The 266,918-nt window shown below is 41.9% G+C and overlaps 16 protein-coding genes, 2 non-coding genes and 1 pseudogene across 27 annotated transcripts in view; 12 read left to right on the forward strand and 7 right to left on the reverse strand.

The window, feature by feature from the left end:
* LOC109998009 (serine/threonine-protein kinase SBK1) overlaps window positions 1-9,288 on the forward strand; it is a 10,739-nt gene extending 1,451 nt beyond the window's left edge. The window contains exons 2-4 of the mRNA XM_020652710.3: window positions 4,151-4,423; window positions 5,902-6,104; window positions 6,916-9,288. Of these exons, the coding sequence (XP_020508366.2) occupies window positions 4,252-4,423; window positions 5,902-6,104; window positions 6,916-7,734 (1,194 nt within the window). The 5' untranslated portion in view covers window positions 4,151-4,251 and the 3' untranslated portion in view covers window positions 7,735-9,288. The remainder of the gene's footprint in view (window positions 1-4,150; window positions 4,424-5,901; window positions 6,105-6,915) is intronic.
* A 5,541-nt stretch (window positions 9,289-14,829) lies between these two features.
* Window positions 14,830-47,784, forward strand: ppfia3 (PTPRF interacting protein alpha 3). Its single transcript, XM_020652704.2, has 31 exons — window positions 14,830-14,975; window positions 16,086-16,794; window positions 22,655-22,756; window positions 22,939-23,178; window positions 23,281-23,340; window positions 23,943-24,071; window positions 24,220-24,312; window positions 25,840-25,892; window positions 26,001-26,094; window positions 26,301-26,435; window positions 28,008-28,091; window positions 28,431-28,562; window positions 29,937-29,999; window positions 30,102-30,181; window positions 30,637-30,805; window positions 31,066-31,259; window positions 31,460-31,697; window positions 32,778-32,911; window positions 33,002-33,156; window positions 33,248-33,347; window positions 33,430-33,511; window positions 33,634-33,834; window positions 35,704-35,769; window positions 36,253-36,279; window positions 36,441-36,616; window positions 38,223-38,320; window positions 40,919-41,094; window positions 43,168-43,236; window positions 43,354-43,516; window positions 45,098-45,159; window positions 45,469-47,784. Exons 2-30 carry the CDS (start codon window positions 16,447-16,449, stop codon window positions 45,148-45,150), a joined length of 3,714 nt encoding a protein of 1,237 aa, XP_020508360.1. The 5' UTR covers window positions 14,830-14,975; window positions 16,086-16,446; the 3' UTR covers window positions 45,151-45,159; window positions 45,469-47,784.
* Window positions 47,785-49,286: 1,502 nt separating this feature from the next.
* Window positions 49,287-58,028, reverse strand: LOC109998014 (uncharacterized). Its single transcript, XM_020652717.3, has 2 exons — window positions 57,455-58,028; window positions 49,287-51,452 (listed from the first exon to the last, which is right to left on the reverse strand). Exon 2 carries the CDS (start codon window positions 51,431-51,433, stop codon window positions 50,030-50,032), a length of 1,404 nt encoding a protein of 467 aa, XP_020508373.2. The 5' UTR covers window positions 51,434-51,452; window positions 57,455-58,028; the 3' UTR covers window positions 49,287-50,029.
* Window positions 58,029-58,830: 802 nt separating this feature from the next.
* Window positions 58,831-134,891, reverse strand: rpl27 (ribosomal protein L27). 3 transcript variants are annotated; one of them, XM_065964497.1, is made up of 6 exons: window positions 134,816-134,891; window positions 134,177-134,259; window positions 133,020-133,189; window positions 131,333-131,443; window positions 130,892-130,974; window positions 58,831-58,840 (listed from the first exon to the last, which is right to left on the reverse strand). In XM_065964497.1, the coding sequence occupies exons 2-5, from the start codon at window positions 134,255-134,257 to the stop codon at window positions 130,926-130,928; spliced, it is 411 nt and encodes a 136-aa protein (XP_065820569.1). In that variant the 5' UTR covers window positions 134,258-134,259; window positions 134,816-134,891; the 3' UTR covers window positions 58,831-58,840; window positions 130,892-130,925. The 3 variants fall into 3 exon arrangements, with proteins under 3 accessions (XP_065820569.1, XP_065820570.1, XP_020508347.1); XM_065964498.1 differs by lacking the exon at window positions 58,831-58,840 and adding an exon at window positions 107,233-107,243; XM_020652691.3 differs by lacking the exon at window positions 58,831-58,840 and having other exon boundaries at window positions 130,887-130,974.
* slc1a9 (solute carrier family 1 member 9) lies at window positions 66,749-97,118 on the forward strand. Of its 3 annotated transcripts, none has more exons than XM_065964496.1 (11): window positions 66,749-66,888; window positions 81,253-81,411; window positions 81,623-81,775; window positions 82,204-82,457; window positions 85,436-85,541; window positions 85,688-85,814; window positions 88,034-88,267; window positions 89,057-89,251; window positions 91,544-91,678; window positions 91,845-92,292; window positions 92,677-97,118. In XM_065964496.1, exons 2-11 carry the CDS (start codon window positions 81,258-81,260, stop codon window positions 92,857-92,859), a joined length of 1,989 nt encoding a protein of 662 aa, XP_065820568.1. In that variant the 5' UTR covers window positions 66,749-66,888; window positions 81,253-81,257; the 3' UTR covers window positions 92,860-97,118. The 3 variants fall into 3 exon arrangements, with proteins under 3 accessions (XP_065820568.1, XP_065820567.1, XP_029136779.1); XM_065964495.1 differs by lacking the exon at window positions 66,749-66,888 and adding an exon at window positions 71,470-71,656; XM_029280946.2 differs by lacking the exon at window positions 66,749-66,888 and adding an exon at window positions 79,552-79,673.
* Window positions 96,927-105,686, reverse strand: kcna7 (potassium voltage-gated channel, shaker-related subfamily, member 7). The gene is made up of 3 exons (XM_020652685.3): window positions 105,285-105,686; window positions 103,581-104,347; window positions 96,927-100,369 (listed from the first exon to the last, which is right to left on the reverse strand). Exons 2-3 carry the CDS (start codon window positions 104,283-104,285, stop codon window positions 99,431-99,433), a joined length of 1,644 nt encoding a protein of 547 aa, XP_020508341.1. The 5' UTR covers window positions 104,286-104,347; window positions 105,285-105,686; the 3' UTR covers window positions 96,927-99,430.
* hsd17b14 (hydroxysteroid (17-beta) dehydrogenase 14) lies at window positions 106,529-110,953 on the forward strand. Its single transcript, XM_020652707.3, has 9 exons — window positions 106,529-106,919; window positions 107,012-107,050; window positions 107,470-107,567; window positions 107,879-107,945; window positions 108,044-108,135; window positions 108,447-108,551; window positions 108,645-108,712; window positions 109,130-109,226; window positions 110,293-110,953. Exons 1-9 carry the CDS (start codon window positions 106,838-106,840, stop codon window positions 110,437-110,439), a joined length of 795 nt encoding a protein of 264 aa, XP_020508363.2. The 5' UTR covers window positions 106,529-106,837; the 3' UTR covers window positions 110,440-110,953.
* Window positions 111,002-123,616, forward strand: bcat2 (branched chain amino-acid transaminase 2, mitochondrial). The gene is made up of 11 exons (XM_020652706.2): window positions 111,002-111,160; window positions 112,602-112,673; window positions 113,088-113,288; window positions 114,277-114,387; window positions 117,132-117,251; window positions 117,444-117,607; window positions 119,568-119,710; window positions 119,822-119,907; window positions 120,063-120,203; window positions 120,857-120,931; window positions 122,096-123,616. Exons 1-11 carry the CDS (start codon window positions 111,143-111,145, stop codon window positions 122,135-122,137), a joined length of 1,173 nt encoding a protein of 390 aa, XP_020508362.1. The 5' UTR covers window positions 111,002-111,142; the 3' UTR covers window positions 122,138-123,616.
* Window positions 123,882-129,368, reverse strand: ifi35 (interferon-induced protein 35). Its single transcript, XM_020652689.3, has 10 exons — window positions 129,288-129,368; window positions 128,960-129,032; window positions 128,496-128,576; window positions 127,972-128,130; window positions 127,462-127,578; window positions 127,237-127,378; window positions 126,995-127,104; window positions 126,736-126,919; window positions 125,191-125,303; window positions 123,882-124,949 (listed from the first exon to the last, which is right to left on the reverse strand). Exons 2-10 carry the CDS (start codon window positions 128,972-128,974, stop codon window positions 124,743-124,745), a joined length of 1,128 nt encoding a protein of 375 aa, XP_020508345.2. The 5' UTR covers window positions 128,975-129,032; window positions 129,288-129,368; the 3' UTR covers window positions 123,882-124,742.
* A 1,229-nt stretch (window positions 134,892-136,120) lies between the features above and the next one.
* Window positions 136,121-143,478, reverse strand: rundc1 (RUN domain containing 1). 2 transcript variants are annotated; one of them, XM_020652714.3, is made up of 5 exons: window positions 142,832-143,478; window positions 140,921-141,079; window positions 139,741-139,939; window positions 139,553-139,648; window positions 136,121-139,289 (listed from the first exon to the last, which is right to left on the reverse strand). In XM_020652714.3, exons 1-5 carry the CDS (start codon window positions 143,216-143,218, stop codon window positions 138,427-138,429), a joined length of 1,704 nt encoding a protein of 567 aa, XP_020508370.2. In that variant the 5' UTR covers window positions 143,219-143,478; the 3' UTR covers window positions 136,121-138,426. The 2 variants fall into 2 exon arrangements, with proteins under 2 accessions (XP_020508370.2, XP_065820944.1); XM_065964872.1 differs by lacking the exon at window positions 142,832-143,478 and adding an exon at window positions 141,282-142,339.
* A 1,277-nt stretch (window positions 143,479-144,755) lies between these two features.
* Window positions 144,756-154,280, reverse strand: grna (granulin a). The gene is made up of 14 exons (XM_020652708.3): window positions 154,123-154,280; window positions 153,452-153,592; window positions 152,265-152,402; window positions 152,027-152,155; window positions 151,329-151,410; window positions 149,916-150,022; window positions 149,575-149,728; window positions 149,327-149,461; window positions 148,735-148,832; window positions 148,405-148,641; window positions 147,366-147,725; window positions 146,484-146,720; window positions 146,097-146,354; window positions 144,756-145,472 (listed from the first exon to the last, which is right to left on the reverse strand). Exons 2-14 carry the CDS (start codon window positions 153,590-153,592, stop codon window positions 145,329-145,331), a joined length of 2,220 nt encoding a protein of 739 aa, XP_020508364.3. The 5' UTR covers window positions 154,123-154,280; the 3' UTR covers window positions 144,756-145,328.
* A 291-nt stretch (window positions 154,281-154,571) lies between these two features.
* On the forward strand, window positions 154,572-162,430 carry slc25a39 (solute carrier family 25 member 39). Of its 2 annotated transcripts, XM_020652718.3 has the most exons (12): window positions 154,576-154,791; window positions 156,118-156,223; window positions 156,647-156,706; window positions 157,262-157,312; window positions 158,250-158,359; window positions 158,470-158,537; window positions 158,693-158,817; window positions 158,905-159,078; window positions 159,267-159,376; window positions 160,160-160,241; window positions 160,554-160,634; window positions 161,172-162,430. In XM_020652718.3, the coding sequence occupies exons 2-12, from the start codon at window positions 156,127-156,129 to the stop codon at window positions 161,288-161,290; spliced, it is 1,077 nt and encodes a 358-aa protein (XP_020508374.2). In that variant the 5' UTR covers window positions 154,576-154,791; window positions 156,118-156,126; the 3' UTR covers window positions 161,291-162,430. The 2 variants fall into 2 exon arrangements, with proteins under 2 accessions (XP_065820333.1, XP_020508374.2); XM_065964261.1 differs by lacking the exon at window positions 157,262-157,312 and having other exon boundaries at window positions 154,572-154,791.
* A 525-nt stretch (window positions 162,431-162,955) lies between these two features.
* rpl3 (ribosomal protein L3) lies at window positions 162,956-167,228 on the forward strand. Its single transcript, XM_020652715.3, has 9 exons — window positions 162,956-163,076; window positions 164,343-164,535; window positions 164,754-164,922; window positions 165,275-165,410; window positions 165,618-165,804; window positions 165,890-166,152; window positions 166,238-166,333; window positions 166,582-166,701; window positions 167,092-167,228. The coding sequence occupies exons 1-9, from the start codon at window positions 163,074-163,076 to the stop codon at window positions 167,134-167,136; spliced, it is 1,212 nt and encodes a 403-aa protein (XP_020508371.1). The 5' UTR covers window positions 162,956-163,073; the 3' UTR covers window positions 167,137-167,228.
* Window positions 165,454-165,545, forward strand: LOC114921225 (small nucleolar RNA U83B). Its single transcript, XR_003809516.1, has one exon. It is a non-coding gene; the product is annotated as a small nucleolar RNA U83B (small nucleolar RNA).
* Window positions 166,882-167,012, forward strand: LOC114921224 (small nucleolar RNA SNORA54). Its single transcript, XR_003809515.1, has one exon. It is a non-coding gene; the product is annotated as a small nucleolar RNA SNORA54 (small nucleolar RNA).
* Window positions 167,229-176,725: 9,497 nt separating the features above from the next.
* cacng2a (calcium channel, voltage-dependent, gamma subunit 2a) lies at window positions 176,726-238,625 on the reverse strand. Its single transcript, XM_065964660.1, has 4 exons — window positions 236,297-238,625; window positions 197,085-197,168; window positions 179,506-179,646; window positions 176,726-178,765 (listed from the first exon to the last, which is right to left on the reverse strand). The coding sequence occupies exons 1-4, from the start codon at window positions 236,520-236,522 to the stop codon at window positions 178,230-178,232; spliced, it is 987 nt and encodes a 328-aa protein (XP_065820732.1). The 5' UTR covers window positions 236,523-238,625; the 3' UTR covers window positions 176,726-178,229.
* A 6,156-nt stretch (window positions 238,626-244,781) lies between these two features.
* On the forward strand, window positions 244,782-251,576 carry LOC109980197 (uncharacterized). 4 transcript variants are annotated; one of them, XM_065965093.1, is made up of 6 exons: window positions 244,782-244,816; window positions 245,006-245,072; window positions 247,038-247,119; window positions 247,785-248,384; window positions 248,473-248,592; window positions 249,387-251,576. In XM_065965093.1, the coding sequence occupies exons 3-6, from the start codon at window positions 247,106-247,108 to the stop codon at window positions 250,450-250,452; spliced, it is 1,800 nt and encodes a 599-aa protein (XP_065821165.1). In that variant the 5' UTR covers window positions 244,782-244,816; window positions 245,006-245,072; window positions 247,038-247,105; the 3' UTR covers window positions 250,453-251,576. The 4 variants fall into 4 exon arrangements, with proteins under 4 accessions (XP_065821165.1, XP_065821163.1, XP_065821162.1 ...); XM_065965091.1 differs by having other exon boundaries at window positions 244,799-244,816; window positions 245,003-245,072; XM_065965090.1 differs by lacking the exon at window positions 244,782-244,816 and having other exon boundaries at window positions 244,895-245,072.
* A 3,118-nt stretch (window positions 251,577-254,694) lies between these two features.
* On the forward strand, window positions 254,695-260,869 carry LOC136182981 (uncharacterized; annotated as a pseudogene).
* Window positions 260,654-264,459, forward strand: LOC109978091 (uncharacterized). Its single transcript, XM_065964771.1, has 5 exons — window positions 260,654-260,669; window positions 260,815-260,875; window positions 261,544-262,053; window positions 262,142-262,261; window positions 263,056-264,459. Exons 1-5 carry the CDS (start codon window positions 260,654-260,656, stop codon window positions 263,990-263,992), a joined length of 1,644 nt encoding a protein of 547 aa, XP_065820843.1. The 3' UTR covers window positions 263,993-264,459.
* Window positions 264,460-266,918: the final 2,459 nt, after the last annotated feature.

The raw sequence follows: 266,918 nt of genomic DNA on the forward strand, positions 1-266,918 counted from the left end.
TGTTGATTTGTGTTTATTTCCATTATCTGACATTTTAGAGAACACACTTAGAACACACGTTTCAGCTCAATGGTAGTATTTTTCTTGGACACTGAGAGGTCAGTCTGGTTTTGTTGCACGTGTTCACAGCTCACATGTTCAACATTGAAATAAAATCAGAAGAAAGAACGAGAGGAAAGCAGACAGGCAGCCTTGAGTTCACAGCAGAAGAAGAGACGTGTTCGCATTAACGGAGTGCACTCAGTGAGCATCCAACACACGGACTCAGAGTGTCACAGAGCTTCACTGCACCACAGACACACAAATACACACAACACACATTTGTGGGGCAGACATAGTCTCTGTGGTTGTGTTTTTCTCTGCGGGCAGATTCAGAGAGTTTTAAACACGTTAGACTTATTGCTCATGCAGGATAAGACATGGGAGTGAGCCTGAAACAACCTCAATACATTTATGTGGATTTAACTTTGTGACTATAGATTGTAGGCTGTGTATCAAAATGGACGGAGCAACAGCTGCCTGAAAGTGAAGCCAGGATATTTAAAGCTCCCCCTGCTGACCTGCTGCATGATAGGTCATTAACCTTGCCTCCTCCATGTCAACAGATGGAACATGAAGTGAACTAGTTAAAAGAGTCTGTCCTGATAGTTATCATGTCGATTTGTGTCCCAAGTGTTCATTCTTCTGTCTAGTTTCCTTTTATTGAGCTATTTAATGGAAAATGGAGCAAACGTAACGTCATGATCGACATTTCTCTGTTGACGAATTTGGCTCTTTGCAGCGTATTTAAACGGATTTGCAGTTTAGAGGAGGAAAGGCGAGAGAAAACGTATCGTAATATAACAATACAGTGTAACAATCTGTGCATGTCTAGGCTCCAAATGACGTCACCAGCGAAATATGTCCTGGTGGCATTTTGGCTTCACATTTGTACAACGGAAGAAGACGGAGACATACTGTTCACATTAATTTGATATACATGTAAAACCTTAAATCATTTCTGTTAATCATGGATATTTATAGACCTTTAAAGAAACCGGTTTAAGCTTCTAACTTTATTATTTTGATTTTAATTAGATTTTTTTAAATCCTGAAATTTCAGAGGCTGAAATTCAATCATGTTTGATTCCCCCCCCTGAGAAATGGATTAATTTGATTTAATATTTGTGATAATTTTCATTTGCTTGACTAACTTTTTGAGCTGTAGATAATCCTTCCCTCTCTGGTTGTTTATGAGGCATTCACAGAATTCAGGCTCCACAGGACCAGCAGGTGAACAGGGCAGGTAATAAAACAACCTACTAACGGTTCATTTCCAAAATAATTTATAGCTTCTGCCCTGTTTTAAAATGCAGAATGTACCTCCAACTGTATAGGCAGTCAGATAAGTCTCCACATAGCATCATCTGTTCATTAAGTATTTTTTCAGTTAGCTGATGTATTGATTTCACATTACGGTGATTAATTAGGTGCTGATGTTTTACAGGTCGATGTTGGCCTCAGCGCTAATGAGGTGCAGTTTTTCCTACAGAGAAATCATTACGCTGCATGTTAGTCTTAGGTTTGTCAGGTTTATGTGACATGTAGGAATGTAATGGTTCAGGGCTCAGGTGATCGCGGCTTAAATCTTCATCCTAAGTGTATGATACATTTTTATTCCATGAGCAGGAAATTGTCTGTGGATCAGGATCATAACTGTGCAGAGAAACAGCAGTCGGATAAAGATAGAAGTGTTGAAACCTGTCCTACACTACCTGTATGTTGGTGCAGAGACTGTAGAACAGGAGATGGGATCTCTTTGGGGTTTGTGTTTCCAGTTAAACTCTGTCAGCATCACTCTGTTCGAGCTGTAATTGATTTCCTGGCTTTCTAAGGAAGACCCGTGAGATTTGCTTTGCAGTAGTTGAAGACTGTGAAATAAAAGTTTGCTCAAGCTTCACTGTGCAGAGAAAAGAAGAAGATGTTCTGACCTGAAGATATAGTCTGTTTCTGTGTGTTTAGAATAAAACCAGATTAGCCCAACAAACTTTTCATGATTGGTGATGATTTCTTTACTCATAGATACTGAAAGGCGGGTGAAAGTTTTTCATAACTCATCTGTTTTGACTTTATGAAGAGTTTTTCATAATTTGCATATTTAGTTGTATGGTTGACTTGACTGACAGGTGGTTTAGGACCCACCTCAACTCCACCTCTTTGCCTATTTTTAAATTGATCAAAAGTAGTGTTGAGATAGCATTTCCAATATGGTGACTGTTGAGGTTAGGCTTCAAAATGCCTCTTTAGGAACCAATGAGTGATGGCACTGAGACAGCGTCCATGTTTTATACAGTCCATAATTAATTTTTTGAAAAAAATAGCTTACATATAGTCTCCTGATAAGTACAGCTGTAGTGTTATGTGACTGAGTTGAGACTGCAAGAACAAGCAGTGTTTAGAATCAACACCTTTTATAGAGATGTGAGTCATCAGCATAGCTGTGAAGTCAATAGATGATCCTTAGGTCTAAAATATAAGGACTGAAAAGAAGTGGAAAAAAACAGAAGAAGGCCTAAAAGCAAAAAGGCCATCCAGAAACTATAAATATTCCAAACAAGAGGGAATTGTAAAAAATATTTGGCCCTGCATGTCTTTGTTGGAGCTTTAAAAATGGATGAAACCTGCAGGGGTCGTAACCTGTTGGCTGTTTCTGCAGTAAACAGAACCAGTGATATGTCATTGACTTTCAAATGAAGTTGTCGGTGTGTCCTTATTAAATCCAATATTAAGAAGTGTCTGAGGTCTGATTGCATTAAAGTTATGAGGATATAATGGAAAACAATAAGAGACAGTTTTACAGTCGCTGCTTTTCTTACCACATAAACAGACTGAATTATCTGTGTTTGCTTTTATTGTTTTCACACGCTGAACCTCGAGTTATGTGAAACACACACACACACAGAGCAGCAGCAGCACAGATGGACATCCTGTCTCGTTCAACACTTTCTCAGCCCCGTTAATGAGGGATGTTGGAATTCTGCCGCACCATCAGAGCTGTGAAGTTTCCCCATCATTCAGAGATCTCCAAGGCCAAGACAAGGAGACGTGTGAGTGTAGATCAGCTGATGAGGACGAGAAGGAGGACAAGGGGGAAGCGGGAGCAAGGTGAGACAGATCTGCTGAAGATGTTCAGTCAGCAGGAAACACCTCAGATGAGATTTAGACATTTGTTAATTTGGGGATCATTAAAAAGCTTAAAACACAGGATATGTTCTGTAAATGTCTCAATTCTCCCGGACCTAATTTGACTTTGATTAATTGCCTTCACCTGCTTTGTCCTTGCAGTTTTCTGGTTTTAAATTAGGAACATCTCTGGACACATGTTGTCATCTTTCATTTTCACATATTCACAGCTCCTGTTGACGGACTTTGTTTCATTTTGCTTCGATTGTTATGTGAAACAAAAGTGCAGGATTATCTTATTGACTGATTTTCACGACATTTTGCAGCAATACATCATGGTCTGAAAGATCACCCTATAGTGTGTTTGTAGCATCGCTTACCTGTGAAAACCACTTATCTGTAAAAGTTACAGAAGCTAAAACACATCTAGGAGTTTACAGTAAAGGTTTCTGTGGGACACATGGGTGGATGAGAGTCTCATATGGTGGTTTCACACATGCACAAAACTCTTGAAAATGTTTTTTTCCTTGCCAAACCCCTAGTCACATTTTCTGTGTGATGTCGGGGTGAGCCGATGTGTGAACTAAAGCAGGGAATATTTAGAGAAATTCACAAAGAGCGAGCGGGTGAGGATGATGACATTAATATTACACGACCACACGAGTGCAATCTTTGTGCCAGAATGAAGCGGCTTCATTCTCTCTTTTCTGCTCACCAGTGCTTTACAACTTGTTGGTTAATACTGTGAAAATGTCCAATTACACATGGCATTGTTATAAAGGCAAAAACTGTTATAGTGTTGGACTCTTCGTCTGCCATCTTGGATTTCTGCTACCTCTTTATTATGTCTTGTCTACTGAGACTCCGCCCTCTTTACTGTACGACAGGAAAACTTCATACTGTGAGGGGAATAAGCAACTGAGGAGGATTAGGAGGGAAAAGAGTTATGCTGAATTAACCTTTTCTTGTTTCTCCTTCTTTTCCACAGGAATCTCCACCTCAGACCAGCCCCCCACCCCTCTCAGCTCTTTCCCGGGCCCTCCAACAACCTCATCCTGTCTGCCTTGTCTCCAGTCTCTCCCCTCGACAATGACATCCTCGCCGCATGGCTCTCGTGCCTCCATGGACATCCTGGAGGAGCTGCAGCTCATCGCTGCTCAGAACCTGGAGAAGTTGGACATCAACAAATACTACGAGGTGGTGTGTGAGCTGGGCAAGGGCACCTACGGGAAAGTGGACCTGGTCATACACAAGATCCGAGGTAACTACTGCAAGTTTAAGATGATACTGAAGGTTTATTTTTAGAGGGCTCGGGGGATTTCTTCATCTGTGGACGTTTTGTATTTAAAGCAGAACAACCTTAGACATCTTCAAACCCTGCAATGAGGTTTAACACATTTAAACACTCTAATCCTGATAAACTTTTAACATCTGCAGAGCTAAAGCCTTTGGCTGTCACACTAAAGTGCCGCCCTGAACAGATCCACATATTAATCATCAGTCATAGTCAAGGCACCTCCTACTGAAAAGATGCAGTAATAACTTTAAAACACATTAAATAATCTGCTCCATGTTTTTTTAATGACTTCAAATAAGTCTCAGATCTTTGCCAAATATATCTGTGAAGTGTCTCGTTCTAAATCCACTCTGATCCTGTATTTGATCATGCCTTTAAACCCCTCTATTTCAGCCCTGCTCAGAACAGGCTGTTTCTGTGTCTGTACCTTTAAATATGTAAATGAGCTGTGTCTGACCACGCCCCTCTGGAAGGGGATGTGGCTCGGCCTTTCTTGCACCATGCCCAATTATTTAGGGCAGAACAAACACCTAGCTGTGGGAGTGTCACCCACCTGGGGGAGGGGTTACTGGCCTTTGTGACATCACAAAGGGAAAATCTCCAAACGAACAGTTTGAGCACACAAGTGGAGCAGGCAGAGGACGGAGAGGATGGACTTAATTGGGGAGATTTCCAGATTGGGAACACATATTAGGGTTATTGAAACATGGAAAAGTGTTTTTTGCTTAATATGATACCTTTAAAGTTCTCCTGTGATAATTTTCTGCACATTTAAGTTTCATAACAACAGAAAAAACAAATATGTTGCTGAGACAGTCCTGTCATCGTACGGGAAGCTTCTCTTGTATCATCACGTTAAGAACAAGCACTCACTCCCCTCTTGACCTTTTGCTAAAGTGTTAGAACAAACGGAGCACTTTTCAGAGCTGACCTGGTGCTATTGGAGAAGAGTCTCCTCTTTGCTGACTGTAAGTGCACACAGAGGCGGACATGGCAGAAATCCAGGTTACTGTGTAGTCTCTAATATTTCAGATTAACCCTTTAATGTGTCACAGGGCTCCGCCAGCTCCCACACCAGACGGCTTTACTTCTTGTTATGAGAACTTTTTGTATTTGATATCAACTGAAATCATCTTTTGTTTTTGTAAACTTGTTTTAGCCCTCTGTTTGGACTAAGCATGACAGTAACTCCATTTAAAGCAACATTCTGGTTGCTGTGGCAACAGAGGCAGTCTGGAAACCCGAGCACCATTTAAGTCTGTGACATTGGAGATTTTAGTTTTCCATTACATTTTTTTAATGATTTTTAATTAAGTCTTCTGAACATAATTATGCGTCTGGGAAATAAATCCTAAAACGCTTTAATGTGCTGAAGGAGGAATAGGAGGAGAGAAATGAAAAATGAGTAATGTAATCTCTCCTTTTTTTTTTCTTTCTTTTAGGCACTAAAATGGCAATGAAGTTTCTGAGGAAGAAGACAACGAAACTGAAGAGCTTCCTGAGGGAGTACAGCGTGTCGCTCTACCTGTCGCCCTGCCCCTTCATCATCAACATGTTCGGCATCGCCTTCGAAACGGATGAATACTACATCTTTGCTCAGGAGTACGCCCTCGCTGGAGATCTGTTCGACATCATCCCGCCTCAGGTGACCCGTCCAGGTTTTTGTGGGGACATTATTTAAAAGTCCTTCACAACCCCTGTAGTCTCATTAGACCACATGTTGGACTCACAATGAGTGGTCTACAAATCCATTCATTTATGTCATAGAGGGGCAATGGTGATGCAGTGGTTAGTGCGCTCGCCCCATGTACGGAGGTTGTAGTCTTCCAAGGGGGCGACCCAGGTTCAACTCCCGCCTGTGGCTCCTTTCCCGCATGACATTCCCCACTCTCTCTCTCCCTGATTTCCAACTCTAGCCACTGTCCTATCTCTTCATTAAAGGCACAAAATGGCCAAAAATAAATCTTTATAAAGGCTTTATATGCAATTTTTTGATCCAGCAGATGTCGCCCTTGAGCACCAGCATGAAACCAAAACAACTCGTGGTGCATTGTTGCGTTAGCATGCTAATGCTAGCGATCTTTACTATGCTGGTATCGTCACACTGCATGTAAATTTACCTGAAATGAGCGTGATCTAGAAACACAGTTAATTAAAAAAAGTTAAACTTTTTCTTTTTTTTTAAATTTCTTTTTTGGGCTTTTTGTGCCTTTAATGGAGAGAGAGGACAGTGGATAGAGTTGAAAATCAGGGAGACAGAGCGGGGAATGACATGCGGGAAAGGAGCCACAGGTGGGATTTGAACCTGAGCCACCCGCTTAGAAGACTACAGCCTCCATACATGGGGCGCACACTAACCACTGCGCCACCAGCGCCACCAACTTTTCTTTAACATGAATGGTTAAGCTAAGTCCTGTCATGGTTTGATTCCCGTTCTTCTCCTTCTCTGTGTTCAGGTCGGACTCCAGGAGACGGTGGCAAAGCGGTGCGTCCACCAGGTGGCGATCGCCCTCGACTACCTGCACTGTAAGAAGCTGGTCCACCGAGACATCAAACCCGAGAACGTCCTCATATTCGACAAAGAGTGCAGGAAGGTCAAGCTGTCCGACTTCGGCATGACGCGGCGCGCCGGCTCTCCGGTGAAGCGCGTCAGCGGTACGATCCCTTACACGGCGCCTGAGCTGTGCGACACCTCGCAGCAGGACGGTTTCTACGTGGACTTCAGCACGGACGTGTGGGCGTTCGGCGTGCTGCTGTTCTGCATGCTGACGGGGAACTTCCCCTGGGAGAAGGCGATGCTCGGCGACGCCTTCTACGAGGAGTTTGTGCGCTGGCAGCGGCGGCGGACCGCCACCGTGCCGTCGCAGTGGCGTCGCTTCACGGATGACGCTCTGCGGATGTTTCGCCGGCTCCTCTCAGTCGAGCAGGAGCGCCGCTGCTCCGTGAAAGATGTCTTCAGCTCCTTTAACCACAACTGGATGCTGGACACTGAGAACAGGAACAGTGGCGGCGGCGGCGGTTTGGCAAACAACGTTCTTCCTCTGGACATCAGCTCGTCGTCTTCTGAGGAGGAGGGGTTAGTAGACCGTCTGATGCAGCAGAGTCTGTCCCCTTCATGTGTGGCATCAAAGACCAGCATCATGATGGACACCCACTATTCCTCCATGTCTGCCAACAGCTCGCAATCCTCCCCCGGCAGCTACGAGCGAGTCAACCGAGAAAACAACGAGCGAGGGCGCATCCTGGTGACCACGCCCATAGAGATCTGTGTGTAGAGGTGCTGATCGTACCTCAGAAAACATTAGCATGTACGCAATCCTCGGTGGGGTTACAGGAAGTCTGGTCAACACTGGAGGCTGAAAAAGAAAACTGTCTCCATGAAAAAAAGAGGAGACACATGACAGAGCGAAGTGGCGTTCAGCGTCCGCCGTGCGAGGTTGAAGCTTCACTTTGGATCGACTCATATCTGATGACGACGAGTTCTGAGGAGACGAGCGGAGAGACGAGCCAAGAATCCTGTCTGTGGTTTAAAAACGACTGTTCTCAAGACCGTGTGCTTAAGTGCTTCAGTGATTCAGTTGTACTTTAGAAGAAACTCGAAGTCTGTTTTAAAAAATTAAAACGTGAAAAAAAGCAAAAAAAATCCTCGTAATCAGAAGCAATATGTTGAAATGTTTTATTATTGAGTTGTGGCAAAAACGTCATCTGAGAAGAAGAAGAAACGTTTTCAGTCAAATTGATTTCTGTGACTGGTGGCTCTGTTGTGTGTTATCATGAAATGTCTTCTGTTTGTAGGTTTCTGTCTGTAAAATGTTTTCTTCCTGTATGTGTTTCTTTTGTTTGGTATTTTTTAAATTGGAATTAAATTATTTATTTATTCATTTAGATTTTATATTTATGATTTGTTTTTTGGTCACCTGACGTCAGAAATCTGTTTTTTTTATTTCTCTCAGTGAAGTTAAATTCTGTGGAAATGTAAATGTCTGTAGAATCAGGTGATTTTTGGCTTTACTGACCGACATTTTAATTATTATTTTTATTTTATTTTATTTTAAAAAAATTTATTTCGAACATGTTTTAAAAATAAAATAAAAATATACATTACAAACAAAGCAAACAGCAATCAAAGCGTACTTTCTGCTTTGATTGCTGTTTTACACATTCATCATCCACTTCTTGTGAATTTAATATAATAACAGACATATGTAGCCTCCCTTTTTCTCTCCTAAATGTGTTTTTTCCCTGTGATACCTGAAGCAGCTTTAAAGTAGCAGATGACATGTACCTTACAGTCAGCACTGAGGGTTATCTTTAAATTCTTTTCACCAGTCCTCTCGTTAAAGTGCAGTCAGACACATTTGACTTCAAAACTTCATGATGTGATATTCAAAAGTATCACGAATAATCCTTGTTCTTTATTTGCATGGTTAATAACAGAAAGTAAAAACTGCACCTTTAATTGAGCAGATGACATAATAATCAAACAAGGGATTTCTTTGGACCCTTTTTCCCTCAACAAATTATATTAAACATTAAATAAGTGAATTTCATTTAAAAAAAAATAGACATTCTGGTTCAGATATCCCCCTTCCCCCCATTCTGAATTTAGTTATTTTTATGTAATGTTAACTGGAAATTGAAACTCTGAACTTGTAAGACGTGATGGACAAATGTAGAAAATGCAACAACAACAAAATAAAGTATTTATAGATTTTGGGATTACATGTTTCAGATGTCACTCTGTTTTTATGTTTCGCTGAAGTGTTGCATGAAGTGAAATTTCTGTGTTGAAAAGAAATAAAAACCCTTGAAATTAAAAAAAGCCTTTACATCTGTTGTATCTTTTTTTTTACCGTAAACGGAGAAGCTATAGCTAGCATCTGATTGCTAATGTTAGTAACATTAGCTTACAGGAAGAATGTGCGACATTTTACATATAAATTCAGCAGAAATCAAGTTTATCCTCTGAAAATGTGTCTCTTGAGTCATGACTGTCGACAGTAAGGGAGAGGCTCGAGTCCAGCTAGCTGTGTTGTTGTCGGAGGTGTGTTTACATGATATAACAGCTGTTTTAGATCACGGTTGTTCAGTGTAAACTTACATGCAATGTGAAAATATGAAAAAACAACCTTAAAGCTAGCTTCCATGTTTGTTGCTTTTTTTCCGACCAGAACATTTGAATGCGTGGATGTCGTCATTACTGGGAAGTGAAGTATGACGTTTCCAAGGAGCACACGAAGGCAGCATTATGATGGAGCCTGCTAATTGGAGCAAACCATGTGCTCTGATGTCATGGGGGGGATTTGGGTTAAAATGTTTTTTTTCTTTGTATTTGGTTAACCTGGCGTCCATTTTTTTTACCTCTTGTGTTTGATTTGGTTTGGCTAACTACTATATAAGCTCCCTGTAGTCTCTTTCTGTAAGGTCAGAGTGGAACAGGGGTCAGAGTTGGTGTGGGAGCTGGAGGAAAGCAACATTTGAACTGAAAATGCAAATAAAAATAAGAATATTTTAAAAAATTGGGTGTCTAGAGATGGAATCCAAACAATTTGGAGGGAGGAGGAGACTGTCATCAGAATGGTTGCTGACACCCAAATAGATCTTCAAGGATCCTCACGTGGTGGGGGAGTTTGTAGAAGAGAGAAACTTCGGGAAGAGCTCAGGACATGAAGAGGAGGTATGGTTGTCATTGAATGTCTTTCTAAGCCACAGAGGGATAAAGATCTGAAAATAGAGATTAAGACCAAGAAGGCTTTAAGGAAGGGGAGGAGGAACAAACGCCAAAGGTTTGTGACATTTGAAGGACAACAGCAGGACAGAATGTATCTCAATGATGTATGTTACCAAGTGAGGCCTTTTGAGAGATCTGAGTTTTCCTTTGTGTTTAGTCAACTTGGCGTCCATTTTGTTGACCCCTTGTGTTTGATACGTTTGGCTAAACCACTACATGAGTCACCTTTTGTGTTTTTATTTTACACCATATTGTTCCTCTTTTATAGGCCTAGTTACTACAATTCGGTTTGTACGTTTGTTTTTGTTTATTTGGTTAAGAATAAAACCTTTTTTTTTCTTTAAAATGACTCTTGTGTCCCGTGCCTTGCTGCTTGAAGACCAGATGACCAGAAAATTAGCATTTGGGAGTCCGTATATGTGAAACTGTTTCTTAGCAGTAGAGTCTCTGCAACTTCAGCTAATGTTGGCAAAAAACTGAATCAAAACAAGATACAAGAGGATAATCGTAGGCCTACATCTATATTGTCTTTGGTTGCAACCAAGCTAGCAGTTACCAGTGTTTCTGCTAAGGTAACGTTAACGGCAAAGAAATTCAAAGTTAGGCTGTATTTTAATTCATCTATATTTAACTATGTCGATTAAATATGATTTCTTTTTTGTGGATATGTATTTATCCACTTTGGCCTTGGTAGCCAGAACCTGAATTCATGCAGATTTTACAGCACTAAGGCTACTTGTTTCGGCTACATCACGCTAACTCATCTGAATGTGAAAACATTCGTAAGTAGGCTAAATTATTAACTGTTTAAGTTCAAACAGGGAGGTTGGAGAAAGTAGATCAAATAAAATGTTGTAAATCAGTTCTGCTTCACATTCTGAGTTTGGGCTTACTTCTACTTTAATTAAAACATAACAAAGACAAACCCTAATGTTAGCAGATCGTTAAAGCTTTTTCCACTTTATGCTATCATTCATGTTAAAGTAAAAAACATAATTTGATTAATTTAACGGGATCTCCAATGTTAAGATAGAGTATCTCATGGTGAATATGTGTCACATTAAGTGTCTAGAAGTTTTTATTTCAGATACATAATCATCTTTTAAGTGAGTACATCTTATCTATAAGTGATCAGGACATCCCTGATCTTTAATATGCAGACATGAGTAAATCATCTCAATGAAACAAAAACACAATCTTTTATTATGTTATAGTCACTTCTACTTTATACCCTAGATGTTGGCTTTATAGTTTGTGTTGTGTTTCAGGTACAGCTGGAAGTCTTTCCTCTAGTTTTATTTCATGTCTAATGTTCAGTTAAGGATGTGTTGTTGTTTCTGTCCGTTCACTGAAGATGAAATAAGGAATTTAGAAAAGTAACTGGACTCTTACGAGCAGATTGAAAGCGAAGAGATGAACTCTGATTTTTTTTCTGCTTCAAAATTTTTGTACAAAATGGTGAAAAGAACAAAAAAAAAAAAACGACTGAGGCCGGCGTGCAGCTCTGCTGTATGTCGGTCACATGATTCTGCCCCAATAAACCCAAACTGCCCTCTGAAGCTGAGAAACCACTGAGCCGAGTGTCTGCTGAGCTGTAATGAGCCACGTCTGCAGGCTGAATCATAGAAATATAAACACACACTCCCAGTAGGTCGTCTGAACCTCACACTGCAAAATCACAAAACTGAGGTTTAAAGTCGTTCCCGTTTCAATCCAACAAACTCTGTCTGCTCAAGATTTGATACTGAACATATAATCTAAATAATGTCATTTTCTGAAATATTTCCTACAGTTTATGGATCAGCAGAGTAGCTTGTCTGTGTGCGCGTGTGTGTGTGTGTGAGTGTGTGTGCAGTACTATTGGAGGATGCTCTGCTGGTGATTTGTTGGTGGCAGTAGTTCAGTCTGTAGGGACTTGGGTTGGGAAATGGAGGGTCTCCCGCTCAAGTCCCGGTGCGGACCAAATTATGGAAGGTGGTCTGGTAGCTGGAGAGGTACCAGGGCACTTCCTGAGAGCTGCCACAGAACCCCCCTCAGGTCCTGTGTGTGTGTGTGTGTGTGTGTGTGTGTATGTGTGTAGAGTCTAGATCAGAGTTTCCATCAGTTAAAACAAATTAAATTAAAACATGTTGACTAAGTCCCTTTAAGTGGAGGATATTTTTAGAAACAGAATTCAAACAGGAACAGAAAAGCATTAAAACACACGTGCAAAAACACAAGGCTAGTAAAGAATCAAATCTATTGAAGTCACTTCATATTAAAAACTAAAACTAACCTGAGGTCTGTTTTTCTTTTCAAGGGAAAAACAGAGTCTGTGATGCTCTCTGGAGTTTGAATATAATCAACCTGCGGCACGTTCACTTTAAAAGAACAGTTTGTGTTCATCTGTTTCAAACTGCTGACACATCATGATGAGTTTTATCTGCACGTGCTCAAAGTGTCTCTCAGACTGTTTCATCTGTCTGCACGGTTTAATATGTATTATAAAAACTCACAGATGTTAAAGAAAAAGTCTGAAAGTTGCAGAAACTTCCCCAAAAGGTTTCCATTGTTTACAAAAAGTTTCCAATGTTTATTTGCATATTTAAGTTGGAGAAAAGATCTGCTTGATTTTATATAAAAGCTTTCTGGAGTCTTTCCATCAGGATCAATGGGAATCATTCTTTCTTCCTTATCTGAATCTTTATTTATCATTTTAATTAGGGAAACTTTTTTTCTTTTTGATTATTTTTTAATTCTGGGAACTGTCTTTAATTGTTTTGTTCTTTCTTTCAATCTTTACTGTTTTCTGAAATCTCCCTTTCAGATTCACTTTGAATTTCACTGCTCCCTGTTTTGTACATCATCGTCTCTGGAGGGGACATTACGTCACCCCCCTCCTCCCCATCCTGTCACATATTACCTGGGGACCTAAGGCCTGCCTCCCCTGAGATCTGATTGGCTCACAGACCAAACCTTTCAAGACTGGTTCAGTTTTTTTACAGACACCTTTTCTCATTCTTCTTACATGACTACAAGTTTTTCAATCTGTTGAATAACAGAAGAAATGTGTCTCCATTTAATTATCCCCTTATAATCCACTCTCTCTTCTCTGGGTACTAAAAAAAAGTTCATCTTTATTTAAACTGCAAACACTTCTTGTTATTGTTTATTTCTTTCTCAAAGACAGTGACCTCTTGACATTGTCTCTAATCCTTTAGTTTCAAAACAAAACTATGAATGACATTCAAGACCTTTGGCCTGAAACTTAGCAGTGTATTGTATTTGCATTATTGAGCCACGAGGGGGAGCCGTTGCTACATTATTAAGCACGGGCAGGTGTCTCTGGGCCACATAGTAACCCATGACTGAGGAATAACTAACAAATAACTTACTAGATTTTCTTTGTGAAGATAAAAAAAAAAAAAAAAAGTGCTAAATCAAAGTGTTTCGAGGTGAATGTCAGGATGTGAGGGCGAATCAGAGAAGTGGCCTGTACCTTTAAATTCCAGGAGGAGCTGTGAGAGAAGCTAAATGAAGAAATCTCATGAAGTTCAACAAAACCACACCGGAAGCACTATCTCTTGACTTCAAAATAAAGTTTGATCTTGTCAGTCATGACTGTTTTTTTTTTTTTTTTCAAGCTGTGTTTGCTAATTATTATAAAAGCAAAAAGAAAAGGCCAGTATGTCATTACACCTTTTCTATGTTGCCGACAGTGGTTTCCTGTATCCTTTTTCAGGCTGTGAATCTTCAAGGCAGAGACACGTTTACTTAAATCTTGGTTTAAAATGGTTTAGCACTTCAACTTAACATGTTTTTAGCTCCTCAAAATGTCTACTTTGAATGTGTTTAGGTGCCTAAAAGGCTGTATTAGTATTTAATAATTTAGAGGAACAAAAATTTGAGCAAAAAAATAAAATAAAATAAAAAATCCATCCACAGAAATAATAAATTTCTTCTTAAGAAGTAAACCAGCTTAAAGCCCCTCAACCCTTTATATTGCTGCTATAGATAACACAACTACTGGCACTAAAAAACAGGGAATTCTGATGGTAAAAAAATAGCTATTTTAAAAATATAATAGAGTAAAATAATATCTGGGTTTAATTGATGTCTACTGCGAATTATCACTTAACACCAATGACCTATTTCTCTAGAAATTTGCTCTGAATATTTCTTTTTTTTAGTGTAGGATATTTGTAGTTGAACTTTTGTCTTTCCCTGACTCCACTTATCATCACGTCATTTTAACCCTAACCCTTTTCTTGCTTAAACAATCCAATTTCCCCCTCTCCAGGTGGATCAAGGCTTAACTAATCGAAGGTAATGCAGTAAACAGTCTGATAATAAAATTGAAAAGAAAAATGAATCATTGAAATATGGATTTGAATTATTAAAATACCAGAAAAGATCAGACGAAATGAAATTCCATTAGGCTAAATATTTTCTAGCCTATATAAACACTCTTCAAAAATTGCTTTATCTTACATAGATGTATAAATCAGCTTCATAATCTTGAATCTTGATCACACGGAGTATCATGTTCTTATTCTGAAAGTCTAGACCGGATGCAGCTCATATGGTAACGTGTGACTTGACGGAGCGGCTGAGGCCAGCTTCGCTCCCTCAGCAGAGAGAGAGAGAGAGAGAGAGAGAGAGAGAGAGAGGGAGGGAGGGGATGGGGCAGGCTGGCAACCGGGCTGTAACGGGGATAAGCTGCAGCCTCCGTCTCTCAGATGCTCTGATGGAGTGAACCGGGCAACGACGCGCGTTTCTGTCCGTTCTCTGTCGATCATGGAGAGGGTAAGATCCACGAACCGTCCGGTGGCGACCGAAATCCACGCCGATGCACGGGTGCACGGATGCGTTAGACCATCCAGCTGTTTTTATGGGGGGGGGGGGGGTGTTGGATGGGGAGGGGGAGGGATAGGGGAGGAGGGCAGTGGGGTGTTGATAGGAAATAAACGCCTTGAAGACGGAGTGCAACCGAAGCGACGCTGCGTTTTCAGACATTTATCTGTCCCATACTATTCTAATTAACATCACTGTGGAATAGCTTGTGTGTGTGTGTGTGTGTGTGTTTTAATCTGTTAATTAGGGCCTACATCATTTACAGGATGATTGGCACCTCCCACCACGATGTTAAAGCGATGTGATTCTATCCTGCACAGCCCGAGATTGTACCAAAAAAATTGCAAATTGCACCCCTTCATTTTATAAAGACATCCATTCATTTCCCGTCTTAACACCCTGATGATAACAACAAGAAGCCTCCTGATGCAAAAGGAATATTTGTACGGATGGTAGCCGCAGATAGGCTAAAAGAAGCCTGTTTCCTCCTGGATACAGCCCGTAATTACAATTCATGATGACACCCTTTTTTTTTTTTTTTTTTTTCCTCCCCTCACATTTCGCCTCTGTATGAAACAGCATCGCATCTTTCTTCCACATCAGGCGCCCCCCCCCCCCCCCCCTTTAATTGTTCCGTGTTTGCGTGACGGCCGGTTTGTAGGCTGCTGAGGTGAAGCTGCCATTCACGTTTCATTTCCGTACATCATCATGCGCCTTCACCCCCCCCCCCCCCCCCATTATAAGTATGGACGTTGGGAAACATTAAAAAAAACGGAGACATGCACTGATGGATGAATTACTCCAGAGTATCGCGATGCCAGTCAGAAGAAGAGAGAGAGCTGCGATAAAAGCAATGGTTGTTCTTTCTTTGAGGTTGGAGAAATGTGCATGTGCTGTCTGTGTATTGGTGTGTGTGTTGTGTGTGTGTGTGTGTGTGTGTGTGTGTGGATCATGTCAGGGATCACTTCCTCCAAGGCATCACACGGTTCTGTCTCCTGGCTTCTCCCAAATCCACATTATTCAGCCTCCTTTCCGTTTCTTCTTCCTGTCTTCTCTCTTCAGGTTCGTCTCGGGCCGGGGGTCTGAGGTGGTCCACCAAAACCTGCACTTCTCCCCTCTCACCCCTGCACCCCCACCCCCACCTCACCCCACCCCGCCCCTACCCTCCACCAAACTTATCTAACATCCTTCCCCCCCCCCCACACACCTTTTTCTCACTCACACATCCACGGAACCGGCCCATTTCTCCCCCCGACCCACAGCACCTGCTTCCTGCCTGTCAGCCTCGACCAATCAGCTTGAGAGGACCAAGTAACCCCCTAACCAGCACTCGGTGACCCTTCCTTGGCGTTGACCAGACACTAGCGGTTAGGCGTCCTCGACAGCTTCTTAGGTAACGCCCTCTCACACCCCAGGCCTCAAGATGATGTGCGAGGTGATGCCCACCATCTCGGAGGACGGGCGCGGCGGAGGAGGCGGCTCGTCTTCCCCCGCCGGCGGCAGCGGAGGGATGGGCGGAGGGATCGCAGGCATCGGGGGCTACAGCGGACGGGAGGCCCGCGGCGGCGGCGTAAGCGGAGGCGGCAGCGACGAGGGGGGCAGCACGGGCAACCTGGAGTCGCTGATGGTGAACATGCTGACGGAGAGGGAGAGGCTGCTGGAGAGCCTGAGGGAGACCCAGGACTGCCTCGGGACGGCACACCTACGCCTGAGGGAGCTGGGTCACGAGAAGGAGTCGCTTCAGAGGCAGCTGTCCATCGCCCTGCCACAGGTACGAAGACACTCAGAGCACGTTGAGACGGTGCTTTTTGTCATATTGTAAAGACTAACCCAAACATGTTGCACCGTTTGCAAGCAGCTGGCAACAGTAGCAAGTAGAACACCTCCTTTAATAGACACCTTGAGCAGAGTCTACTGGAGGTGGAGGTCCATCCACCAGTATAGCCAGTAGGCTACATGTGTGTGTGTGTGTGTGTGTGTGTGTGTATTAAAGTGCTAAGAAGTAGTAGCATTAGAGTTTTATTACGATCAGCATTAAGAATTCATCCCTGCAACAAAAACATAGATGTTCCCTTTGTACATAAATATGCTGTTCTGCAAATCTCGACTAAGTTTGAGTTGTCGCATCCTGAGAAAGAAGCTAAAATAGATAGTCAGACTAATTCAGTTTAAATTCAAACAACTTCATTAATCCATCTTGGGCCAATTAGTCTGGAGCATCTTGTAAATAAATGAGCACAGGGATGTACAGATAAAAACGTTTACACAAGAGAAAACATAAAAGAGAGATCTAAAAAAAGAACACTGATATTTAACAGCCCAATAAACAACTGAATAGAAAATAACAGGATCAGTGTTAAAGGAGATGAAAAGGATCAACAGACAGAGACGGAGTTATAACAGTAGACATAACTCTAGAAGAATGACTAATAGTTTTGAAAATATCAAGTAAACGCCATCAGGCAGTCGGCAACAACCTGCACGATGACACTCGGGTGGGGGGGAGATATAAAGTTAGTATCTATAGGAGATGAATGCATGAAGAAGAAGAGAGGGAGAAGCACCGTCGAGATATGCCTCAAGCGGTCTAAGCTTACAGCAGCATAACTGGAGGTTATAACAAGGAAAGACTGAACTAGTACTAACTAAACACTTTAACATATCGGCATTATCTTTATAAAAAAGGGAGAACATAATCCTCCCTGAAGCAGCGTAGTGAATAATTCCACAGGAGTGGGTCCTGATCTTTGATTGCTCTACCTCCCGTACTACTTTTGCAGACTTTTAATACTCTAGATTTTGCAGAGCATTAATTGAGATGGGTGATAAGGAAACTATTTTCTCTTAAAGATAGAAAGTCTGACCTTTGAGAGCTTTGCAGGTGAGATTTTTAATCCCATTCTTTACACTACAGGCTACAAGCTAATATGCTAATATTTTTACACAAGTCTCTTTCAAGACTCCAGCAATCCAGCATCCTGAATCGACATCTGTGCACGGCTTTTAGGCCTGAATTGAAATATTTGAGTTTTGCACTTTCAAAGTGAGACTAGGAGCTGTTGATGAAATCATGTTTTGCAGCATCATCAAGTTTTCCTGTGCATTAGCTCAAAGTGACAATACATTATCTAAGGTACCTTCTTCACTCTTACAGTGGTGGTTGGTCAGATTTGCTTCATGGTTATGACTCTACGTACTCGTTGACTAACCTTAAGCTAACTTACACAGGGGTGTGGTTATTTTTTTTCATGTGGAAGTTGATGTATAATTGTCTGTCTGAGTGTTGGGGGAGGCTGAGGCTCAGTTTGTAGATTCTGTCGTCTGTTAACCGAAAGGTCGGAGGTTTGATCCCCAGCTCCTGCAGCCACATGTCTGATGTGTCAAGTGCAAGAAACGTAACCCTTAGTTGCTCCTGCTGCTTCGTTGGTGGTGTGTGAATGCGGATAAATGGGATTAGTTAATACTGATGGACACTTTACATACTTTAGCATCCTCTACCATCAGGGTGTGAATGTGTAGGTGTGATCTGCTGTGTAAAAGTCAGAAGAGCTCAAGTCCATTTACCCTTTTGTAGTCCAGTCTAATGAAGTTCAGTTTGTTATCTCAAGTTTGATTGCCTCAAAATGACATATCTGTCAGATGTAAACAGAAAAACACCACATGATATCACAGAAGAGAATACATTAAATCATGACAATAATTTATATCTGCAGCAGTGTTTGTATAAAAAAAAAATCAAAACCAGAACATGATTTTTTGCATAGGGATTCTGCATGCATGTAGAACAGTCGTGGAAGTATTATCAGCAGACTGTGCTCCTGCACTCTGATGGAAAATGGTTTCCTTTCACACTCGTGAATTATTGATGTGTTAACCTGTAAGAAGGATTGTAATGTTGAGTGAGAGTCTTTATTGTAGATCTGATGTGCAGTTTAAAGCACCATAACAGATGATGCTCACGATAAATACTGCACATCCTGACGCTAACATTATGCAAGCATGTATGTTGAAGTCATCATAATCACGGCGGATATACGAGGACGTTGCATGTTGAATTTGAGTTATAATTCTGCAAAATGATGAGTAGCTCTGAGGGATGAAGTACTACTTGGAAACAAAAAATGGCTACTTTAATTTGCGCAGAGAGTGGGGTTACTAGAGAGTAAGATTTAAAGTATAGTTTGAATGAATTTCATGTTATCATTTGCAAATCTTCAATCTAGTTGATTCTTTGAGGGACTAAAGGGGAATAAAATGTAGTAAAGAGATTTCTAAATTAGCCGAACATGTCATGACTCTGAGAATACTCCTCGTCCTCTTTCAGTCTCCTATTCATACACGGTTGCAGATCACAACATCTCTGCACAGACCTTCTACTGTAGCTTCAGTCAGACTCTCAACATAATGAAGGTTAATGATGATCATTCAGAAACCCTGGCTGCTGAGTTGAGCAGTACATTCAGCACAAACGTCTGTAAACGTAGCTCTACTTTGTGTCCCTTTTTTTTTTTTACATTTCAGCTAAAGAGATCCAGTTACTGAGTATCCAAACAATATAGAAACTTTGATATTTAAACAAACCTCAACGGTCTACTACCTTCCAGAGTGCGACCGATTCATCGGCCAGCCGATAATATCGGCCGATATTAGCAAAGGTGAAAGTATTATCACTACATTACTGTAATCGAGTACATGTTGTGTCATGAAAGAGATGCACAAGGTGTCCATATTTGTTTTGATTCCAAGTGTATGCTTCTTTGCCCGATTTGAGTGTAAGTATGGATTGAGTTGATTTACAGGCTGTGTGTGTGCGTGTGTGTGTGTGTGTGTGTGTGTGTATTAAAGAAGTAGTAGCATTAGAGTTTTATTACGATCAGCATTAAGAATTCATCCCTGCAACAAAAACATAGATGTTCCCTTTGTACATAAATATGCTGTTCTGCAAATCTCGACTAAGTTTGAGTTGTCGCATCCTGAGAAAGAAGCTAAAAATGTTTTTTTTTATTTTGCTGCTGATTGGCTGTTTCCTCATCCAAGATGTTAGGAAAACTTTTTAATGTGTTAACCGTTGTAAAAGACCATCAGGGCTTTTTAAAGATATTTTCACATTTCGGGGGGGGTAAAGCGGATGCTAAGCTTTGGAGTCGTACACGAGAGGAACAATCATAAACCCTGGAGCTGATGGTAGAAATGTTGTATTTGCCCCTGCAGCACAGAAGCCAATTATTATATTATCCCACATCCCTGAGCTGGAGAGAGCTAATCATTTTGTAATTCCACTCAACATACAAGGGCTCCATCTCTATTTTCAGGCCGGAGTCATTGTCGGATGCCTCAGGCGGGCGATGATGCCTCCCTTATTGTTAGTACCTATTTTCCTTCCGTCACTACGCCTGGAAAAATCAAAATGGAATAACAGATGTAGCGGTGCTGGACTGGACATTAAAAGGCCGTATTACCTCACTGTGAAGGGGGATCAATATGGTGCACACGTGTAGAAACACACGCACACACAGATAGAGGAACACATGGAGGGCTGCGATACAATCTACAGTAGATGAGTTCAGCGAGTTCGTCTGTGTGTGGAGACGTTGCCAAGAGAGAAAAATAGGAGACGGGGATGGAGGGAGCGAGCGACAGCATGGCACAGAGAAAGAGAGAGAGAGAAGGAGAAAACCTGGTGATATGAAACACACAGAGACTAACAAATCAAGCCTATTTGCATAGAGCTGCATACTAATGAGGTGGCTTCAGGAGTGTAGTTTTAGATGTCGTGGATCATGACAGGGTTTGATAGAAATGGATGAAAGTAGGGGAGAGCAGAAAAACGAAAAAGTGCGAGCATGATTTGCATCATGGAGCCAAAATGATGGCGACCGAAAGAGAGGGATGTAGAAAGCGACTGGTAGCGGTGGTCCGTCTTTTACATGAATTAATCCCAGAATTAGGATATCCTTTGGGCGCAGAACACACCATCTGCACGGAGCAATTTCCTCTCTGATCCTTCCTCTTCCCTCTTTTCAAACTCTTCCCTTTGCTTCCTCCCCTATCTCTGCCCAGCAAGCACATCAGCTGAGCGGCTCGTTACATGATGTACTCTACTTTTTTTTTTACATGCATTTTGGCCAGGAGTGAGTGTGACGTACAGACGCCTGTTAGCGGCCGTGTGGGTAAAATGAAAAATGTTAGCGCAGAGGAAGGACAACAGCAACCCGATGCATGCAGCAGTGACCTTTAACGGCCTGTTTGCATGTTTTTTTAAAAGTGTCCTGATTACAGAAAACAAAGGGATCAACTCAGCTAAAAGTTTGAATCAGTCAGTCTTCAAAGAATTCTGTCGTCAAGGGCAACAGTTTCTTCATCGTTAACTATCTCGTAGCTGACTTCACACGAGACAAAATTGAAATTAAAAACACAAAATCACAACGGCTCAGTTGGAAAATGAAGACTTTGCATGTCGCCTAACCAGGGGCGGAGCCAGAGGTGGCCACCGTTGAAATCTAATTTTGCAAACCAAGTGGCCATCCAAAGTTTTAATTGGCTGTTTTCCTGGTCAGAGGCGGGATTTATGTCCAAATCAACTCTTCCGGCCGTGTTGCAAACATCTTTTTAAATCTTAAAAAGAAATAAGCTAAGAAGATTTAAATGCTGCCTCTCATGTTGCTTTTTTTTTTGAAGTTTGAAAAATATTCACAGGAAATAACATCTTTCAGATTCATGCTCATCATTCACTTCACACTTCGGGCCACCCTCAGATTAGTCAATGCCCCAGTTAAGCCGCCACCAGTCTAACAAAGTCTGGCTCCACCACTGCTCCACCACTGGTTACTTTCATGCTTGTTTAACCCCCCGGGCGTTTGTTTTAATGACAGACAAACGCACAGCCAGTCACGGTTATTACGCAATCAAACCAATTTCAGGTGCAACATGTGCAATAAACCTGGTTGTTAAACTTTTTTAACACACAACTCTGGTTTATGAGTCCCAGTGGCTGTTGGAGATATGAAAAAGTTGAATTGCATGTTTGGTTTTTTTATTTCCAGCCAAATTGAAGCTGCTTGTTTGCATTTCATTTCTGTAAAGGTTTGAGTTCCCTAATAAAGTCAAGATTGTTAGAATTGTGGTAAATTGTGCTGGGTGGGCTTACGGGAAATACTGGTGATTAATGTTACAGTCAGCAGTATTTGTGTTTGATTTGACTTCGGATTGTTTCCAGCTAGCCAAAGTGACCTCCCTTTGAGATATTTCCAGTTCAGTTTGGTTGCATATTTCCACTGATCACGTTTTTTTTTTATAGGTAAAAAAAAAAGCTTGCAGTGCAGATTTAATGCAATGCAGCCATTTGCCAAAATAACACATTCAAACATTCACCCACCCTGCTGTTTATTCGTAATCCTTCCATCTGTAAAATCAGCCAGGTTAGCTTAGTTATTCTCTGAGGGAATTCTGGGAAATGAAGGAAGTCACCAATGCTAGGTGAAGCAGACATAATGTGCTTTTTTTTTTAAAACCTCTAGAGCTTCTCTTTAAAACAGATTGTGGATGCAGTGAACCTCACAGTCTCATGAGTGTGATCATGACCTCATGCAGCAGCGTTCAGTCAATAACAGCGCCCTCTTGTGACCCTGCAGGAATTTGCAGTGCTGACCAAAGAGCTGAACCTCTGCCGGGAACAGCTGCTGGAGAGAGAGGAGGAGATCGCAGAGCTGAAGGCCGAGAGGAACAACACACGAGTCAGTGCACTCCTGAGTCGATGCTACGTTTGTTTAACATCATGGTGTCTTGTGTTTATTTGTTTGATTAAAGCTCTGCTCAGGTTTTTCTTGCACGTGAAACCAGCTGAGACGGTTTCAAACAGATTAGGGTTACACTGTGGAGAGCTTTCATTGTATGGGATCCACATGTGTTTTTCCAGCTGCTGCTCGAACATCTGGAGTGCCTGGTGTCCCGCCACGAGCGCAGCCTGAGGATGACCGTGGTGAAAAGGCAGGCGCAGTCTCCAGCAGGGGTCTCCAGCGAGGTGGAGGTTCTAAAGGCCCTCAAGTCCTTGTTCGAGCACCACAAAGCTCTGGACGAGAAGGTGAGGGAGAGGCTACGGGTGGCTTTGGAGCGAGTGGCGACCCTGGAAGAAGAGCTGCAGACCTCATCTCAAGAGGTGAGTCCACATCTCTCTCCGCTGGTTTTGTTTGAATTTTTCATGTTTCAGGGAATTCAGGGACTCCTGACTGGGTTTCTTTCCCCCCCCTGTGTGTATTAGGTCGTGTCTTTGAGGGATCAAATCAAGCGACGGCAGCAGGGATTAGACAACGGCAAAGAGGTAACAGGAAGGCGTTTTCTTTTACAAATCTTTTAGAAAGACGGCTGACTCATTCTAACTTAAAACACCACGTTCAGCTTATGCTTCACACGAACTAATCACATTTCTCCAGTCGAGAGATTTAGTTTAACGCATCACCGTAGAAAATCCTACACTGTCAGTTAGCTGTGACATTACCCTGATTCATGTTGGCTTTCCATTAGTGCTGACGTAGAGAATAACAGCACTGGAACTATCTGTACCTCTAGCGCTTTATATGAGCGTAACAACAAACAGTTAGTGTCTACAATGATCAATCATACAGGCAGAAGTCAACAGACTCTTGATTTACCGATTGCAAGATAAATCACAATATATCATCAAATCACAGCCGTGCTCATATTTAGTACAACTGAACTCCAACTTGTGTGATATTGATTTTTATTAGTAGATATGATTAGCGGAGGTTAAGTAAAAGTTATTCAGTGTCCCAGTTAAAAACGTCTGGATGCAAATTTTAGATCAGAAAGTTAAAATTTCTAAGTTTAAATGTCCAAGAATAGACTTTTTCACGCTCTGTGTTTTTTTTTTAAGAATGAGAATCATTATTTTCCTCCATTCAGCGGCTCCCAAATGGACCGTCCTCCATCTTGGACGACGGCGAAGTCGACAGGCAGCGAGAGAGCGAGATCGAGCGTCAGAGGTCAGAGCTCGGGCAGCTGAAAGAAAGACTGGCTCTCATGTGCCGACAGGTACTCGATTCAGAGATGCTCTTATGGTCTAATGCCTTCACCGAAACAAAACAAAACAAAAAGATCTCAAGCCCGGAGATGCTAACGGAAAACAGAAAGCCATGTGCGCTCACTCAGCCTTACATCCCGCGCTGTCACTTTCTGTCAGGTCGGGGAGATCGAGGAGCAGCTGACGTCCGCCAGGAGGGAGCTGGCCCGATCGGAAGAGGCCAACCAGAAACTCCAGAGGGATGTGAAGGAGGTGAGAGTAAAACCGAACACTGTGAGAGTCTGTCGCAGCGCCGTATGTTTTGCTCATGCTCACTGAAATATGCTATGGTTACAAAGCCATTTGATGCACAAGAAGCTCTTCCCTGTAGCCACGGTGACGGTGATGTGGGCGGAGCTGCAGGGGCTCAATCAGTCAGTGTGCGGCCATTTGATTGAAAGATGTGTGACAGTTAACTTTCTTTTACCGCAGCTCTCTGAGCACGGTCACTTCACTGTGGCGTGCAAACACCATGCCACAACAAGATACATTTTAAATAGTTAATGTCTTACTGGTGTTATGTATGTTGAGATGGATGCATGTATGTTGAGATGACGAGGATGGTGGAAGAGGATGTGGACTGTGACAGTAGGCTGGTCGGGGGAGGGTGGACTGAAGGACCGACAGAGGGGAGACTCAGGATGGGGGTTCCATCTCTAATCCTACCTCAGCTGATTTATAATAATAATTATAATTTATACTTTATTGATCCAGAGAGGGGAAATTTGTTTTTTTTACACTCTGTCAACACACACATGAAATACACACACACATGCACAAACAGGATCCTGTGGACATGCACTAACAGAGAGGTCTCAGAGTGAGGGGGCTGCCCACAGTGGGCGCTCCTGAGCTGGTTAGGGGCCTTGCTCAAGGGCACCTCTGCAGTGGACTGGCACCTCTCCAGCTACCAGACCAATTTCCAGACCTGGTCCATGCCGGGACTTGCACGGTGACCCCTCGATTGCCAACCCAAGTCCCTACAGACTGAGCTTACTGCCGCCCAATTTATGCCCAGACTGCACCTAGAATTAGTCAGACACATAGGATAGGCATGCGCCAAGTTGAACATGAAGGGATGATGAGGAGAGGAGAGGAGAGGAGAGGGAAGCGAGGGCGGGTCGTGAGGTGACCAGGTAAAAGAAGGCTTGTCAGGTGAGTGAAGTTGTGTTTTAAGGCGTGGTCCTGCTCCCGAACCTAAGCCAATACATTAAATTCATTTCAATAAAAACCTTGGACTGAATGTTATGTGTTTTGAAACTCAAGCAGACAGCAGATAGCAGGGTAACTGGCCAATCAGAATCAACTAATTAACTAACAAAGCCTTGTAATAAACAAATACCTTCAGAAACACTATAAAACAAGTAAAAAACAGAAAGACAAAACAATGCAGTCTGCCATACAATGACACACTGTAAACGAGTAGGCATGGATCACACATGACTTTATGACTAAGCCCTAAATCGTTACTCTTCCTCCTTTCTCCCCCTCTGTCTCTCTTGAACTTGTGCAACATCTTAAGTGGCTGCTTCTGAAATCTGTCAACAACAACTATTAGGCAGTCATTATCATTCCTTAGCTAGAGGCCGTCCAAGTCAAGTGAATTTCCTTTGATCGACACCTGTGTGTGTGTGTGTGTGTGTGTGACTCCTGCCTCCTACAGTTTGTCTACTCTTTCTTTCGCTACCTTCCAGGTCTTGCATTGAAATCTTTCATTTTTCTCTCCTTTCATTTTCCCAGGCTCTCTGTCAAAGGGAAGACATGGAGGAGAGGATCACCACGTTAGAACGCAGGTTTGTGACTTTCCTCCCGTGTCTGTGAACTCTATTTGCCCCCTGCTGGAAAATGTTGCCTCGCTCACTGCTGCGTCTTTCTGCGGCCCCGTTTGTCCCTGTTTGCAGGTACCTGAGCGCCCAGAGGGAGGCGACGTCTCTCCACGACATAAAAGACAAGCTAGAGAACGAGCTGGCCAGCAAAGACTCCCTCTACAGACAGGTGGGAAACCTCTCTTTCATCTCCGTGTGTGTGTGTCCCGTGTTTCTTACCGTTGATTGGCAGCTTGGCGGCAACGTAATGTTGACACACTGAGCGTGCCATCGGGGCTTTTTTCTTTTCCCCCTTTGGTAGCTTCAATCACGTCTGCTGCTGCTGCTGCTGCTGCTGCCCCTCCAGCTCCCAGTTTCATCCTGTTTTCTTTGCAGGGCGAGGAGAAGAACCGGCAGCTTCAGGAGCGTCTGGATGATGCCAAGCAGAAGCTGCAGCAGACTCTGCAGAGGGCCGAGACGCTGCCTGAGATCGAAGCCCAGCTTGCACAGAGAGTGGCAGCACTCAACAAGGTGTGTGTGTGTTTGTGTGCAACGATATCAGTAGGTGCATTTTCTTATCACCAGACAGGTGACAGGATAGATTGAATGCCAAATAAACACTGAAACTCTGCAGGGATTCAATGTACAGTTATTAAATGCACGTCTGATCTATAGACACAAATATATGATCGTCATTCATTGAGAAGTGAGGAAACATGTTGAAGTGCTGGCTTCTCTGTCAACAGCGTGGCAGTCAGTATGTCCTCCTTCTAAGTTTCATTTGCAGTCCTGAATGGTCTGGATTTTTTCAGAGGAGCTCGACGGTTTTAAGGCGACCCCCACACGGACGTTTTGCCCCTCAGTTTGCCAGATAAACTGCAAACCAAAAGATGCTGCAGCGATGGAAGCGGGCAAGAGAAGTGGTTCAGATAGAAGTGATTCTACTCGACTTTAAAAGCCTCTGCATGTTTCTAAAAAGCTCCACGAGCAGAAAACGTGCTGAAGGTAGGATCAATATTGGAGATGCTTTTTGAAAAATGGAGAGAGGTTAGAACGCAGAAAGGTTTCAGAGCTGGCTAAACACTGAAGCTTCAGTGTCAGCGAGATGACAACCTGCGTTAGTATTGACTTCAGTACCCGTTTTAAACACTAGGTGTCAAAGTTACATATTGCTCCTTTAAATTAATACCAAAAAATGTATATTTTAACACAAATATCAAAGATAGCGAGGTCTTCAAATGACGCCATCAGGCTTTTGGTTATCAAGACCTCATGAACCTACTCGAGGCCCATTGGTGCAGCTTTAGACACAGAGAACAAAGACCTCAGATAAATCTGAAAAACTGTGTTTTCTCAACCCAATAAAACCTCAAAGAGTTCAAATTAATTCCAGTACGAGCGTGAGTGTGTGCACAAATCTGTGCGTGTTAGAATATGCTTCTGTGCACAGACACAATTGCATGCAGTGTGTGTACGTGAGTGGGCATGTGTGGGCATGTCGAACACAGTGTGGTATAAAACCTATACGATGTGTCTGTGCGTGCACGCTTCTCATACATGAGGGAAACGGAACATGAGATGTCAAACGACAGATTAATACCGAACAGTTCAGGCGAATGGTGCCAGAAATCCATAAGCAAACAATCGGAGATGAAAGTCGGGGCCAGGGCACGGCGTCAAGCGCAGCTGTTTGATCCTTGGGCGCTCAACACGTCAAGAACTGTACGCCGCACAGATTCTTCATGACTGACTGCTTTAATTGCTCGTAGGTTTCACTTCTAGCATTCCTGTAAACACAGTTTTCAGTCATGCCAAGAAGACGCACATTTAGGCTTTTTCCCCCCTCTCGCAGTAGCCAAACCGCTTCACCGGCTACACTTACATCCTACATGTTCGGGCAACATGTCCTCCCCGCGCGGATAAGATGAATGCCTGATGAGACACAGACAAACAATCTTTCATGTTACGCTCTGATCTGTACAGGCAGGTAACTAATTAGACCGAGACTCGGTCAACAAGCTGTTTCCCTTTGTGTCGATTGTTTTTTGTTGTCGCAACACGGTGCACGCTCTCACCCCGCTTCCTTCCTCTCCAATCACTCAGGCTGAGGAGCGTCATGGTAACTTTGAGGAGCGACTGCGACAGATGGAGGCGCAACTGGAGGAGAAGAACCAGGAGCTACAGAGGGTGAGTCATGCTTGCTTTTTCCATCTTTCTCTCGCTCTTTTTTTTTTTTTTCATCCTCCCCCTTCTTTCACGCCACTGCTTTTGTCAGGCTTTACGCCGCACAAAGGCGCGCTAATTTTCTAAACCCTCTATTTGACCGGGCACACTCAGATAAAAATCTTTGTCTCTCGCTCTCAGTCAGGCAGAATGCTTGTTATAAACGCTCCTTGCAGCCCTCCCTTTTTTTTAAGTTTCTCCTCTTTGGCTCTCACCCTGTCTCTCTCTCTCTCTCTCTCTCTCTCTCTCTCTCTCTTTCTCTCTCTCTCTCTCTCTCTCTCTCTCTCTCTCTTCCCCCCTCAGGCGAGGCAGAGGGAGAGGATGAACGATGAACACAACAAGCGCCTCTCTGACACGGTGGACAAGCTTCTGTCAGAGTCCAATGAGAGGCTGCAGCTCCATCTGAAGGAGAGAATGGCCGCCCTGGAGGAAAAGGTGACCAACTCGGACTGAAGCAAAACTCAAAACATCTCTTTGGTTTCATCTAAACCTTAAAAAAAAGTGTCAGAAATCGTCCCATTCCCTCAATCACAACTCCACAAATCCAATCCCCTTTATGTATCAGCTGTACCCAAAATAAATGTCCAATGACCAGAATTACAAACCAGCCTTCTTAATAACATCAGACACCTTACACTTCATCCTATCTTATATTAGCCAATGAAATCCTACCTTCTCATCAAACATGAGAATATTAATGTTACATTGTTTTTATGGTACATTATTATGTGACAACAGCAAATAATAACCATGAAGTTACAGCAGAAACTTAAATTTGGCTCGCTAAAAGCTAGCAATCAGTGTTTTTCCATCCAACATTTGAAGAGTTTTTAGTTTTAATTTTTAATTAACCAGGAAAAAGTCTCATTGAGATTAAAAATCTCTTTTACAAGAGCGTCCTGGCCAAGACAGGCAGCAGCACAATTACAGAGTTTCAGACATAAAACACTTAACAGCAATGAACATAAACACAGGAATCACAAAAAGAACCAGTTCATCAGAATCTGTCAGAAGTCATCAGCAACAAAGCGATACGAGTTAGTTAAAACATCTACAGTCAGATATATCTGCCTCCAGATCATTAAGACGACCTTTAAAAACATTCAAGGAAACCAGCTCCCGAAGATTTAAAGTATCTTGCAACCGATTCCAAGAAGAGGGAGCAGCACACTTGAACTCCCTTTTTCCTACTTCGGTACGGGCTTTAGGGATGGTTAGAAGGAGAGTGTTTTATGTGTTTAAAATGTAGATAGTAAAAAACAGGTGTTTCTAGATTTAGCCAAAGTTAGGTGGGGGTAGCATTTCCAATATGCCAACCACCATCGTTCAACTTCAAAACTCCACTTCAGAAACCAGTGGGTGACATCGCTGAGTTCGTCCACATAGATATATAATACAGTCAATTGGATTCCCTTTGAAAAAGATGCCGAACCATACGAGCCAAAACATATGACATCGTTTCAGGTTAATATTAAATGTTTACAAAAAATGATTCGCTTTTCTTCTTTTTTTTTTTTTTTAACTAGAACTGGAGATGTTTTATTTGCCAGCGCTGAGGCCTTTTATCAGAAAAAATGATCACAATCATCTCTCATGATGTCGGATGAGTTGAAGCCACAAAAGAGCAGAGATTGATGAAGTTACCTCTCACTAGTTTAATGTTGTAGAGTAAAATATGGTGACAAAAATGTGTAAAGATGAGATCTGCAGCTTGACTCCAGTTCTTCTATCTGTCCTAACAAATCTCAGTCAAAATATACTGTGCTCGTCATAACACAACAATTAAGTTTTGTATTCTCCCGTCTCCAGAACGCCCTGTCTGAAGAACTGTCCAACATGAAGAAACTCCAGGATGATCTCTTAGCAAACAAGGTGGCTGCCCCTGTCTTGGCTTCACTGTTAAGTTTAAAAATATTTGACATACAATCATCACTTTTTCACCGACTTTGTCTGTTTGGTTTTTTTTAACCCTAGGACCAACTGATAGCAGAGCTGGAAAGGCTTCAGCTGGAGTTAGATCAGCTGAGAGCGAGGCCCGGGGGCTCCTATTCCAGGTTGGCTGCCTTTAAGACATCAAAAAAAAAAATCAGCGTGGCCTCGCCTGACTGTAAAAATGTGATGTTTTGTGTCTTATCTTGTCAGACACCATCAATTATAACACTAGTGGACTTGATGAACATGCACTACTGTCATTCTCACTCTCCTTTAAAGCCCTCAGGGAACATGAATTTAAAGAAGTTTTGGATTCCATATGCATTTGAAGCCCTTCTTCTCTTCATGTTTCACGTGCTTCTTATAGTTTGAACTCAGATATTTTCTCTTTGGATTGAATGTTTGTGTCATGACCTTATGTGCTCTTGTACATACTGCCTTTTGTGTTGTTGAGTGAGTTTTTCCGTGGTTAAAACGTCTCATTGTAGTTTCCGTCACAGCCTGATTCATCCCTCGGGATAATTGCAGCGGTACTTTATCTTGTGTGCCATCTTATCTCCCACCTCCATCTCTCCAGTCGCTCTCTGCCAGGTAGCGCTCTGGAGTTGAGGTATTCCCACGGGGGCGGGTCCCTGCCGTCAGGCTCCACTACTCACCTGGACGCCTTCGGTAATGCCTCCACGGGGGGCGTGGTCAGGCGGAGTCACCGGGCCCGTTGGAGCTCGGCCCGAGAGGACGCTACCAAGGTGAGGACAGACATCCCTACCACTTGAAAGTGAAACTCACAGACTATGATCAACAAACTGCAATTTAACTTTAATTACTTTACAATAAATAAAGTCAGTTTGGTTTATAAGAAGACCAACATTTGCTTAGTTCTAAACACACATACTTATGGGAAGGTAACTAGTTTTGCTGCTACATGTAGCATAGCTGAAAACGTGTATTTTTAGAATTGAATGATTCAACGAATGGATAACAACTCGTTCTGTCTCTCGGTGCGCAGTACCCAGACTGGGACAGCGGGGCTCTGCTTGGGACCGGGTTCGAGCCAGGCCTCGATGTGGGCTGCTCCGACGACGAGGACGACGGAGAGCATCGACACGGCTCTGGGCTGCACTCTCCCAGCGGGCAGACGGACGTGCAGACACTGGCCATCATGCTGCAGGAACAGCTGGAGGCCATTAATAAGGAGATCAAGTAAGGAGGCCCTGTGCAGTTATAAGAGGGAGGGAGAAGGTTCAACACGCCTCTCTGGATTTGTTTTTTCAATTCCTTGTTTCTTTTAAACACCAGGCATTCCTACCGAAAGTAATGCTTGATTTTACAATGATGTGTAATTCAGTAAAAGTGTGAAAGTATGGCACATCAGTTTTAACTTGAATATTTTAAAAAACCAGACTGATCCAGGAGGAGAAGGAGAACACGGAGTTGAGAGCGGAAGAGATCGAGAGCCGGGTCAGCGTGGCTTTGGACAGTCCGCCCCTCCCTCCGTCCACCCTGGGGAGAGACAGCACAGGCCGGGGGTTCATCCCCTCGTCCATCACTTCCTCCACCCTGGCCTCCCCCTCACCCCCGAGCTCCGGACACTCCACCCCTCGCCTGCCTCACTCCCCGGCCCGGGAGAACGACAGACAGGTACCGCCGGAGCGAAAAAAGGAAGCAAACTTTTTATTCCCATCTGTGTTGAACTGATCTGTGTTTTTTATTTTTTATTTTTTTTTATCTCGCCTCCTCCGTATCCACCTCCCTGTTTATGCAAACAGCTCCTCCAGACAGTGAGTCATGTAAATAAAGCATAAGTAAATCATGCAGACGGGGTCAGGAGGAGTTAAGTTATTCATCAGCACCGTGTTAGATTTGGGCAGGACTGATTAAATACCTCGTAGATGGTGTGATGCTTGGTGCCAGACACACTGGTTCCAGGTGCCTCTGAAATGGGCGGATGGATTTCAAAAGATGGTGCAATAAACACGAAAAACACGCAGTCAGCGGCCGATTGTGAAAGCGGTAATGTTGATGTGGGAGGTCGGAATAGAATGGCAAGAATTGTTCAAATTATGGAACAAGTTTTCAGCGTATACAAAGACCAAAAAAAAAACAGTGTTGTTACAGTAACAGAGCTCCAAAAACTAAAAACAGAAGAAAAAACAACGGCTGCCGCTGTGGCACAAAACACAGAAATGTGATGGCAAGTGTTATTATTCTTTTCATATGAGATGAGATGAGATGAGATTCTTTTCATATGAAGCCAGCAGTGGTTTAGCTCAAGGCAGGGACACTCCTTTCAGACGTTGGACTGACTTTTAAATGTGATTTGAATGTGAGGACAGATCTGCATCACGTCACACGTCACATGTTGTTGACATTTTGTCTGGTCGTGTGATGCGTTAAGATTATTATCTGAAACTTGACAGCTAATTGCCGGATAAATTAGCAACGAGAATAAAGAGAATCAGTAAAAATAACGAGGTTTCATTAATGTTTTCTTTCTGACTTATAACGTCTCAGTTTATCCGCAAGAGACATTTTAACTTGGTGTAATTAAATGTTTTGAATCTTTGTTGCACTGGTAGAAAATAAGCAGATTAGGTCTCAGTGACTGAGCTACTTTGGAGGGAACAAAAGCCCCTGAGCCTTCTGGATGAACCATCCAACTGCACATTTAGAGAAATATTACTTCTTCTTCATTCCCCTTTTTTCTATTTGAATTTTCAGAATAGCAAAGATGATGATCGGTCCCTCGCTCTCCTCGACTCTACACCTCCGCCCACTCCTCGCGCTCTGCGCTTGGACAGGATGGCCCTCACCCACCCCGGAGCGATGCTTGACGACCCCCGAGAGTTTCGCAGGTAGGGCGGATAGAGCAGACATTCAGATACATTGTAATCTTCTTTTTTCCGGCTCTTTTCCCCACCGGTGATTTATTTCGCCCCTCCCAGTCTCTCGGCAGATGGGAGCAGCTCCAACAGCAGCCAAGATTCTCTCCACAAGGCCAGCAAGAAGAAAAGCATCAAGTCTTCCATCGGTCGGCTGTTTGGGAAGAAGGAGAAAGGAAGGATGGGCCAACCCGGGCGGGATGGATCGGCCTCTCTTGGTAAAGAGATAAAAGATAAAGTAGGGCTCACACACAATGCTTGATTTAGGAATATAAATGATCTGTAACTCTCCTTTGATCTCACTCCCAGCCTCCACACCCTCTGAAGACATGGCCTCTGGTGACCCAATGGGGATAAACAAGACTGGGACTCTGGGTCCAGCAGATAAAGACCGCCGCAGCAAGAAGAAGTATGTGACTTGTTTCTCCTTTTTCTCGATTTGGTTATCAGGATTTTGATCCCTGACTTGAGCTCCTCTTCGTCCTTTTTAGGCATGAGCTCCTTGAGGAAGCATGTCGCCAAGGACTTCCCTTTGCATCTTGGGACGGCCCAACTGTTGTGTCCTGGTTGGAGGTACTTTGCGATCACAGCAACCTAAACGACTTGGGAACACAATTTAAATAACAACTTTTGGTTCCATTTTACTCCCCCTTTATAATTCCCATTTATCATATCTCTTTCCTGCCTCCTTCCAGCTGTGGGTGGGAATGCCGGCCTGGTACGTCGCAGCCTGCCGCGCTAACGTGAAGAGCGGAGCCATCATGGCAAACCTGTCGGACACAGAGATCCAGAGGGAGATCGGCATCAGTAACCCACTCCATCGCCTCAAACTGCGACTGGCCATCCAGGAGATGGTGTCCCTCACGAGCCCCTCCGCCCCGGCCAGCACTCGCTCTGTGAGGAAACTTTTGATTTACCATGAAGGAAAAAGAAATCCAATAACCACAGAGATGTGATTAAAAAAATCACAGTCTAGCATTCATATAAGATATAAAGTGAGGAAGCCTTGATTGAAGTATAATGGGTGTTGTCGTTAATATGAAAGAAAAAAAGATATTCTGTGTAATTGAGGGTTTATGACGATAGTTTTTTAAAAGTTAGATTAATGAAATAGAAGCTTTCCAGGATAAAGTTCTAATTTACTAATTTTTAACACAGGGAAAATGATGAAAACAAAATCTTAAACACATATAGAGCCACAAAAAAAGATGTGACAGAAGTGTTGGCTAGCTTTCTAACACAACGTTTCGTAGAAGCAACCTTTTGTTAGGAGTGAATGGTGAAATTTAAAGTCAGTTGGAATCATTAAAGATTTCTAAGATTTCTTGAAAAGGTTTCCAAGTTCATGGGTCACTGGTGCACTTAAGCCTCTTGTGGTCAAAGTTAGAATTACAACAACACATTATTCCTTAGCCCATTTCACAAATAAAAGAAACTTAAAGAAATAATAATGAATAAATCAAAACGTTTCCTCATTATCCATTTTTCCATCTCCTTTCAACTTTCACAAATGAAAAAGGAAACAAAAAGCATCCTTGATCAGACTAAGAAAATGGATCCCCAGGATGTCCTTCTTTTTTTTTTTTTGATTCTTTAGGCTTCCGTAGAAAATTACATGAAAAATTATCTGAAATACAATGAAAAAAAACAACTGATTTTGTTAAGATGAATTTGTAAAATAAATGTTTGTCAAATGTATAAAGCTGCAGGAGCTCCTGAGGGAAAAATGAAAGGCAGAAACATGTATATCTTTTTAAAGATTACGTTTGGAAAAACTGAAGAGAAATAAGAAATGTGGGGAAGAGAGTGGAGTTTACATGCTTCAAAGGGCTGAACCTGCGACCACTATCTCGAGGACTGTAGCCTCCATTTATAGTGTGCCTTTTATTTCTGACTGAGTTCAAAAGTCACCCAAGGAACATATTACATACTTTATTACATTAAATGTATCCTGCATGTGATAAATGTCATAAGCAATTCATATTTTCCAAAGAAGAACGAAAGGAATCTGAATTTGTCATGGCAAAGTTTGACCGATGTCACCTAGAAATGAAACACAAAAAGCTACACTCTCCCAAAGTGTAGCCTTCCCACACAGCCACAAAGACAAACCAGATGTTGAAAAGTGTAGTAAAACTGCCGCACGCACACACATTGTTGCGCCAATGTCCCGGGTTCCAAGGAAGAAGAAGTTAAGTTAAACCAAAGAAACCAGGGTCTGCTCATGGTTTGGCTTCATGTTTTCTGCAGGAATCACAATAATGGGAAGAAGTGATCAGTCACACATACTCCTCAACACGTTGAACGCTCTCATTCTGTCACTTTACACAAACCAGCTGCACCTCTTGTTCATCTAATCACCAGGGCAACGAGAAAGCAGTCTGCTGTTGTGGTTGGTTAATATTTTCTGATGTGGCTTTTTTTTTTTGGCAGAGCAGTGTTGAGTCAGTGCTTTAGGCGAGGAAGAGAAAGCGCTGCAAAAGAAGGGAAATTAAGGTTCTAATAGCTGAAATCAAAGCAGTCAATTCCTATTTTTAACAAACCAGTTTGTACATTGAAGCAATTCACTAGTTTCATGCTTTATTTGCCTTTAATTATCTTAAAAAGTTGATATTTCTTCTAACTCAGAAATGACATTTTCTTGTTTTCTTAACAGACAATTGAATTCATTGAATTGTTTTGCTTTTTCTCTTTTTTGTTTTTTAATCCCTACTTGTGTGCAGTGCCTTTTGATTGAATGGTTTCCTTCTCTTTAATTTCTTCAGTCAACCAGTAACGTGTGGATGACCCACGCAGAGATGGAGTCCCTAAACGCAGCCACCAAGCCTCCGGTCAGTGTCGCCTTCTGTCCAGTCTGTGTCACAAAAACCCTTTTTTAAGTTCTTCATAATTATTTTACTCAATTTTGAATTATTTTAAAATTCTTGTCTAGTCTTAATCATGTTGACAGGTCTCCCCCTTCCTCTCTTTGTTCCTTTTTTTTTTATTTCTTTCTCTTTATGTCTCTGTTTTTCTTTCTTTGTGGGCCCAGGCCTTAGTGTTGTGCATCTTCTTCTCCCCCTCTGGTAGCTGTTTCTGTGTGAACTGCTTCCAACTAAATACCCGTTCACTAACACACTATTCCTCCCTATTGTCCTCTTTTCCTGCTGCTGCTGCTGCTCCCTCCTCCTCTGCTTCTCCTCCATCATCTCTCCATCCGTCCACCCTGCTCTCAACCCCATGCTCCACTTTCTCCCTCTCCACCTCCACATCTCTCTCTCTACCTGTCTCCGTTTCTCTCTGTCTGCCTCCTCTCTCTCATGTTTGCGCTGCAGGAGCTGAAGGAGTTCAGCTGGGATCAGGTAAGGATCAACTGCACCTTCTCAAAAAGTCAGAATTAACACATCATGAATGTCAGCGATTTTGATCTCCAGTGAGGCTAGCCCGCAGTGACTCATGTGCGCCATCATATATTAAGCCGAGCGTGAGCCAGTGTTGATCGTTCGCGGTTGTCCCCCTCCAGATACTGGCCTACGGCGATATGAATCATGAGTGGGTGGGAAACGACTGGCTGCCCAGCCTCGGCCTGCCGCAGTATCGCAGCTATTTCATGGAGTCCCTGGTGGATGCTCGCATGCTGGACCACTTGACGAAGAAGGAGCTGAGAGGACAGCTAAAGATGGTGGACAGCTTCCACAGGTAGAGCTCGACACTTCTGCAACTATAAGCTCTATTTACAGATTCTACATAGAAAGGTGGAATCTGCACAGAGGAGTCTGGATTTTCAGCCTGGGAATTGTTCTGGTTTCTGTTTGAAGTACATTTGTAGTCCAATTACGTATCAGAAAACTCCGTGTGGACAACAGAAAACAGGCGAAATGTTGCCTGCGCTAATGACATGCAAGTTTCCATCGTTAGCATCATTTCTTTTCGGACAAAGAAAGGACTGCACATTTGTTTCAGACTTAAACGCCACATGAAAATGAACACTCGCCTGGAAGTTGTTTAAACAAACCGCCGGCTTCACCATAATAACTGAGAAATTCACATCCTCTCCCACAGCCACACATGGTCTTTCTCAGACGATGATAGAAGAAGTTTGTCAATGGGTTCCAAGATTGCATCAACCATAACTCACATGTTCTTCTGGATCTCCCTCTAAGTACTAATACTCTCCTTCATAGCCATGTGCTCATTGCAGCACAAGCGTCATTTAAATTTGGTCAGTATAAGAAATATCGGTTGAACCAAGATTTAAAGTAACTGCACTTTTTGGAACTTCTGTTCAAACAAGATTTGAATCTAGTTTCCACTTCCAACACCCTTCAACATCTTGTTGTTCCTGCTAAATGACTCACTGAAGTCACTGTCTGACAACGCAACGATAACAATCACTTCAGGATGTTGAAATTCTTTGAAGGGGTATGGTCCTTTTTCTTTGTTGCACCTGTTAGTCATTAAGGCTGAAACATCACACAAAGGGTTTATAAACACTGGAAGTACCCTTAAAGCATCTTCTGCAGATCTTACTCATGTCCCATGAATAAGAGTGTATCATCTGCATAATGTCAAATCAATTACTTCAGCCTCAGTTAAACTAGATCAATATGAAGAGTTACATCCTTTTAGTCAGGATCATCCCATGGTTTAGGGGTTATTATTATGCAATCCACTATCAGAAGTGAGAGCGGCGGCTGAATTTCCAAGTTTTTTTGCGTTTATTTAGAGATATAGGACAGTGGGCAGAGTCAGAAATTGGGGTGTGAGAAAGTGGTGGAGGTCAGATCCGAACCGGGGCTGCCCGCTTGGAGGCCCCCGTACATGGGCCTTGCGCACTAATCACTAGGCTACCGGCGCCCCCCGTTTCTAACTCTTAACACGATATATTAAGCGTTTCAACATAAGAAAATGTAAATCATTTTCTTATACCAATTTTTGATTTTTAAACCCACAAAAAACTAAAACAACCCATCAAACTCAGTTAAACGCCAAAACCTTTCCTTTCATCAGTTTCCCATTTAAAATCAAGAAAAACTCTTGCTTTGATTGAACGAAGAACTCACTTTCATTCTCCTCTGTTGAGGCTCTGTTTCTGCCACTAATGGGAAGGGTGTTAAAAGATATTTAGGGAGTGCTGCCGCTGATGTGACACTGGCTGCTCAGGTGTGTGTCTTTAGGCTTAACTTTGCTTAAGGGGTCAAAAGGAGTCAGGTTGTGTTAATACTTTCTGAGTGAAGGTGAGAGTGGGAACACGCCCCTCAGTTAACCTGCTTCAACCTCCCTCTGCCTCTTTGACCTCTCCCAGGGTCAGCTTGCATTACGGCATCATGTGCCTGAAGCGTCTCAACTACGATCGAAAGGAGCTGGAGAGGAGGCGAGAGGAGAGCGTCCACCAGAACAAAGGTAAGCCGAAGTCATTATCCCATTACTCGTGCCCCCATCAAGCTGACCTCATCCACTCAACTAATTCCTCCTTTCATGCTGTGCTATTGTCTTGTTCAAAGCATACCTACCAAACCTTTAAAAAACCTGATTATAACCATTACTGGTCTTTTATCAACCCAGTATTTTACCTACTTTTGCACATGGTTTGGGTATTTTATCCATCCAGGAAAACTCCCAAACCATCAAAGACATCTTGCTAAATAGTGAATCCCTTAAATCAGGGGTTCTGAATGTCAGGTTGAGGAGGATCAGGGGGGTTTCCAAGGGATCCAAGACAATTCATTTCATAATAATAAGTAGCACAGTGACTGAATGCATGGACATTTTGGCCATTGGTCACTCTGAAAATGGGAAAATGCAATCAGAAGGGGGACCCTGGGACAAAATCTAACCAACATGTGAGGTCCTTCATCAGAAAAATCCCATGCCTAACATCATGGATATTACATTGTAATCTGTGTTGCAAAATAAAAATACAATCAATGATAGAAAAAGAAAATATGTAACACCTCACTAATCCAGGGATGTCTTCCTTGAGGGCAGCTGTTCAGAAAATCCAATCTCAAATGGAGTCATCACACATTTATTTATGACGTTTTGAGGGGGGGGTTCCCATCCCAAATCTCCACTGGTAATATTCTGGTGTTAGCGCCTGATCTCCCGGAAATGGTGGATTACCTCGAAATGATGTTGTATTCTAAAAAAGAAAAGCACGCATGACTTCTAGTATCTAGTGCATCATCCCAGATCTTGACACGTGAGTGATGTTTTGTTCAGGAATGATCCCTTCGAGCTATCTGCTGAATGCTAATGCTCTGCTTTAAAGACATTTTCTTATCGAAATAAAAGCCTTGTATTTATGCTGGTCAGTCCATGAAAGACCTGTTTCAAGATTAAGAATCACTGCTCTTCAGGTTACTTTTGTTTGATCCTTGTTTACTGCTAGTCTCCACGACTGGGGCTCTTCAGTAGTAGCATACAGTACATGGGATATTTTGAAAGATGAATTAGACTGTGTCGTTTTTACTCATTTGCACAGTTTAGCAGGCGCAAAAGCCACGCAATCCTTTTGTGAATCAGGCCCTCAGAGTTTTAATCTGATTGTCTGACAACATTACAGAATGTATCTTTTTTGGAGCTCTCATTTAGACCCCATAGTGTAAAAATAAAAATAGACCAAGGTGTACAAACGTTTAAATAAATTTCCAACGAATACGAGTATATCATCTGCATAAAGTAGTAAACTGACCGTCAAATGATTGACTTCAACCTAATTAATTCGGGGGAACTTCCAAACTCCATTCAATCCGCAGAGTCCCTTTGCACCTTTAAGAAAAAGCTAAAGAATACCTGCAACTTTAATGATATTAATGATGACGATAATGATGATGATGACAATGGTTTTGTTTAATAATGGCGAATTTAGGATGGTTATGATGCTGATTAAAACTCAAGAACAGCTGTCGATGTTGTGCTTTGCCTCTGTGCATTGCCTTTCATCATCTGTGTGTCTGATCGGACTCATCCCTGTTTGTTTGCATATACTGAAGTGTTTCCTCCTCTCTAGATCGTTGCTTGTGTTGTTCTTACTCTCTGATGAACTGTACGTCACTTTCGATAAAAGCGTCTTCTAAATTAATTGTGAAATTGTAGAAAAAAAAACATCTTCACAAGCATCATCCAAATCCCTTCATGCTTCTCAACATAAAGTGATTATTGTTATTTCATTCTACATCAAAAGTGGAAGCTGTGGCTACATGTTCTTTAAAAGTTTAAATTTAAATGTGGAAAGGAAAAAAGCTTCACAAACTCAGTAAACCATTGAAATCATTTGATTCCTTACCTCAGATTTGGCATTTAGACCAAAGAAAACTCCTGCTTAGAATGAGAAAAAAACCACAACAACTTGATAACGGTAAACAAAACACACATTTTCTTTGATTCCGCTGTCTAACGCAGTGCCGGCTGGGATATGTTTGGACCACCTCTTAGTTAATGTCCCCCCCCCCCCCCCCAAGAGATTATAAACCACAGCTTTCTAGAGCAATTTGGCTGGATAATGATTACATAAATGTCAACACTCTCGGTCATTAAACAAACCCAAATCTGCTGCTCTCCCACTGCTCTGCTTAAGAATACACATGTTGTGCATTTACAGTCAATTCATCTTGGCTGATTTCCTCCCAGAAGAATTCCCGGAGTTCGGAAGTGTGTGGGTTTTTTTTTGTTTGTCTGATGAATGGCTTGACCATCGCAGTCCATATTAGTGAACCCATTAGCTAAGAGGAGACCTTTTCACCATTTCTCTTGATCACTCGTTGATACGTCATTGGCAATAATGGCCCTTTGGAAGAAGATTAATAAGCCAGAGCAGCACCGCATCTTTCATCCAGCTTGAGCTTCAGGAAGCGAGCAGAATATTAAGAAACCTGATCTGGCTTATAAAAACAGAGCACAGACAGCTTGCTGTTTGCAGATGGATGCCTGCTCTTCCCCCCACCTCCTCCTCCTTCCTCCTTCCTCCTTCCTCCTCACCCTCTTCCTTCTTTCTCCCAGATGTGATGGTCTGGTCCAACGAGCGTGTGATGTGCTGGGTGCAGACTCTCGGCCTGAAGGAGTACGCCGACAACCTGCGTGAGAGCGGCGTCCACGGGGCTCTGTTAGCTCTGGACGACACCTTCGACTTCACTGACCTGGCCCTGCTGCTGCAGATCCCCAATCAGAGCATACAGGTACAGGACAGGTGGTCACTGAGGAGGATGCATCTAGTCTATACCTCTTTATAAAGGGACATTAGAGTAAATATCTTCATATGTAAGATCCCCTTCAAATAGATTATTTTAATCAGCTTCTCTTCTTTAATCAGTCTGTTTTTTCCCCCAATAAAATCTTTAAGTCTTATATTTTAAAGACCGTATAAAAAGTTTTGGAATGCTTCAGTTCATCCTGCAGCTGTGAAACAGGATGTTGTGACTGCATTGTAATCCATCTTCAGCTAGAAGCACTTTTCACTTTTAATGCTGCTGACGGGCTCAGACGATCATTTTAAAGTGCCTTTCACGCAATCCCATATCCAAAATAGTTTGGACTTTGATGATTATCAAAACGCTGAAACCCCATAATACAAAAAAGCACAAAGACAACAATTTAAAAGTTGAATTTTAAAAATAAGAGGCCTATTTCAAATTTGATGCCAGCAACCCGATTCAAAAAAAAGTTGGGACAGTGTTAGGAAAGACTGGAAAAGACTGCGCTGGGATTTTATTAATTATGTTTCTCAACGTGGTGTGGTAGGACTCCAAATTGGTCTTGGTCTCAAGACTTTTTGAAGGTCTTCGAATCGAAAGCATTTTTACTCGGTCTTGTCTTGGTTACTAGGTTATAAATCAAGACCGCTCAAGAACATCACTGCAAAGCTATTCATTTCAGTTATTACTAGGAAAGGAAGGAAAGTGTCTCTTTCTAAAAAAAAACAAATAACTTCAATTCATTTGTAGTTTGATTCTTATTCCCATGGTTAAGGCCGCAACCTTCTTGGTGTTACAGTATTTGTAAGTGACACGCCCACTGCACACAAGTTGATTATTTTTCTGTGATATTTATGATCTTGGTCTTGTCTCGTTCTCGCCCTGCCTTGGTCTTGGTCTTGGCTCGGTCTCGATCCCTAAATGTCTTGGTCTTGTCCTGGTCTCGGGTCTTGGTCTCATTCAGTGTGGTCTTCATAACAACACTTTCTCAACTTAAAACTGCAAATGATCTGTGGATTTCATCTTCAACTTTTAGCAGGGAGAGCCGTGCTTATTTCATCAAGACAATACCAAACTCTGTTCTTCACGTGTAAAAACAGCATGACACCGTCGTAAAAGAGTTGATTAACCGGTCTGCCTGCTGTGCCAGCTTGTTAGCCATTGAAAGTATTTGGCGTGCCATGAAATAAAAAAAACACAACAAAGGCTCAAAAGCTGAAATCTGACATCAAGTAAGAATGGTTAAACATTCCACAGAATACTGGTCGTTTCGGTTTGACTTTTTTTTTTTTATAGATGAAACATGTTGCCTGCATCAACTTCCACATGGTCATTTAATTATCCAAAAACAATCAACATTTGATATGCTTGCTTTGGGCTATTCTTAATAGGAAATGGGGATTCAGTGTTTGTAAATCATCAGTCTGTCTTTATTCAACGTTTTTGCAAAGCGTCCTAACTTTAACCAGAACCGAGTGTTGCATCGCTGGTTTCAAAGTCACCTGACTCCATAGACAGGAACCTGGAACTTAGAGGTTAAACACATGTTATTCGACTGTTTTCCTCACAATTTAGTTCTAAAAGCATCTATATTAGCATTTCATTTTCCTATATTTATGATGGAGCCTTTCCTATAATAAGACAGACTAGCCTTGTCATGCAAGAGCCCTAATGATCACGACAATATGTGGTTTAAACCATTTCTCTGTTCTTAAACCAGAACATAATTTAAATATCTTTTGATCCTCTGAGCCGCACATAAGACCGAGTATGATATAGGAATCTAAATAATGAAAGTAGCACACCAGGGTGCCCTGTTGGTTTGGAAGTTTAGACTTCAACCATGAACAATCCCGTGTGGCCTTTTGCATCTCTGTGTGTCTAATTTCCTGTGCGCTCTTTGCTGTCTTTAATAAAGGGCTTAAAATACCTCATCTGGTTTAAAGCAGTTCAAACATGAGCTAATGAATGCCAGCGCAGCACACCCGTCCTGAAAAAAATGTGTCATCTGCAGAGTCCAAATGAATCTCAAAGCTCTGCATCACCTCTCTCCTGCAGGCCAGACAGCTCCTGGAGCAAGAGTACAACTCCCTCATCTCCATGGGAACGGAGAGACGACCTGATGAGGTCAGCATGCTAATCGGCTTGAAGAGGTTTAAAAATAAAAGTTTGACTGAGAGATGGATTATGTGAGCGGCCATGTTTTTGTTCACACACTCTCTTGTCCGTCCGTCTGTCTGTCAGGATGGAACGAAGACGTTCACACGCTCGCCCTCCTGGAGGAAGATGTTTAGGGAGAAGGACCTCCGGGGCGTGACCTCCGACTCCGCCGAGACCCTGCCTGCTAACTTCCGTGCCTCAGCCATCGCCACGCCCTCCGTTACCCTGAGAAAGGTTCAGAGCGATGGTGAGTACCACCTGTGATCTCTGACACTTTCGCTCTCATGTTCGGCTCCTCGGAGGCGCGTCCTGAATTAGACGGATGTGTGAAGGATGACCTGTTACTCAATACGCTGTTACTCACGTGAAGGGCGCCACAGGAATCAGGTCTAAAGGTCGGTTGTAGCGTGGAAGAAGGGCGAGCTGTGATCAGGTGCAGCTATCCTGTAGAACTGATCGGAAATGGCTAAAGTTTGGGTTTCTGTGATTCGTCATCCGAGTAGTTTACAATCTTAAGATTCATCGTTTAGTCTGTCAACTGTCCAAAACTATTACCAAGAGCCCAAAAGGGACTTTTTAAAAGTTTCTTATGTGGTTTAAACAACAGTCCAAAACCCCCAAACCCCTCATTTACTGTAATAAACTAAAGGAAAACCTCAAAATCCCACATTTAAGACGCTTCACACAGAAAATGTCCTGACATTTCTGCTTGGAAAAAATGAACAAAAAAAAGAATTTTTTAAAGAGTTTGCAAATGTTTTATTTTATTTAATACAACTTATAAACTTTGCAGCTTTATGTGTCAACAAGTTGATACAGGGAAGCTTTAGCATTATGGTAGCTTTCCATTAGAGCAGTGAGGTAGGTTACTGTCACTTTAAGGGAGAAAGCTCTTCGGTGCCGTGAGAGGGTTAGAAGAGATTCAGGCAGTTGAGGATGAATTAAGGAGCGAGCCACATGGTTTCCTTACTGAGTTTACTGATTAGGAGAACTTCACTTTGAACCCTCCTGTAAGAAGATTTAACAAAAGTGTGGATTCAAATAACTTGTTTCATCAGTTTTACTTCAGAGTCCTGTGGAAGTTTGTTCCTCTTCTAGTGAACATACACGAGTGAATCCAAGGCCATTTGATCTTCAACCCACCAGACAAAATAAAACTGGAAGTAGAAGATCACACATGACTACAAGACTGAGTCCTCTTAGAGCGCTGTTTCAGTTTGAGTTTAAAATGACTCCGGTCTGGTTCCAGTTTGAGCTCTGAAGGTAAAGTATTCCACGAAAAGGTTGTTTTTCCAAGTAAGATTTACAAAATAGATCCTTACAGTCTCCATTAGATGCTCCACGGGTTACAGAGTCTGACTAAGTGGAACCACGAGGTCACCGAGCACCTGAGGAGCCTGATGATTCAAACGTTTACTGTATGGATGAGTTTAAGAGAGGCACGTTTAATAAAATCATCAAAACGTAACATATTGAACTTGTTTTCAAACTGAGCCTATCTATAATTAGTTAAGCTCCATAAATAAAGTGCTATTGCTATTTGTACTTACACTTGAAGTTATGTAAGCTCCGAGACCAAAAGTCTTTACCTTGGAGCGGTTGGTTGTTTTCATGCTACTGTGCCATTACTCTGCGGTGGAATTTTCTGTTTCCTTTCAACAAAAAAAAGCCGGCAATAACAAGGAACAGACGCTTCAAAGCACGGAGGGAGACTATTATCCTTCACCCCCCGTCTTAATACGAATGCCTGTGGAAGGTCAGCGCTGTTTCAGACGTTACAGTTCCGATAATGACGCTTTCTGTGTGTGTCGCCCCCGCTCTCTGACAGCCAACTCTGGAGCCCGGGGTGAATCTGCCTCAGTGAGGACGTACTCCTGTTGAAGGGCTGAGGTGAGAACGACTTTAATAAAACTGTCTGGAAATGTTTTAATCCATCAGTGACGGAAGAAACTCAGAGTCTCTCCTCACACGGGGCCCCACATTGACACATGGCTTTGCAGCTCTTTGTTTTTTTATGTCGTGGATTTGAGCCTGGGGATTTAAATCGTTCCCACTGAGGTCATTAAGTGGTGGGCTTTTTGGTTGGTTGGCGGGGTGGGGGGGGGGGGGGGGGGGGGGGGAGAGAGAGAGATTTGGGCAAGAGTTGAATCAAGGCCGCGGACGCAGCGATGCGAGGAATAACGCTGTTTCTCTCCTCAGGGCGCTGACCGGATTGGGACTGGAGGACCCTCTCGCTCGTCCACGGAGAAAGAAGCAATGAATATAACCATTAAACTACAAGATAAACCTATCGGCCTGACCATCCTGCAATAACAGAAGATAAGAAATAAGATGGGGAAAGGACATGAAGAATGTATGAATGTATTTTCTGAGGAAAGACTAGGGAGGTTGAAAAGGATCAGCTGTTCTCTCTCTCTCTCTCTCTCTCTCTCTCTCTCTCTCTTTGGTGTGACTGTTTCGTGGGGTTAATGGAGGACGCCGCCGATGTTGGTTAGGTTTAAGCCAGTCGCGCCAGTTTCCTCCCTCTTCATTCCTGTCTGCACACAGTCAGCACAGTTAGTAATATCAGGGCTCATTTTCCTACCTTCAGAGGAAACCACTCGCTGCCATTTACTCTCCCGTAAAACAACTCAACGTGTCGCCTTAAGACTTCTGCCTGACAACAGGTGTTTGTAATGAGAGAGAAGTTAACCTCAGCGTAAATGTTAGGGTGTTAAAAAAAAACAAAAAAACAAGAGGAATGGCTGGTAAAGTGGGAGTAATGGCTGCATGGAGGTAAACCGGTTTTAACCCTAAACAACACAGGCGACATCCTTTCTACTCACGAGTCGGCTGGTGTCCAGTGTCGGCCATTGTGGCTCTATTCTTCTTCTATGGGCCTGTCTGGGGCGTCTGAGTGCCCCCCAATTGGTCGAACACGTCCGGATTCAGACCAACATTTAGCTCCGGCCACATCAGAGGGGGACCCTCCTCGTGCTTTGTCTATTGGCACCTTGAAAGCCGATAGGCAGAGTAATCTCTTTTGAAGGGACGCCATTATAGAGATCAAAGGCAGCGAGGTGGAGGGGACAGGGTGGAGCGAGGCCACAGGGGCATTGTGTTTAGTACATTTTATGATGTCGAAGGCAGGAACTCCATACAGTTAGTGCCCGTACCACTTTCTGAAAAGACGCACTTGAAACGGAGTTTGTAGGTCCTCACTTTTGGATTTAGGAGATTAAAGTGTGTGGGGGGAAACAAGTTGGGTGATGTCTTCTATTTTGTTGGAAGACCATTTCAAAAAAACTTACAGGGGTGTCTTCAATCAATTATTTTTCAAATGAGTTTGGACATCCCATATGTCTGTTGTCTTCCCTGCATCGACAATGCTCTTTAGCTTAGCTAGTTGCCCTGAAGATCTACAGGATACTTCACTTTCAAATAACAGTTGTTGAGCCATCAGCTGTTTGGTAAACCAGCAACTGTATTACATGGATTATAAATTATTGGACTTCAATTCATTTTTTCTTCCTAATGAGCTGCAGAGCTAGCTAAACACACACACAGAGAATTAGATTTTTTCACAATCTTGCAGCACAAAATTTAATTTGAAAATTCCATAAAATTACGAATTGAAAACTAGTTTTAAAGTGAATTCCATCAGAAAGTGGTACCGGGAGCGGTGTATATCTCAAGGAATGCTGGACATGTTGGTCCGACTGTTCACTCGCCCTGCAGGATGCTGTCGTTGGGTTTATGACTTGTAATCATCAGCTCAGGGTCTGGGGGTAATCCTTATGATGGGGGAGGTGACAGGGAGACAAAACAGCGACTCACAGGGAGAGAGAAAAGAAAAAAAAAAAACAACTAAAGAGGATGGACAGATGCCGGTCATTATACTGCACACACAAGCCATAACAGAAACCAAGAGCTCTCTGGAGGGGGGGGGGGGTTAGGATGGGAAGGGGGGGATCAGAGCGAGGCAGGAAAAGAGGGCGAGCCCGAGGAAGCCCAGGAAACAAAACCTTTAGCCTCTGTGCTTACGTTGCATGTCAAACAAACAACAATGACCTAAAAAACATTTTTTTGGTGGTGAAGATGATATAAGGTGTCTTTAAAAAAATATATATCTGTATGATAAACCTACAGGGGGTCGGGAGCCTGGGGATCAATTTGTAAAATGTGTGTATTTTTTTCAGTTGTATTTTTGATTTTTTTACGATATCTATTTATTTTTCTTTAGGTATGTATTGGATAAGCGTATGTACATGTTCTGTTCATTCTTGACTTCTTTTGAACTCGTTTTCAAAAGTAAAAATATGAGACATTGAAAATGGTCATTCAAATATGCTACTGTATGTGTACATTTTGAGAACAAATTGTGCAATGATTTATCAGATTTCCATGATTAAAGTGATAGTTATACAAATTGAAAATATCATCTGGAAAAATAAACAATATTGATGATGATTAAAATGGTGATGTAAAAGAAAAAAAAAATAAAGCAACCCAGGTGGATTTGCTGATCATCGCAAACTTTCTCTATTTCCTATTTCCGATTTTATTTTTATTTTCCTGCAGGCTTAGAGTTCAGAAAATTTGTAGTAACAATTTTAAGATAATATCCAATATGTCAAATATTTGAATTCAAGCTTCTTCTTTTTTTTTACCTTTTTTTAGGTTTATTTTGGGGCTTTTAGAGCCTTTTAGAGTCGGAGAGAGAGAGGTAATGACATTCAGGAGGAAAGCCACAGGTCGGATTTGTACCCGCTCCGCCCTTTTGGGGGACTATGGTCTCCGTACACAGGGTTGGAGCGCTAACCACTAGGCTACCAGCACCCTTGTTTTTTTTATACTTTTGAGTTACAGCATACTGTATATCACAATCAACTTAGTGCATCATTTACCAGGTGTAGCTAGCCACTAAGCTACCTTGCATGTTCAATTTTGCCAACGACATGAGCAGGACTTTGACTTGTTGAGTATTTCTTAAATGATGACAATGCTGCTTTCAAGTAACAAAACTATGATGACTGCGTTTTATGAAGCTGTAGCTGTGAACGTGTGAACACCACAGCAACAGAGACTCTAAATCAGTTGGACTAGTTTAATCTTGAAAATGAGCAGGAAAATATCGGCTAAGGATGTCAACAGTTTTTGATACTTAACAATTCCACTTTCTCAACTGGTTCAATCTTCTGTTGTTTAAATGATGGATAGTATCAGAAAGAACCAAAGCTCAAAAACATGACATATCTTCAATCATATTTTTAAAAAGCTGCCGTTATAGAAAGAGCGAGCGCTTTCTAAATTACAGAAACAAGTTGTTAAAGCTGCCAGTGTGACGGAGCTTGCTTAAATTTTTGGTATAAATATGAAACATTGGAAATGATCCTTTCAGCACCGAAACGTTGCCAGTTGTGCAATTTACTTTAGATAATGTGATTGGCGTCTTTGCAGTTTTTTTGGTTGTTGAATACAAGAAATTGGAGCACTGATAGCCTAGCGGTTATGGCACATGCCCCGTGTACAGAGGCTGTATAGTCCTCATTGCAGCAGCTGTGGGTGCGAATCCGACCTTGGCCCTTTGCTGCATGTCATCCCCTACTCTCTCATCTCAACATTTCCTGTCTCTCTTCAGTTGTCCAATCCAACAAAGGCAAAAAGGCCTTAAAATAACATTAAAAAAAGAAGAAAGAAATTGCCCAATAATGTTTCGTTTTTAAAGATATATTTTGGGGCATTTTGTGCCTTTATATATGAGAGATAGAAGAGAGAGAGTAGGGAATGACATGCGGGAAAGGAGCCACAGGTCGGTGATTCTGCAGCCTCCATACATGGGACGTGCGCTCTAACCACTGCGCCACCAGCGCCCTGTTTTGACTAGTAGTTGTGCTGATCTGATCCTATATTGTGTGACCCTAAAACGACTTCCCTGCAGTGGAGCACTTGAAATCATGACTTTTGTAAACACATCCCTGCATGCTTTTTGCAACTCAATTCTGCATGTTTACATCAGTGAAGCTGTGCGAAAAGAATTTGCTGAGTACAAAGATCCTTTATTACCAAATTTTGGCAGGCAAACCGAACAAACCAGCAGATGTTAAAATTAGTTTGGGGGTGTCGTATAATTTACAAACCACATGGTTTAACATTCATGAACCACATTGAACAAAGTTTCACGGATTGGAGATGTATTCCTGTCAAATCATCGGCCTGAGTGTGAAAATCCCGCTTCAGTGTGCCCATGCTGTATATCTTTATCTAATACAGTTCCCTCTCATGAGACTCTAGAAAGCACTGTCGCAGTATTCATGGTGATATGGGAGCAGTAAGGTGGAGCCTCAGTAGGTGGCGCTCCTTCCTCTCACAACCCAGAGAAGAGCCGAGAGAGGCTGGAATTTTCATCAGACACTGGAGAGACCTACCACTCCATGAAGACTTCTTCTATAAATACACACAGATAAACATAGCTTCGTACATAAAGGTATACTGGTGTCATATTGTACACATATATATAAAGGAATATATTAATATCAAAGACATACACATGCTTATGTACTAATCAAAAATAACTTAGATTATGAAAGATAAAACATACAAAAACAGTACTTTCAAAGAAAAATCTATATATGACATTTTTCCCTAAGATCTAGTGTTGAGGTCGTCTTGTTTTTTGTTTTTTTTTATAAGTCTTTGGAGTTTTGGCGGAGGGGAAGGCTGAGACGTCACAGCTGCTCTGCTCTGTGTCACTTTCCACTTCCCACCATCTCTCTCCGTCTCAGCCCCTCCCCTTCCTCGTCAAGACCTCTCTCGCCAGCGCCTGATTGGTTCTGGAGAGCAGCACACAGACGCAGGATGAGTCGATTCGAATCCACCTCCACCCGGTTCGGTTGTTCTCGTCTCTGGTGAGCGCCCGGACGTACGACTGCTTGACTTTGCACTCGCTCACCCACTGTTTTTTATCCACGCCCAAGCAGCCGGCTCCGGCTACGCCCGTCCCCATCGGTTTCGCCGACGCGCCCCTAGCCCTTCCGGCGGCCCTCGGCTGCTCGGCTTGGCGGCAGCGAGTCTCGTAGAAGTACTGTTTGAGCGGGCCGGTCTGGGTCTGGATTTCCTGCAAGATGGTGACCCTATTGCCGTTTGAGTCCATGGCGGTCGACTTGTTAGTGACCCAAACACTTTCCGACTCGCACACTGACTTCTCCCCTCGCCGTCTGTCGATCAAGAGGTGAGAGCGTTTATCCCTTTTGACGGCACGGGCAGCGGTCACTCGGGAAGATTCTGCCCAACTAAGAGTCGTGGTCCTGTCAAGTGCCCGGTCCCCGTGACCCTCAATATGTCCGTCCAAGTCCTCTTGATCCTCCTTGTCCCCGTCCTCCTCCATCAGACCGCTCTCCAACATGAGCAGGAGAGGAGGGTGTTGTGGAGGCGACGGGGAAGGCGAGAAAAGAACTCGAGGATGTGCATCCAGAAACATCTCGTCTGCTTCCAAGTCCAGCCCGGTTCCAAGTCCCAGCCCCGCCTCCAGGTTTAGATTCTCCTCGGAAGGACCGCTTCCTCCCACAGCTGTCCCAACGACGGACGCTTTCTGTTCTGGTTCCGTCTGAATCTTTAGACTAGCAGCAGGATTGACAGCATTTTGAGATCCAGCAGTAGAAACCTGCAACCTGTCCGTGGAGTCCTGAAGGTTTTCCTTCTTGGTAAAGTCTGTAAAACTTGAGTAATCCTGCCTGCTGCCGTCAGCATTGTAGTCCTTTGGTAGAGAATTATCCTCAGAAACATCCTTGATACTGAGTGTTCCTCCTTCTGCTGGAACATCCAAACTAACTCTGCGTTTGTCATTAGCGCCTGAGTTGCTATCAAACTGGTAAGTTCCTTGATTTCCGACTTCTAAGTTTGAAGTGTCTACGGAGGATTTCATGTAATCCTTAAAGTTCTGGAGGTTTTGTCGGTTGGTTTGTTGGCTGACCGGGTCAACCATGTTGTAGTCCGTTTGTGAGGCATTTCCACGGAAGTTGTAGTCCAAGGGGTTAGCTGCGAGGCCAGCGGCCTGGTCATGACGGCGCTCTCTGCGGGCGTCAAAGCCGGGCTCGGCGGTCGCAGCAGCAATCCTGGACACAGGGTTGTGAGGGAAGGGCAGGGCCGAGGCAATCACCATGGCAACCAGGGGAAGCCAGTGCATCACTCCCAAGACGTATCAGCTGGCGGAGGTAACAGACCATGGAGACAGAGAGGAAGACATGTTATTCTAAACAATGCATACTGTGGCTCCTTCTGTTAACCTAAGTAGCTCAATTAAAATGTAAAAGGAGTCGTTTTACTGGTGGCCCGCAGCTTTATGACCCTGCTGCTTTAACCACTGAGGTATGGCTTTAAAATCTTGGCACAACTAGTGGAAAAATAGGACCAAGTACAGCAGGGTCGCCCTCTTGCTTCTTCATGTGAGAAGATGGAGTTCAGCTATGATTGCTGTAGATTCTCCCCGCCATCAAACAGAGACACTGACAACCTATTATGTCCACAAGTTAGAAACTTCACAGCCAAAGGAAGTGGATTAAAAAGACATCTGCGACCCGACAAAACAAGCCTTCCCTTTCAGCTTTTAAGGGCATGCTTTTTTTTCTCTCTCTCCTTTTTTTCCTCGTCTGTTGTTGGATTGTAGTACTTTCTCTACAATCCAAAGAAAAGGAGATCTCTATAAATCTGTGGTAACAAACATAGCTTACCTCAGGCCTACACGCAAAAAACACACCAATTAGATGAAGCAGTGCATACTTGCTGAGGTAAACCTCAGGTATTCTACCTGAACAGACCTGGGCTGTGGGTGCATTTGTTTTCTTTGCCTGCCTTTACAATACATCTGCAAAAAGTTTATTTAGAACTTTCATTCCATTAAGCCTTTTGAATTGAACTGAAGCGATGATGTGCGGTTGTCACTACTGTAAACATCCTGCTTTTCATAACCTGCACTACTTAAACTTTGCACAGCTTAAAATCACAAAATGATTCATAGTTGATTTTGTGCAGCAGGACATGTGAAACAAATACTGCAGGATCTTTTTGGTAATCCTTTTGTTTTGGAAATGTAGCGCTGGGTGATATTAAAAAAGTGTTGAAAGTAAGAGTCCAGTCGATCTTTTGGATTCACCTTTGGAATACCATGACCTTGCTGACTGAGATCCTTCACAGACAGAAATGCAGAACTTAAAGGCTTTTCTCCTCTTGCATTTAAATCAATGTACATCTTTGGGTTTTACAGTGCTGGTCAGAGATAAGAAGATATTGAAAGAAATTAACTTCAGCTGGACATTTACACGGTTTGGTGATAATTTAAAGTAGAACTCGACCGATAAAGATTAAAGCAATACACTTAAATAAATAACACAATTAAAATGTTGGTTACAAAATAAACTTTGTGAAAGCTACGGAGCCCCTGAAGTCCCAAAAAGTAAAAAGAAAATCAAGATTTTTTTTTGTTGCTTTTTGGGACAAAAACATTTTCCAACATGAAGGAAAACATTTTCTCTTGCCAGATTTATCTTGTTTTTGTGAGTCAGACCTTTAAGATGGATTACTTTCTAGTTAGTGTAATGCAATGTGAAGTGCGGTTATATGTTATAATAAGTGATTATAAAAGCTGTTAACCAACAAATCAGTTCAAAAGTCAAATAAACACGCCTTCCTGTAAGCCCAATGTAAACACTTTCTGTCATGCAGATGACTTTATAGTCTGATAGATCACAAATCCTGAGTCACCTCCACGTGATTCATTCAGATTTAAAGGAGCTTCACCTGTGACTAAGTGGAAAGATATTCCAGTCACTTAACCGTGTGGCGTGCACAGAGAGATGTCGTAACGCCAGTACACGGAAGCCGACACGTCAGAGGTGAATATTAGTTTGTTGAAAGCAGGGAGGAGGTCATTTGGAAAGAGTTAAAATAGGTGGAATGATCAGAATGTCAGTGATGCAGCTTTACTGGCGAGGCTCCTTCAAGGCAGCGAGGAGAGAGAGAGGGGGGAAACAAACTTGCAGGGCAACAAGAAGTGTGAAGGAGTGGATGTCATGACTGTTTGTTTGCTTGTGGCGTGTTTGTCTGAATGGATGCATCATCGGTGACCATCTCTGAGTGAGTGAGTGACAAAACCCTTTCAGTGACAGGACGCGCAGGAAGCAGGGGCCACACCCTGGACACAATGAGGCCGCCGGGGGGGAGCAGCAAGGATTGGTCGACACATAACTCTTGCAGTTGCCCCGGGCACTCGCAGTCCCGGCCTGTCATGCAGCCGATAAAACACATCAAAGTGTGGTGAGCTTCCTGTTTTCTCTTTGCTACTGATCGACGCGCCGGGTCTCGCCAAATAAAACCCAGGTGCTTTGTGCGAGGAAAAGACACTTAAGCGGTTGGCCACACCTCTCGAAACACGGAGAGCAGCAATTACAGGTGAAAACAAAGTGCGCGCCGCTCAGGTGAACCATGCCTAGTGACTCTAATAAGAGGAGTTGAGGATCGTTTCGAAATCAGCAGACTGTGGAGAGGGAGGCGGCGCAGGGTGTACATCTGGAGGATTTGTATAATGCGAGTGTCTTCTGTTGCACGAGCAGCCAGGCGCTTCTTAAGGGCTTTCTTGTTGGAGCGCTCGGATGCCACACAGAAGGCAGCCAGGCAGTCCCTCTAAGTAGTTTCTTTGTAAAACAGCAGCAGCAGCACTTCATCACCATGCTCCATTTGCTACAATGACACGCATCATTTGCACTCCCTGCAAGGCTAGACAAGGACCATGGCGTTCTTCCGCCCTCTGGACCAGACCCAAGCACTCTAAATCCCCGCCGCCCCCCCCCCCCCCCCCTTCCTCCTAGACAAGCACACACACACACTCAAAAAAAGAAAATCCCAGTCTCTTGAAATCAAAACCTCAAACTCCCCAATCAACACTGCACACTTATGGTAATCCTAATCTGCGTAGCCTGAAATTCTTCCAGATGATCACAGGAAGAACACCCTGAAACCGCATGGCCGGGGCCTAAACAAACAGGCAGCAGGCGACCACGTCACCGAGCAATTATCCCGTGAGTAAACACACCGAACTCTGACTTTATCTCGAGTGGCCTGCAGGAAAAAACACAGTGGCATCCTGTGTGATTCAGCATTGATTATACTCATTGAACAGATGTGATTTGAACCAATCTGCTTGATTTGTAATCTGCTGTTTCTTCTTGCTCCATCTCCCCCCCCTCAGGTTCTGCAGTGAACGCTTCGTTTGTTTGTGGAAAAAAAACAAAAAAAAAACACTCAAGAAAACCTTTTAACTGCGCAATACAAAGAACCTCGGAGAAGATTTTTAACTGACAGCTTGAAACAGATTTGCTTCACTTTGCTTTCAACTAAAAATATGCAAAGTTTCCTTCAAACTCGCCGACTTTTTATCATTTAATTTGATCAAAATAGAAGCTAATCTGATTCTTCAAAGGAGGGTATAAATGGGCAAGCAGGGCCAAGCCTTCCCTGTTTTATTCACATTAATTACAACAGATAGTTTTAAGTTTTGGTGGAACATAGAGTGGCAACAGAAACCTATAGAAGTAATAAGAGAAACACACAGTGATCTCTGAACAGGCCCAAACCCTGTAGCATCCTCTTCCATTCGCTTCCACAGTATAAAAAAGGCCACAGGTGTCGTGAAGCGCCTACTTTATTTGATGACCATTTTTGCTTCAATCATTCAGCCCACAGGCCACTGACACAACTGTACTGTCAGACTCTAGACATGCTAAGATGCTAACTTAGCTTCTCTTAACTTCTGACAGCAGCGGAGGATTTTTCAACATTTCTAAGTAAATTTGATAATTTCTTACATTTAAATTACCCCAATCGCAGTGCTAATTATTTTAGCCTGTTAAGAGCAATTTCCATTGTGTATTAGCGTCAAGCTAACAAACAAAGAAGTAGGCCTACATCTAGTTCAATCTCGGAAATTTGACCTTAAAAAAATGACACTTTATTATTCACAAAAGTTGCAGATCATTTTCTGTTTCACAACTTATTAATTAAATGACCTAAACCTGACTGATAATTCTTTAGGACAATCATATCGAGGCCGAAGTCTAACAAAGATCTGTGTTAGGTTGTGTGTTTTCCCAACATGCATGGATATGAACAAATGATTGTGATCATGTAGTTTGTCTACCAGTGAGCACTGTTCCTCCGTAGTTTTAAATACTGTCAGTGTAGCAGAGCAGCAGATCTGAGCATATACTGTATAATCCTCAGGAATAGAACATGTTCAAAATGAATATTAATGTTATATATTCCTCAGGAAACTTATTTGAGAAAGCAGCCTGTCTGAGTAGCTTTGCTTTGTCATATCAGTACATTTTCAGTGCGCAATCCATGAAGGAAAAGGTTTTTTTTTTTTTTTATTTCAGTCAAAAAATAATATCTGTTTACGATGATTTGTCTCCTCTTAAAACAGAAACAGTATAAGTCTCAAATTGGTCACACTCTAAAATACCTTAAGTCACTGCAAAGATGATTAAAGTCACTGCTTAATTATTGAGCTACTTTACAAAAGCATAATTTACATAAATAAACTTTGTCGACACGTAGCAACTCAGGAAGCTATTGACAGAAAATGTGATCAAAAGAAAAAGAAAAAAAAAAGGAAAATTGTTTCTTCACTGAAACTGGCAACTGGAAAATTGGTTTGACTGCTGTACTTAGTGCTGCCAGTGTGAACCGCGGGGGGTTTATTCCAGATGAGACAGCATAAGTGAAAGAGGAATCCAGGGGAATTATGGTACAGATGGGGGGGGGGGGGCTCATGCTGCAAATCCCTCACCAGGAAACAGATGCCATAATGTAAATCCACACCTGGCAGTGGCTACTGTGCTATTATCCAGTTAACAAAGTAACCCCCCCCCCCCCCCCTACAACCACCAAACCCCTAATGTGTGGCTAATGTCAGACACGTCCATCTGACACAGGGATAATGCATCCTGTGTTAGTGTTAGGACCAGACCCCGTCCCGTGCTAATCCTGCCTCTTTGAAGTCCTGTAACCCAAAGAGCGACAGGAGTGAAGGACGTCCGGAGGCCTGAGGTGTCCGTGAAGACCGTTTGCCCCTCGCCTCACATCTTTCAGCAGATTTCATGACTGACACGGTCTGACTAATGTGTCAGAAATGCGTCTGAGAGTGTAAGAATAGTGACAGCAGGAGTGGCTGTGACAGCGTGTGATGTGGAAACACAGGCAGGTAAATGTTTGTCTTCCCACTCTCACTCTTCCTCTCTGTAGGAGTCGAGTAAAAAGCCTTGGCCCCGCATGTGCTCAATTACAAAGCCTGGCTGTCCCACTGTGCAAACAGGCCATTAATTCCAGGTCTGTGATTGTTTCATGCCACGCTCAGCCTGCAGGATCCTGCCCTCCTCCTCTCTAACCTTGGCTCCAAATGAACAGCTCTATCAGTGACATCTCCCTGGATCGGTCTCTCTTTCACACACAAACATAAACAAACTTCTGGTAAGAGGCTGCACAAGCACTGGTTGTAGGAAAACATGAGAAAATACCTTAAAGGCTTACCTGGCAACATGTTGCAAGATATACAAGCTTCAACATCTGTGTAGCTTCTCAGTCATCCAGATTTAACACTGCATGATTTTTATATTCTCAAACCACCCACGGAGTCTTTTCAGCCCCTGATCTCTTGGTAACCTCGGATTAAGACATGAACTGCAGCAGGTCTGTTTTCCATTGCAACCTGTGTGATCTACCTGCGGGTTTGTACGGCGAGACGGTAGCTCTCACCTCAGCTGACTGCCTGCCAGCCAAAACAAGATGTGAAATAAGCACTACAACTGCACGACTGCCAAAGAAAATAAAATTAAAAATGAAGGGGGATTGGCATGTTGCGAATGCATTGAGGAGCAAGGAGTTGCAGGAAACAAGCAAAACAGAATAAAAGCCTATAATTAAAAAAAAAAAAAAAACATTTAAAATCTGCATGTAAAAAAATAAATACAAACTTATATAAGATCATAAAGTGACCCAATTAAAAACTTAGTGCCATTATGTAACTAGTGGTCTATCCAACAGCCAATTATACAATTAAATGAGTGATTATGTCCCTTTATTAATCGTGTAACTTTATAAAAAATGCTTTAACACTTTCCATTTGAAGGGCTGCGTGTGTGTTTTAAAGGCATACCGTTTAGGTGAGATCCGGACCCCTCGTCCTTCCAGCTGACACCACATTGATTATAGAGTCCTGTCGCCAGACGCTCAACTGGTTGCAAAAAATAATCTCAAAGAACACCTTCGTACGGTAACCACACGGCTAAACACAAACATTTCTTTCTTCTTTTAATAGTCCGTGACATCGCATGTGAACCCCCCAAAAAAAATCCGACGAGTAAAAAAACAAAAAACAAAAAGAAGAGAATTAAAGTAACAAACCGCAGGAGTCCGGGGAGCGCTCCCACTTCAGAGGGGGGGAGAGAGAGAGAAAAGTAAGTGAGAAATAACCCCAGAAAGGAATCAAAAAAATGTAAACTTGTCTCAAACTTTCAGTATTCCACGAGTTGTTACTCCTCCGTGGCGGGCCAAAGAGGGGGAGAAAAAAAAAAGAAGAAGAAAAAAAAAAAAAAAAAGGTGCCTGAGTTCAAATATGTGAACGGAGAAGTGGAGAGGTGAAGAAGTTTGGCCAAATGTTTTAAGATCTGAACTCCGCCTGAAACGCGTTGAAGTCGGACAAACCGTGAAGCCGGCGCGAGCTAGAATTACAACTTCTACACGGGGAGGGGGTGGAGAAGGAGGGGGGGGAGGAGGGGGGGGCCTTCAAAGTAAAACCCGCTGCGAGAATTCCACAAGGGGATGGAACGCGACGCACAGCAACACCGCTTTTATTTTGAAGGCCGGACACGGTTACTCCAAGGCGCTTGTTTCTTCTCCTCAACTGTTAGCTTAACGCAGCTACCTCCCTCTGGTTTCTCTTGGGAAGCGCAAAAAAAGTTCCCCCCCCCCCCCCAGGAGCCAGGAGGTTCGTATATTATAAAGAGAGGCAAACAAGTTTAAACTAATAACACATGTTAAGACAGATGAATGCAAAGTCCACCACAGATGCACTTGCATTTTACAGGAGTCAGTGGACAAAATTAGGCAAAAAGTCACATTTCCTTTGCTGTCTAGATTTGATGCGTTCACAAAGACACACAACCGTGGTGGATTTAAGAGTTCGCATGTGCGTGACAGAGATATGTTTTACATGTACCTCCCCCCCTGGGTTTCGTCCCCGCCCCGTTGTTCCCAAGAAAACAGTTCATTAAATTACCCAGCGGTGTCTTGGCGCAGGTCCATGTGATGATGTGAGCTGGAGGTTGTTGGTAACAGTGCGTATTATTGCAAACAAGCAGTTCGTGAAACTGGATGTTTCAGACGTCAGGGTCTGCAAATGCAAAAGGGTGCAACCTTATCCCATTTGGCACAATCAGACCTGAAGATGTAACCTGTGTTTTAATGCCAAATGCGAGTCTGCTTTCAGATTGCTTCCGTCGTCTTGTGCCAGAGGGAGGGGTTAGGATATGTGTTTTTTTAATTTTTTTTGGCAGCTAGGAGCCTTGCTCAACAGCAAAGGCAGGGTGATTTGAGAGTTGATTTTTTTGTATTAGGAAAAGCACAGTGTGATTTTACATTGCACATGACCTTCATTACTTGACAGACTTCCTTCGATCCTCATGGAGTTATCTGACCATTGTTTGTCCCCCCCTTCCCGCCGGGATTTGGGTAAAGACTTGGTTGCGGAAAGTCTTGAGTGTCTTTGTCCATAATGAGTTTCCCACAAAATTTTCTTTTCCTTATAAATCGTTCATTTCACTGCAACATGTGCACCGCAGAACCGGGGGAGCTTACTGTTTCTGAATCAAGCAAAAAGGGAAAAAAAACAAGATGTAGAGGGTTTTCACAATTCACAAATCAAATCAGTTAAAGTCCGATCTTACAGGTTTTTACACACTCAGTCCATTTAGACCATATTATATGAAGCTTTTCTTGTTGTGCACTGAGGGAAAATGTTATCTTTTCCATGACGTAGATCCCTTGTATAATTTCCATCCGTTCCTCGATGGTGGGTGGGTCTCATGACCTGTAATTTTACCCATTTTTCATATTTTGTAGCTGCCCAAATTATCTAAGCTTAAATGACATCTTAAGAATGTATGTTTCAAACATGTTTTGAAACACTGTCAGCTCCTCACATTTACTGTGAAATGCATTCCTTGTTCAACATACTTTTTAAACAGGGATGGACTTGCTGATTTTTGGGGCCCTGGGGCATTTTGAAGCCATGGCCCCCATGAATCCGACCCCTGGCCCCCTGCAACCCAACAAGGAGTTTTTTCTTCTAAAATGTAATTCTAGTGCACGTTTTGTCGACTAAATAGTTAAACACAATCGCCTCGATAGTCAGCACATGAATCACTATTTTCAGCATATTTTGGCCCACAATGCTGCTTAAATGTTGTGCACAAACTGCAACACAGCCATCCACCGCTACCCCGTACACTGTCTGTACCTCCTGTTTATGGGCGTGCTCTCCCTGCTCTACGACCTGGTAAACAAGCACAGTGAATTAGAAGCATTTCTTGGCCGCTGTGGTTTGGCAGCATTTTGATCAAGGAAATGGAGTAAGAGTTGAATGTAGGCTGTGTCAGGTAAAACTGGCATATCAACCAGAACAATGCGTAACCACATTTAGCACTGACAGTTTGTATGTTAAGCTGCATGGAGAACCGAAAGCTGGCGGTGCTTGTACTGCTAATGTTAGCCACACTCGTCAAACCAAAGTAAATTGTTTACCACTGACCATTTTAAATCAGTTGTGCTAAAAAAATTCATAGTGGTCTTTTACCTTTTAACTTGTTGGTTAAACTGAATTTAAATTTCCGTCTTACCGTCGTATGAGTCGACAAGGTAACCATTTCTACTGCTGAAACTATTTCCAAGGACTAGAAACCTTTAGGTAAATTCTACTGGGGGGTTCTGGATATAAATCAAGTTTGAGGGAGATTACTTTACACCATTAAAATGTTCTGCTCAGGGGGGTGTACATACCAAAATGATGGTCACTTTGGAGGTTGGGCTTGCAGGACTAATTGGTCACATATCAGTAATTGCCTAACTTTATTGCAGCATCCAAATCACCATTGTTGTACGTCAGCATACGTTTTGTTCCTACTGTTGTCCATCATTAAAACTGCAACACAGTTACACCCAAAACGAGCTGAGTGAACCTTTCAGTTTACCGAACAGTAGCACATTTCCAGGTGCCATGTAAAAAAAAAACCACACACCTGACGAGCTCTCTTGCTCTTTAACAAATCACTTTCAATCATTCAATTTAGATGTCAGCGCTGGTATTTTCATTATTTACCATAAAAGAAAGTGATAGTTATTTGCTTGCAAACTAAGAAAATATTTATTGATGCCGCAGGCTAAGAAAGAAGTGATTAGTTCTTGGTGTCGCTCCAAATCCCCAAAACTTGGGAAGATCTCTTGACATTGCAACACACAATATTTATCATACTTTGTTGCTATGAATTACTGTAATGTAAAAACATCTGGCGCATACATCCCATGATCGTTTACAACTGTATTTGTTTTCTTTTAAATTTTTCAACACTTACTTTACGAGCAAAAAGAGAAGATTGTGTGGCCTCCGTGAATGGTTGGGTTCTCTTAATGTGATATTGTGAATTCCATATACCTTGTCTTAACTTGCTGTAGATATTTCCTACATGAAAACATCTTGAGCTTTTCACGGTTAAATGCCGCAGTGTTATTTGGTTGAATTAAAAGTCAATAAACCCGGTTGTCTGTCGGTATGTCTTTTCGGGGTGAGTGCGGGCGGTTTCGGGACCCCTGTATAGTTGAAAGGATGCAAACAGGACCTGTTGACTGGCTGCTCTGTCCACTCACAGGTCTTTAGGGGGAAAGCCGACGACAGGCCCCGGAGGAGACACAATGGAGGACCACGGGGGACGCGCAGGCCGACAGACAGTTCAACGGGTCCTCTGAGCAGATAAGTCGTCCTCACATCAGCCCGTCCACTGAAACGCTCCACCTTGAATGGCCTTGTTGAAAAGGAGAGCCATAAATTGGCGGATGAACAGAGCAGAGGGAAGACTCTGCCCGGCCTCCCCCCCTCTCACATGCTATCTCTTTCTTTCCTTTACCAAGTCGTGGTTTCCATCTCACCAAACCCCTTTCCCCCTGAATGTTTAAAAAAAGATGAAAGGATAAGGAGAAGAATGGAGACAAAAGAGGGGAGGGTTATGTTACAACCCTGCCCCTGAGAGACTGCTCATGAAAGAGTTTGGGGATGGGAGAGATAGGAGAATGGAGAGGAGACACAGAAAGAGAAGGGGGGGATCATGAAAAGGGGTTTTTCAAACTCAAAGCCGCTAAAACGGGTCACTTCTGTATAGAGAGGCAGACTAAAGTGCAGTCTTCAATCAGGGACGGAGACATTTAACACTGTCAATACCCGCAGACGGGAGGGAGCGTTGATGTACTTGCACCCATTGACTGATAGCACCGTAAACATTCAGGTTCTCTTCCAACTTCTTTTAGTCACTCTAAAACCCGCCTCGTCTGCAACACGGTCACATTTGACAGAACTATCCAGCAGACCATCTTTACACTCACTCTGTGTTGTGTCTCCCTCGCCATGTTCCTCCCTCTTAGCGTTTAGTGTCAGTCACTCGAAATCCTTTCAAACCCTCCCACCATTCTCTCCATCGCCATCTCTGTCTGAACTTGCCCTGCGTGCACTTAGATATTTCCGCCTCAGGGTGCATCAGTGAGAGTTAAAGAGTGAGAGACGCAGGAAAAGACAGCGAGAGAAAGTTGTGAGCAATGTGTGAACACAGAGGAGTGACGGTCAAACAAAGATCTGTTGATTGAAAGGGAAGGGGCGCGCAAAATGGGGTTTTCTTCGGCTCTTGCCCTCTTGCTCTCACCTTTTTTTGACACAAACTTGTTTACACGTTCACCCATGCAAAAGAACCCGCAGCCATTTACAATGGAGGAGACACAAAGGTTTATTTAAGACAGTCACCAGACAGAACAAGTTTTCCTTCATGCTCTCGCGCTAACATGGAACATGAGAAAGATTTCCTAAATCCACGAGTCGCTGAAAGCCTTCGAGGTTAGGGCTCAGTTTGTAACGCAAAACTCTCCAGGGGTTTTCTGGTTGCCTTTTGGGGATTTTGTTACCCAACATATTTTTTCTTTATGAAAGCCTCCATAAAGACAAAAAAAAAAAAGATCCTTTTTTAAAATTCAGCCCTGCATTGTACACTTGCAAAGCCTCGGGCAACATCACACAACTGTGCCTCATAGCTATGATATCAGTGTCCTGGGAATTATTCTCTCCTTATTTTTGGTCCAACTTTTTTTTTAAATTTTGACATCTTCAACCAATTCTCAAAAAAGGGACAATTTGAAGTTTCCAGATGTCTCTTCCTTCAACCCCTCCGAAGAATACTTTCCCACACGCAGCGCCATCAGGCATCAACTCATTACCTTCATGTTGGACATCCTCCTTCATTTGAAACTCATATCTGAGCATAATTGGAAGGTAGCTATTATGCCAATTATTGCAAATAGCTGAGCTGAGCTGTCAGGGTGAGGCCAACAGTCTGTCCGGCCGCCACCAAGTCAGACGTCAAGACCTCAATTACAGAGCCTGGGACCTCCCGGAGGAACCCAAAGTCAGTCCTTTATCATCTCCTCTCCTGCCCTTCACACACTTTGACTCTCTTAGTTTAAATTTGTTTTTACATGAAATTCATTTTCATTGTTTCCTCCGTCTTTCCTCTCACCAAACTGATGGGGTTAGACTTTCTCCCTTAGATTCTCTCTGTTTGGAGCTGATCCCTCATCACCACCATCACCACACACATACACACTGAGCTACAGCTGCATGTGTTTTCAATTTGAGGCGTAATGCTCCCCGCTCTCCGCAATCTGACCCAATTAGCTGAAACCTCCTGGAAATGGCCAAGTCGCCAGGCATGGTGGTAGGAAGGTAAAGAGTCAAAGGTGAGCTCGTTCACAGGGGGATTGGACTCTGATGAAACATCAGCTCCTGTCTGTCTGTTTGGCTGACAGTTTCCCTTTTGGTGTTTTCACACGTGTACGTAACTTCTGTAAATTTCCCCAAATTTTCAGGGGGGGGGGGGGGCTGCATGTTCGAACGCAAATGGGACCATTTTTATCCCCGACTTAACCTGGTGTTCTTCCAGCCACACCTTGTAAAGTTTCCACATGATGTCAGTAGTAGCAGAAATATTCTACATTATTCCCCATGAGCGTGCGGGTGGTGTTTGATGGCGTTTACATCCCCATACATAACCCGGTGGGAAACTGGAGCGATCTTCCTGCATGTAGTGAAGCTGCTTCAGACTTTCCCCTGCTCACCAGCATGTATTCACCACTCTTTCTTTTAAACTGTGAATAAGTCGAAGTACACGTAGCATCAATATAGGCACAAACTGTCATCTGACTCTTGTTGACTCATCCACCATTTCCAGTGTGTCCTTTTTATGTTTCCCGCTTTGGGGTCCATATGTGAACAGGCTAGTCAGGAAGATGTAGTGGGAGGCAAGTCTGAATCATTTTTAGAAAGTTTGAGCAGTGCATGGGTGAAAAAGCCTTTTGGCATCCCCTGCTGCGTCACTTTAGCCCTATTAGCCCCCCGACTTCTCGACGGACACGTTCGGCACAGGTGTAGGTTTGTGCAGATAAAGCAGCCCAAGCCTGAAATTACATTTCACAGCTTACGACAAGGTCAATGAGGGTGACAGGGTTTGGGAGCCTAACCACACATGTAAACATACAAACAAAGCACATGTTTGCCAAGGAAAAGAACACACACACACACACACTTAACATACACAGAAACGTACCCTCTGACAAACAAACAACACATGCGCCTACAAGTCTTTCCTGCGTGAAACTGAAATTAGTGTTAGGAATGTTCACCTTTGGGAAAACTGATTGGGAGGGAGAGGGAATGTGAGAGCATCCGAGCACAGTCCTCATTAGGGGGAATCGAGGCCTTAGTTCTGTAATTCTGTGTAATGCTTAATGAGAAACAGGTTGGAATGGGGCGCAAAACGCAGGCGGGCGCTTGTGTTGCATTATTTGGCGGTCTGCCCCCCCCCCCCCCCCCCGATCCCAGTCTGTCTGTTTAGATTGTGTGTAACATGTGATGTCTGTCCTTGTCAGTTTATGAAACGGCCTCAGACCCCGACACACAGCCGTCGCCGTATGCACACACTCTGCATGTCCTGTTTACATCGTCTGGCCCTCTCCTCTTACAGCAGCCTGCTCCCTCTCCCTCTCTCTCTCTCTCTCTCCCCGGATCACCTCTCAATCACTCCTCCTCGCCTCCTTATCTGTCCCTCCTCAGTGTCTCCTTACACGACTCGGTCCACCTACAGCGGCTACACTTTCATTCTCTTGCCACTTGCAGTCTGGCCTTCCCCTGGATTAGACATGCAGCCTAAATAGTGAATGATCTATTTACAGTTACGTCTTCCTTCCCCGCCAACATGATCCACGCCTCTTTCTCTTTTCTACATTTTTTTTTTGTTGTTGCACCCCGCTGTCCTCCCTCACCCCGAAACATCCCCCCTCTCCCACCTCTTCCATTAGCCCTGTTTTGTCCCTTTTCTTTGCCAGAGGAAAAATGTTACACATTGTAAACTTAACTCACCGTACAACACCCCGCAGGATTAGATTTCAGAAGCAGACTTTGTGTTTGAACTGCTCTGGCAATTAGTAGAGGATAGACTTACAGCGCACCCACTGCACAATGGAGGCACAGGCCCTGTTGTACAAGCCCCTGTTCCCATCCTGCCCCTCTCCATCTGTCACTCCAGAGGGACTGTGTGTGTCTGTGACAGTGTGTGGCTCTGTGCATGGCCGTGTGAGACGCTCGCATGAATATATGAACTAAAGTCAGTAGCGGTGTAAAGAACATGTCATACACTGGCACTTGTAGTATAATATTTTATGATTCTAATTATCGTTTAAAAAAGAACGACATGAAATAATTAAATTTGAACAGCGATCCATTCAAATATTTACTCATTTGCCCAAATTGCAAAAAAGTATGAATTTTGGATATAACAGTGTCAGTGATAAATACAAATTCAGAATAAAGATAGATGCATTGATGGAGGTCCGAGTCATATCATTGCATAAGAGAGTTAATTTAGTTTACTCATGTTTTGCTTATTTTGGCATGTTCTTTACTATATAAACTGTACAAATTAGAAAAAGAAAATTGAAGTTAAATCACTTGGCTTACAATTTTGGTGTTTTGCAGTATCAATCAATCAATTGATCTTTATTTGTACACCGTGCTGACCGTCAATCACTTCAACCGGGGGAGTCATGTAGGTAACCATGGGGACACAAAGGAGGGAGCCCTCTTCAGGATGAACTGACAAGTGTACGGACAGATCTGTGATCAGGATGATAAAACATGCATGGAGAATACGGATGCTGGAGGATGTAGACACCAAAGGGACCTGAAGTTCTCCCCACAATAGAGTCCTGGGAGAGGACAGAAAACTCACAAGATACAAAATTCACCATCGGTGCGGATACATCGAGGCGGCTGGAAAGAGAAAGAGAGAAGATTATAAGGATAGGAATCTCTTGGTGGATGGAAATCAAAATATCTGAAAATGGGCTGCAGTTTGTACTCACATGGACAAGAATATGGTTTAATTGAGAATAAGTTTGAACCAGCCACAATGCCTGAAGTGATCAAATATGGAATTGAGAGGTGAGAAAATGTAGTTTGCAGTTTGGCATCCTCAGGAGAGTCAGCCTGTCTGATGTCTGCAAAGTCACGTCGTTGCACAACGTCAGATTTGATAGTTGAGAAGCTGCGCTCATAAATCAATCCCGACCTCCTCATAAAGCTCAATAATAGGCCCACATTCTTCCTCCGAGCATCTCTGGTATGACAAACCTGAAACTGCTCCGCTTCTTTTACAGTATATTTCTAATTCTGTGGCTTGATGAAGTGTCACGGTTCATGGAAACAGCCAGATCACCGCATGTATGCTCAGTATGTAGCAGCTCCACCCTACGGGCCTCCCTGCACTTTGAGGCCTCGCTGACTGACACCGATACCTGTCAAAGGATCCCCGCTGAACTCATTTCCTCGCCCAGTGAAGTGTCATAGCGCCCTCCTGTGGAAGGGAGGGTATTTGAAAGTCCCTGTCCTCCTCTGTTAAGAGGATGCATTTTGCAAACTATTCCTTTAAAAAAATAGTTTCACTTTTTAATTCTGCTCCCAGTTTACTTTCAATAAGGCAGTAAAATATGCATGTGATGGAGAGGAAGTGAGTGAATGAGGGAGGGAAAGAAAGGGAGGGAGGGATGTTGTGACGGGGGGGGGGGGGGGGGGCTCAGAGCACCAAGCTGTTGTATTAATCTGCAAATTTTCTCAGATGACGCAAAGACCGTGACTTCGCCTCCCTCGTCATCTCCACATCCCTCCTCTCGGCCGTCTCTCTCCCGATGCCTCGCTCTTGTCGGATGGGAGACAGCGACGCGCAGCAGGTAAGCGTGGTTTCCTCCTTGTTGTCGTCTCTCCCCTCCGTGAGCTCCCATTCATACACTGCAGACAAACTTTCATGTGAGACGTCTCCATACTGCTTTTATTTTTGTTTAAAAATCATTTATTAATATTTGTATGATGTGTCATTTCTGGGAGATTGAGTTTTAAGATTTTTGTCTTTGGAGTGAGTAAATTAATTTTGTTCTGCAAAGTTACCTGCCAAGGTGATTTCCACTTTTTTTTTCAAATCTGCTTGTTTCAACATGTGGGACCTGTTATATCCTGCGACTTATCAGCGTTGTTTTTGGGGCTCTGGAGCGGTAGAGAAATTGTGATGGCGGATCAAAAAGGGAAGAAAGAAGAAGAGAAAGAGAAAGTTTATAAATAACACAGCTTTACAAGGGTGAAGAGAGCAGATGTGATAGACAGTCTGTGCTTAAGGAGTTCAAACAACAGATTAATACACTCAGATTATCGTCCAAGAGGAGGGGGGGGGGGCATGTGTTTAACATGTGTGGACCCACACACAGATGCAGACAGGATCCAGCACACACACACACACACACACACACACACACACGTTCAACTGTTTTCTCTCACTCACACTCCATGTCTGAAATAAAGACAAACGCATTCCCTGAAGGTTTCTGGATGCATTTCCCTCTCTGTATTTCTTGCCAGACATCCATTTATTGCCAAAATGTTTGAGTCAATTTGCTCCTTAATTATTCAAACAAATTATTTTTTGTTTATTGATTCAGTCATTTATCCAGAAAAAGTGACTAAGTCTGATGGATCCTGATTTTAAAGGAAACATTTGTGTTAACTGGAGATTTATATACAAATGGTTAAACAGATGTGTATTCCCTTTAAGACACTATTCAGTCCTTTAAAACAGTAGTTCCAGACTTTCTTTCCTTGTCCCCCACCTACTTATATCAAAGAAAAGGTGAGACCCCCCCAAGACCCACAAAAAAGTGGGTACATTGCTGTGAATATGTAAAAGTTTTCATGGATAAAACAGCAACAGAAAATGCCTGAACATACTTCTTCTTACCAAAAGACCGTAGTTTAAACTTTCCAGTCGGTGTGGTGTCATGATTTGAGTTAGAGTGTGCATATCACATTTTGACAAACTCAGAGCAGCCCCCTTAGAGGGTCCTGGACCAAAGATTTAAAACTGAAACCAGTCATTCATCTTTTTCTGTCAAGTAAATTTCATCGACTGAAAATTACAAATACTAAATTATACATTCCACAAACATGACTATACATTTGCTCAATGTAAAATGTTATGTATAATCAATTCTAAAATAAGCATTACATCTAATCCTCAAAGCTAGCTCCTTCACAATGTGTTTGGAATGATCGTTGAACAATTCTCATGGTACGTTGTAAAAATCTTGACCTTCAGCAACACTTTTCAAATGCTGCGTTGCTTTTTCATCTTCTTGCTGCCATCTGATCATAGAGTGAAAGTGACGGATACAATGGTGTCACCCATTTAAGTCTCAAAGCCTCAAGTTCTGCTCAGTAGGCAGTCACCATGTTAGTTCCATAATTGGAGGAGAAGTTGGTGTCGAAGCAGTGAGGGGTTAGCAAACATCATCTTGTTAAACCAGTACAGTTGACACCCATGGCTATTTCATTAGCTGGTCAATGAGCTTGTTGTGTTTCCCAGAGAGTGAGATTCTATTCATATTGGTCACTGACTATAGTTGTTTATTTAACCGACTGAATATGTTAACAGAGTCCTGAGAATGTAGCTAACTTGCTGCTTGATGCCCCAAATATCTGGTCGAAACAAATCTCTGTGCCAGGCTGTAAATGTGTTTATTTCTGGTCTGAAAATGGGAACGATTTGGGGACGTATGGTTCTTAGTTGGATTTTAGAGCGAGCCGTAAGTGTAGACTCCAAGAACTGCATTGTTTTTGCACTTCTACATTGGCTTCCATTTTCAACACTTGAGGTTGCCGATCGTCTGAATATTTTAGTTTTTCTTTGAATTTGCAATTGATAGGTTGTTTCAACAGTTTAATTGTTCAATGTAATTTCTCTTTGGACTATAGCAAAACCTTCCTAGGCTAGGTTGCTATAGTCACAAAATTGAATTTACTCAACTCCACCTCTACCTAATAGATTTTTGGTTTAGCAAGACATCATTACACTTACCAAATGTACATACTGAGAAGAACTGGCATCAAGTTTGGTGCTTAAAACACTTTTGCCCCGCCCATTATTAGATTGAATTTTGTGATTTGTCCAATGAAAAAGACCTATTGGAAATCAGTCGGAAAAGTAGGGAGCCGTATCCTCTGAGATAACCATGAAATCACAAATTCCACTGGTTCCCAGGCCAGCCAGTTTGTTTTTCTTTCTTCTGCCTCAGATAATATTTATCTTTAAATAAACATGTAACTGCTGTAGAGCCATTACAGTCTGAGTGCTGTGATCTGTTCCCTGCTCTCAGTCAAAGTAGAGCCACATATACCTTGCAGGGCTGTACATTTTCCTGGTAAGACAATTATTGACTCATGCATGTTCACTTCCAACCACTGTGAGACAGAGTGCTGTCACATGTGATTGATGCTGACCTTTAGCGAGAGAGTTAATACACACATGTTCATACTACTGCTGTAAAGATCTGCTAAAGCCATGAACCAGACACGAGTTTAATGGCAGTTGTGCATATGTTGAAGGAATTAGGAAACCCAGCTGTATGTGTCTGTATGTGTGACTGAGAGAAAACATGAAGAGAGACAGAATCTCCCTCTGAGCCAAAACTAGATATGTACTTGATATTAACACCTGTGTATGAGCAATATGAAGTCACAATTTACCATCTTTGGCTAGTATCAGTATAGCTCCAAAGCCAAGGAATCCCTATCAGGTCCCGTGTTCTTAAAGCAGGAATACACATGTTTACAGCCTGTGTCAAAAGTTTATTTATCTATTGGAATAAACTCATTCCAAGTAGAAGTAACTCATACATTTTTTATTATATTAAGGATACAAGTATTACATAGCTTTGCATTGTTGAAGGCTGAGTTGACTGACAGGCATATGTTTAATGCAGTGTAGCTGTTTTCCAGGAGTCTAAAGACCTGCTTTCCTTACACCTCTTTGTCTGTAACAAGCTTGACAAGCTAAAGTTCGGTAGAGTCAGAATTTCAATGGCGAATTTCATATGGCGACCTCCATCGTTTCCAATCAACAGAAACCATCGAAGACTTCATATTAGGAGAGTGGACAGCAAAGACCTCTGATAACTACAATACTCTGTGATCTGTTATTTCATCTCGTATACCTGATATGTAATTCAGATTTGCTATTACTGTTATTCATAAGTTGGATCCCAATCCATTCCAAACATTTATGGGTTCATCCTTTGGCCCTGCTACACTCTTCAACCAAAACTCATGAGAATTAAGCCAGTAGTTTTTCATAATCCTGCTGACAAGCAGAAACAAACAGCATCACAAACCTAAACCCTTTGGCAGAGTTAATAAAGGCTCAGGAACATTTGCAAATGATGTAAGCTGTGTCGACAACAAAGAAGTTAAGTCTTTGAAAAAATAAAAAGTATCTGTAAATGGAGCCTCAGTCAATTAGAAACGTAAATAGTTCTGGTGAAGAAATCTATGCATCAATTCTTATTTGGATTCATGCCTATCCATACTTGTGAAATATGACATACAAGGCATCGTGTAGGACAGCACTGTAGTGCAGCAATGACCATCCTCATATGCCTCTGTAGTATGAGAGGAGGACGGAGCGGGGGGAGAGGGGATTATATCTCGATCCCTTTGCAAAGCTCACACCAAACAATCAACCATTGGATATAATCCTCTGAGACACACAGACATCCGCACACAGTTACAGACTGACACACACAAACTGCAACACGGATACCCTTTAAATAACATATTTCAAAAGACACAGTTCCTCAGGTTTAATATTAACCTTTAAATATAATCATTTTTTTTAACCTCACGATGAATTAGTAGTTAATTTTAAATAGATTTTGTCGTATTGTTGTTATCAAATTAAAGTGGGTTAACTGTTCAATATTACAAAAACCTGAATTTTTGCGTCAACTAACAATCATTTTCATCCATTAATGCCAAGGTAATAAATTGGTTATTAAATAAAACACCAAAAATTGTATAAATTATCCAACACTATGTCGTTTCCCAAGGTGACAACTGAATTTACTTTTTAGTGAAAGAAAAATCCTGATTCACACAATAAGTTATTCTTAGTAGTACAATGTAAAAGATAACAACAGATCACTAATGTATGTTAATTGATGTTGACTTGATCTCTTATGGCTATGAACTGTAAATAAATATACTGTAACTACATTCTCATTTAATAGCAAAGCTCTTGAGATTATGTACAATAATGGTAAAGATCAGAGGCAGGCGGACAGATTGCAAAGGGTGGGGGAAGTTATTACTGTATGTATAGCCAATGTACATCTGTTTGATCTCTTCAACCAGCCTCAGCCATTGGCTGGAAACCTGGTTGGATCATTTATGTGGAAGACTGTAAGTCAAGTGAGGGTCTGCACTGAGGAGCCTGGGACAGCTAGACACAATCTCATACCGATGTAGTTCGTCGTGTCCTACTCCGATGGTCTGTGCACCTTTTATCAGCAGCAGCTTGGGCTCATTCACAGCAATCAAAGCCTGCTCTTCTGGGAGATTAACTCATTCTGTTATCGTGGTCGATCGTCCTGGAAACCATGACGATTAAGAAGATGTGTTGTAAGTACAAGGCTGCATGTGGAGACTGATTATGATTGTTATCACGCACTGTGAAGGTCCTCATGACACATTTGATGGACTTGGAGAATATTTAGATTGGGACCCTGATGTTTATCTAGTCCCCATTACTTGAAACCCCCAAACAGTTTGAGGCTGTAATTCTCACCGCTGTATTTGGCCTCTAGGACGCACACACATTTTTGCCACCAATCCGTACCATCATGAGTTACGTCCTTGTTTCTTTGCTCATAGCTTGACTCACTTTGAAGTCCACCTTCACTTTTGTGATTCAGCTCTCATCACTAACATGTGTTCTGTCTCAAAGACGGTGCTTCCCCTTCAAAGAGGAATACCTCCTGGTCCGCAGCCTACCTGGCAGAGTTCTAATACCTGTGTCATGTTGCTTCGAAATCCAGGATTTACTGTAAGCTGCCCGACCAAACAGTTTGAACCAGCTGACTTGACTTGCTGTGTTTTATTAGGGATGCTAATGTAACCCAAGGGTCCGTTTTAGGGTACTGAGCACAGATATGAATAAAGTATAAACTTCAATATAAACTTCAATCAAACCTCTATACTGCCAATGAGAGGAATTTCAGCTTGGACCAGCACATCAGAAGTTAGGTTCGCTCAGGAGAAAATGGATACCGACCAGACAAAGGTGAAACAAGACACAGACGCGGGATCATTTGAAAGGTAAGTACAATTTAGAACATTTATTCTCTTTTTTTTTCACTTTAGTTGGTTTACGAGTTAGAATATTCCTTTTTTCCTCTCACAACACAGACAAACATTAGACAATATTCAACAATATGATCACAATAAAACCTTTGTTTTGATCTTTTTGGGGGGTCCTGGTCCTATTACTTAGTTTAAAGCTGTTTACTTTATGGTACTTTTGGTTTTATTATTATGTTTAGACCTTCTTAATACTAGTTTGTTTTGATTAATGTTTTAAATATTATGGGGGTCAGTTGATTTACTGTTTTAGATCTTTTATTTTGAAACCAGGACTTTTATTTTGAAACCTAAATTCGTTCTCCAATGGCATAAAGGAAACTTTACTGTAACCCCAAATATTTCTAGATCCCCAAATCACAAGATGGACAACAATAATTCCGCATGGTTCAAATATGCACTACAAGTCAAATCATATGTTGACGCCGCAAGGTCAACCGACCCAAACGGCTACAATGCTGATACAGGGTCATATAACCTTATGGATAAGTTGTTCCGCAGCAAACTTCGGAAAGATTCTCTCCCTGCGAAAGGGGTCAAAAGGAACCAAGTAACCAGTACTGTCTGGCACGAGGTCAAAGCCAAACTCAAGAAGGTCTTCGTTGATGCCAAATGCGATGGACAATGCCACGTCGATCCCGAATACATGATAGAACAAGCTGACATCGACAAAACAGTGAACTCCAGCAACTATTCGGAGCCATTCTTAACATGGGAGGGAATAAGGAGAGAACTGAGGCGGACTCAGCAACGATCCAATCAAGGACTCTGGTACCGTGAATAGTACGTTAGAGTTATCGGAGATCTTAGACCTCATCAAGAAACTAATGTCACCGAAATTTACTGAATAATTGTTACACCAGTATTTTGTGTTCTGAAGCTGGGTAACAAAATACTGACATTATCAAAGGAACAGGTGCTCATGATCACTGTCATAGATGTCATAGAGTCGCGGCTGCCATTAGACACCATCCCACGGATAGTCAAACACAAAATGACTCCCTCATCAGATGACCTTTTCAAGGTTATTGATCATCTTGATCTTCACCCTTTCGCATACTGGACCACCTTGTATCACATGACTCTCACTGAGTTTGTGATGAGTCTCCTATGCAGAATAGATGATCTGGTGTCAGAACGCACAGTTATGAAGTACATGCTAGACTCAACGCTGATAATAGCCGTATTGAACTGAACTTGGCACAGGATCCTTACTCTCCAAATATCCCAGTGGCCAAGAGCCTCTCAAATCGCCTGAAGAGAATGACTCAGGTAGCTATTCTCCAAAATGCTCAGAACAGAATAATTGCCGAGCTTTTCCACGACAATTTTGAAGAGGAGGATGAAGCTGTTGCTATGTATCTTCTGAATCAACAAAGGTCATTCCGAAGACTGGCAAGGGTGATACTGGACCTTCTTTCCCGACAGAGGAAAGGCGTGCTCTCGCCGGGCTAGTCGAGACAACCAAGACAATTGTCAAGAGAGCAATCCAGGTTGGAAGCCTTGACACATGCGATCTTTCTGGTCTACTTGCTTTTGAGGATATACAGCTGAATCAGTTTGTCGCAATACTTAACTCAAAGAGAGATCAGAGATCAATGAATATTCGCACAAAGACCTTCTCGGAGATTGTAGTGTGAACATCGCTGAAGAGGCCAGGACTACGTCATGGAAGCATCTTCTCAGAGGGAGGAAACTGGAAGGTCTGGAAACCCCCGATCCCTTGGAGTTCCATGTAGTCCACATTGTAACTGTGAAAAGGTTCTCCCATACCTTTCACCTGCCCCCACCTTCCCTACACTGACTGCAGCTTAGCAGAGTGATGTGGGTGAGTGAAGGTTCTCCCATACCTTTCACCTGCCCCCACCTTCCCAACACTGGCCTGCAGAGTGATTAGGCTGAGTGAAATCACCTGAGCTTAATTGGACAGAATGAGGCCAGTTGGGTTTTTCCTTGTATAAAGCCAGACTCAGCCAGAGTCTGGGGGGGGGAAATGTTTGTTGGTGGCAGCTTGCTGTGAGGCTGTGGTTTCTTTCAGTTTATGTAATCTAGTTGTTTTATTAGATTACCCGGGACTTTTGTTTTGTTATTTTGTGCTATTTTTGGTTAATAAATCAACCACCTTATTTTGCATTGATTTCTGCCTCCTGACATCTTTTTAGCTCACCACCAGTGCCGAACAGCCACACTTAAATCCCAATTTTGATGTGGACTTACAATCAGTAATGTTACAGTAACTGAGAGATCCCCAGGATGTCCAGACGAGCAGAACCGCTACACGTGGGCTTGGATATCCGAGGGAACTAATGTGAGAACAGAATTCGGGGTTGGCCGATTCGTTCGGGTGCCTTATGTAGGGTCCGACACAGATGAAAGAACCGCACTAACCCTGCACAAGGTCCCAGGCCTAAGCCGTCCTGCAAGAAGAGCTGTCAGGATAGTCATGCTCTTCACATGGATATTTGGCTCATCACACTACAGCTGGTTGGTAGCGAAGGAGCTAGTTTGTTCTCGTGCAGCATTTACTCTTGAGGAACTCAAAGCACTAACCTCTATTTCGAGTTCAGTCAACAACGCTCACCGGCTCCACGAGAAAACAACTCAGGTGTTCTTCTCGACAGCAAGGAATGTCTGTATCAGTCGACATGTGATGACCTCGAACGATCGCATGAGTGGGTGGGAGATTTCCTTGGCAGATGACACAAATATCATCTACCAAGATATCATGTTGCATGCTAACGGTACACTCGAGGACATATACAAGGACTACAAAGGTCCTATACCTGAAGGCTTACAAGTGCACGTGCACATGGTGGAAACTTGCTGCCTTCGAGTCATGAAGACTGTGAAGTGTGATCCGATGGGTCAACTGCCCCCAATCAAGTCACCAAGCAGCCAGTCTCGCTTAATGTACTATCTCTCTCCAGTCACAAACCTGCAAGCAGAGGTAATCAGAAAGGTCATCAAAGCAAGTGACAGCCTTGACTTCCCGAACTGGAGCAGCGAAAAACTGCTCACTGTAGGGTCCCAGATCCTAGGAGCTGTGCTTGCTGACAAGATCACTTTCCAACTCAAAGGAGTGGGGCTGGGAGAAGACACGGCAGGGTTGGGGACAATCTCAAGCGGGTTACTTAATGACCTCAAACTCGCTGACAAGCTAGAAGTCCTGAAGGGGCTGGTGGGAAGGCTTCTGAGGAGCTGCCTTCCCTACTTTTTGGTTCACCCGACATCCGGAGGGAAAATGCTGGGTCACCAAATATGCTCTTTGCTCTCGTCAATGGACAACGCAGCGATTAGGGGCTTAGGCTCACTGCTTGCGCACCCAGATGTTTTGGGGGATCTGATCATTGTGATGGATCACGGTGTCTTCTTTGCTGCCAGGAGCATTTTTGCACAGTGAGGATCGTCTTTGGCCAAATCCGTGATCAGGTGGGCTGTTCTTTACTTCTGTGGATCATTCCCTAGACTCCTCTCGGAAACAGCTCACTACTTCATCATTGATCTCGGTGATCTATCACAAAAGACGGATGAGCTGATAAAATCTGAGAAGCGATACAGCTGCCTTGCTGAGGGATCTCAGAAAGTTGTGTTCAACACACTCCTGAGCACTGACGACATACCAGACGATCGTGGCCTGAGTTATCGACCCACTGATAGCTTGGAGAAGAGGAGATCGGAATCCTGACATGCGACCTTGAGGATGCTCACATAGCAGATACAGTCAAGTTTGTCTGGAGGAATATCCTGGTGCTGCTCAAAACACAGTGTGAGACCAACTGCACAATAATAATCAAGGTGTTCGCAAATGCGTCTACGCCTTGGAGGGACCTTTTTTGTCATGCTGGCTGAACACTTTACAACACTGCACGCTTACACTGATGTGACACTGAAGCGGCTGCAGTGTGTCCAGACATATGAATATTGAACCTCAAATCATTAAATTAAAAAAACAAAAAAAAAAAACAAACAAACAACAAAGATTTACTCGGGTCCTTATAGTTGTTTAAACCACTATATCAAAGTCTATAGTCCTACCACCAACGTAGTTGGGAAAATAAACAAGCTTACTGCACATAGTTCTGTTTACATCTGGTCACTACTGCACAGAGTTATGGTTACATCTGTTTACATCTGTTAGTCCGATCACTGTCCACTTATATCTACTCTTTTATATTTTGTATTTTTAAGTTAAGTTTAAGCTTTAAGTTGTATTTAAATTGACACTTTATATTTAGGTTAAAATGTTTTGTTTACTTGCACTGTTGTTAATTTACTGCTCTGTGTGCCTTTGAATTGCCCCCCGGGGACAAATAAAGTTTTTTTTAATTGAATTGAATTGAATATAAACTGTTCCTTCTTTCAGGGTTCGAAAATGGATGGATGGCTCGCCAGACTGCGAACGACCACAGCACTCCAGGGAGGATGAGCAGGTCGCAGACAAACAGGGATCATGGAATCTTTCTTCTCCAGATCACAAAAAAACCCCGGCCTTGACAAAAACAGTGAAAAGCCTAATTAATGCTTGAACTTTAAATTAGACATTAAATATCAACAGCGTTTGTCATCTATGACAAAGGACTCAGATGAAATACAATGTAAAACACACTGTATGCCACATTCTTTTCAATAAACAAATTTAACACCAAATAATTTGTCATCTTATTCAGATTAACCTATATTTAATAGTTAGCTTGATCATTAGATTACAGCGCTTGTACTCTCATTCATAACCATATATAAACAATTCATTTTTTCTGTGATTAGCGCCACTTGAACATACTACAACATCAGGCTACAAACAATAACAAGTCCACCGCCAAAACCACAGCCCGCACGCAGACTGCAGCTCCAACAATGAGCCTCTCACTGCCTACCACCTCCAGTCACAGCACATCAAACGCGTAACAAGGAACACAAATCACTTCAACAACTTTTTCTCATGTAAGGTAACTCCACGCAGCCACCGCCACTCCGTCTCGTTCCAAAAAGAACTACTCTCGGAGATTCTGCTCAGACACGGAGAAATGTGAGCGGGTCTTATTTTAGAATGGCTAATTTAGTCAACATGACATTAAGATTGACAGGTGGGTTGACCGATCACATATGTTTATTAGCATTTAATACACAAAACAGTATTTAACAAAACACTTTTCTTATATTAAAGCTGTCGTTTTACAGATAATTTTAGTTTGATTGTCTAATTAATAATAACTGTTTTGTTACAAGTTACATCAATTTCTTACACTATTTTCAATATTTAAATAATAAAAGTGAGAAGATAATGGCACTAGTAACCCTGGGTTACACTAAGCTGTAATATGATGCAACAAGCATGCGTATGGCAGTCAGTTCTCTTTTGGCTGGCGCTTAGATAGTCTGATCGGCATCTGTTTCTGAAAAGTACTTGGTAAGTACTTTTCAGGCAAGACATGAATAACGAAGGAGTGAAATTCAACCTTACACGGTTGTAAAAAGTATCCATTTTCCACAGTTTGACGGAGCCACCAAGACAGTCCAGTAAGAGCCAGTTCCTAGAGGCCAGCTATGTTTTGTCTCAAGGCAGCTCTTACATTTCCTGGAGCAGGAAAGTAATCTGTCTGTTGCAGAAGGAAGTCAGATTTTCCGAGCAGCTTCAGGTCCTTGAGTGTGTCCTAGCAGCTTACACTCCTCAGCGCCGCCATCCTCCCAGGACACATGCTGTTGCTTCATTATGTCAGGGACTCCATCTGACCTGCTCAGGGAAAAAAAGGTTTAATTTTCCAGCTTTTACTGCTAGCAATGATGAAAAACATCTCTATTTTTATCTCCGATACATGTAACCAGGTCTTAGGTTTTCTTATACATGTGAAGTTGTAAGTTCATGACCTTTTCTTTTTTTGAATACACAAGTGCAATGCCTATTCTCAGCAGATCTGTCCAGACAATGTTCCCATTGGAAATAGTCCAGCTGCTTGGATCTCTGCTTGCAGAGTTGTTAAGAACCTCTGTTTTATATATTCCTGAGATATACAAAGGACAGTCTTACAAACAGAGACAAAGATGCCTCCCTTAAAGTTAGGCCAAATGGAACAACATTTGTTATAATCACTCAGACATTAGAGTTGCACAAATCTGTTTGCGATAGTTAAGGATAAATTACAGTTGTAATATAGGACCTCCTGCTAGCTTTTTAGTAGAGCCAACCATAGCTGAACAGAATAGCAAAAACACGAAAGGTACATTCTCTGATTGGATAATACTTTATTGATCCCTAGAGGGGAAATTCTGGCATCGCAGCAACACAAAGACAAGTACCAAGTAAGTTGTTCAAAATAAAAATGGAAACAGAAAAGATGAGATAAATACAAATGAAATAAGAGGTATATACAACTGGAATAAAAATAAATAAAGTCAACGATGCAAGACAATTAAGACATGATTTTCTTTTCTTTGTTTGGTGAGAATTAATCAAAATTTTGGAAAACAGTTTTTTTTTGATTGGGATGCGAATGGTTGACTCTTTGGGTGGGGCATGACCATTTGGAACATGTCCTGCCCCCCTTTGGAACAAGCAGATTGCTTGGCTGCTCAACCTTGAGTGCTCAGCAATGTGACTGGCAAGCATGAGGTTAGTGTGATGAATGGTTGTCCAGGGAACTGGAAAGAAGTGATAGAAAAATGGACTGACTGAAGTTCCTTAATTGTTGGATGTCATTGTAGAATAACCTGAATTGCCCAAATTATTCCAAAGCCCAGAAACTGGCTTTCAACCAAGCTTCTGACCCACCCTACAAGGTTTCAGAACCTCATTGATCTAAAGAGAAAATGTCTTATGCTTTTTATAATAAAAACGGCGAAACCTGGAGTTAACATTATTATTATAACGTTGCCTATTAGATCACTTTTAATAGATTGAGGATGTTATATCCCCCCTCCCCCTCCCCAGCTAGATTATAGACTGCTTTACAACTGAAGCATATGTGGTCGACTGACATTACCAAACAATGTTCATGCTAAGAATGACATAAGGATTGGAAAGAGGATTTGTGCAGACTACTAGCCGTTGAACAACCTCCCCCTCCTCTCCTGGGTGTTTCGTTCACTGAGGATTAATTCTTTGCAATTGAAACTTATCAGGACATTCTCCGCCTACAAAATATACAATTTCAGACCACACTGGCAATCCGCCTTCATGTCTGGACTGGCGACTGTTGCGGCGACCCGAGAGAGGCAGAGATATGGCAAGATAAAGTAGAAGATTAGAGAGTGGCGGTTTAAATTGTGAGAACAGACCAACGAGGTAACCTTTCTTTGTGTGTTCCCTCTTGAAAAGTGTGATTTAGTTTATGTGTTTAACTGTGTCCCCAGTGCTGCTCAGCTGATGGATGGTAATCATTTCTGATTGCAATTGTCTCACTGAGTCAGACTGAGTGTAAATGTGACATTGATACTTCTTGCAGAGATTTGGCATGGCTGCGCTTCTCTCCAGATGTGTTTATATAGGATTAATGTTTAGACATGATGGTGATGGGGTCTCTTCAGTTTTCTCTGCCGAGTAGATATGCGGTATGTGATACTGGACAGCGGACACATTCTTACTCGTTGACGCTTCCTCTTTGTTGAAGGTGAAGACTTTGTCTGGAACAAAATCTCATTGCTTCCAAATGATGTATGTTTATTGGAGAGTTTTTTTTGCCAAATTCAAGAATTGATGTCTTTTGCAAGCTTGTTAAATTCTTAAATGCTCTCAGACTGATGTGTACTTAATGTTGTCTCCCTTATTCTGCATTTAGTTGTATCCTTTCATATTATAAAGCTTCTAAATAGCATTTGGACACACATAATACAAGAATTTCATCCAATGCTAGCAATGTCTGTTATTGTGTGTTGTCAAATGACATGCAAACAACACAATATGATGAATCTTAATGATATTAGTACTACAATGAATTCATATCTAATGCCACATTGATGCTCAGATTTTGTATTTTCCCAAATGTTTGATAGATTTTCATCAACATGAGTACAGATACCTAATGCCAATAACGAGAATACAAGATATTGTATTGATCCTCTGGCTGGTTGTTGAGTTTAACCAGAGAGAAAATGTTTAAAATATTCATTGGAATATCTCAATATCTATGAGGTGCATTGACACCAAGTTGTCACACACAGTTATTTATCATTACTTGCTGATCTCCAGCCTGCTAGTATTCTCAGTGTGTTTGTCTGCTGATGTTAGCATTTAGCTTAAAGCACCACTGTCTTTAAGAACAGCTTCAGAAGGCTGCTTACCTTGCTGTAGACTCTCAGTCCCATTCTGTCCTGTACTTGTCCAGCATGGATTTAACCAATATCTATCTTCCACTCAATCTATATATATTACTCTATCAGCAACTACATTGAGTGCTGATGTATTTGGATTCTTGTGGTTTCTGTTTAGTTTTTTTCCATCTTGTGAATGATTATAGATTACATCTCTCAAGATGTTTCTTCATGTCCTTTTTAGCGATCTCCTGCTGTGTTTGGGTTGCCTGCAGTTATGCTTCTTAACGTCACTAACTCAAACCAAATAGAAAAAAGGACATTCCTGGAGCGTGACTGAGTGGTGGGTAGCCCTGCTAGTCCCCAACCCCACTTTAGGAACAGAAGCAGCCACTCAATATGGCAACAATGTGAATTCTAACCAGCCACATGAGAAGAATGCTTTGTTCAGATGGTCCTTTAACAATCCAGTGAGGCAAATCAGTGAATATCTAATTAAGTTTTGTTTACATTTTATTTGTAATAATATTGAATACTGTGCAGGCCTGCAAGTGCAGAACGATGCAGAAGAATATATCTCCCAGCAGTAAACCAATCTGTAACTGTCTCTACAGACAGGATGACAAACCAGTCGACAGCTAACCAGTCCAACACAAACAAGGTGAAGGAGAAAGAGGAAAGCCAGCGAGATGACAACACAGACGTCGCATATAAAGATGCAGGCCACTGTAGTCGGAACACCCACAACCTGCTGCTGGGCCTCACTGTTCTGGGTATGTAGGGGCTGGGAAACCCACGATGTATATCCTGTTTTCTGTGGTAAACGGCTACAGCCCGTTTTTACGTTTACGGTGTAAGAGCTAGGTTGCTGTTGTTGTTTAATAGTATTAATATAAAGACAAGAGAAACATTTTAACAACCAAGGCTAGCATCAGTTTTTAGTATAAAGTACACTGTATGTTAAACACAAGCTCCCGTCCTCAGGTGTTGTTATGGGTGCGGTGTTTGGGATGCTGCTGCGGTACATGAAGGTGACGGACAGCAGTGCCCTCACCATGGTTTCCTTCCCAGGAGACATCCTCATGAGGATGCTGAAGATGCTCATTCTGCCTCTAATCATCTCCAGCCTCATCACAGGTGTGCCACTACACACACATACGCAGTATGTACCAAATAAATGTGCAATAACCCAAGGACAATATGAACAGGTTTTGTTATTTAGGCTGACAGCCAACATATTTTCTTTACACCTGAAGTATGTTGGTCGTTAGTGTTATTGCTTCCTTTTTTTTTAGCTGTGTGGTAGAAGATGAGATACCTATTTAAAAATAATTCATGCCTATATTTCAGGGTGGGTTAGGGTTAGGCTTTTGTGAAGAATGGGTTTGCATTTTGCTGAAACACATCAAAGAACATAACACATTTAAACACAATTTAACTTTAACTAACTATGCATGATATCCAGCTCACGATCTCACTTTTAAATCAGCATTCAGCCCATTAGCTTTCTGAAGTGAGTAGTAATTTAGTTAATCTTAACACCGATGGTCTTCTGCCCCCCTTAGGGCTGGCTGGTCTGGATGCCCGCTCCAGTGGCAGGATGGGTAGCAGAGCCATGGTGTACTACATGTCCACTACCATTATTGCTGCCATCCTCGGGGTCATCCTGGTGATTGGAATCCACCCCGGGAACCCCAAACTGAGGTCAGGTGCGTCAAACTCAGCCCCGAAGAACCAGGAGGTCAGCAGTCTGGACGCCTTCTTGGACCTGCTCAGAAACCTTTTCCCTGAGAACCTGGTGCAGGCCTGCTTCCAACAGGTAACCTAAGCATCTAATACATACCTGTGTTTGTTTTTCCTCTTAATTTTTATCCACACTTAGAGGTTGAAGGCACCAAAATACAGATATAACTGAAAAAGGATTAATAACTCTTTATTTGGCTAATACCAGTGTATTAGTAGAAACAAGTAATTAGTTTGTTTTCACACATCCAGCATGTGTATTTAACCAAATGCTAACTGATCTTCATTCAGGAAATAGCTGATTATTAGAATCATCTCGATATCTGTATATTGGCTGTGTGGAGACATCAATTATATCATGTCGTTTGTCATCAACTAAAGATCACATTTTTATGGTCAAGAATGAACTTAAATACACATGAAGAGAAATTCCCTTTGTCTCCTTAAAAGTGTATAAATCAGGACATCTATATTTCTATGACTCCCAACCAAATTTGGGTGAAGGTATGAACCCTTCGATGAGAAATAATTCCTTTGTGTTGATTGCTCTCTTGTAAAAAAAAACTGGGAACTGCTGATGTAAAGCTCTGTAACGGCTACTGAATGGACCTTGAGGTGGAGTTTTTCACCAATGGTCAAAAGCCGTTATTGATCTTTACCAAATAATGATAAAGATCCCTGTCTGTGAACAAGGAAAGGTCAGAGTCCATCATCTGTTCAAGGTATTAACTGAGCGGTTTGACAAAATGAAAGCAGGACAGAGAGTTGTTAACGACTGATGTGATCTCAGGAGTGTTCAGTCGTCCTCCAAAGCCGAACACAATGTTTCCTACATGTGTGAGTAGTGAGTGAAAAAGGCCCAAAAGGCCAAGGCTGCTTTCTGTTGAAGAGAGCATCCTTTGAAGTGTAATTGCCAAGATTTAGTTGGTGGAAATAAAAGCTGAGCTCATAAAAAATGAAAAATAAATGTTCCTGAGGAAACAGGGAAACAATGAGTCGATTGAGAAGTTGTACATTAAATATTTGCAGGTTACAACTTCTAGTATGCTAGCAATTTTTACCGTTCTGTTTTTATATTTCATTGCATTTAAGTTTTCTGTTTCTTTACTGATGGTTGGATAAAAGAAGCAACATAAGCTAGGCCCTCACTTCACAGAATTTGTAGTTTTTTTGGACATTTTTTAACAGGTAAAGGTCCAACGGCCCGTCCACAGGACAGTCGTTGTCTCTGGATGTGTTTTCCTTATCATCTCCAATATGTACACAACTGCTATCAATATTACTAATGCCATAAATTGCTAGGAAGATACGATTTGTGCGATTCTGACCATCTATACAATTTAAAGATCCAACCACCACAGCAGCAACAATCTACACATCTGTCAGACCAACGACGAAAACACTACGCTAAAATGATTGTATCACCATTTGAGGATTTACTGTACTCAACCAGTCATAGCACTCCAACAAAAACAGTCCTGCTGAATCAGAAAGGGTCCCCACGATCCAAATCCAGTGAAAGATTTAATCCAGAACACATTATATCCATAACGATCCTTGGATTGCTTCATATTTTCATGTTGATTTGTCATGTTTTTTTCACAGTTTTACTTTCATTACTAAAGTTATTGTATGAATTTCTTCACTTGGATTACGTCAAACGATGGCTGCACTCTGACCTTTCGATTGACATCTCGTTTGGCCAATTACAAGCTTCCACTCACTGTTTCCCGCCTACAATAGCCAATGAGGTGGTGTCTTATGTTTCTTGCTGACAAACATCACTGAAGCTTGACCTCTTCAGTGGAGGTCATAAATATAAGATGTATGTTATGATCCACAGGTAGATACTAATGTTGGTATAGATGAGAATAGGAAGTAGACGACTACTGTTTATGCAACCTGGTCACTTTTAAGCGACTAATCCCAGACTCAATCATGATGTTTTTCCCTCTTCTCTCCGCTCTGTGAGTCTGAATGATGAGAAGCAGTTGTCTGTGTTGAGCTGGGTGAGGGTCGGCCCCTTCTGTTACTGCTAATCCCTTTACATCTGTAGTGCTACATCCCTGTTGTCCACAGTGAGGCTTCAGCTTAAAGACTGCTGCTCTCTCTCCAACCTGCCGCTTTCTCTGCATTTTCCTTTTTTCTCTATAACTCTCTTTAAATCACTTTCCTGTCTGTTTTACTGTCTCCTTTGTTTGTACTCATCAGGGATTCATTGTAGTCATAAAAGACATAATTGCTTTTGCAGGAAGGACTCGTTCTTACCCTTTCAACTCGCCTGTCTCTCTTTTCTTTCACTTTGTTTGGAACCTCCAGTTCTCTGTTTTACCCTTTTTTAAACAAAAAAAATGACTTTACGTTGGTGCTGCCAAGCTATTGTTGTTTACACACAGAGAATGAGTAACAATTATGGTTTTGCTTTGTGACTTAGAATCATGTAAGTCAGGCTCCAAAATAAACAACCGCAGAGAGACAAACGCTCAGAGTGCTATCGACCACATTGCTGGTAAATGTTTGTAACAAAATTGTCATGAAGAAAAAAAAACATTTTTAGTTATCTCCATGTTTTGTTGTAGCTGCAGCTTTTTTTACTCCCGCATCTCCACTGTTGATATGCTAAACAGGTCCTCAGCTACCCAGCTGCATCTGTGGATAGCTAGCATTAGCCAGTAAGCTATTATCTTCAAGTGTTAGTCTGAATAAAAGACAACCCCCTTTTTGAAGGTTAACTTTTAGAGAAAGACTTTTTGACGAGCAAATCTTGTTTTTTTTTTTTTTTTTTAAAGATTTATTCTTGGGCTTTTTCGTGCCTTTAATGCAGAGACAGGACAGTGGATAGAGTTGGAAACCAGGGAGAGAGAGCGGGGAATGACATGTGGAGAGGGGCCATGGGTGGAAGTGAACCCGGGCCTACTGCTTGAGATGAGAGTCTCAACACATGAGACGTGCGCCCTAACCATTGCGCCACCAGCGCGCCCCAAGCAACTCTTGTTTTTATACAGATAATAAATAAATATGCACGTCCCATCCCCTTATTTTTCCTCCCTTCAGGTTCAGACGGTGCTGAAAAAGGAGTCAGTGGCAGCACCAAACCAAACTGAGCCCATCATAGTGAACAGAAAGACACTGGAATACAAATGGGGCATGAACGTCCTCGGTAAGTTGATGACACTTTTGGTTTCTCTTTTGTTTAAGGCCCTCTGAATCATCTCATATTTGTTCCTTTGCTTTGAGAACCTTGGTACCTTTCTCCGCTGCATGATGGAGCTTCCAGTCTCATTCTGCTTTGTGTCTTCCCTCAAGGTTTAATCGGCTTCTTCATCACCTTCGGCATCTGCATGGGCCGGATGGGCGAGCGGGGGAGGGTCATGTGCGACTTCTTCAACATCCTCAACGAGATCATCATGACGATGGTTTCCATGATCATGTGGTCAGTGTTTGTTTTTCCCCCTGTGAGCTTGTGTGTGTGTGTGTGTGTGTGTGTGTGTGTGTGTGTGTGTGTGTGTGTGTGTGTGTTTGCAAGCATGCACAACATGTGTCTGTTTCTGCTCATGTTGGCTAACGGCTGCATTGCTTTGACATTCTGGAGACACAACACACAGAGGTCAGTGACAGTGATGGATAAGGCGGGACTGTGTACGTGAGACAAATAGTGGGAACAAGCTTGACGTCGGAGGCTGTGAGCGAGGGAAAGGAAAGGAAGAGAGGGGAGAAAGTGTGTCAATGAAGGACATAGACAGATGGCAAGACAGGGAGAGAAAGAGAGAGGGTTTCCCTGGCACATGCTGGAGTCTGTGGTATGCTTGGGAGTAGCAGGAGCCGGGGCCCGGAACAATGTTGTGGTGGTCCCAGGGGACATGACATGGAAGATCTCCAAAATGTAATAGATTCACTGATGGCAGAGGAACCACTTGGCATCAGAGCAGAAAGCAGATGCAGGTGGGAGGGACAGCGGGACTTGTGCGGGAGAGATGCATGTGAGAGCGTGTTTTCATCGAGGAGTGCAGGCCTTGAGGTTTCGCAGGATCCCAGCTAGTCGCCCAGAGAAATAGAGAAAAGTCGTGCTGGAAGGAGGGACGGCGAGGGAAAAGAATGGTAGGCGGTTGAAAATGTAAAAAAAAAGACAGCAGGATGCTTGTCTTGAGGCTCTCCTAGGCCATACATGTGCAGCTGGACGCCAGAGGAGATGTATCCCTGCTCGGATCACTCACTCAGTATAAACAGACTCGGGTCTCAGAGCCAGCCAAACACAGAGTCCAGTGTATACAAAAACACGCATCCATCAAACCATGTCCACGGCGTGTTCCACCAAACAACTGTCTACGAATGCCAAGCTCGGGGTTCAGCACGCAGCTGACCTATTAAAGCAGGGCCGCTGTTATGATGAAACCCGTTTCGACCGACCCCGGGAACGGCTTAAAGGGGAACACTTCTCTAATTCATGTGTCCCACAGCAGCCTGTATTCATGAACGGGAACAACTGCACTCCGAAGCTGGAAACCAGAGATCCAAGAATGTCTCAAGTAATGAAATCTGCCCCTTTAAAGTGAATTCTGATTGATAAGGTGATTGTCCGTAATGAAACACGTGCGTCACTGAAATAATGAAAGGTTGTTTTCTTGGACTACACTGGTTTTGATCAAATAAGTGCATCAACAGGCAAAGAAATATCCCTTCCAGTGCTTTAGCCATCGATAAATATGACATTTTTCATGCTTTAAGGCAGGGATGGTCATTTTCTCCAGAGCCACTTTTTAAGATTTTGGTTGAAATTGTCTTTAGGTCCTGACAGACATTAATAACTCATGTTCTCTGAAAAAGGAACAAAGAAAATCTGTCATCTGTATCAGTTGTAAGCCTGTAAAAACTTCGACCAATGTCTGCCACGAGGTACCAATCTGATGAACCAATCACGCCTCTCTGTCCCCTTGCTCGTTCTCTACCCCTTGCATGAGGGAGCACAGAGCACAGAGGGGAGGGGGGGGGTGCAGACGCAGCACTGAGGGAATGCTACTTTCAAAAATCATGCTAGTTTTCAAAAATGATCAACCCTGCCTTTAATAGTGAAGTGAAAAACTTGTGAATTGATAATTTTTCACCTCTAGAATCAGAGTCAGCATCCTCAGATCTTTTGGTACTGTCGAACAAAAGTCCAGTGTACAACCATGTTGATTTTAAATTATAGAAAACAAGAGATAACAATATATCTGCAACTACCAATGGCACTGGTTGTTGCCACTTGACTATAACTCACACTAGGAGACAACACAAAATGAATTATGAGTTGCAGTGCTTGAATACATTTTCCTTGTTAAATTCAAACACACTATATTCAAATATAATAAAGAGTAAGATCTGCTCTTTTTGTGTAGCCTGTCTTAACAATATTTGTTTTAAATTGGCGCTATACAAATAATGAGTTGATTGAAAATGAGAGATGGTTAGAGACAAACCAGACATTTCAAAGTGTTTTGCGTTAAATAAATTGCAAAATGGTTGAAATAAAGTTGAAACTTTATCCTGATGCTGTGAATTGAAGAAAGAAAAAAAGAAAAACTTATATAAAGTGTAAAGAAGTATACTAATGAAGTAATCGGCCTTATGAAGAATATATTCAGCTCTGATTGGTTACTCTGACTGTGTGCTCAGGTACTCTCCTGCCGGCATCGCCTCTCTGATTGCCGGAAAGATCGCCGCCATCGGAGACCTGGAGATGGTCGCCCGACAGCTGGGCATGTACATGGTGACTGTCATGGTTGGCCTGGCGATCCACGGCGGCTTGATCCTACCTGCTATATTCTTCGCCATCACCAGAAAGAGCCCCCTCACCTTCTACTCGGGAATCTTCCAGGCTTGGATCACAGCTCTGGGCACTGCTAGCAGGTAGGAGAGCCTGCAGGACGTGTGCATGAGAGTGTGTGTGTGTGTGTGTGTGTGTGTGTGTGTGTGGAAGCTCTGTTTTGGCAAGTGTTAACACATGTGTGTCACATGTTTCTTTTACAACATCTTCCCCTCGAGCAGCTGCCGTAGTTACCATGATTGATTGACATTGACTGCTGCTCGCTTTTAGCTATTTGGGTCGAATCTGAGAGGGCCGAAGGGGGACATTTTTGTATTTATGCTAATACAGAATGATCAGGGCAGCAGAGCCAAATGTGTGTAAGCACCAGCTATCATAGACAAGTCCATGTCAGACAGATCCTGTGTTGTAAATGTGTAAGCCTTCGGATTAGCCGTCGCCAGCCAAACTGGCCCCGCTCTATCCTGCCTGGCTTGGCCTGCCTGGGACCCTGCATTGCTAGTAAAACCAACTGTCAGTTTGGCACATTACTGAGGCTTTAGTGAACGTGGGTAATCCTATCAACCTTTTCTCTAATTATATTATGACCCCAGCTTAGCAGGAGCCGGGAATCAAATTCCTTTAATTCACATGTTGGAGGATTGCAACAGTGGCCCACACCAGCTGTTAGCATGAAGCTGTCAGCCAACTCAAATTTCTTCCCTTCACCTCCCTCCTCACCTCTGCACTTTTTCTTTTTAACACCTGTCTTCTTATTTTATGGCCTCCAGCAAACACTTTCCTCCTGCTATCCGCGCATCTGCAAAAAACAAAAACAAAAAAAAAACAATTTAAACTCGCCATCTTGTGTGGCCTTTTTCCTCTTTTCTCAGCGCAGGGACGTTACCCGTCACCTTCCGCTGCCTGGAGGAGAATCTGAAGGTGGATAAACGCGTGACTCGCTTCGTGCTGCCCATAGGTGCCACCATTAATATGGACGGCACGGCCCTGTATGAGGCCGTGGCAGCCATCTTTATTGCCCAGATGAATGACATCGACCTGGACACCGGACAGATCATCACTGTCAGGTAAGGTGTAGGAGTGTCACAATCCAGGGGCGGATCCAGGGGCGGATCCAGGGGGCGGGCCACGGCCACCCCTGAAATCGTACAATAATCCTTGATTGAGCGATTGGCTATTTGCCTCGTTACACTTACGGTATGCTAAAATCACATATTTGGGGTGAGGGTGGTAGTGTCTGATTACTTGATGGGACCACATGGATGAAGTGAAGGATGATGATTCTGAAGGTGGAGGGATGTGCTAAACAGCAGCATGAAGGAACTTAAAGGCAGAAGATAATCATATTCAAAAAGAAAGCAGAGGGGACGTGGGGGTAAAGTGGTTAGAGCACACGCCCCATGTATGGAGGCTGTAGTCCTCCAAGCAGTGTTTATTGTGTTTTTTTTGCACAAGTTAGGCAAGCTCAAAAGTTGTGCAATCTTTCTGTGAATGAGGCCCTTGGTGTATTCTAGTAATTGAACATAAAATGTATTTCTTCAATGTTCGTTGTTACAAATAAAGCTGACAACAAAACAAATCCCAAAATGTTTTCTAAGATGAAGACAGAGAGATGAATGAACAGCATCTGCATGATTGCAGTAAAGACATAATGAGGTATCAGTGTCCATTCTCACAGATTATTTTGGGTCTTCTACATTAATTAGTCAGCAGTAGACGATAAAGAGACGACAGCAGAGAGGAAGGCGTGAAGTGAAACAACGTTTGCTGCTCACAATCGAAGTGGCAGGGTTGCTGATACGTGGCATGCGCTGAAACCGCTCAGCTACCAAGATGCTCTTGTGTCCCATTTCTGCGGTTTCAGCGGAACATTCATGTGTGATTGGATCCAGCCTCCTTGGATCAGACTCTGCATGTTGTGGCCGCTGGTTAAAGATGATGCTAGCTCTCTGAAGTTGTTTACTGTGTGTCTTTCATCAGCGGCTGCGTCCCACTCAAATCCTAAAATCCAATTTTCTGAAAGTTCTGTATGCCTATTGCGTCATCTTGAGGGGAAATTGTTCTTAAACGCGATCCATATGTGTTGTGTAAATCTGTCCGGCTTAATCCCTCGATCTCTGTGGGGTGATAACTAGTGTACTTAAAAAAATGGAGACGTCACACAAAGCTCTTTGTAAAACAGCATCCCGTGTGGTTGAGAACAAGGTTCAGGCTATCCTGCAGGACCATCTGAGACCAGCACGCACTGCATGTCACAACTTTCTGGAGTATTTAAGATTTACGTTTCCATACAGATCAGAAGTCATTAAGGGTTTTTGTTTTGTCGTGGTTCAAATACGACCAAAAAAAAGAGTCATGCTGACACATCTGGCTTTAAAACCTAACAACATAATGTCATGAATACGTTGTGATCTGAAACACTCTAAATACACTTGGCATAGTTAAGATGTCTTTTTTAAAACATCCAAACCACATGAAATGGATTTTGTTGTGATCAGCTAACGCAAAGTCAACGAGTCTGGAAAAAAATTAAGTTCACCTCCTCCCTTAATTCCTCATGTTTGCATAACAAGCCCCACAGCAGACCATCAGGGTCTTCTGGGTACTGCTGTGTGACTTCTGATTGGCTGGGCGCTCACTGCATGTCGCAGGAAAAAAAAAAAAATGTCACTTTACAATCAAATGTGTTTCAGATTTGAAGAAAATTATAGATTTCATCAGAATACGAGAATAAAAGCATTAGATGTTTGTTGACATAGCAAATAGTGCCAGATGGGTTAATTTGAATACACAATAAACAATCAGGTCCACATTGTTGAGGCTGGACCCGAAAGAATCCTCACAAAAGCCGTCAGAACCAATTTGAGAGCGCTGTTGTGACACCCAGACTCTTCCATGAGTTAATTTGATCTGTTTGTTTCCAACCATTGTCAACCCAGACATCTGTATTTTCACTGTCTGTGACAGTGTGCAGTCTGGTGGCGCCATTAGAGGGAACAACAAATAAAGAAAGCAGATTCATGTAAAGTTCAGTCGTTCACACTGAAACCTGTTGTTAACCGTTTCATTGGACATCATGCGGATACTTTGTCCCTTCTAGGGTTTCTGGGGCACACAAAGTTCATTTGACAAATTGGCTGATTAGGGCGGTTTAATCAGCAGTGAAGGCAGGAACGTGAGAAGCACAAAACACAGGGTTCCCTTAGAGATCCTTAAAAAAAAATCTTAAATTAAATTTTTGAGATTTAAGCTCTTAAAATGGAACTTTGACTGAGACGAGTCTGAATACTTTATCAAGTCCACATTCTCTAGTTAGTGTTTTATGTTATATATAACAGTTCATTCTTCTTCCTCCACAGTATGACTGCCACCCTGGCCAGTGTCGGAGCTGCCAGTATTCCCAGTGCTGGACTGGTCACCATGCTGCTCATCCTGACGGCTGTGGGTCTGCCCACTCAGGACATCAGTCTGCTCATCGCTGTCGACTGGCTGCTGTGAGTCAGGTGTCTGATAGGCTGAGGGTGTGTGGGGATGAGAAATCACTGCTCTGAAGCTATTAACGTTTAAACAGATATATATGTAGCAGGGGATACAAAGGTGACGATTATTTCAGCTCATGGTGGTTTCCTTTGCTGATGCTGATACTGTTTATGCACCCAGTGACAGAATGCGTACCTCCATCAATGTGGTGGGCGACTCGTTCGGTGCAGGCATCGTGGACCACTTGTCAAGGGCTGAGCTTGCTGAACTCGACGCAGCCGAAATGCAACTTCTCCACCCGGAGGAGGAGGAGCTCGATTTCATCCCCCCGCCCCCGATCCTCACCGAGATCGACCTGATCGACCCTCTCAAACCACCCGAGCTGCCCCCTCGCTCCCCCCGCCCGCCTAAACAAAACCACCACAGTCACGTTCTCTCCCAGTCCCAATCCATCACGTACTCACCCGCCCGTTCCGTCCGATCTCCTTCACCTCGCTCCATCCGCTCTCCCTCTCCGCGCTCCGTTTGCTCCCACTCCCATTCCCCCCGACCTTTCCGCACTCATTCACCGAGGCTCCTCCACAGGACAGAGCCGGGCTACTGCGCCCTGCCAAGCCACGATAACCAGGTAACCACTAACTGCTGCTTCTTTCTGCTTTTAATAATTAGTTTATGGTTAGCCAGGATGTTGTGAAGCTCTGAAAGTGCAGATTTTTTATACTGGTCAGTCCCAACAGGAATTTGTATACGCCTAAGATGCTTGATTCTGCTGCCAATTTATGGAAAAGTTGCAATGCAAGTTGGTTTTTTTTTAGCATGGAGCACCAGAGTCAATTATCTGCACATGGATGAGTCAGTTTCTATTTGTCTTAACTCTCTCATATAAAATGATCAACGCATCAATCCCTCCAAATCCTTCTTTCAATATTTAGCACTTGTCCATTTGTAAATGTCACTTAGTGTTAAACACATGGTTCGACGTTCTCTCATGTGTTTGTCTTTGCCTCCTCAGATTTCCACCATTCCTCGCTCCCACAGAGAGCGAGAGCGGGAACGAGAGCGGCTGAGGCGAGAGAGCGAAACGGAGGAGGAGGAGGAGAGAGAAAGAGTTTTGGATGAAGTGAGCGACGGCGAGGAGAGTGATGACACTGCTTATGATCGGAGGCAAGCCCTCCCACAGGGCGATCTGCCGTGATTGGATTTGTATCACCAAAGAGCTTCCACATCGATTAGTTTCTGTTTCACACGCAGCTCCACTCTTCTGCAGGATTCCAGTGGAGGTCCACAATGGATCTCTGGCTGTTACATTTCTACTTTTTCGATGTCTTTCGGTTCACTGCTCTTGAATAAAAGAACTGTTGGATAAGTAAAGCTTACTTAATAAGCACAGACATTCAAATGTTGCAATGGCAACACCCTGTATAATTCCTTAGCCCTTAATTCCAGGCTTGTGGCTCTTTAGTTTTTCTCACAATAAGAGAAAACGGAGAGTTGTATCCCTACTTTATGCATGTTAAAACCCATCTCTTCCTTAATTTCTAATTTCTACCCAAACTTGAATTGCTCTTGTATGTCTGAACTTGCTTATTTCTGCCTGATAGGACAGAATTTGTGAGTCTGCAGTTATAAAAATGTTGTGGATATTGATGTTCCTTTTGACCAGCCTTTTGATGCACAGCCATGAGCGCAGGGTTTCTGCCAGGAAGTTCGAATGCCAAGTTTCAAGTATCTCTTCAGTGAAATAGGTTACTAGGTCCCTTAAATTTCTTAGTTTATTTGACAACATACACCAATCAGCCATCACATTATGACCACTGACAGGTGAAGTGAGAAATACTGAGTATCTCTTTACAACGACACCTGTCAGGGGTTGGGTTACGTTAGGCAGCATGTGAACATTTTGTCCTTGAAGTTGATGTGTTAGAAGCAGGATGAATGGGCAAAGGTAAGGGTGTGTTGTTATGGCTTAACGACAGGGTCAGAGCATCTCCAACTCTGCAGCTCTGGTGGGGTGTTCCCAGTCTGCAGTGGTCATCACCAACCAAAAGTGGGTCAAGGAAAGAAACTGGTGAACCAGGGTCATGGGTGGCCAAGGCTCATTGATGCAGGAGCAAATGCTGGGTCTGATAGAAAGGTTTCAGAGCACAAAGCACATCGTAGTTTGTTGTCTATGGGGCTGTGTAGCTTCAGACCACTCAGCCCATGCTGACCCCTGTCCACTGCCGAAAAGCACTTTCAATGGGCAATTGAACTGGACCTTGGAGCAATGAAAGAAGGTTGCCTGGAGGACCAGGAAAACGAGTCAAGGTGTTGACTAGGCTTCCTAATTCCCCAGAACTCTATCCAATAGAGCATCTGTGGGACGTGCTTAACAACCTAGTCTGATCAATGGAGTCTCCATCTCTCAACTTACAGGACTTCAAGGATTTGCTGCTAAAGTCATAGTGCCAGATACCCCAGCACACCTTAAGAGGTCTAGTGGAGTCCATGTCTCATCAGGTCATTGCTAAATCAGCCCTGACTTGATGAGAGGGGCGTCTATACAATATTACGCAGGTGGTCATAATGTAATGGCTGATAAATGTAATGATAGGTGGAATAATTGCATTGAAAACTCACAGATCCTGTTCAGTTTTGCATTAGCTCGGTACCTCCATGGCTTCAGGGTCATCCACTGTAAAAAGTAATGGCCACTGGACAACACCCATTAGTTTCTGTCTTGTCTGTGTAAAATCAGCCTGGGGTTGGTACTTCACTGCTGCCATGTTGGTTTCTTCTGAAACCAGAAGTGACATACATTTTATTTTACCGAGTTTTCTATAAAACGAGTACATTCAGTTGTTTGCTTACTTAACGATATTATCCAGTTATCTTGCAATTATCAAGGCTGGTTTTCCCATTACAGCAAGTTCATTTCTGCGGTTTTCTTGAAATCTTATTTTCCAGAGAAACCAGTATATAACATTTTAAGAAAACAGCCAAAATGTTCTCGTTTCAAGGAATAAAGGTAGTTTAATAAAATGTATGGATGTATGTCCACTTATGGCTTCTGTACATCTCTACATTTTCTTGCATTCACCTCATTTTTCCCTGACTTATGTTGCTCTTGATGTTAATATTGTTGATATTATTTATGGTTTGTATTTACTTGTTGTGGTCTGATGTCTGAAATGATGCGAATAGGCATTATGCTGTTTAAATTTTTGTCGTATGTTTTAAAATTTACTAGTAATTTCAATTTTACTCTCGTGTCAGTTTGAATTCTTGCTTTGTTGCAAAAAAAATAACTTCATCTCCCTCCCCACTGAACTGCCTTTCATTTTGAATGTGATTTAATCAACTGGCTCCCCGCATCCTTAAGTCTTGACTCAGAATCGCAGATCCAGGTCGTGTGTATATTGTATGTAATAAAATCTTAGAGATTTATTTCAAATAGCTACACTTCATCTGTGTTTACTCTGCTTTGTAAGTAACGTGTGCAATCTGTGGGGGGATTTGCAGTCGAAAGGGGACACGCGTCAGTGTTTGGTGACTAAAGACGCAGACAAAGATATTACTGGATGGAAGATTTACAACAAACACACAGACAAACCGCACTCGATAGGCACACTTACACATTGATGAGACAACGACACACAGAGATTCCAACGCACTTAATCCGCTCAAAGAAGAGTTAGAGAAGGGCGAGGCAGGAGAGAGTGAGGGATGGGAGAGGAATAGGAGGGCGGCAGATGGCCAGAAAGACGTCAATCCTTTTCATTCTTCCCAGACAGCATAAGGGCACTGTGGGTAATTGCGAGCAGGACTGACGTTAGTTTATTCTTCCTTGCACGTCAGCGGGGAGATCTGACTTTTTTAGGTGGAGGGAAAAAGGTGAAGCAGAGCAGCATCCAGCGGAAATCTTTAAATCTGTTTTGAGGTTTGTCTAAAGATATGCAAAAAATTCAAATCTGTGGTTCCGTTGGGGCTGATGGTGCTGTGAAACACTAATCTGTGCTGTAGCATGACAGAGAGCTGTGCCTCCAGTACATGACATGAGGATATCACACCATCTGAGGCGACAGGGGGGTCAGGAATTTAATCACTGCAGCCATCATCTTCATCATCGAGAGAGCGCGTGTGTCTTTGTGTGTGTGTTTGCTTCGGGGTTAAGCATCATCTGCTCAAAAAAACCCTGGTCTGTTTTTAAATTATACACTTCAGTCTTTAGTTATTTTCAATTAAGTTCTAGACAAAACTATATATCATTAATTTATACATCACAGCTTCAGGGAGAGGATGTTTCACCAAAAAAATCAGATAAGGACACAATGTGGTATGGTTTAAAGAAACTTAAAGATCCAGTGGAATTATTTAGATGTTTAATAAATTATTTTTATCCTGCATATTTTGAGTTGATTGATAATTATTTTACAGGAAGGTTCTTCATATCCAACAAACTTAACTGAAATGTTTTCTCTTTTTCTAAACATACATGCATGGCTTTGTACCAAATGTAAACTTAAACAGTAATCTTAAACACAACAGACAAAAAACTATGAGATTAATGTAAATGAAAGGAGGAAAAAAATGGTTTTCTCCAACGAATTCAGTTGTAAGAAATAATCAAATAGAGATTTTGTAGAATATTGGAATTTGGTCGTGTTTTAGAAAAATTTTCTTGTGTAAAAAATAATTTTCCAATCATAGTTTTTTAATGGGTTAAACATGTATTCAATTATTCAAAGATAAATCCCAGTTGTTCTTTTCTTTGTCTGATTTTAGCCACCAAATATTAACATTTGTGCTGGAAAATTGATCCCTAAATCATTTAAGGATGATAATAGTTGCATGTGATTCTTCATTTAATAACTCATACCAAATATGGAAAAACATTACACCTTTACACCTCTCTGGTTCTATTGAAATCTGTAACCAATTTATCCAGTTGATATCATTTTTCTTTCCTGCCCCAGAAACTAAACTATCTTGTTTTATGACATGGAATGAAAATAACCTAGGTCATCTGGATTGTATCATATGAATGAACATGATCGTTTCAAGCGAAAGAATGCTGCATTCACTTACTCTCATGTTACTGTAAATCAGATCCAAAGGCAGCAGGAGTTACACAGATGTCCTGGGCCATGTGGTCAATGGGAGCTGTTTTAAAAACGTAGTCTGACATCTAGAGGCAAGATCACTCATCACATGCAATGGACCTACAGCTTACCACACAACTCATATCTCTGTTCGGCTGGCAGAAACTGTAGTATCCAGGTGGATAAGTTCAGATTTATTTGTAGAGCCCCAAATCACAGTTTGCCTCTAGGGGCTTCTTCATAAAAGCACAGTACATTTTTTTTTTTAAGTAATCCAGTAAATGCAACAAAAGGGATAATAGTAAAACAAGCAAATACACAAGAAAATGCAGCAATAGAGAGCTTTCTTTTTTTCTTTTTTTCTTTCTTTCTTTCTTTCTTTCTTTCTTAAACAAACAAAAAGAGAAAGTACAAAATTAAGAGGAAGCACACATTCAAAGTCAAAGCTTTTTAAGACTTTAAAGTTTAAGAAAGTCTGAAGTCTACGTGACCTTCTAATAAAACTACAAACACTACACATCATAATGCTTTAAAAAGAAAGTTGTTTAGATTTGAGAAAACCTCACATTCTTCCCAGGTCACTGAACGGGAAGTCATCTGGAAGGAATCTGGAAATCCTTGAAATGAGTGATTAAAGTAAGACATACAGTATACATACATAAGACAGCCCCATCTGTTCCATGAGTAGGCAGGACTGACTACAGCCAAACAGTCACAACATTAACACAATTGTCTTACAATCAACAATGGTTTTACATGTAAACAAAAAAAAAAGGATATTTTTTTGTTCCTAAGAAATAAAGCAGTTTCATAATAGCGAACGTTAGCTTGAATTCAACACATCTACAATGGATTCCAGTGGTGATAAGAATATTACATGTGTCAAACAAAACATTAATAAAACTCTTGCTCTACTGCCAAACACTTTCTTAGTAGCCTTTAAAAACTCAAATAGTTTTCACAAGATATGGCTGAGTGCATATGAGCAGTATTCTATCATAATAGCTGGTCAGTTGAATAAAGCACTTGAACATTTAAGATGCTTCCTCACAACTGATGGAAAAATACTGCAAATGTAACAGCTCACTGTTTGGCAAATCTGTCTACTAAACATGTTAAAGGTTTGCTACCGTTTACCACTCTCTTCTATAGTCTCTCTCCTCTGTCTGTAACATAATGTGCATTCAGATGGACAGTCATTCATCCATTTTTGCTGCTTGTCTTGGGTCTATATGTAGTGGCAGCAGGCTAAGAAAGTCAACCTAGAGGTCCCTATCCCTAGCAAGGTTTCTAAGGCCTTCCCAGTACAGAAGGGATATATAATCCCACAAGCAAGCGTTGGGTCAACTACCAAGAGTGGAGCTAAAGAAGGGTGAGGCTTAGCAAATGCTAGATTGTCAGCGATTGTTAACCCAAGCTTGGATTTCAATCATTTCTAATTCAAATAAAGCGAGATTGATGGGGCAGCAGATAGCCTAAAGGTTATGTTGCGCACCCTATAAAAACAGCGAATAATTCTCTTCACTGAGGCTGTGGGTTTAATCCGACTTGGGCCTTGTCGCATGTTATCACCCACTCTCTTCTTCCAGCAATTACGGTCTCTCCTCAGCCGTCCTATCCAATAAAGGCAAAAAAATGGCCTAAAAATTACTTTGAAAAAAAGAAGTATGATATTGATACGGATGCTAATTTTGTCTAGAGAAAAAAAAAGGTTTTATTCTTTAATATTATACCAACACTTAACCACCTACCCCCTAAGAGAGTCTTTCACTTCAATCGAATAGTCAAGAAGTTATTTACAACGACCCCTTTCAAACTTGGCAAACATAGGGAGCAACACTACTAAAAGCATTCCTTGCTTGATCAAGTATTTGGGCGCCTTGGACTACTAGAGTACAGTGTTGAATCGGTCAAATGACACTACAGTCTGGCCTCACAACCACAACCCCAGAAATGTCAGCTGGCCCTGAGGTACACCATCTCTGGCCTGATATCATCTTTCACCATACGTCTTTCCAGGCTGTATCTGTGATACTATGTGACTGTGTAACATACATGCTAGCTTTACATCTACAACATGAACTCTGTCTGCACCCCTGTCAGCCGATGAGCGATCTCTTTGTAATCGTCTTAAGCTCAAGATTGCAGCAACACATTTCTGCCATAACTCTGACAAGAAGTAAGACATCAACACCTGCAGCACTTGTTGTACATTTAGCTACTCTACATGTGCACATCCATAGTAAATGATACCACCATTCCCCTTACACGATCAGATAATTTGCAGTGACTGATACTTCAGTATGCAGCACCTCAGTCATTCTCTTCAAGGATTCAAGACACGTCTTTAATCAGGCAATAAGTCGTGGAAAAACCACCTGCAAAGTTGTGCATAGACTGGTTAAATTTTGTTTATTGATACATACAAATATATTCTGTATACTGTATATCTGTGGGTCAAATATAATGATGAAAAAGTTGAAAAAAGTAATGACCTTGACAAGAAAGGCACAAACTAGGGATAATGTTTTTACACACATAGGTGTTCTACCAATAAAGTAGTATCTTATCTTATCTTGTGTCACTCCAGTTAATTGTAACTTTCATTCGTTCTACTCTTCTTTTCCTGATGTGAGGCGGGGTTTGAGTGTAATTCTGAGAACACTCAGTCGGTCCTGCCTTTGATCACACCTGAGTGACCAGAGGCTCTTTGAGGTAGAAGTTTAGCCCTCTCTGATCCCCAACAGCCTGACCGACACACAGCCCTGTCAGAAGAGTCCCGTTGAGTGGTGCGCAGACACCCCTGCAGTTCTGCCCATACATGAGGGCATAATCTCCCATGTATTCAGGATTCTCGTCCTCTACTTCCTCATTGTGCTCCTCTCCATCTTCTTCCCCGTCCTTTTCCCACAGTTCTGTGGAGACATGTTTGTACTGCGACGTCTCCTCGCACTCCGTCTCTCTGTGGTAGAAGTAGCTGAAATTAGATACTATGACAGGTACTGGCAATGAGATGGTGAGCACACCAGCGATGGCACACATGGAGCCCACCAGCTTTCCCCCAACTGTCTCCGGGTACATGTCACCATAGCCGACAGTCGTCATGGATACCACTGCCCACCAGAAAGCCTCTGGGATGCTGGTGAATGCTGTGTCAGGACTGTCCACCTCCGCAAAGTAGGCTGCACTTGAAAAGAGTATAACTCCAATGAAGAGGAAGAAGATGAGCAGGGCAAGCTCTCTGAGGCTAGCTTTCAGCGTCTGCCCAAGGATCTGTAGGCCCTTTGAGTGACGTGAAAGCTTGAAGATCCTGAAGACCCTTACCAGCCTGATGACCCGAATGAGGGCAAGGGACACAGATGGTTGTGCGCCTTTGTCCTTGGCCAGCTCTGTGCCTATTGTGACAAAATAAGGAATGATTGCGAAGAAGTCAATGGTATTCATGACGTCTTTGAAGAAATGCACCTTGCTCGGAGCGCAGGCAAAGCGCACAAAGAGTTCAAAGGAGAACCAGCAGATGCAGATTGTCTCCACAATGAAGAAGGGGTCCTGAAAGAAAGTGAAGCCAGGTGGGACCGAGATGGTTTCATTCGGATGGGTCGGGTGAGGCATGGTGGTGAATTGCTGGAAAAGAAAGGAATGAGAGGAAAGTGCTTAGTTGCATGCAAAGATTTAAGATAGCTAATGCATATAAGCCGCTTTCTGAACAGATAGCATTTGTTTTCTATCATCTGTTGGACATGGGCTGGAAAGGAAAATGAGACTAAAGGGTAAAGGTGAGGCTATAATAAATATCTCCATGGAGACTATATTTACAGGAGAGTGACCAAGGTAAACAAGGTGGAAGTAAACAGGAGAGAGATAGGATAAGTAAGAAGAAGCGATTATTACACGAGTTGGTCCTTAGTACATTTGGAGAATGACATTAGTCATCAGGATCTGTGAGATCTGTGATACTGTGTTAACTTCTCTCTCTTCTCTATTTTCACTTTGCTGGCTTAATGTTTCCTCGCGGACTTTATGTAAATCGGTACCTCTATATTTAAACACAAACAAAAAAACATGAAGTTCATGTGACTGAGGGTTGCGTTACACCCCAGACACCAGCACAGCCAAGGCATCTGATACAGGCTTCAGCTTACCCAGCCGCTTGTTTCTTCTGGAGAGGAATTGCAGGTTTGAAATGACTGGGCATTACTGTTTTTAACAAGTTAGATAGAATTACTCTAAGCTTCGGCTACGTTTGTAGCACGTATTGCTGACAACACCATGTATTTATACGTTTTTATGATTCTCACTGTCCATCAACCTCATGGAAAAGCAAGCCAAATTCCTGGTATAAGTGGAACATATCTTGTTGTGCCATTAGATGTCAGAATAGGAAGGGAAAAGACATGACTTTCATTTTTTTAGACAACCATTGGGTAATACGCCCTCTGAAGCAAAGCGTAGACTTTAATGGTTGCTTCAGCAAAACCCTATCCTGGGATGAATCGCCGATTGGACCATTTATTAGATGTAATCAATAGATCTGGATAATATTCACATACGCAATTCATAGAAAGCATACCACATTAGCCCTACATTTACAGCATGACAATACTCAAGATAGTATAGAAGTAAAAGCAGTACTCATAGTGATTGACATTATTCTAAGTATAAGCCAGCTAGGCAGGCTGAGTGTGAATTTTGGGCAAGTCTGTTAAGGAATGCCTCCAGGATGTTATAGCTGAAAACTGTGGGACTGGTATGGGATGACAATAAGATTCTGAGATCAAGTGTCTGCATTTTTGGAAAGACAGACAAGACATTGAGTCAACAATGGTGTTTGCTACCCTGAGGATGAACTGGTGTTGAGCAGAGATTGAGTCTGCAACATAAACTGGATGGTGGCTGAGGCATGATCCCTACAACTGCATTGTTGTCAGAGTGGATGATTATGGCTTTCCCTGTCCATTAAAACCTCCAACGAATGATAGTGGATGATGAGGTAGAGCTCAGCAAGGATCCACACACTGTATTTAAAGCTCCCAGCTACTTTAATGGTCAAGGACTTGATCTGTGAGATTGAAAGGTTGCTTTTGAAATTAAATTTGCTGGGAGTTTTAAATACAGTGTGCGGATCCTTTTAAATACTTAACTTTAGTATGATCCTTTGTAAGTTTTTCGTTGCATACCTCACTCCACATTTTGTCATTGGAACTGTGCAGGTCAGTAAGAAGCAAACCATTGTCCTATGTAGTAACCACTAAGGAACCCCACAGGTCCAAAGAGTAAAAGAAAAGGTCATTCCAAGAAGTGTTGCCTGAGAGACATTTCAATTTTGCATGGGTCATGCAGGGCATGAAGGATGACTGTTGGGGAGAGTAAAGACAGCTGTTACTTCATTCAAATTGGGAGGGCAAGATTTTGCTTGGATGTTGAGGTTGTTTTGCTATCCTACTTCAGGCCAGCTTTCGTCAACTCAGCATCCCTATTGGTGATGCCCAAATGTCCACCATTTTGGTCTACAGTATCTGAACTGAGTTGTGTATTTCCACAGCCTCCCTTAGTTGAAAGCATGGCTGTAGAATCTAATGAAAAGATTAGTATCCATAAACAGCTGAAAGGACATATAACTTGTAATTTAGAACCAACAACATGGGTACCAACAAAAATAACCAATCATTTTTTGTTGGTGAGGTATTGACCACCATCTGGAGAATGAGTGACTGCGTGGGAAAGGCTTAGCTTATAGGTTTTGTTACTGTAGCTTTTAAAGCTTCAAAATACTCCGATCATATGATCCTAACTACCTATGTATGGTTGTAACGGAGTAGCATTGGTGGTGATGGGGAACATAAATCCAGAAAGTATTGCTGCGTATCACTTCTGCAGATTCTTTCCTGTCTCCAGGTTGCGGGAGTGTGTACAAGGCTAATTTCATTTTGTGGCGGTCATCAGAAAAGTTGATCTGCAAGCCTCTTTTTTTTAATGCTGTTGTCCGCGTCTAGCCTATGACACCATTTATTAATATAGACATTCGTTTATGTGTTGATGTGCCCTTAGGGTTGTTCTTCCTCTATATATAGCCCTTTAGATCTCCAAAGGGTAATGTGAGACAAGCTCATCTCCTTTCCTTCCCTTCACACTTGCTTCTTTGCGTCTTACTACTTCCACTCTCTCTATCTCTTCTTAGAACTTCTGCAATATCAATCCCACCTGAGTGCACTTGTTAGCTCTGGCTCTGGCTTTGGCAGTCACCCCTGAGTGGCTGACAAGGCATATCATCTCTATAAGATATCTCTCCTCAAAGATAGTCCTATCTGACCTTATTAGTCTTTCCTTACTTTTTTTTCCAACAGAAGTTTAAGTGCCCTCTTCTCCTCCATTCCTTCCCCTAAAACTGAGTGGATCAGATTTAACGACGAAGTCCAAAATAATCTTTGTAAAAATGTCCTTGAAGCCTTCCATACTCTATCCTTAGCTATCCCTTAACTTAATTTTTAGCATTTATGTTTTTTTTTTCTCTAATCATCTTTGGTTTGGCTCAACTATGCCCACCTCAGTGTTAAGAGGACATAATGATGTCTAGACTTGTGTTGAAAGACCTGGTTTATGTTTGACAAGCTGACACCCGTCAGCACCTGTTCACCTCATAACCTCGTGGAAGTGGTAATACCTCTTCTCTCTGCACCTTGTCAATTCCCTGACTGTTCTTCAATCACCGCCTTTGTCCTTTATGTGAATACCCAATGACATAACCTCCATTTGTTGCCTTCTGATTCATTTCTGTGTCTCCTGATATTCATTAAGTAGCTCTCAGATGTATCAGCACCATGCAAACTATCCTCACCTCCCTCACTTCCTTCTCATTCCTGAACTCAGGCAGAGTCTCCAGGCAGAAGATGAGAATTGAGATCACAATGACCAAGACGCTTATGATGGCAATGATCCGAGCTCCTCCAGAAGACTCTGGGTACTCAAACAGCATCCAGAGGCGACGCTGCAAATCATTGGTGGGTAAGGGCCTCTCCTCCTCCTTAGCGAAGCCTTCATCCTCTTTGTAATGGTCGATGATCTCCTCTCCGAGCTCGTAGAAGCGCAGCTCGGAGAGGAACATGTCAAGGGGGACATTGGCAGGCCTCCTCAGCCTCCCGCCAGACTGGTAGAAGTACAGGATGGCGTCGAAGCAGACTCGGCTTCTGTCCAGGAAGAGCTCGTTCCGCAGGGGGTCGAAGTAGCGAATGCGACGCTTTGGGTCGCCCAGCAGAGAGTCTGGAAACTGAGCGAGGGTGCGGAGCTGTGTCTCGTAGCGCATCCCTGATACATTGATAGCCAGGCGTTCAGTCAGAGCCCAGCCGTTCCTCCACGGGAGGCGGCGGTCCTCCTCCTTTGCCTCCCTGCCCGGCTCCTTCTCACTGCCCTCCTTCTCCAGCTTGTTGTTTTTGTCTTTTGTACGCTTGTCTTCATCACCGACTTCCTCAGCTTTCTGTTTGTCTCCTGTTTGCGCTCCACCTCCTCTTCCTCCTGTGTCTCCTCCCTTGTCTTGATTATCCATCTTTCTCAATCTTGTCTTCTCAGTGTTTTTTGACTTACTTGATCTCTTTGTGACGCTTCACTCTGGAGAGAACAAAATGAAGGTTAACTTGGCACAAAACTGAAATTTCACAGATAGTAACTTGTATTTTGTCAAAAATGTGATACTGTTTAAAACAACTGGATTCTTCCTTTGGGTTAAAGAGGTTGAATCTAATGCTGGGTGGGTGAATATCTGACCTACCAGGTTGAAAAATAAAGGAGTCTATTACAAAATCACCTGATTATAAGTTGATTTTAATACTTCCAGAAACATTTTCCCTTAGTTATAACATTGCAATTTGTTGCTTTGTGAGCCATCTTGGTTTACCAGTTATTTCTTACGTCCTGACAGAGCCTCCCCCCACCATTAACCACTTGTCCAACAGGGAAAACTTTGCACTGTGAGACACGTATAGGTCAATAAAAAAACTCAGGAAGTTTCTGACTCTTCTGAAATTTTCTAGAAATTTTCAAGAGTGCATGTGTGAAAACAGCTAAAGACAGTCAGACGACTTGGCCGTCATTTTTTTCAAAAAGTTCACTACGTTTTGCCACGTGAAAGAAATATAGAGAGATGGGCAAGAATACCAAACTGGAATCTTAAAAATAAGTCGCCAACAAACTTATGGGTGACATCACTGTAGCCATTTCCTCTTCTTATTTACAGTGTATGTAAATGTATGATGTACATACTGACCAGTATCATCACTATTTATTTTTTTTGATTTTTCACGATTTTTCTTCATTTCAGAAAAGTAGATGTTGCTTTTACGATATAATTACTTAGGTAGACAATTTTACAGCACTTACAATATAGACCTTACAACAAATTGTGTAAGTTAAGGGTTAGGAGTTATGGTCAGCATGGAAAAAAGATAAGACTGCTTTCCACAATATTATAAATGTTTTTTGTATATATCACATAAAGCAAAAGGATCTCGACATGCATTCAGCTTCATACTCATCACCAGTTAATCACCTTGTCCAGGGCACTCAGAAGACACCAAACTCAGACCAGGTCTCCTTCTCTCAGTCGTACCTCCCCGAGCTGCTGCTGAACTAATCACACCTCCACCGAGGGGCCATGACGACTCTCCTACTGTACATCCACCTCAGGCAGTCTGTTGGTCTGACCCTTACTTCTGTCTGAGACAGTTTGTGTATCAAATCCCTCATCATAGCGTCCAGACGACCCCTCCTCCTCCTCTTTCTACTCTATGTTACCCCCAACCTTTAAGTTCTTGGAGGGGGGGGGCAGCGTGGCTCCTTCAGTGGCTGCTTCGGTGTTAATCTGCAGCGTGGTTGAAGGTAAAACAGTTAAACTTGTTGTAGGTCACTCACTGTCTTCACTTGCTCCCCTGCACTCTCTCTCTCTCTCTCACGCTCAGTAACTCCTCTGGGAATGCTGTTGGGCTGAAATTTAATCTTTGACCCTCTCCTCCTGCAAGAGCACCGCTGCCACTTCTACTCCCTTTTCCTTCCCCCCAACAACCATTCCACACCCAGAGATGTCAACCTCTTAACCCCTCACTCTTTCCTAAACATACTGTAAATGTTTGCACATGAACTTGCACTCTCACACAGCAGAGGATCAAATTTTTTTTTTTTTTAAGTTTGGTAGTGATTACCACAATTTACAGTCTGGGATTGGACCGCCAACAGGTAGTTAAAGTTTTTTCTCTGCCACCGTCTCCATGTGACCTCCACCTGCTTTCATTACTTTGCTGTTGTTGTGTATTTTTATATTAGATTCAAACATTTGACTGTCTTGTGCCAAGTTTTTTAAAATTAGAAAGAATTTGAAATGGGGACATGGCAAAAGAAACGTGACCTCGTTTTGAAATAAATATAAATCAGAATGTCTGAGTTTAATTTAGACACATCATAAAGTCTAAAGTCATGCCTCTTCGTTTGGCATCATGCAGTGAAACTACAATTCCCAGAACTGGATTTCGTGACAGAAGCAGTTTGCGAATTTTGCCTTCAAATTCACCCTTTGCTAACTTTTCAGAATCAAACATGTTGCTGACTGTTCAATATCGATCAACAGACATTAAATCATCAAGAAATGTGACCCTTAAAGACTTCTTATTGGGGGGGTGTTAAAGTTTAAAAAATCAAGAGTGGTAAAGCTGTGACTTTGATGAGGGTAGACTGGCATAACCATTGTCTCGTTTGGAAAACACATTTCTCAAAACATAATTATGAGAAACGTCTTCTATTATTTTGAACAACTGAGTAGTTTGAAATCCCTCATGTATTGACTATTTTGTGTGAACTTTGTCATTTCCAACACTTTCTTTGGCACCTGAAGGCAGCATTGCAAACGCCATGATTCTGAGGAACTTTGAACTTATCACACAAACTGCGTATTGGAATCAAAAGGGAGATTAATGTGAGAATGTGGAAACACCGGAAGAGCCAAAGACAAGCAGGAAACAGTAGACACGAGAAAGACAGAATATAAACCATTACTTGTGTTCAACACTGAAACAGGAAGCGTTTTTACCTTTTATCATCGTCTTGTCCAAAATGTCCCTCCGCTACCAGGACAAAGTTGTGATTGTCACTGGAGGATCTAAGGGGATTGGCAGGGGGATTGTCAAAGTGTTTGGTATGATATTTAACGTTATTTGCGATTTATTTTCTGTGTATATTTTTGTAAAAGATGCATTAAGCAAACTGTACTTTTTTTTTTTCTTTTAGTGGAAAATGGAGCCAAAGTTGTGTTTTGTGCAAGAGGAGGTTAGTAATATTGTTTTTTTTTAATCTGCTTGAAGTCATTTAAACCTGTTTTACGTGATAACACGTTTCACTACAAAACTGTATAGCCCATTGGGAAAGATGTGTTCAATTTATAAATAAGTTAAAAATGTTTGCATGCACCGTTTGCTTCTGTGATAACCGGAATTCAGGAGAATATTTTCTTTTTTTTTAATTTTATGTATTTATTTTTTAATTACAAGGACCAACAAATTAACACAATAGACAACAAACCACAACAACAACATACAGACACATTACAAACAACAACAATTGTATTTGATGTTCCTATACACATTACACTGAACCATTCCTCTTTTAGAAATATTGCCAATGGGGACTTTTCATTTCACTTTAAATGTATTTATTTATTTATTTTGAATTGCTTGATGTTTGTGCAGCTCCAGCAGGTGAAGCTCTTGAGGCTGAGCTAAACAAATCAGGGCGAGGCTCTTGCAAATTTATGTCATGTGACATCTCCAAAGAGGAAGACATCAAGGTAACGACAGTGTTTAGTGTTGCAGGTAGTAAACCTGTAGTAGAAAGTCATAATCATAAGACGTGTTGTGGTTTAAAGTGTTTCCTGTTCATCACCTGACTCAGATCCAAAGATCTTTTTTTTTCTTTTTTTTTTTCTGGCAGTTAAATCAAATATTTCCCATCTCAATTTTCAAACGTTGATCTTTGAGTCTCCTTCATTTCAAACCTAAATCCAAACTCTGTGTGACTAAAAACCAGCTCTGTGTTTGCTTTTGCTTGTTTGCTCTGCTGGCTGAAGTGCAGCTGCTGAACTGGTTTCTCCTCCCGCAGAGACTGGTGGTCGACACGGTGGAGATTTATGGATGCATTGACTGCCTGGTGAACAACGCAGGGTGGCGTGAGTCCACACAGGAGACGTGCTGACATTTAAGAGGTTGATACTTAAATATGAGAGTATAGACGATTTGTTTTTGTTTTCTCTCTCCCCTCTTTTAGACCCTCCTCATAAACCCACTGACGTCACCACAGCAGAGGAGTTCAGAGATCTGCTCAACCTGAACCTCATCAGTTACTTCCTGACTGCCAAAGTAAGGCTCACAACATCTGTGTAAAACTTTATTTATAAATAGAAAATAATCAATCATAACTTTAATGGAATTATCAGCAACTGAAGGCTAATTGTGAAATTAAACCTCACCTGATTACATTTAATTTATCAACACTATGAAGTTTATAATAAGGGGATTTTATACCATTAGTAGAGAAGAAACAAAGGGGTGCAACATACTTAGCCTGTTGTTATTATATCAGGACTTATTGAAAAGTTGTACCTGATGAAATGCCCTGTATATAATATCTTTGAACTGAAGGAGGTCTCACTCTTTCTCTCTCTCTTCAGTATGCGTTGCCGTTCCTGCGACAGCGTCAGGGAAACATCATCAACGTGTCGAGTCTGGTGGGAACCATCGGTCAGAAAGATGCTGTGCCGTATGTCGCCACCAAGGTGAGCTCGTCGTCCGGGCAACTTAGCTGTTCCTGCCCTGAGCTACAGCGGAGGACAGAGAGGAGACCTGTAATGTGTTCTTTTTTCCACTAGGGGGCGATCATTTCCATGACAAAGGCGATGGCTGTGGATGAGAGTCGCTTCAATGTGCGAGTCAACTGGTGAGGCAAAAACTGGGTTTCAGTGCTCCGGCTGGTTTCTCCAGCTTCAGATGATCACTCCTCTTTCCCTCACACGTCTTGTAGGAAGTCTTCAATGAGCACTTATTCTTTCATTAGGGCTCAAGTACCTTGTGTTTATTTAAAAAAACAACAACACTTGTTTAACATCAAACCGTTAAGAAGAGAGAAAACGAAGATGACACCCAACATACTTTTGTCACATTTGTTAAAATGATAGTACAGATTATAATTATAAACATAGCTGGCTTTAGTCTCTTGGAGTCGACGTTGTAAACCAGGAGATCCTGACTTTATAACATTCTTTTTTCTCCTTTTAAATGAACATCAATTAAATGAAGTATCTGCGCAGGATCAGGACATAATGAACAGCAACATCTGTCCGTTCTTGTGCTGCAGCATTTCACCAGGTAACATTCTGACGCCTCTGTGGGAAGATCTAGCAGCTCAGACACCAGATGCTGCAGCAGCCATTAAAGACGGGGCGAACTCTCAGGTGAGTTCTCCCAGCGGAACCGTGGGGTTCAAAAAATGAGGAATGTTTTGAAACAGGAACTTAAAGGCCCTGGGTTAAAAAGAACATTTAATTGATTACTCTTGTGTCTCGGCAGCTGACCTTTCAGCAGCTAAAACGGAAAGCACACGAGTAAAGGAATGGAGGCGCACCGTGAAATCCTCCTGACAGAAACGTTGCTGACTGCTATGCACACCGCTGTCGGTCGATTGGGTTGTGAATGCTCTCCCTAACCCGTTAAATATAAATCAGGCTCTGCTACAAGGCCGCCTTTTATTGTCATGCAAATTACAACTGTCTTTTCATCCCAGTGAGAGGAGTTGTGCAAAAGCCAAATGGGTGATGCAACAAACTGAGACGTTGCACTCGAAGGAGTCAGCACGCCTCTTCTTCAAGCAGGATATGATGATTTTATTTTTAAAAAAACCTTTGCAAATATTGATACTATGCTCTGTAATGTCATATCTGGGTTTTTTGGTTTTTTTTAAGATTTATTTTTGGGCTTTAAAGAAAGAACTGTCATGTCCTTAGAAAAGCTTTTGCATGATGTCAACAAGGTTTTACAAAAATGTTGTGGTTTGAATAAGTTAAGTGATCTGCAGTTGTGCACCACATGTACAGAGGCTGTCGTCCTAATCGCAGCGGCCGTGGGTTCGAATCCGACCTCAGCCCTTTGCTGCTTGTCGTTCACCACTCTCTCCTTCCATCATTTCCTCTCTTCACTTGTCTTAATCTAATAAAGACAAAAACCTCCCAGAAAAAAAAACCAACTTTCTTGACTTGAGAAAACTTTCAGTAACTTCTTCATTCCTTGGAGTGAAGAACATCAGACGAGCCCTTCAAACAGTTAGGGAAATTATTTCTTTACTCAGCAAATAGCTGAGAGCCAAACAGCCTTTTTATAGCGCACTCAAAATCAAACTGGGATCAGCTGCAGAAGTCATAAACTCAAGGAAGTAGCAGGCTGTAATCACAACAAAAAACGTGCTCTTGGATGCTGAGCATGAATGAGAAATGACCCTCTTTTTTTTTTTTTTCTCACACTCAGCTTCTGGGTCGTATGGGGACAGAGGAGGAGAGCGGACTGGCTGCTCTGTATCTCGCTGCAGACGCTACTTTCTGCACCGGGATAGACCTGCTGCTCAGCGGCGGAGCTGAACTCAACTACGGCTTCAAGAGTCAGCTCCCTTCCTGATGTCCAGCCTGGTCTCCACTGCCCGCAGAGCAGACGGCTTATCAGCTTCAGTTGATTTAATTCAGATTATGCATCCAGATGTGCTAAATTACTAAATGGGTGTAATATAATACTGATTTTCATCCAACAAATTACATTTCTATTTTAATAATTCAGTCTTGCTGGGATAAGACAGTTTAAGGAACAACTGTGAAACAAGACCTGAACCCCTCCCCACCGTTCGCCCAATCGGCATCAACCTCTCTGACCTCAAATAACCCTCCCCTGGTTGAGCTTGTTGGTGTCCACCAATCAGATGTCACGCCTTTCGTCACGCCTCCACAATGACTTCCTGATTGCACTGTTCAATAAAACCATTCACTGTAACCAAAAAAATAATACATTATTAAACAGATGTCGTTGCTCTTCTTACACCGAACAGTCTTTTGGTTTGCTTTCAGATCAACTCAAGGTGAAGATCTGAAATTATTAACCAAAATAAAAAGAAGTAAATAAAAAAACTATTCACAAACTGCTGTCCTATAAACTTGCCTGTGCATGTGTTTGTGTTTGAGGAGGTTATATTTTGTGTGGAAGGTTTCTCTCTCTGCACCTCAGCTGAGCAGCGTCTCCTGTTTCAAAGCGGAACTGAAGTTGACTTTGAGCCAGGGTTCGTTTTTCCACACGGACGATTTATCTCCACTATCGTCATTACGTAGCGGAGATGGCAGCACTCCGAACGGTGAGTTGATTACTTAATGTCTGCGTGCTGTTTATTATCTGTTTGCATTGACTGTCGGGGGGTAAATGATTCACCCGAATGAGCGACAAGTCTGCCGATAAGGACCGAGAGAGATAACGAGTGTTTACGATGTGTGTGTCCCGCCAGCACCGCGGGCTGGCAAAACAATACAGCGATGAGAAGGTCATCACACAAAACCCCGTTCTGAAACTTACAAACTAACACATTTTTTTGATTTACAGCGTGAAATTAAACATTGTAATAAAAACTCCTAACACTCTTTTTATCGAAATGGTCTTATAAAAAATTCGGCGCACATAATTTCCACAAATTGGGCCTTGTTTTGTGTAATTCGATCATTTAAAGTACCCAATGTCTAAATTACGTTTAAACTACAGGAAGTTGTTGCAGCATAAAACTCAAAATTCAGCACACATAACCCTTTCATTAAAATATTATTATTGTTATTTATTTGTTATTTATTTACTTTTGTGTCGTATAAGATATAACTATAGTCCTCATTGAGTTATCCGGGTTTTTTTTTTTTTTAATGGAGTTTGGTGCGATGCTCCAAGGCAGCAAAAGTCTGTTTCGGTGTTTTAAAATGCGAGATACTAACATGACTTTCAGCTTATTATGCTCATACTTCGCTTTTGTAATTAGCTGAGATTGTTACGTTTCTGCTGACTCGTTGTTAAATGGTAAAAGCAGGCACTCAGGCCAAACAGCAGGTGTGCTAATTAAACTCTAATGTAATTGAACTGCAAACAATAACTCCAAATGTTAATGCATCAGATTCAAACGTCAGCAAAAAAAGAAAACAACCTAAACTTACTGAGGTTTACTTGCACGGTCGCAACAAAAGACAAAACTTGCATCATCCTTTCATTAAAGTGCAGACATGGGCTCCTGCAGCAGACACGTCTGTGCAACTTTTTTTGTAGACTACAGTGATTGATTTGTGGTCAGACTCTTTCACCTTGGTGGGAATATAACTCATTAAATGTTTAATACCTCCATGCATCGCACATTTGAAGATTAAATGAAAGGACAACCCGAAAAATCAATCACCAAGTTAAATCACAAACTGCATTCTCTCATACCGAAAGGAACAGGTTGAAACACATCTTATTAAGATATCATTTATGTCACCTGTATTCTCTTGTCATAACAGACTCTCCTTACAGCCTAAACAGCCAAACCAGTATGTCTGTGCCTGAGTCTAATAACAGCCCAGCTCTGAAGAACACCGGCTGTTTTGTCACCTACAGGCATGTGTTGCTCAGCTTCATACTGTATACTGCAGGCTGAGTGATTGGAGCTGAGTCACACACGCCCACTAACACACAATGTCCGACATGTTGTCCTTGCGCTCCCCTAATGCCGGACACACGGATACTTATACACTATTTCAATGAGACTTGTCATGTTTCATTTGCAGGCACTCCATGGACGACTTGTTCAGGCCCTCCCCTTCTCCTTCGGCTCGCTGCGGTTTGCCAGCTCCTTTAAGGTAATGAGAAAACACTTCTTGTCTTGAGAAGGTGAGCCCTGCGTCCTCTCCATCCAGCTCCGGCCTGCTTGAACATTAGTTGAACGTTATGAGGAGAAGAACGTGATATTGTCTCTTAATCTTGTGCAAGTTGCCAAAAACTTAAAGTTCCTTTTCCCTCCTCTGCTTTTCCCTCACTGTGTTTCTGTTGTGATTTAATTCAGTTCAATTTATTAATTGTCTAAATAGCCAAACGAGTCTCAGCCGACTTCCACTCCACTAATTGTCATTTTAAAGCATGCTCTGCCAATAACCACGATTTAAAAACAATCACAGTGTCGCCGCCTGCTCTGCTCTTGTTCCTTCCACTCCTCTCTCTCTCTCTCTCTCTCTCTCCTGCTTCGTCTCTGGCTCGCTCGTCCGTCCCCGCCTCAGGCCACAGATCTCGTCATCGAACGCAACCAAGTATTGAATCCCAAGCCGGACCCCTCCACCCTGGTTTTCGGGAAACAGTTCTCCGACCACATGCTGACCATCACCTGGTCGGAGAAGGAGGGCTGGGAGGCTCCTCAGATAAAACCTTTCCAGAACCTGTCGCTGCACCCGGCCAGCTCGGCCCTGCACTACTCCATAGAGGTGAGAAGAGAGTCCACAAAGCAGATGTGTGTTCTTCCACCCTTGTCTTATATGTGTATTTATATTGAGGTGTAAGGGGTCTCAGACGGAGCAGTCAGACCACAAAAAGTGGATTCCAAACAGATTCTTGGTTTTATCTTTTCTTATTCAATGGGTGTGGAGAATTCTTGTGTGGTTATAATTACCTAACCACACTTGGCTTGTAACTGATTTCAACATACAACTATGTAGAGACTTTACTGTCTTTACAGGCTCACTGCACTTCTTTTTAAAAAACCGTCAGTTAAGACTAACATTTGACTTTTTAATAAAGTAAACACAGCCTCCAGGTTTTTAAAGTGATAACTACACAAAGGTTCCTTCAGGCAAGAAAAGGCGAGTTTATTATCTACAGCAAGAAGACAGTTTAAACATGACGACAAATAAAAGGGGAAAAGAAACATTAAAAAATACTTTTAAATATCAATCAAATATTTACGATCACAGAGAAGATTAAATATGAAATCTGTGAACACACAGGATCCAATAGAAAGAAAGATTAAAAAGAAGACATTAAAAAAACAAATGTAAACTATATAACACAATAGCAGTAACAACGTTTAATATCAGTCAGATTAAGAGTAATGAAGATCATTAAGTTAGGCATACATTGCTGACTCAGACATTGCAGACGGGTCGTAACAGGAGTAAATGTCCCGCCTTGAACTGTGGATTTAAAAGGGGTTTGAGAGTGAAGTCGCCAGCATGGCAACTTGTATCAGGATAGAGATGCAGCAATGGCTGTCCACCCTTTTGTCCAAAGATGGTCACTTCTGGCCCCGAAGAAGATGGCGATGGTCTAAAATGCTAGACCAATGGTTTCTGTCTAGTTTGTACTGGTTTCCAAACAGTTGTCAACAAACCAGTGGGTCGCTTTTGTTTTTTTACAGAGTTTGTAGAGACCAAAACCTGTTTAGAAATCAAGTGTTTCTGTTGGCGTTCTCTGCAGCTGTTCGAAGGCATGAAGGCGTTCCGTGGAGTCGACAACCAGATCCGTCTGTTCAGACCCATGCTGAACATGGAGAGGATGCATCGGAGCGCCGAAAGAAGCTGCCTGCCCGTGAGTTTTTCATGTTCTAATCACACTGTTTTCCTTTTGTTCTTCCACAACTCACATTTTGAAAAAAAACGATCAAGTAGTCACTGCCATGATGAGGCTTTCTTTAAAGAGTTTTAAAGCCTGGATCATGATGTTGACCTCATGGTTCATATGGGATAGATAGATAGATAGATAGATAGATAGATAGATTATATAGAAAAGCTGTGAGAAAATCTGCTTTTAAACACAAGATGATGAAGAAGAAGAAAACATTGCTGCTCTTTTCGTCCTCGTGATATTTCCATAACGGGTTGGACTTTGTCTCTGGACAGTTGAAACATAGCCAATACAAACTCCCCTGAAGAATCACTGAAAACTTGAACAGTAGGTGAATAAATCCCAGAAAAGCTGTCTCCAATTTCCCCCCCCATACATGGTTATGATGGATCATGAGACTTCCTGTACTTCTGCTTCTCAGCCTGGACTTCTTCTTCTCCACCATTTGAAACGTGTAGCCTCTACGGCTAACTTCTGACAAACACCAGGTTTCAATCAACCAACCAATCTTTATTTGTATAGCGCCAGTTCATTATAAATGTTAACTCAAGGCACTTAAAATCAAGTAAAAATACCTTACTCATTCTTGTATTACAAAGAGCAAACATGAATCCATCATGAGAAACATTTAGCAAAGTTACAGTGGCAAGAACAAACACCAGACTCATGATTCTGCCGAAACCATGCCGGGTTTGAAAAATGGGATAGAGGGAGATGCGGGTAAAATTCCTTTCCAACGAGTGGATGGAAAACTTCATCTCTCAGTGTTAGGAGGTTAAAAGAAACAAATAACACAGAAACTGTAATGAATAAATGGTAATTAAAGTCAGCTGTGTTGCACTTGGTCATGGTTATTGCACTTGTCCTATAAGCAGTGATATCTCACACACATTACAGGTCGTTGTGTAATCGTACCATTAAGCCCTCCGTCTGTATTCGCTGGTCTATATTCCAATCTTCCAGCGTGCCCTCACCAGCACAGCCCCCCTATTGTTCTGTCCCCAACTTTTCTTTGAATTCCTCTGATTCTTTAAGTAAGCGGGCTCAGGCAGGTTACATTACGACCCTGAAGCTATAAGCCCCTCTGCCGTGTTATGTAACTGCTGGGCAACGTGCCCAGTTCTGGCTCTCTACCCAGACACAACGCCCTTTCCCCACTCTCCAGTTAATGCTTCATCAGGAGCTCAGGGCGCAATGGAAACTATGAGTACTGCAGGTCACATTCTTTGCTCTGGGCTACGCTCCAAATGTTTAAATGAATGAAGGTTTGTTTGTGAAGTTTCAGGTTACTTTACCTGTACCTGTAGGGAAATATTTTTGCAGGCCAAAGTTCAGAAGTGAATAAAGCGTGCAGATTCCGATCCTAAAATTGCACAAACCTGATGATCTGTAAAGGTAAGAGGGTCTAGAACAGGGGTGTCCAAAGTGCGGCCCTTGACGGTTTTTTGCGGCCTGTGACTTCAAATGAAGAACCAGAAGATTTTGGAGGCCTTGATTAAGATTGGCACATTATCTTATTTTTATTTTTCATGTTAACAAGGGCTGAACAATATTCCTAAAATAGAAAATGTTCAGTAACATGTATGTTGTTGTTTTTTTGTTTTTTTAAATCTACAGCTTTTACTATTTTCCACATTTTATTCCGCAAAGTTTTTTCAGACAAGCGGACTGTTGTTTAACCATTTAATGACCTGAGCTAAATGCAGAAAGCTTTTCTAAAAACATGAACCACGTTACAGACTGGATCCTGAGAAAAAAACAAATAAAGTAGAACAAAGAAATCTAAATATTTGGTTTCCTTTTATTAAAGGGTTTATTTAGCGAGCCTTTTGATTCTGATCTACAAAGCCTGACTATTTTTTCAACTATATTTTAAAAAACAAAACCTGTGGCGATTCTAACACGACAATTTTGGCCCCCAAGAAAAAAAGTTTGGACACCACTGATCTAGAAGATAAAAAAATAAATGATTCCCATGTTTAAAAAAAAAAAAGTAGCACATTAAATGAAAAAAATAACTCCACTGTGATCCGTTTTGTTTGGGACAAAACAAGTGAAATGTTTCTATTGGAAGAGAAATGACAAATTTGATGATTTCGAAAGACAAAAAGTTTTTGACTGCTCGTGTGTCATTCGGTCCAGAACGACCATGTAGCTAAAGTTAGCTAAAGTTAGCGAATAGCCGTTTGGCTCACAGTAGTTTTCCACCAAAGGTAAACACAAACATAAACATGATATGTTTTTTTTTTTTGTTTTTTTGTCTGTGGTATGACAAAAATGTAAAAGGGACAAGTGAGAGACAAAATCAGCAGAATTTTTGTTTTGTATCTTTGAAGTTGCTAATGTAAGCTATTAGCTTGTTAGCTAAGAGTAGTTTTCTGTAACAGATAAACATGAGATAATGACTTTACCTCTTGTTAATGTTTGTGTTTGTCAGTCTGCGACATGAAAGCTGCACCATGGCAATAATAAAGAGACATAATATAGCCAGCAAACGTATTATTCACTAACATCTGTGACACAGCAGGATCTATTTAAAGTTAGCTAACTTGTGCTAACATTAGCTAACAGTCCTCAATGTCCCAGGAACAAGGTTTTAGTTTTTAATTTGTACTTAACACTCTCAGTAAAATTACATTTAAAAAGTAGTGATTGTAGTAAAGCAAAGAACTTTGTCAATAATTTGTTTTGTTTTTTTCTGCGTGTAGTTGTTTGATAAAATGGAGCTGTTGGAGTGCATCAAGAAGCTGGTGGAGGTCGACCAGGAGTGGGTTCCCTACTCCCAGAGCGCCAGCCTGTACATCAGACCCACCTTCATAGGAATCGAGGTAAACTTTAATCATTTAGAAACAACATGCTGCAAGAGCTCAGACTTTATCATAGTGTAGTTTAATGTCACAAACGTCCTCCACAGCTGAGGTGATTAAATGAGCTGGAGCTTATTGCGTCTGCTTCACAGTCCTGATTTATATTAACCGACTTCCTCGTCTCCTGTCTCCCCCTCTCTCTCCCTCCTCCAGCCGTCTCTTGGCGTTACTCGAGCAGGAAAAGCGATGATCTTTGTCATCGTTGGCCCCGTGGGGCCGTACTTTGCCACAGGCGCCTTCAAACCCGTGTCTCTGCTGGCCGACCCGTCATTCGTCAGGGCTTGGCAAGGAGGCGTCGGGGCCTACAAGATGGGAGGGTGAGTGTGGTTTATTTCACCTCTAAGTCAACCTCACCTTCACATTTCAACTCTAGTGGAAGTCTGAGAAACTCATAATGTTTGACACCTCAGCAAAAAAGACAAATTGGGGAAATAGGGTTCTTTAACATTCTTCCTATCAGTGTTGGTTGTTCATTAAATCAATTGAAGGAAGGATTTCCTCGATGGGCGTGGATCGTGCCACGTCATTCTTTGAGCTAACACTTCAGAGGATCTTTTCGTTGTTGTACCTGAACTCAACAAAAGCAGCTTGCCTGTTATTCTCTCCGAGGGTTCATAAAAAGAATTGATGTGTTAAAAAAAAAAAAAAAGGCCAAAGTTCATGTAACACTCATTACTGGGAGAAGTTTCTGATGCGCTCAGCACCACAGCTGTGTTGTTATTCATCAGTGGATCTGGACAGAGAACAACTATGTGGGTTTTCCACTTTGCTTTCGAAGCCTTGAAAGGCTGCCACCCAGGCTGGCTGCTGTCAGGGTGAGAGCGGTGCCAAAAAACGGAGACAGTGAAATGCAGTTTTTGGGACTCACTCACGCTAGGCCCCAGTTGTCAGCACGGGCTGAGGCATGATTGTCCCCCCCTCCTCTCCATTCCATCCTGAGCACTGTTACCTCTTTATAACACATGCATGGCTTTATGTAATTATGAAACGTGTCCACAGTGAGCAACACTTCATCTGGTTTACAGCAAGAGACAGGGTTTTTTTTTTTTCCTTCCTGTTTCATCCACATGAAGGTTATAAATCCCTTCTGTTTTTTTTTTTTTTTTTTTTTATGTCGGCGCTCCTGTAATCTGCGCTCATTCCACACAGCCTCTAATCACCGTCCTGCTTCCACAGCAGCCTGGAATCATAAAGTAAGAACGTCCTCGGCTACAATGCCGTTACATAACAGAGCTGAACACCCCGAAGTATAAGCCCGTATAAATCTGCTCTCGTACCGTCAGACTGCGAGGACACACTTGAAAGCCATCAGGACGGATTTAGCTCCAGCAGGCAGTCACGGGAGTGAAGGCTGGATGTAATGATATCATGTTGATTTAAAGAGGCTCTTTTATAATGTGATCTATAGTTAGGCGCGTAGCTGACCTGATTGACAGGTGGGCGCGATGTTAACGGTTTGTCATAAGGCTTGAAACCCGTCTCAGCATCAACTCTCAGCATGGCGGCTGCTTTTGGTGAGCCTCCAGAGCGCCCTGCAGTAACAGATGGGTGACATCACTCAGGCTTCATCCACTAATATTTAAAGTCTATGGTTTATACACACACATGAATATATCTGCCTTTTTTCAGTCTAATATAACTGCCTCTGACATGTGAGAATATGATACCTTATGTTATTGTTCAGACAGTTCTGCAGATGAAAACATGTCAGGCCTGTGTGTCTGTCTCTGCAAACTGAAGTTCAGAAGAGATTGAAACATTGTGACTCAGGGAGAAGTTTTTACAGCCAAGAATCTCTCACCGCTCGTGTCCTCACTGAGAGCAGCTTTGTTTCCAAACGGAGTCACAAGGAGTGAATGCTGCTGCCAATCATGAAAGTGCTCAGTGATTCTCAACATGTCTTTTTTTTTTTTGTTTAAAAACGTCATTTTGGGGCGCTGGTGGCACAGTGGTTAGTGCGTGCGCCCCATGTATGGAGGCTATAGTCATCCAAGTGGGCGGCCCAGGTTCAAATCCAGCCTGTGGCTCCTTTCCAGCATGTTATTCCTCACTCTCTCTCTCTCTCTCTCCCTGATTTCTGACTCTATCCACTGTCCTATCTCTCCATTAAAGGCAAAAAAGCCCAAAAATAAATCTTTTTTTTTTTTTTAAATGTCCTTTTGAGCCAATCAAAGCTCACCTTGGTTCGTCACAGCCTCCAAGGTTCACACAAATCTCAACTCCTTGATCCAACTGTTTTGTTTTTTCCTCACCTGTCTCTCCTCCTCTTCTCTGCAGTAACTACGGCCCCACGATAGCCGTGCAGAACGAGGCGGTGAAGCAAGGCTGCCAGCAGGTGCTGTGGCTGTACGGCGAGCAGGAGGAGATCACGGAGGTCGGCACCATGAACCTCTTCATCTATTGGACCAATGATAACGGAGGTCAGACTTGAGCTTTCACAGGGGTCTCTGAACAGCTTCAGTCGCAGCGTTTTCTTACATGCCATACATTCCAATGCTGTTATTTGAACTTTCTGATTTGTGTGTCTGCAGAGAAAGAGTTGATGACTCCCCCTCTGGACGGTATCATTCTCCCAGGAGTCACCAGACAGTCTCTGCTGGACCTGGCCAGAGACTGGGTAAGACGACCACACACACTGTAACACTGAAATCCTAGACGAATGACGGGATGCTTCCAATGATTTGGATGAAATATATGATGATGATGATGTTACATGAAACCTTTGCAGTAGATAATTTACCTGGTTGTCGCTTCTTGTCTGTCCTGGGTCAGGGTGAGTTCAAGGTGACGGAGCGCTCGATGGGGATGAAGGAGCTGCTGGGGGCTCTGGACGCCGGGAGGATTATCGAGGTGTTTGGAGCGGGGACGGCGTGCGTCGTCTGTCCTGTCGGCAGCCTCCTCTACAGAGGAGAGGTACAAGTTCAACTTTTGAGAAGATTTCTTGATAATTGCTTTGGGTAACTTAAAGGAGCAACATGTAAGATATCTACTGAATTAGAGACCTTACTATATCATCATACATAAAGGAAACAAAGCAGCCAGTGTGTCCTCCTTCTAATTATTGATTCTGGTCAGGAATGGTCTGTATTTGTTTGGACCAGAGAAGCTAGGCGGTTTTAAGGCACCCCCATGCGGTCGTTCTGGACGCCCCTCGGTTTGCCAGGCAGACGTCAAACCAACAGGTGTTGCAGAGATGAAAGCGGGAAGAGAACTGGTTCAGATATAACTGACTCTATCTGAGCAGAAATGTGGTAAATTAGGATAAATATTGGAGAGATGTTTAGAACGCAGAACATTTTCAAGACCGATGCAGAGCTGGCGAAACACTGAAGCTTCAGCGTCCGTGACATGGCAGCCCACGTGTGCATCGACTCTAGGGAGGAGGGGGCGGGGGGGAAGACAGCTCTTTCCAATGTTTTGAATTTGGACTGCAGTACCCGTTTAAAACACTAGGTGTCAGAGTTACATACTGCTCCTTTAAGTTAAAAAAAAAATGCAGCTGAAATCGAATCCGGTCATTAAACACAACATTCCTGAGGTAAACATGTCTTCTGTTTTTCTCTCAGACGTTCCAGATTCCGACCATGCAGAACGGTCCTGACCTGGCGAAAAAGTTCCACAAAGAGCTGACTGATATTCAGGTGAGTGCCCTGAGGTTCACAAGAGGTGGTTCTAAGTTCAAATAACAGGAAGTTTAAACCTGCAGTGTGGCAGAAACAAGGAGCTGTCAGTGTCTGAGATGTAGACCTTTAAATAAGAGAGAGAACACATATAATGAGTGTGAATAAAGATCTGATGAGGATGAGTTTCTCTCTGCTGTTTTGGATCCTAATCACTCTGAAGTTTAGCTTTCAGTGGTTAAATAATGCGCTCAGTTACTGTTATCAACTGATAGGTTGTTATTGGAAGTAAGGTCAAAATGAAGAGAATCAATGACCACCACAGTCTGTTGTAGCCACATGTTTTTAACTTTGTTTAACAGAAAAGTAGAAACATGTTCAATTAATAATTAAGAGAAGAAAAGCAAATTATCATCATGAGGAAAATGCAGCTTGAGCTTCCATTTTTCATAATTAAGACCTGAGTACACTTGCTTTTAACTACGTGAACGCATGCCATCAGCCTAGTGTATCCTGCGATAGTTTGGAACGCTGGTTGTGCACGTCCTCAGAAATTAATGCTACGCGTCCGCAAGATGCAGTATGCATATCACCACTAGAGGGCAGCGTTGTATGCTGTTGAGACACCAGAGAGCCTAGAACAAAGTTTAGAAGAAAAGTTAATAGATCAAGTCCGCGCCGCACTACGATGTGTCATTGCCGTTGCATAGCAGCAGAAATGCAGGCCAAATTAGCTGGCGACAGATGATCTCTACTTTGTCTGCTTTATGTGCTGCGCCCTCTAGTGGAATCCTCCAGAAGCACGAGTTGTACAAAGGCAAGTAAGTGAACATTTACGTTCACGACGCAGCCGGTTGTCTATGCGTACGCCCGGTTCAAAAGCAAGTAGAGTTGAGTCTTAATGCTTAAAAAAATGATTGAGTGAATTTTCTGACTCTCTATAAAGTCAAATAACTGATTAAAGAACTTCCAATTCAGATGAAATATATTCAAAGACTTAAGTTTTCTGCAGCTCCAGCTCCTCATTTAACATCCTATGAAGTTTTGTATGAAACTTCTCATAGTGCAGCTTCACTTTAACATTTACAAAAGCAACATTTATATATATTTATAACATTTCCTTTTTTTTTTTCTCCTCCCTCCCTCTTTCTCTTTCTCTTACTCTTCTGCATTTGCTTCACCCAGTACGGACGCAAAGCCAGTGAGTGGGCACCACTGGTCGCCTAAACGGCCACATTGCACATGGCAGTTTTTATCAACAGTTAATCCCATGAATTCCAGTTAGGATGACCAGCAGCCCCCCTCTCCATCCTCTCCTCTCTCAACACACTAATGCACTCCTGCTTACTCACCAGCCGAGGAAACGACGCCCCTCTCTCTCTCTCTCTCTCTCGGTCTGCTCGGGCACTTAGTCCACATGATGCTTTCCATGTGGACTCTCATAGGAAGACGGTTTGTGGTTGAACGTTAACAGCTTGCTCTGGGTAAAGCAGTATTAACAGTAATATGCAACGTTTTAACTTGAACACTTACGGGCGTAATGCAAAGCAGGAAAAACAAACTGTCACAGGAAGGACGAAGATAGATTTAAAAGTGTTCCAGGTGACTTACTTCAGTGCTGTTCTCTTATCAGCGTTATTAACCGGAGTGTCACCTGGATTATTCCACTTTGGTTAGTGCTCGGAACTAAAAAAGCACAATCATCTCTTGGCTAATAATAAAGAAACGCACAAACTGACGTATTTCAGAAGTAGAGCAACCGCATATTTGGTGAGTAGGACTTAATGTAGCTGCATTCTGTACGGTACTGTTTCTCTTTCACTAATATATCTCTCATGTTTTCACAGCAGGAAAAATATGTTAACAATAAACTGTGATGTTCGGAACAACCTGTGGTGTTTCCTCCCAAACCCTTTTAGCTGTTACGTGCGAGTAGGACCTTTAAATGAATCATAGGATCTTTTTTTTAAATGTTACTGTCATGTTCAAACTGCCCCGAGAGTACGGCCGTAGTCACACGGGGCCACGTCACTCCGCCATGAGAGTTTGCACTGAACTCGGTTACTGATTCAGTTCATCTTTTTTTTTTTTAAAAAGGAACCGTGAGCAGTTTTATCGGGTTTCGAGAGTAAAGACTTGGGACTGCACACAAAAACAAAAAATTGAGATTTAAGAAAAAACGCGAGGTGTACGTGAACCTCGGCACGCACAAATGGTAGCCTCCACGCTGTAGAGGAATAGGACCGTTCCACGCTGACAGTGACTCCTGCACTAGTTTGAGTGTAATCCAATGTTTCGTAAACGCATAACACATTGAAATTTGGTCTCTTTGTTTTTCCTTTTTTTGTGATGTGAAAATTAGGCTTGATTGTCTTCCACAGTACTTGACTGTATGAACTGTATCCTCTGCATCATGAGCTTCCTTTGCTGGTGTGTTTCCACTCTTTGAATGTATTGTTGTTTTTACATATACTATAGGACTGTCCCGTCTCTGTCTAAGTGCCTGACCTCACTTTGTTTGCTAGTTCATCTGTGGATCTTCAGCTGCTGTTGTGTGTTTCCAGTTTGTGCACTCGGGAGATAGAGCTGGATTCTTTGAGTAATGTCAGTTTAGTTTCTTTTTCTCTCTCTTTTTTTTTTTTTTCTTAAAGTGCTGTTACTTTTACTCTGCTGTTACGTTTTTACAATAAATCTGAGCTGAGTTCACTCTATGCGTACTTCATTCCTTTCCCTTAACATAGTGTTGTTTTTCAGGAGACTACAACTGTTTGTAGGGCGGGACAAAATATCAGTACGGTAATATATCGTCATCCTGACTTCCTGAATCACTGGTGACACATATCGCTTTTCTTACTGCACCTACTGACATTTATTTGGGGCGACTTAAAAAAGAATTGATAATTTCATTCCCTATTTCAATGGTCAAATTCCACTGAGAGCGCCCTCTGCTGGATTAAACAGCAAACTAAAGCCTGGTGCATTGATAAGACTTTATTTCTTCAGTTGAATGGCTCATTGTAGTTCAAATGTGAAACTTCAAATAAATAAAATGGCAGCTGTACTGTGTTGTGATGTCATGGTTTTAGTGAGTTACTCTGATGCACCCCTCATTGCTTCCAACTTACAAACAAAAACATATTTAAAACATTAGATTTTAGCTACAAAGTCCTGAACAGAATTCAATACAATAATGACCTCCATGACCTTTAACTGTATGTGTAGAAATATCTTTTAGTAAATCCACACACACAGGTTCCTCTACTAGCTTGACTCTCAAGAAAACAACTCGTTTATCATCTTCACTATTTAATCACACTGAAGGAAAATTAAAGTATAACAAACCTTTTACACTTTCATGAAGTAGAAGCTGAAACAGTTATATATGCTGTGTGCTAACAGTATGGATTCATTAGTTACTTGTGATTAAATAATAATAATACCATTCAAAGATTCAATTTTGACACTGTTGTTGAACACACATGTTCATCTTGAGCCAGCGACCCTCCAGTTCCAAACCCAAGTCCCTACAGACTGAGCTACTGCCACCATTAATATATAATACGAAGAGGATGATGACGATGACGATTTAAAGACTGTCAAATGATGAAGAGCATTGATATATAATATATATTTTCAGACAAAAAGTTAAAAACACCCACCAAAAACAATTTCTTCTGACAACCATCCTGACAGACGGTCTGTGCTGGATTCTTACTTGGATCCAAAAAGAGAATTAAACTGACTTTTTAAGGCGGTGGCTCCAGTCAATACTTGTACTTAATAATGTCGTTAACCTGAGTGGACTGGTCATAGGCTAGTGCTACACTATAGTCTACTCCTCCTCTTTTTTTTCTGCCATGCTCTTAAACAGGGCCGAGGTCTTCTGGCCAAGCGGGTTGTAGAGGAAGGCTGTGATTTCTCCTCCACCGTTGCTGCTTTTCTGGAAGTGGATTTCCAGCAGGTCCTGCAGGGTGTCTGTTTCCATGACGGCGGGAATTCCCGTCAGCAGCAGCGTCCGAGGACACATCAACATCTTAGTCTGGAGAGAGAACCTCCCAAAGTTAGCAGGTTTACCACATATTCATTCAGTCATTTCCCTCTGATGTCGAACACATAGGAAGGAGATCGACTACGTTTATTCAATGAGCAACCTTTTTCAAACAGCTGGAAATCCTTTGTATCTGTACCCTTAAATCTAAACAATAAAAAAACTACAACACTAACATTTCCCAGAAGTGACCACAACAGAGTCGAGGTGTGCACTCTGCTCCCTGACTCACCTTTAAGTTTGTAACATTTCCGTTGAGAAACGGGGTGACCCTCACTCTGTGACTCTTCTTGTCTGAAAGTAGATTCACTTCATGGTACTCCTTGTCGACCAAACCTCTGGCAACTGATGGTACAAAGATAAGACATGATTTAGAATTTTAAATCTAGGCCCTTTCCGAATTGTCACAGTTCAGTATGCAGTACTTTTCAGGATGGAGTTTCAGTATACTGAACTCTTGTGGTCATTCAGTATGCATTTTTTGGGTCCACCTCAGTATACTGAACATTTCAGTATGGATATTAACTTCCAGGTTTCATGCAGTATGGATCGGATGCGTGCTTTCAGGAAATGAATTGTGTTTTACCCACAATGCTGTGCGAAATTAAACGTAAATCGTCACGTCGCGTCCGCCTCCAAATCAAAACAAACGAGCGTGGATTAATTGAATCAATTTTTAATCTAGAGTTAAAGTCCCGACTGAAATCACTACTTTAAATTAACAACAGAAAATAAAACAAATATCTGCATTATTATAAAACCTTTCCCCCTCTATTTAAATAATGATTTAACTATTTAAATGTGTCTTTATTGATTTATTTTATTTTATATTCTGTATATTACTGTCTTTCATTTGTACTTTTCTTTATGTAGGCTACTGTATGTTATTTAGTTATTTAATCTGCCTTTTACTTGATTTGCATTGTGATATTGTTTTGTTTACCTGACTGTATATGAGCATTACTCTTCTTGAATAAAGTTGAACAAACAAACAAAAAAAAAAACGGGTGGATGCGTCCGGTTCGGGAAACGTAAATGACGTCACTTCCTTACTGAATGAATCAGAAGAAGTAGGAACAAATATCTGCCTACTGTGTGTGCATACTGAATAGTAGGTACTAAACAGTATACAGTACAGATAGTAGGTACTGACTACTGACAGACTGAGTAAGTATTTGGCAATTCGGATACAGCCCTAGTCTGACGTCGGTTTCAAGACGGCCGCTGCTGAGTTTCTCTGAGCTTGTGGCTGGTTACCAATCCAACAAAAATCTGAGGAATCCTTCCCAGTCCTTTTGTCCCCACAGCCATCAGGCTTTTTCACACACAGGGCCAGTGGTAGCAGCTCATGATTGGAGCTGTGGGTGGAACGTCACTGTCTGCCTTTTTCTTGTTTCATTAGAAGCATTTAGAAAGACTTTTAAGTATTTTAATCATCCGTTAATATCTCCGCAGTTTGAAATTAATATTGATGTTTTGTTTTCTCTGTTTGTTCTATTTTGTTTTTCTAACTTGTGAGCTATGGGACACTCCTGAATTTCCCCCAGGGGATGCATAAAGTATTTTATCTATCTATCTAGACTTGAAATGTTTTTATCTTAAACTGGATTAAGAAGGGTTAAACCAACTGTCATCAGTGAAATTGTGGATTTTTTTAAATGATCTTGTGCTCCTAGGAGGTTACCTAATGTTTTAAAGGCGACCTCCTTCCACTTATGCCCGACGACGTTCAATTATAGATCGAAAGTGGATCAAAAAAAAAAAAAGGTTTGCTCACATTTTTCGGACAGAAAGGTGAGGACCACAGTCCCAGAGTCGGGCAGAAATTCGCGGTCCTCCACCTCTCCGCCTCCGTTCTTGGTCTTGGAGAAGTGGATCTCCAGCTTGTTCAGCAGAAATTCAGTGTCCATCTTGGGCAGGTTGGAGATTAATATGCGTCTAGGACACGGCTTGGACTCGATCTGCAGGACCGACAGGCACCCGTCAGTCACAGAAAAATACACACCGACGCTGATCAGAAAAAGAAAAAGTCATACCTCCACCAGACTGGGCATCATGAGCCGAACGGGCCGGGCCTCCACCGTGATTCTGCACTCTTCACCCAGTTGGACCTGATGAGTACTCGAGCTCAGGATCTTCTTGGCGACTAAAGGAATGAAGAGTCAATCAGTACTTTAGAAAGATCCGCCCCTTCATCATGATCAAACATGTTTATTTTATATCAAACTCTTTAGGGTTCATCTTCTGGGAAACACAAATGCTTTACACCAAAACTCACCAACTTCTTCGTCGAACGTAATCAGAGCCGTCCCGCCGTCCATCGGGTAAACTATGCTCGACTCCATCTCAAACTGGGACTCGTCCACCTTCCCCGTCGCTCCTTTGAAGACGACTCTCCTCTCTGGTACAGCGGTGAACACCTGAGAGTGGAAGCTGCAGGTTTAGTAAACACGTCAGACATAGAGAGCAGGTGGACCTGTGTGCTCAGTGACCACTAACGTACCTCAGTCTCCTCTTTCAGAAGGTCGTGTTCGGCCTTCTCTTCCTTCAGGGCTGCATCCATTTTCTCCAGCTGCTCTATCAGCTTGACCTCCTCCTCCCTTAGTGACGCTAGCTTAGCCTGTAAGACAGAAACACGAGCTAATCAGACATATTTCTGTTTTTTAACCAGGCTGTAAACAAGTTAATTCCTTTTTTTAAAACAGGGTGTGTGTGTGACTTCCTGTTCGTCTGCAGCCAGCCTCAAGTGGACACTGGAGGAACTGCAGGATTTTGCACTTCTGCATCGGCTTCATTATTTAACACCAGAGGTTGCTGCTTGGTTTGCACCCCCCCCCCCCTTCCAATGAATGTTTGTGAGCTTGATAGTATTTTAATAAAGTTAACCTTTGCCCTTTTTGTCACTGCATCAGTGTGTCATAAAATAGAAAAGAAATATAAACGACCATGAAAAACAAGAAGTACAAGTAATAATCCACAAGTGGAAAAAGAAGACTCGGACGTTTGAGGATACCTTCTCGTTAGCGATCTGATCTTCATAGTCGTCCTTGTCTCTCTTCAGACTCTCTGTCAGTTTTATTGTGCGGTCCCTGAACTGTTGAGTGCGCCCCCGCATGTCGTCTTTGCTGTCGGCGATGTGCTTCTGTTCGTTCAGCAGCTCCTCGTGTTGTTTCTGTGCAGCAGCAAAACAGACAAGACGAGTCAGAGCGAAAGACAGATGATCCCAGTCAGCAAAATCATGTTTTATCTTCTTTTGATCCTCCTTTTAAAATCTGCCTTTCACTCATTTCAAACTTTGTTATTTAGTAAATCTGATGTTTTTAACTTTTATATTGTCTTCTACCTTTTTTTTGTTGTTTGTGAAAAGTTCCATATAAAGAAACTTCACTTACATTATACTTTTGTATTTGATTGCATATAAACATTTTACTCTTGCTACTACCTGTTTTTTTTTCTTCTTCAGTGATACATTAAGAAAACTCAAAAACCCAGAGTCCCTCTACACCTCTGTCTGATGACTCAGGAGTTTGACTCCACCTTGAACTTGGCGATCATGGCCTTGATTCCCTCCAGACTGTCCTCGGATGGCTGTGTGTCCACCACCACCAGGGAGAAATCCTGAAAATGAGACTCAGCAATGTTCAACCCCTCTCATCTGATTTACTATTTTAAAGGAAAAGGTCAGAGAGACATTTCTCTGAGGATCAGTCAAATGATCTGTGTGTAAAATAAATGTTTTCCAAAGCTCAAAAAGACATCCTCAGATGTTTTGCCCACAGATATAAAGTTTACTGTCACTCAGAAGGGAAGGAAAAAGAAAGTATTTACATTGAAGAACCAAAAAGTTAGTTGGTAATTACATCATTTGAAAAAAAACATCGATTAATCGATATAACTCATTTAAAAGTCGTCTTAAAGTGAAGGTACTTTGAGTCTAGTAGGATTATGACGTCAGCAGCAGCAGCACAAGGAAGAAAAACAACATGATAAAAATATCTCACCTCTTCTGAAGACATTCTGACGTCCAACTAATCTGAAAGTATTTCAGATTTCACAAGTGTTTTAAATGTTTTCCTGTTTTAGGATGAAGAAAAATCACTGTGTTTGTATTTAAAGGAAAGGCCCTGATGTCAGGTCGCCTACTAATAGACACACTTACTGACTCTAAACACTTGAATAGGTAAGAACAAGTTTAAAATAAAACGTAGCCTACATTTAAGTGACTGTATGAACACTGTAAACATTCATAAACTCTTTATCTTTAGTGTTAACTTTAACTAAATAAAACATCTTTAGTTTTTATTAAAAAGCTGTTCGGTAAAAACTTACCTCCTAACGACGACTTCAGCTGAAGCCACATTTATTCTTTCAGTTTCTCTTTCCCAGAAGAACCCTGAACGTAACGGAGGTGTTTCCTCCACTAGATGGCGCTGCGGCAAATTAATGTGATGATGCCTTCAGGTGCTGTAGAAAACTAACGTGTTGTATCCGATTATTTGTTTTTGTTTTTTTAATGATGAATGATTGATATTAGTTATGATGATGATTATAACTCAACACATTTCAGATGACGCTCAGGTGGCCTAGCGGTGTAGTCCTCCAAGTGGGCGGCCCCCGGTTCGAGCTCAAGTTGTGGCTCCTTTCCTGCATGTCATTTCCTACTTCCTATCTCTCCAATTAACTACTCCAAAATAAGTCTAAAATATTGATATATATATATAAACTGTGTGTATTTTAGATGGTTTTCTTTTACTTGAGTTGAACATTTCTGAATGTCAAAGAACTTTTTTTCACAGAAAAATCCATGTGATGTTTTCTTTTTTTTTTGCTAATACAATCTTAGCAACAAACTAAATCCGACCCCTTTTTCAGTATTGTAGTTTTCTGATTGACATTCAGAGCAGAATATGATAAAGTGAGTGTTCAATCTGCTCAGGGTTAGTAGTAGAAGTGAAAGTCTGCCTGAGGTTAAAGGTGTATCAGAGTGCGAGATGGAGATGGATCGATTCCGCTGATGTAAAAAGTAAGAAAATGCAGAAATCTAACAAATGTGAGTTACTGATTTATGACACATCCTGTTTACAAAGCGTGAGACCGTTCAGGAGATCATGTTCCAGGACATCTCCAGGGACAATTTATCTGATAGAACTTGAACGCATCATGCCCACACACCGATATGCTCCTTTCTGTGGAGGTCTACTTCCGAAGAGGAGCAGTGTGTGAACTCTTACATGTTTACAAATAGATTGTAGGATGATGCAGATACAGCTGCAGATGGATGGCACTTCATTTTATCAATACAAGTATGATGATTTTTTTGTTCGGGTATTTAGTATTTATCCTTTCATTTTTTCTGAGAAACAAACTATTGATTGTAAAACAAATAATAATTTTTAAAAAAGCCAACAAAAGTATCTTACATCTGCCTTACTCAGATTAATACTATAACAATGGTGAGTGGCCTTTATAACTAACTCTAAATCATGGACATTAATCAAAGTAGTAAATATTAAAGAAATCAAATGTAACATTCAAGCAGCCTGTCCTTCCTGTTCTTGATAAGTCTATACACTACAGTCACCATTTAATGTAACCCTGATGATAATTTAACCCTTTCAGATTACGTGTTATCAGTTTTGGGAAATTGATATCAAATTAGAATGTTTAAATCACAAGATTTTCAATAACTGGACTATTGGTTAGCTGGTTTCAAGGACACGAGAACTCTGTTGATTAATTCAAATTACATTTTTTCTAGGTAACAATCAAATAAGGAAATAGACCGAAATTCCACTTGAAGTTTTGGTTAATGTGTACGTGTAATAACTTGTCAAATGTGTTTGAGACACTGATGGCTGTCACAATATTTCACACATTTTCCTCAAACACAACTCGTCGTAGAAAGTGTCAATGAAGAGTCAGCAGTCGATACCTTTTTTTAACATTTATTTGTGAAAGCGAGTGAAGTTAGAATCTGAGCTTCTGGAAGAACCACTTGTTCTTGCCCGTCTTGTACCTGGAACAAACAAAAGAGATCATTTTAAGAACACATTTACAGAACAGAGGTGTAGATGTTGATTAAAGACCAAGGTTAACAACTCAAACTGCTGCCCCCCCCCCCCCCCCTTACATCCACCTGATTCTATGGAAGGCTTTAGGTCAAATTAGTATTAGACTGAAAATCCTATTAAAACAGCCTTGAAAGTAGAACGATGCATTCAAGAACTACAAGATTCTATGATTACGTTTTGTTTTACATAAAGGATGTAAACACTTTACAGTAAAGATAATGATTAACATCAACCTGTTCTGCCTTTTAAGTGATGGGGGGGACACACACACACACACAGCTGTGTTTGGACTCTGTAACTCACCTCTCCTCAAACTTGACCTTGGCCTCCCGTCTGGCTTTGCGCTTGAGGGCGGGGTCTCTGAAGACGTCCTTGTTGACAACAGTTTTGTCCAGAGGAATATCAACAGAGTATCTGAAGAGGAGAGAAAACAATGAAGAGCTGTTTCAAACCACCACGTATAGAAGAGGTTTAATAGCCTGTTCTACATCCATACAGATAAAAACATGTAACGCAGAGACTTGATGGTGAACTGATCAGTTTTACATTTGAAGTTATCTTAAAACTTATGGAGACACTTATTTAATTGAAGAAATGTGGGTATTTAAAGTTACTCTATTCATTTTAACTCTTTACCATCTTATTTTCTCTGTAATAACTTCCATTACTGCTCAGTGGACACTACTATCAAACCTTGTTTCCTTTCCTGCTCCTCTCAAAGTATCTCATGACTGTTTTAAGCTGCCAGTGTGGCACAAAGCTTCTCCTCTAGAGCCGATTCTTTACAGATTTAACAAAAACATACTCTTAATTTCCCCTCACTCACAAAATGATAACTACTGAGCTTCTTTCACATGTTCCACTCTGCTCTACAAAGCCACACAGATCAATGTGTCTCTCAAAAGGATCATCATAATCACAGCTCATATTTTCAATCTGATTTCTGAAATTAATCACATCAGACATTAAGACAGAGCTGGTTCCTGCTTCTTGAGAACAACAAAGAAGCTTTTTTTAAATAAAGCAGGCAGGTTCCAGAGATTAAAAATAATCTGAGACTTCATATACCTCTAAAGAGTAAGAATAAAATCTGAATGAGATGATTGTTCCACAGCTCCAGGCTTAACATCTTAACGTTAACTGACACTGCATGTGTTTTCTGTCAATACCAAATGATAATATATTAATTACAGCTGCTTTGTTTTTGATTACATGCAAGTGATTCCTCCATTTGATCAACAGATATACAAAGAACAGACTTGAAATAATAAAAAGACATTAGACGATCTAACGTTTGAACCATTTCAACTTGATAACAGTTTTTAAGAGTGTGAGGCGACTCTGGCATCCTGGGTTTTATTTATTATTATTATTATTATTATTAAATACTTCATCCTGAACAAAGAAACTAAATAACCCCACCACCTTCATTACATCACATAGATGATTAAAAGCTTTGTGTGAAAACATTCTTCATTGCAGTCCAGAAACAAAAAATATAATTTAAAGAACTTAAAAGTCCAGTCATGAACATTTGCAGTAATCTCTATAAATATAAGTTTCTGCTCACTCACAGAAGTGCATTTAACGCATACTTAAAAATATGCTCTAAACCTAAATGCACCTTTGATGTTATCGTTGACTTCTCCCAACTTGAGCAGATATTCAAAGCGCCACAAATACAAAAAAAAACTCTACTTCTGCTCCATCACCTACGATCACGCTCCTGTTGGAGGAGGAGGAGGAACACACTGACAATAGAAGAAACTCTCAGAACTAACTTCAAGATTGATGATTTTTACCATTTTGTTTTATATCTTTTGCACAATTTAGAATTTATTACTGTAAATATTATTATCTTGTTTTATCCATTTTACCTTATTTTGGTTGTATTGCAGCGCGGGACAGAGACAAACGCAATTTCGATTCCACTGCATGTCGTCTGGCATATTTTGAAATCGACAATAAAGTTGACTTTTATGACACTCACCTGGTGGGCATGAGGTGGTTGTAGTTGAACACCTTGACGAAGGCCTTGATCTTGGACCTCTTGGCAATCTTCTTCTTGCCCATGGTTGTGGTTACTTTACGGGGATAACGGTCAATACCCGCGACCAGAGCGTGGCTGTAAGGACGGTCGGTTGTGCCATCGTCAATGTTCTGCAAAAAGAGACGTGGAGAAGGGGATCGTTAACATCAGGCAGGTGATGACCAAACACAAGAACCAACGAACAGCTGTTCAATAATTACTCCTGCAGTCTGAGAATGAAAACATTAGAACAACATGTTGTGACTATTCTGCCCTACAAAAGGCAGTAACTTTTTTTTGGTCATTTTTGGAACAATACAGATGTGCTTTATCATGTGGACAAATATCTTGAGTCAGCTGTGTTGTTGTTTCTTTTGAAAATAGTAGGTTGTGTTTGCCTTAACTTCCAAAAGCCCTCAAGAAACCAAAGCAGAGTCCAGTCCCGTCACTCATCAGGGTCTTTGTACTGCAGCATTCTGTAATGCTCAAACTGAGTTAAAGTCTTCTGCCTTTGTTTTACTGCGGATCAAAGTGAAGTTACTGTTTCACTGCAGTGGAGTTAAGGTGTTATGTCTTTGTTTTAACATCTGTCATCAAACACTTCTGACACACACACACACGGCAGCTTGACTAAAGTGCAGCAAAGAAATAAGTGTTGGTTGTGTTATTTTAACAAGTGAAATACAGTAACAAATGGAAGTGAATGCCTTTTGCCTCGGCATGACACCGTTATTATTGTACAGGCAACGCAAAAGGCAGAGTACCTTAACTTCCAAGTAAGGGTCAAAGGTCATGATTGAGATTTTTAAAAACATTAATAACCTCAGTAAAAAAAAGACAAAGAATTGCCACATTTCCGATATTCTCCCTGCAACTCATTTGGCTGGACAACAAAAAGACTTTAAAGTCTATTTTTCTGAGTTCTACACTGTGGAGAGTTTTATAGATCAGTACTGTTGATGACTTTAACAGGGATCTATGTTCTGTTAGAACCCCAAGAACAAGCAAACTGGTGCACTTTTGAAGAACAAGTCAGTGTAAACATGTTTGTTTTTGTGCAGACTTTACCATATTGATTATTAAACAGCATGTTTGTGCACACAGAGCCATGTTTTTACCTTGACGATGACAGCTTTGCGCCCGGCGTAGCGTCCAGCAAGGACCATCACCACCTTCCCAGGCTTCATGAACTTGCCCATTTCTGTCAGAAAAACAAACATTTAGTTTTTTTTATGTTAATAAGCAAGCTCAGTACTTTAAAAAGCTTCAAAAAGCAGCAAAAATGCATCGAAACACGGAGAAAATCGACCCTTTAAACAAGGCGGAAATGTGTCCTAAAGTTATCAGGACGTGGGTACAGCCTGGCTATGTTAGCACTGCTTCCAGTTAGCTTTGGCTAATTTCAGGGTTTTAAACATTTACTTCACCCTCTGAAGAGCTCAGGACATTAGTACAGTTTGTTACGCTTCGATAACATCAAACTGCTCTATTCGTAAGGGCAACGACATCGTAGCATCTTCCAGAAACGGAGACTGTGTGTCTGAATCAAGGGAGCTGCCATGTTGGAATAAACGCTACGGAGAAGAAACGCCGATTAATTTGTTCATTTTCTGCGTCCGTCACATCAAAATACACGAAAATGACCGACGCAGATTAACTAAGGGGATTGTTGTCGTAGATTTGAAGTGATAAAAAACGTTAAATTCCCCAGATTTGATGCGATGGTTAAAGATTGATTCGAGGGAAATATCACTCACTGATGCTGTTCTGTGGCCACCGCTAACAGGAAAGGAAGTAGAATTGGTTTCGGTGAACTTTGGCACAGCCGAGCGACTACGTCACGTCCGGGTATAGTTTCCTTACCGTCCCCACTGTTTTGTTTTTTGTTTCTTTCCCCCCCCCCCCATACAATTTAATTACGAATATAATCAAAAAATCGTGTTCTTGCTTTAATAAATAAAAATAATTATTTTTTTAATTATTTTTTTAATTATTATTTTGTCAAAAAAATAAATACGTAAATCAGTTTTTGAACTCAGAAAATAACAAAATATATTTTTGTAATTTATGGTAAGTGTAAAACTTTAAGTACAGACATGTAAATATAAAGATGCTCTCTTTTTTCTTTTCTTCAAATAATCGTATTTTGTTGTAATATTACCATAAAACCGTTTTTTAAGTCTGAGGAAAACAACATTTTGCTCCCATGTATGCTGACAGCTTGAATACATACTAAAATTATTCTATTTTTGGTGAAGAGATTAAGTTTAAGTTCCTCTGTATTCATCTTTAATTTGTGTGTCTTGCTTCTTTTTTAATCTGCAAATTTAACACTAAATGCACCAGGCTAGAAAAGGGGACTAGTCCTTAAATTTATGCTAATAAACTTAATCTTAAATGATTCATATATTATTTGGGTATTACTCTATCTCCCCCAGTACCATCTAATTTTATTACATTAAAAATATACTGTTTGATATTACGGTAATATTGGTAACTGTCCAAAGAGAAAAGCAGACGTTTTGTACTGAAATGTAATGTGTAGAGGAAACTTCGATGGTGGGGAAAAGAAAATGCCAAAAATAGAACAACTCAAGTTAGGAGTAGTAAAGCTGTACTTACATACTGCCCCTGATTAAATTAGGGAAATAAACAAAAGATCACATTTGAAATGCTACCAAAGCATTAAAATATTATTTTTGTAAATTTTTAATAGCAAAAAAATAAATTTGGGACGTGTATTGCAAATTTTTGCATTGCAGATATCCCACATTTGTATATTTTGGTTGTTATCTAACATTTCTAGGCTTCTTAAACCATAATGATGATTTGTAAAGTTTGAAAATGACAAAGTCAAACTTGTTGGAAGTGTGGAGGATGCTGGAGGAATACATTGTTTATTAAACCTTTCATCTAATAATTGAAGAAGCTTCACATTTTTATATTCATACTTCAACGTTTTTCACTATTTAAAAAAAGCAGCAACTATACTAAATGTATAATCTGTAAAGTTTTTCTTCTTGATTTATCTCAGACTCAAGGAGACACTCAGAAGCAGCACAGCAGCTCATTTACTGTTTAATGTTTACAGCAGTAGGTTTGCATTAAACATAATAAAAACAATAAAATATATATATATATATATAACATAAATATCTCTATTGAAATTATTCAGTGTGTCTATTATTCCCAGCAGCTACTTAACATATCGTCTGACTACATCAGCTAAAACATGCTACCCAATAAATAAACATCACTTTACATAAATCACAACTTATAAGCAAAACAAAACACAACTAAAGTGGGAAAAAGGGAGCGTTACATGAACTACACATAACCCAATCAGAATGTGACATTTCTCTTCACACTGTAACATAACATAATTCATGTTTTACATTTGGAAAGGGGTTTCAAGGTGCACGTCCTGCAATCTGTTTTCCTTCTGTCAGAGGTTTGGTACGAACACGATGGCCCACAAACACACCACAGGTACGACCCAGCCTCCGTTTAATAGCATCTATGGTTTGTACATTCAAGAGGGTTCGTGCAACTCAGCTGTATCAGGAAGATAAGAACTATTCCTCTGAGGGGGAAAACAAAAAAGATTCAATCTGACGTGTAAGCTCTTACAATATGAAATCAAGTCTTTATAATAACGATGGATAACATCAGCACTTTCATAGAAGTTCTCTACTGGACCTGGAATAGGAGATAAGCAGCAGTTCATACAGGGTCGAAGATGCATTTAACACACCTGAAACACAACGTGCAAAATAACTGCTTCAGAGGTTAACAATGGAGTGGAGAGCATGTAGCAGCTGCATAATGTCAAACAACACTTCATGAACTTCATGTCTGCCTCTTGCTTTCGGGCTGAGCGATATGGCAGAATAATGATAATGAAACATTTATTATGATTAGAATTTGATAAAGCTGCTGATTAGAGGAGGATCCTGATACTGACTGTAGCCTAAAGAAAGCTGAGAGATCGGTTTAACTTATTTATTGTTTATTTCCATGTGCTAATGCTGTTGTATTTTTAAGGCAGAACTATTTTTTGTACAAAAAAAAATAAAAACCCAGTAAAAATACTGAATAGCAGCTTCATGTTAAAACATTAGTTTCTCCGACCCCACGCAGTGAACAGGATGTCTGCAAGCTGAGTTTACCACGAATGATGATCAGGGTTCCTTCATTGTTTACTACGTGGCAGCGATTCTGCAGGTGGACGTCGCCTCTTCTCCAAAACAAAAGCATGTAGTGAAATAAAACTCACTACATGATAACCAGCAGCATCTTATTTCACTCTAATATGTCTAACAAGTTAAATCCTTCAAAGGGGATGCCACATGCACAGCACTGCCAGTGCTTATATCGTGGTGCAGGGGATGGCAGGAAACGTCATCTTGACAGCAAATGAGAAGATTAACCGCACACAAGAAGGCCGGATCAACCTCCTCCCTCTTTCAACTATTCTTCAAAAAAAACAACCCGCCTCGCCCGCATGGCTACAAAACTAATGAAGCCATGTGGGCGAGGAGTGTCGTCTGTTTGAGAATGTACCGGTACTTGAATAAGGCCTTTTTTGTGTGAGGTGAATCTTCTCATTTGTTCATTCAGTTAAAACAAAAGAGTATAAAAGGAACACGATCTAAAAAGTGATGGGACAGAAACAGTAAGACAGGAGTGGGCCAGAAATGTTTAACTGTTCGGTGTTCTAGCTAAACCTGTTCGTCGATAGTGCTGTTGTATCTCTCCATATCAAGTATTTGACCTTACTCATATGAATATAACACGACCATCTCTTATCCCGCTCCCTGTATCGCCCAGCCCTGCAGAGCATCTTGAAAACTAACACCTCTTATTTCAATGTGACCTGAGTGTTGCTTTTATGCTCTCAAATCCACCAATCTGCTACACGTGATTTACCACCTGGACAACCACACCCATGACAGCAGCAGTCTCCTTCTTTACTGTGTGGCACCCACAGTATGGAGACAACTCTCTGCTTAGTACTTTTTTTTCTAATCGGCTCGCCTAAGTGGCCAGAACGTTACAGTACTGATTACTGTACAGACTCTCTGCTGCAGAGAGCTCGGTCGTGTACACAGGTGGGAGGATACTTTGTGAGGAACACAGGTCACAAAGGTCAGGAAGGCTTGGCTAAAGATGAGGTCATCTCAAGCTCTGGTCTAAGGCATGTTTACAGTACAAGTCAACAGTTTGGCATCATAAACAAACAGAATATAATCACCCATGCATGTACTGTAGACGTCACACTTTAACATCAGATGGGCGGCTACTTAGAGAACCTTAAAAAGGTTCACAAAGTCATGCTGTTGGTGTTTAGCTCTTTTGTTTTTTCGGCTCAGAAAGCATCCTTTATGTTCTTGAGCTGCCGGACAGCCAGGTCTACTGGGAGGTTGAATTTCAGGTGGCTGATGCGGCCCAGGATCCTCAGCGCTCCATCAAAGCCGGTCTGGGCCATGTAGCTCCAGGCCTGGTAGTGTGGGTGGATCAGGGTCCCAGACTTACACAGCAGGTTGAGCCACGACACCAGCCGCTGCTCGTTCAGAGCCATGCACACCAGCGCTTTAAACTCCGTGTCCGGTCCTCGTTTGTAGCGTCCGTGCTCGTTCAGCACCGTGTGGATGGCCCACAGCAGTGACTGTTTAGGGGTTACGGTGACCGGGCCGCCCCCTACAGGCAGGCTGAAGGACTGAGAGAGCTGGCGTGCTGGTGATTCCACGAAGGCCTTCCCGTTTTTCGAGTGGTAGAATTTAACAAAGAGTTCCCACGGGTGCATGTTCTGTGTGGCGGGTCTGTAAGGCAGCAGGCAGGAGATGGGGGCCAGCACCAGGCTCATGGTCTGGGAGGGCGAGAAGAGGCCGTGTGCCAGCAAGTCTTTGAGGGCGATCGAGAGCTCCTTCCTCACAGCAGTGACGAGCTCGTCTCGGGGTCCCAGCGCCATGTTGCTGGTGTAGTTGACGACGTGATCGAGGGCCGTCTGCCTGCAGGAGCCCATCACTCTCACCTTATCCACAGCCGCCTCCAGTCTCTGCAGCAGGGGCCCGTAGTCCTGCCCTGAAGACCCCTGAGGCCACATGCTCTGAGGAACTTGACCTGGTCCACAGCCGAACTGGCTCGCAGCGAAGATCTGCAGCACGGCGAGGGCCTTCTGGATCAGCTGCAGGCCGGTCTCTCGGATCTTCTGGGCCTGCTCGGGATCCACTGAAGGGGGACAAGAAGAGGCAGAGGAATTTAGTTATTTTGGACGGCAACAAGGGATGTAAAGAACACACCTCCTCCTCGTCCCACAGGGGAAAAGTTCACGCTGTGTGAACTAGTAACCCACAGGGGGCATGCCGTGTGAAAATGTCAAAGCGTTTATCAGGAGTTAATGTGTGCAACAGGTTTAGGAGACCCCGAGAAATGGCTAAAAAAAATGCCTTGAATTATTGTTGTTTTTGAGCATAGATCTAAGTGGAGCTGACCTTTCTTCTTCCCTCCTGGACTTCTGCTGTTGGCTCCAGCTGCTTGTGTCTGCTCACTGTGTCCACCCTCTGATAAGAGAGGGTTCCCCACCTCGTCTATTCCAACAAAAAAACAAAGTAATCCGTTAAACACATAGGGGGAAAAAAAACTAGAAAACTGTATGTGATCAGAGTCTGAGGTCGTGTACCCTGGATGAAGTTGATGAACATCTCCAGGTCTCGGATCTGGGTTTTGAGCTGATCCACCAGCTGCTCTTTGACCCGGGCTGGGTTCACGATCTGAGCGATGGCAGAGTCTACTCTCTGTCTCAGCTCCTCGGGCGACAGGTTCCCGATGTCCTCGTTCAGGTTCACGTCGAGCTTTTTGATCAGCTCGTCAATAATGACCTGAAAATACATACAGAAAACAGATTATAGGAAAGAAGCACAAATTTGTTATGGGCAAAATTACACTTCATCCCGGGGTAAAGAGAGTATCTGCTTTGGTACATTTCTGTTGTTAAAGTGTTAACAGGAAGCTCAACCTTCTGAAGCTTAGTCAATGGTAAAGTCTACTAACTTGTGCTTTTTAACAACATGGTAGCAAACAGTGATTTCTATCCAGACTTTCGGATGGAGGTGTGAGTGATCAGATGTGCCCTAAAGCTCTGTCAGTAATGATCTTGATAAACATTTTCTGTTTAACTGTGTTATTTGTGTCTTTTATTTTCTAATAATGTCTTTTTGTATTTGTATGTTTGGCTGCTCGTTGATTGTGCTGCTGCCTGTTTCGACCAGGACACTCTTGAAAAAGAGATATTCAACCTCAACAAGTTTCTTCTTCTGGTTAAATACAATATAGATAAATAAAAATGCTTATGTTAGCCACAGCCTCAGATCACCACTGTGACAGAGTTCATCCTTACAGAAGAGGTAGCTGTGGTGTCAGGTGGCAGGTGAAAAAAAACAAGATTAGAGAAGATTTTAAAAAGTGGATTTGTAAAAAAAAAAAAAGTAAAAATCCCGGAGTCACAGCAACATCTGACAACAAAACACAACGCAGAAATCCACCGGTTACATTAGGTGGCATATATTTGACCAGGCTTCCAAACTAATTGACGACACTCTCACAGTAAAACCTGAAGCGTTGGACTCGTTTTACCTGATCTGACACAGGTAAACACCACATTATGTGCTCAACATAACGGACAGGTAAGAGGGGATCATCTGGATGCAACAAAAGCTTGCGTCAATTAGGACGCTGTACTGTGACGTCTTCTAATATATATATTAAAAAAAAGTTAAAACATGAGATTTCAAGGTTTTTGAAGAGCTAAACGTGTGACATGAAAGAGCTCAATTTGAGTCCATTGTTCTCCACAGTCCCACCTTCTGCCTCTCCATGACAACAGACTGCGGCAGCGAGTCGTAGCTGCCCTCCTGATAGGCGAAGCGCTCCAGATCATCCAGCTGTGTCTTCAGCTGGAAAATGAGATCTTTTTGTTTTTCCCTCTGAGCCTCCAGGCGCTCCCGCTTCTCCCTCTCGCTCTTGATGGGAGGAAACACACACACGATGATTGTAATGTATGCAGACAGAGGCCTGAGTGCACACGCGGGAGTACAGGCAACAATGTGTGACACATTTAACTGAATATGCGAGTGTTGTGTTGTTATTTCACCACTGAGGGACAGACTGAATTAACACATTCACACAAAAACATTTGAAAGAGAGATCAGGTTTTATACTCACCAGATCGCCCTGCAAGTGAAGCGTGTAACAATAGAGGAATGACATGAAAAGACCTTTTAGGGAGGGGAATGAAATCAGCATAATGATTGCAAACATTTATTATGCAAGGTTCGGCGTCAGTTAAGAAGAAATGTGAAGAGGCCGGGGTAAACAACGGCAGGCTGCTTAAACAAGGCTGTGTACACAGCAGTGTTCATTAGACAGTCAGTGACCCGCTGGAGGCCTTCTCATTGAGGGAGCGACGCTGTGAGTCAACACTTGTTGCAGAAAGCAACATTGTCGTCGGAGATAAGAGATCTCAGGGAACAAAAACCGAGGTGGGCGCAGCAGCAGCAGCAGCAGCCCCGAGTGTGACGCAAGAAGCTCACTCTAATCAGCTTTGATGAGAAGCCAGTGAGGTGAATCACTCCTGTCAATATGAGCGGCTTTAACACCTCACAGACGCACTGAGCATTTTGGTGTCTCTGTTTACATCTGAGGCTCCAACTGAGGATGTGTGCGTGTGTGAGGGTTAACTGTATCTGCAAGACTTTCTGCAACTAAACACACGTTTGATTTTAGATTATTCTGACATTCCTTTTGCTCAAATCATTGATTATTACTGGTTTTTAAATGTCAGAAAATAGGGAAAAATACATTCTGAATCCCTGACTGGTATTGAAAATGTCCTGTTCAGTGTAACATCAAGAAATATGAAGCTAACTATAAGAGACTGGAATTAAGCAGGGTGTAAGGAGACTGACAGGAGGGCCAAAAAACACAAAGAAGAAGAAAAATGTCCCCAACATGAACACAACTTTAACTGTTAATATTCTGTCTGACAAGCAGCAGTTAATTTTCTTCTCTCACCAAAATACTACATATAAGCCTACAGAATGGACTTATTTTTGGGGCGCTGGTGGGGCAGTGGTTGGTGCGTGCGCCCCACGCATTGAAGCCGTAGTCTTCCGAGCGGGCGGCCCGGGTTCGAGCCCAGCCTGTGGCTCCTTTCCCGCATGTCACTCCCCACTCTCTCTCTCTCTCTCTCCCTGATTTCCAACTCTCTCCACTGCTCAATTAAAGGCACAAAAAGCCCCAAAAATAATCTTAAAATCTGAATCTTAAAATAATAATAATAATAATAATGGACTTATTTCTTTAGCTCTAATGCAGAAAAAGTTTATATTGATGGGCACATAAATCCCATATATCCCGTGTGTTTTTTTAATAACAATAACTCTTTCCATTGTAGTTACTGTGTAATTTTCCATTATTGTATTTTTATTTATTTAACTGATGTAAACATGTTTGATTTGATTTTTGACTTCTATTTTTATTTTTTAATAATTATATTCCTGTCCCCTGTTTTCTTGAGCTGCTGTAATGCACAAATTTCTCAATACAGTTTATCTTTTATCTTTATAAATATCTAAATTGCGATGTAACGTTGACTTAAAAAAAACAACAACTAAATGAAGGAATGTTTTCTTCAGTATCTTTCTCGGTGGTGAGTTCAGGGTCATGCTGGTTGCATTTGTTGTTGTCTTATGATGACGGGGGGGGGGGCTCACCGAGTTCTCCAGCTGTGTGGCATCCTGAGCTCTGCAGCCCACGACGTGAGGGCAGCCCCTGAAGGCGAACTCCTCCAGCTCCACCAGCATCCTCTCCTTCTCGTCGCTCTGGGCGTGAACTATCTGCTTCAGTCGGAACTGCACCTGTGCGAAGTGAGAGGTGAGGGCGAGGAGAGAGGAGTTCAGCTGGTCCTGCTCCTCTTCGAGCTTCTCCAGCCTGGTGGCCATTTCCTCCTTGTTGGCCGACGGCGAGCCTTTCTGCGTCGGCTGGCCGGCGCTCGGGCTCTCATCCTCGGGACTGGCCACAGCGCCAACCGGTGCCCATCGCTCCCCTGCGCCGGCCAAGACAGCTTCACTGTCCGAGGCTGACAGCTCCTCCGTGGACATTTTTTTTTAAGTGACCGAGTTCACTCCAGCAATTAAACTTTTATCGTTAATTTATTCGCAGTTTGTTACCGAAGCTTTGTTTTCTCACACTGCGCACACACAACAACGGGGATCACCGCCGGAGAAACAGGTGTAACGCCATCTTGGGACGGATGACTCATACGTCAAAGCGGAGACACACGTAAAGTTTCACGCAAGGACACAAACACCGACCGGAAGAACGTTCACCTTCAGAATAAAAGCGTCTATTTTACGAGTGAATAAAATACCATCAACATGCACATTTCATTAAGCTGACGAGAAAAATAACCAGAAACATAAAGCAGCACAGTGATAACACTTAGACACCGTCTAATGCATCATGTGTTCTTTGGTTTAATTTAAAATAAGTTTAATGTCACTGAAAACTCTACAAAATTGCATTAAAGTAGGCAAAATTGTATATAATATTTTAATAATAAATTAACAAGAGAAATGTTTTTTTCTTGATCAAGTACCATTTTTTGAATGTAGAAAAATGGCCGATTATCAGGAAGTATTTCCAGTTTATTCAAAGTATTTTCTGGAGTCAGAAAACATTACATTTAGGCCTATTTTTTTGTTGTATAATTTATGTTATAACACAATACTTCTTTATAAAGATATTTCATAGACTAGGCAAGGCAAGTTTATTTATAAAGCACATTTCAACAACCAGGCAATTCAAACTGCTTCACACAAGACATCAAAAGCGTCATGACAGAGGAAAGAAAAGAAACATTAAAATAGATTTATTTTATTTTATTAAATTATTAAATCTGAACATATTTTAAAATAAAAAATAATTCAATTGAAATTAATTGAAATAAATAAAGTAAAAATATAAAAAAGAGTTAAAAAAAAAAAAAAAAAAAAGACTAGTCATTTCAGCAAAAGTATAACTGAAATACTGGAATACTCTTACAAAACGTACATGCAGTAAATTTGTAGGCTATGTTTTGATTTTTTGTATGATCTTTTAATTTCTCCACTCATTTATTCATTTGATTTAGATACATGTTTCTAACTCCTAAGCGGGTCCATGCTATGACTTGTGAATCACTGGTCCTTTTCCAGCATTTTGGTTCATTTATTTGTATTTGACTTCATTGAAAAATTTACTTATTTTCGACTTTTATTTTTGTATGAATAACCCGAAGTTTTTATTTGTTATTCCTATTGAGCTTTACACTTCCCCCAGAGGGGAGGCTCAAAAGAGCCAAATACTGTGGTCACCAAAAACAAATCCTCACGTAAAAAAAAATAAAAACCTTTAGCAGTGACGTCAGCGTAAAAGTGAAATTCCTGCCCGGAAGTCAGGATAAGGAAAAACGGGATGAATCATTTTGTTCAAAGTTTGGAACACTTTCTTAATGTTTTAGGTATTTTCTTTTTACATTTTAAATGATAAAAATCTAAATAATTTAAGATGTCCTTTGTTCAAGTCTCTCCTGCTCTCTTTATAGGCACACAATAGTACAGTTTGTTCTCTTAAATGACTCAATAGACAACTTTCCCATGTTGTGACATCAGATCTTTATTGAGAAATATGTAGACACTTCTCTAACTCGAAATGAGAAGGAGCTACGTCCAGCATGCATTTACCAACGTTTGCCTCGTGTGTGTTAGTGATTTTTATTTGAAAACACCATTCGATGAAAAGAAAGAAATCATTGCATATGTCTAAACACTCTGAATTTATTACATTCAAAGATATAAAAGCATGCCCCTTCATTGTGACAAGTTGCAGAGAAACGTCATTTGCAAAACAGGAAAAGCAGCAGAACACAGAGAAACAGATGACAGGACACAAAATCACATAGCCAGAGGAGTGCTTTGGTTGTTTTTCTTTATGGATGGAGTGGAGTTTCAAGTAGAATAACAAGGATCTATTTAACTAAACAGCGCAATCCGTCAGGACTGAACATCCTAACCATAATAATGCAATTCAATTCCACAGTGCTCCCTTACCTTTAGCTGCTATACCTCTCAGAACAAAGCGTTAAACAATAAGCCTAAAAATCCCCCTTTTTCATCCTTCTTCATTAGTGCTTTGCATGCAGGAAAATATCACAGTGATGAAATCATGTCTTCACACTATAAGAGCTCTCTTTTTGTTGGACATGAAGATGTGCCAGTCCTGCCAGTGGAGCGCAGTGTTTTGGACACATTCTCCAGCTGCAGTGCAGGTGAGGCCGGCGGGACAGCAGTGCAACCTGTCGCTGCAGCACACCGCCTGTGGAGAGGACACATGAAGTTTAGCAATGAGGTGGCCTCAAGTTAAAAAAGTATAAAAACTGCCTTTGTAAAGACGTTTAAGTATGAAAGTATAAAGGAACATTTCTTGCTCTATTCTTTCTGAACATACAGGAACCATTTTAATGTTGTAGGCCATCAAGGTGACTCAGTTTGGTTAGTCTCGTGTGTATAAATACAGCATATTATCAATTCAATTTAAAAGCTGTTCATGTGTTTATATTTTGAACAGCCATTCAAATATTTATTGAATGTATTGATAATAGAGAATAATGTTGCTGCTGAAGGTGAGGCACACTTAGTTGTGATTTTAAAATATAACATTGCAAGACAATTAATTAGAAGAGTATAATATATAGGCGATATTAGGAGAGTTTTAGAGGTACTAGTAGGTGTCTTTTAACACTGTGAGACAGCTAACAGATTGGCGGTTTCCCTTTGATTTCAGTCGTTCTGCTAAGCTACGCTAACTGACTTTCAGCATTATCTTACTTCTTCTGTGCACACAAGAGGATGGTATCAATCTTCTTAAGTACCTCTCATCAAGAAATCAACAAATAAAAGCTATTCTTTAACATGTTGAAGCTATAACTGGACGTCATACATTTGGAAATGGACAGCAGCCCCAAGTGGTGTCAGACATCTTGCAGCAGGTCTCTCCATCCGGGCAGCTTGTCTCGTCGTCACACTTGACGTCTTTGTGCTCTAAAGGTGGCAGCTGGGGTTGAGGCTCGGGCAGAAACACAGGAATTAGCGGCACTGTCTCCATCTCCAGCAGGATCAGCTTCCGACAGGAGTTGGAGGTGAGGTCGCAGGTGTAACCCTCTGGGCAGCAGTGTGTCTTATCTGGGCAGCACACAGCCTGCAGACAAGGCACGCACAAAGTTAGGGAACATGATATAGACCTTGTTTACGTGAGCAAACCCTCACAAAGCTGAATTACACTGAAGCTGCAAGTAGCTGCACTTTAATCTACAAAGGTATTGCTCACCTTCTCCAGCGGGCAGCATCCCCAGTCTCCCATGGACAGCTTGCAGCAGGTGGTGTGGTCGGGACATTGAGTCTGACCATCGCAATGCACAGACCCGGGATTAGCTGGGACGCTGGTGGTGGCTGGAAGTTTAGTGTACCACGGAATCACAACCTCTCCTTTAATGCACGTGTTCTTTTGCTCGTTGCACTTGTAGGTGGTGGGGCAGCAATGGTTTCCATCGGAGCAGCACACGGCCTGGGGAGAAGTGAGAGCAGAAGTGCAACTTTCACATCCTTTGCAAAAAAAAAAAAAAAAAATGCACCCTGTCAAAGCAATACATGAGATTCCAACCAAAGAATCATGAACATTTAGTCCAAGGAACTTGTTTTTGAGGAACTAACACTTTCCATTTCTCCTCTTTTGGTCCCACTTTTCACCGTGTCTTAAGACCCGTGATGTTTAGGCAAATAATTACGCCTACTCTACATAAAGACTCTACAAACATAAAGGTTACCACTTAGTTTTTACAAGTGGTGGCCAAAATGAAACGCTATGAGCACTCAACCAATCAGAAATGCTCATTCCCCCCCAAGTTCCTGTTTTTTCGAGAAGTAAAACCTATCAAGCAGGGACTTTTTGTGGTTAAAAAAAAAAAAATCCCTTCAAATAACCTTTGTCTGTACAGTGTGATCACATGCTTACATGAACCTAAACTTCTGTTACTTAAAAGTGAAAGAAGCAATAGCAGCAGTATGTTTAGCCTGTAGCTGATGTAAAAAAATATATTTACAAATGAACACAGGAAAGTAAGAGATGACCGCTACAGAAGGTGAAGTATAACAAAATGTAAAGTCATGATATTACTGTGGTTCACTTCTTGATGTAGAATACCATTCTCACCTCTGGCAGCGGGCAGCAGCCCCACTTTTGAGGTGTCTTCATGAAGCAGCAGGTTGTACCCTGAGGGCAGGTGGTGAGGGGGTCGCACTTAATAGCAACCTCCACTGTTTTATTCTCCCCGTCGTCTGTTGTCACCTCGTCCTCCGCCGGCTTCGTCTCACCCTGAGCCGTTGTTTGCAGCGTGGTTGTCACCTCTGTGAGTTGGGATTCAGTCTGCGTTGTAGTGAATGCCCTTGTTGCAAATGCAGGAATCTTCTGCTGCATGGGTGTAGAGCCTGAGCCTTGCTCACAGCTGAGGGTCGCGAGGTCACAGGTGGTGCCAGAGGGGCAGCAGTGTTCATGGTCGTCGCAGCAGACCGCCTTTTGAAATAAACAGAGTTAGGTTGGATGCATGAGGGAAAGGAAGTGTGGTGTGAAAGTAAATACAAAATCAAGAGCCAGTGAAAGAGTGGGAACATTTCTGCTCAAAATGCTCTTTTGAATGTAAGACTTGTCCTTACATTAAAGGGGACATATTATGACCTGAGTAACCTGAGTGTCTACTGACCCATAAAATGTGAAATAAACCCATCCAGTCCTTTGTTAGTCGTCTGCACAAGTCTTACAATACAGAGCAAAGGGCTCAGTTTCAAATTTGCTCTCCTTGTGATGTCACAGTGGGATTCTGGTAAAAAAAAAAAAAAAAAAGCAAACATTTGGCGCAGGTCTGCCATTTTTATCCTCGCTACAGAGGAGTGATGTCTACCGGGAAAACTTGGGGGGGGGGGGTTAGGGTGCATTTAAAAAGACACACACACCAAAACGGAGCGTTCTGAGAGAGCTGGTTTATACAGGGTCACAAACCTCCTCTGGTGCTTGATTCATGTTATATTTTGACCAAAGCACAGCACGGATGTTTCATTTAGACCACAGGGGGGCTGTTTGAAAAGTTTGAAAAGTGGGATAATATGTCCTCTTTAAATATCAGCTGTTGGTGTTAGCTTAAAATGTTCCATACTGTACAGGCATGAGGGCAGTAAAGTTCTTCCTCTCTGAGTACCTTGGCAAAGGGACAGCAGGCCCAGTCTCCTGTTGTTGTCTTGCAGCAGGTGGAGTCATCAGGACAACTATATGACTCGTCACATGCAACATCACCCACTCGAGCACCCTGCCGGGGGATTGTGGGTGCCTTCTTGACCATTGGCACAGAGCACGTTCCATCGTCGCAGGTCCCCGCAGCCACGTTGCATTTCTTACCTTTCGGGCAGCAGTGAATAAAATCTTCACAACAAACCGCCTGGGATCGACATGATCACGTTAGATGCATTGATCTCAACATTAAAAGTCAGAGTTTAAGATTCTGTCAGAAATATTACAGCTGAAACAATACCTCCGGTAGGGGACAGCAAGCCCAGCCACCTTCCTTGGTTTTACAGCATGTTGAGCCATCTGGACATGATGCTGTACTATTGCAGGGTACATCATTACCTGGGAACATAAAAACCACAGCAACTTCTCATGAATATTAAAAAAATATGCCCTCATACTGAGACAAAAATATGAAGATTTTTAAGGATAAAAACACGGCAAATTCAATTAAAATGTACATTAATATATAATATAATAAGTGACAAAAAACTGTACCAGTACAATGTGGTAACAATAACACAGCTTGAGTACAGCAAGGTTATTGTACAATTTTTTCAGATGTTTTTTTAGGAAGGTCTCCAATTCTGCAACTCTGGTTTCACACTTTTTTGTTAATGGAAAGCTGATAATGGGCAAGTTAACTGTTAACTTCATTTGAACCTTTATAGCCCTGTCAAGTAGTGATAGGAACACAGACAGTTTGTCTTGTCATAGCAGGAAATGCTGGAGCTTAAAACTTCAACACCCAGCTGACACACCTGTTCTCACATGATGCTAAATTTTTTTTGGTGTTTTCTTCTTGTTCACTCTTTGATGCATGATAAACTTCTAACCTGCGGCTGCCTGAGTGAAGGTTGAGAGCGATACTTCCTTTTTTGTTGAGGGAAATGTATTCACTGTGGTGGCTTCAGGGGTTTTTCCTGAGGCAGGGTCATTGTGAACTGTCTCTGCTGTCACTTGTTCTCCCTCTAAAAGTGGAAACACACACACACACAGGTTCTGCTGCATGAGCACATGCAGAATGAGATTTACACAATGATTCAGTTGAGGAAGTACATTTACTCAGAAAAACAAATCTGACCTTTCTGGTTCTCCCACTCCGCTCTGATTCGAGCAGGGAATTTGGCCCACATCGGAGACACTTTATTCGTAGAGGATGAAATACACTTTGATTGCTCGACATCGCATGTGTTCCCTTCAGGACAGCAGTGAATCTTATCGGAACAGCACACAGCCTGGTCGGACAATAAAGACACACATGGAGTTCACCTTTTACATGATAAGACACCATAAAGTCATGATAAGTGGACATAAAGACAGGAAATGCAAATCCCTGATTTGACTCTTACTCATTCATGCCTCACTTACATGTGGAGTAACATGTGGCTAACATAAAATTTTACCTATAAAACATGTTCATACCTTTGGAAGTGGACAACATCCCCACCCGCCATCTGAAGATTCACAGCATGTCGTCCCATCAGGACACTCGGTCACTTTGTCACCACACATAACTGTGGTTACAAACTCTGCAACAACATAACAACAACTAAATAAGTCATATTTCAAAAAGGCGTTTATCAATTGTTTAAAGGCTTGGTAGTTAAAGAAAATAAATTAATTTTTAGAGCACCTTTTAAAGCTCCCGTGAGGAACTTTTTGTTTGAGTTGTGTACATGTGTAGGTAGTGTTTTTGACAATAAATCTCACCCTGCTTTCTTTTAACAAACACATGTATCACTAATTTGTGAATATTTTGTATGAAGTTATAAAGAAGGTGTTTCCGCATCCAAATATCTCATGAAATAGGAGTGCATTGTGTGTAACTATAGTATTGAAAAGAAAAAGGTGTTTGTCAATAGGTTCAGAGGGATTGAACTGGCCTGTTATTGTCTCATCTGACATCTACGCCTTGGCAGTCGTTACAAGCATTAAAATGACTTTATAGAAATACTCAGTCTTTTTCAATTTTAGTCTGTTTAGTAAAAAAAAAAACTTCTCATGGGGGCTTTCAACACACCCAATTCCAAATGCTGTATTTAAGACATTTAAATGCAATGAGAGGAATACAACATAAAAACAAGGCAATATAAAACTACTGAAGTCAAAAAAAAAAAAAGTCATAACACTAGAAATGTTACAAGCCATGAATTAAGGAACTGAGAGTGAAAGTAGACCTTAAGCTTTTTCCGATATGCTGCTTCTCCAGGTTTTGTTTTGACTGAGCACAGAATAAGCAGACTATTAATGAATAATAGATATTCTATTAGGCCTGGATGATTCATGCCAGAGCAGAATATCAGCAAGATTCATATTCTTAAATAAATTCTTTGAATCAGCTGCACTTGTCTACATAGTCTGCTGTAGATTTGAAAATGAAGTCTGAGTCCAGGACCTCACCATGATTTTTGGCTTTGTTTGCGGACCTAAAGTGACATGAAAATGAACTTTAAATAATGCTTCTTTGATTAAAAAAACAGTTAGTTCAATTTCATTGTTGTTTACTTGAATGAAGTTTTTGTACTTCAGATCATTCATTTTTGTGATGCACTTACTCAATAGTAATAGATTAATGTGTGTTTTCTGCATAATAATGAAAAACATTTTGTACTTATCACTAAACTGAACAAGTGGGGTGTAGAACAGATGAGGCCCGAGGATTGAGCCTTGAGGAACTCCAAGACATGTTTGTTTATACTTAATAAGATAAGTTCTTGCACATTAACAGGCATGCGTATAAGACTCACTTCAGTTTAGAGCTGAGTCGAAAAGACCTTGATGTTTTCCTGACTGTCTGGTAATATGTTATTATTGTACTTAGTAAAGGAGTTTTACCTTTTTTGATGCAGGAGCGACAGTCGACACTGCACTGGTGGCCCTCTGGACAGCAGTGTTTCCCGTCAGAGCAGGGGACTCCCTTCAAGGAGTTAAGAAAACAATTAGAATAGTTCACTTAATAAATGCATTTCCTCTGATCACATTTTTAAATCTAAACGTTATCACTCCAAATAGATGCACTCGTAGGCATCTAAATGTCCCATGAAATTGAAGTGATAAAGTAATCCAGTAAATGACTATGCAGCATAACACAGGAAACTAAGGCCATTTTATTCAGTGCAAACAGATATTCAGCTCTGCTACATAATTTCTGACACTAGCAGAAATCTCATTCAGCATATTCAAATTTTGTTTATAGTGAAAGTGCTCAGTTAGAAAACTTCTTTTGTGAGAGACGGTAACCAGACTTCTAGAAATACATATTGCAAATGTGAACTCAAAATAGTCCAGCATGTATGAGTGGTCAACTAAAGGACACTATGAACTTGTTTTGTTATTTGAATAACCTAATAAGAAAGGGATGAGGGCATTTAAAAAAAAAAATCTATAGTCAAATTGTGTATAGTCAAAAACGTTTCAGCAGAATTGAAGTTGTATTGCATCCTTTTTTCTTAAAAACTGAACTACGCAGTATGTTGGTGTTTAAAAAATGCGTCAGGGTGTAACCATACCTATGTTGGACCAGGTTTAATTACCTGAGCTAAGGGACAGCAGCCAAACTTTGTCAAGGCCCTCAGACAAGAAAACTCAGCTGGGCATCGCGACTGATCAGGACATATGTTGTCATCCTCTTCCCCGATGTATGACTTGATCATCCTAAAGGACTGCAGGAACAAGGTGGGAAAGACAATCTTACAGCAGGCACGTTCATGTCATATGTCATGTTTCACTCAGTGTTTTAGATTTAAAACATCAAGATGGTTGTATTCTTACTCTAGAGAGTCTGGGTGTATTGGCAGAAGTTCTTTCTGTCCAGCGGACGGACACAGTAGCGTTCACACAGCTGGATGTTGCTGTGTCACAGAGTGTTCCCGCAGGACAGCAATGGTCATGATCCTCACAGCACTCACCCTACAAAGACAGTAGTAGTAGGAACAGTTTGACTAGCAAAGTTTTAAAAATGCTATCACACTGGCCAAATGAGGCCCGAGCTTTTATCTGGCTGATGAAGCAGTAAAACACCACTGAACATGAATAGAACCATTGTACAGCCATAATTACCTTTCTTTAAGAGTACAAAAGTACGGCTATCTCACATTTACATTTTACTACGTGATGGGTGTAGGGAGTAAGTATTTTACTAAAGTAAAGTCAGAGAAGGCTACTATCACTTAGCTGTGGTTTGCCCTTTTAAAAGGTAAAGGTGAGCTTCCATAGTGCATCCACACATACATTTAAAGATACATTCACATTTCTGGGGGAAGTAGGTAAATTAAGCTGCACCAAGGCTAGCTGTAGCCACCTTTAACTCGCTTGAAAAGGTTTTGTTGCTGTACCTAAATTAACTTTCATTAAGCTGTGTTTTGTTTTAACTTCACTGTTTTGACCACTTTTCTTTTAATTATTCATCCTAAGACATTAAATCCACAAACATGTCAGCAATGTAGATTCTGGTTTTCAGCTAAGTTTGAAGATAATTCGACCAACTAAAAGACTTAGAGCTGAAGTAGGTTTGATGTTTTACAGGTTGACTGTCACTTTGTACATATAGATAGGTAGAATGAACTTCTTCTGATTCTATTTTACACGACCATTCGATGACAAAAAGAGATATCTCGAAGCAAGACAAACCAAAATGAATGCTTCTGACTCTTGCAACCAAAAGTTACATCTTCAGTTTTGAACACATACAGTTTAAAGATTGTTTTTTAACAAGCAGGAGTAAACCTGTTTTATTTGTTTTGTGCAGTTAGTTTCTTTTGTAAGGATGACTCTCCTCTACACTTAATTGTAAAATGATCAATGTCTGGTGCCAAGATATCCAGTTATAATATGTGTAAGTAAAACGCCTCATTCCAAAAAGGTTACGACAGTTCATTTTGATTTATTTCTCCTGCCAAACATTTTGTATCTTCATAAAAATGCTTGGCATTCAGGAAGTAGGCCACAATAATATCTACCTGTTCAAAGGGGCAGCATTCATAGCCATTGATCGGGTCGTTACAGCAGGTCTGACCGTCTTTACATCTCCCTCCATCTGGACACTCATGAGCACCGACCAGGGCCAGGAGAGCGCAAAAAAACACAACCCACCTCTGCATCTGCACACAGGAAGGACACACACACATTAACAGAGCGCTTCTTTAATGAAGGAAAAGTGAAAGGTGGAATTCCCCCAAACCACAGTCAACACCAGAAATGTGATTTTGCATTAAAATCTGCAACCCGATCTGCGGAAGAAAATTGATGGATGGATGGATCTGCAAAAACTATTTAACACGTATAAGTGTATAAAAACAGATAACACAATGTACAGACTGTAAAGGTTCCTTTAATCCTTTGTTCCTGTTTTTTGTTTTCTCTACTTCGAAATAAGCAAGTCAAATCCGGAGATAATAATTATTAGAAAAACAACTCCACCCTTTCAGTTTCGTTCAGTTTGCACAACGCGTCAACGGAATGAAATCAAATAAAAAAGCGCACAATGGTGGAACAGTCTAAAGGTGAGAGTCGCGGTGTTATTGTAAATTAGTAAATAATTGTGAAAGGTTGTGATAATTAAGTTTCTTTTTTTTTTGTTATTAATGTAGGCCTAAAAAAGGTTAAAAAAACAAGTTTATTTATTTCTTACCTTGCTATAAGATTGAAGAGCTGCTGTGAATAGAAAGCTGTTTCACAAGTGTCTCAACAGTCACGACTAGGGATCACTAATCATGACCTGCATGATATGAAAACCTAAAACACGCCCCCGAGAGACAGAGAGAGAGAGAGAGAGAGAAAGAGAGAGAAAGAGAGAGAGAGAGAGAGAGAATATGCAGCGCCTCTCCTGGTTTCTTCATTTCACTTTTTACTTAAATGAGTTTGCTCCCGTTTCTGCACTTAATCAGGTTCAAGTTTGACTACCGGGTTCTCGTGTTTACATGCCGACAGCTGCAGAGCACCACATTGACGTGTCCAGCAGGCGGCGCCACAGCGACTGCAGCGGACAGGGTTGCGAGGGGGGGGGCGGAGCCAAATGAATTCCGCTCCGTCACCGCTGATCTCTAAAGCATGTGCACCGGCCTTTGCGTTCATTAAACGCCCTACGCAGTTTGTGTGCAGATCAGTGACACCTCCGTGGGCTGTTATGCGCACAATCTGTGACTTCTAAAATGCCCTGCTGCGACTCTTGCAACAACATGTTCACGGGTCGACCACCACCATGGATTTTAGCGTCATTAGCTCTTGAATGTAATCGGTATTTCTTTTCCTGAAATGGGCCAAGACGCCACAAAAAGCAACGCTGCCAGCTTAAATTGAGGTGAGTGTTTTGCGTGTTAGCCACACAAAATACACAGTGCTAGAAATGCTATCAAGCAAGCTACTCACTTAGCATTGTTAAAAAAAAAATAAAAAAAAAGATAGCTGCATGATTTATATCAGTCAGGCCTGTTTCAATGCTTTCAAAATATTTTCAAATATTTTTTTTTTCAAAATAAAATTGAGTTAAAGAATTCAAATGTTGTTTTAAACCTAAAATTAGCTTGCCAACGATGGAGAAATTAAAAAAAAAAAAAAAAACTGTGCCTGAACTGTAGGTTTTATATTTATTTCTGGAGACAACGTGATAAGACTTTTTAAGACATTTTATAGTTTTTTTTTCAATTTGTGTCCTTTAAACGTGTGAGGCTTCTTCTTAACGTTGGGTAATGAAGTTGAAGGTTGAAGGTGACATAAAGACCTCCTCCCAACCACACACACACACACACACACACACACACACACACACACACACACACACACACACACACACACACACACACACACACACACACACACACACAATGTAATAGTTACATGTATGGTAGTTTTGGCTACTCAGGTAGAGGAGTTCTTGTTTGTCAAGGAATGAATTGTCCAGAGCCTTTCACTGTCATTCTGAAGAGTAATTAAATCCAGAAATACAACCTCCCAAAGGAAACAAAAGACAGCCACACAGGCTGGAAAACAGTGTTTGAAAAGACTGTTACTTAGCTAAACGTGCTCCCCAAAACTCATGTTTCATTAGATTATTCCACCTGTTGGTCCCAGACTTCCTGACATTGTGTAGACTTTCTTAAAAACAAACAAACAATGAACTCTTATTTAGAGTCATTGCAGCCATGAGGACAATCTTGAACAACTCCCTGTTTATCTACGTGCCAGTTGTTCACTTTCTCGGTTGGGGATGGGTCTCTCTGCTGTTGTGCGTTTTGCACATGCTCATTGTAGATAAGTTATCGTAATGTTTTCAACGGCCCCCGTTACAGCAACTCCACCTAAGACGCAACCAGCTCACATTAAAGGAAGTGCAGTCTTACTCGCGCGTGTTCTCGTCCCGTTGGACGCTTTTTGTCGACGCGACACTAGTTTGGAGAATCCCCCGGAGGAGCAGGCGTTACACAAGAAGTTATTTGACGTAACAGCTCACAAACCAAGTCACAAACCGGGTGTTCGGTTACAACGCTAGTCAGTTGTTTTACATGACATCCGGCCACAAAGCCTCCACTGGGTCAGACAACACCTCAAAGGAGATAACTTACAGAACATTGTGTCTTCTTTGGAGTAAAGTGGTGTTTCTTTTCTTCTTCTTCTTCTTCTGTGACAGGTGTGCAGGATGGGCGAGCGAGCTGTCAGCGGCCCTGTGGCTGCTATCTCACCAGTGCAGCAGATGCTGGCTTCTGGCACCGGGGCCCTCCTCACATCTGTCTTTGGTAAGCAAATGGAGACAAATTCTACCAGAAGAAAGTTGGGTCTGTCTTTAGAAGTTTCCTAAACAGTCAGTTTTTTTCCCGTGAACACACTTTGTTTTTGTTATGTCACTTCGTTACCAGTTTCTTCGTTACTTGTAAACCTAAATAGAATTCTGCCTCATGGTAATGTCAAGGTTTTACCTCAACATTGTTCGAGATGTGTTGATTCAGCATTTGAATTACAGTAACAGTTGTTTGAGTTATTGATGCAAATACTAAAAACACCTGCCCGACAAAATATATCCTCAATATCTACCAACAACTTCATGAATAGAGGATTTATTGCAGGACTCTAGCATTAGACCACATTATTGTTAGCCTGGTGTAAGCGAGCCACAACAACACCTTTGTTATTAATAAATTTGTCAATGCATTCGTTCACAGTCACACCGCTGGACGTTGTGAAGATCAGGCTGCAGGCTCAGCAAACACCGTTCCGCCAAGGTAAGAGAAGCCGCTCCACATCTTTTGGATCTTACTTCATTAAAGCTCCTGTGAGGAACTTTTCATTTGTGTTTGTTTGGCGCCCCCATGTGGACAAAAAAAGTGGACACAACACAGCGTCAGCATCTTATCGCTTTTCCTATTTTGTGTTTAAAAAAAAAAAAAAAAAATCTCATCCTGCTTTCAAATGTGTCAACTGATCGAAAATATTTGCTGTGATTATTGTGATCGGAGCTGTTTCTGAAGCAGGCTTTTACTCATGTCGTCTGACACCTGCAGCAGCTACAGACATCAAAAATAACTATTGAGAAAAAGGAAATGTTAATGCTGATGGTCTTGTTGGCTTTTGATGGTCATATAGCGACAGCAGTATTCATTTCAGTCCGTTCAAGAACTCCACGCGGGAGCTTTAAACTCATACTACCTGCTTTGCCTTTAACCCCTGCTTGTTGATGCCTCGTGGAGGTATCGTGATGCTTCTTTAACCCTACACATGACCTGTGTGTGTGTCTGTATACGTCACTGTCTGTCCTGCTTTTGTGCTTTGTTCCATAGCGTTAGCCCGTGAAGCAGCTCCTTGGGGTGACATCATCCGCCCGTCCAAGTGTGAGTATCTGACCTGCCGTGGCTGCATGCAGAAACGAGGACGTTGTTTAAAATGAACACAGTCGTCCAGCAAAACTGTGTGTGTGTGTGTGTGTGTGTGTGTGTGTGTGTGTGTGTGTGTGTGTGTGTGTGTGTGTGTGTGTGTGTGTGTGTGTGTGTGTGTGTGTGTGTGTGTGTGTGTGTGTGTGTGTGTGTGTGTGTGTGTGTGTGTGTGTGTGTGGGGGGGGGGGGGGGGGGGGGGGGGGGCACATGCTCAACTAACCAAACCTCACGTGCCAACAAACAAACAAGATGACCTGTTTGCATATACATTCACATGTTGTAGTGTGAGTGTAGAAGTTCAGGATGTTGATCTTGTTATCTAGTCTTATTTGTTTTCTAATGTACAGGATGGCTTTAAACCATCATTTCATGCTGACAGAGTTTCACAGTTTCAACATTTCAAACAACAAAACAGCGATGGAGATGTTCCCTCGTTACATGCCATTGTTTACAACGTTACTGTACATCCTTTCTGAAAGTATTCTTCACTCATTTACCTTGGATCCTGTCCTGAGCAAATATTATGCTTTGTTTCCTGCAATGATTCCTCAACTCGGAGAAGCTGGTTGTGAAATGATTTTATTTTTATTTTTTTGGGGGGGTGGATCGTCAATAGTCTATCTTAAACCAGCTCTGGACAAACAGACAAAGTAAGCAGTAGGCAAGGACGTCAGCGGTGTTATCACCTGAGTGACTCTATGGTCATTGCCATGCCGTGTATTATCAGTCACCTCTCTGTTAGGGAGGGAGGGGACAGCTCAGTTTAGAAAAAATGAAAACACACTGCAGAACAAAATGTGGAAACATGAATTTCAGGAATAGAGTTGATGAATGTTTTTGTTTTTTGTCTCATGTTGTAAACTCCTCTAACGTCTGCGTATTGTGTCTCTCACAGGGAAGTGTTTCTTGTACTGTAACGGGCTGATGGATCACGTCTACGTGTGTCGGAACGGAACCAGTTGTACGAGCTGGTACAAAACACCCACGCATTTCAGCGGGACGCTTGTGAGTCCGAGTACAGCTGTGGCTTTTTGGTTTGACGCAGTGTGTGTGTGTGTTTGTTATTCTTCACACCATGAGTGACATGTTTGTTTGTTTGTTTGTTTGTGACTCAGGACGCGTTTGTGAAAATCACTCGACATGAAGGACTCCGGTCGTTGTGGAGCGGTCTGCCACCGACACTGTGAGTGTTTAAACTCTCATCGAGACTGCACACGTCGAATTCATTTCTGTTAGTGCGAGGAAGATGTTTAAATAGTTAGTGATTAGTGCTGTCCACATTTTCTTTTTGAAACCTTTGTTCATTGCGTGTGTGTGTGTGTGTGTGTGTGTGTGCAGTGTCATGGCTGTACCTGCCACCGTCATCTACTTCACCTGCTACGACCAGCTGAGGGACTTCCTGAGATACGGTCTGGGTTTCCAGGGGAGTCATATCCCTCTTGTTGCCGGGGGTCTGGCCAGATGTAAGTCAATTAAACCAGGATCAGATGTCCTGATTGTATTACGTTAACAGGATTCTGAAGGCGTGTGTGTGTGTTCATGTGTTGCAGTGGGTGCTGTGACGGTGATCAGCCCTCTGGAGCTCGTCAGGACTAAGATGCAGTCCCGTCGGCTTCCCTACAGCGAGCTGCGGGCGTGTATCCGCTCGTCCGTGGCCCAGGACGGCCTGCTGTCTCTGTGGAGGGGCTGGGGTCCCACCGTGCTCAGAGACGTCCCCTTCTCTGGTGAGAGCTGCGCCTCACAATCCAGACGAATGACACTTTGAACCCAAGAAGGGAACGTTTCATCCTCTTTTGTGTTGCCGGTGTATTTCCACTCTTCTTTGATACTTTAAATACGTCCCAAAAATGTATATTGTAGCCATTAGATCACTTTCTTTACACCTGTATCTGTGTGTGTTTGTGTTTTGCAGCATTGTACTGGTTTAACTATGAGCTGGTGAAGGCCCACCTGTGTGAGAAGTCCCAAGTGACTCAGGCCAACTTCTCCATCAGCTTCACAGCCGGAGCCGTTTCTGGAGCTGTGAGTACTCAAACTGTAATGTAAAGAAAAACCTGTTTGAGAGTTGTATTTAAATGATGTCCTTAATGTGAGTGAACAGAGACTTAACTAAATCAGGCAACAACTGGTTTGTGTACATTTTTATTTCATCATCAATGTGTGGCACATTCGATTTTTCAAATTTAGCCAAAAACCCAAAAGTGAGTTCTTTAAACTGCAGGTCTTTTTAGCTTTTGCATGCTCCTACCATCACACAGAGCAGGGTATAAACCTCTGTGATTGGATGTTTATTCCTCAAATGCCCTGCCATAACCCCGATAAAGGCCACAAGCTAAAACGTGTCGGTCTAATGAAGTTAATAAAGTTCATCGTCGTACTACGAGTGTTGTTGGAGTCTCTCACTCTCCATGCACCTCTGTCCAGATGTTCTCCAGTCTGAATACACTCTGGCTTTGAGATCTTTCTCCCTTTTGTTAAACTGACTTCACTTCACTAGCTGAACTGAATAAATAAATGTGTCCCAGTGACCTCATAATTCTCAGACACCAGATAACAAGCTTTCAAGGTTGAGCTCTGTGAGCGCTCAAAGTATTTGTCGGGTTATTTCAGAGAATCAGGCCGCTCGACGCTGACCCACATTCACACTGTTGTGTTTTATTGCGCAATTAATGGATCTCAGCCCGTCTGATATGACTGCTGAGCCTGTATATGCACTTACTAAACAGTTAGAGGTGTAACAGCTGCCTGCACCTGAGTCTTACAGAACATCATATGGCTTGTTTTTTTATCCTTCATTGTGTCCAGATTGCTGCGATCCTGACGCTGCCGTTTGACGTGGTGAAGACACGGAGACAGATTCAGCTGGGAGAAATGGATACTGTAGGAGGTTTGTACTCATACATGGTGATACAGAGTGTTAGTTAGTTTTAGGGTTTATTTCTGGGCTTTTGATGCTTTGAGAGACGGGACAGTAGAGTAGGAAATCAAGAGGAGAGAGTGTGGAGTGATATGTCTTAAAGGAGGGTGGCTGCTTTTTGAGGACTACAGCCTCTGCAGAACTGAACCCTGAGGCCGACCGGGGCCTCAATACAGATAGTTATTTATTGTGTAATGTATTTACATCGTTGTGTAGCATGTTCTTCTTCTTTTTTTTTTTTTTGGTGTAGCATATTTCTAAGCATATTTATTTTCCTCCTAGTGTGCTCTAAGAGAACCACGTCCACATGGCACATCATGAAAGAAATATGGGCCGAGCTGGGCTACAGGGGCCTTTTTGCAGGTACTGTACACTTAGTTTTTATTTTTAGGACTTTCAATTTTTATTTTGCAAAAAAAAACAAATAAGCGATAACATATGGTATACATCTGTTTATTACAAATACCCTCTACCCCACCCCCACCCCCACCCACACACAAAACTGTAACACAGTGGGGTCAGCGGGTCCTTTCTTCTACAGTGGCTTAGCATATAAACAAACTTAAAAATAAGAAATACAAAACCAATGCTAATTTTCACACTTGAGCTTCATTCTGGCCTGTTAATCACATTAAGATACACTTAGTTTTTTTGTCAAACATATTTTGCTCTCTTTTCTCTACCTCTTTACCTTTGGTACTAGATAACAATGTGTTTACAACCAAGTTGACAACAGCTAATCTCTGATAGCCGACAGCTAGATTGGGCTTCATGTGTTGACGTGAAGAATGGCTCGTGTGTTTATTGCTTTTGTTTGTATTGTAAAAGTAAGATAATGAATAGGATTCAGGGTTATGTGACCGTAAACCACTGCTGAACACCTTTTTGTATTTTCCGCAGGTTTCATGCCCCGGGTGATCAAGGTGGCCCCGGCCTGTGCTGTCATGATAAGCACTTATGAGTTCGGGAAGGCTTTCTTCCAAAAGGTGAACCTGGATCGAGACGGGCCGCTCTCCTAAAGGCTGTCTGTGCAGGAGGTTCTCCACAGCAGCACCAGCAGACATTGTTATCAGCTTAGTGCTCCTCAAAGTATAAAGAGGGGGAAGAGTTGAGGAACAGGCGTGGCCTGGACTTGGGGTTTGAGTGAACCCAGAAGGAAAGATGCGTTAAGGGAAGCTTCTTCCTGCAAATCTGCTGTCTTGGAAAGTTCACCACAGACTGTGATAAATCATCCTTGAACTTTTTAATGAGCTTGAACAAAAAGTCGACACACCGAGAGATACTCTAAGACTACAGGCTTGATGTGTGTTGATTAGTAGGTAAACGTCTTACATGTACCTTTTAAAAAGAGAATGATTTGACTTTGCTTAACAGGAGAAACCTTTACCCCCCCTCCCCCCCCCGCCCCCAAAGAAACCTGACACATCTGTGCACAAACATTACAGGTTCAACACCACCTTTAAAGACACTGAAGTAACTGACCTTTGATGCGGGACAGTGGTGGGAGGTTTATTTTCTTCATGGACTGACTGCATGAGCCTCAGGAAACAAGAGAGTCCAGACCAGGTGCATGGTGGGAAAAGAATCCCGCACTAGCATTTACTACACTACCCTGCATTCCTGTAACAGTAAAGCATGATGCATCAGTCAGTACATGACTGACAAATCTGTTAAATATGGTGGAGAGGTTTGGTCGTTTGTAGCACTTGACATTTGCAAGATTCATGCTGTGAAATACAACCATAGAAATGACAACAAGTTTTATTCTTAGTTAAATGTAAGCCTTCCTGTATGTTATCATAACGGTACAAAGGTTGGGCTTCATAAAAAAAAAAAAAGAGCCTTCTCGGACAATGTGGGATCAACTGTGCATGAATTTAGCATTTTAGCTAAAATGATACTGCAAGAGTTCATGAACATGTCTGATTTATTCTGTGAATGAATACCATCACAAGTTATAAGGTGATGTGTTAAAAAAAAAAAAACTACTCGAAAGGCTTCCTGGTGGTGACATGTTTGAATTTCTTTACTACAATAACATTTCATTAAAGATCTACTCCAACATTGCAGCACACAATCATTACATGTTGCTGCCTCAAAGGTGGTAATGTATGTCCTTTGTTTATTTTTTAATAAATGAAATGTGATTAAATGTGAAAGACAGCTTCTTGTACTACTTGTGTGATTAATTCGTTAATAAGTTATAATAGAGCATTATCGTTTAAATTAAAGATATAAGGCTTATGAGCTTAGTAAGAGTGGCTGTGGCTCAGTGGTAGAGTTGGTCGTCTTTTAATTTGGAAGGTCAGGGTTTGATCCCCAGCCCCTGCAGCCGCATGTCCGCTGTGTCCTTGGGAAAGACACCTAACCCCAAATTGCTCACATTGGTACATCAGTGGTGTGTGAATGTGTATGAATGGATAAGTTATAGACACTTAGCAGCGCCTCGCCATCAGTGTGTAAATGGATAAACACACTTTGAGTAGTAAGAAGACTAGAAAAGCACTAACAAAAAATTATATATACAAAAAATTAATTTAAAGTAGTCTTTTAAAGATGTATTTTCTGGTCATGTTACAACAAGTTTGTAATTTACGCGTTGTACGTTTCTTTTTCTTTTTGTTAAATGTTGAGAAACAGCGGCATCTGGTGTCTGCAGAGGCACATTACACCTTCTGGGTCCTAACTCTCGGGGGAGGTTCTTCTCTGAGGAAAATCCCGTTGAATCCCGCGATATTTGGTTTTGTATATAACCAAAGTGTTCCTCCTTCGTAGGCCTCTTTCAACCGGATTGGAGACGACATGGTGAGTGCGACCTCCTCTCAATTTACACTACGAGCTTTTAATCTGTCAGTCATCTAAAGCATCCGTAACATTTGAGTCTTCTGGGTGATTTATTTAACCTTTATACTACTATTTGAAGTGGATGATTGTGTTATTTCACTGAACGCTGCTTATAGAAAACAATGTAAAGGCCGAAAAACCGGCGACGCGGTGTAAGATGTTACCTAGTTTAAGGCTATTTCTTCCGGCTTTAATCTTACAACATGGGTGGTACACACCGTTTATCTACTACATATTTATATATTAAAACCCTGACCACTTAAAGTAAAGCTTAAATGACTGGTAGATGCACACTCAGGGTGCTAAGCTATTCATGCTAATAACGTGGCTGACCTGAAAATTACTACTCAGTCATACTTCGTGATGACGTCACTGGTCAGTAACGGTATGGTTAGTATTGCAGACATGATGTCCTGCAGTTTGCACCCACCCGTTAAGTTCCCGGTTAGGAAGTTATCACTGTTGGCAGGTCATATTTAAGCAGGTTAATGAAAACGGTGACAGCAAGGGGCCACATTCATTTAATTCTCACTGCCGGAGGGCCAAATTGTAGAATACAAAAACGATTAGTCGATTATTTGTCAAATTAACTCAACACATACCAGTGATCAAATATTATTATGGACATACTTCTGGTTTTCATGCAAGATTTTGTCATGTAGCCACTCAATTGATGTGTATAAAATGAACTGGAGGGCCACATGCGGCCCCCCATGTTGATGGGGGGGGCCGCATGTGACCCCTGGGCCGCCAGTTGCCCACCCCTGCTATAGATCAGAGTTTACCAAGTCTGAATATCAGATACTTTCTCTCTACATATCTGCCCCAGAAATAAATTTTACAGTTTTAAAACTGTTCTTTGAGGCGCTTGCATTTCTCAGCTTAACGCATGGCCCACACTGTCGACCAATCAGGATCACACGACTGCAATCCAGATTTGACTATTTTCTAGCTGATTCTTTTAATGCATTGTTAATTTACAATAGTTTAGATTTAATGGAGTTCTGCCTATGATGAGACTCTCGACGGGCGGACAGAATGGGTTTATCCCCCTTGCTGAATGTCGAGCACTGAGCGCAGTCTATACAACAGCACAATCTGCAAACTTAAGAGTTGGTAACTGCTGACGTTGCCATACAGAGCTCATCCTGCAGGCTGTCCACAACTGTTCTTGGCCTAATGTCACAGTAGGCACCGCCGACTCATGCCTGTTTTCTCCCTCCGCAGTCTCACCGTAAGTTTTCGGCTCCGCGCCACGGCTCTCTGGGCTTCCTGCCCCGCAAGAGGAGTCGTCGTCATCGTGGTAAGGCCAAGAGCTTCCCCAAGGATGACCCCTCCAAGCCCGTGCACCTGACGGCCTTCCTGGGCTACAAGGCCGGCATGACCCACATCGTCCGTGAGGTCGACAGACCCGGATCAAGTGAGTGGGATCAGACTGAATTTCTTTTTCTAGTTATGTTTGAGTGATTTAACTGATGTTTATATTGTATAGAGTTCTGCCTGTGATGAGACTCTCGACGGGCGGACAGAATGGGTTTACAGCCCTTGCTGAATGTCGAGCACTGAGCGCAGTCTACGCTACTTAAAAGACATCGAAGTACTCCATATCAAATCTGACTGTCATATTTTCACTTGCAGAGGTGAACAAGAAGGAAGTGGTTGAGGCTGTGACCATTTTGGAGACGCCTCCCATGATTGTGGTTGGAGTTGTGGGATACGTGAACACCCCCAGAGGTCTCCGTTCCTTCAAGACCATCTTCGCTGAGCACGTCAGTGATGAGTGCAAGCGCCGCTTCTACAAGAACTGGTGAGACATTGCATAAAATGAAGTCTTGTAAGAAGTGCTTGAAGCAGTTAGTTGCCCAGTGGAGATAAAACAAGTCGTGTGTTTTCACTGAGTGAGTCTAACATGTCGGTGGCCTCTGTGGCAGCTCCGCTCAGGTGCCCCGCGCCCTGATGAGCTCCGGGCTCCTCTGGCCGGTGGAAAGTGCTTCTTAGAAACCGTTGCCATGAGCCAAAATCCTCACTAGCTGATGTAGCCCCCTTATCCACACGGAGGGGGAAGGCGAGCAGCTACGCACTGTGTTCTTCCGCTGGCCCCTCTGGGGTTATGAAGGACCAGTGCCAAACTTTGTCCTCTGTGCACTGCGTGCTCTCAGGTACAAGTCCAAGAAGAAGGCGTTCACCAAGTACTGCAAGAAATGGCAGGATGATGAGGGCAAGAAGCAGCTGGAGAAGGACTTCAATTCCATGAAGAAGTACTGCCAGGTCATCCGCATCATTGCCCACACACAGGTTAGTTAAAGTCCTACATGGGATTTATTTTGTTTCCAGCTTTGTCTGTCAGTGATGAGACCACGGACCTTGCGTCAGGCATGGCGCCTGACAAACATGAGGATACCTTCCATGCTGCCTTCCTTCTGAGACTACACAGATAAATGATTCTGCTGTTTTGAGGTTGTTTTTTTCTCCCTCTTCTGACCTGAGGTTTTCTCCTTACAGATGCGTCTGCTGCCCGTGAGGCAAAAGAAGTCTCACCTCATGGAGGTGCAGCTGAACGGAGGCACCATCGCCGACAAGGTGGACTGGGCCCGCGAGAAGCTGGAGCAGGCCGTGCCAGTGAACAATGTGTTCACCCAGGACGAGATGATCGATGTCATCGGTATCACAAAGGGTCACGGATACAAGGGTAAGATGATCAGGATATCTCCAAATAAAAACTCATCCTGATCTGAATCAATTGGCCTTGAATACTAAATCTCTCATCATTCCAGGTGTCACCAGCCGTTGGCACACAAAGAAACTTCCCCGCAAGACCCATCGTGGTCTCCGTAAGGTGGCCTGTATTGGTGCCTGGCATCCTGCCCGCGTGGCCTTCTCTGTGGCCCGTGCCGGTCAGAAGGGTTACCATCACCGTACTGAGATCAACAAGAAGATCTACAAGATCGGCCAGGGCTACCACACCAAGGACGGCAAGCTGGTGAAGAACAACGCCTCAACAGAGTACGATCTGTCCAACAAGAGCATCAACCCCCTGGTACGTTCTCGTGTCTGAACTGTGCTTTCAGTGCAATGTCCTACCTGTGAGCAGAAGCTGTAACTTTTATCTTTTCTTCTTAAAGGGTGGCTTTGTCCACTACGGAGATGTGACCAACGACTTTGTCATGGTGAAGGGCTGTGTTGTGGGGACCAAGAAGAGGGTGCTGACTCTGCGCAAGGTGAGGACACATGTTGTCAAGATTAACGGAAGTTTAATCTTTGATACAATTCTAGTAAAACTTCAATATTGAAACCTGTTTCAATACCACAAATCAACATCCAGGCACCAAATTTTGGAGAGATTTAATTTGTAAGCAGACTCCTGCACACTGATCATGATTCTACAGCATTATTTTCAATGGAGATGGTAATCTTTCACTTGTGGCAGATTGTAAACGTGTATTTTTTTTTTTTTTTTACTTCTCAGTCTCTGCTGGTGCAGAGCAGCCGTCGTGCCCTGGAGAAGATCGACCTCAAGTTCATCGACACCACCTCCAAGTTTGGTCATGGCCGCTTCCAGACCGTGGAGGAGAAGAAGGCGTTCATGGTAAAACTTGTACTTCTATACGTCTCTGTATTTCTACCCTGGTCAGTGTCGCACATCTTGTTACAACTTGTCTGTGAAGAATAAACATGGAGCCCATAGAATCTCTTTTAGGATTTAACATTGTCATAAAAGTGATGAAGTTTGATAAACTTGCTGCATTATTGATGTTTTCCGATCCTCCTGCACTGTTCGTAACCTGGTTCAGTCTCAGTATGAATTTGGGTTCCATTCCAGTGCTAAAGTGAATTCCAGTGAGGCAGGGGAGCAGTGCCTGTTTGTGCTCGCTCCCTGTTCACTCTCTGGGAACATTTGCTGCTCATGGCTAAAAAAAAAAAAAAGCTAACCAAGTATTATCATAAAACTGATGGCTATGTTTCTGTCTCTCAACAGGGACCACTCAAGAAGGACCGCATCACCAAGGAGGAGACTGCTTAAAGTCTCGGTCCACGACCAAAGTCTCTGCTACATTCACCATCACCATCTTTACTGTTCTGCAGAGTTATTTAATAAAAAAAGAAACCCAAACATCCTGTTAGTGTTTGTCTTTATTACATCAGTCATGCATGGATACTTTCAGTTCAGCTATTATAAAGAATCTGCTTATCTTCATGTCTTGCTTGGATTAATAGATATTCGCTACAATAAACTAATTTGACTATTAAAACTTGTAAATGATGAAATACTGTAAACCTTATTTTGATAGGCTTATGATGTAGAGGCATCTGTTCTTTCCTATGGAGAACAGTTACATGAAGGGCTTTTTATTAACTATACAAGTTTATACTATTGAAAATGAGTGTACAGTAGAAAAACACCAAGATGCATACTAAAACTGAGATTGAGTATGAAAAAGTAGCACACTGGTTAAATCACAGTGCATTGTGGCTCTCTGCTCTAACTGCAGCATTACAAGTAATGATGCTGAGATGCATTTTGTTGCCAATATTAAAATGTGGCTTTATTGGAACTCCTACATTGCAGTTGGGTTACTGTACTGACTTCTATCCCAGCACTGGTCACTGAGCTGGTTAAAGTCCCATCTGTGCTGCAGTTGAAAAGGTTGACATCAGCTGTGATGAGAGCAGCCACCTATGCAGAACTGATGGACAGCGAGACCCTGTGTTTAGCTAACACTGCATGTTTGAACAGGCTATATGTGTCCTTGAGCTGTTAGCCTTGTATTCGGCTGACATCAGAACTCTCGCAGTCACAGTACGGTAATTAAGCCCCGACATCATCATCTATTCTGACTCATCACTGCCAAAACTAAAAGCTCCTGTTCAGCAGGTAATGAGGAAGACCCTGAGAGGGCTCCGAGGGCCGTTTAGACATCTTGCAAAACGCCTCCCTGAGACTTCTTTTGCATAATATTCAGCTCTCTTTGCAGAAATGTGGATTTCCTGTAAGGATTTCCAAGGTCCCATCTCATTCCCATTAACCCGCAGTGCAGGGTGCCGAAGGACAATTGTTCTCTGCCGAGCTGCATTTCAAGAATTTGACATTTTCTCCACTGAAGCAGTTCTGCTGTGAAAGAAACACTGGAAATAAGCTGTTCCCTTAAAGGAGGGAGGTGTAGAAGCAGCCGGGGTGAAGCCCTGTGTCACCGAGGCCAGAGGACGCTCACGGAGATGTTGCATAACGACCTCCACAGGCTCCCACCTCTGACCCCTTCTGCCCCACAGAGATGCTGCAGTTCAAAGCTCCCACACAGCTCTGCTTTACATAACGCCCTCTCCGCTAAATTTGACGGTTAACGGTCCACAATTATACCGTTAATTGCCCCCTCAGTCCCGCTCAGGTGAGGTTAGGTGTCCCAGCAGACACTTTCTTAATGACCCCGTGCATCTGTTCAAACAGCAGCGTCTCACACGAGCCAGTCTGCTCCATTTTTACCTATTAGCTCAGTGCTCCATCATCAAAAGGAGCTCTCCTCAGAGGCTGGAAGCAGTGCAGCAGGACGAGTTTGGAAACTCTTGAAGCAGTTTAAGAGTATGAACCATAGACCGAACGAAACATGGACGTGGTCTCAGTGATGTCACCCGTTTCTGCTGCGGACTTTTAAAGCCAGACAATGGCGCTCCCATATTTGCGAATATTTTGTCACCCTAACTTCAATCTTTCTCCAAACAGTCAAAGTGGTAGAGTTGAGGCGGGCCTTAATCCTCCTGGTAAACAGCTGCAATACACCCACCTGTCAGTCAACTTAGTCCAGCTCCTTATTATGCAAACGTATCCAAAATGAGTTTTAACTGGTCAAATATATATAGTTAGGCCTACAGTAATTAGTCAGAATACACAACATGTCACATATTCTAATATAAGAGATTTACAGAATCTAATAACTACACACTCACTGTGTGATTATGTTTCGCAATTATGTTCAAGATTGACTCCATCTCTTTTTAATGATCTGTCTTTGTCTGTATTCTGTGTCTTAGTTGTAATTTTTTTGTCTTTCTGGCCACTTTCTGTTTGTTTTTTTGATTCTTATAATAATATTGCGTTGAGGTAGTTTTGCTCTTTGTGGTCATTTTGCAATTTTTTTGTGGTCATGTTTATTTTCTATTCCAGTTATATGAAGTATATGTGTGCATTGTTTCTGATGTTTTGCATCACTGTTTCACCGCTTTAGTCTCGTTTGTGGTCATTTTTGTCACTTCTGAGGTTGTTTTGTGATCCCATCGGTTTGCCTCTTTGTTGTAAATTTGTGTATTTTATCCTTCGTGTGCATCAATTTGTGGCCACTTTTCCATATTTCTTGTTGTCTATGTGTTTGAATTTGTCAGTTTGTGTTACTTTCTTCTTGTTCTGCATCATTTGTGTCTGTTTCTAATGTTATTTGTCGTCTGATTTTGCAGCCAGTAGGTCTGGTCAGACACCCATGATACTAACAAGCAAACGGCCCATCACTTACTGTCTCTTGTAAGGGGGACACAAGGGTCGGCCAATCTGGTTCAGGGTGGGTGCAGGACCACCCCTGGGCCCCACCTCTGGTCTGAATCAGTTCGGTCCTCCATCATGTTCAGTGAGCTCTCCTCAGAAGCCAGACTGATCTGTGTCTCTGATCTGAATTTTATGAATGTTTGTGTGTGTGTGTGTGTGTGTGTGTGTGTTTGTGTGTGTGTGTGTGTGTGTGTGTGTGTGTGTGAGCTGTCCTGCAGTGGATCCTCGAGTCCAGTCCTGAGGTAGCAGCTGTTGCTAGTGGGCCGGCAGCCAGGTAACCACGGTGCATGCTGGGACAGTAGAGAGGAGGGCCAAGTATTTGTGATTTACGGGGGTGTGTGTGAGAGTGTGTGCAGCTGCTTCTACATGTAAGTAGGTGTGTGTGTTCATCTGTGTGTAGGCGTGTGCCTTGGCATCGGCTTCAGCCGGCTGGCACAGAGTCAGCGGGGGAAGTATAGAGGTCCTGCAGAGCGAGGGAAGTGACCGGGTGTTGCTGCGGCGGTGAGACTGACAGAAGGGACAGACTGTCGGGGGGGGGGGGGGGGGGGGGGACCACACTCATAGGACCATTATTACACAGGATGGGATGGAGGCTGCAGGCTGCAATGCTACTGCTCCAATAAAAATGTGAATGCTGGATCACTGTTTTAGTATGCAGGAGTTAATCAATGGAGAATTAAGTTTAATAAAAATCATTTTATAAAAGAATGTCCTGGCCGAGAAAGGCTGCTGCACAATATCATGACAACAGACCTTAAAGACAACATGTGCAAATTAAAAACCTGCAACAAATGACAGAATATGATATTAAAAGCATAAATACAGCCGGCCGTCCCTGCAAGAAATCTATGAATTCCATATAGTGGCAGACATATTTGAAGGAGGTTTAAGTGATTTGTAAAATATCTCCCCAATCTCTTATCCCACTGTCCTTTCTATAAAGGCATAAAAGCCCAAAAATATACACACAAAAAAAAAAATGACAACAAATGTAGTTTCCACAGATGCATTCAAGTTCCTCAACATTTCTCGAAATAGCTGCAAAAAACTGTCATCATAGTGTCGGACTCTGTCGCCTTCACCCTCCATGTCTTGCCTCAGAGACCCCCCCTCCTCCCATCCAACAGGGAACACGTTCCCCCTGTGAGGGACATATAAGTAACCCAGGAAGATTTCAGGGGCAGGCTGTCCTGAAAACTTCTAGAAATGTTCAGGAGTGCATGTGAGAAAAAGGCATTTGTTGAGGGGAAGTCACCAAATGACAGAAAACAAACGCACCTTAGGATTCATCAGAAGGGAGGAACTCTTCATTTGTGTTTCATATTTTCTGTGTTTAATCGTGGCTGAATAGCTCGAACATAAGCATATATCTTACCACCATGTATTCCCAAACAAGAGGAATATCTCGACTTTTTTATTCTAAAGCCGAGCAGGAGACAAAGCCTTGCTGCAAACTATGATGTAAACAGGTGGAAATCCCATTTTTATTTGACTGCCAGCCAGTCATCAGCGGGCATTTTTTGCCTATTTTTAAAATGCAAAGAGTCTCCATCCTCATCCACTGATTAAAGCGATCATTTATCACAGAGACAGCAGAAGGCCTCTTTGTTCTGCGTAAAGGACAGCGAGTCTGAGGGCCTTGCCAGACTGCAGCTCCTGCACCCCTGCACTGTGGCATCAGTATTCAGGGCCCGTTCGCGGACACGGCGTTCTCTGAGCTGACAGAGGCATCCCTCCCGCTCCACCCCTCCTGTCACACCACCAGAGGGCAGAGCGCAGCACTGCCTTTCCTTCACGCATCCTAGAACACTTTGTGTGCTGAAGCCTACATTGATTCTTCTCCTTTATCTCCTCTGCCCTCTATTCTGATCTGGATTTAAAAGATTCAGATGATTTGTAGAATAGCAGGGACATCCAAGAATCCCCTTTGGTCCACATTTTTTTTTTCATATCCAGGAAATGTTGCAGCTTCATTCTGCTGTTATCATCAGTGGGGGTGATGTGAACGTGTCTTTCCACACAGTGTTTGCTCCGATTACTTTTTTTTTTCTTTTTCAGTTGGTTGACCGTGCTTATAGCTCTGTGTTGCCACCCAACTCTGCATGACCCAAAAATAACCCGGGGTGAGCGCAGTCAGCAACTGTTCTCCGGTCAGCACAAACAACAGGCCGCATCTCTCTCTCACACACACACACACACACACACACACACACACAGGAATGCACATGAAGATATATTGTTTGCATGCACAGGAAAAAAGAGATAAACTTCCTCCGACAAATCCACACACATATTTCAGGTTTTGTTGGCGGAGCAGTAATTCACAGGCAGTGAATGTATAACGCTGCAGCCTCCGTCTCAGCCACTTAAAGTTAAAGGTATTGGTGGAGGCTTCAGGTGACGCGCCCACACAGCTCCCATGGGTGCTTTCTTCTCTGTCCCAGAACGTCGTCCAGTAAAGTCAAAGAAAGGTCATTAGTCGGTTTGATGTGAGGTTATGCAACATCGCAGCCTGGCAGAGACACAAAGCTGGGCTCGAGCAGAGGAGAGAGAGACAGAGAGAGACAGAGAGAGAGACGGTGTGTTTGCTCTTAATATTCTCAGCCAGGAGGAGACTCATCTCCTCACCTGGCCATCAACCCGATGATACCTCCGCTCCCAGAGACAACACCCCACTACCGCAGAGAAACTCTGATCCCCTCAGCAGGGATGATGAAAAATAGAGAGGGAGGGAAATAAAAAAATAAGTCAAAAGCGGCAGGACGGGGGAAGGGGGTCAAATGTTCGAGAGGAGACCTCATGGCAAAGGCTGTATCCTCTCATCGCTTTGCAAAACACACTGCTGATGTCAGACCTGCCAATCATTTAAAGATTTCTCGGGTTTGTAAGTTAAAGCTCCTGTGAGGAACTTTCAGTTTGTGTTGATTTTGGCGCCCCCTGTGGACAAAGCAATACGTCTAACCACGTCACCTATGTTGTCCTATACATGTGTAGGTAGTAAATTCTGGTTGTTAGTTTTTTTACAGTCATGTGTGGACTTTATCAAGAGCCAAGTCTTGGGAGTCAATTTTATGTTGATTAAAAATAGCAAATCCTGGCCTATAACCAAACTCTTACAAAAAACCTGTTAAACCATGCATAGACAAAATGCCCAAATCGCAGTAGTCTGATGATCAATTTATCCTTTCAACTATTTACAGAAGTTATTTCTGTTGGTTTGGACCAATTTGAGGTCATCAAAGTAGTTGACAACGCAACAACAAAGGCCAAGTGGGGAAGCAAACATGAGCAACCAGAAGATCAGACGGGTAAACACAAAGTAAATAGCAGCACAGGACAAAAATGTCCACTAACAGAAAAACACAAGTCAAAGTTGTAGGTAATCCAGTTTGGATTATTTTTGAATTATTCAGCTTGATGAATGTGACTAACCTAGGTTAACAATTAGCTGTATGCAATGTTCTTATGATATCATTACATTCAATGACAAAAAAAAGCCTTTGGAGTCTCTCATTGTGATAGACCCAGAGAGATTTGTTTCGACAATCACTCGCCAAACGCTCTTCAGAGTTTTGAGCATCTTTCAGCTAACTGTTAAACCATTGAACCATTTTAGTGCTTGTTAAATCAGGTGGTGGGGACCCAAAACAGAGACAAAAGAGGGTGAATATTGAACTAACATTGATCAAGTGAAAAGGAACTCAAACTGCAAAATTAATGCTAGCGATTTCAGTTCCTCAATTTAAAAGACGTCAGTATATCAATATGATGTTTTTTTTAGTTTGTTTTTCAATTGTTTCCCATTTTAAAGGCAAAGAGGTCAAGAAAAGAAGGTTTGCCCTGCGTTCTCCCTCTCTGCTCTTGTCCTATTTCCAATGGCACTTTGAGCCCCCCCCCCCCCCTTCCCCCCAGCAACCATGTACATTAACAGAATGTAAATCTGTCCTCTGTGCGTCATGTGTCCCCCACTTAGGAGTCATGGTGCAACTGTGGGCGGAGCTACCTATGCTTTTTTTTTTTTTTTTTTTTTTAAACTAGAGCTTCAACGCTAAAATCATTAGTATTAGTTGTGGAGTGTTTGCCCTGACCTCTCTGACATCACAGTGCAGTGTCCAACTCTGTTAGCCTGCCAAGAAGAAAAAGAAAAGCAGCTTTGACTCTTCAAGGGCACCTCTCACTTCCTCTGAATCGACTCCCCTCTGTGAGGGAGCCAGAGGGAGAGGAGGAGGTGAGGGAGAAGGGAGAAGGGAGAAGGGAATGTCTTAGTTCCACACCTGCAGAGTGAATCACGCTGTCAGCAGCTGAACATAACACAGAATAATGTCACTAGCACCTTTTGGTCTGGCAATATTTACATTTTTTTCTAATTCAATATTTGTGATTTCATTTAAAAGTCAATAAAAAGCCTCGAGCTACACTTAATTTGCTGTTAAATAAAATTACCTAATTTAAATTAAACCAGATCTTGTCCCAACATGGGCCACAGCTCATTAACATAGAATTTGGATTAAAATTCTCGGCACTGGGCTGTTATAACACATAAAGTTTTCTCATAGATTGTATAAGAAGTGTATGAAGCCTCTTGGTTTAAAAGTTAAGCCAATGCAGTATACTGCTTTTAAATTGGATTCCCTCTTATTACCAGCAGGGGGCACTCCAACGGTTACAAAGAGATGCCTGATTGTAAAGAAACTGACTCTACTTCTCAGTTGTTTCATTATCTAAATATATTTTCACAGCAAGTTAATGGTCTTAATGCTATTTTGCTTAAATGTGGCGCAGGGAAGAAATAAACTACTGTTTGAAATACCTCACTTTAAAGTTGTGCTTAGTCCCAAACTACAGGCTCAGTGTAAGCCGACATAGGGGCCTGACAGCAACTATCTTGAAAATTGAGTTTGGATCTATGACACTGTTGGTAAATTGTTTCACACACATTTGAAAAACAACCCACTTCAAAATATGTAAGACACATAGACAAATCTGGGAGGATAAATCTCAGAAGATGAGACGAAACAGAGCTTTATTCAATCCTAAAACATATTAAAAATGTGAAACCAAAGCCCCTCTCGCTTCCTCTGAAAGCCAGTATTGCTTAGCTACCGCCTGAAGACACATTTTCTCCTTACTGTAATCCAGGCTTGTAAAACAACTTCTACTTATGAATAAAGCTATACATAAAAAAGCTCTATTAATTGAAACTGCTATGTTGACATATTTTTTTCCCATCAAAATTTATGGGGAGCGGCTTGTGTGAGTGAGCACAGATAATGGTAAAATCTGAATATCAGCACTTTTTCTAATGGAAACTTATTTCTTCCCATCCCTTATTTGATGAATCTGCTCGCCTCTAAACTTGTCCGCAGCACATACTGTACGTACTATCAAACAGAACTCCATTTACACTGTGAATCTCTTTTTTTAATTTATTTAGTCCTTTTCCTAGAAGGCTCTTTCTCTACACTCAGCTCTCCCTCGATCACACATTCAAAACACAACACGGACCAGAAGCACAAACTACTTTTGTCTCACAAATACATTTTCTTTGTATCTGCTTCACCAGCATACATAAGCACTTACACAAATACCCACTCCAAGACGAGTGTTTGGCCCTGAAAGACATGCTTTTAGGGCACACTGCTGAAAGGTGTTAGTTGTTCTCTATGCAGGGAAACTGTCGGTAGAAGAAAACCTGGTGGTGTCATTGCAAACCTGTGTTTCCCTCTCATGAATGTCTTAGAAAGATGCAGCCTGTGTCTTACACGCTGTCCTCTCTAAAGCTCTTCACCTCAAAGAGAGAAGACGAATATGCCCAGTGGAGTACAAAAAAGCTGTATTTGAGCAGTAGGAGTCAAACATAACATTTATATCTTCTTATGTTGTTGTATAGTTACTAATGAGGTATCTAAAAATACATTAAAGTAGGTCTTACTCCAGTATAATTGGCATTCTGCTCAGATGAAAGTTACTAATCCAGTTTGAGGCACATATCTATGTCAACTGTGGGGTTTGGTATTTAATGGCTAAGTAGTCGTAATGCTACTTTGATTGCTGTTCCCAGTGGACGACTAGTATTATACAACATTTTACAAAAAGCAGGCAGGTGATGCAAGGCTAGTGCTAATATTTTGTGTCAATTTTCGAGTTTCTGAAAATCGGCTATATTCAGTTTCTAGAAGACTTTCCACATTCCTTGTCTTTGTCAATTTTCTTTTCACTAAGCTAGAACTAGAGCATGAGGCACACATTGTATTTCTTCCTCACACCTAAACAAAATAATAGATCCATTGCCAATGGCTTCCAACACATGACTGTTGGGGAGGTCCATTGAAGAGGTTCAACATACAAACACTATATATATATTGGAAAATGAAACTCATTTGATATAAGTGATCTGATTTAGTTGGCTTGCTGCTTTTGGAAAGTCCCAATCTGGGTCCCACTCTGAAAGGAACCTCTGTAAAAGAAGAGTTATCAGTTATTAGTTGACTGGTGCAACCCCTAACTTCTAAACTGATTCCGATCATAAAGATATTCAAACCTTCTTCAAACAAGAGTTCTTAGAAGTAAAACTTGCGAGAACTGGTTAATAGCCTCATTTTTCAAAAAAGGTCCTCAATTTGTGTAAAACATGCAATGGTCCTCACATAGACCAAAAAGCAAGAACACTCGCACACACACACAAACACACCTATTTGTTCGTCCCTAAAGAAGAGGTCCCATATATTTTATATTCCAGTAGTTCCCAACCTGCCAGAACAACTCTTTTGTAATGTTAACAGACAAAGAGTAAGGTATTTTACCTGCTTTTTGTAAAGTGTCTTGAGATAACACTTGTTATGAGTTGACGCTATACAAAATAAATTGAATTGAATTGAATTGAACCTTGTAGTTTAGGCACAATGGGGGAAATTCAAAATACATCTAAGGGGGATGATTAAGTTAATTCAAGACTTTCGAAACAGATGTTTGAAATAAAAACTCATGCTCACTTCCTTACTTTTTTTGGGAGCATACACCAACATCTTGTGATGTTCATCAGCATTTTTAAGGTAAATGAGAGAGACAACGAGAAACATGATGATTTGTTCCCCCTAGGGTTTGTTTTTTATTCATCAGGACTTGATGCATCCAAGTATAGGATCATTCAGTTTTGGCACCTTTTAAGATTTCATTTTCAATTTGAACAACACATTAAAAATCAAAAGAAAAAAGTAATGACTAAGGCTGTGTGAGTTTTAAAAATAAATTACATACATACACATATTTATATATTTTTTAAAGAAATCAACCAAACCTTTTAAAAAAGCAGTTTTGTTCAATGTAGACGGTTTGGTTTGTCTCACAAAAGCAAGAAGTTAAAATGAACTAAATTAATAAAAAAGAAAATGTAAGAAAATAACACATGAAAACATTAATACTTTAAAGTTTAGCATCATTGCTTTTTTCCCCTTATAATAATTAACCTTTAAAACTTAAGTTTCTCAAGAGCAGATTTGCTGTAATTTAATAGCATGCATTTAATTTCTGAAATTGTGAGTCACTTAGCTTCTCTTGTACTATTTTATATTTAACATGTTTTTATTTTTGCTTTTGGCGTCCTCTTCTTTTCCTTTCCCTCTGCTCCTTCCTTTTTGTAGAAGTCGTGTTCGGAGTCTTTGCGTAGTTACATTTTGAACCCTTTAAGTTGGCTCTTTCTGTTAAGGGGTTCAACTCTCCTGTTACGACTCCCTCCCAAAAAAGAAAGTGAACAGTGACTAAGAAAAAGTCGAGAAGGTTCTATTAAAAGAAAAAATATTATTCTACTGCTGACTGTTTGCCTCAGCCCCTAGTGGCACCAGTCACTGTGTACTGCTGCAACCTAAAGCACCTTCTCTTGTACTCCACCTTCAAATAAATAGATACCAAAAGAGTCTTTTCTTATCTCAGCAACAGCACTTGGTTTAGTTACTTTGTTTTTTTGTCTTTTTTGCTTCGGTAAAGTTTGTCACTCTTGATTATTAATGTAATAATTTATTTATAAAAGTAATACATATATATAGTACCTTTGTTAGAGATTACAGATTGGGCTAATTCTTACTGAATCCCAAGCTGTAACAATTCACAGTTTTAATGCAAAATTGAACAAATAAGTCAATAAATACAGGAGGTGTATATCTGAGCGGTGGGCTGGCTGAGGGGGAGCTCGACCTGTTACTCCAACCAAATGTGTTGGGCAAAACTGTCAAACCAAAGGGCTATGAAATCATGAAATTGATTCTTTATCTCATAAATGCCCATCCCCCTCCCACCCTCCTTTATCAAAGCCCCATACCTCATAAACAAACCTGCGCAAAAAAGATACAGATCTCACTCTCTCGGGACAACCTGACCCGCTCTCACTGTTCTGCCATTCAATCCAGGAACACAGCAGACCTGTTGAAACTCTCTCAACAATGGTAATGGAAAAGTCATGCAGCTGAACAAAAAGAACAAATGTCTATAAACATGGAAATCCATCTTCTGGGGCGTACTGCACCCACAGGGGTTCCCGTGTCTCCTGGTCTCTGCTCTCCGCCGGGCTTGCCTGGCCTGTGTCGACTCCCTCATACCGGCGTTGTGCGGCGGTTTGCTGTGTTGGTGTGACTTGAGTCTTTCAGATCCTTCTGGATGCAGTTGTGGACTTGCAGGAAGTTGTGGTCCCTCTCAGAGTTGTAGGTGGCGGTGGGCGTACCGGAGGACTTGAGTGTGTCCCTAGGAAGCGTGTACATTGAGATCTCTGTGGATGGCAGCGCACTGAAGCCCTTCAGGCCCACCGGCGAGGTGTCACGGGAGTGTGATGGGTCCGTGGAGCGGGAAGAGGAGCGCGAGCGGCGCCTGTAGCGGTAGCGGTAGCTGGGGATTCGCGTGATGGCTGAGCCTTGGAGGTAGTCGGCTGCACGTGCCCCTATTCGAAGCTGTCGATGGCGGTCGATGAACATGTGCACGGCCAAGACGCCCACCATCTCAGCCATGATGAAGGAGAGGGCGCCGAAGTAGAAGGACCAGCCGTAAGAGTAGCTGTTCTTCTTCGAGTCGCTTTTTGAAGGGTCCCCCGCGTTGGCTGATATGTACACGATGATCCCGATGATGTTGCTCAGGCCTGAAGAGGAATGCAGGATTAGCACCACACAGCAGGGGAGCAGTGGGTGATGTGTAATGGATTCATGAGGGAAAAGAAAACAAGGTATCAGTCAGAAAGAGCTCCTGGGATGAGTCATCATAAGTTTTATGCTACGTATACAATATGTATAGTATACCAAGTATGTTAAGAAAGCTGTTTTATAGGGTACACACAACTAATTTGACCAAACTCTCCATCAAACATGACTCATCTTACACTCTTAATCTTTTCCCTTGCAGCCAGAAACAAGACTAAGGAGCTGTGTTCTGTAATAGAGCTAGTCATGAATCCATACATATATAAATATATACTTTGATGTGTTGGTTTAGTCACACATGGAAAAATGTTTGACATGGTATATCTGGGAAGATAGATTGCAGGGAAAGTGTGTCAGGAACTGAATATTTTTATAGACGAGTCCCCGATGGATGGCTCCTTCCATCGGGGACTTATTAATAATAGTAAGCATTATCATCATTTTATTGTTTGACAGAATAGCTATAATTATATACAGAATTACCGGTGAACAAGGTAAAATCATTCAATAACTGCTTTCCAAAGTGTGTTGGTGATTTCATAAGAAGCTCAATGAAGTGACAAAACAAGTGAGAGGCTTATTGTAAAGCCACTGCAGGCTGCAGTCATCGAGGTTGGTGGCTGCCTCTAGTCATTTTTCAAAGAAGACACATCCTGTCTCATGTTGTTGGCGTTTGACTCACCTGCAGACACAAAGAAGATTCCCGCGCTGAGGATGATGTTGTGACGTGACTTATAAAACTCACTGGCAGCTATACACAGGCCTCCCATGAAGAGCAGGATGACACTGAGGATGGGGAAGATGCTGGAGGCTCGCACCGCACCTGGGTATCAGTGAGGGACATCGGGATAGAAAGAAGGGGGGGGGGGGGGGGGTGGAGATGGGATTTCACGCAGAGAGAGGAAAAACAGCCAAAGGGGGCAGCAAAGAAGAGAGGGAAAATGGCAGAAATGATGAAGCAGAGGGAGCGAGAGACAAAGAGAGGGGAAAAAAAAAAAAGCACATTAGAATCCATTTCAGCATCTGCTTCTTGTGTGTGTGCACATCCTAATCAACACCCCATCAGGCCTGTGAAAGACTCCATCAACACCGTCTAGAGAGTGTGTATCCCCACAGTGAGCCTGTTACCCAACCTTATGTAATCACACCGCTTGACTCTCCCTCTCTCCCAGCACACTTATCCGCAGACCACAGAGCTTACTGGCTGCTTTATGTAGCATCATGTGAACGGCAGTCAACAAAAGTGCTACAGGGCTCTGGCATGTATATGAGCCAGGCCGCAGTGCAGGGGGATGCAGCCACGCGTCCTTGAAACCAACCAGATCGTCCTTGCAGCTAATTATCAAGAAGCAAAAAGTGAAAGAGGAATATGACGGTACTTTTCAAGGTCAAGCCAGGGTCGGAACGAGCTGCACTACGCCCTCAGGTGTCAGGTACAATTAGAGTCATACTTAAAAAGGAAAAAAACATCTGTACATCTTTTTTTTTTACATTAACCTCCTGCTATCCACCTTGCCTCTTAAACTTTATGGCCACCACATCTCTCTCCGCCTCTCTCCTGTTTAACATGCGCCCTTAAACTTTCATCAGCCTGCTTAAATTTTCACCACTTTACCTCATCTCTTACGAGGCCTGCCACCTCAGCACTTTCGCAGCTTCTCCCCAAAGTGCTGACGCCGGACTGGGTGGCTCTGCTTGCTGCCTGCACCTCCACAGGGACCCTGCTGGGGCTCCTGGCGGACCCTGAATGCCTGCATACCTGATGCCATTCATCCAAATACTACCCCTACACACACACACACACACAGCCTTCTCTCTACCAGGGGGTCGCTTATCCTGTCAGTCGCCAAACATCTTCACAGCTCGTTGGTAAAGCCAACATCAGCCCACAAATGGGCAGCAGTCAACATGTGCACTGCAGGGGAGCCCGAAGAGGAGGCCACAGCTGGCTGGACCCTCGTCGTTCACCTTCCTCCTGAGCTATAAGCTGTAAATACAGCAAGACTCAGTGTGCTTTAGGTTGTATTGTGCCTCATGTTTCAGTATGTGAATATTATTCACAAAAGGATTTTCCAGAAACTTTAAGGTTTCCAGAGCTTTTCTATGAACTCTCCTGAAGCAAGCAAGCTAACACACAATCCACGAACCTGATTGGCTTATTTTATCACGGGCTTGAGATCCCAAACTTAAACACAATATCTAGCAACTTTCAAGACAAATTCAGTTTTAGTTGTTCAATCGAATGAGGAGGAATTTCAACCACCGCTGGTCAGATTGACGTGAAACTTCACACCGTTATGTTTGGTCCCCAGACACGAATACCTTAAAGATTTCTTGCCCCACCTGACCCTTCTGCCTGTTCCACCATCTGGCCAAAAGTTTTCACTTAGGGCGCACTCACTCTAGCAAAGTTGTCCCGTACAGGTCTTAAGATCCTCCTCCTCCTCCATCCACCTCACCGTGCCCTTTGCCCGCCTCAGCACCATGGGGGAGCTCTGCTCCCCAGCTCTGGAACTCTCTACCACCTGACATTCACAACATTGACTCTCTCCCCATCTTCAAATCCAGACTCAAAACCCATCTGTTCAAGATCGCCTACTCACTCTAACATTTTAACTGCAATTACACTGTCCTACATTTCATTTCTTTATTGTATGCTGTTTTTATCCATCGTTCTTTTTAAATGTTGATTGTTGTACTGTGTCCTTGTGTGGCTTGAAAGGCGCTTATAAATAAAATGTATTATTATTATTATTATTATTATTATTATTATTATTATTAATAATAAGCATGATTGTTCCCCCTCCCCCTCCGGCCTGCACTCACACTGCTCCAGGACTAACCGGGCCTAAGTACTGTAGCCTCTTGTACATAACGTCGTAATATAACACATGCATAGCTTTGCGTAATCATGAAGTGTCCTAATAAGACAGGCGGATACAGCCAAAGAATTCTGCATGAACTGTACCGTGCTTGAGCAAGGATCGGAGCACTCACACAAGTCAAACGAACTGGATTTTAGTGGTGAAGCGTGCTTGGGCAATGTACGCTGTACCTGCTGATCATAAAGTGGTTCAAACTATAAAATGCACGACCGTTACATTTTTCTCAAACCCGGTTTTGTAGTGATAGTTACTCATCTTTTTGTCTTGGAAGTTTCTTTTTAATTAGTTATTTGATGCTATAATACATTGACAGCTCTGTTGATGAATGACATGAATTTAAGTCTGCTAAGAAGGTTGTGCATATCTAACGAGCACCTTTATGTCAAATTTTTGACCCGACACAGTAATGTCTCTGCTCCCTGTCTTACCTCTCTATTCATCATGTCATCAATCACCATCATGACGTGCGCAGCGCTGTCTTTAACCTTGTCTGAAACAGTTCCAGTCTGTATGATGAAGAAGATTTTAATGCTGTCATTCATATATCTCATTTTTCTTTCTCCCGTCTACTAACCACAGTCATCGCATCGCCCAGGAAATGTCTTTTGGTCTCTCTCTTGCTCTCTCTCTCTCTCTCTCTCTCTCTCTTTTCAATCGACACTGAGTCAAAGCACAAAACGATTCGGAAGATAAAGTGTCCACTCGCCCTCCCCCTGTCTTTCTCTTTTTCTCCCTTTCTCTCCCATTTGTCTCCTTGCGTGACCAAAGGGGATTGTGGGGTTTTGGGTTACAGGTGAGGCGGGTTGATTAAATATTAAGTTGTCCTGGGAGTTGACCCTGCTCCTGTGTCCCGCTCTAAATGCATCTCTCTTCCTAAATTCTCCCCCCACCGTCTCATGCCTCCATCGCTCTCTGCTGTTAACCCTGAAGATATTGACACGGCGACGCAGCACGTTACCTGGGAGAGGGCAGAGGTTCTATTTCATGCTTCAGCTTCTTCTGCAGAGATAAACACGGACAAAGGACTAACCAAATGTATCGATTTGTGAACAGTGGGGTTGTTAAATAGTGCCTCAAGGTGACACTGAAGTTTACAAAACTTAAGTTTACAAAACTGGAGAGGCTCCATTTAGGGCAGTAAAAGTAGAGGTTATACTCATCATCGCATAGGTCACAGGTCCGCCTCCTAATGCTCCTTATGCTAGTTTGTGCATGAAATTTCACAGTCCCCCCCCCCCCCCCCCCCCACATTTCCTGTCACTCTCAAGCTGTCCTATCAAATAAGGGCAAAAATGCTGCATTGCTTTGCATTGTTTTATTCACTATAGCTGATCTCACAGTGGTCACAATTAGTCACAAATATCACTGGGAACATTTTCAATTCAGGCTTTTTTGGTCCAAACGATCAGCTGTTTCTAAAGCTGCAGCTCAGTCTTAACATTAATCCAAAGCCTCAGGCATCATACAGACACAACTTGCCATCAAAGAGCCCATATTCTGCCCTTTTTGGGGTTTGTATATTTAATCTATATACCTACTTTTGTACGTTCACATTAGCTGAAGTTCTAAAAAAGTGTCTGTTTTCATGAACTGCTCCTCCTTGCTCCCTCTACGCTCTGAGTCCGTCAGCTACACTCTGTTGAGCCCACACTGTTAGACCCCACGTGGGCCAAGTCTGCTCTGATTGGTCTGCCGAGCCTCTCTGTCGTTATTGGTCAGTTGCTCAGCATGCTTCTCGGAAATTTCAACATGAGCTGCTGGGCTTTCCACAACGAGCCAATGGGCTTAGATCAGTGATCTCACACTGACAATGACGTCGGACTGGCAAATTTTTATTATTTATTTAGAACCGAGCGTTACATGCGGCTAATGCTACAGCTAACAGGAGGACGTAGGAGAAGCCGCGGACTTTGAATTTTTGCACATAGATGTTCCTAAACATGCACAGGACATTTGGAAAACACACTAAAGAGCATATAAAACCAGAAAAAGCAGAATATGGGACCTTTAAGGTTTGATTATTGTTAGTAACTAAATATTTAATTGCACAATTTAATGAACTACAAATACTTAATGATATCTCTCAAATTTAACCTTTTATAATCACTGCCTGATTTTTTTTTTTTTGCATTTTGCATTTTTAAAAGGGTCATAAATTCAGCCCGAATTTCCAAATTCTAAAACTTCAAGTTAAAACAAAGATTAAGTTCAGACCCAATGTCCCAAAAACCGATAAGTAAGAAAGCAAAAAACTATTCAAATCTTTATGGACTTGTATCCATTGTTTCCTGTTTTGTCAAACTCTAATCAGGACAATACAGTCAACATCTCTTTACTGTTGGCAACAGATATGACCACCTCTGCTGATGAGCCTCCGGAGCCCCCTGCTGTAACAGATGGCTGACGTCACTCAGGCTTACAGTCTATGGTTAAATGTAATTATACTCTTAACCATATTTTGCCAGATTGGACTCATAATAAGTTACATCTATCCATCTAAAAGCTCAAATTGTTGACAGATGTCATTTTTAAACCACATTACACAGGTCACAGGTACCAGTCGTACACCTTTGAGAATCCCATATCATTTTAACTCTTCTTCACACCACATTACATCCCAACATAGAAGAACTCTTTGCAGCAGCTTGTGTCTGCAGAAAAAAAAGTGCCCCAGGTTTGAAGTCTTCTGAGAAATCTTGAAAGCCAAGATCAGGCGAGCGATGCTGGAGCGTTCCAGGATGAGAGCATCCAACTCATATGCATGGCTTCGAGGATCATCTGCCTTGTGGTGCAGCTCCAGTCCTATGCATTCTCTCTATTAACATCCGTGTTTAGCAGCAGCCGACTGAAAAGTGCAGTGACCTTCACAGTGACCTCCCAGCATGCACTGTGCCTTCCCTCGGATCAGGCTCCAGTTTGCTGCCCCTGGGTTTGGCTGACCAGGCGTATACCTCGGACGAAAAGGCTGAAGTCCCTGCAGATTTTTTCCTGACAGGCTGCAGCACTCTGTTTTCCTGTGAGTGTGTGTGTGTGTGTGTGTGTGTGTGTGTGTCAGTGTGCACATTATGTACACATGAGGCTCAGATAGTCGAGTCTCAGAGCAGCATGTTGCCTGCAGTGAGGGCTGACGATGGGAAATGTTGGAGGAAGACGGGACAATAACTGCGCCCAAAGGCAGTAAAGGCTGCTTCTATCGGAGAGGACACCTATTCAGAATCAATCTCTTCTCACCACATTCATGAGGTTTCACATCTTCACTTTCCATCTCCTACAGACCGACTGTCAGAGTTTGGGATCCTGCCTGGAGGGATGTTTAAGCACCGCAGCACCCCGGGGGGAGGCAGGCTGAGAAACTGACAGGCTGACAGAGAGACAAGCACTAGACTCTGTTATGGAAGGGTATGTGCAAAATAAAATGACAATGTTTAACCATCCTGCACATATCGATTTGCTGATATATTGAGCTGATGTTAATCTTCTATCCAACATTAGCTACAGTCTAACAGTTACAGCTTTTGTCAAATGTGCCAAAGGTTTCTTACTGATGGGACAATTTTGAAAACACAAAAAGTCCTGCAATTTTTTGGCAACTTTTGGCAGCGGCTCATAATACCGAAATTGTAGAAACCAATTAAAAGCCTGTATTTAAAAAAAAACCTTCAAGGGCTTGATTCATATGGCCTGGAATCCAAATCTTCACGACTTATCCCACCAGAATGATGTTATTCAAAATAAAAGAAGGACAAAAACAGTTTTGAAAATGCAAAAGTCTCTCAATGATTTTATAAACTACTTTTTCGGCAATAACTTTTCTGCACTCTTGTAAAGCACTTTGAACTGCAATTTAATTTGTCTGAAAGGTGCTACATGAATAAAGTTTGATTGATTAATTGATTGATTGATTGAAAATACCGGCTTTCAAATAAGTGGTAAATTGAGATGAAATGAAATCCAGAAATGAATTGTGATTTAAAAAATGAACGTACTATAAAAAAAATATATATACTGTATATATATTGCTCCAGTGTTATACAAGACATGATTACATTGAAATAACTGAAGCACGGTACTGGAGTAGCTGGTTGGGCTGGAAGTAAAGTTAGAGGAGCTGAAGTTTTACTTTCGATGTAAATATCAGGCAAAGGAAGGCTAAAGATTAAAAAAGCAGAACATTTAAGGAGAAATGTATACTGAATAGGTATACTGTATAACTATTAACTTTCATCTTGTCATAACTTTTGCACAAAAGAAACAAAAAGCTGTTGTGATATTTATACCTCTATGCATGACTTGACAGCCCGTAAGAACCGGATAGGGATTGGTGATTATCTCAGCCAGGGTGACATTATTCTGACAGAGGGCTGCTGGGATGGCTACAGTCCTGGTCACAACTCTCCTGTGTGGTAAAACGCTGTCAAAATGAAAGCATTGACCTCGGTGCTAATAGCTAATGACAGAGCAAACTCTGCAGCGTCTTGTGTTTCTGAAGCGTTCGCCTCAGCCCCACATGAACGGAAGCTCCAGGGAGGCGTGTGATTAGCACTGAGGTCACTGTTTTGATTTGGGTCGAGGTCACGATCACAAAGAGTTGAGCGTCTTCTGTTTCTTTCACCCATATTCATGTGACACAATGTTCAATTGTGTTTCCGGGGCTCAACACCAACTCTGCACTCTAAGTCTATAGAAAATATTTCTGGTCAACCAGCACACTGTCTTATGACACAGCGGCAACAACCTCCAGTGTTGAAAAATCAGGCCAAGGCAGAAGGGGCAAACTTGCAGTTCCTTGTTTGTCCACTTGAGGCTGGATTCAAAAGAAAAGGAATCCCCATTTGGTCCCATATAAAAACGGTTAGTATTAACTTCAGTTAGCTAGCTGTGTTTGGTTTCGCAGGCAACAGTTAATATTTCAGTCGGTAAAAATCACAGTTGTCAGCCGAAAAAGAGAAGCCTGCCACTGTTTACTTAGTTGGAAAATGTAAAACACGTTGTAAGAAAAAGGTACATTTTTATAAATATTAGTCTGCATGTTAGTCATGCTAGTAAACAATGAAGGGCACTAACTCAGGGTTCTTGAAATGAATTTGAACTCAACTTACAGACATAACTACGAGTTGAGCTTCTTCATATTGACAGCTTAACTTAAATCCTACCCTCTTAAGAGAATAAATCAATAGCAAGTCGCCCCAAATTCTTTTAAATTCAATTCAAATGAGACGAAATCTCCAAAGCCGAAGAAAAATCAAAATCAAAGTCTTCCTCAAACTCCGATTTCTATTGACTTGGTTTAGTCATGATTGGCACTTTCTTCTATTTACCACCGCTTTCACTGGTTGTTTTCCTGTCTGTCAGGAGCACAGAAGTGAGAATTGGCACACGGGTCTACTTTCCACAGATTGGAGAGAATCTTGTGTGCTTTGAGTTTATTGAACGCACACTGAATATCATCAATCGTTTGAATTCCTCTCTGATTGATGCATGCTAACACGACAATGCAGACCGCAGGTGATTGCACGCTTACAGGCCCAACCAGCAGCTGGTTGTCATTTCAGAGGAAATGATGGGATAGGATGCAATGATATGCCATGCGATGTGATGTGATACACCTGTACATGTATGAGAGTAACATGAATCTCAAACCAATGACCTGTCAGACCATATTTCTAAAAAAGCAAGTAAAGGAATGAGTGATTTCCTCTTTCCTCCAGGTAAAGACGAGGCCAGTACCTCGCTCCTCCTGCTCTGTTCGTGTCTGCACCGGGGGAAGGAGCTGTTATAACAAGCGATGGAGGCTCATTAGCTCCGCCCGGCCCTGTAGTCTTGCCAGCATGCGTGCCAACCCTGCTCACAGAGACTCAGGGTGAGAGCAGAAACTGTGTGTACTGTATCGATTGGCACGGCTGCAGCTCAGGCTGGTGTCCGAGCGCTGGCACCGCTCAGCGCCGACTGACAAACCACTTAATGAGACTCTACACCCGTGCAGGCCCCGTGGCTGGCTTTTCTGCTGCAGCCAGTCCTCCTCAGTGCCTCTGTGGCTTTTACTCATGCAACCTGAGTCCACACGGTAAATACTCTGAATATTCAGAGGCATCCGAGCAGCTTTGCAGTGAGTCAGCTTCATGCACTGACTGGCAGTTGCTTTAATTTCCCAGAACGCCAGCAAGAAAACACACAAGGGAGCAAACATGGCAAAGACCCAGCATTTAATATTTACTTTGAAGTCCATAGTAAGTAAGACTTGTTCATCTCAAATCTCAAGACTGATTCATTTGGTAACATTTTTGCAGATTCATACATTTAACTAGCTATGTAATGAAAATCTGTGTTTTCTACTTCCTGTTTTCTGTAAAAAAAAATCATACAAAGCATAGATATTATGTATGAGAGGTTTAAATCTCTCCTTTACAAGAAGGTACGATACAATGTGACATCAGACGCATCTGTCTTTCTTCCCTCCATCTTTCCTCTCTCCCACACGCTCTCGTCCTTCCTCTCTTCTTCCCCACGTCTTCCTTTCATTCTCCCTCTCTCTCTCTCATCTCTTCTTTTACTTTATCTCTACCTCTCTCTCTTTCTCCTTGTCGTTTTCTCTCCCACCTGATATTTTTTGAATTTTCTCTCCCTCTCTTTCTTTCTTTCTGTGCTTTATTTTATCTCTGCATCTCTTTTTTCCCACTTTCTTAAAACTTTCTCTCTCCCTTCTCTTAACCTCTGTCCTGTTTTACTTTCTTTTTTTTGCTTTCTCTCCCCCTCTCTTTTTTTATTTTGTCTCAACCTCCCTTTTCCTCTCTGTCTTTAACTTTTCTCTCCCTCTGTCTTCTACTTTCTCTCTCTCTTGTTTTCTCCCCAACTCATCACTCTATTTTACTCTCTTTCTCTCCCTGTCGTTTACTCTCTCTTCTCCTCTCTCTCTCTGTCTTTTGTCCTTCCCCTCTTCTTCCCCACATCTTCCTGTCATTCTCTCTCTCTCTCCATCTCTTCTTTTACTTTGTCTTAACCTCTCTCTTTCTCCTTGTCGTTTACTCTCTCTCTCCTGCTCGTTTTTGATTTCTCTTTTTCTCTCTGTCTTAACTTTCTCTCTCTCTCTCTCTCTCTCTCTCTCTCTGTCTTTTACATTCACTCTCTCTCTCTTTCATTGACAGGGTTGAGAGGAAATTAGCATTGGCTCTTAATCAGCCTCCCCCAGCTCAGAATGTGCTGATGTGCAGGACAGGGTCATGCTAATCAGGTGCCTCAGCTCCCGGGCACATTGATTTAATACTACAAACGCTTATTAATCCGCTCCACACCTCCTCCTCCTCCTCCTCCTCTTCTTCCTCTTGTTCATCTATACTGAGTCCTTGCATCGTCCTCAGCTTGTTGCCCCATCAACCCCCCCCCCCCCCCCCCCTTTTCAATCAAACATCTCTGAAAACTCACAGTGGGAGTGGCCTACGACTGCGTTACAACACACAGTGTGAAACTATTTGCGTAAACAAAGGAAATTAGCTTGTGGGGGCTAAATTCAAAATGTGCAGGAATGCTTACGCAGCGTTCGGCTTGCATCAGAAAGCTTATGCGTCTTGACAACGCAGCTCGCCGGCAGAATGCAATTTGACTTGAATTGATGAGAAAATAAATGTAAGTCTCACTCACTTGGCATTTATAAACCGCGACCAGAGTGAAAGCTGGGCTGCTTAGATTTGACAATTTAGATTACTTTGGGAACTCATTACAGTCTAATCTGTGGGCCCATTGTTTGAATTCACACTCAATTTTGTGTCTTTTTAAATTAGTTTTGCCACTATTTACTATGTGCAACTTATTTTTCTAATTATCTTCAGTTGTTATCAACTTATTATGAACATGGATGATCCCTACACACAAACACAGAACCAGAGTTCATTAGTCCTCCTGCTGGATACTGCTCACTCATATGACCGAGACATCTCATAACACACACACACACACACACACACACACACACACACACACACACACACACACACACACACACACACACAGAGGGGTCAGTAGAACACAGATAAAGATCTCCCCCTCCTCACTCTGAAATCACTTCACATGGCAGGCACACAATTAAAGTTTCCTCCACAGAACACATTTCATTAACTGTAATCGCCCTTCACTCCGCTGATGACTTCCCCCAACACATTAGAGTCCACTGCTCGTGTGACATCTCCGCGCCGCAGCTTAACATGACCAACATCATGTCAGTGGGGAAGAAGACTCCACTCTGAGCTGCCTCAACTTGATCTTCCTTTACGCCAATATACAGTCATGTGGAAGATACACGCAGAAGAGCACTCGTCCCACTTCATGTTCTTGTTCCCTTATTTATAATGTGCCCATACAACTACGATCAATGTGAATAAAATATGTTGAAAAAAATGTATAAATATATGTTCCCCTGAACTTGACACGTCGACAAAGACAAAAATGTTTAAAAAAATATGCATTTACAACTACTGTACAACTTATTGAACGTGTTAATTGACTTAAAGGAAGAATGTGTGACTTTTTGATCCAGTAGATGTCGCCCTTGAGCACCAGCATTAAACCAAAACTGCTGTTTGCCTCCGCTCTCCTCCAGCAGCACACCTCCGACCCCTCTCCACTCGCGGGTACTCTGGCGAGCTCCCACAGTCAAGAGACATGCTGGTTAGGTTCATTGGTCACTCTAAATTGCCCGTAGGTTAAGCATGATTTTTTTACTCTGTCTACATGTCAGCCATGGGATTGACTGGTGACCAGTCCAAAAGCTTACCCCCTTCTCTCGTCCAATGACAAGCTGGGATCAACTCCAGCCCCCCCTGCGACCATGAACAGGGCAAGCAGCATAGATAATGGATGGATTGAATCTCATGAAGTCTTACACTTCATCTACTTTGTTGGCATACCTCTATACTTGATGCCCTTTCAATGCTATCACATAGTCTGCAACAGAGAATGACAAACATGACTCTGTAGCACTACTAGAGCTTCATCACATGGACACATTGTCGCTTAGGGAAATAAGAAGACAAACATGAGTTTAAATCAGTTATAGATTGAATTGATTGCTCCAATGATTTTTTTTTTACAGAGTGGACGAACCAAAGAGTAGATTGAAACAAAGTTCCTTTCTGGCTTTTCCTGCAAAATCTGATGTCAGTGGAGGTATAACTTTACAGCATTTGACCTCGAGATATGCACACAAAGCACATTTCTATGACATATCTCACACTGAAGTCAACTACCGAGCTTCAGATTGTGTTTTATCTTCATGTTACAGCAGCTGGAGGTCATTTCGCTTTTGATCGTGTTTGGATAAGTGTTCCTTCTGGCTTTGACAGTGAAAACATTTTTCTTATACAGTGATGTGTTTTGCACCAAAAAGCCAGCAGACAGTCAAACCTGACTCTTTGATGCTTTTTATTTGGATATCAAAAATGACACATGTATTTAATGTGCAGTTTTCTCTCTCAGCGGTGGGAATTTTCAGGTTGACGAATAACTATGTGCTTGTGAAAGTGATCAGGGAGGGTGCAGATGCTGTCTCTTAATGGTGCCACTGTGACAGCCTAACACCATAGCTTGTGCTGTATTCTAATCTCGCTTTTATATGAGGACACACTCTCTCACCTCTGTGTTTTACAAGCTGTGCTGTCTCTATATTCCCTGTTAATAAGATATAAAGTTAGAGCGCTAGCACTCACACGGTCAACCAGGACAAAAATGATTGGTTTTAAATTTATTGTCTCATGTCTGTGCGCTGTGTTTTATGTATCAGTCAATGGCTTCCTTGTTTTTTTTTGCCGTTGGGACTGCTAGAGAAGTACAGTACAACCAATGTCACTGTGAATGACTTGGACGCCCGCTAAAGCAAACACAGGATGTCCACATCTTTACCTTGTAAATCAACAATATTTATTCTCTGAAAACCCATCCTCAGATCACGTCAAAGCCCCCCAGTGAGGCTGACCCCCCTCAACCACACACACCCTTTTACACAAACTGGTGCTGGATCCTCTGTACTGGTTGACAAGCCACCCCCCGCTTCGCTGCGCTACAAGCTGCTGCGTGTCATGCCCCAGACCCATTGATTTTATTGGGCAACACCAAAGCCAGATCAGGCCATCGTCCAGTCTGCAGTGAGGCCCCAGGGCGGCACAGGCTGTGACAGGCCTGCCCTTCTGTCATCAATGTCAGTGAGTACTGTCAGATTAACACATGCAAACACCGGGGGCACAGATTAACGCTGGCTCTGGGGAAAGTTCAGGAGAAAGTTAATTGAAGGGGTCAAAATGGCCCCAACACTTATTTCTGCATTTTACCTTTTTCAGATTTTTTCTTCCTGTTAATTGACTTTTGACTCGTTCACATGCTGAATGTACTTGCCTTTGAGCCATTGTAAATGAATCATGGGAGCCCAATGATGTGGCCTAATTCAATTCTGCACTAATTCTGGCTTTGTGTGAGTCTGCAGTTAATTCATGCAGAGTAATAATTAATAAAATGCTCTTGAATCTTTTCTTCTTATTGATCTTAAAGAGGCAATGTGTGATGGGATTTGAAAAGAGCAACTCAAATAGAGGTATAATATATAATAATATGACGCCGAAGCTTGGTAAACTGCTTGGAAAATACAAATAAACGTTTACGTCCTGATGATTTATGTACCGCATCCGTCTTGCAGCTTTGTTTGGTTGTATCAACCAACCCCCAAGAGAAATAGCTTGCCTTTATGCTGCTACATGTATCACAATGTTCATCAAATATACTCTCCAACTCTGTATTTATGCTTACAACACAAGCAAACACACAGCCTGAAGCAGAACAACGTCAGAACAGCGGCATAAAAGGAATTTAGACTTCTAACATGACAAGATCATTCTGTATGCAGATGATACATTCCCTTATCTACAAAACTCTCTCTTATCACTAAGAGAAACAAACATACAGAATAACTCTACAATATCATTGACCTGTCTATCACTCCAAATGTACAGCATACAGTCAGTCTCTATGCAGATGATACATTCCTATTTCTGTGAGATTTAAATCTTCACTAAAAGAGTTAAACTTTTGGTATCATACCCAAACATTTTCGAATAATCTTTTGCTCAAAATACAGCAAGAGATCAGTCTGAATGCAAATGATGAATTACTTTTTCTACAAAACTATCACTTGTATAATGTACTGAATCATACTCCAATTACTACTGTATTAACTGAAAAAAATCTTTCATCCTTCCATTTTAAAGCAACAGTCTGGATGTGACAGCCCATACACCAACGATCCCTTTATGCACGGGTCATATCATGTATTTAAGCATTAATGTTTCCCTCAGGCTGTCAGAGCTGATCAGTCTCAACTTCAACCCACTATTCAAAGCAATAATTGATGACCTCCACTGCTGGATGAACCTTCCACTCATCAGAATACGGGCAGAATAGGAAATGTAAGAATGATAGTCCTTACAAATCCAATTTATTTTAATCAATCAGTCTTCACAAAATCTACCAGGAATTACATTTGCTGCTTTTCAAAAAGACAAAGGAAGACTCAGCAGTATTATGGATCCAACCCAACCAATCAAATAACACATTGATAATAAATATAGAGCAGGGGTCTCCAACATACCGGTAGCTCACAAGCTATACCGGTAGCTTGCAGCAGGGTTTTCAGTAGCTCACCAGAGATTGTTCACAAAATCAGACGATAATAAATTCTCCTTAAAAGTCTCTTCCCACTTCAATTCAGTAAAATACACAGATTTCACCCCCCTACCAACAAAAAATAATAGGATAGGCCCATCAACTGTCAATAAAAAGGTTAATGCGCCTGTCAAGTTTGTAAACATCAGAACCTATCCAATCGCACAAATGTAGCAGCAGATTTCAACCCCATCTAGTACAATCTGAGGCCCTAAAAAGCATCCCTTCTCTCAAGCACATTTCATAGTAATGATAATTTTCTGGTAAAAAGAAATCTTGCAGGGGCAACAACCACTGCACCACTCCATGTACGGGGGCTGTGATTTCTCCTTATTGGCGGCCCGGGTTCGGATCCGCCCCTGTGTCTCCTTTCACTCATGTCCTTTCCCACTCTGTCTCGCTCCCTGTCCACTGTCCTAGCTCCCCAATTAAGGCACACAGGAAAAAAATTGCAAAAAAAAGAAGTAAAAACTGACCATCGTAATATCTAAAAAGTCTAAATCGTTAAGATAATATATCCTCACATAATACAAAAGAAATACTGATTACACCGTCAATAATGAGGCATTAATTGATAGATAAAAAAAACACTGATATCAAAACAGAAGAAAATACCAACAACGCTCTCCTGTGACTAACACAATTTCCTTCACCAGTCAGACCCACACATCCCTCCTTCCCTGACATCATCGTCCTCTCTTTATTGCACTGAATTGATGTCTTTCAGTATTACATTATTGGCTTGCATAACTGGGCGTTTTCTTCCCCCCTTTCTTCTCTCTCAGCTGCTTAGCGCCCAGTAGAGCAGTGGATGATGGGAGCTCCGACACGGCATGATCTAAAAACCCACTGGCGCTTTAGTGTGCCTCAGCTGGCTTATATAACCCCGTGTGGCTGTGCAAACTGCCTTGCTATTGGGAGAGCTGAGGACTCACGGAAGAGACACACACATACAAGCACACAGAAGCTACTGATATGTGTTGAGTTTTTGTGTGTGTGTGTGGATGTCAGCATAAGGACAGCAGATCAGTGTGTGTTTGAAGCGGGGGAGCATGTTTTAGCAGAATATAGTCAGATTTGTGTGTTTTCTGCTCAGCAACTGCAGCACCAAATATCTCCTCGCCATGCTGTTTGATGACATCACCGGCGTGTCCCCTCGACTTTGGACCAGAGAGCCCCCCCGATGATGTCATTTCCGCCAGGGCCTTCACCTGAAATGACATCATTTTATTGCATAACTCTCTCCCTCTCCTGCATGTGAGAGCGGAGGCAGCTTTTCTCTGTCTTCGGCCACCCAGAGGCGCCGTGAAACTCCTCATTATGGAAATACCAGGTGTGTGTCCGTAAAATCGGACTAGGCAGATGTAAAAAAAAAAAAAAATACTTCACAGGAGACATCCGCTAAGTTGCTGTGCATTCTATGACCTCTTCATGCACCCGGGAAACAGCTTGAAGTGCTGAATCGTCATCAAAGATCACAAATAGGTGGTGTAACACCAATGACATGAAATATTACGAGGGTGAGGAGAGGCAGAGTGTGAGAGACAGCAATCGAGAGAGCCCTGACCTATATAAGAAGGAGGCTGAAATATTTATGGATGTGAGTGTCCTAATTGGCAAGCCACTGGGAGCACTGCGGCCTTCTCCTCCAATCACAGCCCAGGAAGAGGTTAACACACACACACCAAAACGCACACATGCACGCGCAAAGACGGTCGTCCGCAGCTCAAGAGCTAAAACCCGGCTTCCAACTTGCGACCCTGTCATCCCCAGACCGACAGACCCCCCTTCCTCAGAAGACTGATCTGACTTCACCACGGCCCCGGCATCGTTAGAATCATTACCAGAGCGGTTATCATAACGGTCCTCTCTGGCACATATGGACGGGAACAACCGCTCAGAGCGCTAAGTCAAACACAGCCTAATTGGCGGGGCTTAATCTCCAGCACTGGCACGCACTGCTCGGCTCTGTGAGAGGCCTCAATTACTGTCCCCACTGATGGAGACGAGGAGACTCACTTTCTGACTTCCAGTTTCAAATCACTGCGGGCTGTAGCAGTGCTGGGTGGGTGGGGGGGGGGGGGGTTCAATAGAGACTTGGGACACTGGTTCAGCTCGTGTGGTACAACAGTGTTAGCAAAGACAAAAATGTCATGAGTCATGACCAGATTCAGGCACAGTGTTTAAAAAAAACTTAGCAATTTGAAATATTGTGCAATAATAAGTCAGTGGAAAATAATTACTTTGTTTTTACATTAAAGGGAATGCGAAGATTGATCTTTTTAAATTGTGTTATCGTGCCCTTGAGCAACTCCAAAGCGAGCCCAACTTCGTCATTTATTGTCTATTTAACATGTGTTGGTATAGAGAGTGAGACATTACGGGTTTAAAATGCAGACAGCCCACGATAGGAGTTTTTAACAACATATTCATCAGCTGGCTTAATAATGGACCTTCCAACTCTCAGCAAGACAAGACATTTGTGAATGCTTAGAAGCGGCTAACATTACCAAGCCATCTGAGAACACCCAACATATACAGTAATTAATACAACTTTAGAGATAATTAATGCCAATTTCTCCATTTCATGCTAACATGCCAGACTTAACTTAAAACAACCCAGCATCAAACTCTTCAAAAGACAGCTAATGACCCAATCCAACAGTCAATGGAGCGCCCCTGGAATTAGTAAATGAACTGTAATGACGGATTTTCTAATTATAATCTTTACACTACTTGCCACACTGAAAAAAAAAGAAATCAATCCCCCATTGCCCTGTAGTTGAACATTATGAAACACACAGTTTGTTTCAGACAAACGTCTTTCAATTCAAGTCGCGTAATGAACATTTGTTACATGTGTCTTTTCAGTATGGATATGATCTGCCAACCAATAGCTTTCTAATGCAGGGATGCTCGACAAGAAAGTTGTCCCCAACAGATTGCCTTACAGCAAGAAGACATCCAAATTGGCAGATAATTAAAAAGATGCTTACTGATTGGACCACAGCAGCAAAACGAGAAGAACTGCAACATTAAAATGAAATCAGTGTATTTTGCATTTTTGAAGTTGTGTTCAGGAAAAACAGAAGCGAAAACTCACCAATTTTGATTCATTCTACCCAGAATTGTCAAGTGTTTAGATTTTGAACACAAGCACAAGTCTGTAACTCACAAAATAAACGTCTTAAATACTTGAATTGGCCAATAAGAAGAGAGTATTGAGCTAATGGTACTAACAGTACATCATGAGCTCTGAGTCATTGTTGTGATTTTTAGGATTAGCAGGCAAATGAGTTCGACAAGCATCTCCGTCTTGCCTGCACAAAGGGAAAGGGAGCAGAAATCAATGGGCTGTGTTTACAGGGTACACAGCCGACTGTAACACTGCACGTTATGTTACACACAGCCGAGCGGCAAAGAAACAGACGAGCTTGCTTGGCACGGCTCAGCCTGGCCGGCCTCGCGCTAAAAGCAGGCAGAGACACCAGCGACACGCGGGCCAAGATCAGATACTGGCACGGCGCTCGTGTCTGAGACGGTGCAAAAAAAAAAAGTGGAACAAATATCAAAAAAATGTTCAGAGTAGGCATGAAGGGAACTTTGGAAGGGCAAGCTGTAATCTAATGTGCAAAAGGGAATTCTGGGTTAGAAAAATGAGCCAAGATATACTACTCACGTAAGAAGTACTCAGACGGGTCCGCTTCGTAATGTGTGTCCTCGGGAAAATGGTCTATCTGTTTGCACATTCCTTTGAAGTTTCCTGTTGGGAAAAACAGAAACACAGATCAGTAGAGTTCATACAAGAAGAAACCGACAAGACACACAACTGTTCTGCAAAACTCAACCTTCTAACTAGTAGGTTCTTTCATTGTCAGTAGTAGGGTTGTCATGGTAACAGAACACTGTCCAACCCCTGAACCTCGCAATACTATGGATCCTTAAAACAATATAGGTTGTATCGTTTTACATTGGAAGTTACTAACATTGTGACAAACTAAGTCGGCACAACTTGTGTCAGAGCAGCTCATCTCAGTAGAACCTTTTTCCTACAAACGCCCGGTCATGGCTCTCTCACATTGACCATAAGACGCCCCCCCAAAAAGGAGACCCGAGCAGCAGCCGGGTGGTTCGAGCCGGAGCCGCTCCGACTGCTGCACGCAGAGAAGCTCATCTCTTTATCCTGACACCTCTATGTACAGCTCCTCTGTCCATCCAGGAAGCTCCTCTGTCCCAACCCTTCCTTCTCCCTCCTGCCTGCTCTCCTCTCTATTCACGGCCTCTCAGCGGAGTTTTAGCATTGATGAGGTCACTAAAGTTGGGGTGGCAGGGGAGGAGCGCATAAGGCGGCCATTACCGCGACCCGCTGTTGCAGCCAGGAGGCAGATGCCGGGGCGTTTGATTGGACCAGATTAGCGTTTCATTAACTTCTTCATCTTCTCTCCCTCCAGTGTCCCTCTAATTAGGTGAACAGGTGTTGGTTACCATGACGCCAGGTGTTGCCGAGGAGGTTTTGGCATGGAGGCATGATGGGCACGGCGGGGCGCAGTTATTACTTTGTGAGAGGTGGAACCCCCCTGGTGACGACGACTCGAACATCGGAGAGTTTCACTCTGCAAAAACAGAGCCATCAAAGCGTCCTCGATCTGCTCTCCCACCTGTGACGATGTTTGTGCGAGGGCGACCTGCGCGCCCGCAACCCATAGTCACCGGTTCAGAGACTTAGCTCAACATGGAGGTTTAAAGAAGAAAAAGACAGTTGTTTGGATGTCACTGTTTTAACAGCCAAAGGATAAAGGTTGGCACACAAATATCGTCAGGAAGAAGCTGACTTAACTCAATTTCATCAATTCAGTCCAGATCAAATCAAAGAAATATGTCACGTCAGGCACAAATGAAGCTGCAGAGCCTATAACATCAATAGACTTGTAAAATCTAACAGTTTTATTCCATGCTTACATTGTAAAGAAAAATGCATATGGGACCTTACAAGTAATGTTCGCTAAGTCAATCAACTGCCAGGTTCTGCATATATGGCATAAGGCCAGTTTCTTTTTTTTACATCTTCTGAAGAAGTCAAACAGGCCAACATTTGTTCCAGATTTCTTTTGGGGCTTTTTGTGCCTTTTTTTTTAGAGACAGAACAGAGGATAGAGTCAGAAATCACGAAGAGAGAGAGAGTGGGGAAAGGAGCCCGAGCCGCCCGCTTGAAGGACCACAGCCTTCACACTGTACATGGTGCGTGCTCACTAACCACTAGGCTACCGGCGCCCTGTGAACACGTTTCTGTGACTCAGTGAAAATGCATTGGTAAAATTGAAATGAGTCAAATAAAGATCTTTGTGTGAGCTATCTTTTGTCTTTGTGTATTCAATGATAGAGTTACATCACTTTGGTTTAGCACCACTAACCCAGACGAGCCGTCCTTTTTTAAATATGTAACCACTTTTTCCTTAAAGTTTTAGTGAAGGTTGTACGGAGAAACGGAGAGAAATTTTGAGCAAACACAAATCCACAGAGTTCTGGAGCAGGGGAGGGAAGTTTTAGTGGTTTATCAGGGCTACTGTTGGTAGGTACAGTCCAATGTACTGACAGTGTGTGTGTGTGTGTGTGTGTGTGTGTGTGTGTGTGTGTGTGTGTGTGCGCGCGCTCACTCTGCTCTCCCTCTGTTCAGCTTCGGTCAATAATCAAAAAAACCCTGATCGATTTCCATCAACAGGTTCTGTAGCAGTTTGGAGAGAGAGGGCGAGATAAAGACAGAAAAAGCAGGGACAGAGACGACGTAATTGGAAGGACGAGGAGAGATAAATATAGGAAGGGCAGGGAACAGAGAGGTTTTGAAGGACAGAGAGAGGACGATGGAGTGGGAGGTGGAATACATCAAGTTGGAGTGTCACAGTTTAGGTCTCAGTAATTGCTGAGCCATGAAAAAGCCCTCCAGAGTTTAACAGACGTGCACAGTTTTGAACTGGAGATTAGAATTGGACTTGTTTCCGATCAGCTGGACGGGAAATCTCTGTTCGCTTTAGCGGGCTACCATAAAGCTAAAGGGACCTAAATGGTCAGAAAGAGAACTCAAGTGCCAAAATATTGTTTCATCGTTAAAGGTCATACAAAAGTACAGAATTTGACCCATCGTATCATTTCACTGCATCAACAACAGACAAGAGAACGGATAGCGAAAATATGAAGGAAAATCAGGCTTTGGTTCGACATAAGAGCAGAGTGGGATTTACTGGCAACAACTTCACCGACTATCAAGGTGCATGGAGAGTGAAAGGCTTTGAAGAGGTCAAAAAGCTCCAGCAACACTCGTAGTATGAAGATCAACTTCACCCTGACGACCCCGATGAAGGCCAACGAGCCCAAACACGTCGGTCTGATTTGTTCATAAAGTCGATCTTCATACTACAAGTGTTGCTGGAGCTTTTTGACCTCTTTGGTTCAAGATAAAACAGCAATGTATGAAAAACACATTTCAGCTAATGTTAACGTTTCCTTACACATTATTACACAACATTATTACCAGGTTAGTTTGTATACAGAGCGTAGTAGTAGCAGAGCTAGGATGTATGCTAATGAAAGCTATTTGTAGCCTGACTATTGCCAGTTCAAGGCGAGGTATTTACGCCTCTTTTACACCTCATCTCGTTTTGTTAAAACAGAGGCAGAACAGCTGGGTGAAGTCGATTGCCCCTGACCTTTCATCAATGGTAGCACCAGAGGCAAAACAAGGGGGGGGGGGGGGGGGGGGGGGCGGCAGAACAGAAGCAATGTGTAACGTCAGAGTCGGGTGAGTGTGTACGCATGTCTGATTGTTTGTGTATGTAAAGCTCCCACTGTGTGTTATAGTGCCACCCCCCCCCCCCCCTTCCGCAATGCCTAAAGCAATGTGAGATCACACACTGGGGCATCAATATCATGCTGTTGTGGATGGAGTGCGTAAGTTAAAGAGGCGTGATGATGCCACAACTTCATTGCTCTGTTGGGCTGATGTTTGAAGTCGGCTGATGCTTTATGAATTAGCATAAATTGTTTAATCGTGAAATGTGGCCTCATGTCCCTTTTGCATTTGCACAATCTACTGCTAATAAACCCCTAAGAGGTCAGATGATTTATAAGAATCTAATAAAACCTCTCAGATATTCTACAAAGGTAGGGACTCGAACAAAGAAAATCTAATAATCAGATTCTGTTTGTCAGAATCCTGACGTTCTTTAGACTTATAGCCTGGAATTCTGTTTTAGGACATTATAACAGCATTTAAAGATTCACAATGTGAGCCTCATGCCAAAAAAACGAACAAACTCTGAAGCTCAGGTGGAGATGATCGACAGCTAGCACGCCAACTTTCAGATGTGAATTGTAGGTGTAACCCCCCCACAGCCTCCCACAACGACTCCCACAGGCTGCTGCTGCTGGAGTAAACAATGTGTTCCTCTTCTGTTTTCCCACTTAAATAAGTTGCATTTCTAGCAGAGAAGAAGGAAGAGGAGCAGAGAGGCACACTTGGGCCGCCTCTCAGAGCGCATCTCACTGAGAGATGACTTGTGTTTACATACGACTACATGGCACACTCCCAGTGGAGCTGTCTGAGAAAACCAGCAGCGGCAGCAGCAATCCGCAGAGCACCACGTGTGTGTGTCTTAACAGCGTTATCAAGTGGGTGTAAGATTTGGTTTTGCAGCTGGGCGTCCCATCCGCAGTAGTTTGTGCGATTTGTAATAGCAGCTGTGGAGAGTAGCCTATTGGGGAAACTGCTTCAATTAGCGTGCTGAAAGATTTATGTGAGACTTAACCACTCCAAAAAGTCCTTTTCTTGTAAGACATGTAAACTCAGCGGGCTGCTAAATGTTTCAGAATGGCATTTTCAAATTTCGCAGACCTCCCTGTGTCTGTGTGAGCGCAGGGCCGAGGGCCACCGCCAAGACGTCGGTCGTCCCTGCAGGTCAACATCCACATGCATGTGCTAAATATGATCTCACATTGCTCTGGACAAGATGCCAGATTAACCTGACACAGCCTACACACAACTTTAACTCACTTTTCTAGATCATAATAATGCCATATCGTGCCGCTCCCATGAGATGCTTTAAGTTGACTGTGCTTGTTTACACCCGGGTAATAGAGCGGGGAGAGCAGGCCCACATAAAGCTGTTTGTTAGCATCTCCTGACGTTGTTTCTTCCTCTTTAGATCCTTGCTTGTGTTCTACTTACTCTCAGTTGTACATCACTTTGGACAAAAGTAAATGAATTTTAGAATTCTTATGCTCTCTGTTAACATCCACAGAATAATTACTGGAAACAACAACAATCCACCAGCTAGAAACCTTCATGCTGGAAATGGAAAGTGATTATACAAAGGCAGGACATTCCTCTTCTGTTGTATACTGTGTAAGTTTTCTATTTCTCTTGGAGAAATATGGCCAGCTTAATGCTTGGCTTAGTCACCCAACACAAAGAGGTTACACCAACACCATTTCCCCCCCTGACGCTATTTGACAACAAGACAGACAGGCAGGCTTTGCCACCCCTGTAAGAAGAAAGCTAAATGTATAGAAACGCCATTGGGAAAGCTAGCAACCTATACAATTAAAAAAAAAGGTAAAAGATATAAAATTGGTCTTGGTCTCTATAGAATATGTGACTGCTGTCAGAAGTCATCCACTCAGAACAGATATAACAGAGAGGTTTTGGGCATTTCTCTTCAGGGCAAGCATTACGATGTAAAGAATTAACTTACAAGGTTAAAACAATGTTCTTGCAGGACGGTGAGTCAGGTTTATTTGTGGAGACTTTAATCACTCTAACAGTCTCAAAGGGCTCTGGATGGAAAAATAAAACCCTCCAAACATCACACCCTCATTGAGAACATGGTTTTGGTTTTGAGTTGAAATCAAGACGGTAACTAAAGTCTCATCAAAAGCCTGACTCAACATCAAGGGGAAATTATTTTGAAGAGAAAGGAGCAGGTTATCTGAGATCTCATGCTGGGATCAAACCCCCGTCTGACCCCTGTGATGGGGTCGGGTGATGTAGGGGCTTTGTGAGTGGGAAGAGTGGGAATGAGCTATGGGCTAACCCAATGCCCCAACCCCCCATGTCCCCTCCTGTCCTCTGGAGCCATAAAGCACTTCATTACCACACTGCCCAGAGAGACATGGAAGCACTCAGGAGTGGAGTGCGGTGGAGAGGAGGGAGGGGGGGGGGGGGGGGGGGGGCGATGGGGGTGAATGGAGGTAGATTTATAGCTGCCCACCACAGTGAGGCTCTGGGTCTTCTCCTGAGGGACGTGGGGTTTATTTGGTCAGAGTCTCGCCTATTTTCAGAACCCAAAACACACCACCATGAGGCCTCCTAGGCCCGCTATGTTGCTGTGTCTTTCCACATATAGGTGCAGAGGTCTGGAGCGGCTCCAGCTGAGGCTCAGCTCTGCTTACAGTGGAAGCGTTCCAAGGTTTAGGTGATGACTGGTTAAAAGGGGTCTATGATGCAGCTGAGAAGGGTTTTTTTTTTTTAGATATTTTGCCACCACAAACACGACCACTTTCCCCTGGAACATGAAGAGAAAACTTACTTTTGATCTCTTGCAATTTCTTTATTTCTCACTCGATTTTTTTTCTTTGCTTATTGATCGGTAGTATGGAGTATTCATTATGTCTACATGTCTACAAGTTAGGGAAGACTGATATATCGCTTGATATGTGCAATCCTCACATTGCAGGATACGTGATGTAAGTGATACGATCTGAAAGGTGTCATGCTGCCTGTTTTTGTGGCTTGATGCATTACAAATATTTGCTAGTTTCAAGTTTGCCTAGACTAAAAGTCCGTCTGGAAACATTTAATTGCCAGTAAAATGCAAACGTTCACGCGACAACCATAGCTTCCCTGCTGATTCCAGTAGCCACGAGGTTATGTAAAGAGACAAGAATAACCTTTGGATAACACAAAGTCAAAAAAACAACAACAATGTAATATCTATTGAAGAAATATGGTTAAAGCATCCCATACAGTATATCCAGCTACAGGTGCAGAGGAACTCTTAACAGGTGGACTCTAATGATGAACATTTTAACACCATAGACTGTTGGTACTCATGGTGTAAAACGGACAATACACTTTGGCCTTTTATATAAATTATAGACTTGATGTAAAGAAAGGCTGAATTAAATGTATCCGATCTGAAACTATAAGAACCACTGGGTTGTCATCAACAATTAACAGCTCTTTTTTTTTCCTCCACATGGTTTTCACATTGGCTATTACAACAATGTACAGATCTGTAGGATGGAGGGGAAAAAAAGCAGAACCGGATGAATCCTTCCTTGATGCCTGAGGAGAGAGACATCCTGGCCGGGCCCGCCCACACATGAAAAAAATAAAATAAAATAAAAAACCCTCAAACAGCGATCAAACACGATCACAGCCGCCACAGCGCTGCAGACAGAGACAAAGGTTTGATGAGACACAAACACGGAGGAGGTGCATGACAGGATGGGGAAGATGGAGGAGGGGAGGGTGTTGGATGCAGGAGGGTCAGGAGGACTCTTTACTGAGTAGGAGGTGCTGTTTAAAGAGAAAGAGTTAGTGAGAGAGAGAGAGAGAGAGAATAAAAAGCCCACTTCTGATTCGTCAGTGGGCGGCGTTCTCAAAAACTTTCCAGGCAGCCACTGAGTGTGTCAGAGCCGGTCAGGTGTCTTTAACCCCTGGACACAGCGAAACTTCAGTGACACAGCATGTGGCGTTTGTCAGCTGCTGTTTCACAACCAAGATGGCGTTGCCAGAAAATGCAGTCAGGTGTGCAAGCATCCTTTTTCGGGTCAAACACATATGGGAGATGGTAGCCCCAAACAGCCGATGAAAAGAGATATATTGCATACACGGGTCATTAAACCGCCCAAATGAACATGAATGGCCTCCCCTAGTCCGCTGTTAGGGGGCGTAGCAGCATGAGCATGCATAGGTAGGTACAGGCATGTGCGTGTAAATCCCCTGCGAATGGAAAGGTAATGGGTTCACGCATGTTACACGCTGACATCTTCTCCTCTCTAATGAACAGCCACCCTAGCAGCGGTGACAAGAGCCCTAATCGCCATATTCATCTTCATAATCACACCTTATTCATCCTTATAATCACTATATTCATCTTGGTAATGACCCCGTTAAGGCACAGAGGCCCACATGCATCTTCATCCCCTTTTTACAGTCGCACAACTCAGACGAGGCAGGGCGTCCAGGGCTGGGTAAACAAGCTTCTTCTCATGTTAGCGCCACTGCAGTGCTGTTTATCAAAGACTTAAGGACAGGGGAAATGACAGTTGGAGCGTCTTTAGTTTAAATAAAGTCATGTAATTCAGCTGCTGGAGACTGACAGAAGATCAGATCTAGATGCATGATGCCTCCATGAAACCTCCCTCTCTCTTATTATTGGTCCATTGCAGCGCCAATTATTGAATTCTTGACATACATTATAGGCCTCTACTCAAAGCGGATAATGCAAAAAGGCATTTTGTATTTGAGTGCTTTTTAGCAACAAAGCAAGGTGGTGATACTTTTATAATGCAGTACCTCAGTTACTTTTTTGATAGTATATTACTGATTTTCTGTAACTTACCCAATATGGTCACAAGCTAGTTGTATGCTAGTAATGGGTTAGTCATACATTTGATCTAAGCTGACAAAAAATGGCTGCAAAGTCCAGAAACAAAGATCTATGTTGTAGCCTCGGCTAAGCGCTTTAGCTATCATTAAGCTAGGTGTAAGCAGTTCAACACTTGTTATGAGTTTTTAAACTATTCACGAAATATTAATGATATTGTTAAGTCGTGTGTTTTAACTTCTGACACCTAACTGTTAAAATGGGTACTGCAGTCCAAATTTAAAACATTGGAGAGAGCTGTTTCCCCCGCCCCCGACTCCCTAGAGTGCACACAGGTTGCCATGTTGCGGACACTGTAGCTTCAGTGTTTAGCCAGTTTTGCATTGGTCTTGAAACGACCGTATGTGGGTGTCTTAAAACCGCCTACTTCTCTGGTAAAAACATAGCATGTTTCCTTAATGTCTGATGATATAGTAAGGTCATTTTATGATTTAGTCCAGTAGATATTTTTAATATTGCTCCTTTAAAATATGATGTTAGATTGGTTAAACTAATCAAGTGTTGGTTAAAGCAGATAAAGTTAATCTGGATGAACTGATTACAGTTTTCAAAAGCAATTCCATCCTGCTCGAATTATACGGAGCGACCCTCAAGATGAACTGTTCAGAAAGGCTGGATCTTTGATTATTAATGATAACACAAATATTAGGGGGGATTTTTATTGATTGGGAGGTTTTTGTTTGCTCACTTATAAAACAGAAGCCAGAGGTTCTGGTTTCACTCCAGCCAGTTTGGCTCTTTTCTGAAAAATCAGACATCATCCATGTATACTCCCTGAGTGCAGGATGACTCATCACTTTTTTTCCCCCAAGGATTTACAGGAAAAGAAAAAGAGGGATTTAATATATATGTGTTTTACAAATATTTGACATGTACCACTAGAGCAGATCATTGAAAGCAAGGGCACTTTCCTTTTAAATCACAATACTTTTTGTCAACTCAAATACCTCAGACTCTTACTTTACTTAACTCATGTGTCCACGTCATCCCATCACTCATATGATGGTCCATCTCCTCCACCAAGTACAGTGTTTTGTCTCTCCTTTTTTCACTTAAAGAAACAACAACAGACGAACAAGATGTATACCATATAAGCAGCTTTGCAAATGAAGACTCATGCTGCAGGCTGTGGAGAGGTTGGCAGGTGTGTAGCTCAGCGGCTGTAGCTGTAGGTGATGTGGGAGGCAGACTAATGGAGGCAGCGAGGTGCCGTCAGGTTCCGGCTCGTCGGAGGATGACTGACAGATGTTAGACAGTCATTTGACCTCCCACGGCCCGACTTTGAGCACTTTCCCCAACAAAGACTCTCCTCTCTGCCTCGGACGTAAAGGCTGTTTGCCGTTCCTGAGGTTTGAAAACAACCCATCTGTGTCCACATGTGAGCAAAGAGCTGCCGGGTCTGTTTATTCCTGAGATGACATGAGGATGCAAAAGAAAAGTGTATCCTGAACATAAAGCAAAGAAAGACTTCAGTTGATTTTAAAAGATTTAAGTTAGTGTTTGTTAAGTTCTGATGGTGCAAAACAGATAAATGTATGCATAGAAATAATCTCTTCTTTGAGTCTTGATAACAACCCCCGTCTTATCCGCTTCTCTGCAAGGTGTCATGAGATTATAAACAAAGATGAGATGAGCAGCAGGACCCTTAGTTTAGAGGATGAGGGAGTGGGAGGGACTGTGGTCCATCTGAGTGTCTCCGTCGAGACGTGTGGACGCACCGGGACATGCAAGGTCGGGAACTGTGACAAAGAGTAGGATGAGATTTCACAGATCCAGGAACAGGAAACCAGTGAGTCACCTATGTGAAAAGGGGAAGGGGGGGGGGGGGGGGAGTGGGGGGGGAAGGAGGTGCGTCACAGCGTTTTGGTCAGACTAAGTCCCTCAGTAAGCGAGCACCCACAGAGAGAGGGAGAGGCATTCCCAGGAAGCAGGCCAAGTAAACACCCTGCGCTAATAAAAGTAGCTGCAAAAACAACACCTCACCTACGCTGATCACAATCATGTAATCAGCTCAACAGGGGGGGGAACTGGTTTGCATGTATTTGTAACTCTGAGACCTTAAAAACAAGCTCAACTTCATTAAAAAGAAACGGTTCCGTTATGTGAGAAGCTAAGAGAAGCCTCTTACTAGATTCAGACGATGGCCATTCGACTCTGACGTCACCCTAAGGATGGGAAACACAATCCCTGTCAAAATGTTGTCAGCCTTCATCTGTTTTAAAGGTTGTTAGTCATATAAAATCTAGAAAAATCTTCAGAATATTTTCTGCAAAGCTGAAACAACTGCATTAACGATACAAAGTCAAAAAAATATAGAAAGAAAACAACTGCAAAAAAAAAAAACAACAACGCTGCATTCAGCCATCACAACAAAGGTGCTCCAGACTCCATAGGTTCCCCATGTCAGCCACAGTACTTAGGTACCTTAAACCCAACAGTACAATATTATAACAGCAATTTAGCGGCTCATCTAAAGTGTGGCAGTAAAGGAAAAGGACCGTTGTGAATATGAAAACTCAATTCTGCAGTACGGCTTTAGAGGGAGCACAAACGCATGAACAGTTAGCGCTACAATGAAAAAAGCGGCAAAGACGGCTGCACTTTTGCTTCGGGCCAAGTACAATGAGTCAAAGAGTTAGTGACTGAGAAAATTGTTCAACTGACTCAAGACAAAGACAATCAACTGGAGGAAGGTGAGTAAGAGCTGGTAAACACTGAGCGCTGGGAAATAGGGCTGAACTGACTCACTCACTGACCAATGACATTCAGCGCTGCATCCTTTCTGCCAAACCCCCGGTGCAAAATGATGAAAATTCAGCATCGGAATAACAATGATAACAGGATGCTAAGGCCGAGTTTGAGCGAGATGCTGACTCATCCGCTGAGTGATGTCAACCATTATCACAAATTATAATGGAAGCACTCAGAAATGTCAATTGTCCGGCCGCTGTCTGTTGTGTCATCGCATCACATTTTCACGTCAGCCAATCAAACTTTTTTTGTAGCACAATAACATTGAAACTGTACCAAAGGGAGGTAGAGCAGCAGAGACTCTCACAAGACCTTTCGTCTTCTCTGTAGGGGGGCTTCACTTAAACATATCAATAATAATAATATCTTGAATTTATTTAGCTCCTTTCAAAGGACCAAATGACGCTTCGCATCAGAATACACAAACACAAACAACACTATTCCAATCAAATCCATGCTGGATTGGCCAATCCTTCACTATCAACTGTCAGTAAACTGAGATGAACAGGTGTTCTTTTTTTTAATATATCCAATAGATGTAGCATTGCGGATAGCTGCTGGGAGAGTTCCAGGTTGGAGGAGGTCAGTACTGGGGGGAAAGACCTTTTTTTTTTAGATTTGTAGGTGAGGAGGAGGATTTTGTAAGTGATTTAACTGGGAGCCAGTGAAGGTGGATGAGGGTTGGGGGTGATGTGCTGCCGGTGTGTCCTGCAGGTGAGAACCCTGGCAACTGAGTTCTGCACATACTCGAGCCTATTACAAGTCAGTCTGAAGGATTGGCCAAAAGAAAGCCCCGGTGAGCATGTTGAGTTATTTGGTGAATGAGGGGAACTTTTCATTTTCATAATTAAGGCAAACAATGTGAGAGGATTTGTCTTAAAACTGGTGATAACTGTTTTCAAAATCAGGTGAAACGCAGGGTTCTTACATGAGAGATTAGCATTAGCAGGGAGCTAAATACTTTCTGTCTTGATGAATGATCTCCTGTTAAAACCAGCTGAGCATAAACAGCTGTTGAGGGCTAGCAGCTTAATCCCTCCATCTCAGCGATGTCCAAACAAAATGCAAAAAATATTGGTTTGCAACATGTACCCATACTGTCCTAATGCAAACATTTGTGCTTATGCTAAATATTTCATGCATTAAAAAACCTCCAAAGGAGACAAACATTGACAAGTTGTGTGTATTCTGAATGATTTTCTGAAGCATTATTTTGGTTGGTTGTGGACGTTGCCTGTAAATCTGCAGACACGCTGTGAAAATTTGGCCATGTCAAGGTTTTGAATGAAGCTGTTTGGGGATATGTCAAAGCCAGGTTGATGGACATGTCTCACACAGGGTAATCCAGCAGGTTCGATTTAAGAGTGAAAAAAAAAAGAAAATGTCCTTTCACTACTGTCAACTTTCATCTCAGAAATCCTCAAGCTGTAAAGAGTAAAAGGAAGAGACAGACTAAAACAGGGATCAGTGTGTGCAGGAGCTAGAGCTGTAAGACTCACCTAAACTAAAGCATCAGGTGTACTCAACATGCCGCTGCAGGACCTAAAGCGTCCTCTCTACAGTACTGAGCCGAGTCCTGCCTGCAGCACAGCACCTCCACTTAATCCCTCAGACCTGAATTAGCTGAGTTAATGGACTGGCATGAACCTCAGCCTGGGTCCTCAGCAGCGCACTAACAGACCGGAAAACACAATTCACAAAGGGTAAAAGAAGACCTATGTGTCTGTATTTTTCCCATATCTAATAAAATATGTGCAGGAGGTGGTTTAATGAGGAAAAATTGATTGTACACATTTTTTTTTGCTCCTCCGCATTAGCTTTATTTTTCAACACTGGAGGTTGCCTACTGCTGGATTCAATTCACAGATACAATGCTAAAATGTCCCTAAAACTGAAGTAAATTATAATAGCTTATCTGTGTTTTTCTACGTATATCCGTTTGTTTTCTCCTGGTATTGGCCGATAGAGAAGTCCAAGTTGTGGAATTGGACATGGGAAGAGAAGAAAAACCTGACATATTCAAATTTTGGGAGCATCAACTTTCAGTAGCGCTGCATACAGCAATGGTCTGCAGCTGCATTCAAGCAGAGGAAGTTCCGACACTTAAACCCCAATGGACCATTTTCTAATCTTTGTTTCACCACTTTTGTCAGCTCTAAATTCACAGTTCAACTTTCACTCAGAGGCGTCACAATCACCTTAGTAGTTGGCTCACTATCTTAAATAAAATTCAGTCCAAAACCAAAACCCATCTGTCAGTGAAGTATCGATGTTCTGCAGTCTGAGTTTATAAACTTTCTGCCTCGGCCCAAACAAATGAGACGTGGAGATGTGAGCTCTGAGGTGGAACAGTGAGAGCACGTAAGGACACCGACTACAGGAGACGTTGTAAATAAATAAAGGTTTACATGCATCCTCAGTTCAGGAAGTTGCATGCAAGGAAAAAGTTTCAGAAGGTTGTTGTGAGTGTTCCACCAACAGACAGCAATCACTATTTTCCCTTTTACAGCTCAAGCTTAACACAAGCTAATTAGGTAGCTTTTAGTTAGCACAAGCTAGCATAGAAACAGAGCAGGCATCCTTTAAATGTCTTCACCTTGAGTTGATATCCACATTCTGGAAAACATCACCCTCGATTCAGCTCACTCTAATAAACAGGCGGCAGCACTGTGGGAGCTGATCGTTCACCTCTGTGCACCGGTGATGATGAAGTTGTAGCCGATGCTCATTCCCTGTGATGAAACCTTAAATGATTTGACCCCAGCGCCGACCTTTTCTTATGATTTACATCACACGCTCACGGTATCAGCGCAAAAATCTGCACTGTGAGCACAGCGGCACAGAGGCAGGGCGTCATAAATTCCCTCTTAAAACAGCCACACATTGATCTTATGAACGCTGTTATTTAAACCAACTGGATTCCCAAACGCAGTTAATAACAGTGGGAACACTCGAGGACAGATCTAAAGGGAGGCGGGGAGGAGTGCTTTTTACAGGCGACTATAAAATCACAATCACAAATCACAGGCAGTCAATGCTCCTGTTACCCTGGATTATAATGATTACTGCATGAGCAGCGCAGACAGAGACAGGAAGAATAGCAGAGAAAGCTGCAAAAATAGCTCAGAAAAGAGAAAGGGATGTGGAAGGTTTACTGGCAAAGATGATCTGATTGACATTATTTACCTGTCATTATATGGTTTCTAATGTTATATATTGGAAAACGTTTTAGCCCTTTAAACTATTCTGAAGATATAACAAAGATTATGCATTCATTAAAAACAGTACTCAGAGCTGAAAACAATGATAATGTCTTTGTCATCAATTTATTTGAAAGTGTTTTAATCAACCAATAGATTAATTATTCAGTCTTTTATGGCTCATCACAATTTTATGACTTCTGGGTTTTGCACCACAATAGTCCAATTCTAAAAGTTATTTACTTTAAATTGGGAAATTAAAATTCTCTAAAATCAGAAGCTGTCCTTTCTAGAGCACTGTGCTTGTGAGCTATAAACATGTGATCACCTTCATCTGTGAAATAAACATTTGTATTGTCAGCATATAAAATAAAGAGTGCTTCTTTTGATATTCAATACAAGTCATTGATGTATGAAAGAGGCCCTAGTAGAGATCCCTGTGGTGCACCATACCGCATGTGGCTGTAGTTACCCACATTAGCATGCCAACGTGAAGTTATGCAGCTACTTGAATAAAACACATTTTTATCTAACAAATTCACAACTTACAGAAGATCTAAAAGAGCTGTGCTTAAATTACTATACACATGCCATGTCTTACAATTCTAGCACACAATGCTATATATCAAATGTGTCTAAGCAGCCCCCCACCAGGGGCTGTAGCTCCGGTTAATGTCTCACTACCATAATGTTGCACATGTCGGAGTAGTATTTTGGCAATATTTTGATCTAGAAAATGAGAGATAAAGTCCTATGTAGGCTGTGTTAGGTTGGACGTTATCCTTCAATGAGGTTTTTCTAGCACTTCTGATGTTAGCCACACTTGGCTAACCAATTTGACATTGTGTACCTGTAGATGCTGTGAGCCATGTTCAATAAATTGTGCTCAATTTTGAAGGTTCTCTTTGAAGGGTATCCCTGACTGTAGACTAGTCAATTAGTCTGAATTTAGATTTGTGTTTGATCAACATTGTAAATAGGAACATACCATGTAAATGTACTCCCATTACTTTCCACCATAGCCTGCTTATCATTCAGCGCTCGCATAATATTAACTGTGGTTTCTGTGTTGAAATGATCAGGGCTACATGCAGGCTGACTCATTCTGCTGTTTGCAGGGCATTGGGGGGGGGGGGTCCTGATCACCCTCCCAGAGCTGTTAAATGCACTTCAGAGCTGCTCTCAGCATCACACACACACATTCACACACTCTCACCCTACCCAGATATGCTGTGCATTCATCCAGCCGCCTACTCTTCCCTTCACCATCTCATACAGGCATGAAAAGCACCATGATCACACAAGTTTTCTCTTTAGTTTCATACTTTTTTTATAAAGAAAATCTATCACTCTCTTTTATTCTGTGTGTTGATGTGATTTCACATGATCAGACCTGTGCTGTAGACCTTTTTCAGCAGCCTCTCTTTGGCCTTTTAACGCAGAAAAGTGTCCATCTACCTCTAATATTATTGATACAGTAAGTACAAATGCAATGTACTTGCATCATACATGGTTATTTTGTATGCCATGCCACATTCTACATCTACTCCAGCATAACTTTACTTCTTTTAAATCACAACGAAGAATCTAAGGTCATTTTTCATGAAAGAAAAAGATGATCCCAGTTTCAAAAATGGAACGAATTTTTGCTTTTCTTTCTCGTCTTCCTTTAATAGTTCAGAACGTTGGGCTTCTGGTTAGACAGGACAAGCGTTTCAAAGGTGCATTTCTAATAATGATGCTTTCTTTTTAAATATTGTTTCCCTATTGCCAATTTTTACAGTTGCCATCAATGATATTTTGGAGAGCCAAGGCTTCTTTTAGAGCACAAAGGAAGTATGTCAGCTATAAAGACACAGGCTGTTGATAGTGCTTATTTTTGTTGCTATGGGTAGCTATCCAAGGTGGAACCACTGGAAAGCTCTAAAGGCCAAAACAACTTGAGGGGTTTACAGTACAACCCATCATTGAGTTCTGTGGAGCACAGGGTTGTTTGACCATCGTAGCACTGACACTATGCTTTTTAGTTTAAATTTGGATGCTTGATTAAATTAACAAAATATATCTGTTGGGATTATTAGTGTATGTATTACTATATGCTACTAGTGGAAAAGTAATTTAAAGCAATATCACACTCTTATACTGGGTATTAGCACGGCTGATTGGACTTGTGTGTCATTGCTTACTGAGCTGCACACGACTCTGCAGCTCAGCTCGTAGCTGTAAAAGCACACAGCAGTGATACGATACAAAACTATTGTATCACAGTACTCGGAAACATTCCCATCTTGCACAGCGCTCAGCCGGGCCTCTGCCAACAGTGGCACCAACAAAGTATCAGGTTATACCCACAGAGCTTCCAGCGCCAAGTCATTCCCCCCCTGATATATCACCATGTAATGTTAGGAGTGTTTGTGGTTGATTTTCTTTATATTGTGCCTCACTGTAACACTATTCTCCACACACATAAAAGCTTTCAAATGTACACATAGCAGCTGAAAAAAACTGCATAAAAAGGGCTGTAAATGTTCTGCAGCCTATCAGAACATCAATCCAGCCTGAATGTAAAAGCCATAATCGTATTCTGCAAGAGGGCACGTGAGTGATGCTTATACAGTTTGTGACATTAACACTGATTATGATTGAGTCTTTCATCATATGTCAAGCTTTCTTTGCAGTGAAAACACTTTCCATATTTGATTTGAGTTTACTGTTACATACCTAGTGTTTTTTTTATTTTTTATTTTTATGTCTGATGCCGTCACGATTTGTTGTTGTAAAAAAATGTGTTAATTCCGCGATAAAGGCAGGACTTTATCTCTGCAATTGACGGAGACAAACGTGTTTGAAACGTCAAAAAAAAAACGAGTCGTACAATATCGTCAGAAACCTGAGCAACATGAGCAAGCACTTTCTACGTTCCCTGTCAAATAATGATTCAAACAAAGGTTTCTCTTAATCTGAATAATTCCATCAAAGTCCTTTTGTTCTGGAAAAGCTGCAGACCTCAGCAAAACCCCTGAGCAGTTTGGTAGATAAGCTTCTTCCGGAGAGATAACAAAGTCTTTGCACAAAGACGAACGCGCGGAGAGACATGAAAGAGGAAGTCGGAGAGAGCAGGAGTTTACAGTAAAGGTGAGATGAGGTAAGAGCAGTTACGGTTTGTTCGGAGGGTGGTGGATAGAAGCCCGAGCGAGTGATGCAGGTTTACTGTAAACACTATCTCCTACCCACATTATAAATTGTGTCCCTTCTTGGATGCTATTGGATGTCTCTCAAGTGGAAACATTACTCAGTTTACAAATTCACATGACTCCTTGGGCTTCGGACAGGCTGATCAATACATGTGATTGTGAACCTCTCTCTCTCTCTCTCTGAGTATGATGTCATCAAAGCGACCCCGGAGCTGCTCCATCGACAGCAAACGCCGCTGACTTTGCGGACTCATGGAAGGATGTTTGAGCTTTATATTTGAGCTCCAATTTTAAAAGGGAAGAGATAACAGCTGGAAAAGCAGAATGATTCCTGCTCACACCGTCAAAGTCACCTTTTCCCCATTCATGCCAATTACAGGAAGTTCTCTGAGGTGAAATGTAACTCGGGTCAGCAGGAGACACCAGTTCAAGCACTGCCAGGCGGCTGCCTCGTGCCCAGGATCACTAATTGAATTGTCTGAGGCGGTTTTAAAACATCTGAATACTGAAATGCAAAAATGAATAGTGACTGCTGAGCATCTAAAATGATTTTTATTTTTTTACAGACCTTACCTTCTTCTACCCTAAAATCGTTAGAAGTGTTTTTGTTCTGTTGTGTAAAGACTAATGGACATATCCTCAATGCAAGCTTTGAGCCATTATTATTTTTGGAAGGCTTTTCTTTTATTTTGACAGGACAGCTGAAGATAGACAGGAAATGTTGGGAGAGAGAGAGAGAGAGAGAGAGAGAGAGAGAGAGAGAGAGAGAGAGAGAGAGGGAGAGGGAGAGAGAGAGAGAGAGAGAGAGAGAGAGAGAGAGAGGGAGAGAGAGAGAGAGAGAGAGAGAGAGAGAGGGAGAGAGAGAGAGAGGATGACATGCACCAAACAGCGTCCAGGAGTCGAATCTACAACCAGTTCTTGGCAAAGGCCATATAGGCGGTCGCCTAGAGCGCCACCTGCTGGAGGGGCGCCGCCAAATATATATATATATAGGCTATATATATATATATATATATATATATATATATATGTATATATATATATATATATATATATATATATATATATACATATATATATATATATATATATATGTATGGTTGCAGCAACATAGAACCAGGAAACAAGCAAAGATTTGAGAAAATTGTCCAATGTGATAAATGAACTCTAAGGCTTCCAAATTCATGTGTTCAGGGCAGCTGTGGCTCAGTTGGTAGAGTTGTCACTGCTCAACCAGAAGGTCAACGGTTCAATCCCCATCCTCAACACAAGCTTTGAGCCGTTATTATTTTTGGAAGGCTTTTCTTTTATTTTGACAGGACAGCTGAAGATAGACAGGAAATGTTGGGAGAGAGAGAAACACTTAACCCCAAATTGCTCCTTCTGCTTCTGTGGTGGTCTATGAATTGGATTAGTTACTTCTGGTGGATGATACTACATGGTGATCACTACCATTAGAGTGTGAATGTGTAGCTGTGACATGCAGTAGAAAAGAGATATATAAGCTCATTGCCATTCTTGATATGGAATATGGCAACAGCGTTTTGTGGAAAACGTACTCAAATCTTTTTCTGCGAAACTAGCAGGACTACTTTTGCTGTGATAATGTGTGTGAGCCTGGCGGATGAACATTTTCATCACCTGGAATTGTTAAACAGTATAGGCCTGACTTAATCATATATATAAAGTTAGAACATTTTCAGTGTGGGAAATGTTTAAATCTAGGGGTCAAACGTCGCAGTTTCACATTTCACAGATGGAAAATGTACCTCAAAGATCGGACTTGTCTGCTAAGCTAAGCTAAGCTAAGAAAACATGAGCTTACTGATTCGTCTGTTTTCATTTCCCATCTCCGTCTGACCAACCTGCAAAATCCTACCATCAAATTAGCAACACTGCAGTTTATCACACGGCTCAATTATGTTTCCAACAGTAACATTTTCCCAGCGGTAACTCTTGTTGCAGGTTGTAGTCCCTTTAATGGTTCCAAAAGAAATTCATTTCACAGCTTTGTTGCTTTGGTTTCATCACACCTTCCTTTTAAAGTGTGCGGACCCAAAATCCCTAAATTCCCTAATGCCCTGAGGAATCGCTCCTAATACCTTCCTGTAGTTCTCTAAATGCTCTACTCTTCGGCGCCCACTGCCCCCGCCCTTTCCACCACCACCTCCTCCTCCTCCTCCTCCTCCTCCTCCTCCCAAAGGCAGAATGATTAATTTGTGGCTATTGATTCCTCTTCCCTGAGCTGAAAGTGTATAAGGGAGGCAGAGGGTGAGGCGGGGTGAGAGAGGGTCAGGGAAGTAAAGGGGTGAGGGAGGCGAGGGAGGAGAAGGAGAGAGGAGTTGTTGGTGGTGGTAGTCGTGGTGGTGGGGGTGGGGGCGGGGGGATACATCCAGTATTCAGTGTAGTGCTTCTCTGCAGTTCTTTTTTTCTAATCTTTAATGTAGGAAAAAAAAAAAGCCAATGGTTGCAGTCTGGATGCGTCAAACCACCTCCCCTCTCCCTCTTTCTCTCTCTCTCTCTCTCCCTTACTCTCTCGCTCTCTCTCTCTCTCGGTGGCGATTGGCAATTCACTGAGTGTCCACATGTCATCTCTTGCCCTGCTCCTGCTGTAGCGGCGAGCAGTGCGGCATGCTGGAAGGAGGAAGGGGGAAGAAGAAGAAGAAGAAGAAGACGAAGAAAAGGGAGGGTGGGCAGAAGTGGCTAGATGGATTGGAGGCATGTATTCATCCATTTCCCCCGTTTCATTACATGTATGTAAATGCTGCTCGGTGTGCATTTGACCGTGTGTGCGTTTCCAATCCCCCCCCCCCCATCCCCTCCTCTCGTGGTCATCTTGAACACAGTTTCCTCGCTGCCTCTTTTGATCCCTCCTCACATCCTTCCTCGTGTCGTTCTCTAACGGTTAAATCATGCGGCCGGCTAAGAAAAAAATGTAATATCACGGCCTCTTAAAAAAAAAAAAAAATGCAAGAGGGGGTCGAGTTAGAGGGGACGAGAAGTCGCTTAATTCTCCCGGATAATCGTTTTAATTAAGCCTGCATGGTTAGCAGTGATGTCTCTCTGCGTCTACTACAAGCTCATTTTCTGACAGATGACGTTTGGAGAAGAGAGTTTGACCTACATTTGCTGCACACATAGCTTCTCTGACTGCACAGAGTTAATGAAAGGAAGGAAATATGTGATCAGCAAATGTCAGTTTTGGCAAAAGACATTTATCCAGCGCTGTAGCAGCAGCAGCAGCAGCAGCAGCAGCTAGAGCGGATCAAATGAATACATATGCATTAGGATAAATCAGAGGGGCGTAAACAAAGAAAACAGAGGAAAGACGCAACATCCTCTAGATGAGGAGCATCGCCAAGCAAGGTCAATGTAAGCGTTCAGTTTTGATTATTCTACAAAGCCAGATACAACCAAAGGGACCGCCAGTTTCATTATAGACAATCTGAGCAAGCTTGTGGAAGGTTATTCTTTTACTATAGCGCATATTTGCTGTTAAATCAACAATAAAACAGAGGTGCAACCTGGAAAATAAACCGAGCACACCAACACACCATATTCTTCCATAATGTCTTTGAACTATGTATCGTAAAACGGATGAGTCCCAGACAAAATTAGAAAAATGTCTCTGGAATTTGGTGTTGTAAAAATATTGAGACATGTCACAATTCTGTAGATAAATGTATCTGTGAATGAGTTTACCTAAAAAAACACTTTTTTTCCCAATTTTTATCTCACGCTTCCCACTGTGTGCACCCTAATCGTTCTTTTTGCACGACATAAACGTGGGTTGAGTGGGTTAAATCTCCTGCACGGCCATGTTTCTGTCAGTGAGGCCCATAGACCAACTTTTTCCCATTACCAGTCTTAGCTTTGCGTTCTCAGGGCGGACACCAAAAAGCACGATCAAAGAAGAAACTTTACAGTGATAGAGCACGCTGAATGAGCAAGAGGCAGGTCAAGGCGTAAATCTTGGACTTGCTTGGTAAGAGAGGGAATCGCAAACCAGAACATGGGCGCCATAAGACCTAAAAATGGCGCCGATTTCACAAAATGTTGCCGTAAACTCTGACTCAATGTTCACACAACATTTTCTTTGTATGTATTTTGACAAGAATCAGAAGGAGCAACACAATTGTTTTTTTTTTCTCCATGAGAATACTTTGTCTTGTTACAGCATGCAAAGCAAAGTGTAACTATTGATGTTCATGAGTCAACTCTCCTAGTGATGCAATATGCTAAGTATAAAGAATGTGTCATCAGCAAACCATTGAAATAAAGCGAACGCAAATGGTGTTATAAATCATTTTAGTTCTCTTGGTAAATTTTCTTTTAATTGTCACCCAATCTGTGTCTGTGGCATCAAATATTAAACAACGCAGAGTGCTAAATATCAGTCGTTCTATTATTTAATCGATTGACAACTATTTTGATAACTGATTAGTGCTTTGAGTTATTTAATAAACAAGAAGAATTCAGTGATTCAAGCTTCTAGATCCAAACCTTTTCCGGTTTCTTTCATACTTCAGACATATGAGGATGTCTTTTTGAGCCTTCAAGACTCACTGATTTTTCTTTTTGTGGCAAATTCTGGTATTATATTGAACGACTAGTTGAAAAAATAAATCCATAGATCAATTAAAAACACATCGTTATTTCCAGTCATGCAATCAATAATTATTTCGTTAATTGGACTCTGTACTTTATTTGGGCATTTATCTTTGCTGTTACACACTGAATCCATTAGGAGGCCTGTATCGCACTTATTCTTTTAAATACTGAGTCTTAGTCGGCAGGAGTGGGAAAATGAAGAGTGACACATGAGAAGTCTAAAAAAAAAACATACAGCCCTGTATGTTCAATCATCTCAAAGAACACAATGTCCTGAATATGTTACCTTGAGTTCACAGTCTGTGCTCATTTTGTATCGTTTTTATCACACTGCTCCGGTTATTCTCATCATTTACTCGCTTTGACTCGACACTGGCATGGCGCCATTAAGGGCAAAGATGATTAGATTTAGTTCCTGTGATCGATGCCGGGCCCTTTTTTGAACCGTCGAGGGGGGGGGGGGAAACCCCGTATAGGCCTCGAGTCCATTCAAATTCCCAGACGTTCAAACCTTCGATAATTCGCCGTGTTCTGACTTTGTGGCCGCGCTTGCCCCCCGAGCGACCGGTATGAGGAACACTGTGGGTAAATAAAAGATTCATGCTCACAACATGTTCATGCAGTCATCCTAAAGCAACCAGTGCAGCATAGGCCCCGACTGAGGTGGAGTCACGGCATGACACATAATAGACACGCACGTTATGGGCTGATTTCACACACACGGTCAGATATAAGGTTTGGGAAAATGTCACAGCAGCAACAGCCTTACTATTAAAAAAAAACAAAAAAAACACCAAACGTGTCATTTCCAGGTAGAAACGAGTCCCTCTATGTGTGTGTCGCTGTCACCCAGAGCGGCCTGTGTGCATGCTGCTATGATCATGAGAGACTCCCTGTCCTGGAAAGCGATCTGAGGGAGCAAAAGGGAAGCCACGCTGCTCTTCATTAAAAATTCATCCTGTTCCTTTACTCTCACAAACACAGAGACATGAAGGTGAGCGCTCACATACATGCCAGCGCACACACACACACACACACACACACACACACACACACACACACACACACACACACACACACACACACACACACACACACACAGGAGAGCAGAGAGGGGGTGGAGAGAAGCAGCGTGCTCTCCTGGAAATTACATCATCCTCCTCAGTGGACTCAGCAACACCTTATCCTCGCCTACATCAGGATGTAGCGATGATAATGGCGACTTCGTTTTTTTTTTTTTTTTTTTTTTTTTTGGACAAATTTCCCCCTGATTCGCCGTGATGTGCAGATTAGCGCGCCATTGTCTTTTTTATCCCTGGAAGAAATCAGCAGCATCGTCAGCAGTTCAACGAAAGCTTTGTCTATGAGTTAAGGAGTCACACAATGTACCTACGCAGACATGACTAATCGAGTGTCAGCCTTTCCCCCAGACGTCAGGTTTGCATCATTTCCTTTAGGAAGCCTATAAAATCATCATCCTTCAGGTTAAATAGCCGTCCCCATCCGTCAGACTGCTCCGAAATGACGGGTGAGTGATAGAACAAACAACATCGAAATCAATTAAGTTTCAGTCTCATGCATCATTTGCGTGAATGAAAAATAAATTCTTTAAGTCGTGAAGAAGGCACACCAAACGGAAAATGTCAAACTTCCCCTGATTAACCTCGTCTTTAAACGCATCACTGTGACAACAATCCTTTGTCTCTTTCTCCGTCTTGTGCGCTCCTCTCCCTGATTGAAGTGGTTCTCAGCGCTCTATATTGACAGATACAGTCTCATTACAACTGTTTGTTTTCCCAACAGCACCATTTGCTGTGACAGTGGGGTCTGCCAGTCCTGTCGACTGCTGTAAATACTCGCTCTGGAGTGCAGTAAACATGACCATCTGAGCGTCGTCGCACTGACAGACAGGCTCTGATGTCCCCCGCTCACATGCAGACATTCACTGGAACAGAGTTCAGTTCGGTGCTCGTGAGGGGTTTTGCCTTCAACATGGCCGCCAAACAAAAGTAACTTGCCTCTAAAAAAACCAAATGCTACTTAATTGTTGTCATCCCGCCTGAATTGGATAAACAGTTGTGATTGGTCGAACACAAATCAGTCTGAAGGGGACAAAGAGGCATCACGAAGGGCAAAGTACCACTGTATGCTGATGACAACGACTTTTTTGAAAATACAACAAATTTAGGACGAATGATTAAGGTGACATTAAATCTGAATGACAATCCATTCAACAGCTGCTTCCTTTAAAGGCTTTATATGCGATTTTTTTGATCCAGCAGATGTCGCCCTGGAGCACCAGCATGAAACCAAAACAACTTGCGGTGCATTGTTGTGTTAGCATGCTAATGCTAGCGATCTTTATTATGCTCGCATCTTCACACTGCATGTAAATTTACCTGAAATGAGCGTGATCTAGAAACACAGTTAAGCAGTGAGTACAGTATGTTATTCTTCTTTTCTCTAGTCCCTCAATTAAACAACTATTATTCGCGAGGGGAGGAGTCAGCCGGCCGTCCAGGCGATGTAAACAAACTGAAGATAGGATTCGGAAAACTCAGAAAGCATCACAGACAGTGGGACTCAGGTGTTACACCCATTGTAGACAGTCATGACTCACAGAGTTATTTTCAGAGGATATACTTGATTTCTATTTCATTTTAGTATGAAAAATCGCATATAAAGCCTTTAAGAAATCCAATAATTGACATGAAATTGGTTATCTGAACAGAAAATGTTCAGAGTACAGAATTTAAACAAGCCCGGTGGCTAATCTGCTGGTTGTGAATTTGGATTAGAGTAGCAACGATTGGTATCTTTATCATATTAAGCTACCGATGTCATATTCAAGTCTTTCATTTTTGTAAAAAGAAGAAAAAGAAAACTACCCTGTTTTTTTTATCAGGTAATGTAAATAGTTGTCAAGTCGGCAAAAAAGTATTTGTATGTTCTGGTTGATTGCAAGCTTGAGATGTTGAGCACAGGTCAGAAGAAGCAAAAAAAACACAACCTGTTACAGTCTCTGCCTTTGCAGTGCAGACAGCTAAAAAAAAAAGAAAAAAGAAAATCAATCCTATTGTATCAGCTGTCTGTCTAAAATTACAGCGCTGTCTGGTTTCTTTGCTTTGTTGCACAGAAAACAAATCAATCATACTGGCTGAACAGATACAGAACCCATCAGATATCTAAATACTCAATAAAGACATGTATAGTCCTTTACTGAGACACACCTGTACTCATCTGAGCCATCTGGACCAGATCACCTTCAAACCTTCTAAACGTCGGTTCAATGTTCCTGTACATCGCACCGTTTCCTTTCTCCTTGTCCATCTGTCACACTCAGACTCTGCCCTGCTGCCGTCCTCCTCCGCGTCCTCCACCCGGCCACAGACGGTGACCCACAGCTCGGCTACAGGAACCTTCAACCCCTTCCCCCGCCCTCGGTCCGGGGCCTGAGACTGTGCGAGCAGAGCTGTCAGCAGCTCTCCCACGGGGTGCTAAGAGGGCTTCACAGAGGTGGGAACATCTCTGTCGCCCCTCTTCAGCTCTCTTTTGTTTGTTTGGCTACTACGTCACATCACCTGATCTTTCTTTTTATTAACAGTCTGACACCTAAAAAGAGCCATTTCACTCTCATGGAAGACAAGAAAAACCTAAAATATTCACACTGAAGAGCCTGAAACCAATAACTCTTCTGCATTTTGGTTTAAAACTTGCCCTTAACAATCGACTGCCGACTACTTTCTCTTTCCCTGTCACGCTACTAATCCACAAATCAATTGAGCTGTAGCATGGCAGACTGATTGAAATCAATATTAAAGAGCAAATATTTTTCAGCATCAGTATATATCAGCCTTGCAGAATCATATCGAAAGATCATATGGGCGGCAGTTTAATGGAATGAATCAAGTATTGATTCAATGTTTTTGGTCCATTGAACAGCAGAAGATGTTATCACCCCGTTTTCATTTTCTTTAATCTCTTATTTCATTTTTTCAAAATATATATATATATATATGTATAACTTTTTTTGTGGATAAAATATCACATATAGTCACATATTCATAGTGCTTCTTTTGTTGGACCAAACAGTCCAAAACCCAAAGATATTAAACTTGTAGAGATTTAAATGAGACGCGAGAGACAGAAAAGAGAAAGACGATAGACGTCCATGCATGTTTGAGAAGCCCCTGAAGTTAAAGAGATAAATTAATAAATGGTGAGTCTGGTTCTGCTCAAGGTTTCTACCTGTTAGAAAAAAAAGATGTTCCTTTCTACTGTTAGCATGTAAACGCACACGTCCCTAATCAAATGTATAAATTAAACAACAGAGACGTTTAAAAATGGTTCCAAATAAAGTGTTAAGCAGTACTGATTGCAGTCTCAATATCAATCACACAATCATTACTGTTATCGTTATTAGTATGATTATCAGCAGGCACTCTCACATTCAGCCGGGGAAGAGCCACCAACAGACTAACTCTGCATCTGTTCCTTCCTCCAACCTTGAGATGATGCAGTGTGTTTGGGCTGCGTTCTGACACAAAGCAAATACACCGTAATAGATTGCAAATGAACTGCAGCACGGACATCACCAATTAATCAAAAAGCAGATTGTCTTTCTTTCTCTGTGCCGTTGCAGAGGGAGAAAAAAAAAGAAAAAGAAGAAGGAGAGAGAATCGCAGCTCCTTAAAATGAATGGATTGTATCTGCAGTTAATTATCATTTACTACAGGGTCTCTCTGGGCTGTTTCCACAGCTTAAGGATACAGCCGATGAAGTGGAACCGAGAGGAGCGGCGCTGCGATTGGAATCAGAGATCGGGCCTGCTGGTAATTACACTTTCATTGTAAGAGGATCAATTCTGTGTAATCAGAGTGCAATCTCACTGAAAATCGAGTGGTTGTTCAAGGCACTTTAACGTGGAAACTTTACCATTTCTAGGGAACAACATTTGTGTGATAAATGGAAGCCGAGAGAGAAAACAAGACGACGCCATAGCACATTAGCTTTTTAACCTCTCCGACCTCTGAGCACTGCAGAGGATTAAAAAGCTCATTCAGTTGGAAGCTGCTCTGTTTATGCTTGTTTCTGTATGGATTGCAGTGTTTGTTTTTTTTTTGTTTTTTTGTCTGGACTCATTCTGGAAATACTGAAAGTTGTAGTAAATAAAAAACAGTTTTGCCAAGCCCAAAGTGGTTCTGTCTCATGGCAGGGCTTCCCACAGGAATTTCTCCAGTTAAGGTGGTAGCTGGCTGGTTGGCCGGAGAGGAGGGGGGGGGGGTGTTATGTAAATTAACAAAAAAGAACACAACTAAGCATAGAATGTGTATTTAAACAAGTAACATGTACCTTAAACCACCTTAGAAAGTGTTTTATCTTAGTACAACTGACTGTAATATGGCAGTATTTGTTATTATCCCCGATCAGGGACATCCACTTTACAATATAATGAATACCAAGTTTGCAGGGATTCACAAAAAGATGTTCTTTGTCTCATATAAGCTTTGACATTGTTGAACATGTAACATACACACACTGATCATTTAGCAGATGTGTGTGTGTGTGTGTGCTGCAGCTGCTGCCAGTGCTGCTCAGTCGAGTGTTTTGTTGGGTCTACATCTACATCTTCAGTATTTGGACCGATCAAAGCGCTCTGTACCGGAGTGCGTTTACTGACGATACATTTCTGACTGTTGTCACCAGTAACCACCGGCTCACACCAGCATGAGAAATACAGACAAGTTGAGATGAAAAACGGAGAGAAGTCGTGTTTGAAAGAAAGTAACCCAACACAATGAAGTATCAACACTTTACGACATGTTTCTGTATGATACTGAAAAACTCACAAAAGCAAAAAAAAATCTTCATGTGGGAGAAGATATTGTTTTGGCACGTTTGACATCATGACCATTAAGCCTCCAAAAATCAACTGTGAGACAACGACAACCAACAACACTGTAGCAGCAACAGAATGTTATGTTCTACTAATATCATGAATACTGCTTTAATAACACTAGTATGAGGCGGCTGTGGCTCAGTTGGTTGAGTTGTCTTCTCTTAAACGGAAGGTTGAGGGTTCAATCCCCAGCTCCTGCAGCAGCAGCTTGGCCAAGGCACCTCACACTGAATTGCTCCCTCTGCTTTGTCGACAGCGTATGAATGAGATTAGTTACTTCTGATGGTCTACATAGCAGCCTCTGCCATCAATATGGGAGTGAATGGGGAGGTAAAGGTCAGTCAAGACTAGGAAAGTGCTTTCCAAGCTCAAGTCCATTTACCATTTTAGTATCTGAGGGGTACTAGGTATCTGCCGGTCATTAAGTCCAGGTAATAGAAGTGGTACTAAGAACCATCACAATATGCTTTTTGTTACTTGCTGCTTGCGACAAGGTGCCTCTTCTGCATCTGTTCAAGCTGCAGTTGTCATGTACAGTATCCTAGTTCCTTATGGATATATGTAAAGTTACAGGGGGAGCGGACATGGGAACACTTGTGCTAGCAGACAGTTAACAAAGCGCTGCTATCACTGTCTGGTGCCACACAGCGTGCTTACACAAAGACTGGCCCAGGGCATGTTGAGTATTGATTTGTTCTCTGGTCATGTTGGATAAAGATAGACCCCACCCAACAGGACCAATGCAGCTAAAAATAACGTGTGTAAATCAAGGCTGGAGACACACACACACACACACACACACACACACGCACACACACAGAGTCCTGCTGGCTGTAATGATGACGATGTGTTGTGGGTCAGAGGGGGATAATTATTATTCAGTAACTGAAACGATGCTCATCTTTGACGCATGTCCTTTTATGCTGCTTGTTATTGTATTAAGTTAAAGTCGATGGGGGGGGGGGGGGGGGGGGGGGGCTGCACATCTCCATGCAGAGCGAGCTACAGCATTTATTGAAGAGTGACGCTTAAGTTTACCGCCCCTCCCCCGTCAGCCTGAGCAATCTGAGCACATTAATCATAAACAAAATCCATTACCCTGCCATCACAGCAGCCACTGTCATCTCAGAGATCCAGTCAGGACACAAGGGATCTTTCACAGAGCTCCCAAAGACTAGACGATACATATACTGGAGGGGACTCATCATACCTCCTCTCCCTGTGTGTAATTTTAAAAGTGTATTTGCCTCTCAGGGTTAATGTGATTAACAATAGATAGATGATAGATAGATAGATACTTTATTGATCCCGAGGGAAATTCAAAGCATCCAGCAGCAGGTTACAAAGACGTACATGACATGAAACATTTGATCCACAAAACCGACGCCCCCCCCCCTATACATATATATTAACCCAAAAAAAAAGATTTAAAGAATACCCCTAGATGAATCAAACTTAAACCTGTGCAATTAAAAATGTAGACTTATACAAGAAATGTACATAACCTGTGCAGGGATAACAAAATATATGTGCAATTTAAACAAGAACCTATAAAGAGTTGAGGAAAAGAAAAAAAAATCTGTAATTATTTTAAAAAATACAAAAAGTGTTGACCTTCTGAAGTCGTGAAGAACTGTGAAGAAAAGCCACACTCATCCAAATATGATCACTTCTGATTTTAATGTTTTTTAAAAGATGTATGTAATAAAATCAGAATCAGAATTACAAAACTGTTAGTAACTGCTTTTTGTGTAAGTATAAGTGCTTCACCATCACAGCTCTGGTGTCACACTGAAACAGAGTTGATGCTGCACTCTAACGCGATCAATGAACTCCACAGTGATACCGGTGTCTGTTGATACACAACAGCTGAAGAGAACAGATGACACACTCGACAGTAATACACCTAAAGGCCAGAGTCCTGCACCCGTTCTCCGACCGTCTCCAGCCTCAGCCAGATCTGATCATGTCCGGCAAATAATTTGGCTTTTAGTGGGCAATAGAGGGCAAGGTGGAGTTCAATAAAAACAGCGGTGTTCGGCAGTGACTGTCTGCAGTCTCAGCGGAGTCTCCAATCAAAGGCGAGCCGGGCCAAAATGAAGCTCATCCATCGCCGGGGCTGCAGGGCGGAGTGACAGCGAGGTGCAAAGCAGAAAGCGGTTCAGTTTTTTTTTTTTTACTCTTAACAAGTGTCTACGAGGCCCTGCATACACCTCTACTGACTAAGTGTAATCCGGCCCGTGCAGATGGGTGTACAGTGGATCGGTGTCATAATACAGTGTAATGCCACTTTGAGGCCGGGACATTAGCCTGGGTGGGCATACTCCAGCTGGGTAATCCTTATCTGATTGGACTATGAGACTAATCCCGCTCTTCTCTGCCGCTCCGCTCTGCTATCTGCTTTTATCTCGGGCCCGCCTCTCGCCCTGCCTCTCTGCGGCACACACACACACACACACACACACACACACAAACACACACACGCGTAAACATCACCATTCAAACATATATGCACAAGCACACATAACGCACTCCCATGTGTGGTTTTCAAAAACATGGATGTACACTACATTGATACTGCCACGTGCTTATACATAAAATCATGAGGCAGGATGTGTGATCTGTGTGTGATTGACAGGAGCGGTGGGAAGCCGTACCAAAGTGTTGGCAGCTATTTTAGCTGAAATATTCAAGAAACGTTTTTCTAAATAATCTAAATTGGGTAAAAAACATTAAAGTCTACGATGATGATCAATACAAATTTTAAAAGAAAGAAGTTAGGAGATGTTTTGTTGTCATGGCATTAATATTTTTCGGTTAAGATTTTCTGCTTAACTTTTGTCTCCTGACTCATTTTATCTTTCAGTGCCGTCTCCTCTCTTCTCAGATTTTGTATAACGAGTAGTTTGTGACTGTTTGCCCTGAGTTTTGTCTCCTAGGCTTCTGCCCCTTATCTTTTGATTGGTCGTACCTGTTGATGCTTTGAATTTATATTTTGATTCACAGCAGCCTTAAATAAAAGAAATTGATGGACATCATAAAAGCAGTCGAATAAGACTACATTAAAAATGAAACGATGGACCAGTTCGATCATAAAGAGTGAATTAAATCATTCTGCGGCTGAGAGAAGTGATCAGTCATTTGACAGAAAATGAATCAGAAACGTCTTTCATGATCTATTGACCGTTAAAGTGGTGCGATTCTCTTGGCTCTGTCTTTAGCCCCAACAGCTCTCAAGAGTTTTTTTTAACAGATCACCTAAATTATCTCAACATCTCCAGAATGGATTGGTTCAACATTTGGTGCAGATGTTGATGTTTTTTTTTCCAACAATACGTCCTACGAACTTTGGTGATGTCCACACCACATACAGTATACGGGGGCGGCTGTGGCTCAGTTAGTAGAGTCGGTTATCCCAACTGGAAGGTTGAGGGTTCAATCCCCAGCTCCCCATGTGCCAGCGTCTCCAGAACTGAGACTTTTGCAACATGATCGGGTCGAGATTTAACTTCAGTTTATGATCAAAACACTTTCACAATGTCATTCCAATCACACTCACATCATTTGGCATTTAGTGCTAGTTAGAAAATGTTGGAACCTCAAAGGATTTAACTTATACATTGTCATTGTGATCAATGATCATGTTAAAATGCTCACGTGACCATTAGACTCAAAGAACAGAAAAGCTTCAAAGTAGGGTCCGACCGATATGGAATCTTTGGGCCGATACTGATATCAATGTTCGGGAGAAAAAACATCTGATTCCGATATATTGGCCGATAACTTTCTTAGATCTATCTTTGATTCTTAGAGACAGATATAGAAATACACATATATTGCGTTGATCCCTCAAATTTAGTTATCAAACACAACTGTAAAGTAACTGCCCATGTACGTGCATCACCTGTTGACACACTAAAGTGAGTGAGTGATATGCTTGTTGTCATCGGTATCGCACCCTCTGCTGGTGACAGCCAGAAAGATAACTGCTAGTCTAATACAATGATACTCAAAATGAAATGGATTTTGACTGGTGAATTAATCGAAAAATATCGGCGCATATCTGCGATAAAATGAGCCAATACTGAGAGTCACTTGATGTGCTAATATCGGCGGACATTATCGGCCGGCTGATTAGTCGGCCGGGCTCTCCTTCAAAGAGCTGCTAGCATAGCTGCAAAAGCATTTATTCTTAAGAAATACACTTTCAATGTTTTTCAAATGTTGTACTTTTTGTCTTATTTAGGGGGAATCGTGTTTTGTGTTTTGAAGTGTTACTTAATATTGATGTGTGCGTATTGTTGTTGGGTTCTTCTTGGTTTTCAGGGGAAAAGGACAGACCCGTTGAATCAGGAACATAACAGAATCATCTCTTCATACAAGAGGTGATAAAACACAAAACACCAAACACTGTGATGTCCCTCTTCCATCACTAAGACCACCAATTCTCCACTACACCCCCTCCTCTCTGACTCCGTGAAGCCTGAGGGCGGCGCTGTAATGAAGATGAATGCCTTTAGATTAGCAGCAGACGCAGAGACTACACCTGGCTGAGAGCGCAGGAGGGCACAGCGGTTACTCTTAAAGACGTCCCAGATACGACGGATGAGCGGCGGCCTCCAGGGCCCCATTCATCAGAAACACACATGTTTACTGTGGGCAGCTGCATCCACGCTGTCTGCACCCACATCTGTGAGTTTGGAAGCAACAATCACTGAACCTGAAAATGGAAATTGAAGACTGTGAGGCTCAATTGCACTCTTCCAAAACACTTCAAAGATATCAACAGCAGGGGAGCAATGGGTGAAAGTTTTGCTTCCAAAAACTGAGGGCTTTGGCAGTGAATGAAAAACAGCTGAAAGAACAGAGCCCAACTGTTTACTGTGTTTTAATCAAACCAAATGTAACCCCAACTCGTTCACAAAGCTGCAACCAGGAATAAATCTGATGGAAAAATACAACACAGGACTAATTGAAGTGGACATCCAATTATATGAATCTAATTTAGGGCAGCACCTTAAAAAATTGAGCACATTAAGTTTTTAAACCAAATGAAACATGGTTCTTGCTTTGGTATGAAAACGTGAGAATTATGAAAAGCATCGGCAGTAGAACTAGAGATGCAGCGAACCATTATTTTCAACAGTTATTTATCTTTCCTATGGGTCCTACACTGTCCATTAGTCGTATCAAAAAGCATACGGTGACCTGTTCAAATGTCTTTTTTATTGGCCAAAAAATAACATTTGGTTAACAAAGCCATACAACTGAGAAAGACAGCAGAAACTCCCACTGGAAGGCTCATAAACAGCTGTAGTTTGGATTATCCATACAGTCATTTTCTGATATTTGACTTTTATTGCAGATCTGATGAGCTCTTTGTGATACAAGAACTAGTTACTGGACAGTGGTTTTCTGTGTGGTTACACAAATGTTCCTCTAAATTGGTCTCCAACAAAAAAATCATCTGATTATGAAACCAAGTGGCAACCTCTGGTGTTGAGTAAGAGACACTTCTGAAGTGCAAAAATCAGTAGTTCCTCAAGTGTCCACTTGAGCAAGGCTGCAAAAATAATCCACCATTAGGTTCCATATGAAAATGCCCATTTTGTCCAGTACAAATGTTTACTGGCTGAAACACAAAAACGGTTTTAGTTTCAATAGCTAATTCTTCTGTTGGGGCACACATTTTCCTATAACTCAAGGGTGGGCAGCTGGCGGCCCCCATCAACCCTCAACGTGGCCCTCAGCTCAATTTTTACATATCAATGAATTGGAAACATGAAGAAAATATGACAAAATCTGCCATGAAATCATGAAAACCAGAAATACGTCCATAATAATATTTGATCACTGGCATATGTTGAGTTAATTTTGAGACATAATTGTTTTGTTTTTTTATAATTGATTCATAATTGATCATTTCTGTATACTACAATTTGGCCCTTTGGCAGGGAGAATTAATTGAATGCGGCCCTTGCCGTGACCAAAGTTGCCCATCCCTGCTATAACTCATCTGGTTGGATATAATAAAGAGTAAGAGCTTTACAGAGGTGTACATAGTTCAGGGGTTTGATTAGTTTGACTGACAGGTGGGCTTGTTGTCTAGAGACCGGCCTCAACTCCATCCGTTGGTCAGTGGAGATAGCATTTCCAATATGGCTTCCGCCATTGTTTGGCTTCATAACACGTCTTCTGATACCAATGGGTGACGTCATTGAGACTACATCATGTAAATAAAGTCTTTGGTTAGAAACAGATCTGAAGGCAAACAATCCCTCCAAAGAGAGCTTTTTATATAGTAATACATCCAAAACACACCATTTGACTTTAAATACATCTTTACACCTGTAGAAGTTAGATTGGAGTTTGAGCCAATAATTGTAAACCTCTAAAGGGTTTTACAACTATGTATCCGTCACATTGAAATCACAGCTGTAGGCCAGTTGAAGTTATGCACCTTATTTTTTAAGAGCAACTTGATACCAACACTGGACTCTAGGACAGAAATATCAACTCTGAATTATTGATACCATGTGAGTAAAAGTTTAACTGGCAGAATGTGACTCCAGAAAACTGACGTGACTCTATCCACTAGAGAGGAGAAGTATCACTCTGTCCAATAGCAAAGTTTAATTTTAGTTCTTTTTACCTGAACTTGACCTCAACTTAACCCCGGACACGTTATGTCTGCTACATTGAACCGTGACCCGACTGCAGAGGAAACTAATGCTACTCTAACAGTAAAAAAACTCAATTTTGGCTAAAAATGAAAAGCTGCGACTTGAATGTTATTTATGCTAGTCTCTGCTAATATGATACTGAATGCAATAGGATGCGGAGCAATAGGATGTGATATGTAACGACACAATAGGATGCAATTTACTTGATTGTCCTCTCAGGGAAATTTGCCTTAGACCCTAAAAATGCTAATGCTAACTAATTTGTAGCTTAGCATTCTAGGCTTTTTGCCTCATCAAACCTGTGCACTTAAAGCATAGTTTCAAAGCCAGCATTTTTGGACCAAGCTGTTCTGGGAACTCCCAATAAGGAAGTATTTTGAAGGAGATGTTAGGCAGCTCTGAGGTGATGTAAGCAGGTGAGTAGACGTGAAATCAATTTAATATAAGGCAAAAATACAGAGGATACTGTGATAGGAATTTTGTGTTTTTAGTTTGTCAGGGTTTTATGATTAAACACATTTGGAGGATTGGAGGTTAAGACTTCCCCATCTGTCAAATTTTCAAAGTTTGGGTTCATTCATAATGTTCCTGTACTACTGTACCTAGTTCCAAATTACAATACAAAAGTCATTATACAAAAATAGTATGTACTTCGGGGTTCTGGTTTGACTCAGTGGTAAGATCTGGCACCCCATGTGTCCTCACGGCCACCACCGAGTTCAAGTCCAACAATCGACTTCTGCTGCAAGTCTTCCCCAATTCTCTCCCATGAATATTTCCACTATTTTTAAGATCAACTCTCCTATCAACTAAGGCCCACAACATATCTTAAATAAGAAAGAGTACATACTCAAAAGCATGAGCTAAAAGGTTCCAGTAAATAGGGTTCCAAGAACTACAATGGTTCCTATTTCCTGCTGTTTAAACACAAGAAAAAAGAAGTGTCCTCCAACAATTTAAAAATCTATGAAAAAGTTCCGGTCCATAAGGTTACGATACACTGTCACAATTTCCCAGCTGTATTAAAGGATAAGTCCTGACATGGACAATACAAAGTGTTAGTTAAGGCGTTATCTGGTTAGGAGTTGTTTTATTTTAACCAACATGTTTAATAAAATAGTCCTGGTTCGCCGCAATTCTGATCTTTAGGATTGACTTGACACAACTCTAATATATAAATACACACACATACATATCTGCCTTCATTTTGCCACCCCCACTTCTGAAAGCAAACCTACGCTCTTGCACCACATACACAGTCCTCTCTCTCTCTCTCTCTCTCTCTCTCTCTCTCTCCAGCAGTGGGATTATTTTTCTCTGCTGGTGTTTTTCTCTGACAGGCAGCGAGTGAAGCAGAGGTCGAAGGTGTTCAAGCACCCAGTGTGGGTATTCCCATTTTGCTTTTTTCACAGGTTCTCCTCTCCGGTAGCTGGTTATACAAACACAAACCGTCGCCCACCTGTGTCCACTCTGCGAGCAGGATGTGTGGGCCCGCGCTGCCAAACACACAGTCTGTGTTCTCTGCTGCGATAAGGAACGAAGCGACTAACTCCGAGCGTTTGCAGCCTCGCTCGCTGCCTGATCACCAGGAAGACTTCGTTCAGGGAGAGCTGGGGGGGGGGGGGGGGATGAATACTTGTCATCTTGGCACTTTGATTTAATAAAGTTGAGCTGCAAACTGGAGTCTAATTAACAACTGAAATGTTAAACTTGATTCTGGTTGGGTTTGCAGCGAGCAGGCTGCTTATCTCTCTCCAGCTGCATCCCCTCTAAACTTCCTATTTTTCAATTCCCCCCTGATTTTGGTTTGAAATACATTACACCATAAAGTAAATCTGCTTTCCTAACTAGGAAGCCATTGAATATGAGCCAAGTAAGTGTATGCACTGACCCCCTTTTTCCCCCCACTCTCCCTAGCCTCCTCTGTTCCAGGAATCATTCGTGAATCACAAATGACAAATGTGGGTTTATTTCCATTTTGATCTCCGATTCAAAAGGGAGAGCCTCATTGTGCCAAATCAAAGACACTTCCAAACACACACACAGCAACAATGCGACGGTGTTTAGATCTCAGCTTGACTCTGTGCTGTTTTGCTTGCCCATTAAAAGCTGGCCTGGCAGGGATGAAGGCGGGTCATTGTCACAGTTACAGTCTTGCTGTGATTAATCGTACATGCGGCTATAATCATAAGAACAGCTAATGCACAAGAGCACTGTATGAGGATGAAGTGTTATCTCCTTTAGGTTTCAACAAAATGATGCTTGAGCTTTTCCTAGGAACACTGTTTCACATTCAAGGACGTCAACACATGCAGGTCACACACTACCTTTTCATGTAACCATTGAATGTCCCGTATTAAAGGCCTCTCGTTCGTTTATACTCATGATTGCAAACTTCCACAGAATTACTGGCAGTACCACGTTTGTAACTATGTACTGCACTTTGGTACAAATGTTTCAACATCGCTGATTTTGTCCTGAACCCAAGAAGCCAAGAAGAAACTTATTCCGGAAAAAATCACGTAATCAAATCACCTGAAATAGGAAAGATTGTGACGAAACACGTAATGTTCTGTTCAAAAAAAGGAGCTTTGTGGCTGAGACTTTACTCTCAAGAGAGTTTTACGTTTCCCACCTGAAAGTCTTTGTAAGTTTCCTCTTCTAATAATCGGATCCAAATGATTGACTTACGCTTTTTAAGTTGCAGCTTTATTAAACTGTAAACCTGCAACACCTGGTGTTTTTCACCACTTTGGGGCAAAAGGTAAGAAACTGTGAACCTACACTTTCATCACTTTTTAAGTTAAAATGATTAGCAAACAGTTGCTCATTTTCATTTCAAACAGTTGCTCATTTCACTCCTAAGGAATTAGCATTCCTTAGGAGCATGGGTGGTTCTACGCAGGGGCCAACAGGGGCCAGTGCCTCTGTAACACCGAGCTTGGTCCCCCCCTGTGCCCCCCCCCTTCCCCCCTCCAAAAGGAGTGAATATACACAGTATTTGACTCAACAACCGGACTCACAATCTAGTATTAAAATCCATTACTTAAACAAATACAAATCATGGTATTTTATTTTGTGGTATTTTATGATGTGCGCTATTTTTGGCATAATATATATATTTTAAAGCGATCATCTTGGTTTATTTTTCACCTGGGTTTAATGTTCCCCTCAAAACAACTGGCCCCAGTTTGGCCCCCTCAGTAAAAGTGGTCGAGAACCGCCACTGCTTAGGAGTCGTGAAATCCGGTATTGATTCTTCTTTCAGCTCTGTTTTTGGTCTCCACCTTCTCCTGTTGAAAAACATCTAGCATTTCTTCTGCCACACTCTTGGCTGTGTTCCTAAGACAGTCATTAACTGTTAAATGGTGCTGGTAGCATTGTCTCTTTTACACAATTTATTGAGAAAGGCTCGCTGTCTGTGTCCAATAAGAACCCCCACCAGAGAACAGAGAGTGAACAGAGACAATGAGGTAGCATCCTCAGAGCAAAAAAAAAATTCAGCTAAACGTCACAACACAGCTCCATGAAGCTGGGACAATTTCACACTGATATCGATTAAGGGAAATTGGAGTTGCCGCTTCAGTCCAGTTACGAAGCTGGAGTCGAAGAGAAGGTGCGCAGAGTCGGGCTGCTTATCACAGCAGCCAGAGGAGCAGGAAAGTCAGACTCTGTGGCCTTTTTAGGACCTCACAGCTTAGCAGATGAGCAGATTTGAAACACTGTGTTCCATCACAAGGTTACAGCACCGGCCGCGGTCCAAGTCAGCAGCCCAATGCGACAGGAAACACAGGTCTAAAGGCCTGCTGACAAATGTGTACCTCCGCTATCGTGGCATTAACGTTTGGGGCTTCATTATGAGCACAAACAGCCTCCCTCACTTCCTCTTTAACCAGACGCAACCCCTGCAGAGAGTCCTTTAGACAAGTTTATGGTTTGCCAATATATCATGCTGATATACGATGAAGGTCCCTTGCCTAACTACAGCTCGGGAATATATTACTATTTCTTTATTTTAACTATAAAGTCACCGTTCAAGAGCAGTGTGGGAGGCGTTTATGCAACAGCTTCAAGCTGCAACACAAACCTGCTTCACCCTGCCCGCAGGAGCAGAAAAAGAACTCGTCGGGATACAGGTGAAGAGTTTTAATCTATATATGCGGCAGCCAACTTTTTTTTTGTTGTTTTTAGCCTTGAGACAACTTTAAATAAAAGCAGAGCCTAAGGTTCATTTGCCACTCTAACCAATAGGGTTCACTCTTAGACAGAAGATGGAAAACTGTGCAGCATTTTACAAAAAAAAAAAAGAAAAAGAGAAAGACTGGAGATAAAAATAAAACAGCATAAATGTTGCACTACTTATTTTTCGTCTTTCTAATGTGTTAAAAACCTTGTTATACTTTAGATTCATCTTGCACCCTGCTGCGGGCTGTAAACTAAACTGCACCTTGCCTGCAGGCTGTCAAATACTAAACTCGTTCACCTTGCCTGCAGGAGCTCAACACCTGAACGGAAGTGCAAAAGTATGGCTCTGTTGATCTGTCCTTTGTCTTATGGACACTTGAAATTAAGCATTTCAATAGCTGCATGTATTATTTCTGTCAGATTGCTTTGTTTAAGGCTGGAAGAAGTTATACAAACCAGTGTTTTACAGGGAAATGTAAGAATCATAGGACAAAGGCATGTGATTTTTCCTTTGAACAACCTTGCAACCTCTCAGATTTGTCACGTAACCCTTTCAGAGACCTGTTAAGTCAGAAAAGGTGAATGTCTTGGAATTGAGGTGTTGCTATTTGTTTCGCTCCTCACTTTGGAGGATGCCATGCTGTGGTCTTCTGATGTGACCAGGACACGTGGTGCATGTTGGGAAAGTTTTCCCCCACTTCTTACCTTCCAGGCAGCACGTCCTCCACAGGCCCGAGTGGGTCATCACCTCCTCGTTCTTCTTGCTGGTCTCGTTGTCGCTCATGGACTTGGACCTGCAGACCCCGCGGGAGTACAGCCAGTAGTCCGTGCCGACCGCGATGGTCATGAGGCTGAAGGCCGCGAAGGCTCCCACCGTGGTCAGCAGCATCTGGACTCCGCGGTCGAACAGACCCATGTTTCCGCATTCCATGAAAGGGGGACCCCCTTTCCTCTTGATGTACAGGAAGTAAATATTTGAAAATTTCCGGGACCAAACCAAACCGAAAAACCGGGATATACTCGTGCGGAAGGAGAGGGAAGGAGGCGGAGGATGCGGTAGGAACCTTATGGTTGCGTTTGGGTGAGGACCAAAACAAGAGAAAACTGAGGACTGCTTTTTTTTTTTAAGAGAGGAAGAGACAGTAAAGTCTCCCCTCTCTGTTTGTTCTTATTGTTTGTTCCCCAGAAAAGATGAGAAACTGGAAAGTGCACAGGGTGATGGAGCCTCAGCAGGCCCTCAGCTGCACATATAGCAGCAGATGAAGCTCAAAACGTGGATAATAACACTGAGCAAGGAAGGATTAATTGTGCCCTAAAGCCTTTCGCCTAGAAACGGACGTGAGATAAACCAAAGTGAAGGTTTATGCTGCACAAGCCTGCAGAAGAAAAGAGCAGACAACCTGTTTGTTGACTTTAAAGGTTACAGCCGAGCACAGAACTTCATTAACATGAGCTCAAATGGAGCACCGAGACGGCAGAGAGAGAGAGAGGGGGGGGGGGGCTGTGTTACAGAGTAATGGTAGGCTTACAGTACAACAGTTCAATACGTCTGTTACAGTGAGTTACAGTTACTTTAGTCAGAGGTTATAGCATTGCGTTTAACGTGTAAGTATCAGAGTTATAACTAGGACTATACCAAAAAAGCTTTCCTAAAGGCGAATATATTATTCTAATGTGTTTTGTCTGCCGAGATAGAAAACAGCGAGGAGATAACAAACAGTGGAGGGGAAACAGCAGGGGCAATCTATCATATTATTGGAAATAAAAAGAGGGGTTTTTTTGTTTTTTTTTTAAGAAAATGGACGAATTTGAGTCTCTCGAGAGGAAATAAAAGCAACTCTCGGGGGTTGTTTATGTCGACCCTAATGTGGAGGTTTAGAGGAAAATATAAGAGCAAATCAACCCTACACACGTTGGGGTGAAGAAATCAACACATAAATCCGTTTAGTTAGCACTGAAGAACTAAACAACGAGCTAGAAACCGATAAAAAGCTTTTTAAAAAAAGAGAAAAAAATCAACCGCGTAGATTTGCCTTTTTCCTAAAATTTTGATCCCCAGTTTCCATATGTAGCCCTATAGCTCTGGGAGGGTTTCCGCCGAAAATGGGGGTCTGCGGTCAGAGGAGGTTCGGTCGTCGACGATCCGGAGAGAGCAGGGAGCATCCAGCAAGGCACGCCGACCATCACTCGACATGGAGCCGGCGGAGGGAGGACGAGGAGTCGGTGTGGGCGCCGCCGCAGTCGAGGACGTTTCTTCCGCGGGTGGAGGAGGAGGACGCCGCCGCTTGAATATCCAAACGCACCGTGGCAGTATCGCACCTTGGACGGTCCCGTTTGTATAGCCCTTGCGCCATGTAATTGGAAGAAAAAAAAGAAATCTGATGAATGTTGCAATCCCCCCCCTGTTTTCCCCTCCTCCTCCTCTTCTTCTTCTTCTTCTTCTTCTTCTCCTTCTCCTTCTGCCGCTGCTGCTGCTTCTTCTTGCGCTCTCGGCTGCAGATCTTGCAGGAAGAAGCAGGGGGAGAAAAAAAAATATTACACAATCAGGAGAGCGACTTGCACAGGTCCACACACTGAGCTGGTGTTGTCACGATGTCAGTGTGCGTTCAATACATTCAGGTTGGCGTCTCTGTCAGTGCACACACAGGCTGCCTTTAATTCTGCGGGCTAGTTTTTCCTTCTTCTTCTTCTTCTTCTTCTGCTTCTTCTGTCTTTTTTTTTTTTTTGGTGACGTTTTTGAAGGCCCACAGTGTGTGCGTGCTTAATGTGTGTGCGTACTGCAGCAATGGAGGCTCGTTGCCGGAAAGATATTAAAGATTTTTTAATTCCGTTTCTGTGTGCGGAGGGGGCGGAAGAAGGGGGTGTTGCGATGGACTCTCTCTCTCTCTCTCTCTCTCTCTCTTTCTCTCTCGCTGTTCATTCGTGCACTCTGGTTGAGATTGATGCATTTATCGCTTATAATTATTGCCCAATCCAATTGTTGCGGCACTCTCTCACGCACGTCCTCTACCTTCTACTAACCTCACTACATGTCTGACTTATTCTCTTAATATCAACAACAGCGAATGTAGGCTCGAAGCTTTGAATGCAGACGTGCTGTCCGCCTCTAACCATGTTTTTTTTTTTTTTTGACAAGTAGACAAGAGAAATGAGGAGGGGGTTATGTTGAAGACTTGAATTTATGAACTCAAAGTTGAATTAATGATAAATATATATATATATTGACTCCTGTATGTAATTAGTGTGCAGTATTAGCACTGAGCTCCTGTGTCTGTGTGTGGTGCTGAAAGGACAGCTCCCTCCAGCTCTCATCCATCTCTGTGGAGTTTGTCGCCCCCTGTTGGTCAAACATCATCATCACAACTGATTACATCAAAAGCCAATGGAAGTAAATCTGCTATGTTTTCTAAAGATACTTTTTAAGATTTTTTTTTCTTTCTCTTAATTGTTGTTAGCACGCATTTTCATGAATTAATTCATCTTGATACTTTTGTGGATATGTCTTTAAATTGTGTCAACCATTCAAGAGTAATTCTTTTAGGTTTGTGAAGCTGTAATACATATGTGTTAGAGACCTGATAGCAGCAGAGTTATATTTGGTTTGGAGCCAAGTGTCTGTTGTGAGCAGAGAAGGAAATGTGACTCTGAGACTGAAGAAATGTATGTGACTGATATTTACGAGTCAAGGTGACGTCTTCTTTCTAGCCTTTTAGAGATGACCCGAAGCAGCCAGGAATTTGTGGGCTGTTACCTTCTAGCAGAATATAAGCAACACTGTGAAGATGAAGACTTTTTTATTTTATTTATTTTACCTTTATTTTACCAGACAAGAATTGCTTGAGATCAAATGACCTCTTTTTCGAGCAAGGCCTGGCCAAAATGGCAGCAGTAAAAAACTAAATATAAGACAAACCTAAAAAGAAAGGACAGACATGAGAAAAAGAGACAAATACAGTCCAGAAAGTGAAGAAGGAGGAGGAGGAGGAGGAGGGGGAGGGGGATGAGATCATGTTAAACAAAAACAAAACACAACAGTGCACCACAATACACACTAAAAGAACAATTAAGTGATGATGATAAAATACTATGCAGTGAAACATTTACACACTCCAAAATTAGCCATTAAAAAACTTGTGAGCCGATGATTGTCAATGATTGTGAGATCTTGGTCAGCATGGGTCAGCGATGGTCTGCACTTTGTCAGCCATGTTTGTTGTGTTTCTGTGTTGTCTGACCATGCCTGAATAAATCTAAGATGATCCACAGTCTGTTTCACGATTTCATCATTGTCCATCTACAACAGAAATAACCTCCACCTGACAATTCTTTTTTTTTGTTTTATCTCAACTGTGTTTTCAATGATTTAAATACTCTTGATTATCTGCAATTTTAGTGTGTTGGAAATGTATGTTATTTATTTTGCAATTAATGTTTATTTTCAATGTTGAAGTGAAGAATTATTTTCTCTTTTTATACATCAGCTGAGAGAGGAAGGTTCATTCTGAGATTTGACATTAACGATTTTTTACAATATTTATATATATACGTATATGACATCTTTGAAAGCCAGTGCTGGTCTTTTAGGCAACTTAAACATAGTTTTATGAGTAAACCTGAAGCCTCCAGTGCACTGAGGTGAATAATGGGCTGAGGTGAATTTTTAAGGCTGACACTGATGTTTTGTTAAATAACGATGACAAACTTCTTTATGGAAAATACACAACTGCATTTACTGCATGAATCTGACATGCAGGAAAACTTTATCTGAATTTTCTTAAGTAACTCCATATTTTTAACATCAATCTTTCAACTACTGAATGAAATAAACAGAGTTATGTTGACTCATGTAAGCAATAAACAAGTGCCTCCATTGTAGACAAAACTGAATGTCTTACTTTGTGAAATAACTACATACAAAGTTTGACTTCTCCAGAATCGTAATCTACACTTACTATGTCTGTGCGTCATGAACAGTTTGAGTTTTTTGTTTTTTTTTGCGACTGATGACGAGTGTTGGTGTTGAGCTGCTCATGTAACCGTCAACGTCAGAGAGAGGAAGCCTGTGCAGGTTGGTCATCTCCTTGTGAAAAAGTCATCATCATGTTTCTCTCGGGCCTCAGGGCCACATGTCAGATACTTTGACGATATCACTCAGAGACTTGTTTGGACAGGCTGCTTTCTGCTGCTCTTACTGCAGCATTTATCGCTGAGTTGCTGCATGTTGGCGTGTATTAGAGATTGCTGGCTGCAGGAAGTGAAAGTAAATAAACAAAAACAGGGAAAAAATTATTGGGGGTGGGGGGGGGGCCAGGTTGGCACCACCATTTCTAGTAGAAATACTCACTATTTTACTACCTTATTATAATGGTAACAAAAGTGTCATGTCGGGTGACATAATATAAATTAGAGCTCGACCGATTTATCGTCCAGCTGATAATATCAGCCGATATTAGCATATCAAGTGACTATCAGTATCGACTAATTCTATCGCAGATATAGCTACATTTATTGACCAGTCAAATTGCATTTCATTTGAGTATGGTATCACACTGGCAGTTCTTTGTCTGGCTGTCACCTGCAGAGGGCGCTATATGGATAACAACAAGCATTATCACCCTTCAGAGTGTCAAGTAATGACGCACATACATGCGCAATTACTTTCCAGTTGAGTGGCCATCCTGTCTACGTTATATATATATTTCCACAAGTGTTTGATAATTGCATTTGAGTGATCAAAGCAACAAATGTGCATATCTATATCTATCTAAATAGATCGAGCAAAGATATCGGCCGATATATCAGTATCAGATTTTTTTCTGTCCCCAATATTGATACCGGCCAAAAAATCCCACATTAGTCGAGCCCTAATACAAATACTTGACTAAAAATTGGAGAGGCAAGATGTTTGGATGGATGGACACATCAAAGACAAGACTTATGTCTCAAGCTGGAATTCAAATTCCTTTACTGCCAAGGAAGCTGCCAACATACTTATGTAATTTTAGCAATATGATTTTTTTTTATTTTCAAACTTAGGAAGTAGTTTTAAGTGCATTAACCTCAAACGTAAACTGCTTGTCCTCGTGTTTCCTGGTATGCTTGATGATGAAACTAACATGCTTACGTTGTAACTACAATGGGAACAAAGGAAAGAATCAGGTGACATAATATCAATGATGAGAAAACTGGCAGGCCGGATTTTGAGGTGGATGGATGGGCCAAACTCAAGTGTCAAGTTATAACTCAAGTTCTGGACTAACATACATTTTTTTGAAGAAATTGAGTTTGTTTTCCCAAAGCTACAGGGAAGTTTTCTTGCATTGTCTTCATCAAAACCAATGATTAGCCTATAGTTGCTTTGAAAGAATTTAAATCCAGAGGTTCTTGTAGTTTTCTAAAAAAGGTTACCACCTGTCCCTTGATGAAAGTGTTTTAGGAAAAACAGGGTGATGGTCGATGCCCACATCAGTACTCCTATGTCCTTGATTGGCGTAAAATGTAGTTGTACAAATACAAGGTCAAATTGCATATTTAAAGAACATAAACATGGCAATAAATCATCAACATTGAGGAGAACGAATACAACAGAGTCATCAACAAACAGTACAATGTAACTGTTGTTGTGCTGACTGCAGCATTCATAAGTCATGCTTTGTTTTTTGTTGTTTCCTGTCAAAGCATCTTTGAGTATTAAGAAAAGCGCTATATAAATCTGATGTATTATTATTATCATTATAAGTATACAGAATTTAGTGTTGGAAGGACACTGCCTGGTCGCACAATAGTGAAATCCAAACCAAAAGTATTGATGAGCATCTCAGTTTAAATTAGACAAGCTACAACAAGAAATCCACAAGTAGCAGCTTAGCATTTGCTTAGCTTACTTCAAGAAGTTGGCGGAAAAACAAAGCGCTGTGTTTCAGAATCCCTGGCTGAGCAAACTGAAAGTGTAATGTGTCAAAAAGAAGCGCAGTATTAATGAGGAGGTTGGACCAAAGACCTCCCCTGATTTTGCCATCCCTGCTAGGATTTGGGACACTCTTCAATTTCATTACAAAATTATTCCTGACAGGCGGACATCAGGTCCCAGGACAGCATCCACCTTGGTCCCACGCGGACTCTTTATGCCAATCTGACATTAGCTTAGAAAGCAGCAAATCCGGTCCTAATTGAGGCCTTGTTAGAGCGCCACTAGAGCTTTTGGCTTAGGGAGAGATTTCCAGTAAATTGTCCTCTGGAGTATAAGAAAGGGAGAGGGATGGGAAAAGAAGGGAGGCTCTATTAAAGGTGGTTGCACTTTGAACATTTCTATCCTCAGTAATTAAACCTGATTAAAGGAAGTCTCTGGAGGAGGATGCACCCATGGGTTCTCAGGTCAACAGGGTTCAAACGTTTCTCCCCTCCAGGAAGGCAAATTAGATCAAAAACAGAGTAGTTAGAAGGGTTGGATTTGGTGTTTGTCTCCAAAGATACAGAAACTGTTTATGCTTTAAGTTTTAAGCCAGGAACTATTTTGTACTTGTCATAATCTTAGAGTTGGACCACATCTCTTTCAATTCTACTTTCTCGCTGCATGTGCGAACACAAACAGCTGATTTTTACTTTTTACCCAGACTATTTCCAGTCAGCCTCTAGTAGAATAGCCGCAAGAAGTCGTGGCGAGCCAATCTGTGACCGAGGCAACAAATATTCAGACAAATTCACCACGAGCAAGTGGGTGGGGCTGATGACGTTTACAACCTGCGAGCTTCATGCACAAAAAGAATCTACTCACAAGTATGTTCTTTTTAACTCTCGCACTGATACTGTGAAAACGAACAATTACATGTAGCGTTGTCCACAATCTATGAAGTGTCTTTGACAGTGTTCATTTAACACACGACCAGCTTCCTGATTCTGTTTCACTCCCATGTCCAGCATGTTCTGCTGTGTGGTCTGTTTTAAATATGTATTCTACAAGTGTAACTGTGTGGTCTGTTGTTAGTTCTTCTGTGTGGTTGGCTTCCTACTGAGTTAAAGAGCTGGCCTTGTCACTTAGCGGGGAGTGACTGAGTAGCCAAAAACAAAAAACGACTTTTGGAATTTATGAATCTATTTAAAATCTCCCCCTGATAAGAATCTAAATTTTTACCTAAGTCAATTCTTTTCCCTCCTCTATAATGTGCTATTATGTGTTCTGGTGTGTTCTGTTGCATTACCTGCAGTGTGTTCAATCACTTTCTTGTCGTGTCATAGTGATCTGCTGTTCTGTGCGTTCCACCATGTTTTACCGAGTCACTTTATTTCGTTCCCCGTTTTGTCACTGTGTGTCCCGTTGCATGTTCTGCTGTGTTGTCTTGCGTGTGAGTACACTGCCATGTCAGCAGCCTTTCCACCCTGATCCCTGACTGTCTGCACTGATCTGAGTGCAGCTGAGTGAGCGTTTTGACATGCCCCCCCCCCCCCCACACACACACACACACACACAGACAAACACACACACAGTCCAAACCCAGCACCATGCTGCTAAAGTCCAGACAAATGTACAGTAAAAAAGTACAATACAAAAGAAACATTAAACTGTTTAATCTGATGTGTCCGACACCACATGAATGCAGCAATAGTCTTGGTGGTCACATGGGTATCAGCTGAACTGAATGGAGTCTTTATGCAAGTCCAAGTGGGAGTTTGAGAGTGAATCATGAGTGTAAAGTGGTGACACAACAAGGGCTGTCCTGTGTACTGAGCTGACAGACAAAACTACAGTACTATAGAAATATTAATAAATACTCTCCCTAGTGGAAATTAAAGCAGAATATTGATACTCAGCTGTGTCTGTTAGAAAGGACTATGAGGCTAAAACCAGCAGTCCGTTAGCCTATCCTAACACTGTGGACAAAGGGAGAGGGTTAGCTTGGCTTTAAAACACACTATGTTGTTTGTTTAATATGTACACAACAAACGTGTGATAATAAAATGTACCTTTTAACAGGAGTTTAGGCTTTGTGTTGGATTAGGTCTGCTATGTAAAGTAAGGCAAACTCTTAAAAAAACTAAATGTTTCACTCAAAAGATTGTTTACCTAATGAATTCTGCAAAGTGCTGAATGTTATTGGAAATGTTCAAAAAACTTCCATTGTTTTTCTTGGACGTTCCAGTTACGAGCAGGTGACAACGCCGTAAATCTCGCGAGAACACAAATGTGCGCGTGTTCTTGTTCCAACCCAAACATGGAAGCAGTAGAAGGTGAGATATACAGGTGCAATACAGGTGATATATATATTCATATTGTGCCTTTTTTAAAAAATCAGGCTCCCAAAATGTTTTTTTAGTCTCCAGGAACCATTATCTTCTCAGTCTCTTGTTTTTTAGTTTGTTTCAGTTTTTGTCAGAGTTATCAAATGTCGCATACTTTCCAATTGTCTTTAAAAGCAGCATCAGGAAGAGGCTCTGAAAACAAGGCTTGGTTATAGAAAAGAGGGGAAGTTGAACGCCGATAAAAGTGAGTAAACAAAGCGTGAGAGTGGGGTTGTTGTTGTTGTTGTTTTTTGCATAACCTGAACTGTGACTGGGTTTGAATTCCACTTTGGTCAGGATGCTTCATTGTATACTATATTGTATTCATCTACAGGCTTGCTCTAACAGTATGTCGTTGTTGCGAAAGTGCGCAACAGCAAAACAAAGCAATGCAGTTGGAGTCTCTGCGTAAAAACAGAGATTATTGGAGTGGGGTTGTTGGTAAGAGGAGTGTGGTGAGGGGACTTAGGACAGGTATTCCCCTCAATGAAAATGTGCAAGAGCTGCAGAAAGTTTTGAAAGGAGGACCAGTGACAGTAAATCAGGCGGCTGCAGGCCTTTGGAAACAGGGAGAAACTCGACATAGAGTCCTGCTGCAGTTCAGTGATAAGGTGCAGTTCAGTGATAAGGTGCATTCCCTCCCCCAATGAGAACTGCGGTCAAGCCAGCCGCTCCTCCAGTTTACCTGGGGAAGTGAGCCGCCCCTAAATATGAAGTGCTCACGTATTCTGATCTTTATGGTAAATGCTCCGGACTGCAGAGCGAGCAGGAGTAACAGACGGAGATAGCGATGAAGTGAAGTGCTAAATGCCGAAGTCTTACCATAAAACTGGCTATGAGATACACGTGTATGAAACGGGAGTAAACAGAATGCAGTACAGGGAATAGCTTCGGAGGTCGGGGAAGTTAGTGTGAGAATAATTCCGCGAGTCTGCGGTAACTTAAGAATTTAACATCAAAGTCATAAAAAAAGACTCTCTATAGTGATTTATAAGGGACTTTCACAATGGATTTCTCAAAAAGTAAACAGTAAAATTACTTTATATTACTTGTGCATGTAGTCTAGGAAGTACTACGCCCAACCATATCAGAATCATTTTCTACTTATGGATGAATTTATTTTTACAAGACATCAAAGTCAGAAAAAATACTCTCTATAGTGATTTATTACGGACTTTGACAGTGGATTTCTCAAAAAGTACACAGTAAAAGTACTTTATATTACCTGTGCATGTAGTCTAATAAGTACTTAGTCCAACCATATCAGAATCATTGTGTACTTATGTAAGAAAATATATATAATTATTTTTTTCTCCAAGAAAACGGTTGTTTTTTTAAATTGTGAACACCTTATTTTGAAAAACGGAAGTTACCGCAGACTCGCAGAATTATTCTGCGAAGCTATTCCCTGTACAGTAATCGGTTTACTCCCGTTTCATACAAGTGTATCTCATAGCCAGTTTTATGGTAAGACCTAGGCATTTAGCACTTTCAAAAAGAAAAAAGAAAAAAGGAGATTAATAACGGACTCTCTGTCTGTTCCTCCTGCTCGCTCTGCAGTCCGGAGCATTTACCATAAAGATCAGAATACGTGAGCACTTCAGATTTAGGGGCGGCTCACTTCACCATGTAAACTGGAGGAGCGGCTGGCTTGACCGCAGTCAATAAGATGCAACAACTGCCAAATAGCCTATATGGACATAACCCACAGCCATTGCTTGTAAAGGGAAACACAAATGTGGACAACATGGGAGACCAGGTCAGTGACTGTTTGCTAAACAAATCAAGTGATAAGGGCAAATAAATATTATTTACATGATACAATAGGGAAGAGGGATGTTTACCCTCCCAGTGGAAAGAGTCATTAATTGTCCCCAAATACAAACCAGGCAACGATTCAAGTTCAGCAGAAAGTCATAAACCATTTGTATTGACATCTTGTGTAGGGAAGAACTATGAAAACAATGACACATGAATGATGAAAACTGAACTTACTGGACCATCGAGCTATGAACAAACACTCAGGTATGTAGGCATACGTGGGTGTGACTCCAGCTCGTGACGTGGAGAAAGGAAAACGAAACCAAACACAGGGGCGTCAGGTGAAGTTTTTTTCTACGGAGCTTTTCAATATAAAGTGTGATCTCTGTAGTCTCTATTTTCATTTTAGCCACGCAGATAAAATGAAGAGAGCCCAGTAAAGTTACAGAAGACAGCAGCATAAAGAGAGGCAACAGGATGTCCGCGTCAAGGTAAGGAACCCTGCAGCTGTTATTACTGTTGCACAGGAAATTATAAATACGTGCCATCGCAAGAATAAAAGAAAACTGTACGTTGAGATACAACGAGCTGCCTTCAAGTGTTTGATTTTTGTGTGTTTCTTTAAATGTTGAATACGCAATCAATTTTGTTTTTAAAATGTTGTGAAGTTGATCAGACGAGAATGATGCAACATGTTATTGTTCTTTTAACCCCCAGTGCACAACATGCATCTAGCCTACAGTACGTGATCCTTTTGAGTTTGTTTTTCACACTGACTTAAAGGTCCTAATTTATGTTGTAGGTTACTATTCAGGACGACAAACAGTGGGAGACCATGTCCTAAATTTCAGCTTTTAATTATGTAACTTAATGTAAATAAACTTGGTTTTATTTCTGATTTAATTGAATCAACTGATAGCTTTACAATATCCCAAATGCTGCCTTATTAGAGCATGAATAATGTCTTCTGAAACTTTGAAGTCATTTAACAGCGAGAACAGTTTTAGCACTGTGACTTTTTTATGCGCTTTGGCGACATCTGGTGGACATCTTGTACAACTGCAATTAAAACCGAAACAAAAGCCCTGAGAAAAGTTATGCATGGAAAAAAACTAGACTACACTGGGTTGATTGGTTTCCATTTATTTTCATACAGAAAGGAGCTCCAGAAGGCCTTGTTGCGCTACACTGCAGACACCCTCATCCACATCCACACGGTGAGAGGATTCTGTGAGAGGGTCCCTAAATGGATGCTAGGGAGGGAGTCAGAGTTAAACATGATGATGGACATCAAGGACAGGGCTGACGGCATCGACCTAAACATCAGCCATGTTAGCCAGTCAGAGAATAAAGGAGAAGCCTTTCTTGAGTACATGAAGAGCAAGGTGACACAGGTGACCGCAAAGAGCAGGTTGGAAGAGCTGGAGAAGGAGCTGGCTGCTGTGCTGAAGGACACTCTGATGGAACTGGAGAAGCTCCACTGTTTCCTGGATGCGGTAGAGAAGCTGGCAGTCACCTCACTTCATGTGTTCGTGGAGGGGAGGCAGGTGGTGTTACACCTGCCAGAGGGGGTCGGCCTCGATCATGTTCAGGTGGTGATCGCTGCTGCACGGCTGGTCTGCCCTCTGCTCGTTGAGTTTAAAAGAGATGAAATGGTCTTCTTCCAGCCCAAACTGCAGAATGTGGAAGTGCTGGCGTATCAGCTGGACAAATACATCCAGACCACCCAGAGGATCTGTGGACTGTTGGAGAAAAGGTAAACCGTCATTCCTTAAAAGAAAATCTTAACTTATTTCTAAATAGAAGTCGGTTTCAGTGAGTAAATATAACTGTGTCTTTAAAAGCACTTTCAGTGACTTCGACCTGAACATGATCAAGAAATCTGCAGTAGACCTGGATTTGGATTTATCAGAAGACGACATGGAGAGGATGCTCTATCACATCAATCAACTGGATGACATCAGGTTAGCAGCATCATTCCATATGTATGCATTCTGGTCATTTAAGTAATACAGTCAGGGTATACTCAGGATACACAATAGGTGGCCCAAGATAACGTTGATATCATGACACAGCGATTCTGCAATAATTGATAAATTGTAAGAAAATCATAAAATTATCCATGATGATATCTAACTAATTGGAGATGACAAAATGAGCCTTCAAAGGTAAAATGCAGGATTAATGTATTTATTCACTGCAATTTGGTGTTACGTTCACCTCATATCAGGCTTCATCTTTTCAACACTCTTGTAGCCCACTGTCAACTTCTTTGGTCAGCTAAACTGTTCATGTTTCCCTTATTTATGTCTTAAATACCACCATGATGAGTAATGAAGTCGTCTTTATTTAAAGCTACTTAATTAAAACATTTTAATATCAACATTGTGCACCTTCAGTTAGATAACTGTACCCCTCGCTTCAGTTTGACAGTATATTGCCGTTGTGATATTTTGCTGTTAACGTTGCTTATGATCGTGCATGAACTGTACCGTGACGAAGCACACCTCTCCAAAGCGTGCCATGGCCAAGTAAGTGTACCGTGCTTGAGCACGGCATGGAGCGGTCACACTGGTCAAACAAACTGGACTTTAGAGGTGAAGCGTGCTTGGGCACGGTACAGAATGCCAGTGTGACCGCGCCCTAAAAACTCTTCACAGGAACTTTAAAGAGTTCAAGGAGTTAGGACCTCAGTTACAGTTGTGAATTATTTTGTTAAATATCCTTTTATTCATTTCCTGTTTTCTCTCTTCATCAGGATGAACCAGCACTTCTCTTTGGTGTACTTGTTTCATGACTGCTCTGGCTTCCTCGACGAGTTCAGAGATTGTCAACCTCGCCTGCTGCAGTCTCTAGATGGACTGGAGGAGATTGCTGTTCAGTTCGACTCCATGAATAAGGGGGCAAAGATCTCCAGTGTGGTGGGCAGCTCAGTGGGGGCGGTTGGAGGCGTGCTTTCCATCATTGGTTTGGCATTGATTCCTGTAACAGCTGGACTGTCTCTGGGTCTTACCATGACTGGGATAGGGCTTAGTGTCACCAGCGGGGTCAATGGCCTTGTCACTACGGCGACAGAGTTAGGAGTAAACAGTACACAACAAAAGAAAGCCGCTGAGGTCTTCGAGGGGCTCATGAAGGATTTGCAGAGTCTCCAGGATTGTCTGAAGAAAGTCAGCAATCAAACTGTCGCCAGAATGGAAGCAAGTCAGATAGATGTAGCCTTGGGAGTGAGCAGGGTGCTTGTCAAAGGTGGTTTCATTGCAAGAGGTGTTGATTCACTTGTTGATACTGCCTCTGCTTTTAAAATGTTAAAAAATGAGGAGCTGGTTGTAAGTGCTGGTAAGGTGTTGGCTGAGGAAGGTCAAGCTTTACGGAACGTGCCAAAGGTGGCCGCAGACATCCCAGATATCGGACAGGCAGCAATCAAAGGGCCTCTGGCCCTCACCAAGTCCGCCAGAGCCGGTCTCATCGGGCTGAATGCTCTTTTTCTCGGCATGGATGTCTTCTTCATCTGTAAAGACAGCATCAGTCTGTCCAAAGGCAGCGAGACCGAAGCCTCACAGTTCATCAGAGCCAGAGCGGCACTCTGGCGCTCAGAGATCGACGCCTGGCAGAAAATCTACGACTCCCTGACAGAAGGTCTGCAGAAATCAGAGAAAAACAAAGCTATCCTGGAAACGCCATTTCATCCAGAGTTGGAGAGTGAGCTGAAGATGGAGATGGAGATGGAGATGAAGAAACAAAAACAAACGGAAATGGAAATTCCCCCTGATGAAGAGAATGAAAACATGGAAAAGGAAGGAAAAAATTGTGTAATACAGTAGTCTTCAGGTATGATTGGCCTTTTTTCTTTTTTTTTAGCAACTTGAGCAATAAGATTTGATATTAATTTAATGTATGATCCAACAAAGAAATTATAATTGCACTTTGCTTAAAGATTACTGTTCAGGATCAAACATTGTTAAACTGAAGACTTGATGAATGTATGTAATTATTATGACATTAAGCAACTTTCGGTGCCACTTTTATTCTCGGGAATGATGTATTTTTTTTTAACCTTTTGCTGAGATTCATTTTCAAATTGAATTTGTTTTTGGAAGGCATCTTGCAACCCCCCTCACAGTGTACCCCTCCGTGTTTCCCGACCCCCTCTTTGTGAACCCCTGGTATAAGCCGCAATTCATCTTTGAAAAAGCAATTGATGTGTGGAAAAAAAGTTGGTTGATATTGCAGACTACTTTTTAATATGACTAACAATTACTATGACATTCGGTGGTGGAGAAAAAAAAAACAAAAAAACATTCAAATTGACATAACTTAATACATTTATGAGAACAGAGGCCGCTCATGCAGCATCTTCTCCTTGGATAGGAGGGAGACTGTTAGTGTCAACATGGTATAAAGGAATAAACTCTCTTTTTTTAGACTAGGAAAGGAGAAAGACTATTGTGACAGGTGCAGGGAAACTCGTGTGAGTCTGTCTGCACATGCTCATGAATATGTATTTAAACTTATTCTCACACACACACACACACACACACATCATTGAAAGTACAACAGCAGAAGAAATTGTGGGCGGGTTCTGAAACCCACTGGAACGCCTTCATTCTCTACTCAGAGGAATAAATACCACTACATGCAACAGAAAGACTTTTTTTACTCATTTTGATCATTTTGGTGTAGCTCCGAGAAAGACCTGGGGCAGTCTGTGGATCTCAGCTGAGGATGCCCATCTTTCTATGAAGACTAGACAGTTGTCTGTAGGAGAAATCAATACAGTTGAATTGTCTCTCCAAAGGGAACTTGAATAAATGGGCCCTTAGCGCTTAAATGTGTGGGCTCATTAAAGGTGAAGTTATACTCATAATTGATATCCTGTGATCATATAGCCATTTCATGTTTTTGTAAACCTAATTTTTGAATAAAAAAAGAATCCCTGAGAACTCCACATCATTTTGTTCTTCCTTTATTCATATATATACACTACCAGTCAAAAGTTTGGCCATAATAGTAATATATTATTATCAATAATACAGAACACTATATTATGATAATATAACTACTGTAAGCTGTCTCTAGGGAACACATACTAATGGAAGGGGTTTTCTTTATTCTAACTATTTTCCACATTTTAGAATAATACAAAAACTATGAAACAATAAATAAAAACAATAGAACTAAAAAACATTTAATTTAATTTTTGTTTAGAAAAGAAATGCATACATACGTAGGCATCAACTTCACTATTTCTATTTATTAAGAAACACATGTCAAGCTTTTAAGCACAAGCCTTTAGATCAAAATGTACGAAAGAGGATTAGGACCACTGACTTTTTTTTTTTAACAGTCGGCCTACTATTAAATGTTGTTACTGCGGAGGAAGAGGATGTGGAGATATGAAAGACTTAACATGGGAGAAGATCCAGATCAATTACAGTGTAGTTATAGCCTATACATTTAGGAAAAGGCAGAATTATTGGCAAGGACATTTGTTAAATTCCATAGTCACGAAAGTTTGAGTAATGAGGAAAGGAGTGAAAGAGAGGAAAACAATATAAAGAAATGTAGAAGCTTTGCAGGATGAGAGGGATGATGATTCAATATGTTGTTGACTTTATTTAACAGAACTGTATCAAGCTTTGAATAAATATAGAAAAACATCACCATGGAAGACATCAGGTCAGTGACTGTTTGTTAATCAAATCAAGTGATAAGGGCAAATAAATATTTACATTTATTTAAAATAATAAGATATGGGAAGAGGGATGTTTACCCTCCCATTGGAAAGAGTCATGAATTGTCCCCAAATGCAAACCAGGCAATGATTCAAGTTCAGCAGAAAGTCATAAACCAATTGTACTGACATCTTGTGTAGGGAAGAACTATGAAAACAATGATACATGAATGATTCAAATCTAATGTAGAGAGTAAGGGACTTTTAAAGGATTACCAAAGTGGATTTAGGACACGTTTAGGTTTACCAGGTCTGTCCGGCAGCCTGCCCCACCACCTGATCCATCTCGCCTCCAGGTGGGAATCAGCTGCTGACAGCTCTGGCTCCTCTCTTCACTGGAGTGTCGAGATGTGAAGATATAACTACACAGTCCATCATCGATCTTTAATCTGAGTTGTTACGGTACCAGGTACACTTACGATCATCCCAGTACACAACAAAAGAAAGACACTTATGAATGTAGGCCTACGTGGGTGTGACTCCATGTCGTGACATGGAGAGATGAAAACGAAACCAAACACAGGGGCGTCATGTGAAGTTTTTTTCTACGGAGCTTTTCAATATAAAGTGTGATCTCTAGTCTCTATTTTCATTTTAGCCACGCAGATAAAATGAAGAGAGCCCAGTAAAGTTACAGAAGACAGCAGCATAAAGAGAGGCAACAGGATGTCCGCTTCAAGGTAAGGAACCCTGCAGCTGTTATTACTGTTGCACAGGAAATTATAAATACATGCCATCGCAAGCATAAAAGAAAACAGTACGTTGAGATACAACGAGCTGCCTTCAAGTGTTTGATCTTTGTGTGTTTCTTTAAATGTTGAATACGCATTAAAAACATTTCATTTCATTTTTGTTTAGAAAAGAAATGCATACATACACAGGCATGAACTTCTATTTATTAAGAAACACATGTCAAGCATTTAAGTACAAGCCTTTAGATTAAAACGAACGAAAGAGGATTAGGGCCACTGACATTTGTTTTGTTTTTTTGGTGGGGGGGGGGGGTTGACTTTTTTGTCATTTTTATTTTTTTATTTGGACTTTTTCTCCTCAGAATTCAGACTTTAATTTAAGAAGTTTGAGATTAAGATCAGAATTCTAAAAGTCAGTCGGTGTTGAGGAGTAAAGAGGTTTTTTGCGTATGGGAGAGTGAGTGAGGAGATAACGGACCGGGAGGGGAGTCTTCTCCGTTTGCCCGTTTAACACTTACATGATTTGAATTATACTTTTCTCGAGACTCAGAAAACGAAACCATTATTTCCAGACTGAGTTTGGTCCATCGGTAAAAACGGAGATTATTGGAGTGGGGTTGTTGGTGAGAGGAGTATGATTAGGGAACTTAGGACAGACCATTCCCCTCAGTGAAAATGTGCAAGAGCTGCAGAAAGTTATGAGAGAAGGACCAGTGACAGTAAATCAGGCGGCTGCATATGAATGTTGACATGTTGCAAAATAGGAGAGCTTGTAGAATGTGATGTGAGAACTTGAAGGAAAAAAAAGTGAACTTTGTATGTAAAAATGTTTACTTGGATAAAAAAAATCCACTACTTTTCTCGCGCGAATCTGCGCTGCTTGGGTTTTGCAACACATTTTGTGAGACGTCTGTAGCAAAATAAATTTGTACTTGTAGAAATGCCCTCCCCCCCTTCCCCCTCGCTGTGTCTGCGTGTGGGGGGAATTGGCCAATGAGAAGTTAATTTCCAGTTGATGCACTTTATGTATTCACCACAACCACAAACTGCAAGACGGTGCAACACTTGCATTAACAGTATAAACACTATAACGACTCAAGTTACTTTTAAGAAGAGAAAGGCAAAGATACAAGACTGTGTACATCATTTTTGTCCTGAGTCAAGGGACTACCTATCCCACAATCCCTTGCGAATTATATCGTTTCTTCTGCAGCAAAAGTAGTGGATTTTTTTATACAAGTAAACATTTTTACATACGAGTTCACCTTTTTTCGCCTTCAAGTTCTCACATCACATTCTACAAGCTCTCCTATTTTGCAACATATCAACCTTCATAGATGCAAGCCTTTTTTTCGACAGGGGCGTTTTTAATAAAAAGTATGATCTATAGTTTCTATTTTCATTTTAGAGCCCAGTAAAGTTACAGAAGACAGCAGCATAAAGAGAGGCAACAGGATGTCCCCGTCAAGGTAAGGAACCCTGCATCTGTTACTACTGTTGCATAGGAAATTATAAATACATGCCATCGCAAGAATAAAAGAAAACTGTACGTTGAGATACAACGAGCTGCCTTCAAGTGTTTGATTTTTGTGTGTTTCTTTAAATGTTGAATACGCAATCAATTTTGTTTTTAAAATGTTGTGAAGTTGTTCAGACGAGAATGATGCGACATTTTATTGTTCTTTTAACCCCCAGTGCACAACATGCATCTAGCCTACAGTACGTGATCCTTTTGAGTTTGTTTTTCACACTGACTTAAAGGTCCTAATTTATGTTGTAGGTCAGACTGTTTGTGCATGTGTGTGTATTTCGGCCTATGTTTGTGTAGCATGTTCACTAGACAGAGTGTAAAAACGACTTTCCCCTCGCGGGATCAAAAATAAATAATGATTATTATTCAGGACGATAAACAGTGGGAGATCATGTCCTAAATTTCAGCTTTTAATGTAAATAATGTTGGTTTTATTTCTGATTTAATCAACTGATAGCTTTACAATATCCCAAATGCTGCCTTATTAGAGCATGAATAATGTCTTCTGAAACGTTGAACTCATTTAACAGCGAGAACAGTTTTGTCACTGTGACTTTCTTATGTGCTTTGAATAGAATAGAATAGTATAGAATTACTTTATTGAGCCCAGACTGTGAAATTGTGGCGCTACAGCAGCAGGTTATCCAACACACAATGGCCCTCACTTATCAAACGTACATACGGCAGAAAAATGGGTGTATTCCACGGTCATTTCCACGCAAAGTTCGGCACACCAGGTCTCAGTTTGTGTACGCACATTTTCAACTCAGTGTGGACTGTCTGTGTCGGAGAATAATTAGATCGTACTATAACAGAGCTTGTTAAGACGGATAGATAGAGGTTCACAGATTAACTGTTAGATAAGATATCTAAAATGTATTTTATATTAGGCATCAGGTGATCAGCCAGATACGCATACGTCCCACGTGGACCCTGTCGTACGATGATTTCTACACCCAAATCTGCGCTGGTTTCTACACCAGATTGATAAGTGAGGGCCAATATGAGTAAAAAATGTTTGCAAATCTAAACATAATATAATATTAAATACAAAGTAAATAAGTTCTAAAAATATCCAAACTAAGAATGTGAATAAAAACAACCAGGATTTAACTAAGCATTACTAGTCTTAAATATGAAGATTAAATATGAAAGATTAAATTTGAATGTGCAGAAACAGAGTGGTAAATGGACAGTATTGACACAAGTTAAAGTGCATGAGTGTAGACATCTGGTGGACATATTGTGCAACTGCAATTAAAACCGAAACAAAGGCCCTGAAATAGCGCGTGCCCAGGTTTCCGGTGATATCAGAGAAAAGTTATGCATGGAAAAAAAACTAGACTACACTGGGTTGATTGGTTTCCCTTTATTTTCATACAGAAAGCAGCTCCAGAAGGCCTTGTTGCGCTACACTGCAGACACCCTCATCCACATCCACACAGTAAGAGGATTCTGTAAGAGGGCCCCTAAATGGATGCTAGGGAGGGAGTCAGAGTTAAATATGATGAGGGACATAAACATCAGCCAGGTGACCGCAAAGAGCAGGGAGGAAGAGCTGGAGAAGGAGCTGGCTGCTGTGCTGAAGGACACTCTGATGGAACTGGAGACGCTCCACTGTTTCCTGGATGCGGTAGAGAAACTGGCAGTCACCTCACTTCATGTGTTCATGGAGGGGAGGCAGGTGGTGTTGCACCTGCCAGAGGGGGTCGGCCTCGATTATGTTCAGGTGGTGATCGCTGCCGCATGGCTGGTCTGCCCTCTGCTCGTTGAGTTTAAAAGAGATGCAAGGGTCTTCTTCCAGCCCAAACTGCAGAATGTGGAAGCGCTGGCGTATCAGCTGGACAAATACATCCAGACCACCCAGAGGATCTGTGGACTGTTGGAGAAAAGGTAAACTGTCATTCCTTAAAAGAAAATCTTTATTTATTTCTAAATAGAAGTCGGTTTCAGTGAGTAAATATAACTGTGTCTTTAAAAGCACTTTCAGTGACTTCGACCTGAACATGATCAAGAAATCTGCAGTAGACCTGGATTTGGATTTATCAGAAGACGACATGGAGAAGATGCTCTATCACATCAATCAACTGGATGACATCAGGTTAGCAGCATCATTCCATATGTATGCATTCTGGTCATTTAAGTAATACAGTCAGGGTATACTCAAGATATACAATAGGTGGCCCAAGATAACGTTGATATCATGACACAGCGATTCTGCAATAATTGATAAATTGTAAGAAAATCATAAAATTATCCATGATGATATCTAACTAATTGGAGATGACAAAATGAGCCTTCAAAGGTAAAATGCAGGATTAATGTATTTATTCACTGCCATTTGGTGTTATGTTCGCCTCATATCAGGCTTCATCTTTTCAACACTGTTGTAGCCCACTGTCAACTTCTTTGGTCAGCTAAACTGTTTATGTTTCCCTTATTTATGTCTTAAATACCACCATGATGAGTAATGAAGTCGTCTTTATTTAAAGCTCCTTAATTAAAACATTTGAATATCGACATTGTGCACCTTCAGTTAGATAACTGTACCCCTCGCTTCAGTTTGACAGTATATTGCTGTTAGGTGGGGGTTATTTCTGTATGAGATGGACAATTATGAAATCGTGAAACAGACTGTGGATCATCTTAGATTTATTCAGCCATGGTCAGACAACACAGAAACACAACACACAAGGCTGACAAAGTGCAGACCATCGCTGACCCATGCTGACCAAGATCTCACAATCGTTGACAATCATTGGCAAAGTGGCCATCATGGGCAAAATGGCAAAATGGCAAAGTCTTCATCACACAGTGTGGCTTATATTCTGCTAGAAGGTACAGCTCCTATTAAGGCTGAACGATTTTAGGAAAAGATCTAATTGTGATTTTTCTGGCAGATATTGCTATTTCGATTTGATTCACGATTTTCTTCAAATCAAGCTTCAGTGCCATATTCACAATGTACAGTAACATTTACAAACATGACAGAAAATTACGTCATACCATTAAAACATTAAATGCCATTACTCTAATGCAAGAATGAAAACTAAAATTAAGAATTGATTTCAAATGTATTTATTAACAAGAAACATGCATGTACATTCTATAAAGTCCTTGACCAACGGCAGCTATTACAACTGAAGAACTAAAAGAGCCATCTTTGACTGTCTTAATTTAAAGTAGTGCAAAAAATCCTTAATTGTGTTGAGTTAAAAAAGTTAAATAAAATACAAAACAATTCCAAAAAAAACAAAAACAATGTTAAATAAGTAATGATAAGAAAAACAAAATTCAACAATTACCAAATGATCTTGCCCAACAGCCTTACACTCAAGTAGGTATAGGTCAAGGTCAGTCTTTTATGGCTCAAGGGAGCTAGCTTGTCAACATCTATAGCAGCAGTACTTTATTTAACCCTATATTAAGAAACCTGGACTTGGACTATCTTTTTACAGTAAGTGAAACTGAAAAGTAATGGTAATAAAATAAAACTCTTACTAAAATAAAATGACCTCTTACCTTCTGAAAAATATGTCAGACATTAAAATAGGTCGGTCATTCATTTATGGCTTAGCTGAGCAGCACCCAAATATTGCACATCTATTCTGTAAACAATATAGCATTAAACATTATAGCAAAAATAGCGAATATCTTTTTTTTTTTTTGTTGTTGCAACTTTAGCGCGACAGGTTTTGCACAGTACCTGTTTCTGGTGCACGTCTGCAGCCTTAAACCCGAAATACTCCCAAATGACGGACGTACTGTTTTTCTTGGTGATTAAATCCCCAAACTCCGCTTCTGGTCCAGCTGAAGCCATTTCAGAAATTAAAGAGCAGGTGGAGCAGGCTATACTGATTGGTTAGCGTGACCTGTCCACGAGCAGCATGCCGCTTCTGATTGGTGAGCTTGGCAGGATGGTAGGGAGACGGCATGTATGTGTAAAATAGTTGACACAACAGATCCTGGGTCAGTCAGGAGCACTGCAAAAAAACGCAGCTTTGGCGATTACATGATCGCGTTGTCTGAAATCGCAATTTCGATCAGAAAACAATAAATCGTTCAGCCCTAGCTCCTATCCATTTATAGAGCTGCTACTACTTAGGTGCTTCACCCATATAAGGTTAACGCTTCACAGACCCAAAAGTAGAATTACTGTGAGATGGTTGACACAATTTCAAGATATGTCCACAAAATTATCAAGATGATTGAATCCATGAAAATACGTACTAACAATTGCCGTTGTGATATTTTGCTGTTAACGTTGTTTACCCCCGTGCTTATGATTGTGCATGAACTGTACCGTGTCGAAGCACACCTCTCCAAAGCGTGCCATGGTTGAGCACGGCATGGAGCGGTCACACTGGTCAAACAAACTGGACTTTAGAGGTGAAGCGTGCTTGGGCACGGTACAGAATGCCAGTGTGACCGCGCCCTAAAAACTCTTCACAGGAGCTTTAAAGAGTTCAAGGAGTTAGGACCTCCGTTACAGTTGTGAATTATTATGTTAAATATCCTTTTATTCATTTCCTGTTTTCTCTCTTCATCAGAATGAACCAGCACTTCTCTTTAGTGTACTTGTTTCATGACTGCTCTGGCTTCCTCGACGAGTTCAGAGATTGTCAACCTCGCCTGCTGCAGTCTCTAGATGGACTGGAGGAGATTGCTGTTCAGCTCGACTCCATGAATAAGGGGGCAAAGATCTACAGTGTGGTGGGCAGCTCAGTGGGGGCGGTTGGAGGCGTGCTTTCCATCATTGGTTTAGCATTGATTCCTGTAACAGCTGGAGTGTCTCTGGCTCTTACCATGAGTGGGATAGGGCTTAGTGTCACCAGCGGGGTCAATGGCCTTGTCACTATGGCGACAGAGTTAGGAGTAAACACTACACAACGAAATAAAGCCGCTGAGGTCTTCAAGGGGTTCATGAAGGATTTGCAGAGTCTCCAGGATTGTCTGAAGAAAGTCAGCGATCAAACTGTCGCCAGAATGGAAGCAAGTCAGGTAGATGTAGTCTTGGGAGTGAGCAAGGTGCTTATCAAAGGTGTTGTCATTGCAAGAGGTGTTGATGCACTTGTTGATGCTGCCTCTGCTTTTGACATGTTAAAAAATGAGGAGCTGGTTGTCAGCGCTGGTAAGGTGTTGGCTGAGGAAGGTCAAGCTTTACGGAACGTGCCAAAGGTGGCCGCAGACATCCCAGATATCGGACAGGCAGCAATCAAAGGGCCTCTTGCCCTCACCAAGTCCGCCAGAGCCGGTTTCATCGGGCTGAATGCTTTTTTATCGGCATGGATGTCTTCTACATCTGTAAAGACAGCATCAGTCTGTCCAAAGGCAGCGAGACCGAGGCCTCACAGTTCATCAGAGCCACAGCGGCGCTGTGGCGCTCAGAGGTCGACGCCTGGCAGAAAATCTACGACTCCCTGACAGAAGGTCTGCAGAAATCAGAGAAAAACAAAGCTATCCTGGAAACGCCATTTCATCCAGAGTTGGAGAGGGAGCTGAAGATGGAGATGAAGAAACAAAAACAAACGGAAATGGAAATTCCCCCTGATGAAGAGAAGGAAAACATGGAAAAAGAAGGGAAAATTGTGTAATACAGTAGTCTTCAGGTATGATTGGCCTTTTTTTTTTTTTTTAGCAACTTGAGCACTAAGATTTGATATCAACTTAATGTATGATCCAACAAAGAAATGATAATTGACAGCAAAAAATGTGGCTCTTAGTCTCTGACTGGTTGGCCACCCCTGGCCTATATGGACATAGCCCACAGCCATTGCTTGTAAAGGGAAACACAAATGTGGACAACATGGGAGACCAGGTCAGTGACTGTTTGCTAAACAAATCAAGTGATAAGGGCAAATAAATATTATTTACATGATACAATAGGGAAGAGGGATGTTTACCCTCCCAGTGGAAAGAGTCATTAATTGTCCCCAAATGCAAACCAGGCAACGATTCAAGTTCAGCAGAAAGTCATAAACCATTTGTATTGACATCTTCTGTAGGGAAGAACTATGAAAACAATGATACATGAATGATGAAAACTGAACTTACTGGACCATCGAGCTATGAACAAACACTCAGGTATGTAGGCATACGTGGGTGTGACTCCAGCTCGTGACGTGGAGAAAGGAAAACGAAACCAAACACAGGGGCGTCAGGTGAAGTTTTTTTCTACGGAGCTTTTCAATAAAAAGTGTGATCTCTATAGTTTCTATTTTCATTTTAGAGCCCAGTAAAGTTACAGAAGACAGCAGCATAAAGAGAGGCAACAGGATGTCCCCGTCAAGGTAAGGAACCCTGCAGCTGTTTCTACTGTTGCATAGGAAATTATAAATACATGCCATCGCAAGCATAAAAGAAAACTGTACGTTGAGATACAACGAGCTGCCTTCAAGTGTTTGATTTTTGTGTGTTTCTTTAAATGTTGAATACGCAATCAATTTTGTTTTTAAAATGTTGTGAAGTTGTTCAGACGAGAATGATGCGACATTTTATTGTTTTTTTAACCCCCAGTGCACAACATGCATCTAGCCTACAGTACGTGATCCTTTTGAGTTTGTTTTTCACACTGACTTAAAGGTCCTAATTTATGTTGTAGGTTACTATTCAGGACGACAAACAGTGGGAGACCATGTCCTAAATTTCAGCTTTTAATTATGTAACTTAATGTAAATAAACTTGGGGGTTTATTTCTGATTTAATTGAATCAACTGATAGCTTTACAATATCCCAAATGCTGCCTTATTAGAGCATGAATAATGTCTTCTGAAACTTTGAACCCATTTAACAGCGAGAACAGTTTTGTCACTGTGACTTTTTTATGCGCTTTGGTGACATCTGGTGGACATATTGTGCAACTTCAATTAAAACAGAAACAAAAGCCCTGAGAAAAGTTATGCATGGAAAAAAAACTAGACAACACTGGGTTGATTGGTTTCCCTTCATTTTCATACAGAAAGGAGCTCCAGAAGGCCTTGTTGCGCTACACTGCAGACACCCTCATCCACATCCACACGGTGAGAGGATTCTGTGAGAGGGCCCCTGAATGGATGCTAAAGAGGGAGTCAGAGTTAAACATGATGATGGACATAAACATCAGCCAGGTGACCGCAAAGAGCAGGGAGGAAGAGCTGGAGAAGGAGCTGGCTGCTGTGCTGAAGGACACTCTGATGGAACTGGAGGAGCTCCACTGTTTCCTGGATGCGGTAGAGAAGCTGGCAGTCACCTCACTTCATGTGTTCATGGAGGGGAGGCAGGTGGTGTTGCACCTGCCAGAGGGGGTCGGCCTCGATCATGTTCAGGTTGTGATCGCTGCCGCACGGCTGGTCTGCCCTCTGCTCGTTGAGTTTAAAAGAGATGAAATGGTCTTCTTCCAGCCCAAACTGCAGAATGTGGAAGTGCTGGCGTATCAGCTGGACAAATACATTCAGACCACCCAGAGGATCTGTGGACTGTTGGAGAAAAGGTAAACCGTCATTCCTTAAAAGAAAATCTTAATTTATTTCTAAATAGAAGTCGGTTTCAGTGAGTAAATATAACTGTGTCTTTAAAAGCACTTCCAGTGACTTCGACCTGAACATGATCAAGAAATCTGCAGTAGACCTGGATTTGGATTTATCAGAAGACGACATGGAGAGGATGCTCTATCACATCAATCAACTGGATGACATCAGGTTAGCAGCATCATTCCATATGTATGCATTCTGGTCATTTTAAGTAATACAGTCAGGGTATACTCAGGATACACAATAGGTGGCCCAAGATAACGTTGATATCATGACACAGCGATTCTGCAATAATTGATAAATTGTAAGAAAATCATAAAATTATCCATGATGATATCTAACTAATTGGAGATGACAAAATGAGCCTTCAAAGGTAAAATGCAGGATTAATGTATTTATTCACTGCAGTTTGGTGTTACGTTAACCTCATATCAGGCTTCATCTTTTCAACGCTGTTGTAGCCCACTGTCAACTTCTTTGGTCAGCTAAACTGTTCATGTTCCCTTATTTATGTCTTAAATACCACCATGATGAGTAATGAAGTCGTCTTTATTTAAAGCTCCTTAATTAAAACATTTGAATATCGACATTGTGCACCTTCAGTTAGATAACTGTACCCCTCGCTTCAGTTTGACGATATATTGCCGTTGTGATATTTTGCTGTTAGCGTTGCTTATGATCGTGCATGAACTGTACCGTGACGAAGCACACCTCTCCGAAGCGTGCCATGGCCAAGTAAGTGCACCGTGCTTGAGCACGGCATGGAGCGGTCACACTGGTCAAACAAACTGGACTTTAGAGGTGAAGCGTGCTTGGGCACGGTACAGAATGCCAGTGTGACCGCGCCCTAAAAACTCTTCACAGGAGCTTTAAAGAGTTCAAGGAGGGAGGACCTCAGTTACAGTTGTGAATTATTTTGTTAAATATCCTTTTATTAATTTCCTCTTTTTCCTCTTCATCAGAATGAACCAGCACTTCTCTTTGGTGTACTTGTTTCATGACTGCTCTGGTTTCCTCGACAAGTTCAGAGATTGTCAACCTCGCCTGCTGCAGTCTCTAGATGGACTGGAGGAGATTGCTGTTCAGTTCGACTCCATGAATAAGGGGGCAAAGATCTCCAGTGTGGTGGGCAGCTCAGTGGGGGCGGTTGGAGGCGTGCTTTCCATCATTGGTTTATTATTGGCTCCTGTAACAGCTGGACTGTCTCTGGGTCTTACCATGACTGGGATAGGGCTTAGTGTCACCAGCGGGGTCAATGGCCTTGTCACTACGGCGACAGAGTTAGGAGTAAACAGTACACAACAAAAGAAAGCCACTGAGGTCTTCGAGGGGTTCATGAAGGATTTGCAGAGTCTTCAGGATTGTCTGAAGAAAGTCAGCGATCAAACTAACGCCAGAATGGAAGCAAGTCAGATAGATGTAGTCTTGGGAGTGGGCAAGGTGCTTGTCAAAGGTGGTCAAGTTTTACAGAACGTGCCAAAGGTGGCCGCAGACATCCCAGATATCGGACAGGCAGCAATCAAAGGGCCTCTGGCCCTCACCAAGTCCGCCAGAGCCGGTCTCATCGGGCTGAATGCTCTTTTTCTCGGCATGGATGTCTTCTTCATCTGTAAAGACAGCATCAGTCTGTCCAAAGGCAGCGAGACCAAGGCCTCACAGTTCATCAGAGCCAGAGCGGCACTGTGGCGCTCAGAGATCGACGCCTGGCAGAAAATCCACGACTCCCTGATAGAAGGTCTGCAGAAATCAGAGAAAAACAAAGCTATCCTGGAAACGCCATTTCATCCAGAGTTGGAGAGTGAGCTGAAGATGGAGACGAAGAAACAAAAACAAACGGAAATGGAAATTCCCCCTGATGAAGAGAATGAAAACATGGAAAAAGAAGGAAAAATTGTGTAATACAGTAGTCTTCAGGGATGATTGGCCTTTTTTTTTTTTTTAGCAACTTGAGCAATAAGATTTGATATCAACTTAATGTATGATCCAACAAAGAAATGATAATTGCACTTTGCTTAAAGATTACTGTTCAGGATCAAACACTGTTAAAATGAAAAATGTATGTAATTATTATGACATTAAGCAACTTTCCATGCCACTTTTCTTCTCGTGAATGTTGGATTTTTTTTAACCTTTCGCTGAGCCAGATTCATTTTCAAATTGAATTTGAAACAGTTATCTGTAGGAGAAATCAATACAGTTGAATTGTCTCTCCAAAGGGAACTTGAATAAATGGGCCCTTAGCGCTTAAATGTGTGGGCTCATTAAAGGTGAAGTTATACTCATAATTGATATCCTGTGATCATATAACCATTTCATGTTTTTGTAAACCTAATTTTTGAATAAAAAAAGAATTCCTTAGAACTCCACATCATTTTGTTCTTCCTTTATTCATATATATACACTACCAGTCAAAAGTTTGGCCATAATAGTAATATATTATTATCAATAATACAGAACACTATATTATGATAATTTAACTACTGTAAGCTGTCTCTAGGGAACACATACTAATGGAAGGGGTTTTCTTTATTCTAACTATTTTCCACATTTTAGAATAATACAAAAACTATAAAACAATAAATAAAAACAATAGAACTAAAAAACATTTAATTTAATTTTTGTTTAGAAAAGAAATGCATACATATGGAGGCATCAACTTCACTATTTCTATTTATTAAGAAACACATGTCAAGCTTTTAAGCACAAGCCTTTAGATCAAAATGTATGAAAGAGGATTAGGACCACTGACTTTTTTTTTTAACAGTCGGCCTACTATTAAATGTTGTTACTGCGGAGGAAGAGGATGTGGAGATATGAAAGACTTAACATGGGAGAAGATCCAGATCAATTACAGTGTAGTTATAGCCTATACATTTAGGAAAAGGCAGAATTATTGGCAAGGACATTTGTTAAATTCCATAGTCACGAAAGTTTGAGTAATGAGGAAAGGAGTGAAAGAGAGGAAAACAATATAAAGAAATGTAGAAGCTTTGCAGGATGAGAGGGATGATGATTCAATATGTTGTTGACTTTATTTAACAGAACTGTATCAAGCTTTGAATAAATATAGAAAAACATCACCATGGAAGACATCAGGTCAGTGACTGTTTGTTAATCAAATCAAGTGATAAGGGCAAATAAATATTTACATTTATTTAAAAATAATAAGATATGGGAAGAGGGATGTTTACCCTCCCATTGGAAAGAGTCATTAATTGTCCCCAAATGCAAACCAGGCAATGATTCAAGTTCAGCAGAAAGTCATAAACCAATTGTATTGACATCTTGTGTAGGGAAGAACTATGAAAACAATGATACATGAATGATTAAAATCTAATGTAGAGAGTAAGGGACTTTTAAAGGATTACCAAAGTGGATTTAGGACACGTTTAGGTTTACCAGGTCTGTCCGGCAGCCTGCCCCACCACCTGATCCATCTCGCCTCCAGGTGGGAATCAGCTGCTGACAGCTCTGGCTCCTCTCTTCACTGGAGTGTCGAGATGTGAAGATATAACTACACAGTCCATCATCGATCTTCAATCTGAGTTGTTACGGTACCAGGTACACTTACGATCATCCCAGTACACAACAAAAGAAAGACACTTATGAATGTAGGCCTACGTGGGTGTGACGAGATGAAAACGAAACCAAACACAGGGGTGTCGTGAAGTTTTTTTCTACGGAGCTTTTCAATATAAAGTGTGATCTCTAGTCTCTATTTTCATTTTAGCCACGCAGATAAAAATGAAGAGAGCCCAGTAAAGTTACAGAAGACAGCAGCATAAAGAGAGGCAACAGGACTTCAAGGTAAGGAACCCTGCATCTGTTACTACTGTTGCACAGGAAATTATAAATACATGCCACTGCAAGAATAAAAGAAAACTGTACGTTGAGATACAACGAGCTGCCTTCAAGTGTTTGATCTTTGTGTGTTTCTTTAAATGTTGAATACGCATTAAAAACATTTCATTTCATTTTTGTTTAGAAAAGAAATGCATACATACACAGGCATGAACTTCTATTTATTAAGAAACACATGTCAAGCATTTAAGTACAAGCCTTTAGATTAAAACGAACGAAAGAGGATTAGGGCCACTGACATTTGTTTTGTTTTTTTGGTGGGGGGGTGGTTGACTTTTTTGTCATTTTTATTTTTTTATTTGGACTTTTTCTCCTCAGAATTCAGACTTTAATTTAAGAAGTTTGATATTAAGATCAGAATTCTAAAAGTCAGTCGGTGTTGAGGAGTAAAGAGGTTTTTTGCGTATGGGAGAGTGAGTGAGGAGATAACGGACCGGGAGGGGAGTCTTCTCCGTTTGCCCGTTTAACACTTACATGATTTGAATTATACTTTTCTCGAGACTCAGAAAACGAAACCATTATTTCCAGACTGAGTTTGGTCCATCGGTAAAAACGGAGATTATTGGAGTGGGGTTGTTGGTGAGAGGAGTGTGATTAGGGAATTTAGGACAGACCATTCCCCTCAGTGAAAATGTGCAAGAGCTGCAGAAAGTTATGAGAGAAGGACCAGTGACAGTAAATCAGGCGGCTGCATATGAATGTTGATATGTTGCAAAATAGGAGAGCTTGTAGAATGTGATGTGAGAACTTGAAGGATAAAAAAAGTGAACTTTGTATGTAAAAATGTTTACTTGGATAAAAAAAATCCACTACTTTTCTCGCGCGAATCTGCGCTGCTTGAGTTTTGCAACACATTTTGCGAGACGTCTGTAGCAAAATAAATTTGTACTTGTAGAAATGCCCTCCCCCCCTTCCCCCTCGCTGTGTCTGCGTGTGGGGGGAATTGGCCAATGAGAAGTTAATT

This window comes from Labrus bergylta, chromosome 16, assembly GCF_963930695.1.
Source record: "Labrus bergylta chromosome 16, fLabBer1.1, whole genome shotgun sequence".
In the NCBI taxonomy this organism is placed as follows: domain Eukaryota; kingdom Metazoa; phylum Chordata; class Actinopteri; order Labriformes; family Labridae; genus Labrus; species Labrus bergylta.

Excerpts from the sequence above, each read along its gene's own strand:
- rpl3 (XM_020652715.3), top strand. Across the intron at positions 164,923-165,274 it reads CGCCGCTTCTACAAGAACTG|GTACAAGTCCAAGAAGAAGG; the intron begins GTGAGACATTGC and ends GCGTGCTCTCAG. Across the intron at positions 166,153-166,237 it reads ACAAGAGCATCAACCCCCTG|GGTGGCTTTGTCCACTACGG; the intron begins GTACGTTCTCGT and ends TTCTTCTTAAAG.
- rundc1 (XM_020652714.3), bottom strand. The coding sequence starts at position 143,218 with ATGTCCACGGAGGAGCTGTCAGCCTCGGACAGTGAAGCTGTCTTGGCC. Across the intron at positions 139,940-140,920 it reads TTGTCATGGAGAGGCAGAAG|GTCATTATTGACGAGCTGAT; the intron begins GTGGGACTGTGG and ends ATGTATTTTCAG. Across the intron at positions 139,649-139,740 it reads GTTCATCAACTTCATCCAGG|ACGAGGTGGGGAACCCTCTC; the intron begins GTACACGACCTC and ends TTGTTGGAATAG.
- LOC109978091 (XM_065964771.1), top strand. Across the intron at positions 262,054-262,141 it reads TGTGGACTGTTGGAGAAAAG|CACTTCCAGTGACTTCGACC; the intron begins GTAAACCGTCAT and ends TGTCTTTAAAAG. Across the intron at positions 262,262-263,055 it reads AATCAACTGGATGACATCAG|AATGAACCAGCACTTCTCTT; the intron begins GTTAGCAGCATC and ends CCTCTTCATCAG.
- slc25a39 (XM_020652718.3), top strand. The coding sequence starts at position 156,127 with ATGGGCGAGCGAGCTGTCAGCGGCCCTGTGGCTGCTATCTCACCAGTG. Across the intron at positions 158,818-158,904 it reads TGCCGGGGGTCTGGCCAGAT|TGGGTGCTGTGACGGTGATC; the intron begins GTAAGTCAATTA and ends CATGTGTTGCAG. Across the intron at positions 159,377-160,159 it reads CCGGAGCCGTTTCTGGAGCT|ATTGCTGCGATCCTGACGCT; the intron begins GTGAGTACTCAA and ends CATTGTGTCCAG.
- kcna7 (XM_020652685.3), bottom strand. The coding sequence starts at position 104,285 with ATGGATAATCAAGACAAGGGAGGAGACACAGGAGGAAGAGGAGGTGGA. Across the intron at positions 100,370-103,580 it reads ATGAGAAGGAAGTGAGGGAG|CAATTCACCACCATGCCTCA; the intron begins GTGAGGATAGTT and ends TTTCTTTTCCAG.
- bcat2 (XM_020652706.2), top strand. Across the intron at positions 117,608-119,567 it reads GGGGCCTACAAGATGGGAGG|TAACTACGGCCCCACGATAG; the intron begins GTGAGTGTGGTT and ends TCTTCTCTGCAG. Across the intron at positions 120,932-122,095 it reads AAGAGCTGACTGATATTCAG|TACGGACGCAAAGCCAGTGA; the intron begins GTGAGTGCCCTG and ends TGCTTCACCCAG.
- grna (XM_020652708.3), bottom strand. The coding sequence starts at position 153,592 with ATGCAGAGGTGGGTTGTGTTTTTTTGCGCTCTCCTGGCCCTGGTCGGT. Across the intron at positions 152,156-152,264 it reads ATACACCCAGACTCTCTAGA|TCCTTTAGGATGATCAAGTC; the intron begins GTAAGAATACAA and ends TTGTTCCTGCAG. Across the intron at positions 146,721-147,365 it reads GCTGCTGCCCGCTGCCAGAG|GCCGTGTGCTGCTCCGATGG; the intron begins GTGAGAATGGTA and ends ACTTCTCCCCAG.
- ifi35 (XM_020652689.3), bottom strand. Across the intron at positions 128,131-128,495 it reads CCATGATCGCCAAGTTCAAG|AAACAACACGAGGAGCTGCT; the intron begins GTGGAGTCAAAC and ends GCTGCTGCACAG. Across the intron at positions 125,304-126,735 it reads CACCTTTCTGTCCGAAAAAT|TTGCCAGAGGTTTGGTCGAC; the intron begins GTGAGCAAACCT and ends TTGTACCATCAG.
- hsd17b14 (XM_020652707.3), top strand. The coding sequence starts at position 106,838 with ATGTCCCTCCGCTACCAGGACAAAGTTGTGATTGTCACTGGAGGATCT. Across the intron at positions 107,946-108,043 it reads GGTGAACAACGCAGGGTGGC|ACCCTCCTCATAAACCCACT; the intron begins GTGAGTCCACAC and ends CCCCTCTTTTAG. Across the intron at positions 108,136-108,446 it reads GTTACTTCCTGACTGCCAAA|TATGCGTTGCCGTTCCTGCG; the intron begins GTAAGGCTCACA and ends CTCTCTCTTCAG.
- LOC109980197 (XM_065965093.1), top strand. Across the intron at positions 248,385-248,472 it reads TGTGGACTGTTGGAGAAAAG|CACTTTCAGTGACTTCGACC; the intron begins GTAAACCGTCAT and ends TGTCTTTAAAAG. Across the intron at positions 248,593-249,386 it reads AATCAACTGGATGACATCAG|GATGAACCAGCACTTCTCTT; the intron begins GTTAGCAGCATC and ends TCTCTTCATCAG.
- cacng2a (XM_065964660.1), bottom strand. The coding sequence starts at position 236,522 with ATGGAATGCGGAAACATGGGTCTGTTCGACCGCGGAGTCCAGATGCTG. Across the intron at positions 197,169-236,296 it reads GAGGACGTGCTGCCTGGAAG|GAAACTTCAAAGGAATGTGC; the intron begins GTAAGAAGTGGG and ends TTTTCCCAACAG. Across the intron at positions 179,647-197,084 it reads CCCGTCTGAGTACTTCTTAC|GTGCGGTGCGAGCCTCCAGC; the intron begins GTGAGTAGTATA and ends ACTGATACCCAG.
- slc1a9 (XM_065964495.1), top strand. The coding sequence starts at position 71,635 with ATGACGATTAAGAAGATGTGTT. Across the intron at positions 85,815-88,033 it reads ATGGTTTCCATGATCATGTG|GTACTCTCCTGCCGGCATCG; the intron begins GTCAGTGTTTGT and ends CTGTGTGCTCAG. Across the intron at positions 88,268-89,056 it reads GCTCTGGGCACTGCTAGCAG|CGCAGGGACGTTACCCGTCA; the intron begins GTAGGAGAGCCT and ends CTCTTTTCTCAG.
- rpl27 (XM_065964497.1), bottom strand. The coding sequence starts at position 134,257 with ATGGGCAAGTTCATGAAGCCTGGGAAGGTGGTGATGGTCCTTGCTGGA. Across the intron at positions 131,444-133,019 it reads AACCACCTCATGCCCACCAG|ATACTCTGTTGATATTCCTC; the intron begins GTGAGTGTCATA and ends TCTCCTCTTCAG. Across the intron at positions 130,975-131,332 it reads AAGGTCAAGTTTGAGGAGAG|GTACAAGACGGGCAAGAACA; the intron begins GTGAGTTACAGA and ends TGTTTGTTCCAG.
- ppfia3 (XM_020652704.2), top strand. The coding sequence starts at position 16,447 with ATGATGTGCGAGGTGATGCCCACCATCTCGGAGGACGGGCGCGGCGGA. Across the intron at positions 16,795-22,654 it reads TGTCCATCGCCCTGCCACAG|GAATTTGCAGTGCTGACCAA; the intron begins GTACGAAGACAC and ends GTGACCCTGCAG. Across the intron at positions 43,517-45,097 it reads GAGAAAGGTTCAGAGCGATG|CCAACTCTGGAGCCCGGGGT; the intron begins GTGAGTACCACC and ends GCTCTCTGACAG.
- LOC109998014 (XM_020652717.3), bottom strand. The coding sequence starts at position 51,433 with ATGCACTGGCTTCCCCTGGTTGCCATGGTGATTGCCTCGGCCCTGCCC.